General features: G+C 44.0%; 4 protein-coding genes and 1 long non-coding RNA gene across 15 annotated transcripts in view; 3 read left to right on the top strand and 2 right to left on the bottom strand.

Annotated features, from left to right (window-relative positions):
* Positions 1-23,837: 23,837 nt before the first annotated feature.
* Positions 23,838-193,702, bottom strand: SPOCD1 (SPOC domain containing 1). Of its 8 annotated transcripts, XM_082345336.1 has the most exons (19): positions 190,833-193,702; positions 117,268-119,706; positions 116,412-116,436; positions 63,247-76,610; positions 51,845-53,035; positions 35,948-35,989; positions 34,729-34,905; positions 34,235-34,276; positions 34,020-34,080; positions 33,607-33,697; positions 32,689-32,848; positions 32,465-32,581; positions 30,639-30,764; positions 28,627-28,759; positions 28,247-28,397; positions 27,807-27,942; positions 27,178-27,267; positions 26,704-26,890; positions 23,838-25,786 (listed from the first exon to the last, which is right to left on the bottom strand). In XM_082345336.1, exons 5-19 carry the CDS (start codon positions 52,997-52,999, stop codon positions 25,080-25,082), a joined length of 3,375 nt encoding a protein of 1,124 aa, XP_082201462.1. In that variant the 5' UTR covers positions 53,000-53,035; positions 63,247-76,610; positions 116,412-116,436; positions 117,268-119,706; positions 190,833-193,702; the 3' UTR covers positions 23,838-25,079. The 8 variants fall into 8 exon arrangements, with proteins under 8 accessions (XP_082201462.1, XP_082201461.1, XP_082201465.1 ...); XM_082345335.1 differs by lacking the exons at positions 116,412-116,436; positions 117,268-119,706; positions 190,833-193,702 and having other exon boundaries at positions 63,247-90,336; XM_082345339.1 differs by lacking the exons at positions 63,247-76,610; positions 116,412-116,436; positions 117,268-119,706; positions 190,833-193,702 and having other exon boundaries at positions 51,845-52,204; positions 52,892-53,579.
* On the bottom strand, positions 121,547-149,427 carry PTP4A2 (protein tyrosine phosphatase 4A2). Of its 2 annotated transcripts, XM_082346037.1 has the most exons (6): positions 148,430-148,806; positions 132,765-133,463; positions 130,590-130,682; positions 126,695-126,825; positions 125,310-125,384; positions 121,547-124,066 (listed from the first exon to the last, which is right to left on the bottom strand). In XM_082346037.1, exons 2-6 carry the CDS (start codon positions 132,858-132,860, stop codon positions 123,958-123,960), a joined length of 504 nt encoding a protein of 167 aa, XP_082202163.1. In that variant the 5' UTR covers positions 132,861-133,463; positions 148,430-148,806; the 3' UTR covers positions 121,547-123,957. The 2 variants fall into 2 exon arrangements, 1 of the variants encoding a protein (XP_082202163.1); XR_014232410.1 differs by lacking the exons at positions 121,547-124,066; positions 125,310-125,384; positions 126,695-126,825; positions 130,590-130,682 and having other exon boundaries at positions 132,897-133,463; positions 148,430-149,427.
* Positions 193,703-208,105: 14,403 nt separating the features above from the next.
* Positions 208,106-243,885, top strand: KHDRBS1 (KH RNA binding domain containing, signal transduction associated 1). Of its 2 annotated transcripts, none has more exons than XM_082345695.1 (11): positions 208,106-208,668; positions 221,545-221,669; positions 222,290-222,406; positions 223,639-223,785; positions 226,427-226,560; positions 227,365-227,566; positions 228,086-228,153; positions 228,938-228,996; positions 231,279-231,471; positions 234,079-234,138; positions 243,575-243,885. In XM_082345695.1, exons 1-9 carry the CDS (start codon positions 208,287-208,289, stop codon positions 231,374-231,376), a joined length of 1,332 nt encoding a protein of 443 aa, XP_082201821.1. In that variant the 5' UTR covers positions 208,106-208,286; the 3' UTR covers positions 231,377-231,471; positions 234,079-234,138; positions 243,575-243,885. The 2 variants fall into 2 exon arrangements, with proteins under 2 accessions (XP_082201821.1, XP_082201820.1); XM_082345694.1 differs by having other exon boundaries at positions 231,279-233,565.
* On the top strand, positions 208,680-212,420 carry LOC309623708. The gene is made up of 2 exons (XR_014241469.1): positions 208,680-209,093; positions 211,786-212,420. It is a non-coding gene; the product is annotated as an uncharacterized lncRNA (long non-coding RNA).
* Positions 243,886-251,807: 7,922 nt separating the features above from the next.
* TMEM39B (transmembrane protein 39B) overlaps positions 251,808-252,799 on the top strand; it is an 18,350-nt gene continuing 17,358 nt past the window's right edge. Inside the window, exon 1 of one of the 2 annotated variants that reach the window (XM_082345587.1) lies at positions 251,808-251,960. In XM_082345587.1, coding sequence (XP_082201713.1) covers positions 251,957-251,960 — 4 coding nt within the window. In that variant the 5' untranslated portion in view covers positions 251,808-251,956. Of the gene's footprint in view, positions 251,961-252,778 lie in introns of those variants that run through there. The other variant, XM_082345586.1, reaches the window with a different exon arrangement.

The raw sequence follows: 252,799 nt of genomic DNA, 5'->3' as shown, positions 1-252,799 counted from the left end.
TGCCCTAGGCGTGCACTGCAATATTGCCTGAGTGTGCATGCAACTGCCTCACACATGCACAGCGCTTTAACTTGTGCTCCGGTCCTGAATGCATGTTGCTTGTTTCTGTGGGTAGGGATGCTATATATGTGCCAGCTTACAAGTGCCACATGTGTGCTGAATGCTGTGCGTCACTTGTATGTAGGAACCACATATGTACACTGCAGTGTGGTATGTTTGGTGCATACTCTGGTGTCAACTCGGCAATGTTGCATGTCCCTAGGCACGGGTATGCTACACGTGTGCAGTGTGTTACATGTTTTCCTGAGCGCCTGTCTATTCCCTCAAGTGCCTTTCCCTGTGCCAGGGGCGCCCCCATGTTGCATATGTTTGTGTAGAGGCAGCAGAAACGTACAGACTCGCCCCCTCCCCATCCCGGCAGTGTGCCCAGGAACAGTTGGGTGGGGCCAGAGCCCACACGGTAAAGGCAGTACTCAGGGAGATGCCCATGGCTCAGGACCCGGCTCCGGTGGTTTGTGGCCTGGGCATGTTGCCACCAGGAAGGTGGGCAGACCAGGGACACACCACTTCCGCCAAAGAAAGACAAGTAGGTTAATCCCACGGCTCTGGTCAGAGGAGTAGCCAGCAGGGGGCAGCTTTGCAATGAGGGTGGGATGGTTTCAGGGACTCTACTTTTTGAAGGTTCTCTGGCCAGGAGGGGGCCAATCCTAGGGAGCAAGGAAGTCCCCAGTCCACCCAATCCCAATCCCAACTCTCCACTGAAGCCCCTTGAGTTGTGTCTCCCGGGAGATGGAGCAGGATAAGACCACCTCTCCCCAGGGGCAGTACCAGAGAAAAAGCCCCCGTTCCCTCCCTCTGTCTCTCGCCTCTCCAGCAGTCTCAGTGACATTTGTTGTGAGTGATTGTGAGAGATTATCCACTTTAATGGAAGGAGGTAATAAGGAGTGATGAAGGAATCTCACCCATTACCTTAAGGGAATTTATGAGGCTGGATGAGGCAGGGAGGAGGGCTGGCACTTTTCCTTTCCCAGCAGGAGCCCAAGGAGGCCTGTGCCTTGGGCCTAGCACTGGCAGGCAGGGCTCCTGGGTTCTTGCTGGGCACCCTCAAGCACACCCCGGGTCTCTGGGTTCGGAGGTTCAGCTGCTACTGAGAAAGCCAAGCCAGGCGAGCCTTGCCATCTGCATGGTGTGTTGCGAACCACCCCAAGGGCAGTGGGAGATCCCAGGCCTCCTTACTCGGGTGCTGGGAGGGGCAGTGGGGTTGCTGGGGTTGAGGTCCTAAGGAGGTGGGCAAAGGTGAGGAGAGTGGTCAGGACATGGGATACCCACAAGGATGTAAGGACAGGCCCTCAGAAGTCTCCAGGACCCTGTCCTCCACAGCTCCAGCCCCTTCCACTCCTACAGGGAGCCTGCCTTCCTCTGTATGAATATTCATGACATTAGCATACTAGAGACCCAGAGCCCAGAGAAACCCGGGCAGGTCTCTTGCAGATGTGATGCAGCTGGATCCCTGAGGCTTTCCCCCTCCCCCCAGGATCCAGCTGGGTTCAGGGTAATGGGAGGGCTGGCTCCGGAGAGACAGCAGGGTGTTGTCTGTTTCTCTGTGCCTTGGAAGCCCTCAGAGTTCTTGACCCCTTTCTTTCAGCCACAAAAACGTATGCCCTAGGAAAGACAGGTGGTCAGACAGAGTGAGGGACTGACAGAGATGGTACCCCATACCTGGGGGCTCATCGGGGCAGGGTGGGGAGATCAGTAAGGCAGGAGGGGCTGTGGGAGCTGTGTGGAGAAAGCTGGACCTCCCAGGGGTTGTGCAGGAGCAGCCTAGATTAGGTCAAACCCCTGGAAGGCTCTCCCCGAGGTGCCTCCCTGCACTGGGGCTTCCCCACCTCCTTTCCCAGGAGCCCCTGCCCTTCTAGACTCACTCTGGTGATTATGCCGCCCGGGAGGACTTGGAGTAATTACAAATCGTTTCCATATTCAAATCCAGCTGGTTGAAGAGAAATTACTTCTCTGACAGCCCTGGCAGGGGGTGGGAAGAACAAGTCTTAGCCCCAGGAGGGCTTCCAGGGAGCCTGGGGCAAAACCTGGGCAAGGTAAGGGGCACCGGCCACAGCCTGAGCACAGAGAGCTTGTGCAGAGTGAAGAAACAGCTCCCAGCAGCTCCCCACCACACAGACTGGACAAGGACAGTGACTCCAGCTCTTTATCCTCATTGGGGCCCCTTCTGGGACCTCTGAGGGGATGGCGGGGACCACTCCCACAAGGGCAACTAGAAGTCAGGCTGTCTGCTTGCTCTCATACTGCCGTGCTAGGGTACCTTGAGAAAATCCCTTCAGCTTTCTGAGCCTCTGTTTCCTTATCTGCGAAGTGGTATAAATGATATCACCTGTGCTCCAGTAAGATAAAGATATGGATTAGCAAGAGTTATGCCCCTGAAAAGGGCTTTTTAAAAATAATTGTTTGATTACCAATTAATTTGTATTTTTCTTAACAGTAACCACCACCAGTAGCCCAGTCGGGAGGCAGCCCAGCCCTTAGTGGGGCAGCACAGGAGAAGATGGCGTGTCGAGGAGGGGAGCAACCCCAGCCTTGCCCGCTTGGCCTCAGCTCTGCCTCTCGCTGGGCCAGCCACCGCTATGCTTCATTGCCCTTTAAACAGATGAGAAAATGTTCTTCTTCCTTTCGCAATGATTTATTTGGCCCACAGCCTGGGCAGGTTTCCTTCCAGCCGGTGGGACCTAGGAGCACCCCTCCCTCAGCCCCTGCCCTCCATTGCCACCCAGCCAGGCACCTACAGCAACCCAAAGCTCTGGGTACCAAGGTCTCCTTCCAGACCCCCACCCGCACTGTAGACACCTATCAGGAGCTCATAACATGTCCCCAAAGACACCCAAATCCATGTGACAGTCTTCTACAAGGGTCTGCCCCAGAGCTCAGTGCTCTGGCTGCCAGGGCGGGGTATCCTGGAAAAGATGGACTGGCGGGCCCTCTCTGCCTGCAGGAATTCCTGCATGTCTAGCTTCCTGCTGCAGATGCCAAATGGGTTAGGAGCCTGGGGCAACCCAGGCTGGATGTTTGTCATTTTCTTGGTGCTATAAATTAGGGAGAAAAGGGAGGATTAGTTGCTTCCTAGCTAAATCTTCCCAGAAGGTCAATGCCTGGTTTGTGTACAGCCCTCAGGGCAGTGCCTGCATTCTCTGGGCCCTAGCCCCTGGGGCAGAGGATAGAGAAGAACTTTAGGGTCCTGGGTGATTTTTACATACATGTCTTATACTGGAGGATGTGCACAAGACACCTGGAGGGTATGCACAAGAAGATGCCTTCACTCATTCATTCAACAAATATCTATTAAACGTTTACTATGTTCTAGGCACCAGGATACAGACCATCAGCAAGTCCCATTGCTTCTACCTCCCAAAATATCCCAAATCTATTCACTCTTCACATCCCCACTGCCAACACCAGGATCCAAGCCACCAACATCTGGTGCCCGAACTCTCCCTTATTTAATCTCCGGGTTCCCACTTCTACTTCTCCATCCCAATCCATTCTTTGGAGGCCACTGAGGCATCTTTTTAACATATAAATTGGAGCACCCCTTCTTAAAGCCTCCAATGGCTTCCCACTGCATTTAACACCATGACCTTCCAGGCCCTGCATGACCAGGCCCTTACCAACCTCTCCAGGGCCATTACCCCACCCCCACACTATGCTCAAGTAGCACAGGTCTCCTTGCTGTTCTTGGAAAACTCCAAACCCTCCTCTTCCCAGCACTTTGCATGGCTGACTCCTTCTCAGCAGGAAGATCTCAGTTCCAATATCGCCTCCTCCTGCAGGCCTCCCTGATGACACTTCTAAAGCAGCTTCCCCCCTCCCTGCCCCGACCTGCACCGCTCCAGTCGCTCCATCCCATTGCCTTGTTGTATTTTCTTCCTAGCACACACTACTCTGAAAATATGTTGTCTATTTACACCCATGTCATCTGTTTCCCCCACTGGACCATGAGTTCTGTAAAGGCAGGGACCTTGTCCATCCATTCACCATTGGATCCCCTGGCACAAAGCGCGAAGCCAAGTACACGGTAGGTGCTCAGCAAATGTTGAGGGAGTGAATGGTGAAAGGACAAGCATAGACCCTGCCCTCAAAGAGCTTCCAGTCTGCAATCCTCGATCAATGTTTGTCCAATAAAATTGTGTTTTACAGTTTCCCACGTGATGAACTGGAAAGAGTTCAGGCCCTGGGATCACACAGATCTGGACTCCTGCTTCTGTTCCTCACTGGTTGTGTGACCTTGGACAAGTCACTTATGCTCTCCAAGCCTCAGTTTTCTCTTCTGTAAAATGGAAATAATGATCCCAACCTAATAGAGCTGATGTGAGTCACATGAGACGATAAAGATGAAGTGCCTCACGCAGTGTCAGACACAGGGAGGTGTCATCTGCATGAATGTGGGCCCCTTTCAGACTTACTCGGGGCTGCAGGCTGTTCTAGGTTCTGGGGGTCATGGAGATGACTCAGAATGGGGCCCTGACCTTGAGGCCTTCCCAGTGCCCCCTACCTGAGCCCCATACCAGCTGGAGTTCTTATCTGCTGAGATCATTGAAGTGAAGGAGGCAGCGGGAGCCAAGGTGTGACCAGGACAGTGTGCGCATGTGACCCCTGCAGAGAAACTGAATCCGGATCCACTTCTCTGCAGCACCTCCTCTCCTTATTTGGAAGCCCCTCTTCCTTTTCTGCCATCCTTGTCTGTGTAAACACACACACACACACACACACAGATGCATATACAGACAAACATATCCACACACTTTACACAGTCGCTGTCCCACAGACATATACACTTGACTGGGGTACGCAGGTATATAATTAACCAACACACCCAACCCCAGGACACGACCCCCTCCATTTTTCTGGTGCAGCGGGGACCTGTCTGGCTTATCTATCAGTCCTGTCACCTCCTGCTCTAGACTGAGGTCACAAACAGTCCCTCCCAGTTGACAGGAGGCAGCCCAAGCACTCCCCTTGGTAAATTCTCCCACACTCCCCGCTGCTGCAGGCCTTAGGGGCTAGGAGCCCTGGCAACGACCCGGGGTCGGGTGGGGGGAATCCCTTGGGGGAGGGCCTGGGACACTCGGCAGGCACGGGGCACACTGGCAGTCAGGGGGTCAATGTGTTCCCATCGTCTGAGACGCCCCAAGTTCTCTCCCTGCCCCCAGGTGGGCTCCGTGTCACCTGGATCCTGCTGAACTGGGCTTGTGTCAAGTCGGACCCCACGAGCATAGCAGGCAGGGTGGGGGTGACCTAGAGGTCTAGAGGGACCAGCTCATCCTGTGAAGCCCTTCTGTGGGCCTGACACTGTGCCGGCTGTTTTTAACTTATCGTCACAATTAGCCCCTGGAACGACCCTTTAAGTTGGTAGGGTCACTCCCATTTCACAGATCAAGAAACTGTGGCTTAGAGAGAGGCAGAGATAGAACCCGTGCCTCCCCTCATTGAGTAAGGCCCTGCCTGAATCCTGCCTCATCCTTAGCCTCCTTGCTACCCCCCAGAGGACAGACCAAACGCCAACTGTGGAAAATAATTTATTTCAGGATTAGAGCTGATCTTTCAGAGAAGACCAGCTCCCTCAGGGTGAGAGATCTGAGAGGGGTCTGACTCCCAGGGCCTCGTCCCTGAAGGGAGAGGCTGAAGCCAGACACCTAGATTTGGGGGAGACAACCAGAGTTGCTGAAGGTGTTGGGAAGGACATGGCACAGGCCTGCTGACACCCACACCCTTGCCTGGCAAGTACAACCGCCGTTGCCACAGACACCACCGCATGGGGACTCACCCCAGGAGGACATCACTCATGCTTAAGCATACGCCACCTCGTGCTGGCAGGAGAGCAATCACTGCCAGGTGAGCGGCTGGGCCTACCTCACTGCCAACCCTGGCGACTCTGACCTCTGGGGTCTCAGGCTTGGAGGTGAGGCCTGTGGCTGAGGCAGGGGTTGGGGGTCAGGGGAGGAGGGGAAAGAAGGCTCCTGAGTGCTGTGGTTGGAGGGGAGAGGCCCTGGGGTGCACCACTGAGCCAGTGTTCTGCGTGTCAGAGTGGGAGTGAGCGGGGCTGAGCTCGGGTACATGTGTGGGTGGTTGTATGCGTCAATGCGTGGGGGGAGAGTCTGTGTGTGTATACGGTGTGCCTGCCTGCAGGTTCTGTGTGTGTCTGCCTAGGCCTTGTACGTCAGAAGCCGGGGCCTGGCTCCGGGGATCTCTGCTCTGTGTGTGCGTGTGTGTGTGTGTCTTTGCGTGCAGGATGTGTGGTGTATTCGTGCACTGATTTTTCTGTTTGGGTATATGTGTGGTGTGGAATGCATACTTGTGTGTGACACTGGGATTTGTGCACCCCCTCAGTGTCTGGGTGAATGTGCTGGGTGTTGACAGGGCAGTGTTTGGTGTTGTTGGAGTTTGTGTGCAACCAGAGGGTGTGGTGTTTCTGTTTAGTGTGTGCTTGAGCCTCTGTGTGTGTGTGTGTGTGTGTGTGTGTGTGTGTGTGTAGGAGAAAGTGCTTTCAGGCCTGTGCGTGTCTGTGTGTCAGTGTTTGGTACGTGTCTGTGCCAGCCTGTGGTGTGTGTTCCTGCGTGCACTTGGAGCTGTGGGCAGGCCTTCAATTCCCCAGGAGGCCTGTGTGTGTGTGATACTATTTGGTGTGTCTGTGGGCGGTTGTGGGCCTGGGTGCTTTATATATATGTATATGCCTAGATAAGGGGTGTGCATTAGTGTGTTGCGTGTGTCTGCTGATCTGTACTCATGACCTGGTGATTCTTGTCGTCGGGGATTTTTTGAACTAATTCTTGCCAGGAAGCCCCTGGGGACACACGGCACTCCCAGCCTGAGACCTTGGCGGTGCTCCCCACTCTCAACCAACTTGGTGAGCTCTGCGCCTTCCTTCTGGAGGCGGAGCCCTCCTGAGGGTACCCAGAAACTGTCGGCCACCGGGCAAGGTCACATAGCTGGAGGAACACGGCCTCCCCTCACCCCTCCGCTCACAAAGCGCACTCCCGCCGAGCCTGCCGCGCACCCCGCGCCCCGCCCAGGTCTCCCCTGAAATGAATTTTCATTTCCGCTCGGGGCGGGCGGCGGTAAGGAGTCCGAAGCCCGCCGTGGAGGCGGGGGTGCCGGGCCCGCAGGGTCGCAAAGCGGCGGAAGGCAGCGCGGATTTGAATTTCAAAGGCAGCAGGGGCCCAAGTGCGTCTGCGTTGTGCGGTTGTGTGTGCGGCGCTGGTGTGTCCTCTCACGCGCGCCTGCGTGTGTGGCGTGTGTCTGGGTGGACGTGCTTTGTGACTGGGTCTCTGCGGGGACGGGGCGAGCCCGGCGTGGGCTGCGAGCCAGTAACTGGGAACACAGGTGTCAGGGTCTCCATCACTGCGTGAACATCCACGGGAGCGTGTCGCGCGTCTGTGCGCGCTGTGGGCAAACGTTTGCCTCTGCGAGCATGTTTCCAGGACGAGTCCGCCCGAGCGTGTCTGTGTCTGTGTGTGTCTGTGTTCCCGGTCCTGCGTGTGTCTGCGAGTGTGCCAGTGCGTCTGGGTGCTCGCTGCCTATGTCACTGCGGGTGTGTCGGTGTGTCTGCGCTCACGTGTGGACGAGCGTTTGCCCCGGCGAGGCTAGGGGGCGGGTGTTTGTAGGAAGGAGTCTGAGTGTGTCTATCCGTGTGTGTCCGCGCCCAGCCCCTGCACAAAGCTGCGATCGGGTCCCTGCGTTTGTGCACTTAGGTGTCTGTATCATAGTGTCTCCGCCGGCGTTGGCGCCCACGAGTGTCGGTGTGTCTGTGCAAGGGTGCAGGAGTGGGTGTCCGTGAGCGTGCGCTGGGGGCACAGCGCTCTAGCGAGCAGGCCCGACGCCCACAGCCGCCCGTGCCCCCAGCGCTGTGTCCTCTACACCGCCACTGGGCCTCTCTGGGCGCCCGCGGGAGGCTGAGGGAACGGCCCTCTCCTCACAGGGACCCCGGGCCGCCGGCCCCGGGCACGCCCCGGCCCTCTCCTCCCCGCCAACCCCGGCCGCCCGGCTCGCCGACCCGCGGGCGCTCAACGGGCTCTCGGAGGCAATGGCCGGAGAGGATGAGCCATTAGCCCGAAGGGCGGAGCGGTGCCCGTTTCACGCTCGCGCTCTTCTGAGGCCGTGGGGGGAGCTCATCCGTCTTGGGCAATGGGCCTGCGCTGCTCTGAGATCTTCGCCGACATGTGGCTGCACTGAGATTCAAGCTAGATTGCAGGAAGGACCACCAGGGTACCAAGGCGGTGCCGACTCCTAACAAGCACATGCGCACACGAGCCCTAACTCAGACGCGTCTGGGCACATTCCTAAGCACGCCTAACACAGCCAGGCGTGTGAGACAGGCCCCTGACACGGGGCTCAGAGGGCAGGACCACAGGTGCACAACCAGAGACCGGCAAGTGTGTGTGCACATTTCACTCACTTGAACAGCCTCAACTCTCCCTGGGTTTTGGACCCTGTGGGGTAAAGAGCACCGTGGCTCAGAAGTGCTAGAGAAGAGGGGCAGCCTGAATCACTGCATGTTCCCTTTACTCTGTCAGGCCCTAGTTTGGGCCCTGACAGGGAGGGTTCACCCTGCATCCTATCTCCCAGAAGCTGGGGGGAGGGGGCACAAAGACCCCAAATCCAGTTATTCCTGGTCATTCCAATAATGTGTGGTCCCATAGCCAAAGGCAGACAAGAGCCAGTTGCTGCCTCCTCCTGGGGGCCCTCCAGAGGCCTGACTGGGGACAGGGAGGTGACATCAGGATGCCCAAAGGACAAGAGAAGAGGAACTAGGGATGAGAAGGTGATTTCAGGTCCTCCTTCCCTGACAGATGGGGAGCATTTTGAGGAGGGGAGGGGCCGACCCCTCCCAGTAAGGCTCAACCAGGGGCCTGGCACCAAGGCGCTGCTCCAGAAACACTAGGGACAGAATGAAGAAAAGAAATGAATGAGTCAGAGAAAGCAGAGGACCACCTGAGGGCTGAGGGAGCCCTATACAAAGGCAGAAATAGTATATCCAGGCTCTGTACCTGTGTGTGTGTGTGTGTGTGTGTGTGTGTGTGTGTGTATTCAGCTGTTTGGGGGAGGACGTGTGAAGCTGGAGGTTAAGCTGGAAATATATCACTGAGGGTCTTGTAAGCTAAACTAGAGGTAGATTTTATTCTGAAAGCAAGAGATCTATGAAGAGCGTTGGACAGGAAAGAATCATAGTCAAGTTTGTTTAAGGAAGGACATTGGGCAACTGGAAGGTGGATTTGAGGAGTCAGAATTGGAGAAGGCAACTGGTTAGAGGCTCATTTGATCATTCATTCATTCATTCAACAAATATTTAGTGAGAGCTTACTAAAAATGTCTGGCACTGAGCAAGTGAAACGGATACAACCTAGGATCTCAAGGAACTTCTAGAACCCGACAACCACATAACTGCTGTGGTTATGTGGAGTTTACCTTCCAGTGGGGGAGGGGAGCCAGGCACAAAAGCATAAATACATGGCATGTGAGTGTTGCTAAGTACAAAGAAGGAAGACAGTGCTGGGTAAGGAGGCCCGAGAAGTAGAGGAGAATGGGGGTGATTTGGGGTAAGGTGGTCAGGGAAGGTGTCTCTGGGAAGGTGACATCCAAGCAGAAGGAGGTGAGGGATATTTGGAGGAAGAGCTGTCCAAATAGGGGGAACTGCAAGTGCAAAGGCCCTAAGGGGGAGTGTGCTATTTACTCAGATGGGGAAGGATTCGTGGGAAGTCGATATTTTCTATTTTGGACACACTGCATTGAGGTGCCTTCAGGACATCCGGGGATGGTGACCAAGAAACAGGAGAGATTTGGGTAAAGATAGGGATTAGAGAGAATGGAACCTTGGGAGCTAATGCAGTAGGAGAGATTAAGGATACACTGCAGGGAGGAGAATGGGAAGCAACCTGAGGCGTGAGAGTCAATTTTGGAGAGACTGGCTGCTAGGGGTGGAGAGTGGGCGTGGGGACAAGGTGACTAAAATGGCATCCCCAGAATGATCCTGGTACTAGCTGCCCCTCCTCCCAGTCCTGCCTGGGCCCACAGCCTCTCCTCTCTTGCCGAACTACCCTGCTGCCTGGGAGAGAGCCAGGGAAACAAGCTGGGTTGTTGACAGGAGCCCCTTTCGACATGACCTCCTGTGGTCCCCAGGGCTCCATCTGCCCCATCCCGGCCATCAGACCCAGCCTCTCCACCTTTAGTGCTTCCTTCCTCTCCCTTGAGGCTGAATCCTCAAGCAACTCTGCAGCCCTCTCAGATGTTATCGGTCCTGGGGAGTAGGGGAGCCTGGACTGAGAGTCTGGGGGGCCACAGACTTCTTAGGTGGCTCCCGAGCCTCAGTTTTCCCTTGTGTTGGGATTTGTAGAGACCTTCCAGCCCTAACATGATTAGAATCTCTGAGGCTCTTCCAGCACATTTCAGATGGTTTCAGTGGTGTGCTGGTAACTGTTTAACTGGCTCTGGGTAGGGAGTAGGGAGGTGTAGCCTTGATTTGTAGCATTTGTCAATTTCCATGGCGTAAAGCCTCCCATGATGGTCAATTTCAACTACTAACATGAAGTCAACTGGTTGACAAAATTCCTAAACATTTACAATGGGCTCTCATAAGCTGGTATGAGCTGGCTCCGGCACCTTTGCCAGACCCTTTCCAGAGAGATGGAAGAGGCAAAAAGCCTGGGGTGGGCATGGGGGTGTGTGCGGTATCTGCCGGCAAGTGAGGAGGGAGAAAAGCTGGGCTTTCTAGCCTCCCCATCTTCCCTCTCAACACCGAAGTCTTTCCCCAGGGAGAGGCTCAGAGCCTCTTGTCTGCCCCCATTGCTCCTCCAACTTTAACCATTTGACATCCTTCCTAGGCTTTCTACCTACTGCATTTCCTACACAAAAGGGGTCTGGTACCCACGACCCCTCCCACTTTCCCCTCCTCCCTCTCAAAGGGGCACCTTTACTAGGAAACAGAGGCCAGACAGCCACAGGCCATGTCATAAGGACCCGTAGTCAGGCCACAGCTGTGGTCACTGTAGACAGGTGACCCAGATATCTGGTCCAGCTCTGCCACCAGCTCCCAGGACGTTCCTCCCCCTACCTGTGCTCAGTTTCCCCATCTGAAAGATAGGTAACAAGTGCTGGCCTCTCCAAAGGCTCTTTCAACTGTGAGATTCTGCAGTCTCTACCTTTCCTTGTCTCAGCCCTGATGGCAGCTCAGGGCCTCCTCTCTCAGACACATTTCCCCAGCCTCCTAGACCCTCCCTGCTCCAGTGGCCCCCCACTGCTTCTGGCTCCCCAGGCTCCCCGATAAGGGGCCCAACTAATTACATTAGGATTTCATGTCAATTAGCGAACAATTACACGGGAAAATTGGTGCCTGATTTGGAGCAATAACTACAATTCCATTGGACATCTCCACTGGCCAAGGCGAGATAGCTGCAGACAAGACTGCTCAGCGGGCCTGGCCCCGTCAGAGCCCCTGCAGGACGGGAGCTGGCTCTCAGCCCTGACCTGAGCCAAAGCCTACAGTTCTCCTTTAAGGATCTTTCTTTGAACAACTTTGTGCTGATGACATGGTCTGCCCGGGCCTTTGTTAAGTGAAGGTTATAGAGGAAAGGAGGGAAAGTGGGCAGTGGGGACAGAGGGGAGCTGAGGCAGACAGGGCCTCCTTCACTGAGGAGGTGGGGAGGGTTTGGAGAGGCAGAGAGGAGGGGAGACATGGCGGGGGCGGGGGGGGGGGGGGACAGTAATTAACATGAGCAAAGGCTTGGATGCTGGAGTGGGTGATGTGAGCTCATGACTAATGGAGAAACCGGTTGGGCCAGAGCACAGGTTGGTGAGAGGATCTGAGGCCACAGAGGTAGGTAGGGTCAGACTGGGAATGCCATTCCAGGGGATTGAAACATTCTCCTGGAGGCCTAGGGAGCCACTGGGGGCTCAGGGGAGGAGGAGGAGGAGGAGGAGACTGTGCTGAGACTCGTCTTGGGTTCCTGACCTTGGACCACCAGCAACTACCCATCTCACTCACAGCTGCTGTGGGGTCCCATCTGATCTCCCCTCTTAACATCTCTGGAATCCACTGCCTTTGTTCAGGACCACAGACATGTAACAGTAGCTGCTAGTCTTGTCCCTCATCCTCTGACAGTATTTTCCCCAAGTGATCACCCTAAAGAACAAATTCAACCATATTCCTCCTTTGCTTAAACCCCCACCGGCTCCCCAGTGCTCTCGGGATAAAGTTCAAACTCCTTACCTCAGCATTCACTGCCTTTTACCATCTGACCCCTGTAGACCCCCCAGCTTTCCCTTTCTTCCTGCTTCCACATCCACCCCGTGTCCCAGGATCTAGACCCCATTTTCTGATCGTGCCAGCCTCTTTCTCACCTCCCAGTCTTTGACCATGCTATTCCTTCTGCCTGGATTTCTCAGTGCATCTTTCCAGGCCCCCTCCTCTACCTCCCAGATTCCTCCAGAAAGCATCAGTTCTTTTCTCCTCTGGGCTCCCTTTGTAACCTCCTTCTGTGACACTGTAAACTCTGTTTCAGAGCTGTTAGCACCAGCATCTGCTTGTCCCACTGGACTCAGAGCTGCTCATGGGCAGGGCCTGGAGCTGATTTACTCCGTGTCTCCTTCCTCAGCACCAAAAGTGAACAAATAAAGAAGACAAAGGAATGGGAGAAAAACATTTTCCCCTGAGGGTGGTAGGGAAACTGAGGCAGGGACCCAGAGAAATATTCATGAATCTGGTGATGCTTCACTTAGAAAGGAAAGCTGGGTCAGCTTTCAGCCCTCTGTCTGCTAGAGCCAAGCCCTGCCCCTATCCCTCCAGGTTTTTTTCCCAAACATCCTTACAAAGCCTGGAGTACCTCACTTCAATCCACTCTTACCCAGGTGTTTTCACCTCTGCTTTCAACAAATGAGATAAAGAAAGCCCCTACTAAGCCAAGGATACCCCAACCCCAAAAAGGCAGTTCTCAGGAGGGCAATGGCACAGTAAACTGAACTGCAGCATGAAGAACTGTGGGCAGACTCAAGGAGGAACTTCCTGACCATCAGGGCTCAGCCCCTAAAGTGATCCCTAAAGGAATGACAAAGGGAAAGGGGTGGGGGGGCCTTGGCCTATCCAAGAGAGACCAAACAGAGGCCAGGGATGGATACGCAGACCTTCCTGGAGGCAGGGGGATACCTGGCTGACTTTTCTGAGAGCTTGGTTCTCACTTGGGGGGTTGCCACTCCATCTCAAGGCCCATCATTCACATTAATTACCGAGAAAAAGCTGATTTCTCCTCATTTCCAGATCTCAAATGACAGTATCATTAGGCTGGTAATGTTCAGAGAAATTGTGTGTGTCTGTCTTGGAACGTTTCCTGAGCCAGAATGGGTGAGGGTGCCCCCAGCGAGGGCTTGTCTCCAAGACACTCCGTGTGACAAAGGGCCAATCTCAGAAAGAGATGCTGTGCCACCAGGGCAGAGGTGCTCTCCCTCTCTGGTGATGGTGATTAAACCATACCAGGCAATGGTGTGGGTAACAGCTCACAACACAAAAACCCTGCCAGATGTGAACAGAGCCAGCAATTCCCCTCTGGGACTTACACAAGGACACAAACATCCTTGACTCAGCTGAACTTGAACTCAGGCCTGACGGTTGCCACAGGCCTTCCCATTCTTACCTGGACTCTGTGCTCTGAGCTCCCTGCCCACCTCTGGACCAAGAGGCATCTGGGCACCATCTTGTCTCTGGGAAGGGGGAGTTGGCCATTGCCACACATTCCTTCCTCCCTCAGCCCCCTGAACATAAACATGAGCAGACCTCAAACAATACCTCACAGCCCTTTATATGCCTCTTCACACTCTTCATCATGTTTAACCCTCACTCAAACCCACTTATCATATGTGGAAGCTGAGGCCCAGGGAGGTGAAGTAATTTGCCCAAATTCAATCCTCCGAGCTAAAGCTTGACTCCAGGTCTTTCTTCCCAATGTCAAAGTTAAGGCTAAAGACAGAGTCTTCAGTGAAATCCATCCAGTAGTCTGGGAACACCTCCTCTGTCCCTGCTCCTGATACAGAGAATTGGACCCAACAGGCTCTGCCCTCAAGAGCTGAGGTTGGTGAGGGAGAGGCAGGATGTAAAAATATAATTATAGCTCACTGTGATCTGTGCATGACACAAAAGAGGAGATACAAAAGCTTTATCCTCACCAGTAATCAAAGACATGCAAATTAAAACAATATGATGTAGTTTTACCTATTGAAATGAATAGTTTTTTTTTAAAGATAGCACCAGTGTTGATGAGAACTGAAATCTGGGGCGCTCTCAGCCTCCATTGATGGAAGGGTAAAGGCCATCGGGCTGTGGTGTCAGGAGCTTTTAAAACAGACAGACCCCTTGGTGCTCTTAATCTACTTTTAGGAACTCAATCCAAGAAATAACCAAAGATGTTGAAAAAGAACCACACATAAGGATGCTTATTGCCATTATTTATAACTGTGAAAAATCACAACCACCATAAATGTCTAGCAACAGAGGGCTGGTTAAATAAATTATGATATCTCCATATATAAGAATATTATGCAAACATTAAAAGTCATGTTCTTGAAGAATTTTTAATAACCTGGGGAAAAGCTCATTATATAATGATAAGTGAAACAAACCAGGAAAAGAAACTGTACATACAGGATAGTCTTAATTTTATAACGAAAATATTCAATCAATTCATTTAAAGAAAGTCTGGAAGGAAATAAACAGAGAATTGAATCTGAGGAGAGGATTATCGGTGATTCTTTTGTTTCAATTAATACTTTTCTGTTTCTTCTAAATCTTCTACAAAATTTTTGGGGACAAGTCATTAGAAATATGTGCAGTGTGTGTGTAGGGGAGGAAGGGGGCAGCCCAGGATGTCATGAGAACACAGAGGCTCCTAACCCAGCCTGGGCAGTCAGGGAAGGCTTCCTGCTGGAGGTGATGCCTATGCTGAGTCTCAGAATGCGAAAGTTTATCCAAAGGAGGGAGGATTGGCTAGTATAAATGGTAAGTATAATTTTGGATATCTGGGTAATTTCTAAGTAAGATAGGATGCTCAAGATATGAGGTATAGTCTATATCTAGCTTTGCTTCTTATTTTTATATGTTATGAAGTAGTTAGATCTTTGTGTCAGTCAAACTGCCACTTAAGAAGGTATAAAAGGGATGTGTAAAGCAGTGGGGCTTATTTCATGTGTTCTTATAAACTCTTTTGGTTTGTGTGAAATTGTGATTTATAATAAGAAATATATATTTTGTCTTCCTCTTGAAAAAAAAAAAAAAGGAGGGAGGATTGGTCCCAGGCTAGGAAACATTATGTGCAAAAGTACAGAGGCAAGAGAGATCCTGACCTCTTCTGGCAACTCTTAGTAGCTGTGTAGCTGAGTGAAGGGGCAACAGGTAAACCCAGTCAGTGAGCAGAGACCTAGACCAGGTTGAGGAGCTGGCGCTTTGTTGTGAGAATAAAGTGGATGGTCCTCTGCAGGGGCTGTAACATAACAAGATCCAAGTTGTGTTTTAGAAAGATCGTTGTTGTGGCCACAGAATGGGGCATGGGAGACAGGGTGAGGCCAGGAACTGGGGAGAGCCATTAGGAGTCTGTTGCATCATCTGGGTGAGAGAGGGGGTTGGCCTGGGCTGGGCGGTGGTGACAGAGAGGAAGAGAGGAGGGGCAGGCTGGAGCAGTGATCATGAGGAGATTTGACAGGAGACGGGAGGCGGGGTGGGGGAGGGGAGGCTCTGCCTCTGACAGCGGCTGTAGCGCGCACATGCAGGCACTCAGATTTAGACCGCACGGTTTCAGAAGTGGCTTTCTCCTCCATTCTCCCAAAGGGGCAGATTTGGGGCTTAGTCAATATTTGGCTGCAGACCCTGGAAGAAGCTGACCTTGGCCCAGTCACCACCTGACCTCTGGCTCGCACTGGGCACCCCTGTGCCCGTGTGTGTGTGCCCAGCCTGCTGCGCCGGAACATGGGGGTGGGCAGGGTTAAGGGGAAGCCCACATGGAAGGGGGCCATGGGGCCGTGGGGGGCAGGCCTTCCCTCATGACTCAGATACACACAGCCACACACATGGACCGGGATCCACAGAGGGAGGGCACAGTCGTCCACAGGGACTCTGAGAGTCACAGACGGCACAGGCAGAGATGCACAGAGGCACAGCCTGACGTAGGCTGTCAGACGCGGGTCCTGTCACACACACAGCCGCATATCCACAGTCAGACAGCCTCCGACACGGTCAGCCCCAGACGGGGCTCACGCTTGAGCCACTGTGCTCAGCTGGAGCCCCCAAGGGCCTCCCGGCTAGTCCACCCCCAGCCCTACCACCCCACCTCCCTCCCCAGGAGGACGGGACAGAGGGGCCAGCAGAGGGGACTGGCACAGAGACCAGCAGCCAAACGGGGCAGCCGGGAGGGAGGCCTCTGAGAAGGGGTTGCCAAGGCAACAGGCTCCTGCAGAACCAACCAGGGGCTTAGATTCTTGACTCTTATTTTTAGAAGTTGGGCCTGGGCTGGTTGGACCAGCCAGCGGGCCAGGTTCCCCCAGGCAGCGCCTGATGGTATAGACAACAGCCTCAACCCTGTCTCCGGGGGTTCAGGTGGGCACTGCTCCTGCCGACACTTCCACACACCCGCAGCCTCCTTCCCAGGGACATGCCCTGGGCAGGATCTTCTACTTCCTTCTGTCTTCATGCAGACCCAGGATCCTTCTACCAGCACTAGCATCTAACCTCCAGGCCCCAGGAATGGGGACAGAGCCTGCCCTCCTACCACAGCCTGTTGATGTCTATGGCTTAATTTCTGGTGTGCTGGGGGAGAAAAGGGTGGGAGCTTGGCCAGATTTGTGTGGTAGTGCGGGTGACACCTGTGTCTGAATAGTGCATATGTGTGTACATCTTAAGGGTGACTCTCGCACTCAACTCTGCATGCCTGTGTGTGTGTGTGTGTGTGTGAATTCTCTCTTCTGCAGGGGCAAGACAGAGTTCTCCCTCTCTCTCGGTCCCACTCACCACCCTCCCCCAACCTCCACCCCTGTCTGGATGTCTTAAGAGTGGGGAGAGGGCAGAGACCTCAGCTGGAAAGGTCGTGGAGGGCCTGGGCCCTGGTGTCCCCTCTTGTCCAGACCCTCTCTGCGTCTGAGCAGATAGCTCCTGAGGGGGGTGAAAGAGTGGCGTCAAGGACGGGAGGGACCGGACACATCCAGGTGGACAGAGACTGGATGAGGGGAGCTCGGGGAAGCTCCAGTGAGCTGACTTCATGGCGACTCCTCCAGCTGCTGGGGATTTCTCTGTTAATCTGGGACTGCTCCATTTGCATCTCATTTGCCTATATTTGCATAACAAGGACCTGGCTGGCACCAGAGATTGAAATTCCTAGCCTGGGTAATTATGTGAAAAAGCCTCTGGAGACCAGCAGGAATCCTGGGGCCAGGGAAACAGAGGCAGGGAGCTGGATGTGTTGATGTTACTGGTACCCATTCAATCCCAGAAGCCTCCACTCCTTCCCTAATCCCTGCTGCAGGAGGGGTGGGGATGTCAGTGAGAATGGGATGGGAGGGGCGACAAGACTGAGAATCAAGTCATCCTTGGGAGCCCCCGGAAGCCCAGATGGAGCTGGGCACAGAGCATTCCCATGGGGGGGATGGCCTGAATTTGGTCAGGGCAGGGTTGGGAGTGGGGATGGAGAAGTAAAACTTAGCAACCTCTGCCCATCCCACCAGCCCCCTGCCCCCCTCAGCCCCCATCAGTCCTTTAAGAGCTGACTCTAACCAGAGAGCCTGGGATCGTATCCTGGATCTGCCATTTACTAGCTCCAATATTTTCAGACCTGAGCAACCAAGGCCCTTGCCCTGGACACCCCACTTTAGATGACCCCACTTTGGCCCTCTTCTGCATGGGGTGAAGAATTTGAAGGTTCACAGTGCCACAGGGTTGTGCCCACCTGGAGCTCCAGCCCCCTTCTAAACTATACTCCAACCCTAAACCAGGCCCTGGCGGCCTCTTCCCATGTCCTTTCTCCTCAAGCTTGAAGGGTGGCAGAAGGGTGGCTCTTTGCCAGGAGTGTGGCAAGCAGGGTCTTGAGTGTCGGGGCATCAACAGGCATGCACACAAGGCCCCTCGTGCAGCCACAGGGAGCCCAGGGATGGGAGAGAAGGGAACCGGGTGGAGGGCTAGAGGCCTCCTTTTGTACTCTGCCCTCGGCTCTTTAAACACTTGGGGTGGCTCTGACAAGCTGTTTGACACTGGGCAAGTTACTTAACCTCCCTGTGCCCCTAAGTGGGGTTAATAATAGTAACTGCTTCATAGAGTTGTTATGAGGATGAACTGAGTTAATTCATGTAAAGCACTTAGAACGGTGCCTGGCACAGTGTAAGAGCCTGTAAGTGTTAGCCATTATTATCTATTATCCTGGGACTTGGCTTTTTTCCTTCCAGCTGCAGAAGAAACACCTTTTTTTTCACTTTGAGAGACTGAGGAAGAAGTAGGGGATGGGGGATACCCTTTCCACTCTTTCCCCTTCTCCCTCAGAGCCCAGACCCACCTTTTCTCCCTTCCCAGCAATTGCATCCCCAGGCCAGGAGGCCAGGAGGCCAGGAGGGCAGCCAGGTTATTAGCCTGAAAGTAATGATTTGTTTAACGTCCTTATTGGTTGAATGAGTGAGTGAACAAATGAACAAGTGAAAAACAAAGATTGAATGAATAAAAGTCAAACAGAAGGCTCGACTGACTGACAGAAGGAGGGACTGACAGGCAGATGTTTTGGCTTTGGGGGCCCTCAGATCTGTTTCCTGTCTGCTTTCATTAGATGGTGGGAGGCCAAGGGGGAGTGAGGGGCCTGGCCAGGCACTCTGCAAGGTCAGCCCTGGCGTTGGCAAGTGGCTCATGCCTTGGGAGGGGGTGCCACTGCCAAGGGCTGCTAAAGGGGGAGTGCCAGACACTGCCTGTGTCTGGGTCCTTTTGTGTCCTGTAGAGGTCTGCGTCTGTGTGGGTGGTTCCGGGTGAATCCCTGTAAATGTGTGTCTCTGCTCAGAAGCTCCTCCCTGCCCAACAGTGAGAGGCCCTGGGGCAGGCCGCATCTGGGTCTCGGGTGGGCAATGGGGGATGTTGGTGAGCCTCATTACCCCCTTATTTACACCGTGCCCCCCTCTGGCAGAGCCAGGCCTCAATGTGCCTGCCTGTCAGCCGGCGGGTTAGCAGTGAGGGAGAATTCTCCTGGGGCCTGGAGGCCTCCGCCATCTGGCCAGACTAGTGTTGGGGGAAGTGGTAGGGGGACCTGTCACTAGCTCCAATATTTTCAGACCTGGGCAGACCTTGGACTCTAATTGTTCAAGTGTCCATGTTTCTCACCAACCTGTCGGTAGGGGGACCTGTCACAGGACGACCCTCTGGGCCCTCAGGCTTGGCACTAAGCTCATCTCAGAGAGGGATGGGAGTGTGGGCACGTGGGAGTGCAGGTGTGTGCGGGCATCGCTGCGTGGGAGCCCGTGTGTGTGATTTTGTGTGTGAGGTGAGACTGTGCGTGGGCAGATAGGTCTGGGTGTGACCGTGAGTAGAATTTTATGTGTTTATATTCATGACTGTCTATGTTTGTGTGTCTGCATGACTGTATCCTTGTGGTCTGGGGTTTCTGTGTATGATGGCGTATGTCCCAGGCTGTGAGCTAAGTGCATGAGTCTTGGGTCTGGGGGTTTTCCATGGGCAGCTCCAAGGTGGAGGCAGGAGTGGGAAGGGCCCGGTGGGAACTGGAGCTGTGGCCTTGAGAGGACGGTGAGCATTCTCAGTGAACTCCTGACTCGGCTTTCAACCAGGAAAAATTAACCTCCAAGTCCATTCCTTTAGAAACTGTTCTCATTTCTCTCCTCCTACCTGGGTGAGGCCCAATGGTGCTGAGTCCCACTAGAGGGGCTGGAAGTCCCTGTGAGGAAAACCAAGGAGTCCTAGAGGATGTTTGACAGTCTCTGAGCCTCGATCCCTGGAGGCAGACCCTGGGATCAGCAGAACTCGCAGGTTCCCCGGGAAGCATCCCATAGAGAATTCCCTCATCTGCCCCAGCACAGGGACAGGACACACATAAAGCCACTTTGAGGCACAGTCACACAGTGACCCAGACCTGGGCACTGACATAGCATCACACATGAACCGGAAACCCACGTGTGTAGTCACAGATCTGCTGCACACAAGCACATGTACCCGTTCCCATGCACACATCACGACACGCGGACACTCATACAGGCACTCAGATGTATAGACACATGCGTGCTTACACACAGGAACATGCCCATACATCGGTAAAACACACTCTTGCAAGGACATACATGCTTAGACTTACATGCACGCATACATGCTTGCATACATGTTCACAAATACTCTGTCCCTTCCTACCCGCACTCCGGTTCTCTCAAACCAACGCCCAGCTGCAGCTCTCACCCACTACGCACGACCCTGCGCAAGGTGGGCATCAAAGGAGGGCAGATGCCATATGCATCTGGGACCCTAGGAGTATGGAGCTGTGTGTCCATATAGCCAAACTGTATATGTGTGTAGCTGTGTGTCTATATATCCAAATTGTATATTGTATATGTGAGTGTCACATGGGGTGACACTGGTTGTCTGGTTGTCTGTGTGGCTCTAAAACAGGGAAGTGTCTGTTTATGACACTGTGGGTATTTTCCTGGGTATGTCTGCGTGTATTTCCGAACGACCAATGTGTAGCTCTGTGTTGTGTGGATGAGAGTGTGGGTGACAGTAAAGGATGTGTGTGTCTGTGTGACTGCACTTTGTGGACTATCTCTGTGAGCCTGTCTGTCTATGTATGTCTACGTTTGTGTATATGCACATTTCCCATGTATATATGACTCTGTGGTCCTGAATCCACAGGCTGGCTGGCCTGACTCCCTCCCTGCAGAGGCTGCAGCCTGGGGCGGGGCCAGGAGAGACTGCACTGAATCCCTCAGCCATTGACAGTCGTATTTACAGAGCCCCGAGTAGGACGTAATTGCTTCTATTAATCTTTCTCCGGTTGTTAATTGCTCACTTATCGGGTTGTGTATTATGCTGACTGTTGCTCTTAATTCGCCTCCATAGCTGCAGGTGTTTGCTGCCTTATTAACTGTTAATCGGCGCGGCTAGAGATGGAGACTTAATTGGCCCCCAGAGCGGGACACAAACAGGCCAACTGGGCACTGCCAGGCTCTCAGCCTGTCCGTAGAATCCTTACTTGTGGAGCACAGGTGGCTACTAGGGAAGGAACTGGCTCACTGCCATCCGCCGGCAGACAGTAGTTCTGCAAACAGTGTCAGAGTGACAACGGCAGGGTATGGCCCCCAGGTAATTCCACCTCCTCCAGGAAGCCAACCAACCAATCAGAATCCAGCTTCTATACTCCCTCTTCATCACCAATAACCTTCCTCTACCCAGGACAGGAGCCAATCTCATTTATTTTAATTATCTGAACCTAACTGAGAACTAAGAGACCAACACAGAGTGGAACTGATTCTCCTCCTTTAACACCTGCTCTGCCTCCCCTCTGACCCTAGCAGTCAAGGCTGTTAAGGTTACAGAGACACCAGCAGAAAGGAGGGAGAGAAGGAGCTTCTGCCAGAGCAGGAAGGTAAAGTTAGACCCAGGAAGGATTTCCCAGCTTTTGAAGAGGCTATCTGGAACAATTAGAGTCCAAGTAAGAACAAGAACTCCCAGGAGATCTACTGCTCCATCCCAGCCACGCTAAAGGGGTACCTCGCAGCCTCTGCCCCAACAGAAAACTCACTTCCTCCATGGCACTGCTACAGAGCTGCAGCAGTGAGAGGGTTCTCCATACTGAGCCCTCCGCCCCAAATCACAGCAGAGGAGTCCCAGTTGTCCACAATGGGGAACCTGAGGACCAGAAAGGGCAAAGGAGTGGCCCCAGGGTCCCCCAGTCCTCTCTGGTAAAGGCTCAGATATACGGCTCTTCAAGCAAAGTTTCTGACCTTAGTCTCCTGCTGGACCCTGCTCCATCCCAGACATCTCAGTCCTGGAGAGTACTTTCTCGGTCACCTTAGCTCTCGTTCTTAAGTCTCTCAACCTCCCTGCTGCCGTTTTGAGACAGAAATGCAAGGTTTCTGGAAACAGTTGGCCGCTGAGAGAGACAAGGGTGTAAAGGTGTGTGTGGTAGTGGTGGTGATGGGGGGGTGGTGTCCATGTTTCTCACCAACCTGGCCTCCAGCCTCCAAGAAGGACAAACAGGAAAACTAATAGTCCTCATCCTGTGCCTCGAACCCAGTCTGCCCTGACATCTGGAAGTTCTTCCTGGTGTTTAGTTGTCATGACATGAGCTGCAAAGAAGTCAGTTTGCTTTGGCTGGGGCCTGAGAGGAGCTGGGCTCCATGGAGGGAGGCAGAGAGCTACCACTGAGTGGATACTGTATGCCAAGAGCAGCAAGAAGTGCATGTAAAAGTGGCATCCCATTGAACCCTCACGTAACCTGATGAGTTAGGGATTAGTATCCCTATTCACAGAGAAGGAAACTGAGCCATAGAGAGGACAACTAAACTTGCCCAAGGCCACACAGACAAGAAAGGGCAGAACTGGGATTCCAACCAGGCCTGGCACTGCCCAGTGGGACTGGGTCTTTGGTCAAGGGTACCTGGACAGATTCATCCAAACAGCTCTATGAGGTGACTGGGGGGCCCAGGAACCGGTGGTCACTATTACAGTGCACCCACCCACCCCCAATCTGGGAACATTAATAAGCAAAACACTCACGCATGCGCGGCCCACGTGCCCATCAGGCGGGATGAGAGAGAAGCAAACGGAACTGTCCAGGGATACTTGCCCAAACAAGTTCCGGCTCCGCCTCTATGTTAATGACATGCAGATATATGTAAATTTGCACACGCAACCGCTCAAACCTTTGGGAGCAATGGGGTGACACTGGAGCGGTTGCTATGGAAACCCCAAAGCGACCCTCCCTCCCCCTACCGCACAAGCAAACGCGTAGGCACGTGCACAAAGACCCAGGGTTCCTCGCTCCAGAGCCCAGAGGATAACGGAGTCGCGGAGGGTGTGACCGGAAGGACCCTCCGAGACGGCGTCCTGCCCAGGGGAAGCTGAAGCCCGCAGAAAGTCGCGGGGAGAGCAGCGTCGACGGCCGCCTTCCATTAAACCGAGGGAAGTTAGCTGGCCCTTCGGGTCCCCTGATACGCCTACTCCGGCCAAGCACCGTGAGCCCCGCCCAGCGTTGCTTAGCAACCCCGAGCCCAGCAACCTCCGGTCACGCCCCCTAGCAACAGCTCGCCTAATCCGCGCTCCTGGCCTCCTGTGCCAAAAGAAAGGCAAGGGGCTTGTGGACTAGAGCCAAAAGGTGGGTGAAGGTCATGCTGTCCAGCCCCCAGCCTCGAAGCAGGCTGAGGATTTCGGGGCTCACCTATAGCCCTCTCTGCGGGGCGAGGTGCCAGAGGGCCGCATGATCACTCCCATTTACAGAGGGGAAAACTGACGCTCCGAAAGGAAGTCCCAGCCCAGAGTACGGAGCTTTTTCTTCCCTGAGTGCTCGGGAAGGCAGCAAACGGTCTCCCGTCTCCCTGGGAGGAAGTCCTGGGCTTGGAGGGAGGGGGCGCATAGCCGTCCCCCAACTGCCCTGTGTTAAGAAAATGACCCAAGTTGCTGCCGACTTAAGAGTCAAGCCGCAGGTTGCAGGTAATTTGGGTAATTTGCATATAGCACTGAGGCCCTCACAAGGCCCTCGGAGCTTCCCCCCTCCCCGGTTCACCTGTCCCGTCCCCCCTCCTTGTCGCACCCCCGGCACCCCACCCCACCCCCACACACGCCCCCAATCCCTACGGCTAAATTCCCACACTTCGTCCCGCCTCCAGCTTGGCCTCCAGTCCTGCCAGCCCCGACCTCCATCCCAAGGCCTAGGGCCCCCTCTGCTGTCGGCCGCGGGTAGGGCAGCAGCACAGCTCATGGGGCAGAGAAGTGGGACTCCCCCAACTATTGCCCCATCTTCCCCAGCCCAGGGCGAGGCTGGTACATGGGTAGACTTCAGAGAAGGGGTGGGAAGAGATACACCCCTTCAGGCCGGGGCAGGGGTGAACGGTGGGGTCCTGCCAGAAGTTCTCTCCTCCAAGCCAGGCCCTGCTTCTGGACCCTGGGTTAGGTAGCGAGGAGGCAGTTAGTTCCCATGGCAATGCCTAGACTCAGCTCTCCGGAGGTACACACACACTGAGATGCCTTACAACTGTAGCTGCGGTTAAGAGCTCACTCCAGGCCCCAGGCAAAACAGCACCATCCTGCCCTATAACACCAGCCTCCAACCCCATCCTGAATGTCCACCCCCCACCCCGCACCAGGCCAAGGCCCTTGGCTTTCTCCGGTATCAGTCCCCAGGAGCGGGCAAGAGGAACAGAGAGGAGACATCCTATTTGGACCTCCCAACTTCCTCAACAGAGACCCACACACAGACATATGGTCACAGGCATGCGCACACACAGAGACCCTCAGACACACACAGAGATGCGTAGGGATTATGGCGGTAACCCCCAACTATCCAAAGGAAAAAGTCTTGGTAACTGAAAAATTTTAAATCCATTGCAACTTGCTCTCCTTTTCCTCTCTAACAATCTCTAAGTGTCTATGCCCCTTCAAAAGCCTCGTTTTTCTCTCTCTCCCCAACCTAGTGCTGCCTTCTCTCCCATCACTTCTTCCACCCAGTTCAAAATACTTGCAAAATGCTTCCAGAGCCCACCATGGCAACAACTGAACCCTGGTGCACAGTGATGGTTAAGGACCTCAGACAAGCAGCTGGCAAGGCTGCCCCCTCTATGCCTAACACTTTAGCTCTGCTGTATCTGTGCACAGAAACTCCCAGACACACCCACCCCAACCCACACGTGGCCAGGCCCAGGGTCCCTCCTGTCCAGCCAACACATGCAGTCTCAACTTTGCCAAATTCTTTACTAAACCAAAAATCAACACAAAGCAAACTGCAGAACAGGAAATTCAAACAGCTGACTGTCCCCTTCCTCTGCCCCTGTTGCTCTTTCTGGAGCACCTTAGGGTTCAGCACTGGTTAGGGAATTAAAGCCCCTCTTTTGGTGGGTAATGAGGGTAAGGTCTCTCCAGGAAGGGGACACTCAGAGCCAGCTCCATCTGTAGACCCCAAAGAGGAGTCAAGGGCTGGGCCAGGGGGCTCTGGAGCTGCAGGGGACTGGCAGAGGAGGCCAAGAATCCCAGGGGCTGCAGGAGGCTGGGCAGGAGGTCGGGGAAGTTGCTCCTGGCCTAGGGACCTCAGTGAGGCTTGGAGCTGGTGGCTCATGGCCACCAGGGATTTGAGATGCTGGAGCAGGGCTTGGTGGGGACAGGAAGCCCTGTGGCGGTGCTGGTCATGGCCAGCTGGTGAAGCTGAATAGGGATGCCAGGACTGGTACCAGCCTGGGTTTGGAGGCCGTTGCCCTCGCCCAGGACCCTGCCAGGTCTCAGGCTCTCCCCACAGTCTCCCCCTGCCTCTGGGAGGCCTCTGCCAAGCACAGATTCCCCTTGGGGCCAGGTTGCCTTTGCCCTGGCCCTGCTGCAGGGCACCCACCGGGGAAGGGGAGCCCTTCAGGGCTACGTCTGGCCCCCTGGCCTCTGGCTGGTAGTATCTCATCTCCACTTTTCTGTTGAAGGAGAGCATTTTGCGAACCTTCCCCCCGAAGGGGCTGGACTCTGCTGTGTCCAGAAGCCCTGCCTTGGGGAGCAGCACCGCCAGCAACAGGCTTGAGTGAGTGGCTTCCAGGCCTGGAGAAAGGGGGGGAAAGAGACCAAAGGCTTGGACGGAGAGAACTCATAGCCCCCAGAAGCTGCATTCTGGCTGTGGCAAGAGGTCTGGAGGTTAGACCCCAAGAAGAGCTTTCCAGTAGTGAGATGGGGCCCATGAGATGCTGGGGAAGTAAGTAGGAGGGTGTAAGATTTGCTCTCACAGTGTGTGAAAGGGTTCACTTGGCTGAGACTGGGGCATGGATGGTTTAATCTCAAGACTGTATGATTCAGTCTACCACACTGTCCCCAGGACAGGCAGCCCAGAAAGATCAAACACTACTCAGCAACAGGTACAGTCCACCCCTTGATACCCCCTCCAGCCCCCTCCCATGCTTTCCTGGATCCACGCCCTGGAGGCTATCCAGGCACAAAAGCCAAGCTTGGCCCAGGATAGCTGTGGTGAAAACATCTCTCTTTCCTCTTTTATTTAGGTCCTAATTTCAGCCAGTTGGTGGTCCTGCCTCTGTTCTGCTATGCTGGGGTCAAATGTGACTGGTTTCTCATCAAGGTGCCTGATTGGAGAGGCTGTATGTGTGGTGGTCGGGAGGCCAGTTTCTGCTACTGACTGGCTCTGTGACTCTGGACAAGTCACTTGCTTTCTCCCTACCTCAGTTTCCTCATCTATGAAGTGAAAAAATTAATAGCACCATCCTGAAGGGGTTATTTTGAGGACTAACTGAATTAATATAAGTAAAGCTTTCAGAATGTTGTCTGGCACATAGTAAACAATATACAAGTCTGAGATCTTCTTGTTTTTGTTCTCACATTTGCCCATCTCAGAAGTTCCCTTCTGAGATGTGCCTGCCTCCATGGAGACAGGGGTGACTGTGTCTACAACGCCTGTCTGGTCACCATGTGAGGGGAGGCAGGGTCTGGAATGGGCATCGGGCACTCACCTGGGCCTCCAAGAGGGCGCAGCCTGGAGGGCAGGGGCTGGAAGGCAGGCAGGGGCAGCAGGACCACCCCCACCTGTTCCACAGCTGCCAGGCCATGGCGCTGCTTGTCATTGAGGTAGGAATAGAGCAGGTGGCAATTCTGGGTGTCCCGAGAGCCCTGTGGGCACAGTCTGACCACGCAGACGTCCTGAGGTTGCAGGAAGGAGAGCAGATTTAGGAACAGTCATTCTTTGCTCCTGTGAACACCCCTGGTCTCATCTGAACCTCTGAGAACCCTGTGAGGAAGAGTGGCCCCATTTTCCCGAGGTGGAAACAGAGGGACTTGCCCAGGGTCACACAGTGAGTCTGCAGTCACAGTGGGAACTGGACCCGGATATCTTAAACCAGGCCTCTGCTCCAGAGCTGGAGCGAAAGAGCTCAGGGCTGGGGATATGGTGCTAGGAGGAGAGGTGGTGCCCAAGGGTGGGTGGTTACCTTGGCCTTGGCTGGGCAGATGCTGGCCAGAAAGTCCCAGACAGCACTGGGGGGGATGCAGCCTGCGGAGCGGATCACCTGGGGCAGGGCCTGGGGACAGGTAGGAGACCAGTCAGCCTCCCAGCTTCCCACCCACTTAAGGCAGACTCAATACCGGCTACCCGGAAGCCACAGCCTGTGGCCAAGAGGATTGACAGGCAGTATATCAGGAGCCCCAGTGGCTGCTGGAAAGCCCTAACTACCCCTGGAGGCCTACAGCCTGTCCTGGCCAATCTCCTCCACTTCTCAGAAGCCCCTTACTCCCTCCTCTAACCCCCTACCCTCATCCAACACTTAGCTGATCATTCACTCACTCAACAATAACTCCTAAAACCCTTCTCTGGGCCAGGAGGCACCAGACCCTTTTCCTGGGTCCTTCCTGCTTTATGCCTTGGGTTATAGGGAGTCCTTTGCCCATGCGTCTCTGCAGGAGTGGGGCTGCATCTAGCCTAGCACAGGGCCAAGCACAGAGAGGGAGCCAATGACTTGTTTCAGAAGGAGTGAGTGGGTGAATGAATGAATGGGGGTGTGTGTAGCTGACTGGGCTGGTCAGGGTGCAAGGGAGTCTCCGGCGAGCAGGGCAGGAGTACCCGGATGAGCCGAAAGCTGTGCCCCGAGACCAGCTGGGCCTTGACCTGGAACCGCTTAATGGAGAACATGTCCAGAGACCCCTCCCAGGGCGGCTGGCTGGGCAGGGCTTTTGTGGACCCAGCAGGCATCTGGAGCCTAGAGGGAGGGACAGAGAGAACAGGGTCAGGTGAACAGGTCACCAGGGCTTCCCCAGCAGCTCCTTAGTTTTCAGAGAAGGTCCTGTGTCCCCACTGTGGGTGCTGGAACACTGGTCCAAACATGGCCTTATGTGGTGGAGACCAGTAGGCAGGGATGATTAGTTCCATTGCACAGATGGGGAAACTGAGGCCCACACAAGAGGCAGGATTTGCCTAAGGCCATATGGAAAAACCCACCCTGTGTCTGCTGCCTCCCCCACCAACCCTGCCGGTTGCCCACCTCCTTGCCCACTGCCCCATACCTGTCCTTGGGCTCCGTGGGAGGCTTCTCCTTGGTTTGGGGCATCTCTGGAGAGGACATAGGGACTAGGCTTGGGGCTCTCTGGAAAGCATCATCCCCCATCCTCCTGGTGGCTATGAAGGAGGCTGGCTGCTCACACAAGGGCTTCCAGTCTGCAAAGCGGAGAGGCAGGAGCTAAAACGCAGGCCGGCAGCTAGGCTGAAGCCAGCCCAGGGCATTAGAAATGGAGTTTGAACCAGGTCCTTTTTGAGGTGACCTGGAACACGGGTACCCCCGCCCCACCACCTTCCCCCCAAGCCATGAATCCCTGTTGCCGCTGAACCCCACACTCAGCCCCGGCCTGCCCACCACCCCTGTGCCCCTCCTGTGTCTCCCTCCCACCCATGCAGATGCGGCAGCTGGGGTCTAGGAAGTGGTGCTCGTGCTGCTCTGTGGTGTCCTCGTGCTGCTCCGTGGTGCCCTTCGATGTGGCAGGCAGGGCCAGTGGGTCGCCGTCTATGGACACCATGGGTCCCTGGGAGGCAAAGGAGGAGAGAGGGGTGGGCTGGGAAGGCGGCTGGGGAGGTCAGCAGCCCTCCATGAGTAGGGGGCCCTCAGGGCTGTGGTTTTATTTTTCTAAATAATATATTCTTTAATTACAAAAGTATCGTGAACTTGTTACAGAAAATTTCGAAAATACAGAAAATTTGAAAATTAAAAAAAAAAAAAAATCACCCCTTGTCCCACCACTCAGAAACAACTGTTGATATTCTGGGTATCCCTTTATAATAGTTTATCTATACACAGAGTTTTGGGGGTCCTTTTGTGGTTCATGTGTCCAGGAACCACAGCAAAGGTATCTGCCATGTTATACCGCCCCTGTAGACATTGCACTGATGGGGTGGGCTGGAGTGTACGCATCACCTCTGCTGCTAGACAATCAGGTCGTTCCCAGGCTTTCACTGTAACACATAACACTGAGGACATCCTTATGCTGAAAGTATTTTCCTAAACTTTCAATTATCTCCTTAGGACGAGTTCTCAGAAGCAGATGACAGAATTGGGGAGAATGAACGTTTTTAAGAACCTTGATGCCCAATGCCAAATCACCCTCTTTTCCTCATAATAGAAACAGCTTTAAACACACAACAAACATTGCTTCAGGAAGATTTGAAAAGATCTTGAAACTCTCACTCTGGCCTTAAAACCACCTCCAGAGCAGTGACAAGGCACAGGCTTTGGAGTCAGAGAGCCTGGGTTCCAGTCTCCCCCACTGCCAACTAAGTGACCTTGGGCAAACGGTTTCAGGTGCCTCATCCAGAAAACTGGCATCACCCATCTTGTAGGTTATATCGTGAGGTTTGAACGAGGCATTGTTTGTAAAAGTGGCACATAGTAGGTGTTCAATCGGAAGAAGTGTTGCTATTCTGTTATCTTCCCCTCCCCTACTCTGCCGCCCCTTCTCTCGTCCCTCTCTCTCTGGCTCCTCCCCCTACATTTACATTCAATTTGCTCAGGGAATACAGGTTGGTTTGGGTTGGGGAGCAGCCACGCCCTCTTAGGGCTCCTCTCCGCACAGCCAGGAGGTCTGGTTGTTGGCCTGGATACTGGTGAGGGAGAGCAGGGATTTTTGTCGGTCAAGGTCACTGCCATTTCCCCAGCGAACGTGGCTCAAGGGACCCTGCGCTCCCCCATCCTGGACACACAGCTGATTAGACCGGGGTGAACATCTGACCCACGGGACACCCAACCAAAGCCAGAGCAGCCTTCTCCTGAGAGTGACTGAAGTGAGCCAAGGGGGCGCTCTGATTGGCTGCAGGAGGCTGAGGGGATGGGTTCATTGATTCGAGGGCTGCTGAGCCATCCTGTTGAGCCATGTGCAAGGAGGAGGAGCCAAGGGGGAGGAAGAAGCAGGATGGACAGGAGGATGGGGCAGATCCCCCACAAAAAAAAGGACACTCTGCACAGACTGCTCTGGACTCCAGGTGGTACCCTGCCGGAGCATCCCTAAGTTCTTCTGCTGAATAGAGCAAGTCTCTGCTCCTTACATCCAAAAAGTCCCTGCCTCAAACAGTGTGTCCCTCCTGCTTCCCAACCTGGGATCTGGTCGGAATGCCTGAGCTCGGGGGGAACTGCGGAGATAGGACTCACTACTACTCACATGAGGTGCCCTGGGGTTAGGCCACAAGGAGGGGGAGCAGCACTGAGAAGGTGCGGACAGGCCCGGCGCCGGCGTTTGTCTCACCCCACGCTCACCCAGACCCTGTGCGGCGACCATCATCCCCCTATTTACGATGAAGACCGTGGGCCTCAGCGTAGTCAGATGACTTGCCCAAGGCCACACAGCTGGTGAGGTGAGGGGTCGGATCCGAGGGCACAGGCCCTGCCTGGCACCACGTCAGGCTCCCACTTACCACCAGATCCTCCAGGGTCAGCATCTGGTCCATGTCCCGCAGGATCTCGACTTCCCCCTTGTGGGTCAGTTTGGAGGCCGGGAGGCTGCACGGCTCCTTCTGTAGCTGCTCAATCATCTCCAGGCTCTGAGGGGCGGGGCAGCCCCAGCTCAGCCAGGGTTGGAGGACTTTGGCCACCAAGAGCCCAAGTGCTCCCTCTCCTCCCTTGAGGCCCCTCCGCTGCGGCTCCCCTTCCGTGCCAGCCCTCTCCCTTCCTCCACGTCTCTGCTTCTGCCAGTCCCTCACCTGGAGACCCCCCACCATCCGCCTCGCCTCTCCATTTGCCACTCATTTATCCTCCAACTCAAACCCGGCCTCCCCCAGGAAGCCTTCTTGAACTTCGCCTTCTCGCACGAGTCAAATCTGCCCCTGACCGTATCCCACCCACCCTCTGCCCGGGGAAGAGTGTGGGGTAGTCGAAAGAGCACAGGCTCTAGAGCACCAGCTGTCATTAATAAAGACCCACAAGATGGTGTGGCCCTGGGCAAGCCCTTCATTGCTCTAAGCCTTAGTTGATCTGTTCTCTAGAAATGAAATTAAGAGCATCATATTAAACAGCTTATGTTGAGTGCTTAGCCTGGAGCCTGGCTCATAGTAAATGCTACTTGTGATTCTTATTGTTGATCAGTGTCATCATATCTGAAACAATTCCTGAAAGCCTGTCTCTTCCTTTCTAACAACCCCTGGAGGACAGAAGCCGTGTCCTCCCAGCAGGGTTGGCTTCGTGGGCATGGGCTCCATGCAGTAGCCCAGGGCCCTGCGCCTAGAAGGACCTCATGCTAAATACTGCCGTCATCTTGAAATTCTTTTTTTTTTTTTTTCTTGGCCACGCTGCCGGCATGCGAGATCTTAGTTCCCCGACCAGGAATCGAACAAGTGCCCCCTGCAGTGGAAGCACAGAGTCTTAACCACTGGATCGCCAGGGAAGTCCCTGAAATTCTTAATCGTTGAACAAAGCACCCGCATTTTCATTCTGCACTGGCTCCACAATTTACGTAGCTGGTCCTGGTTGCCCACAGTGCCCGGACAGAAGCTCAGAGTGGACGGATGCTCCTAATGGATTCCAGTTATTAATTCTAACCAGCCCAGTGTCTGTCAGAACAAGGGCCTTAGTGCCCCAGCCCATCCCACGGGCCCTGCTCCCTCGATCAGTCCCTCCCTTCCTCGCCGGGGCACCAACAAATATTATGCAAGCATCTCCTGAAGCTGGCTCAGTGCCCACACCTTCCCTGCCCCTGTGCAGTTCCCTGGGAAGGAGAGACCCACGGACGCAGGGTGTATGGGGGTGTATCTGTGAACTGCTGGAGGCTGTGGGGTTCCTCACTCCGCCTGGGGCACTAGGAAGACTTCCAGCCTTTTCTGGAACTTCTGGGACTGGGACTGAAGCAGGGGCATCACACTGGGTCTGCGCCCCATGGATGGCGGATGACAATCCTGGATTCCAGACTCGGGGCCAACATCCCCAGTACCCCCACCCACCAGCCCAGCTCCATAGCAAAGCAAGTGGAAGACGACACCCCCGGGGGCGTCACCTCTCTACTGAGCTCTCCATCTCCAATCCCCTTCATTTCTGCCCCTTTTCCCTTTTTTTTGGTGGAGAGAGTCTCTCTGACTCTCTCCCTGTCTGCCTGATCTTCCTGTTCCCTCGTTTCTGTTTCTGTCTGTCCTGTGCTCCCCTGTCTCATCACCTTCCTCCTCACTCTTTGTCTCTGTCTCTCCCGCACCATCCTCGGGCCTCCCCCTCCCCAAACCCCTTCTCCATGTCCTGACTTGACCCAACAGCTCACCCTCTTCTCCTCCTGGTCCCGCCAGCGGGCCAGCTCTTGGGGGGCCAGCTGGACCGAGCTCATCCGCACCAGGCCGTGGGGGCTGACGTCTCCGTGAACCACTTTGAGAAACAGGTCCTGCAAGGGCAGGGGCTGCACCACACTGCTTGGAGAGCCCCACCCAACATCCTGCTGGGGCTTCCCACCTCTGAGGGGGACCCAGCCCAGCCCAGAGCCCCACTCACCGGGTTCCTGGGGTCCCGCAGGTTGAACAGCAGGCTGCGGTACTTGTTCTTGTAGCGGCCGTTGGTGGCTTGTGTCAGGTCAAAGAGGGCTGCCTCGATGCCAGCAGCGATGCCCTCCACGGCCTCCTCACTCAGCACCAGGTCTGGGCGCTCCTGAAGGCTGTGGGGCACAAGGGCAGGGCCAGGGCGCCGAGCCCGAGAGGGAGACATGGGTGGAGAGCAGGGTCTGGGCCAGCTCTGGTTTCTATTCTGCACATTTTCCTACATGAACCCACTTATTCTCCCCCCAACTCCGTGAAGAAGAGGTATTATCATTCTCCATTTACAGATGGGGTGACTGAGGCTCACAGAAGATAAGGGGCTTGCCTGAGGCCACACGATGAGTAGAAAAGTAAGATCGGATTGCTCAGCCCCTGCTCTATCCCTGGCCAGTGAACCGGGGTATGGAGGGAGGGGAGGAAGCCTGGTGGGGGGGAGGGTAAGGCATTGGTCAGGGGAGGGGAGGGAGCCCTGGCCCTGGATGTAACCCTGAATCTGCTACTGACTTGCTGTGTGACCTTTGCAAAACTCTGTCCTCTCTGGGCCTTGGTCTCACCATTAGTAAAATGACAGCTCTGTGCTCAGATCTCTGAGATAGTCCCAACACAGAGTCTCACTGTGTCTGAAAGTATTTGCTGTGGGTGACGTCCACGAGGACCTGAGCAGACACTGAGAGCTGCAGCGGCTTAATGAGAAAGCACAACCCCGAAGCCAGAGAGACCCAGGTTCAAATGTGTGGGCAAATGACCTCACAGGACAAAATGGGGTAGTCATACACACAGAAGCCCTTAGAACACGGCACAGCCCTGGGAGGTGGTGTGTGTGAGGGCAGCCCTTCAGGATGTCCTGGATGTCAGGGAACGCGGAACAAGGCCTTACCGACTCCACAGCGCCTCCTGCATGGCACGGACCACAGTGCCCCGTACCCCGATATCCAGGGGGAGCTTCTCCTGTTGGGGCTGAAGCTGAGCTGTGGGGAAACAGAGTCACTGGCGCCCGGTGGATGCTCAGGGGCAAGGGGAGGGGGTGACTCAATGCTGAGGGGCTTAGGCAGGCAGGGGAGGGGTCCCACCCTCAGGGACCCAGGGCGTCTAGGATGTCTGTCTGGGAGCCGAGTCCAGGCAGCCAGCGGGCCCCACCCCTTTGGGGAAGGACTACAGGCTGATTGGGGGTGGGAGAGGAGAGGAGCCTTAGCAGGGGCTGGGGCCCGGAGCTGGCTGGGAGCCCCCTGCGCGCTCAGCAGTCCCTAGAAGACAGACGGCTGCCGAAGGGCACCCTCCACGGCCCCTCACCTGAGTCCTCTCCCCGCGCTTGCTCACCAGGCTCCTCCTCTTCAGCCTCCACTGGGCCACACTGTAGGGGAGGGGTGAGGAACCGAGGCCCTGTCCCTGGGTGCAGCCTCCCAGCCCCAGGGGGACCCTGCTTCCCCAGTCGCCTCCCCAGCCCCACATTCCCCCTACCCCTGCTCCAGGGAGGCATGCCGTGTGGCCAGGGCAGAAGCACTCACCCCCGGACACTCAGCACCAGCCTCCTGAACGGGAACCGCCTCCTGCAACAGAATGAGGATGTGGAGCCCCTGGGCGGAAAGGAATGACTCCTCGGATGGTGGACGGGGTCAGAGAGGCCACCGGAGCCCCATGCTGTCCCCCCGAGGGAGGTGGCTAGAGGATCTTGGGATGGCAGGACATGAGGGGCGGCCAGAAACAAAGGTCAACAACTGCTCTCTCCCCAAATGCATGGAGGCCCAGCCCCTCCCTTCCTCCTCTGCTCCGGTCAAGCTCCTGAACTCAGTAGTGTATGAGAAGGAACACACAGACCACCGCCCCGGGGGGCGGCCAGCCAGCAGAGGTCTAACCCTGCCTCTGGCTATTACGTTCTGTGTGACCATGTGCAAGTCACAGCGTCTCTCTGGGCTGCAGCACCATCTCTGTGAATCAGGTGTGCATGCGCCTCTCCCAACAGGATGAAGAGACATGTCAGCGTAAAGAACATCTTCTGTACCTGGCACCCCGCGGGGCCCTGGGCCATGGGCCTTTCCTTCCTTCTGGGCCTCTGGGCAGGTGAGGCTGAGTTGACCTCCATCATGTCCTCCAGAACCTCCAGCTTTGGAGGCAGCAGCCCCCTTGCCTGGCCGTAGCTGATGGCCCCCAGGAGGTGGATCACTGCCCCAGAACCAACCTGCCAGGGGAGAAGAGCCCTTCAGAGCACTAGCCTCACCTGCAATTGTTTCCTGTCCTCGCTCTTCCCCGCTGAACTGTAAGCTCCATGAGGACAGGGAGCATGTACGTCTTAGCCCCCACTGTATTCCCAATGCCCAGAAAAGGCTGGCACAGAGGAGGGCTCTATAAGTGTTTGCTGACTGCCTGGCCTCCATCCTAGGAGAGGAACCTGTCTTCATTCCCATCCTCTCGGCTTCCCCTCTCACTCCCAGTCACGTTCAGAGTTACCTGGACCCTGTACTGAGACCCTTCTCACCCTTCTGACCAGAGATGCATCTTACCAGGGAGCCATATCCTGTTCTGAGCCCACCTTCTCTTCCTCAAAGCTCTGTCCTGCCCCTTTTCCAGGGTCACTGACTTGCCTTTTGCCCCTGAAACAGCCACGTGGTGAACACGTCCACCACCCTCTCTGAAAGCCACAGCCACGCGGTGAACACGTCCACCACCCCCTCTGAAAGCCTGCTGATCACCCCTCTATTGACCCTGAGAGGAAGCCCTTCATGACCATTTCAGGATGCAGAGTGGTTCTGGGTCTTCTAATGAGATATAGAATCTCTCTTGCTCCCCTTTTTGCATTGGCTGCCAGGAAGCTTAGTATTAACTTTAAGCCTAGATGTTGTACCTTCCCAGGATTGGGTGCGGGGGGGTGTTGTAACAAGATTTCCCCTTCTCCTTCCCCTTTTCTTGCTTTCTTTAGACTTTAACCCATTTGAGTACGTTTTGATTCTTTTAATTTATTACAAACCACAGGGAATTGTTTTGAAAGTAGACGGGTCTAAAAACTAATCTTTGAATGAATGATCATGAATGGTCAGGTTCCAAGGTTTGGGGGAAAATAGAGGTCTGAGATTCACATCATAGGAAGTTGGGAGTACTAGGAAGCTCCGGAGGAGGGCAGGCTAGGGCAGGGGGCTGGGATTGTCTCTGGGGAGGACCCCTCCCACCCCACCACACCTCAGGAGAGAGAGGAAAAACAGCAGTAATAAAAAGGAAAAACCTACGTAACACACATGCTTCACCCCATGGGCCGTTTTCATTGCCTCCTTGGAGAGAAAGAGGATACAGACATTAGAATTCAGAGGACCCAGTGACCCCACTGCAGGGAATTCACAAGAAAATACACACAAAGGTGAAAGATGTACATTCAGTGTTCACTGGGTTGGCATTTACGACAACAACAAAAAAGTTGGGTACAATCCAGTGTCCATCAAAAGGGTAATGGTTAATAAACGGTGACATATCATACTATGGATTCTAAGTGGCCATTAAAAAGAGTGAGTAGTAATAAAAAACTACCGTTCATCAAGGGCTTATAAAGCAGCTGACCCTGGAGGAAGCATGTCATACATGATCTTATTAAGGTCTCAGAACAACACTATGAACTATGTACTATTTCCATCCCCATTTTACAGATGAGGAAACTGAGGCTCAGAGAGACTCTGAAAAGTCCCATAGCTACTAAGTGACAGAGCTAGGATTAGAACCTAGTTCTGTCTGACTCCGAAGCCCAGGCATTTAACTGCTGGGCTATGTGGAGAGCACTGACAGATATGGTAAGGTTCATGGAAAGATGGCAAGCTGTATTGTTTGGAGAAAAAGAAAAAAATAGGTTATGGAGCAGTATGTGTTGCATAAGCCTATTTATGTAAATATATATTTATAGATGCATAATAGAAGTTATCTCTGGGGAACGAAATTCCAGGGGGATTTTCACTTTCTACTTGTAGACACGGGTATTTATGTTACTCAGAATGAGCATGTGTCTCTTTTATAAGCACAAACATACTTTTTAAACTAAAAGACAAGTTCAGAACAATGTGTGTAGTGTGTTACCTTTTGCTTTAAAAAGAGAAAGATTTTTTCATTGTATTTGCTTGAATCAGCATGAAATATCTCTGGAAGTATTCACAAGAACCTGATAACAGAGGCTTCCAATAGGAAAGGGACTGGGAGTTGGGAAGGAGACTTTTCACTTTTTTTTTTTTTTTTTTTAACCATGGGAATGAATCAGCCTTTCAAAAAAGTAAATTGAGATGGGGGGGAGGGGGTGGCAGAGAGAAAACAGGGGACATCTGGGAAGGAAAACAGGAAAGAGATTAAGAATGGTCCTTCACAGTTTAAAACCTTTTGACTGGCCCCTGTTCTCAGGGGTCCACATACCAGAGTTTTGAGGCTCCAAAACAATAGGCAGCAGAATCAGACCAGCAAAGACTTTAGATACTGGACTTAGCAGACAAGAATACAACATATGTATGTATGATATGTTTAAAGAAATAAAAGGCAATGTTGAACATATGAGTGAAGGGCAAAATTATGTATTAAAAATATTATATATATATATATATATATATATATATATATATATATATATAAAATCTGAAGGACAGATTTGGTTGGGGACAAAACACGACTTCTGGAAATAAAAATACAATAATAATAACTATTAAAATTTAAAAGTCAGTATATAGGTTTAATAGCATATTAGACACAGCTGAAATAAGCTAGTGAACTAGAAGATAGACTTAAAGAAATAATCCAAAATATTCACAGCACAGAGACCGTGAAACACAATCAAAGAGACACAAAGGCTAGAGCGAAAGGACTAATATCACTCTGGAACTAAAGTTCCAGAAGGAGAGAGGAGAGAATTGAGCAGAGGGAGTATTTGAAGATAGACGGCTAAGAATTTTCTGGACTTGATAAAGGACGACAATTTACAGATTCAAAAAGCTCAGTGAATTTCAAAAAGTTTAAGTAAAAGTAAATCCACACCTAGACACATCATAGTGAAACTGTTCCACACCAATGATAAGGAGATCCTGGGCTTCCCTGGTGGCGCAGTGGTTAAGAATCCGCCTGCCAATTCAGGGGATACTGGTTCGAGCCCTGGTCTGGGAAGATCCCACATGCCGCAGAGCAACTAAGCCCGTGTGCCACAACTACTGAGCCTGCGCTCTATAGCCCGCGAGCCACAACTACTGAAGGCCGTAAGCCACAACTACTGAAGCCCGCACACCTAGAGCCCATGCTCCGCAACAAGAGAAGCCACTGCAATGAGAAGCTCACGCACTGCAACGAAGAATAGCCCCCGCTCACCACAACTAGAGGAAGCCCTCACGCAGCAATGAAGACCCAACACAGCCAAAAATAATAAATAAAATAAATAAATTTATTTTTTAAAAAAAAAGGAGATCCTAAAAGCATTGAGAGAGGGGGAAAAATTCTACACTTTAATAGCACTGAAAATGTGCTACCACTGTTCTGAATGCTTTCCTTGTTAGTTCACTTAATCCTCATCACAACCCTGTGAGCTAGGTACTGGTACCATTATTGCCCCCATTTTACAGAAGAGGAAACTGGAGCACAGAGAGGTTAATCAGCTTGCCCAGTGTCATACAGCTAGTAAACCAAAGATCTAAGATTTAAATCCTGGCAGTCTGATTCCAGAGGCCACACCTTTAACCACTAACGCTATAATGCCTGCCTCTCACAAAAAGACACTCTACCTGCAAAGGAATGGTAGTTAGACTAACAGCTAACTTGTCAATAGTAATATGGAAGCAAAACATAGTAGAATAATATTTTCAATATGCTTAAAGAAAATATCAATTGTGTACCCACACAAAATATTTTTTGAGAATGAAGATAAAATAAAGATATTATAACATTTAAAAAACAGAAATAGACTCACAGACATAGAAAATAAAGTTACGGTTACCAAAGGGGATAGCGGGGGCAGGGAAGGATAAATTAGGAGTTTGGGATTTACATATACCCATTACTATATATAAAATAGATAAACAATAAGGACCTACGGGGTAACTCAGGGAACTATATTCAATATCTTGTAATAACCTATAATGGAAAATAATCTGAAAAAGAACAGATTCAGTGAACTGAATCACTTTGCTGTACACCTGAAATACTGTAAATTATACTTCAATTTTAAAAATGGTTTAAAATAAAAAATAAAGATATCACAGAGAAAACCAAGAGAGTTATTGTTTTTCTTGATAATTTTATTTTTCTCAATAAACAAAATGTTAAAGGATGAACTTGAGGCAGAAGGAAGGAAAAATGATCCCAGATATAAAAGCTGAGATGTAGAGAGGAATTCTGAGCAAAGAAAATGATAACTATGTTGTTAAATCTAAACGAACACTGATAATATGAAACTATAATATTTGTGTAATTTGTGGGATTAAAAAAATAACTTAGGACCAACTTTCTAGATAACAACAGCACATAATTTGGGAAGGTGCATGCTTGGAACTAAAGCATTCCCAGATCATCATATTACTTCAGAGGAAGATAAAGACAGTAACTTCCTTTATACTTTGATAGGTACAAAATAAGACAGTAGGAATAGAGTCAAATAAATCAGTAACTACAACAAGTGTAAATGGACAAATATTTCAGATTAATGCAAAAATTATCAGAACTTTAAAAAAAGAAAATCCAATTATAAGACACTTATAAAACCTATTTCTGAAACACAACAATGCAAAAAGGTTAAGAGAAAAAAATGGAGTAATATGTGAGTGGACAAATACTAACCAAAATAAAGTTTTGTAGCTACACTAGTCTCAGACAAAACAGACTTTAAGGCAAAAAATAATTAGAGTCAAAGACCTCATTACATAATGATTAGCAGTTTCACCAGAAAGCTAACAACTCTAAATGTATAAGCGTCTAATAACATAATCTCAAAAAACATAAAGTAAAAATTGACAAAGGTATGAGGAAAAAGACAAAACCACCACTATAGCATGAAATTTTAATGTATTTCTCTAACTATTGCTAAATCTAGCTGACAAAATAATCAGTAAGGATAAAAAAAATTGAATGAAAACAATGAAGAAGCTTAATCTGTGTACATATATAGAACACTTAATATACACATTCTTTTCAAGTATACATGTAACATACATGAAAATTAAGCACAACCTGAGCCATAAAGCAAATCTCAACAAATTTCAAAAGACTAGTATTTTTTAGACCAATGCTGACCAATTAATTACAAATGTAAGCCATAGGTGTATCTTTAAGTTTTCTAGTAGCCACATTAAGAAAAGGTAAAAAGAAACAAGTGAAATTCATTTTATATTTTACTTACCTCAAAATATCCAAATATTATCATTTTAACATGTAATCAATAAAAAACATTATTAATGAAATTTTAATTTCTTTTTTTCAGTGACTAAGTCACTGAAATCCAGTATGTATTTTACACTTACAGTACATCTCAATGTGGACTGGCCAGCTTTCTTTTTTTTTGGCCACGCCACACAGCATGTGGGATCTTAGTTCCCAGGGATTGAACCCACACCCCCTGCATTAGAAGCACAGCGTCTTAACCACTGGACCACCAGGGAAGTCCCCTGGCCAACTTTCAAGTACTCAGTAGACACAAGTGGCTAGTGGCTACCACATCAGATGACTCAGATAAAGATCACTTTCTCAGACCACAATATGATTAAGTTAAAAAGCAATAACAAAAAGAAAAACATAGAGAAAGAGAGAGAGAAAGAAAGTAAAGAAAGAAACTCATATGAATGGAAATTAAGAAATACACTTCTAAATAACACATAAGCCAGGGACTTCTCTGGTGATCCAGTGGTAAAGAATCCACCTTCCAATGCAGGGGACGTGGGTTTGATCCTTGGTCGGGGAACTAAGATCCCACAGCTGAGGGGCAACTAAGCCCACGTGCCACAACTACTGAGCTTGCGCACCTCAACTAGGGAGAAGCCCATGTGCCGCAAGGAAAGATCCTGCATGCCTCAACGAAGATCCCATGTGCCGAAACTAAGACCCGATGCAGCCAAAAAGTGAATTAAATAAATATATATAAAATAAATAAATAACACATAGGCCAAAGAAAAAATTGTAATAAAAGTTATGAAATACTGAGAATTGAATGATAATAAGAAAGACATATATTAGAGTGTGTGGATGGAGCTAACATCATCATTAGAGGTTCCTTTATAACTTTAAATGACTATTAGAAAGGAAAAAGATAGAAAATTAATGAACTAAGCATCATTCTTAAAATATTATAAAAATAAGAGAATAAATGGAAAGAAAGATGATACTGAAAACAAACATATAATGGAGAGGATCAACAAAACCAAAAATCAGGTCTTTGAAAAGACTATAGAAACAAACAATTCTCTGCCAAGATTAAGGAAAAGAGGGAAGGGACAGCAAGACAATATTTAGAATGAGTAATCATGAGTGCACAGATATTAAAAAGATAAGAGGCTATTGTGCAATACTTTATGCCAACATGCAAGTAGATCTGAAAACTCAGATTAAATGGATACATTTCTAGAAAAATGTAACTTACCAAAATTGACTCAAGGAAAAAATTTTTTTAAACTGAATAAACCTATAAGCATAGAATTAATTGAATCAGTAGGGAAGGAATCATCTTCCCTAAAGAAAATACCAGTCCAGACTTCTTTTTTTAAACCAGTAATGCTACCGAAATGTTCAAAGAACAAATAATTCCAACTTTATACAAATTACTGCAGCAAATGGAAAAAGGGAAAACACTCTACAATTCATTCTATGAGGCTGCAAAACCGAATACTAAAACCTCACAAGGACACTATAAGAATAAATCATTTCAGGCCAGTTAACTCATCAATAGAAATACAAAATTTCCAAACCAAATATTATCAACATGAATTCAGAAAACATAAAAAAGATATAACATGATCAATTTTGGGTTTATTCCAGAAATGCAAGATTGACTTAACATTTAAAAAACCCAACTCATTAAATTAACATTAGTAAGAGAATAAAAGTCATATTATATCAAAAAATGCAGAAAATACACTTCTTAAAATGTACTGTCCATTCAGAATAACAAGGAAATCAGGAATAGAAGGGAGCTTCCTTAACTTGATAAAGTATCTATATAAAAACACAGCAAACATCACACTCATGCTGAAATGATGACCACATTCCCTTTGAAATCCAGAACAAGACAAAGTTCCCTGTTGTTACCCTATTACTACTTCTATTCAATATTATACTAAAGGTCTTAGCTAGCACAGTAAGGAAAGGGGGTGGGGGAGATGTAAGAATTGGAAAGGAAATAACAAAACTCTCATTATTTGCAGGTTATATGACTATCTACATAGAAAACAAAAAAAAATCCTAATAGGTAAATTATATAAATTAATAAAAGATTTCTGCAAAATCAATTGCATGTTATACGCCATCAATAGTTAGAAACCGCAATTTTTAAAAGTTACCATTTTATAATACATAAAAACATAAAGAAATAAAATCAGACATTATGTGCTTTCTGATGGAAAGACCACACCACCACCTAAAAAGTAGTCGGCCCCAAAACTTTGAATCCAAATCTAATTAAAGCTCCAGGTTTAACCACAAGTTCACAGAAAATACAGAAGACAGAGGAACAGGTTTCACTATACCACAGCAATGCAATAAGCTACGGGACAAACAACCTAGTTTCTTCAAAAATTACTGCAAGAAAAACAAGATTGGAAACAGACCTATACGTTAAAAGAGGCTTACAAGGCATATCAACCAACTGCAATATGTAGATTTTACTTAGATCCTGACTTTAAAAAGACAAAGTATAAAAATAAATTATCATCTTTATGAAACTATTGGAAATTTGGATATTAAACAAACATTTGATATTGAGGAATTATGGTCAACCTTTAGAGAAAATAATGCGTGGTTGCTAGAGTTGGGTGATGAGTACAAGAGATTTCATTCCAGGGGCCGGTCATTTTTTTCTGTAAAGAGCCAGAGAGAAAATATTTTAGGCTTGCTGGCTATACGGTCTCCATTGCAATCACTCAACTCTGCCACTGTGGTAGGAAATCAGCCATGGACAATATGTTAACAAATAGTTGTGCCTGTGCTCCGATAAAACTGTATTTACTAAGCCAGCTGAGGTGACCAAAGCGTGGGTGACAACTTGCCAACCCCTGCTTAAAATTCAATCTACTTTTACATATATATGAAATTTTCCATAACAAAAAGTTATACATAGATATAGTATTTAGGAATAAATCTGAAAAAGATATGCAAGACTTTTATGGAGAATGTATAAAACTTTATTGAAAAACAATAAAGATGATCAAAATAAATGGAGGAATATACTATGTTCATGGATTGGAAGACTCAATATTGTAAAAATGTTAGTTCTGCACAGGTTTTTTCAAGTGTGGAAATTGACAAGCTGATTGTAATATTTATGTGAAGGAGAAAAAAAAAGTTAAGAGTAAAGATCCTCCTGAAAATAACAAAATTGGGAGACTTTTCTTGCTAGATATCAAGAATTATTAATAATTATTATAATTAATATAAAATATATGCATAAGGAAAGAAATTTTAAACAAGATGAGCATAGGGAGAACAAAACCAATCCCACATATATGGAGACTTGAGTTATGACAGGGCTGGCATTGCATATAACTGGAGAAGGACAGAATTTTCAGTAAATGGTGTTGAAACAATTGGGTATCCATATAAAAAAGTGATATACCCCATATCACTCACAAAAATCAATTCCAGGCAGATTATAGACCTAAGTGTGAAAGGAAACACAACACTACATAGAAGAACATCTTCATGACCTTGAGATAGGGAAGAAATTCCTTAAAAAGATTATACATATTAGGATACATTAAAATTAAGAATTTCTCCAGCAATTCTACCTCTTTTTAATTCCAATTCAATTCAACTTCCACTTCTGGGTAGACACAAAAGAACTGAAAGCAGGGACTTGAATATTTGTATACCAATGTTCATAGCAGCATTATTTACAATGGCTAAAAGGTTGGAAATAACCTAAATGTCCATCAACAGTTGAATGGATAAACAATATGTGGTAAAGGCATACAATGGAATGTTATGCAGCCTTAAAAAGGAATGAAATTCTGATGCATGCTACAACATGGACCTTGGAGACATTATGCTAAGTGAAATAAGTCAGTCACAAAAGGACAAATATTGTACAATTTCAATTATATGAGGTACCAAGAATAGTGAAATTCATAGAAACAGAAAGTAGAATAGTGGTTATCAAAGGCTGGGGGAAGGGGAGAATGGGGAATTATTGCTTAATGGGTACAGAATTTCAATTTGGGAAGATGAAAAAGTTCTGGAGATGGATGGTGGTGATGACTGCACAACAATGTGAATGTACTTAATGCCACTGAACTGTACACTTAAACATGGTTTAAAAGGTATATTTTGTGATGTATATTTTACCACAATAAAACAATTTTTAATAACTAAGAATTTCTACCCATCAACAGACACCATAAGGAAAGCAAAATATGAACCACAATTTGGGAGAATATATTTGCAAAACATATAACTGACAAAGGAAGAGTACCTAGAATACATAAAGAACTCCTACAGATCAGTAAGGAAAAGTTAAAACCAAAAAAATTGTTTTGGCAAGACTTGACTTAACCAGAAATGACCAGAATGCATGCAAAGATTCTTCTTAGTAATAGGGAAATGAAAATTAAAACAACATTGAGACGCCATAGCATAACCCTATTTTGGCAAAAATTGAAGTCTGATAATATCAAGTGTTGGTAAAGATGTGGAGCTACTGGAATTTTGCACTGCTGGTGGGAGTACAAACTATTTTCAACCATTTTAGAAAACATCTGGCACTGTTTAAGTAAAGTTGAATATGTGTATACCCTATAACCCAGCAATTCCACTCCCAGGAATATTCCACGGAGCCACTCTTGCCCATATGTACCAAGAAACATACAAAACTGTTCATCATAGTAGCACCATATGTAATAGCAAAAAACTGCAAACAACCCAAACGTCCACGTGGAGTCAAGGAATAAATAAATTGTGGTATATTCGTGCAATAGGATACTTACTGCCAATACCTAGGATATGTGTGATCTTGGGAAAGTTACTTAACCTCTCTGTGCCTCAGTTTTCTCATCAGTAAAATGGGGATAATACAAGTATCAACCTCATAGTGTTAATGCAAGGATCATTATCATTATTCAAGACTCTTAGAACAGTGCCTGGAACTCAGCAAGCTCTCTCTATAAACTCTGATGTTGTTAAGATTCCTTGGCTCCTGCCCCTGAGAAAGTCCCTTCCGATACCTGACCAGACTTCAGTCTCTCCATTTCCCTTTAATCAATGTTGTCCTCACTGATCTTTCCCACCTTCCTCCTCCCCTCTTGACCATACCCTACCTACTGCTCTGCTCCTGCAATGCTCCAAGCTGCTTCCTGTCTCTGTACTTTTGCATGTGCTCTGTGCTCTTCCTAGTATGCCCTTCCTACCTTCTCTGCCTGCTGCACACCCACTACCTTTGCCCAGATGCAGCTCCCACAGCCCCCTCCTGTGCCCTACCCTACCTCCAAGCCCTCCCACCCACCCCTCCCTAGGGAAGACTCAATTGCTCTCTGGGTATCCAGAATCTGCTAGGTGTCAATCTGAATCTCAACTCTGGTTACTTGTTTGTCTCCCCACACTGGACTTTGAGATCCTGGAGGAGCACCCCCTCTTTGCTGAACAAATAAAGCCCCATAAAAATCTAAATCCCTTAGCCAGGCCTTTAGCATCCTGGCTCAGTGCACAGAGTGGAATTGAACAGGCCTGGATTCAAATCCTGACTCCACTTACTTACTGTGTGACCTTGAGTGAGTCACTTAGCTTCTCGGAATCCCAGTTTTCTTAATCAGCAAAACAAGGGTATTAACACTGACTTTTCATGCTTTTGTGAGGATTAAACATGAGATGACGACCTACGTGAAGCTCCTGGTATACAGTAAGCACTTAAAGAGCTATTCTTAGGCTGTCCATCTGCTGGAGACACGCTCCTCCCTCACACAACTCCTGATGCTTCGTAGCTGCAGACGGGGTACCTGAGTGTGGGAGCCTAGGTGGGGCCGGAGGAGCTGTGTGCCTCCCGAGCTGTGACAGGCAGAACAGGGGACACTGCCAGAGCTGCCCTCCCCATGTCCCCCGCTATCCCATCCACTGAGTGGCTCCAGACCTAACTGACCACCGTGGGGATCAAATAGAGAAGAAAATGGCACTTCAACCAACTTCCCCACCCCCCTCTAAGAGTCTCTATCTCAAACCAAAAGAACACAACACAGCCAGCCTCTCATACCAGATTCCCAGCAGTTCTGGGGCCCAGCTGATTCCCACATTTCATAGAGGAGGCAACTAAGATTCAGAGAAGAGACATCTCTCGTCTAAAGTCACTCCGTTGTAAGAAGCAAAGCCTGACCTTGAACCTGTCTATCTGCCCCTGACACGAGCCAAGCTGCCTCCAGGAGAAGATGCCAGGGCCCTCAAAGGGGATGCAGACCAGCTGGGCACTATGCCCACGCTTGCCCACGCCCCACTCAGCCCTGTCCTCAACCACCTGCCCGTCCCTGTCACAGCCCAGCCTCAATTCTTCTCCTGCAGCTGGCACCAGTTGCCGTGGCAACGGGTTGTTTGGGAAGCTGTGGGCTGATGGGCTGTGCCGCAGAGTCAAGGATGGGGCCTGGAGGAGAGAGCAGATGTGGGCTGCTTCCAGTCAAGGTGGGCAGGAACCTGGCTCCACCACCAAGCTCAAACACCCCCTCAAAACACTGCAGACCCAGGAATTCCAATTCCGGGCATCTGGCCCAAATAAATAATCTGAAATGGGGAGAAGCCAGATGCACAGGGGTGTTCACCCCGGCAGTCCTTAAAGCAGGACAAAATTGTATACATTAATAACAGGTAACATTTTTTAGTTTTTTCTTATACCAGGCACTATGCTAAATACTGAACACACATGTGTGTCATCTCATTTGCTCCTCACACCGCCCTATGAGGTAAGTACTTTTAATACCCCCATTTTGCAGATGAGGAAATTATACTCAGAAAGGTGAGGCCGCTTGCCTAGGTCACATTCAGAGAGGGGCAAAGCCAGGACTGAATGCCTGTCTGTCAGCCTCTGAGCTTTGTGCTCTTAACTTACATGACAGTGGTCGGAAATGAGAAGAGGAAGGCCCAGACCATCCTCTGGTCCTGGCAGTGCCTGTAGACAGCTATGATGCAGGGTTCAGGGAAAGCACAGACTTGGCAAAATTGTATGTACCAACTGGGAAACACCTTCAAATACTAAAGCACTTGAAAATTAAAGTACAAGTCCCAGAACAATGAGGCATGGCATGAGCCTACTTATATATAAAAAGGTGCCTTCAATATACAGATGTTCAATATACAGATGTTCATATATGTATAGAAGTTATAAAAAGGAGACTGGAAGGATGCTAAGCATTAACAGCAGACAAAGGGCAATTGGGCCGGGAGGCATTAAAAGGGATTTCCTCACTCTGTGTTAACAAATTCATTGTAAAACAATTTTTTTTAATACCTAAAAAATCAAGTTATAAATTGTGACATGGGGCTTCCCTGGTGGCGCAGTAGTTAAGAATCTGCCTGCCAATGCAAGGGACATGGGTTCGAGCCCTGGCCCGGGAAGATCCCACATGCTGTGGAGCAACTAAGCCTGTGCACCACAACTACTGAGCCCACGTGCCACAACTACTGAAGCCCGCACGCCTAGAGCCCGTGCTCCACAACAAGAGAAGCCACGAAAATGAGAAGCCTGTGCACCACAATGAAGAGTAGCCCCTGCTCACCGCAACTAGAGAAAGCCCACGCACAGCAACGAAGACCCAACACAGCCAAAAATAAAAACAAATAAATTAATTAATTTTAAAAAATTAAAAAAGAAATTGTGACATGCATGATCCCCTTTCTAGGCAAAGAAAAGATATATATGCATAGGAAAAAGATGGAAGAAAGGACATATATCAAAATGTCAACAGGATAGAACAGGATAGAAAGCCCAGAGATAAACCCACGCACATATGGTCACCTTATTTTTGATAAAGGAGGCAAGAATATACAATGGAGAAAAGACAGCCTCTTCAATAAGTGGTGCTGGGAAAACTGGACAGCTACATGTAAAAGAATGAAATTAGAATACTCCCTAACACCATACACAAAAATAAACTCAAAATGGATTAAAGACCTCAATGTAAGGCCAGCCTCTATAAAACTCTTAGAGGAAAACATAGGCAGAACACTCTACGACATAAATCACAGCAAGATCCTTTTTGACCCAACTCCTAGAGAAATGGAGATAAAAACAAAAATAAACAAATGGGACCTAATGAAACTTAAAAGCTTTTGCACAGCAAAGGAAAACATAAACAAGACGAAAAGACAACCCTCAGAATGGGAGAAAATATTTGCAAATGAAGCAACTGACGAAGGATTAATCTCAAAATTTACAAGCAGCTCATGCAGCTCAATATCAAAAAAAACAAACAACCCAATCCAAAAATGGGCAGAAGACCTAAATAGACATTTCTCCAAAGAAGAAATACAGATTGCCAATAAACACATGAAAAGATGCTCAACATCACTAATCATTAAAGAAATGCAAATCAAAACTACAATGAGATATCACCTCACACCAGTCAGAATGGCCATCATCAAAAAATCTACAAACAATAAATGCTGGAGAGGGTGTGGAGAAAAGGGAACCCTCTTGCACTGTTGGTGGGAATGTAAATTGATACAGCCACTATGGAAAACAGTATGGAGGTTCCTTTAAAAACTAAAAATAGAACTACCATACCACCCAGCAATCCCACTACTGGGCATATACCCTGAGAAAACCATAAGTCAAAAAGAGTCATGTACCACAATGTTCACTGCAGCTCTATTTACAATAGCCAAGACATGGAAGCAACCTAAGTGTCCATCGACAGATGAATGGATAAAGAAGATGTGGCACATATATACAATGGAATATTACTCAGCCATAAAAAGAAACGAAATTGAGTTATTTGTAGTGAGGTGGATGGACCTCGAGGCTGTCATACAGAGTGAAGTAAGTCAGAAAGAGAAAAACAAATACCTTATGCTAACATATATATGGAATCTAAAAAAAAAAAAAAAAGGTTCTGAAGAACCTAGGGGCAGGACAGGAATAAAGAAGCAGACATAGAGAATGGACTTGAGGACACGGGAAGGGGGAAGGGTAAGCTGCGACAAAGTGAGAGAGTGGCATGGACATATATACACTACCAAATGTAAAATAGATAGCTAGTGGGAAGCAGCTGCATAGCACAGGGAGATCAGCTCCGTGCTTTGTGACCACCTAGAGGGGTGGGATAGGGAGAGTGGGAGGGAGACGCAAGAAGGAGGGGATATGGGGATGCATGTTTATGTATAGCTGATTCACTGTTATAAAGCAGAAACTAACACACCACTGTAAAGCAATTATACTCCAATAAAGATGTTAAAAAAAAGAATATTAACTGTATCTTATAACTTAACATATACTAGGTTCTAATAGAATTTTGACGTTATTAATAAAACTTGTCGCAATTACAAAAAAAATGTCAACGGGAGATAGCTGTGAATGTTGGCATTATGGGGATTTTTATTTCTTCCTTATTTTCTACAAAAAACACATATTCGTTTTTTTATTAAAAATTAATGTTTTTGAGTGATGTTTGCAAAGACAATGTAATAGCACTTCTAATGTAATTATAGTACCAAATAGCGGTCAATCACACAGGCAGCTCATTGGTTCCTATCCCAGTTCTACTAATTTGCTGTTTGGTCTTGACATAGTCACTTTACCTGTCTGAGCCTCAGTGCCCACAACATTAAAATGGGTATACATCATTAGCATCTACCTCGTATGGTTGTTAGGAAGATGGAAGATAAAGAGCTCGGGAATATACCCAGCTCATGGTAGGCAGGCCAGCTGCTATTACTGCTGTGATCCTAGCAGGGAATGTGCACAAGCAAGCAGTCCAGCAAGCTCTCCAGACAGACTGCCTGGGTCTGCATCCTTGCTCTGTCATTTACCAGCTGTGGGACCTTGGGCCTGTAACCTTACCTCTCTGGGCTTCAGGTGAAGACTAAACCAAAACCACTTAGCACATAATACATATTCAATCAATGTGATAAAAATTTAACTATGTGACTACTATATATAAAATAGATAACCAACAAGGACCTACTGTATAGCACAGGGAACTAACTATACTCAATATTTTGTAATAACCTATAAGGGGAAAGAATCTGAAAAACAATATATATATACATATATATGTATATATATATATCACTGAATTGCTATGCTGTACACTTGAAACTAACATGATATTGTAAATCAAATACTTAAATGAAAAAAAATTCAACTATGTGAGAAATATACGTCAAACACAGGTAATGCCATCTTCTGCCTTTGGTGTACAAACATGTTAGCTATGATTATTAATAAAATGACAAATATTACTATCAGTAAAAGAACAATGGAAAGGGAAGCAGTGAATACAGGGAACACAGCCAGGCACTGCCTCCCTTGCTGTGTGAGCTTAGAGAAGTTATCAAATTTCTCTGAGCCTCAGTTTCCCCATCTGGAAATACAGGGCTAATGCCTGTCTCATAAGGCTATTATAACACTCAAGGAAAAGCAAATTTAACATAAATGGATTTACCTTGTGCCTTATGCTAGGCACGTTAGTTTACACCATCATCTCATTTAACCCTCAAAACCAGGGGTCCTCATCCCCCGGCCACGGAGGGGAACTGGTCTGTGGCCTGTTAGGAACCAGGCTGAACAGCAGAAGGTGAACTGCGGCTGAGCGAGCGAAGCTTCATCTGTATTTACAGCCGCTCCCCATTGCTCCTGTCTCTGTACTTTTGCATGTGCTCTGCGCTCTTCCTAGTATGCCCTTCCTACCTCCTCTGCCTGCTGCATATATATGCTCGCATTACTGCCTGAGCTCCGCCTCCTGTCAGATCAGCGGTGGCATTAGATTCTCATAGGAGCGTGAGCCCTACTGTGAACTGCACATGCGAGGGATCTAGGTTGCACACTCCTTATGAGAATCTAATGCCTGATTATCTGAGGTGGAGCTGAGGCGGTGATCCTAGCACTGGGGAGCGGCTACAAACACAGATTATCATTAGCAGAGAGGTTTGACTGCACAGAGACCATAATAAATCAATTTCTTGCAAACTCATATGAAAACCCTATTAGTGAGTGGCAAGTGAAAACAAGCTAAGGGCTCCCACTGATTCTGCATTATGGTGAGTTGTATAATTATTTCATTATATATTACAATGTAATAATAATAGAAATGAAGTGCACAATAAATGTAATGCACTTGAATTATCCCAAAACCATCCCCTGACTCTGGTCCGTGGAAAAATTGTCTTCCACGTAACTGGTCCCTGGTGCCAGAAAGGTTAGGGACTGCTGCTCAAAACAACCCCATTGGGGCTTCCCTGGTGGCACAGTGGTTAAGAATCCGCCTGCCAATGCAGGGGACATGGGTTCCAGCCCTGGTCTGGGAAGATCCCACATGCCACGGAGCAACTAAGCCCGTGAGCCACAACTACTGAGCCCCCGTGCTGCAACTAATGAAGCCCACACGTCTAGAGCCCATGCTCCGCAACAAGAGAAGCCACCGCAATGAGAAGCCCTCTCACCTCAACAAAGAGTAGCCCCCGCACGCAGGTAGAGAAAGCCTGTGCGGAGCAACAAAGACCCAACACAGCCAAAAAATAATAATAATAATAATAAAGTAAAATAAATTTTAAAAAATAAAGTATAGGATGTGGATGTGTGTAGGTTATATGCAAATATTATGAAAAAAAAAAACCAACCCCATTAAATTGGAATTAGTATTCCCTTTTTACAGATGAGGAAACAGGTTAAAAAATATTCCAGGGTCACTCAACAAGGAAGTGGGCAGAGATAAGATTTCAATCCAGGACTCACTGACTCCAAAAGATAATGATGCCCTTCCTATCTCAACCTCTCAGACTCAACCTACCAGTTTGGGGCAGCCTCCTGGGCTGGATTCCTCTGCCTGGTCCTGGTTGGAGTCGTCCGGGCATCTGTCAGTGCCCTGGTCCTGGGCATGGGGCACCAGGCCCCTGCTCAACTGTTTAGCACACTTGGATCTTCTCCGCCCCATGGATGGGCCTGAGCTAGCCTTGCTGGCTACAGGCTGCAGGGCAGCAGCGAGTCCCTGTCCTGGCATCTCCCCAGACACTGGCTGAGCCGTGACCTCCAACTCCTCCTGGTTGTGTGAGGTGGCAGGGCCATCACCACCGCCAGGCCCCACGATGTGCCTGGCTTCTTTCTGCTCTGTGGAAGCCTTTCCGGACACTCCCAGGCACAGTACAGGGCTCTGTGGAGAATCCCGGGCAGCTGGCTGAAGGGACTCGCCTCCACTGGGCAGTGGGGACCTGACAGGGTCACAGGGGCTGCCTGGCTGGGTCCCGCCCTCTGCAGTGGGCAAATATTCAAACTTCTCAATCCCTGAGGCATAGCTCATCCAACTTCCACCTGGATCTCCAGGCCCACACCCAGTGTCCTTGCAAGAGAGAGGACTGCAAGGGCCTCCCAAGGATTCCACATCAGCACCTTGGGGGGAGTCTCCCACAGACTGGGGCTTGTCCCCACCAGGGCTCTGACCAAGCCACAAGAAGCCATCAGCCCCCTCCTCCTCCTCTGAGGGGGCCTCAGACCTCCTGCTTTTCTTTCTTGTTCCCACGGACGCACTACAAAGATTCCTGGGCCAGCTTCCAGCTAAGATGTCGTGCATTGTAACCTGGAGTCTCTTGGAGGCCTGAGCCCTCCCGTGGGCAGGCACTGTGGGCGGCTGGATGTGGAGCCTGGGGCCGGGCACCGAATCCTGGCTCTCTCCCATAGCTTGCAGCCCCAGGACCACCTCGGCCTCCAGGCTAGTCCCAGGAGCACCCACTACCTGGGAGCTGGCATCTTGATGAGCCTCTTCCCTGAGGACCCTCTTCCTGCTGCCCACCCAAACTGGGGCCCCAGAGCTCTCTCCTGGCAGATCTGGTGCCAGGCCTACCACGGAGCTGGTTTCTTCCATATCCTCTTGGAAAGGCCCACAGCTGTTGTGGAGACTGAGAACGGGGTCCTCTGTGCTGGAGCCCTCTGCAGCTGCCTCCTGAGACATGTCTGCCCACCGACAGGGGCCCACAGAAGGCAGGCCCTGTGAGGAGACAGAAAGGGACTTCATCACGGAGAGTCTGACCCGCCAGCCCACTCAGGACACCAGGCCAGTGGGAACCTGGGAGGCAGCCGCCCTTACAGGTGGCACCTCCAGGGCACCCAGGTACCACTGATGTAAGCACCCCAGGTGAGGGAGGGGAGGCCTGTCTCCAAGCAGGGTTGAGCTACGGCCACCTTTAAGGTCTTCCCCTCTCTGAGAGTTCACACTTTTGCTTAAATGGGCCATAATAACAGCAGTTATCATTTATTAATTAGTTACTTCTGTGCATTATTTCATTTCATGCTGGCAGCCACAGGTGAGGAAACTGAAATTCAGTGACTTGCGCAAGGACACGCGCAGATAAGAAGTGGAAGAGCCGGGATTCTCTCCCCAACAGAAAGCCCAGCCCTAAACCACTGTGAACCAAGCAGACACTAACGAAGTTAATTCCCATCACCCTGACCGCCCCCGCCTCACATCGGGCCTGGTCTGATAGACACTCCAATCAGGTTCCCAGACCTGACCCGGCAGTCCCCCACCGGCCCACACGCTCTCACCTGGGGTCTCTGGGCTCCACCTCTCGGGGTTCCACCCCCAACTGTAAAGGGCCTGAGAACACGTGAGGCGGGCAGCCCTGAGGGAGGGATGGGGGCGGAGTCTGTTGATACGCAAAGGGCGGTACCCCATGCGTGCTGGCGTCCCTGTTCCGGCAGAGGGCGCTCTCCCCCACCGAGGGCTTCCCGGAGGAGGTGCCTGGTGACGAAGGACCTTGAATGCCTGCCTGCCTGCCTGCCTGCCTGCCTGCCTGCCTGCCTGAGAGTTTAAACTTGATCATAAGGCGATGGGGAGTTACTGAAACTGCCTGAACCTCTAGAGGAATGTCAGAATCAGATCTAGAGTTTTGCTCAATTATTTATTTTAATTATTGTTATCTCAAATATAATTCATATAGATGAAAATGCACCGATGCAATGCCCAACAGAGAGATTAGAAATAAAAAGCTAAAAATGTCGTCTCACTCCCCAACTCTTGGAAGCAACCTTCCTTTCTTTCTTTCCTTCTTTCTTTCTTTTTTTAAAATTCATATAACGATGAATAATATACTCATGCCTCTATTACTTGGTTTATTAATGTTAACAGTATCTACTGACTACCTGCTGTGTGATTTCATTAATCAACCTTTCCCCTTTCTCCTCCCAGTTTTTGTTTTTATATTTATCTTTTTTTTTTTTTTTTTTTTTTTTTTTTTTTTTGGCTGTGTTGGGTCTTCGTTTCTGTGCTAGGGCTTTCTCCAGTTGCGGCAAGGGGGGGCCACTCTTCATCGCGGTGCGCGGGCCTCTCACTGTCGCGGCCTCTCTTGTTGCGGAGCACAGGCTCCAGACGCGCAGGCTCAAAAATTGTGGCTCACGGGCCCAGTTGCTCCGCGGCATGTGGGATCTTCCCAGACCAGGGCTCGAACCCATGTCCCCTGCATTGGCAGGCGGATTCTCAACCACTGCACCATGAGGGAAGCCCTTTTTTTTTTTTTCATTGGTTGCTGTTACAGTCTTCCCTCTGTATGGGGGATTCGGTTCCCCAACCCCCAAGCACACCAAAATTCCCGAATGCTCAAGTTCCTTATATCTATCAAATGGCACAGCATTTGTATATAACCTATGTACCTCTTCCCAAATACTTTGTCATCTCTAGATTATTTATAATACCTCGTAGAATGTAAATGCTGTGTAAATATTTAGCATGTGCCCAGCAAATTCAAGTTTTGCTTTTGGGGACTTTCTTGAAATTTTTTAAAAAATATTTTCCATCTGAGGTTGGTTGAATCCAGATCTGGAACCAGAACATATGGAGGGTCAACTGTATCAGTTTAAATAATAGTCTTAAATGTCTGTTTCTTCTTTTTGTATTTCTTGACTCTCCTTGTGAAATGAATAATTTCCCCTCCTCGCTTCTGCCTTCCTCCATCAACTCAACCTTAACTTTTGCTTTAAGGTTGTTAGCATGTACATTCTCTCTTGTAAACATAATTCAGTTTGCCATACTTTGCCTGTATGTATTTCTTAACATTGAAAACCAAATGACATTTATATCATTATGACTATGTAAATACTTTCATTTCAGAACCAGGGATTTGATAGACCTCACTGAGAGGGAGATGGAATTCCCCAGCACTAAACCTGTGACATGTGAGGCTGAGAAGCTTCCAGGTCAATGAATTACTACACCCAGTTAGAATGAATACATTTCGATATATGTAGATTAACATGGATGTATCTCAAAGACATAATGTTGAATTAAAAAAGCAAATGTTAGTGAGCGAAACTGAGTGCTGGGTATATGAAAACTCTCTATACTAATCTTCAATATTTTTCTTTAAATCTAAAACTCTTCTAGAAGATAAATTTTAATTAAAAAAAAAAAAAAGGAAGTTGTAGTTTGATCCATATTGAAAACTCTTATGATATGGCTGCCAGGGTCACAAATGAGGTAAGAGTTGAGATTGGATGTCACCAATGACCACAATTACTGCTCTAAAGAAAAAACTTTTTGGAGTGAGATGACCTCCCACTATGGAACGTCCTGGCCATGATGGCAGAGACGTGGACCAGGGCCCCTAAGACTAAGTGGACTGTTATTCTGGTCCATTCAGATAATGGATGTCTCCCATCACTGGGCAAAGAAAGGGGGAGTGAAGGTACCACGTGGCATAGAGGATAAAAGGACAATGGTGGCTAATACAAATAGTGCTACTTCAAGCCAGGGACTGGTCTAAATCCTTGACCTGTATTAATCCTATGTTTACCTCTTTTAATTTACCTATATTAATTCTTACACCAAGTCTAAGAGGTAAATACTGTTATTATCCCGATTTCGTTTTTTAAAATGTACTTATTTTTATTATTTATTTTATTTTTGGCTGCGTTGGGTCTTCATTGCTGCGCGCGGGCTTTCTCTAGTTGCGGTGAGCAGTGGCTACTCTTCGTTGCGGTGCGCGGGCTTCTCATTGCGGTGTCTTCTCTTGTTGCGGAGCACGGGCTCTAGGCGCGCGGGCTTCGGTAGTTGTGGCTCGCGGGTTCTAGAGCGCAGGCTCAGTAGTGGCGCATGGGCTTAGTTGCTCCGCGGCATGTGGGATCTTCCCGGACCAGGGCTCGAACCCATGTCCCCTGCATTGGCAGGCGGATTCGTAACCACTGGGCCACCAGGGAAGTCCCTAGATTTTCTACTCCTTATAACATTTGGTGAAATTCATTGGAAAATTATATGGTGCCATTTGGTGAATGAGACATTTTACTACTACTTTGATTTATTAAATGACTATTGGTTTGTTCAGTTCTATTTGTTTTTGAAACAATTTTAGTAATTTATATTTTCCTAAAATTTGTCCATTTTATCAAGGTTTTCAAATTTAATGGCACAAAGTTGTCCATAGTATTCCATGATTCAAAAGATCTCTGTTGTATCAGAGTTATATTCCCCTTTTCATTCCTAATAATGTTTATTTGGGCTTGTTCTCTTTCTCTCTCTCCTGATCAGTCTTTCTAGGGTGTTTTTCAAAGAATTAGACTTTTGTTTTGCTTGTTATCTCTGTTTTTTTGTTGTTGTTGTCATTATATATATACATACATATATTTATTCATATATATATATATATATATATATATATATATTTTTTTTTTTTTTTTTTTTTTTTTTTTGGCCGCACCACACAGCTTGTGGGATCTTAGTTCCCCAACCAGGGATTGAACCTGGGCCCCAGCAGCAAAAGTGCCGAGTCCTAACCACTGGACCGCCAGGGAATTTCCGTTGTCATTATATTTTCTACTTCCTTATCTTCTGCTCTTTCTTTCATTACTTGATTTCTTCAACTTCCTTTGGTTTACTATTGTTCTTTTAATTCCTTCTTAACCTGAACCTTCAGCTCATTTTAAAAACTATTTTTATTCATAATTAATTCATTTAATGCTATACATTCTTCTCTAAGTACTTCTTTAGCTGCATCCTACAAGCCCTCATAGGTAACGGTGATGCTTTTTCGTCATTCAGCTATAAGAATTTTATAATTTGTTATAATTTACTCTCTTATTCATGGATAGTTTAGAAGTTTATGGGTGCATTTAGGGTTCAAATAAATGAAAAAATTAAAGCTACCTGTTATTATTGAAAATAAATGTAATTTTACTGCATTGTGATGAGATAAAGCGGTATATAATGTTGACTTTGAGAAATGTTTAAGATTTCCTTTGTGAGCCGTTAATATTTGTTGTGTGCTTCAACTACTGAGCCCGAGTGCCACAACTACTGAAGCCCACACACCTAGAGCCTGTGCTCCGAAGCAAGAGAAGCCACCGCAATGAGAAGCCCGCGCACCTAAACAAAGACCCAATGCAACCAAAAATAAACAAATAAATAAAAATAAAATAAAATAAATTTTAAAAATATTTGTGTGCTTGAAATAATGTAAACTCTCAGTTTAACGGTGTAAGCTTTTCTTGCCTCTTTATATATTAAAGGTTTATAACCACGTTTTCAAATCCATAGTAATCTATAGCAATCTGAATCTGTAGAAATCAGCGTTCAGTGCACAAGACAGAGAAACCACTCCAGGTATTTTAAGCAAAATGAACATTAAGTTTTTACAGAGTCATTGGAAGGGCTGTAGGAGTACACTTGAGGTTGGGTCTCTGGGATGCTATCTATCCCTAGAACCACGTTTACGATACACTGTTGTAACAAGCCAAAGAGTGGGACACAAGCACTGCCAACACTGACACTGCTTCCTAACATTCACAGAACCAGAGGCCAGTCATTGACACAGAAAAACTCGATGGCTCTAGGATTGTGCTTGTAAGCAATAACAGCCCAAGGAAAAGGACAATGATCTCTGCCTCTCATCCACCTTCTAGATCTTGCACTGTGGCACCAAGTGGTGGAAACTAATCCACATCTGGAACACTAGCTGTGAGAGACTCTGGGAAACAGTTTTTAGCTTTCCATCCTCTGCACACTAGGGTGTGGGAATAGATGCCAAGTGAGTCCTTCCACATTTTCCTCTATAATATATTAATTTTTCATCTACTTGATCTATCAATTTCTGAGAGGTGTGTTTTTAAATCTCACACTATTATTGTAGACTTGTCAATTTCTCCCTTTACTTCAGTACGTTCCTGCTTTATATACCTCAAAACACTTTTTAAAGTGCATACAAATTCATAAATAATTTTAAATCTTTTTGGTAGATTATAACTTTCATCAGTGTCAAATGTTCTTCTTTCTTCCTACTAATGTTATTTTGCTTTAATTCAGTTTTTCTGATATTAATATGAATACATTTTTGCCTTTCAGTCAGTATTTACCTGGTGTAATTTTTCTATTATTTTCAACCTTTATGTGTAGTTTTGCTTTTCACTATTCGTCTTGTAAACGGCATATAGTTAGGCTTTAGAAATCCAATCAGAGCCTCTTTGTCTCCCATTAGTGTGTTTTACCTATTCATATGATTGGGACGATGGATATATTTGGTCTTATTTCTACCATTGCTCTTTATGCTTTCTTATCGCAAATTCTCTGCTTTCTTTTTATTCCTTTTTGCCTTCTTTAGGACTTGTCAAATTATACTTACCCCCTTTATTTTCCTCCACCAGATTGGAAATTATATTTTCCTACTTCTAGTCTTTAACAGTTACCCTTACATTTATAACATATGAACTTTCATTTATATTTATCCAAGAAAGTCTACATTGACATTTTTATTCTTCTCCCAAGTAAGACAATTTCCTTTAACATGATTTCACCCCTCCTAAAACATCTCCATTTCTTTGCTATTTTAATTTCACCCTTTTTTCCCTTTCTTTGAAGACGTATAAAATTATTCTTTAACTTTTTTACGGTCAATACTTACTTCAATTTATCACCAGGATTTTTTTTTTTTTTTTTTTCCTCTCGGATGCTTCTTGCATTAAACCCATAGAAGTGAAACTAGAGATGGAGTAACCACATGGGAGGATGCAGACAGGATCCAGGCGTCAGATGGTTTCTTTAGAAAATATCTATTGAACATTTGCTATGGGTCAGGACTTTCTGTATATTATCTCATTTAATATTCTCATCAGCTCTATAAGGCATCATTATTCACTTTTTACAGAAGAGGAAAGCTGAGGTTCAAGTAGGTGAAGTAACTTCCCTAGGATCATGCAAGATCTGGAGAGAAGTAGAGCTGGTAGTTCAACTTCAAGTCCAACTCCAAGGAAAGAGTATTTTGGTTTCTGGGAGGGTTTTTTTCCCCCTGCTAATAAGTCATTTCTCTTGGAATAATTTTAGGCTCCCAGAAAAGTTACAAACATAATATAATACATAATTAGGTTTATCATAGTCATTGAGTATATAGTACACATTCTCATCACTGGTCCATACAAGGCCTCCCTTAAATTGCTTATGAATTTATGTATTTATTTTAATAATATAAAACAATCCATGGAGCCACTGCCCAATACGAAAAATAAAACACTGATAAGAACTTGCATCTACAGTCTGGTCCTCCACACTTCAATCCACCCAAAATGAATTTGAATCCTGTGTTCAGTGTTCTCTTGCTTTCTTTTTTATGTAGTTTTATCAAATCTATATCTATTTCCCAAAAGTATATTTTTTTCTAGTATTCAATTTTTATAAAAAGGGTACCATGTTGAGTGTGATATTTGGTGATATACTTTTATTTTAATTAATTAATTTATTTATTTTTGGCTGCATTGGGTCTTTGTTGCTGCGCACAGGCTTGCTCTAGTTACAGTGAGTGGGGTCTACTCTTCGTTGCGGCGCGCAGGCTTCTCACTGTGGTGGCTTCTCTTGTTATGGAGCGCGGGCTCTGGGGCGCGGGCTTCCGTAGTTGTGGCACGTGGGCTCAGTAGTTGTGGCTCACAGGCTTAGTTGCTCCGCAGCATGTGGGATCTTCCCAGACCAGGGCTCGAACCTGTGTCTCCTGCACTGGCAGGCATATTCTTAACCACTGCGCCACAAGGGAAGCCCCTGGTGATATACTTTTTTTAATATATAAATTTATTTAATTTATTTAATTATTTTTGGCTGGGTTGGGTCTTTGTTGCCGCGCGTGGGCTTTCTTTAGTTGCGGTGAGCGGGGGCTACTCTTCGTTGTGGTGCGCAGGCTTCTCAATGTGGTGGCTTCTCTTTGTTGTAGAGCACGGGCTCTAGGCACGCGGGCTTCAGTAGTTGTGGCATGCGGGCTCAGTAGTTGTGGCTCTTGGGCTCTAGAGCGCAGGCTCAGTAGTTGTGGTGCACGGGCTTAGTTGCTCTGTGGCATGTGGGATCTTCCCTGACCAGGGCTTGAACCCGTGTCCCCTGCATTGGCAGGCAGATTCTTAACCACTGTGTCACCAGGGAAGTCCCCCTGGTGATATACTTTTATCACTCAAAATTATGTTGCTAAATTCCATCCAGACTGTTGCATTTAACCTTACCGCATTCATTTTGACTGCTGTATAATACTCCATCGTATGTTATTCTAGAATTTCTGTGTCTGTTCTCCTGCCAGTGCTTTTGTGCCAACAGGAACATTCTTGTATCTCCTGATGTACACGGTAAGATTATCTCTTGAATATAAAGATAGGAGTGGAATTGCTGGGTCACAGTTGTCTTAGTTTGGGTCCCCTAAAGCAGAGCCTGAGACAAAAGGGATGCTGATAATTTATTTGAGGAGTCATGCCAGGAAGCAAGAGAGAGTGAGACAGGGAAGGAGGAAAATACAACATAAGGGAGAAATATTGAGGTGACTGCTAGGGGCTGGTTCCCAGAATTGTGGGCCTGAAGGATGGACAGCAGGGGCATTTATCTGCAGGCTCCTGAGCCCCATTGATCAAGGGATGCCCCCGGGATGTTAACTTCCCTACGTTTCTAGCTGTGCTTGTGGATGGGCGGAGTGCTGCCACCCCCAGCCACCCAGGGGAGAAAACCCTGGGCAGAAAACAGAAAAATGTGTACCTATGCTGTGTGGGGAGCTGTCAGCACACGTGAGTCCTGAGCTGGGCGGAAGGGGATTACAGCTGTGGCTTAAAGGTGAACTAAGGGGATGTGACACTGGCACCAGAGGCGACTACTAGATAGAATGGGTGAATGTTGGAGTTTACACACTAATGCCCGACTGTGTTCCTAAGTAGTTGTGCCAACTTACACTCTCACCACCAACGTGGGAGAAACCCAATGACTCTGCATCCTAACAGTCCCGTTTTCTCGCTTCTTAATGACCACTTCCTTTTTTTTAATTTTACTTTTATTTTATTTTATTGAAGTATTTACAATGTTGTGTTTATTTCTGCTGTACAGCTAAGTGACTCATTTATACATATATATACATTCTTTTTCATATTCTTTTCCATTATATTTTATCATGGGATATTGGATATAGTTCCCTGTGCTATACAGTAGGACCTTGTTGTTTATCCATTCTATATATAATAGTTTGCATCTGCTAATCCCAAACTCCCAATCCATCCCTCCCCCAACCCCCTACTCCTTGGCAACCACAAGTCTGTTCTCTATGTCTGTGAGTCTGTTTCTGTTTCATAGATAAGTTCATTTGGGTTACTGAACACTTTCTAATTCTTAGTAGCCTGCCTCTCTCTCTCTTTCTCTCTCTCTCTCTCTCCTTCTTCTTTCTTTCCTGCGATAAATATTTTTTGGGGGGGCATATATTTCCTTTACATTTTTAAGGAAAAACAAATCTTTTATTTTTTCAAGGAGTAGTTTATCTGTTGAGAGTGTCAATTGCCTGGGACTTCCCTGGTGGTCCAGTGGGTAAGACTCTGTGCTCCCAATACAGGGGGCCCGGGTTCGATCCCTGGTCGGGGAACTAGATCCCGCATGCATGCTGCAACTAAGAGTCTGCATGCCGCAACTAAGACCCGGCGCAGCCCAAAATAAATAATAATTTTAAAAAAAGAGAGTGTCAATTGCTACAGAAGAACCTGGAAATATAAAGACTAAGGCCCAGCATATCACTTGTATGTGGAATTGAAAGTATGACACAAATGAACTTATTTACGAAACAGAAACAGACTCCCACACACATAGAAAACAAACTTATGGTTACCAAAGGGGAAAGGGGGTGGGGGAGGGATAAATTAGGAGTTTGGGATTAGCAGATACAAACTACTATATATAAAATAAACAACAGGGCCCTACTGTATAGCACAGGGAACTATAGTCAATATCCTGTAATAAACCATAATGGGGAAAAGAAAAAAAGGAAAGGAAGGGCCCATCATGAAGCCCGGGGGGTATTGGTGACTCCAGCAGGAGTGGCGGGGGTGGGTGTGCGGGTGAGAGGTGAGGGTTGAGTTGATCAAAACTCAGAGGGATAAGGAGTGGGGTGACAGAAGGGAACCAAGCTGGCGGTTTGATAGCAAAAGGAAGGAGAGGATTGCAAGGTCAAGGGGAGAGGATTTCCAGAAAAGGGAGCATTGAGTTTACAGGCAAGTGAGAAGGAAGCAGGGAAGAGGGGATGATGGAGATGCAGGAGCAAGGGGCTGCCTCAGTATTTAGAGCATGTGGGCAGTACAGCTCTCTCCTCTTGCGCAAAGGGCACTGACTTTGGAGCCAGCCAGATGTAGGTTCAAATCCCAGGGCTGCCATTAGCGAGAGGGCGGCAATGCACCTGGCAGAGTGACGTGAGGAGCACCTAGACCAGTAGCTACTCAACACTTGGTGGTTCTTTCCCTCCCTTCCCCCTCCCAAAGTGTCTGAGGCCCAGTCTAGATTGGCAAGCTGGGAGGTGACACTTGGCTGAGTGGGCTGCAGGGCCGGAAATTCCATGCATCGGAGGAAGGGAAGGGGATGGGGAGAGCTGAGGCCTGGAGCCCAGATGCGAAGAAACAAAGGGGCTCCTGAGAATCAGGGAGAGACAGAGTGCTGATGGAGGAGGCCGAGGTGCTGCTCATATGGCAGGGAAGTTGCCACTGATTGAGGGCTCCGGGGCTGGGCCTTCCTGGCTGCGCACCAGCCGAGTGAGTAGATGTGGAGTCCTGACACAAAGGGCTTTGTCCTCCCTGCCCAAGAGGCGCCATCTCCACTCCCAGCCTCTAGCCAGCCGCTGTGGCCCACGCTGGGTTCCTGCCCCACCTGGTCCTCCTCCAACATCCCCCTCCCAGTGTCCTGGGGTCCATCCACTGAGTCCTCCCAGCCAGAAACCTGGAAGTCAGACTTACCTCTCATCAGCCATAAGGTCTATCAATTCCACCTCTCCCTCTGCTTTTCCCAGCAGTTCCCAGGGTTGGGGGCCTTCCTGGGGCACCAGGCAGCTCTCATCTGGCAGGATTCCCTCCAGTCAATTACTCAACAGGCTGGGCCTTGGCTCTGCTGTTTCCTTCTGGCTACCACACTGGATTCCACTATGGATTCATCTAGGGGGAAGCTCAGTCTTCACTTCCTGAGATGAGCTGATTTTTGTAAATTGGCTTCTCCAGCAGCTGGGGAGGGCCAGAGAGGACGAAGTTTATTTTCCATGGATGCCTTTGTGCACTTTCTTCCACCTGGCTTCACAAGCTGTGGAACCCAGGGAATGAAGGGACTGATCTGGACCACACTGAGCAGCCAGGAGGCGAGCCCCTGGAGGGAGAAGTCACTGGGAACTAAGCTTCCCCGGAGGCACCCCCTGCACGGCCAGTTCCGGGCCAGCTCCTGCCAGCCAGCAGCAGCAGTACTGCTGTGCACTGCACGCCCCAGCCCCAGAGATCTTCAGCAGAAGGCAGCGGGGCTGCTCGCTCATAGATCATCGTGCTGTACCCTCCACCGAGCCCGGGCTGGACGGGCCTCTGGCTCAACATCGCTCCGCCCCCCAGGTTCCCTGATTTGCTGAAGGACATGTTCCAGGTTGTTGACTCATGAACTGGAAAACCAGAAGCAGACCCTCTGGGCCCCAGGCAAGAGGCTCCAGAACACAAGTATGCAGCTCCTCATCCTGAGGCTTGGTCTCGTCTGAAGGTGGAGATACACCACTGTATCTCAGGACTCTGCTGAGGCTGCCAGCTGCCTGGACCCCAGCCCCAGGGACCTCCTCTAGGCACTTTTGCTCCTCTGACTCAAGGTCATGCCACTGGACACTGTGAACTCTGTAGCCAGGGATCCCAGTCAAGGTTGCTGGGCACTGCTGGGCCTCTGACAGAGCCCTGCCAAGATGCTGCTTGAACCCAGCTCCCCCTCTAAGACCTGGGCCATGGTTGAAGGGACTGGATCTCCCGTGCCTCTGAGCTCCTAGCAGCTGAGGCGATCAATGGCCAGATGCTCCAGGGCTCCTGATTCCCATCCCACAGGGTCGTGGACAGACGCAGTCAGCAGTAACCCGGGGCTGTGGTCGCTGCAGGTGGACATGCCTGTTTTTATGCAAAGCTGCTGGCACCCTGCCGAAGTCTGCTGATGGACACACGTCGTTATCAACATGACTACTTAGCACTGTCGACCTTGATCACCTGGCCGAGGTTGCGTTTGCCAGGTTTCTCCACTGAAAAAGTTACTCTGTGCCCCCCTGCCCCCCACCATTGTACTCAGGAAGGCGGTCACTGTGTGCAGCCCACACTTAAGCAGTGGGGGGTTATGCTCCGCCTCCCTGAGGGCGGAATGTCTACATCAATTATTTGGAATTCCACATGGGACATTGGTCTCTTCTTAATCATTTATTTACATCATTTATTCAATCATTTATTTGTATCCGTAAGGACTCATGGATATTTATTGTACACTTTGGGTTGTAATCCAATGCTACTTTATTTCTTTTGTCACTCAAACTGGTCCCGCTTTGGTCACCGAGAGCTCTTTCAGTTGGCTCCTATGTCCCTTTGACATTTGACATACCCCCATCATTGTATGTGTGTCAGGGGACGGGTGTATTTCCTATCTCCTTGGAGACTTTTGATGTCAGATATCAGATGCAGCTGAGACTCAGAGTGACCCATCCCCCTTCACTCACCCCTGCCTCTTGCTCCTGGGCTTCCACATCCCGAGCCCCGGCTGCACCTCTGACCATGGGGGACCTCGAAGCTGCTGGACACACCTGAACTTTGGACCCTGCCCTTTCCTCCCTCCCCAGCCACTGCCCTGCAGAAACAATGCCCTTTCCCCTGGTTGAGTCTGTCTGCCAGTTCCGGCCCCAGAAAACTTTGTAACCGTAGTGACGTAACTGTTGTCCTTAGTGTGTGTGCATAAACTTATTTAAAGAACAAAACAAAATAAAAATTCTGCCTCTCTATGATCTTTGCAACCTACCTTATCTTCTTCATTCCTGGACTTTAGATAAATGTCCTTTTGCCTAAAACTGTTTTTATTACTTGCCCTCCCATCTGGTCAGGGTAGCGTCAAGGTCTCTGCAATCAACCAGACTCGGATTCCAATCCCAGTGGCCCTGGGCAGTTACTTGACCTCTCAATACCTCAGTTTTCTCATCTGTAAAAGAGAAATAATAATAGCCTCCAAACAGCTACCATTGAATGAGCCCTCCAAAGTATATTAGGTGATAACTTATGAGATGCCCCTAATACTCCTAACACACATAGTAGGTGCTCAATAAACAGAAGCTATTACCACTATTAGTAGTGGGAGTAGTCCCAGTCTCCCCCTCAAATCCATCCTCTACTTCTAAAGCTCATACATAACAATATCACACTTCCACTCACAATCTTTCCAGAATCCAGAATCCAGAACCCCCTGGGATTCAAGATCTTACAGAATCTTGCCCTGCTCTAGGCCTTGGCCTCATCTTCCTTCTCAACCCAAATCTCACTAGACTATTCACTGTTCCCCAAAGAGGCCTTGCACTTCACACTTCCCTGCCTTCGCCTGTGCTGTTCCCTCTGCCAGGCTTTCTTATCTGGAGACTCCCAGGTTGGAAAGAGCATGGACTTAGAGTCCCACAAACCTGGGTGTAATCTGCATTTGGACCCTGACTCTGCAGCTTATCAGCCATGTGACCTCAAGCGAATTCTCTAACCTCTTCAAACCTCATTTTCCTTACTCATAAAATGATGATGATAATAGTAGTCATTTCACAGGAATGTTGTAAAGATTTCAGTAGATAATCCATGTGAAGCATGTCGCATAATGCCCAGCACACAGAAAATACTTAATAAATGGTCCCTGTCTCTCTTCTTACTAATATCAGGCAGCCAGAAGTTGCCTGCTCTGCCAGGCTCTGTTTATTGATGGATTCAAGGCTAAAAATAGAACTGCAGCCTTGGGGAGTAGGTCCTTCTGGAGCCGGGAATTGATGCCCTTGGTACAGTGGATGGGGAACGAGCCAGCTTCTCCCTCTGGGGGCTGCTCAGAGGAACACAAATCTCAGTGCCTCTGGCCTTTCTTCATTATTCCCAGGGCAGGCATGTGGAGGTTGGACCAGCCCAGGCTGACGAGCTCTCCTAGCAGAGGGTTCTGCAATCCCACAAGCTGGCTTCTAACTCCAGAGCTGACATTCACTGGCCCTGTGACCTTGGGGTGGCAACTTTCCCTCTCTGAGGATCGTTATTACTCCTAGCCCGGGAAACTGACAATGGTAATAACAAACAGCTTACACGCACAGGGGCATTGAAGCCAAGGACCAGCTCTAGGACTCTGGGTAATGACTCCCCTCTCTGAGCCTCGGTTTCCATATCTCTGAAATAAGCACAGTAGTTCTGACCTTACAAGGCTGTCATGAGGGTCTAGAGAGGCCATGGCCAGCAGTCGCTGACAGCAGTGGAACCTGATGGGAACCTGAGTTATCTAATGGCGCATCTTCCCACCTGAGGGTGTGAGGAGCTGAGACAGAAATTCATTTGGGCTATCTGTAGCTATTGATCCACCGGCTTTGGAAAATGCAAAGAAATGCATCCAGCAGAAAAACACCTCATGTCTTTTGCTGCTAACAGGCAGGCCCTGCCACTGGATAGACCACTTGTGTGCAATCGACTTCCCTTGCTGTCAGTTCAGTGCTCTGGGCGAGTTGTCTTGTCTCCCAGAACAAGATGCTGAGTTAGCTAAAGCAGATCCTGAATTGCGGGCAGGAGTCCCCATTTTCCCTTCTGCAGTAGTAGTCTTAACAGTGAGGTCAAGGAAAAACAGCTGGCTTCCAGGGGCATTGAGCCCTCCTTCTCCACAAAGACACAAACGTGGGGGGCTCGGATGCCCCACAACCTCCAGGCCGCACAACCTGAGTTGTTTCTCCCCTTCTTCCTTCCTGCGACAGGCCCTGTCAGGCTGTAGCCCTCCCTTATTTCTGACCATGAGATGGATACAGAATTGCGTGACAGTAACATTAACAAAAATACACAGTCCCATCGCCTTGCAGTCCTCAGGGCAGGAAGATAGTAGAGCAGTCGCTGCAAGAGATCAAGAGCCTGGGACCAGGGCGCCACATGCAAAGGCTTCCTTCCCAGCCACCTGCAAACGGTGCCCCTGACAAGGGGAGAGGAAATCGTGTTCTTCTACATGAAAGATGGAAGACTGGCTGGTCACCTGAGGCCAACAAGCCCTGTAGGACTGAACCCACTAGGCAGGGGGCGCTGATCCAGTGGCATCTAGGAGGAGATGCTGGCTCTGGATTCTCACTCTCCTGGGTTCGGATCTCGGCTCCACCACTGGGGAACCCTGGGCAAACCCCCTGGTTTCCCTGGTGTGCATATTTATTTGTTTGTCGGCATATTCACAGTATTCTTGCTTGCAGACAGTGGAGTCCACTCTGGCCAATTTAAGTAGAAAGAGAATTTACTTAGGGATGTTAGGTTCATTGGATGATGGAGAACTGAGCTCTAGATGCAGCTCAGGCGCATCTCCAAGAAGCACATCTCAGAACTTGGACTGATGGGAGAGCTGCTTCTGCTGTCACAGACGCCAGAACCAGTACTGCCTTGGCCACCACCCAGGCCAGCAAAAGATGTGCCCCACGCGTAGCTATTCCCACACATAGCCCATCTCCTGGTTGGTTGGTCTCAGGGGTTGAGTGTGATTGGAGGAAAGTAGGTCACACGTCGGTACCCTTCAAGGGGGGCTGACTTCTGCTTCGGGAAGGAGAAACTCAAGATATAAGCGCTCATCAACATATAGAAAGGAATTTTTTAAACTGTTAAGCAGTGATGAATGACAAATGTTCAGTACATCTTTCTTGTCTGTTTCCCCCACCTTGAACGAAAGCTCCATGGGGCAGGTATCTTGAATGTCCTGTTCACCTCTGTATCCCTAGCACCTAACATGGAGCCTGTGATGAATACACAGATAAATAAAATGTGGGTAATGAAAGAACCACCTGTACTTTGCGGTTACCGGCCAAATTACAGTCTCTCAGGGGGGTCACAGCTTCATGCCTTTGGAAAAGCTGCTCCTTCTTTATGGCGTGCCCGTTCCTCCACAGCCCCTTGCCTGAGGGTGAAGTTGTCTTCATCTTTCATTTCTCAGTTTCGACACCTCCTCCTGGAGGCTTCCTTGATGTACAGCTCCATCCCTACCACTGCTGTCCTCACCACCATCACCTCTCTGGGGATGCCCTGGGGTGCTGGTTTAGTCTGGTGGTTAAGAAGGCAAGCTCTACAGTCTGACTGGCTGATTTCAAATACTGGCTTCAGCTCTTACTAGCTGTTGGAGCTTGGAAAAGTCTTGTAATCATTCTGAGGGTCGTTCTCCTCATCTATCAAGTGGGGATAATAACAGTATTTAAGTCACAGAGTTGTTGTGTGGCTTAAATGAGAGAGTGTATGCAAATTCTTAGAACGGGGCCTGGCGCAGAGAGAGAGTTCAGTCCACTGCTGGTGCTGGTGCAACCCTTACTGTTCTGGCACTTACTGGGGCAACATCGTGACTGTGTTCATGTCTGTATCCCCAACTTGAGACCTTCTGGAAATCAGGAGATGGGATGTCCTTTACTCCCTCCCCCCACCTCTCCATGTGCCTCTTTTACACATGGTGTTTGTTGGTTAAACAATGAACTCAACCAAAGAAATCACAAACACAAAGACTGATAGATGAAACACTTAAAGTTTGTCTATTAGAAAACAACTAAAATTAAACTGTCCCCAGGGAGTGGCGAAAATGGCAAATGGTTAATATCTATATTATGTAAAGATCTCATACACAGCAATAAAAAATATCTGAATTGCTAAGAGAAGTCCGGACAAAGGTCATGAGCAGGCAAGTCAGGTGAGGAAATAGAAGGAGTAAGTAAACAAGGAAGAATATTCAACCTTCAGTAGGAGAAATACAAATGAGATACCAATGAAAGCAACAATAATATAGAATACAGAATTCGATACGGAATTACTTGCAACACTGAAAAATATCCAATAGCAGAAGAATGGCTACATAAATAATGACACATTGATTCAGTGGCACGTCCACTATGAAATAATCATGAAAATGTTGAAACAAGTGCTTAGGATACAGTATGTGTACAAGCAGACTGCAAAATTAAATTTAAAGCATGATCACAAGTGTAAAATGTTCATCTGGACTTGATGAAGGCTTGGCAGAAGCTTTCTGAAATTTTCAAGAAAATGAAAACAGTTGCCTTGATTTTAAAAAAAAAAGGAGCTTTGCTAAGTATCCACCATACACCAGACACTATGCCAAACGGCTTCCACATACGTGATCTCACTTACTTCCCCAACTGTCCCCAAATCCCCATGAGGTAGAAACTGTTCCCCTTTACAGGTTAGGCAACTAAGGCAGAGAGAGGGGGTCAACAGGCTGCCCGAGGCGGTACAGCTAGGAATCGGCAAAGAGGGCTGCCAAGCCTGGTGTGCTGGACTCCAAGCCCAGGCCTCTTTCCAGCACATCAGATGTGTAAGATGGATGGGGTCCAGTGGCTTTTCTTTCTTTTTAAACATTGCCTTTAGTGCTGTTTAAAGGTCCTTTGTGCAATCAAAACACAATTAAAAGAACAACCGAAGCTGTCTCAGGAAGGCAGCTTAGCCCTGTTCCCTCCGGAGAGTTCTGTGGACCAGTGCCCCACCCCGCCACTGGCCGACGCCCTAACAATACCAGGAAACAACCCTGCTGAATCTTCTGTCCCTCTTCATTGGATTAAACACTCCTGGGGAGGTGCCTGGCCTTTCTTCACAAAGACCCTCCTTCCATCCCAGAGAGTCCCAGGAACTCTGGCTACCCCTGCAATGGGGATCCCAGTACTATTGTCAGGATTTCAAAAGGCCAAATGGAAATTGTGCTTTCACCCTGAACAAAGCCTCATGGGCTACGGAAGTGCCCAGTTTCACTGCTTGGATGGAATTAGAGCAGCATGGGGGGGAAAGGTCACGATGTGTCCTGACTGTGCACCAGGAGGAAAGGTGATGAGCACTGGAGCATTTGACAAGGTTGTGGAACCCCAGCTGGGAAGTCAGGGAGAGCTCCTTGGGGAGGTGACTTTTTCAGCTGAGATCTGGAGGATGTGTAGGAGTCAGCCAGGTAAAGAGCAGAAGGAAGGGGGAGAAGGATGAGTAAAAGCCCCGAGGCAGGAAAGATCTTGGGCTTTCAAGGAAATGAAAGAGTGCACTGTGGACAGAGTGGAGGGCAAGAAAACGAGACCAGAGAGGTCAACAGAGGCCGATCCCACAGAGCTCATAGACTCAACGGGCAGCCACCGTAGAGGAGAGAAGTGGAAGTATTCATGATGCAGTTGGAATGTCTTGTTTGAAAATGATAAAGTTGGTCCTTCCCCACTTCTCTTCCCAGAAAGCAACAAAAAGGGGGGAAAAGATGCAAAGGCCATCTTTGAGGAAACCAGGAGAAATCTGACAATGGAATCACAATTCGGTGGAAAAGCAGATAACAGCAGGGCAGGTTGGAAAGGGGCTCAGGAGGAAGCAGAGAATTCATCTTTCAGCATGAGATGGTGAGGGGCATGCCACCAGGGAAATGGAATGGATGGGGTGGGTAGAGGCCCGCATCAGGAGCTTCCCTGGACCTGCTTGGGTTTCATGAAACAGAGGAGTTGAGGCTGAATTAAGAATCACACATATATACACTACCAAACGTAAAATAGATAGCTAGTGGGAAGCAACCGCATAGCACAGGGAGATCAGCTCTGTGCTTTGTGACCACCTAGAGGGGTGGGATAGGGAGGGTGGGAGGGAGGGAGATGCAAGAGGGAAGAGATATGGAAACATATGTATACGTATAACTGATTCACTTTGTTATAAAGCAGGAACTAACTAACACACCATTGTAAAGCAATTATACTCCAATAAAGATGTTAAAAAAAAAAAAAAAAAAAGAACGACACAGACAAATGAGGTTTGGGGGAGGGGAGGGACTCTAAATGGCGAAAAGCCCTATCATGATTAGCAACCAGGTAAAGGCTCAAAGAACTCATATACACTCCTGAGTCATAAGAATAACTCCTGCTATCCTGAAACAGCTCTGGCCTCTCCCCAGCATAAACCTCTTGCAAACAGCTGGTCCAGGGAAAACTTACACCTCTCAAATATTAGTAATCAACAATGAACCATCTCAAGTGCGGTACACAGATACAAGAAACAAAAACAAGAGGACAAGAACAAGCAAAGGCATCAAATGAAGAACCAAATAAACAAAAACCGAAGAACATTCACCAGAATAAAAACAAACCAAAACAAAAATCCTCAATGAAGCATTTATTTCTACAAAACAAGAGTACAGAGAAGAAATCTAAGAGCCCATGGAAATAACAGCAAGATGACCAAAGGAAATAAAACAAGCTGTCAGGGTTCAGGGAAATTACAATGTCACAGAAATGAAAGCCAAGGTGAAAGCAGCACAAAAGAAACAGACTCTGCTGAAACACAATAATGGACAGAGGGGAGAGAAATAAGGAGAGTGAGAAAAATGAACTGAAAAGTTTTTTTTTTAATTTAACTGATGAAAGAAAATGACAAAGAGAAACCGTATGTACCTAACAGAAGAAGTAAACCAAAATAATGGCATCAAACAATGATTACAAGGTATAATTCAAGAAAATGTTTTAGGGAAAAAAAAAAAGAGACATTAAAAAGTAAATGAGACCCAGGAAAACTGACTCGAAATGATCCTCACCAAATATATTCTAATAAAGTGATGAGATTTCAAAGTTCAGAAAGAATCTTTTGGGCAACTCCAGGAAAGGGAACAAGTCACTTACAAGGCGGGGACACCAGGCTGGCCTCTGACTTCTTCGTGACAGCATCCAGCATTAGAATTCAATAGAGCACCACCTACAATGTCAGCCAAGGAGAGAAAGTGTGACTCAAGAATTTTATCTTCAGCCAAATTGTTGATCCACTATAAAGGCAGAAGACAACATTTTTGAACACATGTGGGAGTTTGGAGGCTAAGGCCTAGATTTGTTGGAAGAATGGGACTTTTTTTTCCTTTTGGTGACCTGGAGTCTTAGGGTTCATTTATGTGTTTGTTCAACAGACACTTACAGACCCTTGTATGTGTTGGGGCCTGTGCCCCAGACTGTAAAAGAGTCTTATACCAAATGCTAGAGAGGGTAGGAGGAAAGCATCCTTGGAGAGGTGAGCTGGCCTTTGAAAGATGAGTGGGAGTACATGAAAGGAAGGGTATCCCAGGCAAAAGGAAGAGCATTATGCAAAGGCAGGCAGGCATAAAGGCATAGAACAAATATTATAAAATATAATTCAAGATACCATCAAGGGTGTGTTCTATAATGTTCGGACATTTGGAATGAGAAGAGTGGGTGAACCCTGAAGACATAGGATTGGGAAAGGGTAGTAGGCCTTGAATGCTGGGTTTTTGTTTTTGTTTTTAATGCTTAAACTTTACCCCATAGGTAATGTGGAGTTCTGGAATGGTTGAAGCATGAAAACCATTGTTTAGTTGCAAGAAGAAAAGGATCAGAGGTTCTGTGAGGACTCAGATTTCACCATTCCCACATTTTCTTAAGCTAGCATTCATCTTGGATGGCGCACATTCTAACCATTCTTTTGAAAGTCAGGAACAAGGCAACGTTGCCCACTATTACTGTTTTTGTTCTATGTTGTATTGAAAGTTCCAGCCAGCACAGAAAGAAGAAAAAAAGTAAAAACTTAAGGATTACTGTGAACATCTAAATATTGTTCATTGCTGAGTCAAGGAGTGTGCTTGTATATTTCCTAACTTCTGCATCTTTATGTTTTTCCTGGCATTTTAAATTATCTTTCCTTTGTTCTTGCCTTTATTATTGAGAATCTTCCCAACAACTCAGTCAGGTCAGTAATCTTATCCGCATTTTACAGAGGGAGAAGGAGGGGTTGACAAAGTCCACAGCCGATACACAGTGGAGCTGTGGTCTTACCTATCTTGATGGGATGACTCTCTCAACTCCTAGGCTGGCTGTACTCAGAGAAGGAATACATACTGGGGAGATGGTGGTGTAGTGAGGGTGTGACTCAGTCATTTGATCTTCACCAAGTTCACGAAGAGGAGGATGGTTGCAGGAAATCCCAAAGGGCACCTAATCAGTGAAGATTCTATAAAAAGATGGATGGAAGGCCAGCTACTCTGGCCAATATTCAACTCCCCATAGGGGCCAAGCAACCTCTCTCCAGCCTCAGGACTTTTGCACATGCTGTCCTCTTGCCTAGAATGCTCTTCTCTGCTCTTCATGTGCCTGGCTCCTCCTCATCCTTCAGGTCACCACTTCATTCCCCTCCTCAGAGAGCTTCCCCGGTTACTCTTCATCTTTACTTCCCTGGATTGCTCAAGACTTTGTTACCAAGTGAGGCTCCCTCCTCCCTGAGGGAGGCTGTTTCTTGGAGGCTTCCTAGGCCTCATGCAAAGAAGCCCTGGGCTGTCCACCTCACCAGGTCATCAGATTGGTCCATTCCTGTAGGGGTCCCAGTCTGGGTGCCAGAAGACGCCATCCCAAGCCCCTGCAGAAATACAGGAAGTAAAGCACTTGGACAATTCCATGTTATTTGGCACCTGAAAGTAGAGAACTTTTTTTTGTTTTGTTTTGGCTGCACTGCACTGCACAGCTCGTGGGATCTCAGTTTCCTGACCAGGGATTGAACCCAGGCCATGGCAGTGAAAGCGCTGAACCCTGACCACTAGACCACCAGGGAACTCCTGTACAGAACTTCTTTTTGAGCACAAATGAGAACCCCTCAGGAGCTTCCTCATCTCCTTCTCGCTAAACCCCACATCGAATCATCAACTTATTCAATAAATTTCTTCAGTGCCTCCCCTGTGCCAGGCCCAGGCTAAGCACTAACTATACACACAGGGTAGGTCACTCACTGCACAAGGGCACCCAGTATGGGACAAGTGGGGGGCTGAGATGCAGCGCATGAACCAGTCACCAAGTTGGGGGCTCACAGAGCTGTGTCTGTTCAGAAGGATGCCTTTTTTGAACTCCCTGGAAAGCACCGTATGGGCTAGCAGCAGCCCTGCACATTGATGAATTAAACCCACATGGAGGGCTTCCCTGGTGGCACAGTGGTTGAGAATCTGCCTGCCAATGCAGGGGACACGGGTTCGAGCCCTGGTCTGGGAAGATCCCACATGCCGCGGAGCAACTGGGCCCGTGAGCCACAACTACTGAGCCTGCGCGTCTGGAGCCTGTGCTCCGCAACAAGAGAGGCCGTGACAGTGAGAGACTTGCGCACCCCGATGAAGAGTGGCCCCCGCTCGCCGCAACTAGAGAAAGCCCTTGCACAGAAACGAAGACCCAACACAGCCAAATAAATAAATAAATAAATAAATAAATAAATAAAATAAATTAAAAAAAAAAAAAACCCATATGGACCCCGCCCGTGTGGAGTTGCAGTCCAGTGGGAGACAGACAATTAATTAAACAACTAAATATATAATTAGAATTCATCCTTATTTTGCTCGTGAGGACACTGAGCTTCTGAGAAGCTAAACAACTGGCCCAAGGCCACACAGCTAGTGAGTGACAGAGTCAGGGTTCAAACTCAGGTCTCCTGGCTCCAAAGCCACAGTCTGCTCTGCAGAGTGAAAGAGGCATTTTAACTACATCAGCATTAATGTTGAGCTTCGGTCCCGACCTCCAGCATCTCCGTTTCTCCCTCTGACCCCTTTGATGACAAACTCAGGTTTCTCTGATCCTGAGGGTCGTCCCTCCTCTTGCCCTTGCCACCTCTTTGGCTCAGCTCTCTTGGATCCGCCTGCTGCCTATTGCAGAGGCTTTTGGTGAAATGACTCAGGCAATTCTTCCTGTCTCATGTGTCTTTTGGACCCTGTCATTCATCTCAGGGGCTGGGCTGGGGACAGACCTGAGTGACAGCCCTGTGCTACACTCATGATTCCAGTCACAGTGGCAACTAAAGCCACTATATATCTAGGAATAAGCTGATGTGAGTAAAATTATAAAACTTTACTGAAGGACATAAAAGGAGGTCTGAATAAATGGAGAGACACACCATGTTCCTGGACGGAAAGACTCGGTATTATAAAGATGTCACTTCTCCCCTAAGTAACCTATAAATTTCATGTAATTTCAATCAAAATACCGAAGGTATTTTTTAAATAAATAAATAAATAAATTTATTTATTTATTTATTTTATTTTTGGCTGCGTGTGGGCTTTCTCTAGTTGCAGCGAGCGGGGGCTAGTCTTTGTTGCGGTGGCTTCTCTTGTTGCAGAGCACGGGCTCTAGGCGCGCGGGCTACAGTAGTTGTGGCTCGCAGGCTCTAGAGCACGGGCTCAGTAGTTGTGGTGCACAGGCTTAGTTGCTCCGCAGCATGTGGGATCTTCCCGGTCCAGGGCTCGAACCCATGCCCCCTGCATTGGCAGGCGGATTCTTAACCACTGCACCACCAGGGAAGCCCTGGAAGGTATTTTTTTATGGAATTTGACAAGCTGATTCTCAAGTTAAACTAGAAGAAAAGATACATAGAAAACACACACAAGTAGAAATCAATTTTAGAATTTTTTATTGTGGTAAAATACACATAACATAAAATTTACCATTTTAATCATTTTAAAGTATATAGTTCAGTGGCGTTAAGTACAGTCACATTGTTATGCGACCATCACCACCATCCATCTCCAGAACTATTTTATCACCCCAAACTGAAACTCTGTACCTATTAAACAATGACTCACCATCTCTCCCTTTCCCCACAAGAAAAAAATTAATGAATAAAATTAAGGGACAACAGCCAATCCAGAAATAAAAATACTTATAAAACAAGAGAAATTATATTATCTATCTATCATAAGTGTAGCATTTCAAATCCACAAGGGAAATATAGACTGTTTAATCAATGGCATGAGGACAAATGACTGTCTAATTTGAAAAATATAAAATTTGAACTCTACCTCACACCAGACACACATACAAAGTACCTTTGATTTAAAGAACTAAATGTAAAAAACAAAACCTCATAAACCGTTAGAAGAAAAGTGGGACAGGTGAATAGATTTGACTACATAGAAACATTTCACTTCTGAAAGACATGAGACTATAGGAGCAAAGTTAAAAGACATGTAACAGACTGGGAAACAAACCTGCCATAGACATGGAGGAAGGCAACACAAGCACATCTCGAAGTAACTATTTTGCTTTTATTTTCCCCACTTCCTCATGTCAATCAGAGGTTCCACTTTACCTCCAGGAGAATTAGTGCTTTTATAGCTGGAATATAAAGAGAGGGAAACAGCCAACGTTCAGATGTCATTGTTTTTTTAACTTCCCAGATAGTCTGCTGAAGCTCACATCAGAAACCACACTTTTGAAAGGCAGAGCCTTTGATTTTCAAGAGGCTGCTTTTGCCGAGAGAAGAAAATGCTATTGAAAATCGAAAGGGAAGGTCCTGACGAAAGCAGGAGAGAGAGTTTATGCCTTAACTATAGATTGAAAAGAGAACAGAGAAGACCCACACCATGTGCCACCTGGGAAGTAAATGGGGTCACCGGGCTGGGAGAGGGAAAAGGATCGGGATGAGGCATGACCTTAGAAGAGGTTGGGGGGCTTGGGATGAGGGAAATGGACCTGTGGGACCACAAGGAAGGGAAGGGAGTCAGTGCCCAGAGACTGCTAAGCCCTCTCCATCACCGCTACCAGGGGGCTTTATGGGCACTGGACCGTCACCAGTAGATGCTCTGGGGCCACTTAAGTGGGCACCAGGGGCCACCTTGGCTGAAGAGCCACATTAGCCATTGGCTCTTCATTTTTGAGCCCACGTAAGAATCTGCCAAGATGCTTACAGACCACGGTGGTGCCCCTCCCCACATCCCACTGGCCCAGTGACTCCTGGCAGCTAGGGGGCTGGTTCTGTGCACCTTGCCCGCACCCCAACCCCCACTTCAAATGCTCCCTGTGGCTTCCCTGGGCCTTTCTGCCTCGGCCTTCTCTTTAGCTGGGGAAGGCCTCTCAGCCTTCCAGCAGGCATAGTTTGGAAATGTAGGAAGCTGACGCCCCTGGAGCAACCTTCCACCGTGAGGGACGAGAGTCCTGGTTAAACGCCTCAGCTTCTGGCCTTAAGAGGCACAACTCAAAGGCCTGCTCCTCGCGGGTCCTCAGAGGGGCTCCAGTGGGATTCGGCCCCTTGCCCCCAGTGGTAACCAGCTCAGAGAACAGCATGTTGAAGAAATCATTTGTCCTGTAGGATTTCCTCCATTTTGGGTTTGTCTACCTGCTTCTGTGTGTATCATTCACCTCGTCCCTCCATCCCCAGGATTTCCTGTCACTAGAAGTCAATTCTTCCGGCAAGGCACCAGAGCAGCTGGCATTGGTGCCTGGCCAGCTCCTCTTGGCCAATCCTGGCGGCATGCAGGATCTTAATTCCCCAGCCAGGGATCGAAACTGTGCTCCCTGCAGTGGAAGTGCAGAGTCCCCCCAGTGCCCTTCTGAGTCTTGCATCCTGAGGGCATTCTCTGGTCCTGAGAGCAGCCAGGGTATTAATACCCCAGGAGCGATCTTTGAACAGAGCAGGGTGGGGGCGGGTGGCTCAACACCTCCAGCTTCCTTGCCTCTCAGAGGAGGTTTCTAACATATGTCCTGCACAGCATTTCAGAGGGTGCCCAGAAGAACTGGTTCCCAGCTGTCTGAGTGGTACCCCACTCATTAATTCATTTTTATTGGGTTTCTACCTTCCCTGCCTCACCTCCCCACTCCCTTAAAGGTACTTCCTCTGATCATCTCCCAAATAAACTACCTGAACCCAAATCCTTTTCCTAGGGTCTGCTTTTTTGAGGGAATCCAAGCAAAGGCAGACACTTGATAGGCGGGGCTGTCACATGACACCACATCAGGAAACACACATAGCGGTGCTAAGATTAACCAGTGGGCTCAGGCGGTAACAGCCTGACCCTTTCATGATAAAACTCCCCAACAACTTTTCATATAATAACTTCATCCGTTGGTGATTATTGCCTGAACCCATTATTTTATTAGGGGCTGTAAAAAGATGATTTTCTAATCCTATCAATCCTTCCACATTTATTAGCTGGAATTTTTTATAAGGAACTTTCTCTCATAAACTAGGGCTTTTAGGTTGAGATGAAATAGTAGAAGAATGACAGGATAAAGTCTTAATTCTTTCCTTTTCATTGCTAATCCTCAGGATGAGGAATTATGCCCTAGTTACCTTCAATGGTATTTAATGATATTTGGTTGATTTGAGGCTTTCTCTCTCTGAGCATCAGTATGGACAAATGAGTGTTTATATATTCAGTGTGTTTCAAGCATTATCAGTCACTGTTCTTTCTGCTATTCAAATTCTCCCATCTTTAACCAGTGGGTGTCTCTTCTTTTTGGCTTCTATATTTCCTTTGGACGTGATCCCATTACTCTTTGACAATGTCCTTGCTTTCTGACCCAACAAGATGTCCCTGGCTCACATTGTCTATTTCCTGCCCAGACCTGGAATTAGCCAATCCTCCAAGGAGCCGTGGTTCGTGGTAGTTGGAAAAGACATCTGGGCACTAGGTATGTTCACTGATAGTGGGTTATCACTGCATCCAAATTTTTCAGTGAACAGAACTGGGAAGTACATACTTTTGAACAGAAAAATAAAAGGATTATGAGTTTCTGCTAATATTTCCAATTCACATGTAACATTCAAGGCTTTTACTTAACTTCTTTGGTCTTATCCTCATATCTCTTTTCTCAGACACTGAAGATCTTGGATTCCAGTATTAACATCATTACTGATTTGTATTATCATGTGATCTATATAAAATACTTTCAAAAATAATGCCAATATTTTTACTAACAATAAGACTTCCAAATGAAGTGTTAAGATTTCTTTGCGGTTCTTTTGTCCTTGAAAAATGTTTCTTTAAAGATGTCCAGCTAGGGCTTCTCTGGTGGCTCAGTGGTTAAGAATCTGCCTGCCAATGCAGGGGACACGGGTTCGACCCCTGGTCCGGGAAGATCCCACATGCCGCAGAGCAACTAAGCCCACGTGCCGCACAACTACGGAAGCTTGTGCACCTAGAGCCCATGCTCCACAACAAGGGAAGCCACCACAATGAGAAGCCCATGCACCGGAAGGAAGAGCAGCCCCCGCTTGCTGCAACCAGAGAAGAGTCTGCACGCAGCAACGAAGACCCAATGCAGCCAAAAATAAATGAATAAAAAAATTTATTTTTAAAAAAATTTTAAAAAAACAAAAGATGTCCAGCTTTACAACAAATGCTAAAGAAACTTCTGTAGGTGGGAAACACAAGGGAAGAAAAAGACCCACAAAAACAAACCCAAAACAATTAAGAAAATGGTAATAGGAACATACATATCGATAATAACCTTGAATGTAAATGGATTAAATGCCCCAAGCAAAAGACACAGACTGGATAATGGATACAAAAACAAGACCCATACATATGCTGTCTACTAGAGACCCATTTCAGACCTAGGGACACATACAGACTGAAAGTGAAGGGATGGAAAAAGATATTCCATGCAAATGGAAATCAAAAGAAAGCTGGAGTAGCAATACTCGTATCAGATAAAATAGACTTTAAAATAAAGACTGTTACAAGAGATAAGGAAGGACACTACATAATGATCAAGGGATCAATCAAAGAAGAAGATATAACAATTATAAATGTTTATGCACCCCACATAGGAGCAACTCAATACATAAGGCAAATGCTAACAACCATGAAAGGGGAAATCGACAGTAACACAATAATAGTAGGGGACTTTAACGCCCCAGTTACACCAGTGGACAAATCATCCAAACAGAAAATAAATAAGGAAACACAAGCTTTCAATGACACAATAGATCAGATAGATTTAATTGATATTTATAACATTCCACCCGAAAGTGGCATAATACACATTCTTCTCAAGTGCACATGGAATATTCTCCAGGATAGATAACATCTTGGGTCACACATCAAGCCTCAGTAAATTTAAGAAATTTGAAATCATATCAAGCATCTTTTCTGACCACAACACTATGAGACTGGAAATCAATCACAGGAAAAAAAACTGTAAAAATCACAAATACATGGAGGCTAAACAGTGCGCTACTAAAGAACCAAGAGATCACTGAAGAAATCAAAGAAGAAATTAAAAAATACATAGAAACAAATGACAATGAAAACACAACAACCCAAAACCTATGGGACATGGCAAAAGCAGTTCTAAGAGGGAAGTTTATAGCAATTCAATCTCACCTAAAGAAACAAGAAAAATCTCAAATAAACAATCTAACCCTACACTTAAAGCAACTAGAGAAAGAAGAACAAAGAAAATCCAAAGTCAGTAGAAGGAAAGAAACCATAAATATCAAAGCAGAAATAAATGAAATAGAAACAAAGAAAACAATAGCAAAGATCAATAAAACTAAAAGCTGATTCTTTGAGAAGATAAACAAAATTGATAAACCCTTAGCCTGACTCATCAAGAAAAAAAGGGAGAGAACAGAAATCAATAAAATTAGAAATGAAAAAGGAGAAATCACAACTGACCCCACAGAAATACAAATGATTATAAGAGACTACTACAAACAACTATTTGCCAATAAAATGGACAACCACAAAGAAATGGACAAATTCTTGGAAAGGTACAATTTTCCAAGACTGAACCAGGAAGAATTAGAATATATAAACAGACCTACCAAAAGTAATGAAAGTGAAACTGTAATTAAAAATATTCCAACAAACAAAAGTCCAGGATCAGATGGCTTCACAGGCGAATTCTATCAAACATTTAGAGAAGAGCTAACACGGATCCTTCTCAAACTCTTCCAAAAAATTGCAGATGGAGGAACACTCCCAAATTCATTCTACAAAGCCACCATCATCCTGATACCAAAACCAGACAAAGGTATCACAAAAAAAGAAAATTATAGACCAATATCACTGATGAACATAGATGTAAAAGTCCTGGACAAAATACTACCAAACAGGATCCAACAACATATTAAAAGGATCATACACCATGATCAAGTGGGATTTATCCCAGGGATGCAAGGATTCTTCAATATACGTAAATCAATCAATGTGATACACCATATTAACAAATTAAGGAATAAAAACCATATGATCATCTCAATAGATGCAGAAAAAGCTTTTGACAAAATTCGACACCCATTTATGATAAAAAACTCTCCAGAAAATGGGCATAGAGGGACCCTACCTCAACATAATAAAGGCCATATATAACAAACCCACAGCAAGCATCAAGGTGAAAAACTGAAAGCATTTCCACTAAGATCAGGAACAAGACAAGGATGTCCACTCTCGCCACTCTTATTCAACATAGTTTTGGAAGTCCTAGCCACGGCAATCAAAGAAGAAAAAGAAATAAAAGGAATACAAATTGGAAAAGAAGAAGTAAAACTGTCATTGTTTGCCAATGACGTGATACTATACATAGAAAATCCTAAAGATGCCACCAGAAAACTACTAGAACTAATCAATGAATTTGGTAAGGTTGCAGGATACAAAATTAATGCACAGAAATCTCTGGCATTCCTATACACTAACAATGAAAAATCACAAAGAGAAAGTAAAGAAACAATCCCATTTACCATCACAACAAAAAGAATAAAATACCTAGGAATAAACCTACTTAAGGAGGCGAAAGACTTGTACTCAGAAAACTATAAAACACTGGTGAAAGAAATCAAAGATGACATAAAATAGATGGAGAAATATACCATGTTCTTGGATTGGAAGAATCAATGTTGTGAAAATGACTATACTACCCAAAGCAATCTACAAATTCAATGCAATCGCTATCAAACTACCAATGGCATTCTTCACAGAATTAGAACAAAAAATTTTACAATTCGTATGGAAACACAAAAGACCCCAAATAACCAAAGCAATCTTGAGAAAGAAAAACGGAGCTGGAGGAATGAGGCTCCCCAACTTCAAACTATACTACAAAGCTACAGTAATCAAGACAGTATGGTACTGGCACAAAAACAGAAATATAGATCAATGGTACAGGATAGAAAGCCCAGAGGTAAACCCACGCATATATGGTCACCTAATTTACGACAAAGGAGGCAAGAACATACAATGGAGAAAAGAAGGTCTCTTCAATAAATGGGCACCACTACATGTAACTGGACAGCTACATGTAAAAGAATGAAATTAGAACACTACATAACACCGTACACAAAAATAAACTCCAAATGGATTAAAGACCTAAATGTAAGACCAGACACTATAAAAACTCTTAGAGGAAAACATAGGAAAAACACTCTTTGACATAAACCACAGCAAGATCTTTTTTGACCCACCTCCTAGAGTAATGGAAATAAAAACAAAAATAAACAAATGGGACCTAATTAAACTTCAAAGCTTTGCACAGCAAAGGAAACCATAAACAAGATGAAAAAACAACCCTCAGAATGGGAGAAAATATTTGCAAATGAAACAACGCACAAAGGATTAATCTCCAAAATATATAAACAGCTCATGGAGCTCAATATCAAAAAAACAAACAATTCAATTAAAAAATGGGTCAAAGACCTAAATAGACATTTCACCAAAGAAGACATACAGATGGCCAAGAGGTACATGAGAAGATGCTCAACATCACTAATTATTAGAGAAATGCAAATTAAAGCTACAATGAGAGACTTCCCTAGTGGCACAGTGGTTAAGAATCTGCCTGCCAATGCAGGGGACACAGGTTCGAGTCCTGGTCCGGGAAGATCCCCACATGCCGTGGAGCAACTAAGCCCGTGCGCCACAACTACTGAGCCTGCGCTCTAGAGCCCATGAGCCACAACTACTGAGCCCGCGTGCCACAACTACTGAAGCCCGCGCACCTAGAGCCTGTGCTCCACAACAAGAGAAGCCACCACAATGAGAAGCCCATGCACCGCAACAAAGAGTACCCCCGCTCGCCACAACTAGAGGAAACCCACGTGCAGCAACGAAGACCCAACGCAGCCAAAAATAAATAAATAAATTTATAAAACAAACAAACAAAAAACTGCAATGAGGTATCACCACCTCACACCAATCAGAAAGGCCATTATCAAAAAATCTAGAAACAGTAAATGCTGGAAAGGATGTGGTGAAAAAGGAACCCTCCTGAACTGTTGGCGGGAATGTAAATTGATACAACCACTATGAAGAACAGTATGGAGGTTCCTTAAAAAACTAAAAATAGAACTACCATATGACCCAGCAATCCCACTATTGAGCATATACTCTGAGAAAACCATAATTCAAAAAGAGACATGTACCACAATGTTCACTGCAGCACTATTTACTGCAGCCAGGACATGGAACCAACCTAAATGTCCATCAACAGATGAATAGATAAAGAAGATGTGGCACATATATACAATGGAATATTAGCCATAAAAACAAACTAAATTGAGTTATTTGTAGTGAGGCGGATGGACCTAGAGTCTGTCATACAGAGTGAAGTAAGTCAGAAAGAGAAAAACAAATACTGTATGCTAACACATATATATGGAATCTAAAAAAAAGAAAAGGTACTGATGAACCTAGTGGCAGGGCAGGAATAAAGGCGTAGACATAGAGAATGGACTTGAGCACACGGTCGGGGAGGGGGAAGCTGGGGCGAAGTGAGAGTAGCATCGACATATATATACTACCGAATGTTAAATAGTCAGTGGGAAGCAGCAGCAAAGCACAGGGAGATCAGCTAGGTGCTTTGTGGTGATCTAGAGACGTGGGATAGGGAGGGTGGAGGGAGGCTCAAGAGGGAGGGGATATGGGGATATATGTATGCATATGGCTGATTCACTTTGTTGTACAACAGAAACTAACACAGTATTGTGAAGCAATTATACTCCAATAAAGATTTATTAAAAAAAAAAGATGTAGTGGATATGCTGTGCTGTAAAGCCACTTGAAACAATCATTTTTACTGACTGGTATCACTAACTTGATACACGTTCAAGGTTCTTCATTTCAGATTGTTTTCAAATTCTAGAGATTGCTTTTTTCTCCTCTCTTTCTGATTTAATGTTATTTTTGAATGTGTAAAATATTTATCTGATTCCAAAGTCAAAACCACATAACAGTCTACGTGTGGAAAATTTCCTTTCTATTGCTGTCCCTCTACCCTGTCCTTTCCCACATAAGGTATCATTTTCATTTTTACTATTTTGGTTTATTCTTCTGTTTCTTTTTGCAAATATAAACAATTTGTATACATATTTATATCCCTTTCTTCCCCATTGTTACACAGAAGATAGAATCCTAGATATTCCGTTCTACACCTTGTGTTTTTTGCTTAACAATATATCTGGAGATCACTCCATTGCAGTGACCTTCCACGTTTCTTTTTACAGCTGGAGAGTATTCCACTGTGTGAATGGACCACAGCTGATTCAGCTAGTCTTAGTGATGGGCATTTGGATTGGTTCCAACTTTTTGTTATCTCAGATAATGCCACAATGAATAAACTTGCGCATAAATCATTGCAGCATTTTTTTCCCAGCATATCTTTAGGTCAGAATACTGGAAGAGGGATTTCTGGGCCAAAGGGTAATTGTATAAGCAATCACGTATTTTTAAAAAGTATTTTCAAGTTCCCCACCCAAAGAGTTGTACTGTTTCACATTCTCCCTAATAACCATTTTTCGGTCATTCATTCAATAAATACATATTGAAACACAGAACAAGATAAACTGGTTCTTGCACCCAGGAGATTTCAGTCTAGTAGGGAAGAGAGAGTAAACAGATGATCACACCAATAATCATTCCTGATGTGTATTAAGAAGAAGTATTAATTCTGTAAGAGTTTATAACAAGATGCCCTAACCTGATTTGCAGGGTCAGGAAGACTTCCCTGGGGAATAACGTCTAAGCTGAAATCTGATGAACAAGTAAGAATTAGCCAGGAAAAGTGGATGGAAGAGAATACCTGAGTAAAGAGGAAATAAAAACAGAAATTATAATAATATAATTAAGGAAAAGAGAAAACTTTATAGCAAAACATATGGGGTATAGTGATCTTTATTCAGAAGAGAATTTATAACTTCAAATTATTTTACTGTTAAAAAAATGCTGAAAGCAAATGAACGGAATACGCAACCTAAGACCTAGAGAAATAACAAAATGAAGAAAGGTAGAAGAAGATTAATAAAAATAAAGTAAGAAATTAAGGAAGTAGAAAAGAAAGAAATAAAAAGCGGTTAAGGGACTTCCCTGGTGGCTCAGTGGGTAAGAATCCGCCTGCCCATGCAGGGGACACGGGTACGAGCCCTGGTCTGGGGAGATCCCACATGCCACGAAGCAACTAAGCCTGTGGACCACAACTACTGAGCCCACATGCCATAACTACTGAGCCCGCTTGCCTAGAGCCTGTGCTCTGCAACAAGAGAAGCCCCCACAATGAGAAGCCCGTGCACTGCAACGAAGAGTGGCCCCCGCTCGCCACAACTAGAGAAAGCCCGCATGCAGCAACAAAGACCCAACGCAGCCAAAAATTTAAAAAATAAATAAATAAATTTATATATTAAAAAAAAAGCAGTTAAAAGGATAAATTAAAGTCGGTTCTTTGGAAACATTTTTTTAAAGTACAAAACCACTAGCAAGCCTAATTAAGTATAAAAACATATATATATATGGATACAGAAGTAGCTAAAGGAATTAAAAGATAACACCATGGCAACAAATGTGTAAACCCACAAGAAGATGATAATCTATCAAAACAAATTACCAAAATTGTCTCAAGTAGAAGTAGAAAAGCTGAACAGACCAATAATCAAAGAAAAGATTTTAAAGACTATTGAAGAACTACCATTAAAACATGGCATAGGGGACTTCCCTGGTGTTCCAGTGGGTAAGACTCCGTGCTCCCAATGCAGGGGGCCCGGGCTCGATCCCTGGTCGGGGAATTAGATCCCACATGCATGCCGCAACTAAGAAGCCCACACGCATGCTGTCACTAAAGATCTCGTGGGCCGCAACTAAGACCAGGCACAGCCTAAATAAATAAATAAATATTAAAAAACAAAAAACATGGCATAGGTCTCTCTGTCTCCCTCCCTCCCTCACTTTCTCTTTCTCTCTCCGTCTCTCTACCTTTATTTGTATGTTGGCTCCATGCCCTCATGCCACACAGTCTCTATGTGAGCAGAAAGAGATACACTGGCATCCTCAGGGGCGACCTCACTGACAGCCTACACCTCATTCTCTTGTGAAACATAAGAAAGAGTACCTTGGGCTTCCCTCGTGGCCCAGTAGTTAAGAACCCGCCTACCAATGCAGGAGACACGGGTTCAAGCTTTGGTCTGGGATCCCACATGCCACAGAGCAACTACGCCCGTGCGCCACAACTACTGAGCTTGCACTCTACAGCCTACGTGCCACAACTACTGAGCCCGCGAGACACAACTACTAAAGCCTGTGTGCCTAGAGCCCATGCTCCGCAACAAGAGAAGCCACCGCAATGAGAAGCCCGTGCAACGAAGAGTAGCCCCTGCTCACCACAACTAGAGAAAGCCCGCACACAGCAACGAAGACCCAACGCAGCCAAAAATAAATAAATAAATAAATAAATTTTTTTTTTAAAAAAAGAAAGTGTACCTTAACGTCTTGTTAATTATAATAGTAATAATAATAGCAACAATAACAAAAACTCCCAGCTGATTGCTTCAGTAACAGGGTCAATCAATCACAGGACTGCGCTGGGCTGGGCCATGCTTCACCCCTCCATGGCTTAACGGCTTGGGCACCATGACTGATAACTCCACCCGGATCACATGGAGTTGGGAGGAGTTACTCAAGGAAGTAAAACCAGTGGAGGATCACAGCCCACAGTAGGCACTCTAGCACTGTCAGACGATGAAAAGAGGAAGGAACAAGTAGTGTGCGCAATAAACTGGAGTATGGCATGATGAATGGTGACTGTGAGTCAGACAAAGCCATATAATATAGCTAAAATTTAACTGGCTATCATCTCAAATATCATCCATTCAACATTTGACAAACAATTATGGAGTGCCTACCTTGCTCCAGGCACTGCTTTAGGTCCTGGAGAATCAGTAAGGAACAAAAGATACAGAGTATCCAAGAATATCTGTCTTCATGGAGCTTATGTTTGGTTCCTAGAGTTATGTGACCATAAGAACATGACAGAATGAGTGATCTCATCCAGTTCAAAGGTCTTTACTGTAAAACAGAAAATCATGTTTACACATCTTAAGAGAAAAAAAAAGCGCAAAATTCAGTCCCAACCTGAGTGGGAGTGCACTTTTTTGGGGGGCGGGGGGGCACACCAGTGAAAGCATGGAGTCCTAACCACTGGACCACCAGGGAATTCCCAAGAGTGCACTCTTTTTTGAGTAAAAAGAATTAGATAATATAAGTAACTTGAATCCAGGGATTCAAGCCTACATGGAAGTTCTCATTTTTTAAGTTTCAAAGAGGTGGTTTAGGGTAGTTTTTAGGCACATGGATTGTCAGTTCAAATCCTACTCCACCACTCATTGGCTGGGTGACCTGGGACAAATTCCTTATATTCTCTGTGCTTCAGCTTCCTCATCTGTAAAATGCAAATTAAAATTTTACTTCTCTAATGGAATTGTTCATATAAAAATATTTACTGAGTGCCTACCAAATGCCAGGCATCATTCTGGGCATTTAGGAGACATTGGGGAACAAAACAAAGATCTTGGCCTCTAGCAGGGCAAACAGTAAGTACAATCAGCAAGTAGGCTATATGTCTTTTTGGAGATGATAAATGCTGTGGGAACAAAAGCAGAGCAGGGCAAGAGGCAGCGAGGGCTGGGCGGGCAGGTTGCTGTATTAATAAGGTGGTTGGAGTTGGCCTCGTGGAAATGGTGAGATTTGAGTGAGGACCTGAAGGAGATGAAGGAATGAGTGGAAGCAGGTGTTGGGGGAAAGTGCTTTCCAGGCCCAGGAAACAGCTGGTGTGAAGCCCATATGGTGGTGGCATGAGCTTGCTTGGGATGCTGGAGAAACAACCAGAGGCCAGTGTGGCTGGAGCTGAGTAGGCGAAAAGGAGTAGGACAAGGAACTGGACCATGGAGGGCCCTAAAGACAACTGCAAGTACTTTGCCTTTTACTCTGAATGACATGGGGAGCCTCTGAAGGTTTTGAGCAGAGGACTGACATTATCCAATTCACATTTTAAAGGATCCCTCTAGTACTATGTGGAGAACAGAATGTGAGTGGACAAGGTAGCAGCAGGCAGACCAACTAGGAAGCTATTGCAGCAATCCAAGTGGAAGACCATGGTTCAGACAAGGGTGATGGCAGTGGAGGTGGTAAGCAATGGCCAAATTCTGGGTATATGTTGAAGGCAGAACCAATGAAATTTTCCGTTTGGAATATGGGATGTGAGAGAAAGAGAGGAATCCACTGTTTTTGATCTGAGCAACTGGAAAGAGCCTCATCAACTGAGGTGGGGGGAACTTTGGGTGGAAGAGGCTTTGGGAATGGGGGGAAGATCAGGAATTCAGTTTTGAACATGTTCAGTTTGAGATGTCTGTTAGACATCCAAGTACAGATGTTGAGTAAGTAGGTGGTTGGATACGTGAGCGTGGAGTTGAAAAGAGTTCTGGGTGGACGATATAATTTGGGAGACATAGGCGTGTAAATAAATATATTGAAGACCATGGACCTCGATAGGCACACCAAGGGAATGAAAGTATACAGGAAAGAGTGGAGCAGCAAAGCCCAAGACTGGGGCGTCCAACGTGAGAGAAGAGAAAAGAGGAAGAATCACAAAGGAGACAGAGAGCAGTGAGGAAGGAGGAAAACCCAGAGGGAGGGAGGTCCTGGAAGTGGTGTCTCCAGGAAGAGAGAGTGATCAGCTGTGTCAGTTGCTGCTGATGGGTCAGGCAAGATGAACAAAGGCAGTTTTGGTGGAGCGCTGGGAGAGGAGGACTCATTGGAGCAGGTTTAGAGGAGACGAGGGGAGAGGAATGGAGAGCAAGGACAACAACGCTTTTGAGGAGTTTGGCTGCAAAAGTGAGTTTTTTTAAATGGGCTGATAGCTGGCAGGGAAAATATGGTTAAAAAAAATAAAAACAAAAACAAGGTTTATTTCATCTTACTTTATAAGATGGGAGAAATCACAGTATGTCTGTTGCTGATGGGAATAATCCAGTGAATCATTGTGAGACAGGTCACTGGCTGAGACTGAGATGGGGAGGAGGTGTTGGGAGGTTGGAAAGAATGTATGAAATAGTCACTTAAAAGCATTGGAAAGTGAAGGATTCATTGCCATATAGTGTGACTGCCAGGCAGCCTTCAGGGCCCACTTGAAGTTTGTGGTCAAGAATTGTGAGAATTAAACGAGCTAATACATAATACATGAAAAGCACTTAGAACAGAATCTGGCACACAGAAAATGCTATGTAAGTGTTAGCTATTATTATTTAAAATTAAGTGTAGAAAGGTCTAAGAGAACTAAAACCATAGCATTAATAATGCTGTGATAAGAAGAAACCTATTCATATTTGGTATTTTATGTATTTGTAATGTTTAAGAGTATTTGGTCTATTAGAATGACAATTAACTGTGTAACTCTAACATAAATGTGTAATGGAGTAATTGATTAAGACGTATGATTGTCAGTAGAAATCTTACTAATGTAATGCACAATATTGGAAAACCTAAGTGAGTTTTAGGCTCACCATATTTATTAGTTTAATTTTCTAGATTGATAAGAATTATTTTGCACTTAGGAAGGTTTTGTTTGTTAAGTGAGAAAATTTAAATACTTTAAAAAAAATCAAATCTATTTAAATTTATCAGGGCAGTTTTACAGTGGTGAAGGTGTTTAATTAATTGAGCTTGTAAATGGGACCAAACATCATTCAGTTTCCTTAAAACTTATTCTTAAAATGTATTAGGCTTATAAATAGAATAATAAGATGTATAAGCCTGAGAAAGAACCAAAGTTTGTGAATTTGTAATTTTAATAAACTGACTCCATTTTTTTTTTTCTTTTTTGACTCCATTTTTAAAACCAAAAATAAACCTTCTTAATAGTCTTCTCTGCAGACAAAAATCATCCTCAAGGGCACCAAAGAATAGCATCAACAAATTCCAGGGACAGCTGCTTCCAGGGACAAATTCCAGGGAGGAGCGATCAGAGCACAAGACAAAATACCTTTCTGGGGAAGGTCCTGTAGGGGGCTGGGCGCCATGAGTGGGCATAGGGTGGAGAAGGAAGGGAATGGGGGTGGGAGGACTGGAAGGAGAAAGAAGATGCTCACCCAGCTAGGGTGGGAGTTGAGAGTGAAGGGCTGAATCTTCAAGGCAACTGGGAGGTGTGAGTGAGAGAAGGCCACTTCAGGTATGAGATTTCTTCATTGAACCCCTTTTACATTATTCAGGACACATCAGTAAAAATGGCAATTGCTTTTATTTTGGTGACTCCACAGTCTTTGTTTGAATGCAATCCTGGGCGACGATGGACCTACACGTAGGGCCCTGGTTTAGGAGAAGCTGGGGTTTCCAGGCAGAAGGCTGACTGTTGCAATGGTCCCTGCAGCTCTTTCCTGGTAAGGGGTGCTGAATTTGGAAGGCACGTGGGATGTGGGTGCCAGAGAGGGGGTGCTGCTATGAGCAGAGATAGTTTCTGAGGTTTTTCCTCAGCTCGGCAGGGGTCATCCTTGGGACAGTTCTCCCTTGAACCAGGGCCTGATTCCTGGTTCATCAAATAGCCTTCGGGGTTTGGTTTTGTTCCATTCTCTTTTCCAACTCTTGTCTGTTCAGTGTTTACTATGTACCAGGCATTGTCCTCAGTTCTATAGGCAATCATCTTGTGAAATTCTCTTAAGAACTCAGGGGTGGGGAGTGGGGGGAAGGATGCCCAAGGTCACCTGACTAGTTAGCCTAGCCCTCCAGCCCAAACTCTTATCCACCATGCTACATTGTCTTTCATTGATATAGTTTGCCTCTCAGAGACCTTGACACCAGGCTTAATGATGGCAAGTCTGAACCTCAGTCTCCTCAGGTATCACATGGGAATAATACAGCCTACAAATCAGGCAGTTTTGTCAATTAATAGGGACAACTGTACCAGGCCAGAGAGAAAGAAGGAAATATTCCTGGTTTTCTTTACAAAAACCCTGTGTTCTAAACTTAAGGACAGTGCATAAAAGGAGCAGAATAGACCAACTTCACTTACACATATTGATGCAAAACTTCTGAATAAAATTCTGGCAGAATGAGAAATGTGATGTTTCTTGCGTAAGTGAGTTTATAGACTGAGTTTATACTCTTCTAAAAATATTAGCAAAGAGGACCTAATAGTATATTAGGATAGAAATATGCCATGATCAAGAGGTATTTACTATAGGAATGTTAAAATAGTTCAATATTAATAAGTCTATTAATATAATTTATTCTAGAAAATAGACTAAAATATTGGTTTAAAAGAAAAATATATCATGACTTCTTTTGGGTATTCTTTACAGAAATAAAAAGATAGATCAATATTAGAAAATCTATTAATATAATTTAGCTTATTAATAAGTAGAAAAAGAAAATGATATATTATTAAAAGATAATGAAAATGCATTTGATAAATTTTATATCCATAACTATTTTAAGTCTTAGTAAAATGGAAATGATACCTTGAAATGATTATTTTTTTAAATGTCTCAAACCAACTTTAAGCATCGTGCTTCACAACGAAACTCAAGAAATAATTCCATTAGGTAAAGAAAAATCAAAGATCCTTACCACAACTCTTAATTAACAGAGTTCTGAAAGTCCTAGTCAATTTGATTAGGGAAACACATGAAAAGAGGTATAAATATTTAAAAGGAGGAGGAAAAATAATCATTATTTAAAGTTAATATGATTATATATCTGGAAATCCGCCCAAAATACATTAAAAATATTGAGTCCAGCCTAGAGAGCCACAACTACTGAGCCCGTGTGCCTAGAGCCCGTGCTCTGCAACAAGAGAAGCCCCCACTTGCCACAACTAGAGAAAGCCCGCGCGCAGCAATGAAGACCCAATGTAGCCAAAAATAAATAAATTTATTAAAAAAAAAAAATTGAGTCCAGCCTAGAGAGTATCATACTAAGAGAAGTAAGTCAGAAAGAGAAAGACAAATGCCATGTGATATCGCTTACACGTGGCATCTAAAATACGATTCAAATGAACATATCTACGAAACAAAAGCAGACTCACAGATATAGAGAACAGACTTGTGGTTGCCAAGGTAGAAGGGGGGTAGGACTGGGACTTTGGGATTAGCAGATGCAAACTATTATATATAGGATGGATAAGCAACAAGGTCCTACTGTATAGCGAGGGGAACAATATTCAATATCCTGTGATAAACCATAATGGAAAAGAATATGAATAAGAATATACATATGTATAACTGAATCACTTCGCTATACAGCAGAAATTAACACAACACAACATAGTAAATCAACTATACTTCAATAAAAATTTTTTAAAAACTATACTTCAATAAAATAAATTTTAAAAAACTATTGAGTCCAGGAACATGGCCAATTACAAAACAAATATACAAGAATCAACAGCATTCCCATCAAACAATAAAAAGCAGTTAGAAATTATAATAGGGAAGAGTTCCATTCATAATATCAGTAAAGATAGAAAATAACTAGAAATAAACCTTCAGAAAACAACTAGAAATAAACTTTACCGGGGAAAAAGTCTATTGAGGGGCATGGAAGAGAACTTGGAAACCTCTACCTTGTCTTAAATAGAAACACAATGTTTAAAATCCACCTATTTTTCTCAAATTAATGTAAAAATTCACACATTCCAACTCAAAATCCCCAAATGCCTTATCTTAGAATTTAACAAAACAGTTCTAAAGGTAATTTGAAGAATAAAGCTATAATAATATTCAGGGGTTTCCCTGGTGGCACAGAGGTTAAGACTCCACCTGCCAATGCAGGGGACACAGGTTCAAGCCCTGGTCCGGGAAGATCCCACATGCCGCGGAGCAACTAAGCTTGTGCTCCACAACTACTGAGCCTGCGCTCTAGAGCCCACAAGCCACAGCTACTGAGCCCGCGAGCCACAACTACTGAAGCCCGCGTGCCTAGAGCCCATGCTCCGCAACAAGAGAAGCCACCGCAATGAGAAGCCCATGCACCGCAACGAAGAGTAGCCCCCGCTCGCCGCAACTAAAGAAAGCCTGCGCGCAGCAACGAAGAAACACAGCCAAAAATAAATAAATAAATAAATTTTAAAAAATAATAATAATAATAATATTCAGGAAAAGTATGAAAAATAAGAGACACTTTCGCCCATCCATTAAAATATTACAACGTTTTAGAAATTAAAAAAAATATGGTACTGGCACAGAGGTTTTAAAACGTGCCTGGGATTTTGTATTAATTGGGTATGGTAAGGTGACAGACGCAAACACAGCTGCCTTTGAAAGAAGAGTTTACTATTTACAGTTCCCAAGAGGAACGGGCATGCCCTGCCATGCTGGGCCAGGTTAGGAAAGAATCAGTGTAGGTCAGGAGGAAGGAGTAAGGGGAAACCACCAGCCAGAGCGTTTACTGCGGTTTTCATAGGAAGAAATGGGTGAGGCAGGGTAAACCGCTAAACAGGTTTAGGATTGAATAGTTTGAATAATTTCAGCAGCTCTGAGAGTGGTCCCTAGTTGTCTGTCGCCCTGGGGTGATTTAGGGCAGGGGAATGTTGGCCTGGTGTTTGAGAGGGAGATAGAGAAGGTGGTTGGATCAATAGCTATGGGTTTGGGATTGGCTGCCTTGCATATGCATACTGGAGACAACTTGTTTACCATCTCTGGGAATCAGCGAGCCCTGGGAGGGGCAGTCTCTTCAGGATTAGTAAGGCCCCAAGATGTCAAAGCAGCCTGAAATACAGAAGAAAAGTTTTTAAAATGATTAGTACAACACAGCAGACAAATGACAATGAAACAGAATAGAAAGATGAGACCAAAGCGCATAAAAGAATTTGATATGAGGATACTTCCCTGGCGGTCCAGTGGTTAGGACTCTGTGCTTCCACTGCAGGGGGCATGGGTTTGATCCCTGGTCAGGGAGCTAAGATCCTGCATGCCTCGCAGCCAAAAAAAAAAAAAAAAAAGGAAAGAAAAAATTGATATGACAAAGATGGTTTTCTAAATCACTGAGAGTTTGCTAGTTTGTTCAGTAAGTAGTACTGGGGCTTCCCTGGTGGCGCAGTGGTTGAGAATCTGCCTGCCAATGCAGGGGACACGGGTTCGAGTCCTGGTCTGGGAAGATCCCACATGCCGCGGAGCAACTAGGCCCGTGAGCCACAACTACTGAGCCTGCGCGTCTGGAGCCTGTGCCCCGCAACAGGAGAGGCCACGACAGTGAAAGGCCCGCACACCGCGATGAAGAGTGGCCCCCGCTTGCCGCAACTAGAGAAAGCCCTCGCACAGAAACGAAGACTCAACACAGCCAAAAATAAATAAATAAATTTAAAAAAAAAAAAAAAAGTAGTGCTGGAACAATTTCCTAACCACTTGAGAAAAAGTTGTTAGAATACTATCTCACAAAATAAACGTGAGATGGCTTAAAAAATCTAAATGAAATGATAATGTGCTAGAAACATGGGCAGGTGATTCTTTTTTATAATCTTGGGGTGGGGGGAACTTTGCCAGTAAGAAGTACAGGGTAAGTATGCCCCCACGCAATATTTGGGACATACTTAAAAAGTATTTCTTGTTTATCTGGAATTCATGTTTCACTGGGCATCCTGTATTTTTATTTGCTGAGTCTAGCAACCTGGGGAGAGGAGACTTTTCTCAGGAAAACAACCAATCAACTGCACTGACAATCAAATAAATAAAAATAAAAATAATGAGACAGAAGTTTTACCTTATCAGGTAGGTGAAGAGTAGAAAATGGTCAAATCCAGTATTGGTGAAGGTGTGGGGAAATAGGCAGGGCCACTCTAGCCAGCACTTTTACTCTTGCTTCCTCAGTGGTTCCAAACCCACAGACAGTTGGCACTCTGCATCTGCTTCCTCACCCTCCATTCCTCAACCCACTGTAGCCCAACTTCTGCCACTGTCACGCCATTAAACTGCGCTTGCTCATCTGGAAAGCTGAACAGGCATGTCTCAGTCTTTGTCTTATTCAACTCCTTTGACACTGTTCACCACCTTCTCCTTCTTGAAGCACCCTCTTCCCTTGGCTTCCGTGGCCCCTCATACCCCTTGTTTTCCACTTATTTTCCCATCCCTCCTTCCCAGTCATCTTTCTCTGTCCATCTCTTCAGTGTTGGCACGTCTCCTGTTTCTCTAGCAGGTCCTCTTTCCTCACGGTCTCCAGGAGCAGAGCAAGGACTCTCCCACTCACGTCTGTCTTCAGAGCTCCAGACCTACAAACCCAACTGTTTACTAGCCTTTGATGTTCCACAGGGCACCTCAAACTCAAATGGCCAAAAGGAAAAACATCATCTTCACCCCCAATCTTCCCCATCGCAGAAAAAGCCACCACCACCTAACCAATTGTTGAAACCAGAAACCTGGATGTCATTGTTAACTGCCTTCTCTCCTCTCCTGCTCTACCCCCATCCAGACCGTCACCAAAACCACCATGTAAACTTAAACCACTTAAACTTCTCTCATATCCATCTACTAATTGTCATTTCCTCTGCCACCGCATCAGCCAAACCAACTTCAGCTCCTCCATCTCCCTCACCTCCTATGACCCAACAGAAAAGCAGGCAAAGGGTGAGAACCGGACATTTGCAAAAGAAATTCAAATGACCAACAAACATGAGAAAGTGATCAACATTGTGAGCCATTAAAAATACATCCAACTTAAAAATTAATAAGAAAAAAGTGAGACACTATTTTTGCCTTAAAAAATCAGCAAAGATAAGGAAAATGATAATACATTGTACTAATGAAGTTCTGGAGAAATGGGAGATTCTCAGATTGGTATAAACCCTTTTGGAGAACAATTTTCAGTATGGTCAAAATTCGAAATGAGCAGAAACTGTAACCCAGAAATTCCTCTTCTAGGAATTTATCCTAAGGAAATTGTTAGGTGTGATATGTGTGGACCATAAAGTTCATTACAGCCCTGTCTGTAAGAGCTAATACCCACTGAGCACTTACTCTGGGCATTTTCTCATTTAATCCTTACAGCGATCAACCCTAGGAGGCTGGGAGTATTGACCTCATTACACAGATGAGAAAACTGAGAATAAAATGAATAACTTTCCTCAGGACGGTTGTAAGTATCAGGGCTCAAACACAAGCCTAAAAGCCCACACTCTGCTATTTCCTCAACGTGAAGGCCTTGACCTATGGAGGGAGCAGGTTCAGGAGAAATATCTTCTGCGTACCTCCTGCTTGGGTGGGTCAGTGGGGAGGGGTAGTGCAGCACGTGCCAGAAGGGACATATATGGAACCACGAGGGCAGGTCCAGAGTCTACATAGGGGCCTGGAGGCAGTCATCAAGTTGTGGGGAGGATGCCTAGGGCTCTTGTACTTGCATGGAAAATATGTTTTTACTTAACTGGCTTGGGGAAGGTGAGGGATATTATAGAGAAGTGTTTCAGTTAGGAATTGGTCAGGTAGTAGGTAAGCCAGCTAACAGTGGCTTAAGCGAGTCAAGGGATTTTATTTTGTCTCCAGTGTCCTTATGGTGGCTTCTTCTGTCTCCTGCTCTGTCATTCTGCTGCTCTGTCATCACAGCTACAGTAAGGAAGAATGAGGAATGGGTTTGGAAAATACAAGTAGCAGAGTCTTCCAAGGGGGCAGGGGGTGGGTGCGTGGGGGGGTGGAGATAAAGTCATCAAGCCATGCCTTGTCACCACCACTATGGAGCTTTGATTAAAAAAAAAAAAAAAAAAAAAAGTCTAAGAGCTTTCAAAGTCAGCTGGTGAGAGGAGACACTGAGAGAGGTTTTGGAGAAACCCTGTGTCTTCAAAGCTCCCCTCCATTTCTGTATCTACTGGATAAGCAGTCCTAAATTTGACTCTTGGCTCCCTGAGAGTATATGAGATAGCCTTAGCAGGTGCGCTGGCCTTGTCTGGATGGGCCGTGGCACTATGCAGGGTTCTCCAAGAGCCTTCCATGGGGCCTCGGCTGGAGGACAGCAGATACCACTTGGAGACAGTAGTTTACTAATTAGTTTGGGGAACCTCGTACTGGTAAACTGGCTCTACAAATTTTTTTTTATTTAAAACACCACCGTGATTTATAGCATTCTCTGATTGCCAGTGTGTAAGTACTTCCACTCTGACCAATTTCAAGCTACCACGGTATGACAATCAACTTACAGAATTCCTGAATATTTAACAATCAGCTCTTGGGAGGCTGTACATGCCAACTCTAGTACATCACTCCTGCAAGCCCTTCTGCGGGGACCCCCAGAAATAACTGCGGGGACCTTGGAGGAAAGACTGAGGATTTGCCATCACATGAATGGGATTGAAGTCATTACAAGTTGAATATGAAAGGGCAATCAGGCAATTAAACCCAACTTTGTAGTAACAAGCTGATGAGGTTAGATACTTGGGCTATATTTGCTTTAAAATATTTTACTATGCATTCTCATTATAACATAGACAACTGTGCAGATCCATTTATTCAGCAGGTATTTATTGAAAACTTCCTCTCTGCCAGGGACTATTTGAGACACGAGGGACGAATACAATGAATAAAATAAAGTTATTGTCCTCCTTGAGTTTATACTCTAGTACATATGAAATAAGGTCAGGTAGTTATCATTGTTAGGAAGAAAATTAAAGCAGAGTAGAGGATAGAGAATGAGAGAATTTTATTTTAGGGAGTTCAGGGAAACCCTCGCTGATGAGTTAACATTTGAGCAGAGGTGGGAATGAAGTAGGGAGGGAGGTGGGCTCCCTCTGGGGGGAACACTCCAGGCAGAAGCAGGAGCACCTGGGAGGATCCTGAGATAGAAGCGAACTGGGCATGAGTGAGGAACAGCAGGAGTCCAGTGTGGCTGGAGCTCAGTGAACAAGGAGGAGTGTGGTAGGAAATGAAGTGAGACAGGTAGGGAGAAGCCACATCATGGACACTATGCACAGAGTTTGCATTTGATGCTAAATGTGATGGGAAGACATCAGAGCGTTCTGAGCAGAAAATAACAATATCTCCTTTGCATTATAAAAGGATGTTGTGTCAGCATCATGTGGGTGGTAAGAGAGGAAGCAGAGAGACCAATTAGGAAGCTATTGCTACAGTTTGGGTGAGATGACAGTAGTTTAAACTAAGGTTTTTTTAAAAGTGGAAGAAGTAAGAAATGGTTAGATTGTAATAGAGTTTACAGGACTTAACAGGAAATCAGGATATGAGATGAAGTAAAAAGAAGATGAGTCTTAGATAAGCTCAATATCTTTGTGCTCTCTGCCCAAACTCTTGGGATTGGTAGGGAAGAGCAGGTGGAAAGAACTAAGAGTTCAGTGGAATGATGATATGTCTTTATTTAGTCTTCATTCTTGAAGGATATTTTTGCTGGCTGTAGAATTCTGAATTGACATTTATTTTCTTCCAACATGTTAGGCATTGAGGAGAAAACCAACCATAAAGGTGACATTTTCAGACAAACAAAACCAAAACAGTTTGCCACTAGAAGATCAAATACACTAAAGACATTCTAAATGTTTTATTACAGGCAGACAAAAAATGATCCCAAGTAAAACGTCTAAATGAATATTGACTGTAAATAATGGTAAGATTATCTTGAGGTTTAAAAAATAAATATTTCATTTGAAAGGCAAAGATTGCCAGAGTAGATGATAAAAATCCAACTATATATTGTCTATAAGAAATATACCTAAAGAATAAATATACAAAAAAGGTTGACAGTGGAAAGGTAGAAAAAGCATGTTATACAAATACTAAACAAAAGAAAGCTGACATGGCTAGATTCGTTACAGAATAAAATAGACTTTAAAGCCCAAAATATCTCATAATGGAGAGGGGTGGTCATTTCATAATGATAAAAATCCAATTTACCAGGAAGATATAACAATTCTAAATTTGTATGAACCTAACAACATGCTTTTTAAAAGGTATAAGCAGGGGGAAGCAGGTTCTGTACTGAGACGAGCAGTTGCCCAATTGGGTAGTGGCCAAAGAATCACCTCTTAGTGGCTGCTGCTCCCAGGGATGTGTACTCAACGAAGTCATGGGCCTGGACCCACCGGAGCACCTGCGTCGTTTGGCAAAGAAGCACAAGACTCCAGGTTGGATTGGCCAACCTCTAAGCCTCAGCTGGAAAGGAAGCTTTGTGGGCCCAGTGTGCTTCTCTCGGGGCTGAGCCGACAACAGGCAAACCTGCAGGTCAAGAGCACATGACATCAGATAGTGCTGGGCCTACTCCCTTACGGAAATGACCCAGATCTCAGACCTCCTGGACATTCCCCAGGGAAGACTTGGTATCCTTGTTGGCAAACATGTAAACTTTCTTAAGGGGAAATGGGTCCATGACTTTTTTGGCTCCATTTAGGTTTCAAAAGAGTTATATGAGGGACCTTCCAGGCCCCTTGCCCACAAATCCCTCCCACTCTGTGGCTGCAGGAAGGGGAATTTAAGGAGCCCTGTTTCAGGAGTTGGGACACAGCACAATTTAAAGGAAAGAGGATGGGCTGTAGTACCAGTCAGAGCTCCATTCAAATCCCAGTGTTGTCAGTCACTTGCTGGATGATGTTGACAAATAACTTAACCTTTGTGAATTGCAGTTTCCTCACCTATAAAACAGAGATTATAACTGTATTACTTTATAGGATTCTTGTGAGGATTAAATTAAATAATGCTTGTGAAGAGTCTAGCATAGAACCTGGTACATAGGAAAAAAGTTGTACCATTATTATTATATTTGCCACAAGCTTGCTTATAATAACAACAACAACAACAAAAAAATGGAAACAACCTAAATGTCGATCAATGGGGAGTTGGTTAAATAAAGATGTTACTTCCATATATACAGGTGGTGTCTGTGAAGCCCTTTAAAATTACAATGCAGATCTATACTTGTTAATGTGGAAAACTGTTCATGTTATTTATTATTGTGTAGGGAAAAAAACAGGTTTTTATATTAGTATATATAATATGACCTGATTTTATGTTTAAATGAAGTTTGTATAAAGGTATATAGATGTATGTATAATTATATGTATAAGTGCTTAGAAAAATGTTTGGAATGAGATATACCAAACCGTTAACAGTGGTTATTACTGCAGGGTGAGTACATGGGTACATTTCTTTTCTTTCTGCTTATCTGCATTTTAATTTTTTTAATAATGACCATGTGTGATGTGTGTAATAAAAAGAATAATAAAGGAAAAGATAAAAATTTGTGGTCCAGAACAAGAAAGGACTCCAAATGAGGTTGGCCCAACATAAAGCAGAGTAAAAAAAGGAATGAAGGGGTTTTTTTTTTAAAGGAAAAGGAAGCTTCATCCAGCTTTTAAAAATTATGATGAAATACTTACATGTGGAATCTAAAATATGACACAAATGAAACTATCTATGAAACAGAAACAGAATCAGAGACATAGAGAACAGACTGGTGGTTACCAAGGGGGACGGGGGTGGGGGAGGGATGGAATGGGAAGTTGGGGTTAGCAGATGTAAGCTTTTATTTATAGAATGAATAAACAACAAAGTCCTACTGTATACCTCAGGGAACTATATTCAATATCCTGTGACAAACCACAATGGAAAAGAATATTTTAAAAAGAATGTATATATATGCATAACTGAATCACTCTGCTGTACAGCAGAAATTAACACAACATTGTAAATCAACTATACTTCAATTAAAAAAATATTGATTGAAAAAAAGAGTTCAGGTAGAAAAGACAGTACACAGAATGGGAGAAGCTATTTGCAAATCATATATCTGATAAGGGACTTGTAGTAGAATATATAAGGAACTCTACAACTCAATAATAAAAAGACAAATGATCCAATTTTTTTTTTCAATTTTTAAAAATAAATAAAATTGTGATAAAATATACACAACATAGAGTTTACCGTTTTAAACATTTTTAAGTGTACAGGTAAGGGGCATTAAGTACATTCACACTGTGTGCAGCTATCACCACCACCTTCCATCTCCAGAACTTTCATCTTCCCAAACTCAAACTCTATACCCATTAAATCTCCCCATCCCCCCTCCAACCAACCCTTGGCAACCTCCACTTTACTTTCTGTCTCTATGAATTTGACTACTCAAGGCACCTCATATAAGGAGAATCCTATATTATTTGTCCTTTTGTGTCTGGCTTATTTCACTTAGCATAATGTCCTCAAGGTTCATCCATGTTGCGGCATGTGTCAGAATGTCCTTCTTTTCTTGGGCCAAATAATATTCCATTGTATGTCTACACCACATTTTGTTTATCCATTCATCCACTGATGGACATTTGGCTTGTTTTCACCTTTTGGAGATTGTGAATAGTGCTACTGTGGACATCGGTGTTTATCCGGCTTTTTAATGGAAGGCCTCCCTCCGTCATTCTGTGTCTGGCCTCTCTCCAACTGCCAATCAGGTTGAGATTCACCTAGCATTTCACAGGCAGCTACTGAGTTCCAGGAACTAGGCTAAGTGCTTTCAATCCATTGTTTATGAAAATCCCCCCCAAAAAACCCTGTAAGTGAAGTAAGCACAATTATCCCCATTTTACAGATGAGGCTACTCAAGCTCAAAGAAGTCAAGTAACATGCCAAGGCCACTGTAACAGAGATGCAGGATGGGCTAGATTATGCTATAGTAACAAATGATCTCAAGATCTCAGAGACAGGTGGTTTTTTCTCTGACAAATAATTATTTCTCACTCATGTTACATGTCATCATAGGTCAGCTTGTCCCTACTCTGTATTATTGTCACTCCAGGCTGAAGGAACAGCCCCTCTCAGGGACATTGCTGGATCCATGGTAGAGAGAAAAGAAAAAGATAGCAGACCACAAGCTAGCTGAAAACATCTGCTTAGAAGTGACACGGCCATTGACACCCACGTTTTATTGACCAAATCAAATCTTATGGACACTCCTGAATTCAATAGGGCAGAGATGTAGTATAACCCTCCCCCAGAATGGACAGTGAATGGTTTAAACAGAAATGTAATCTACTGCAGCTCCACAGCTGGGGTTGCTCCTGGAGCTGAGAGAAATGACAGTAAATCTGCTGGGGAAGCTGGCAGGTGTTCAGGCTGAGTCTACTTTGCAAAAGTAGAAGCCAAAGTCTGTGAGCGCCCCAGAAGTGTTCTATCTCCAGAGGACTGACAAACATTAACCAAACGCAAGGGAGACTATAGACAAACAGGAGGTCAAGACGTTTGTTTACAGTGAGGATTGGAAAGACCACGGGGATCGGACATGTGGGTCCTTTGGAAACACAGTGTCTTTCCCGGAGTGAGGGCTCCTGAGGATCCTGCTGTAACCAGGAGGCTGCTGGTGACCCTGCAGTCAGCACTGCAGAGTCATAGGTAGGGCTGGAGGCTCCTGTGGTAAAACACAAGACGGGTCCAGCCCCCCTAATTCCCTGAAATACTGCCATCTTTTAATTTTCATGTAGAAAAAGCAAGTCAGTGTGTGCCTGGCACTGTGCTAGCAAAAATCCCGCAAGGACTTCCTTGGAGACCTATAAGTGGAGATTATTCAGCCTGTTTAACAGGGGGAAATGGGAGCGAGATGGACAGGGATATATATACATCAATACGCACATTTTATATGGGTACATTATATCTTATGTATTATATGTAATGATCTTGCCTGCCTACATTTTATATATATACATAATATATATATGTTATACATAATGTATTATATACGTGTGTGTGTGTGTGTGTGTATAGTAGGCAGGCAAGATGAGAGAAAGGTCAAAAATGGGCAGAAGACCTAAATAGACATTTTTCCGAAGAAGACATACAGATGGCCAAGAAGCACATGAAAAGATGCTCAACATCACTAATTATTAGAGAAATGCAAATCAAAACTACAATGAGGTATCGCCTCACACCAGCTAGAATGGGCATCATCAGAAAATCTACAAACAACAAATGCTGGAGAGGGTGTGGAGAAAAGGGAACCCTCTTGCACTGTTGGTGGGAATGTAAATTGATACAGCCACTATGGAGAACAGTATGGAGGTTCCTTAAAAAACTAGAAATAGAATTACCATATGATCCAGCAATCCCACTACTGGGCATATACCCAGAGAAAACCATAATTCAAAAAGACACATGCACCCCAATGTTCATTGCAGCACTATTTACAATAGCCAGGTCACGGAAGCAACCTAAATGCCCATCGACAGATGAATGGATAAAGAAGATGTGATACATACATACAATGGAATATTACTCAGCCATAAAAATGAACGAAATTGGGTCATTTGTTGAGACGTGGATGGATCTAGAGATTGTCATACAGAGTGAAGTAAGTCAGAAAGAGAAAAACAAATATCGTATATTAACGCGTATATGTGGAACCTAGAAAAATGACACAGATGAACCGGTTTGCAGGACAGAAATTGAGACACAGATGTAGAGAACAAACGTATGGACACCAAAGGGGGAAAGCCGCGGGGGGGGGTGGGAGGGGTGGTGTGATGAATTGGGTGATTGGGATTGACATGTATACACTGATGTGTATAAAATTGATGACTAATAAGAACCTGCTGTATAAAAAGAAAAAAAAAGGTTTTTTTCCTGGTGATGTAATTATGTATATTTAGATTTTTAAAAATTATTTTCTGATCTATATTGAGCACACATCAGTCTATAATTGGGAAACACTTATTAAAAATTAAAACAATTCTAAAACAAATTAGTGGGCTGAAGAATTGCAACAGTTATGGGAATTCACCCTTCCTGGATTTTCTACCCAAACCCCATCACAGCAGTCCTTTTTTGGGCGCCTGCTGTCTGCCCAGATGGCAGGTGTTGCGTCTACAGTGGAGAACAAGATGCGGACACGTCCTCACAGAGCTCCCAAGGTGGGAAAGACAATGAATGTATGGTTTCCATCAAGCGTTATGGAGGCCAGAGAAGTGAGGGTGGCGAAGAGCTTTTCCCCAAAGGCCCAGTGACCAAGAGGTTGGTCCTCCAGACAGAGTGTTTCAGAGCAAGGGTTTTAGACCTGAATTCAAATTTCTAGTTTCATTACCTTAGCTGTGTGAGACCCCCACTCCCACCCCAGACAATAATGAAACCTCTCGGCTTCAGTTTTGCTCTCTGTAAAATGGGTCATTGTAAGATTAACTGAGATAATGCATGTAAAATCCTGAGCTCGGTGCCTGGCCCACAGGGAGCTGCTGATTTTTTTTTTTTTTTTTTTTTTATTGTGTTGGGTTTTCGTTGCTGTGCGCAGGCTTTCTCTAGTTGCGGCGACTACTCTTCGTTGTGGTGCGCGGGCTTCTCATTGCAGTGGCTTCTCTTGTTGCAGAGTATAGGCTGTAGGCACGCAGGCTTCAGTAGTTACGGCACTTGGGCTCAGTAGTTGTGCCTCACAGGCTCTAGAGCGCAGGTTCAGTAGTTGTGGTGCACGGGCTTAGTTGCTCCGCGGCATGTGGGATCTTCCTGGACCAGGGTTTGAACCCGTGTCCCCTGCATTGGCAGGCAGATTCTTAACCACTGCGCCACGAGGGAAGCCCAAGTCGCTGATATTTAAGGCATTTGACCCAGGACGCCCAAATCCAAGTTTGTTGCTCTTCTCAGCCCATTGCACTGCCTCTAACTAGGAGCAAGGTGTACTTCCTCAGTCACAATGGTGCTCCCTGCAGTGTGGTAGGGACTTTATGTCCCTGCAAAATAATGACTGGCAAGAAACTGTTGTCTCTAAGAAGACAGAACTGGGAGGCAGGGGTGGGGAGACTGCATAGCCTTCTGAACCGTTTGAAAAAGTCATTTTCTTGTTCATGAATTCTTCTCAGGCTTAAAAATATGGGAATGAAATTATTTTAATAATTTGAATTAATGAACTCTTTAGTGACTCCTTCAGTGGAAAGCTCTTTTCCCTCCGCAGAGCTCGGTTCTCCTCAAAGCTGGGTCTGAGGACCACCTTTATGGGAATCTGTGCTCTGCCCACCCCCCTCCACTGGCTCCAATGAATCAGAATTTCTGGGGCAGTGGAGGAGGGAGAAGCCTGCTTAGCCTCACTTTTAATTAGCTCCCCTCGTATTCTCCAAGACACCAAAGTTAAAGAACCACTGCTTTATGAACTCTTTGGCATATCAAGTGCTTAGAAATGTTACTTTCCCCTCAGTCTGCTTTCACTGAGATGATATCACAGTCCAGCAGGCCAAGAGAATCCACCTGTAACTTTGACATTATTTACTGTGCAAACTAAAATTATTCACCCTGTCATCCGTTGTCATACCAGCACCAGTGGTCAAATGCTGCCTCAACAGGTTAAATCAGCATAATGGTATTCTATGTAAATATAAAAAAAAAAAATGAGCAGGCTCTTTCCACTGTATTGCAGACAAGCTCTAAGATGTGCAAAGTGAAAAAAATCAAAGTGTACAACGATGTGCTTAGCCTGCTAGCACTTGTATAAAAGTGCTACACACACAAGATATACACATATGTACTGGTATATGCAAATTTTAGTGTATGCAAATCTCTGGAAGGATAAACAAGGAACTGGGGTGGGAGGAGTTGCGGTTGCCTCCAGGAAGAGGAAGTGGGGATGTGGGTAAGAGAAAGACTTTTCACAGTGCTGTGTACCTACCCTAGCTCTTGAATTTTGAACCATCTGAACGCATTCCTTTTTCAGAAATAAACTCAAATGTGAAAGCATGCTGCCCGCGTGACGCTGTCTCTAAGCTGCTCTGAATGCATAAGCCTCGTTCTCAGCTCATCCCTATGGCTCCCTGTCCTTCAGACTGTCTTTTCATCTAAGGCTCTCCTTCCACGGAGTCAATCACTGACCTTGTCCATCCGCAGACATATTTTGACCAGACTGTTAAGCCAGACAACTCCACTGGCACTTAACATTCCAGTCGGGAGGCAGCACGCTTGCAAAAGATTTCATGATTTTAGATTCTGGCAAGAGGCAAGAGGTCAGTGTGCTTATGTAAGCCAGCATCGCTTCTCCATCGAGACGTGCTCAGGAAGATAAGGTGCCCCTCAGGCTGCCACTGCACCACGGCTCACATAGGACCAGAGGCAGCTCTGAGACCCTTGAGAGGGAGGGAACTGAGTCCCCATCCTGATGAGGGGCCTTGACCAATCCTAAATTGATTAGTTTCAGCCAAAAAGTGAAACATATTATTAAGAATAACATAAGGGAGGGAATTCCCTGGCGGTCCATTGGTTAGCACTCTGCACTTCCACTGCTGGGGGCCCGGGTTCGATCCCTGGTCGGGGAGCTAAGATCCACAAGACGCGTGGCCAAAAAAATAAAATTAAAAATTAAAAAATTTAAAAAATTAAAATGCTGTTAATGGACACTTTGCAAACGCGTCCAAGTTTAAAAATAAAAAAAGAATAACGTAAGGGTAACAGGATCCAGCCATTCCACTCCTAGGTATTTGCCCAAGAGAAAAAGAAATATTATGTCCATATGAAGACCTGTACACGAATGTTCATAGAACTTTATTTGTAATAATCCCAAACTGGCAACAACCCAAATGTCCAACAAATTGTGGCATACCAATCCAACGGAATACTACTCAGCAATAAAAAAGAATTAACTACTGATACTTGCAACAACATGGATGAATCTAAAAAGAAAATTTGCTGAATGAAAAAAGCCAGACCAAAAAGGAGTGCATGATTTCATTTATAAAAATCTCTAGAAAATGCAGGCTGATCTATAGTGACACAAAGCAGATTAGTGGTTGCTTGGGTTGGGGTAAAGGGGGATGAGAGGGAAGGATTACAAAGAAGCAGGAGGAAACTTTCAGGGGTGATGGAGGTGTTCCCTATCTTGAATATAGTGATGGTTTCACGGGTGTATACATATGTCAAAACTTATCAAATTACACACTTTAAATATGTGCAGCTTATTGTATATAAAACCTCAACAAAGCTGTTTTTTACAAAAAGAATCACGGAGTATCATGTGGAACTCAAGTTCCATAGGTTATGCTTTTTGGGTTGAAGGAAATGTTCTATATCTTGATTGTGGCGGTAATTACACGACTGTATACAGCATTAAAGTTCATCAAATTGTATACTTAAAATCAGTGATTTTTGCTGCGTGTAAATTATGCCTCAATGAAATTGATTTTTACAAACAGGACGTACACGTGGGCACATCACACACACACAGAGACCAGGTTAGCAACCAGACCCCAGGGACATCTGATGCCCACCTGCCACTGCTGCAAATATACTCTCTTCATCTTTCTCTCTTTTCCCTGGCTCTCCATATGTCTACATCATTCTTCTCTCTCTCCAGTTCTTTGGCCTGAAAGGTAGAACACTCAGCAGCCAGTACTCTCTGAGCTTTATATTCTAAGGCCCAGGTATCAAAAAAAACAAAAAGGAACTTCTCTCTGAGTCAAGTTGCAAAATTCATGGAGAAGGATTCTGATTGGTCCGTTCTGAATTGTGTGTTAGGTCTTTGTTCACTTATTCAAAAATTACTGATCAGCACTTGCAGACACTGTGCTAGGCCCCAGGATCCCTCGGAGAATGAGACTAATGAAGTCTCTGCCCCAGTGGAGCTTACAATCTAGTGAGGAGGCAGGCAATAAACGAGCCAACAAATAAACACTCCCACTTCAATTCATGGTAAGTGCTTCAAAGAGCAAAAATGAGAAAAAGAGGATAGAGAGTGACGGGGCATGGGGTTATCTTAGATAAGGTGGCCAAGGATGGTTTCTAAGGTGGTGACATTTGAATAGACATGAAGGATAAGGGGTCAGCTCTCCAAAGATCTGGCAGCAGAGAAGTAAGAGGGAACAGCATGTGTAAAGACCCTGGGGCAGGTCTGTGAGGCCAGGTGGTTGGAGCATAGTCAGGAGAATGGAAGGAGATGAGGCCAGACCATGTAGGGCCTTGCAGCGCAGGGAGAGGAAGTTGCATTTTATCCCCAGTGTCTTGGGAAGCCTCTGGGGCAGTTGAAGCAGAAGACTGGCTTGATGTGATTTTTTTTCAAAAGCTCCTTTGGCTGCTATGAGAATAGGTTGTAGCAGGGCACCAGTAGAAGGCACATATTGAAGGCACACCAACAGGACTTGCTAACGGGCTGGGTGTTAGGGAAGAAGGAGGGAAAAGGTTAGGGAAAAAAGACGGTGTATAGGCAAAGAAAAGAATAAATGTGGCCGAGGTGGAGTCCTGCTTACTAGCAAGACATCTCCCACCGGGATCACATGGCTGAAGGTGTGGATGGGGTGAACAAGCAGTCAAAGTAATCCACGTCTATTTTAAACTCCCTCTCTAAGCCCCAGTAACCTGGTCTGGAAAAGGAGATGGTTGGAATAGCTTCAGTGGTTCTCAGTGAGGAAATACCTCTTACAGAATAATGACCTTTAGAGGAAGGGGCCAGGGGTTCTAGACATCCGGAAAATGTATGATATCCCACATAATAAAGAATGGTCCCGTGATCCACTTTCAAATGCCCCACTGCACATTTATAAAGATGAAAAACCTATAAAATTATCTAAGCCTAGAATCTACATCCATTTTACATACAAGCATGGTTTTTAAAAATACTTCCCAGGAGTGCAACTCAAATGAAAATCAAGGGATTTGATCTGTATAGAGAATTGCTTTTGGAAGAGCTTGTCACCAGTAGCAATGCTCATAGTTTTTGAAGTGTAACACATAGCCATCAGTCTACATTTATAGCCGTGGCCTCCAGGGTGATTCTATGTGTAGATGCAAACATCTATTGCAGTCACTTCTAGGGTAATCACGCCTAAGTATTTACAGATTTAAAATACATTTTATTGTACATTACTTTCTTTTATTTCTTTTTTTTATGGGTAGGAAATTGTAATCCTAAGAATATATATAGGGCTTCCCTGGTGGCGCAGTAGTTAAGAATCTGCCTGCCAATGCAGGGGACACGGGTTCAAGCTCTGGCCCGGGAAGATCCCACATGCCACAGAGCAACTAAGCCCGTGGGCCACAACTACTGATCCTGTGCTGTAGAGCCCGCGAGCCGCAACTACTGAGCCCGTGTGCCGCAACTACTGAGCCCGCGTTCCACAACTACTGAAGCCCGTGCACCTAGAGCCCATGCTCCACAACAAGAGAAGCCACTGCAATGAGAAGTCCGTGCACCACAACGAAGAGCAGCCCCTGCTCGCCACAACTAGAGAAAGCCCGAGTGCAGCAACAAAGACCCAACGCAGCCAAAAATAAACAAATAAATAAATTTATATATATATATATATATATATATATATATATATATATATATATATATATACACACACACATATATATCATATATATCTACACTAATTTAGTCCTCAAACAATCTTATGAGGTAGACACTGTCATTGGCCCCATTTTATAGATGAAAAGACTGAGGCACAAAGTAGTACCCCAGTTCACACAGCTAATAAGCAGCAGAGCAGGAATTTGAACCCAGAATGATTACTCCAAAAATCATATTCTCTGAAGCACTATGTCATATAAACTTTAGGTAGGTTATCTACAAATTTTATTTCAGGATAGTAAGGTTGTTATTAATATTGGTCTGATGAGGATGAGACCAGCTCTAAAATTCATTTATTTGGCTAGGCCTCTCCCAGCTCTAAAATTCATTTATTTGGCTAGGTTCCTCAACAACCCTTCCTACTCAATTTAGCCTTATACTTGGAAGCACGAGGAACTTCCCTGAAGAGGAACAGTGTTATGTCAAATTAATGAAGTTTTTTGCTTTTTAACACAATACCAAAGTCTAGTGAGGACACAGTACAGACTCTCGCAAACACTGCTGGTGAGAGGGCAATGAGTGACCGCTTCTCAACAGAAATTCAGCAAAATACCATATCCTTTGACTCTGACGTCATTCAGAAAATCTTTCCTAAGGAAATATATTTTTATTGTGGTAAAATACACATAATATAAAATTTACCATTTTAACCATTTTTAAGTATGCAATTCGGTAGCATTTAGTACATTCACAATGTTGTTGTGCAACCATCACCACTAACTAGTTCCAAGATATTTCATCACTCCAAAAGGAAACCTCATATCCATTCAATAGTCATCCCTTATTCCCCTCTGCCCCAACCTCTGACAACCACTAATCTGCTTTCTGTATCTATGAATTTATCTATTCTGAATATTTAATATAAATGGAATCATATGATATGTGACCTTCTGTATCTGGCTTCGTTCACTCAAAATATTGTTTTTAAGGTTCATCCATATTGCAGCATGTATCAGTACATTATTCCTTCTTTGTTTTAATTTTTTTAGGTAAAATTCACATAACATGAAATTAAACTTTTCTTATTTTATTTTATTTATTTATTTTTGCCTCGTTGGGTCTTCATTGCTGCACGCGGGCTTTCTCTAGTTGTGTCAAGCGGGGGCTACTCTTTGTTGTGGTGCACGGGCTTCTCATTGCAGCAGCTTCTCTTGTTGCAGAGCACGGGCTCTAAGCGCGCGGGCTCAGTAGTTGTGGTTCACTGGCTCTAGAGTGCAGGCTCAGTAGTTGTGGGGCACGGGCTTCATTGCTCCACAGCATGTGGGATCTTCCTGGACCAGGGCTCAAACCCGTGTCCCTTGCATTGGCAGGCAGATTCTTAACCACTGTGCCGCCAGGGAAGCCCCAAAATTAAACATTTTAAAGTGTACAATTCAGTGACATTTAGTACAGTCACAATGTTGTGCAACTACCAACTATCTGGTTCCAAAACATTTTCATCATCCCAAAATTAAACCCATACTCATTAGACCGTTAATTCCCATTCTCCCCTCCTCCCCTGACAATGATCAATCTACTTTCTGTCTCTATGGATTTATCTATCCTGGATATTTCATATAAATGGAATCATATACTATATAACTTTTTGTATCTGGCTTCTTTTACTGAACATGATGTTTTTTGAGGTTCACCCACATTGTAGTATGTATCAGTACTTCATACCTTTTTATGGTTGAGTAATATTTCACTGTATGGATATACCACATTTTGTTTATCCATTCACACCCATTAATGGACATTTGGATCATTTCCACCTTTTGGTTATTGTGAATAGTGCTGCTATGGACATTTGTGTACAAATTTTTGTTTGAACACCTACTTTCAATTCTTTCAGGTATATATATAGATATATAGATATATAGATATATAGATATCTAAGATTGGAATTGCTGGGTCATATGGTAATTCTTAAGAATGGATTTTTTTTGGTCATGCTGCACGGCAGGCAGGATCTAGTTCCCAACCAGGAATCAAACCTGTGCCCCCTGCAGTGGAAGTGCAAGGTCTTAACCACTGGGCCACCAGGGAAGTCCCAAAGGGTCATATGGTAATTCTAAGTTTAACTTTTGAGGTGTCACCAAACCAAACCATTTCCAAACCATTTTCTACAGTGGCTGCACCATTTTACATTCCCACCAGCAACCTTCCAATTTTTCCACCTTCACATTCTCTTAACGCTTATTTTTTTGTTGTTATGGCCATCCTAGTGGGTTTGAAGTCATATCTCATTGTGTGTGTTTTGATTTACATTTTCCTAATGACTAATTACGTTGAGCATCTTTTCTTGTGTTTATTGGTCATTTGTATATCTTCTTTGGAAAAATGTCTATTCAGATCTTTTGTCCTTTTTAAAAATTGGGTTGTTTGTCTTTTTGCTGTTGAGTTGTGCCTGAGGAAATAATTTTAAATTGGAAAAACTATTTAAACATAAAAATATGTATCACAGTATTATTTACAATAGTGAAAAAATTGAAAATGACACAAATGTCTAACAATAGGGGATACAAAAACAGTCCCAGCCCTCAAGGGCATTCTGTCCTGTCAACAAAGCACAAGAAAAACAATAAATTCAGTAAGAGCCATGTTCAGGGTGTGCACAGGGTACCAAAGATGCTCAGAAGAGGGGTTGGGAGCGTGTCAGGGGCATCTTCCCCAAGCAAGTGAAGAAATGTGAGGGTAAGTGTATGCAAAGCAGAAGAATGGCATGCATCCAGAGTTGCAAAAGAGAATGATACAATTGGGGAACTACAAAGAGTTTTTTGGTCTGTGCTGTGAGGTTCAGTGTAGGGAAGCAAGGAAGGAGCTGAAGCAAGAAAGTTCTTTTGTGCTAAACCTTTACCTGAAAGCTCAGAGAGCTTCAGAAGGAGGCAACATGATGAACTTTATGTTTTGGAAAGATAACTCTGACAGTCACATGAAGAATTGTTGATGGTGGGGCCAGACTAGGGTCTAGTTAGGAAAAGTTACAAGACAGAATGAACTAAAACAGTGGCTGTAGGGAGAGGAGTTAAGAAGGTCAGGGATTAGATATGATCCCTATGTCATAGTTCCTGCCTATTATGAATTAGATTGTGCCCCCCCGCAAAATAGATATGCTGAAATCTGAACTCCCCCAATACTTCAGAATGTGACCTTCTTTGGAAATAGGGTCGATGCAGATGTAATTAGTTAAGCTGAGGTCATACTGTAGTAGGATGAACCCCTAATCAATATGACTGGTATCCTTATAAGAAGACAGTCATGTAAAGATAGAGACACACAGGGAGAACTCCATGCGATGACGAAGGCAGAGATTGGAGTGATGCAGTTGCAAGCTGGGGAGTGTCAGAGGTTGCCAGAAAAAACCACCCGAAGCTAGGAAAAGGCAAAGAAAGATTCTCCTACAGGTTTCAGAGGGACCGTGGCCCTGCTGACACCTTGACTTTGGTCTTCTAACCTCCAGAACTCTGAGACAATAAATATCTCTTGTTTAAGCCACCTGGTCTGTGGTACTTTGTTACAACAGTCCTGGGAAACTAATACACTCCCACTTATTTAGGATGATGTCCTGGCATAATTATGTAGCTCAGTAAATACAATAGCTAACATTTCTTGAGCAGTTACTCTGTGTCAGGCTGTGTTTTAAGTGCTTTACTCAGAGCAACCCATTTCAACCTCTCAATTCCCTGTGAGGAAGATTCTATTATTATTTCCACTTTATATTTAAGAAAACTGAAACACAGCATAGTCAAGTCAATTTCCCAAGGTTACAAAGCTAGGTAAATGGCAGAGTCAGGATTTCATGCTTGGCAGGCTGACTCCAAGCTCTAGTGTTCTTACACAATATACTATGCAGCCGTTCTAATAAATATTTGCTGAAAGGTTTGATGGATGGATGAATGAATGAATGATTGAGTAAATCTGGATTTTGTACCAGGGTGAATAGTAGAGGTGATGAAGAAGAGAGAGGAATCAAGCCTGATGCCAAGGTGTCTTGCTTGGACGGCTTAAATAAGGGATCTCCATTTATTGCGGCAGGAAAAAGAGGGGCAAAGTCAGATTTGGGGGATGGAGGTGGAAAGCTGGAGAAACAATGAATACATTTTTTGAAATGCTTAGTTTGAACCACCATGAGACAAGCAAGTGAGATGTCCTGTAGACTGTTGGACAAATGGATCTGGCGCTCCAGAGAGAGATGTGGGTTGTAATTATAGATATGGGAGCCATCAGTGTACTTAATGTCAGGGGTTTGGATGAGATCACCAAAGCAAAATATGTAGGAAGAGAAAAGCAGACCACCTTAAGACAGAGCTTTGGGGAAAACTGGAATTCAGTGGGAAAGTGGGGATAAAGGAGCCTTTACTTACTAGCACAGGGTCTGTCATGGAAAGGACAAAAGTCAGGTTATAGTGGGTTGAGGAGTGAATAGAAAATGAATAAAAGGGTAAGCATACATGCTGCAAGTTAGAAAGTGAGAAAGATGGATGATGGGCTGGGGCAGAGAGTAGGTGCAGAGGCAACTATACACAGTGCTGTGCCGGGGTTGCTCATACCAAGTGATTGTTAAATTTCAGGAATTTTGCAAGCTGGTTGTTAAATACAGCCATTATTAAAAATTAAGTTGTGGGGACTTCCCTGGTGGTCCAGTGGTTAAGACTTCGCCTTCCAATGCAGGAGTGCGGGTTTGATCCCTGGTCAGGGAGCTAATCCCACATGCCTCGTGGCCAAACAACCAAAACATAAAACAGAAGCAATACTCTAACAAATTCAAGACTTTAAAAAAAAAAAAAAACAACTAACTTAAAAAAAAAATCAAATTGTAAACAAGGTCCTACTCTACAGTACAAGGAACTATATTCCATATCCTGTGATAAACGGTAATGGAAGAGAATATGAAAAAGTATATATGTACAACTGAATCACTTTGCTGTACAGTAGAAATTAACACAACATTGTAAATCAACTATCCTCAATAAAATAAATTTTTAAAACTTAAGTTGTACAAACTTATAATTAAACTATATTTAAAGACAAAGGTCATTAATTCTTAAAACTCATCACTTTCTAATTATTTTACTACATTTTACTATTATCTATGGTATCTGTTTAATGGAAATATTATAATGGTGTGCCACTGCACGTCTCTTTCCAAATCTATGTTCAGTGACGTCTACTGGTAGCTTGAAATTGTTCATGGCAGGAGTATTTATACCATGGAAATTGGAAAATGCTACAGATCAGAGCTTGTTTCATTGTTTTGATGATTGTGTACATTTAAGAAGTTAATGGAGGGCTTCCCTGGTGGCACAGTGGTTAAGAATCCGCCTGCCAATGCAGGGGACACGGGTTCGAGCCCTGGTCCGGGAAGATCCCACATGCCGCGGAGCAACTAAGCCCGTGCACCACAACTATTAAGCCTGTGCTCTAGAGCCTGCGAGCTGCAACTACTGAGCCCACGTGCCACAACTGCTGAAGCCCGCGCACCTAGAGCCCGTGCTCTGCAACAGGAGAGGCCACCACAATAAGAAACCCATACACCGCAACGAAGAGCGGCCCCCTCTCGCGGCAACTAGAGAAAGCCCATGCACAGCAAGGAAGACCCAATGCAGCCAAAAATAAAAATAAATAAGTAAATAAATTTTTAAAAAAAGAAATTAATGGAGAAAATGTTAGGAATGCATATTAAACTTAAAAGTGCATCCTGTCTGTAGCCATTACATTGCAAGCAACACCAAAAAAATTGAAAAAATAGTCCTCCAGCATTCAGAAACTATTTTCCAGTTCCACAAAGAAGTCACATCACTGATGAATGAGTGAAGTTCTAACATAAGTCTTCATTGTTCTACTTTCGTGTCTTTAACAAAAGGGAAGATATCGACCATCATTTATGGTGGGTTTGTCAATTGCAACCATAGGTTGGCTAGGATATAACAGTTTGGCAAAAATCAACAAAAGCATTCTGTGAGAATTAATTGGCTATATGGAATTTACAGTAAAGAGTAATGCATATTTTACTACTTTAAAATTGTATGTTACACATCCTTTATGTAGTAAAATGTAAACATATGTGTATATGTATATATGTACATGTGTAGATATACACACATACACATGTACACCCAATTGATTTCACCCCATTGTTCAACCTCCTGACTACATCAGAGGCAACAGTCTCACTCCTATGAGAATGGGCCATTGGATTTAAGGTAGTAAAGGCCTTCGATGCCGAGCGGCTGGAGGAGGCACTGAATCTGCCAAGGACGAGAGAATGACAAGGGGTGGGCCTTCAAGGCCCAAGGAACTCCATGCATTGAGTGATGGGGAGGGCAGCAGAGGAGAGCAACAATGAGGGGTAGTGGTTGTAACAGCTTGAAGATAACTGTCTCAAGCTGGTATTACCCAAGGGCAGAAGAACAATGGTCTGGACGTGGCCACAGAGAGCCGACCCCTCATCTCCCACTGGCCTTTGTAGTACATGGGTCATGGGAGAATGAGTAGCTTCTGTTTTTTGAGGTTGTAGAGAAAGCAGTGCCCTCAGGGGACAACTTGGTTTTCACTTAATAGTAACAGCTTCCACTTATTGAATGCAAGGGGAGTATAGCGCAGTGATATAATCAGGGTTTCTGAGTTAGACATTTCAGGTTAGAATTCTAGCTCTGCCACTTACTAAATGTGTGATACTGGGCAAGGTACTTACCCTTTCTGAGCTTCCATGTCCTAATCTGTAAAATGAAGGTAATATTATCTACCACTCAATAGATAATACACTTAAAACACTAAGCACAGTGCCTGGCACATGGTAAACTTTCAATAAATTGTAAATACTATTTTGGCTTTGTAAGTGGAAAAGGAAGATACATAATTATACAAATACAATTATACATGGGGGTAAAGAGGGGAAAAGAAATACAATATAATAATGGTTGTCCCTGGATGTCAGGACAATGAGTTTTTTCTTCACGTCCTCTGTATTTCCCAAAACGTCTACAACAAGCCAGTTTCAACTTTCATTTTTTTAAAAAATATTTTCTAAAGCAAGGAGTGTGCACAGGAAGAAAAATCATTAAAAAAAAAAAAAAAAAAAAAGACCAGTGTTATCTCAGGGCATGAGAAAATAAAAGTCTTCTGCAGGATACACAGGCCTAGCATCTGGGCAAATTATTGCAAAGGGCAGAAAAAAACACTTGCAGGGTTTAGTATTTCCAAGTCATCCTTTTTCACCACTAAAAAAAATTGATAAGTTCAAAGGCTGTCTCCTCTTCTTTATTTTCTGTCTCATCCTGTGATTTTTAGATTTCAAGAGGACTTGCAGTAATGAATAAAGGTGCTATAAATTAATCTAAACATGATTCAAATCTCTAATATATGTATTCATTAAAATTTTACCTGTTATCAATCTTAGGGTTCCAGGTGTTAATGGCAACTCTAAGTGAAAGTCAAATATAATCATTTGCATAAAAGCATTAGAAGATGATTAATTGGTATTTTCATGCAGCTGTGATCTATTCTGCACATCTAGAGCTGAAGAAAAATGTTTCACGAAAAACATTTACCTATGCTAATCCTCATGAAATTGCAGAACATCCTCCAGTTTTCCATGTACTCAGTTACGTTTATAGCATTTTCATTACTGGAGTCACATTTCATATTTCCGGATTTTAAAAGGCATTACAATTGTGCACGCTTGAAAATTAGGCTGATTTCCACACCATTCCTTGAATATTTGTGTTCTGTTCTGACAGGAAGAGAGAGATTAATTCTACTTGTGTTAACAAATTCCTGTTTGTGTGTCTTAGAATGATTTGGGGAATATATTCAAATTTCAAGGGGCCTAAACTTGAGGTGTCCTAAAAAATAAGTCACAGGGCTTAGGCAGAAAAGAGTTTTCAGAAAAGTGATTTATCTATGCTGAATAAAAGCTGTAGCACTGCCAGCTCAGATCCAGTTACAATTGCTAAAGCATGTCCAGGCTGGTTATCTAATGGCTCTGCAAGAATTTAGGCCACGCATTAATGCACTGAAGATAAAATCAATTTGAAAATTTCTTAAATCAAATACCAATCCTGGAGTAATACTCTCTGTGCAGGAGAATCAGCCAACAGTAATAGAAAGCCAATTATAAACTATAAACCACTCTGCTCAAATGTCCTGGTTTGTTAGTGGTAGGGCCCATTACACACAGTTTGCACAAGTTGAATCCACTGGCTAGACATAACTGCTGTACACAGACACATGTGCTCCTCTCTCCCCCGCCCCCAACACTTAACATAAAGATGCAGCTCAGGGCTTCCCTGGTGGCGCAGTGGTTGAGAATCTGCCTGCCAATGCAGGGGACACAGGTTCGAGCCCTGGTCTGGGAAGATCCCACATGCCGCAGAGCAGCTGGGCCCGTGAGCCACAGTTGCTGAGCCTGCGCGTCTGGAGCCTGTGCTCCGCAACAAGAGAGGCCGCGATAGTGAGAGGCCTGCGCACCGCGATGAAGAGTGGTCCCCACTTGCCGCAACTAGAGAAAGCCCTCGCACAGAAACGAAGACCCAACACAGCCATAAATAAATAAATAAATAAAATTAAAAAAAAAAATGCAGCTCAATTAATAGGGACTCACTGAGTACAAAAACCCACAGCAACATGCTGAATATAAACATCTCGCCATTCTACTACAGCAGTACAGTCAAGCAGTTAGCAAAGAGCAGAAGCCTATGAAGATTAAATGAGATAATGCAAGTGAAATTCTGAGTCCAGTCATACTCAGCAGAAATTAGCTAGTATTATCTCCTTGTTCCTCCATCTTCCTGACTGCCCCAACCCCAAATTAGCAAAGGAGACAGAGGCCCCAACACTAAAAACACCTCTCCTGGCCTACTGCAAGCCATCATCAACCTATCACACATGAATGGTCTCTCAGCTTCTACTCTCTTCAATACATTCTCATTCATTCAACTGTTATTTATTGCATGCATAGTATAAATCAGCCACTGAGTTTACATAAAAGGTATGGCCTCTAATTTAAGGATTTCTTGAATAAGCTTTTTGAGCATAGATCTGACCATGCAATTCTTTGTTTACCAACCTCCAGAGGCTCCCCATATCCCAGAATAGAGATCCCCAATTCAAGACTGATCAGAATGACCTTAGTGATGCCTGGACATGGACACTTTGAATAAACCACATAGTTGAGTCTGATGTTTCCTCCTGATTGAAAACAGTAAATAAACTTTCAAATTTCTTGTTATGATATGCAATACCCTCTACAGTATGACTCCAATCTTCCCAGCCTCCCAAAATCCACACAATTTGGCCTCTGCCTGAATTTCACCTTCATGGGACTTCCCTGGCAGTCCAGTGGGCAAGACTCCGCGCTTCCACTGCAGGGGGAGAGGGTTCGCTCCCAGGTGGGAGAACTAAGACCCCGCATGCTGCACAGTGCAGCCAAAATATAGATTCCACCTACACTGCTTGGAAAGTGCTTCCACTGCCTTCACATAGCATTTGCACATAGTAGCCTCCTTCACCTTCCTCAGAGATCTTCCCTGACCATCCCACCTAACTCCACACATAACCTCAGTCACTAGCCCCTTACCTATTTTACTTTCTTCCTAGCTTCACAATACGAACCACTATCTGAAAGTGTATTACTTATGTGTACCTATTTATTCTCTATCTTCTCCACTAGAATTTAAACCCTGTAAGGGCAACATCTGTCTTATCTGCCACCATATCCTAAGTGCTTAGCATAGTGTGTAGCATGTGGCAGGTGCTCAAATACCAAGTAAATCATCACTCTTCCTATAGGTCTATAATCACAGCACTTAACATGCTATTTGTATAATCCCTTCTAGTCAAGGCCCTACTGGTTATTAAGAAACTGATTCAGGGGCTTCCCTGGCGGCGCTGTGGTTAAGAATCCACCTGCCAACGCAGGGGACACAGGTTCGAGCCCTGGTCCGGGAAGATCCCACATGCCGCAGAGCAACCAAGCCCATGTGCCGCAACTACTGAGCCCGTGTGCCACAACTACTGAAGCCCACGTGCCTAGAGCCCGTGCTCCGCAACAAGAGAAACATCGCAATGAGAAGCCCGCGCACCACAACGAAGAGTAGCCCCCGTTCACCTCAACTAGAGAAAGCCGGCGAGCAGCAATGAAGACCCAACTCAGCCAAAAATAAAATTTTTTTAAAAAGTGACTCAAAGTACTTCCAACAAAGATGTGATGATAGAAGCCTGTGGAATTTCCTTGTTTCTATTTTCTAAGGTTTTTTTTTTAAAAAAAAAGTCTTAAGCGGAGAGTGAGGATGAGAAAGATGTTAAAATGTTAAGAGTTTTCAAGGGGACCAAAAGAGTAAATGGGATAGAGAAACACAGTAGGATTGTCAGATGGTACTCAGGTCTACTTGAGATCATGACTTTAAACACAGAAACTCTTCCAGCAAGTTCAGTTGCGTAAGTGCAGAGAAGGTGGCATACTGAACTTAACCAAAAATGGAGTTCAGCCAGGCAAGTATAATGAAGCAAGAGTTGGGGCAAAGCAACTTACTATGTAGTCAACAGTAACTCTAACACTGGACCACAGAATCTAAGCTGCATAATGAAGGACATGAGGTGAGAGGATCAGTGAATTATGTCACATAGTTCTGTAACCACTCACTCTGTTTAATAGTCTACATATCTGGCTCCTCTTCTGGACTGAGGTCCTCCAAAGTGGGATCAGTGTCTTACCTTTTCATTCTTCGTACCTCACCACATGAATTTGTTATCTGGATGGATGATGTTTTTACCCATGGTTTAAAGAGAAATTTCCCACCCCCAAATCCAATACATAAACCTCCTCCTTTCTCACTGTTCTTGAAAGTGTTCAAGTAAAATGTTTCGGTGCTTCATCAAAACCCTATGGTAGGACTTCCCTGGTGGCGCAGTGGTTAAGAATCCAACTGCCAATGCAGAGGACAAGGGTTCGAGCCCTGGTCCGAGAAGATCCCACATGCCACGGAGCAACTAAGCCTGTGTGCCACAACTACTGAGCCTGCGCTCTAGAGCCCACGAGCCACAACTACTGAGCCTGCCCGCCACAATTACTGAAGCCCACGCGCCTAGAACCCGTTCTGCAACGAGAAGCCACTGCAATGAGAAGCCCCCGCACCGCAATGAAGAGTAGCCCCCGCTCGCCGCAACTAGAGAAAGCCCATGCGCAGCAACGAAGACCCAACACAGCCGTAAATAAATAAATAAATAAATAAATAACCCTATGGTATAGGACTTCCCTGGTGGCACAGTGGTTAAGAATCTGCCTGCCAATGCAGGGGACACGGGTTTGAGCCCTGGTCCAGGAAGATCCCATGTGCTGCGGAGCAACTAAGCCCGTGTGCCACAACTACTGAGCCCGCACACCTAGAGCTCGTGCTCTGCAACAAGAGAAGCCACTGCAATGAGAAGCCCACGCACCACAAGAGTAGCCCCTGCTCGACACAACTAGGGAAAGCCCGCGTGCAGCAACGAAGACCCAACGCATCCAAAAATAAAATAAAATAATCTAAAAAAACACAAAAAACCCTATGGTATAAACAAATTCTTTGAAAAGAGACAAGATGCTGAATTCCTGCAGTGTTGTGTCCAAGAACTGAACCAGAAAATGAACCAGATGTATCCCAACTACTGTTAAGTCTGCCCTTACTGAACACCTGGGAAGCATGAAATCTTCGAACTTCCCAACCTCTAATTATTTCACCTCCGAAGTAATTATTAGCAGGATCCAAAACAGGCCTTGAGAATACCAAGTTTTCTAAGGAGACATAAATGAAACTCAACCTGAGGGTGGAGAACAAATGCACAGACAAAGAGCATGTAAAATATGTTTTATTGTTCTTTAAAAGGGCTCAGGGTTTGGTTTTAAATCAGGCTGCACACCTTTCATCAGTCTGACATCTTTCTCACCATGTCAAACTGGCTTCAGCTAGCAATACTTCATTAAATCCAAAAGAAAAAAAAACGTTTAATTTTGAAGAAAATCCAGTTCTGAGAACAATTAACATTAGTCTGTAATTTAAAACAAAATGAGGGCTAATGTTTCATGTTGCTTTATATACCCTTCTCCTCATACAGAACCAGGAATGTAATTTTCCTAACTCAGGCAGGCACTGTTACTGGTGGATACTGCTCGCTCACTCACACACACACACACACACACACTCTCACAAGCTCACTCTCCCTTTCTCTCTCTCTCCCCCTCCCTCCTTCCCTCCCTCCAAACAACAAAAATCAGAGCATGTCAAAGGAAAAAGGTTTGTTCTGGTATTGATCAAAACCCTTGGAGTCAACAGTCTATCTGAGCTTAGAGGGTATGCTGTTTTGATCTTGAGCCTATGTTAAAGGAATCTACTGTCAGGTTCTGAAATAAAGAATTTTGGATAGTACCATCATTTTTCACTTTAAAATCCTAGAAACAATTTCAAAAAGCATTATATTGTTTTGTTTTCTGGGATGGGGGAGAAGAGAATCTACAGATTTTCATTTATTTAAAAATCAAAACAACTCGGCATAGGAAATAGGCAGTTCACATAGCCAGCCAACATCTGAGGTATCATCAGTGTGAAACAAGGTCCCGGTCCATTCCTACTGGCCTAGCTGATCCTAACAAAATGGGAAGTTTATGGCTCTGCACAGCAAATTCCAACAGGACAAGATGACCGTAAGACTTTATTCAAATCCTTAGAAGCAGAGCACTATTAATTATGTAATATTCAGATGGAGAGTGCAAGAGCCCCTGATGGTATCCTCCAACTTGCTTTGTCAATGCAGCCTGGTCACAACTGCAAAGGAGCAGCAAAACAGCTTTTCTAGATCAGTACATTGAACCCAGCAAAGAATCTGCAGAAATGATACTACACCACTGCACTAGCCACACAGTCCCTTTGCTACACAATGAGCTGCTCTATGTCTCTCTTCTACCCTATTATGGCCTGTGGACACATACTCACTAGGCATTGTTGGTTTTGAACCAGCAAAAAAAATTTTTTTTAATCTCACAAAGAACCTAGTAAGAAAAGAACAAGGCAATCAGTGGTTAAACTGAACTGTACATATAGGGGGCAGTTTGGGAAATACCCATTACAGGCATTTCTCAAGTCTAAAATATTGTGTCTTTGCTGCTACTCCTTTGACTGTTCCTGAAAATTCAGAGTACAAATAAGTCCTAAAATAAAGACTTTACACTAACAGCATTCTCTGACATCATTAGACAGAAAATCAGAGTAATGCTACAGCCCACAATTCTACAAGGTGTAGAAAGTGTGCTAATGCTCTGCCTGGACATATCTTTAGTGACGGCCTGGAGTACTCCCCTTCCGAAAACAACAATCTCTGGGACATCCACTTAGCTTCATTGGTTGGAAAAGAGATGAATTCGACTCTCAGCTAAGTTCTTTGAGAGACTCCTCTTAAAATGCCATTTCCCCACAAATTTATCAAAACAAAAAAGGCTCCTGGCTACTTTGCCTAATGTTGAATAGGGTTTTCAAGAAAAGAAACTAACATGAATACCCCATCATCAGTAAAGACTAAAAAACACCTGGATCATATACTATATACGCCACTGCCTTTTTTTTTTTTTTTTTTTCCTTTTTTTTGGTGTTTTTTTGTTTTGTTTTTTTCCTAAAAGTGCCCAGGTGGGCTTAAGGCTGCCAGACTGCACGCACATCTACAGCAACATGGGCTTCTCCTATTTCATCTACAACTTGTATCCGGGGAAAAAAGAGGGATAGAAGAAAGTGAGAAGAAGGGAAATATATACTGTGCCTTCCCCCCCACCCCCAAGAAAGAAAGAAATCCACAAAAGGGAGATCTATGTGCCAAGCATAATGGAAGAGTGTGCTCCCCAAACAGATGGTTCTGCAGAGGCTAATGTTCTGCTGGTTTTCCTTAGAGACCTATTTTGAGAAAGTTAAAAAAGACAGGAGATTTTGAAATAATTCAATCCTGGCAGAAATTCAAACTCCAACACTAGGAGCAAAATCATCCTTCACTAAATTAATCCTTTTTTTTTTCTTTCTCTTTTTCTTTTCTTAAACATTTTATTCACGTTATAGAGGGATTTCTTTGTTTGTTTTTTTCCAATCATTAGGAGAGTGGTTGAGGAGTACTGAATCCATCACTACTTTGATGACACAGTTAAGATTCCAGATTCACATTTCCAGGTACCAAGAGTTCCCTCTAAATGCCACGATCAAGTCAGCCTTCGTATACATTCCTTTCTACTGAACGCAGCAATGCCCATTGGTATCTCTGAAGCGTAATCGCATCTTAGGTCGGTATTTCTCCAGGTAAAGCAGCTGTTTGGAATTGAATGCTCCCCTTCTTTTTCTGAAAATACAAGAATGGCACACTTTATCATGTAAAAAAAGAGCTGCCTGATTCACTGAAATGTGTATTTATGGCCTATGGCCTTTCTAACTCTACACAGCTGAAAACCAGCATATTTCCCATACAACATCACTTCTTAAGCGAAAGGGCTGAACTGAAACATGAACTTTCTGTGTGCCTTCCTAAAAGAAGAAATAGACAAATTTTCTTTGCTAACTCTCATTAGAGTCTATTAATCGTTTAATAAAGATCAGAATGGTTAATCCAGAGACATCTGACTATACTCTTCCCAATTAATATATTCTTCATATTAGAAATGGCAGCAAGTATTTAGGATAAATGAGGAAGTATTTATATGAAGCAGCAGACACAGATGGCATTCCTTGAAATATGTTATCTTCCTAGAGCTGCTACCATACATTTCATGCCCTTTGTCACAAACAGTCATTTTTTATTTCTTTCTCTCTTTTTTTTTTTTAAGAAAAGGTTAGAAAGGGAAAGGGCAAGACAATAATTGCCAAAGAATTCTGGACAAAAAAATAGCATGGCCTGTTATTCCAGACTACTGTCAAGATTCTGTCTGGGCACTACCATCCTGATTCTGTGACTGAACAGGTCACTTAAGAATCCTAGGTGATTAACTACTCCTTTTCTTCCTTTCCTCTTTGTCACAGAGAGTTACATTTGGAAGGCATTTTGGACAGCCATTAAAAGAGGCACCAGATCACTGAGACTCAGCTACCTAGCTATTCATTTTAAAGATTCCTAGGTGTTCAAGTCATATACTGGACATATTCTACAATGTCCAAATTTGCCACCTAAATTAGAAAATCTTTATATCTGGGAGCCAGTAGTGTTATTGTGAGTCTCTTTAGCACTTGCTATTTTTGATATCTTCAAATAATATTTTAAGCCAAAGACAGCAAATTACCCTGTACTATGAATGGGTACTTTTTATAATTTCTTTCTCTTGTATGATTTTGCTTTGTGTGGTTTTTTAAAATTATTTATTTATTTATTTATTTGGCTGTGCCGGGTCTTAGTTGTGGCACGCAGGATCTTTGCTGAGGCATGCAGGATCTTTAGTTGAGGCATAAGAACTCTTAGTTATGGCATGTGGGATCTAGTTCCCTCACCAGGGATCAAACCCGGGCCCCCTGCACTGGGAGCTCAGAGTCTTAGCCACTGGACCACCAGGGAAGTCCTGCTTTATGTGTTTCTGAACATAAAACTTCATACTCACTGTCTTATAAACTGAACTGCATCTTCGTACTTCATTCCACATTCAATCAAAGCAAGTGCGACCAGCACAGGTGCCCTGCAGAGATAAACTCATTTGTAAATAACCACAGGTCTTTGGAATTAAAGGATTTTTTAAAACCCAGGATTACGTATTACCAAAACTACATAAAGCTTGAGCTTTCATTGTTCCTGTATACTAAAATATCTGATATTTTTCTACATAGTAAAAATATCTAAATCATTATAGCTTCTATGGTATTTTCTATTTTTAGTAAAGTACAAAATTCTAAACCTTTATTAAGAGATCTTTACTCTTTAAAACATCATCACATTATATCTCAAATTTTCACATCATTTTATGTCACCAAAAATCCACTGATCTTTAACCATTATCATAGTAAATGACCAAATGGATTATCTTGAGTGTCTCAGAATTTTCGTTACCAATCAATTTTAATATCATCTCTTCATCAAATACTAAAGAGGTGCTAGACTTCCTCAACAAAATCCTTTCCATGAGCTAGAAGAGTGGCAGAGAATTCGTAATTAGGAATTGCTTTCTATATATATATATTAATATAACAAAGGAAATGATGTTTTTAATAAGCCCATTATAAGGCACTAACTTTGGACTGACTACCTAACTAGGATAGCTATTAGTTTAAAAAACTACCCCAAATCAGGATAAGGACTAGAGACGTCTGACCCTGAAGAAGAACTGTACAACACTAAACTGCAAAAAAGGAAAATAGCAAACAAAAGGGTTGAGCAGAGGTAACAGCCTGAGTCACCACCACCTTGAGGCAACAGCAGCTTGCATTAATGTTTGGAGTCAAAGTGCACATTATAAATTGACATTTAATCTACTGTTGATGAGTGCTGCAACAGCATTCCATGCAGTGCTCAAGGAAAAAGATTTTAAAATCAAAGTCAGCTTTCACTCTCCATACATTTCCTTTCAAAAATTTAAGGTTCAACCATCTGCTCTTCATCTATTAACTTCCATTCATCTCAATCTAAAATTAACCATGTACACATTCTTCAAATCTAAAGTTATTTTAACTTTGTTGCCCATTTCAAACACCTAAACCTTTGATTACTGGAAATGGAGAAAAAGAAAACATATTGAATTAAGACTGTATTTTTGGCTCAAAGATAAGATAATTACATTAAACCAGTTTCAAAACAACTTATGAACCACCACCCACTAAACCCAGACTCAGACAAACAATGAAACATAAAAAGTTATTTTGAGAAATCATTACACCAGCTTTTGCTCTCATTTCCTTTCCTTTCAGGCAACTTAATATTCAGCGTAATAAATGCAGTTTCTATCAAAGTGAAATTTTTGATAATGAGTTCACAGACAAAAGGGGAAGAGCTTACCTTCCCAGTCCTGCAACACAATGCACTGCAACACAGCAACCTGGCTCTTCACGAAATTTGGTTTTTAGTAGGTTTAGCCAATCGTCAACTATCTGATTAGGGGGTGGTGCTCCATCGTCAAAAGGCCAATCCTGGGAGGAAAAGGTCTTTTACATTAAATTGATATTTTCTCCAGAATTAACATCCTAATGCACAACAGCTGCATACACAGGGCAGGCCTAATTGCACTAACTGTACTACATGTACCTTTTTTTTTTTTTTTTTTACTAAACGTATGTATGTATGTATGTATGTATTGCTGCATTGGCTCTTTGCTGCTGCACACAGGCTCTCTCTAGTTGCGGCAAGCGGGGGCTACTCTTCGTTGCGGTGCGTGAGCTTCTCGTTGCTGTGGCCTCTCCCGTTGCAGTGCATGGGCTCTAGGCTCGCGGGCTTCAGTAGTTGTGGTGCGCGGGCTCAGTAGTTGTGGCGCACGGGCTTAGTTGTTCCACGGCATGTGGGATCTTCCCGGACCAGGGCTCGAACCTGTGTCCCCTGCATTGGCAGGCAGATTCTCAACCACTGTACCACCAGGGAAGCCCCATGTACCTATACTTAATCACACAATTCTGATCACTTCTGAAAAATGATCCAAGATCAAAATTCAAGTGTGCCAACTTAGCCTTCTCAATGAAGCATACACAACCAGCATCACAAGCATCAAACTTTTTCTTTGGAAATATCTCTTACCAGAGTGATAAGAGGCTAGCATTCTTCAAATATTTTATGTGAACAGAGCAGTAATTAGACATAATAGAGAAAACTAAAATTAAAACGAAGACAAAGTAAGAGAGGACACACCACCTGTCAATAAGATTTAGAAGTCCATTTTGGCAAAGTGTACCAACTGGTATCTCATTGGTCTCTAAGAATATAAATATTTTTGAGGATTACCCCCAAATAGCTCTAAGTTATGATGTCTTTTCTTTAAAGACTCTCTGATAAGTAATTTCCAACAGCAGATCATAATAGAAACATACTACCATCTTTGTGCTTACATATGTATTTTTTTTAAAGTCAAGCAGCAAATATTTTTAAAGCTCTGCCTAAATTATACACATCCCATTTTACAAGTACAGTGCCACATGATATGATCCTGGGGAAATGAAAACCATTTCCTCAAGTATTCCCTTCTCTTTTTATATTCATTGATTTGGGTTGTTTTTCAATTAAGACCAACCCCATGTGCATTCACAATACAGGCAGGGATTTATCTTCCTTGTTACCTCGCACAAGGTCCTGAGAAACCAACACAAGTCATTTGGAAGAAAGGGGGAAAGGGACATTCACATGTTGCATCATACCCTCTGTACCATCTAACTTCAAGGACAGAAATGCAAAGACACTGGGATTTTTTTTTTTTTTAACATAATACTATTCTAATGAGACTGGATAAGGACACTTTAAAATACTAGAGAAGGAAAAAGGGAAAAGTGACAGAGCACTAAATTGATTCTGCACTCATTACTGGCACCACTAGAACACTTCATGGAGCCCATTAGCCATGACAGCACATTATGTTTGCCAACTACGCCCCATAATTAAAGGGCTGTCAATGTTATCATTATAAATGTCACTACAGAGTTTAACTGTAAATAGCAGTAAAACTAGTAAGTACCTTAGTCAAGCGCTTACTTCCTCTAAAACTCCCTAAAATGCATCTAGTTAAGAAACAATAATATGAAATATGCTTTACTTACTCATACAAGTAGTTTTTATCCAAAAAAATCCACTAAAGCAGTCATTTAGAAGCATCTGAACTTCAAACTGACATGGCCGAAACCATCATTAGTCTTTTCCAATGTGCCTCTGATTTACAAGAACATTGGTCAAAGGGTTGAAAGGTCTCACTTTGGGAATATCCTCTTATAAAGTGTTCCAAACCCTCTTCACCTAGCAAAAGTAAATTAGCAATCCAACTTAAACTAAAATTTCTGCCTAGGCATTAGGGAGAAGGGAGGGATGAATAGGTGGAGCACAGAGGATTTCTAGGGTCATGAAACGACTCTGTATGATACTATAGTGGTGGATACATGTCATTATGTATTAGTCAAAACCCCTAGAATATACAACACCAAGAGCAAACCCTAATGTAAATTATAGACTTTGGGTGATGATGATGTATCAGTGTAGGTTCATCAGTTGTTAACAAGCGTACCACTCTGGCGGGGGATGCTGATTATGGGGGAAGCTATGCATGGGTAGGGTCAGGGCATATATGGGAAATCTCTGTACCTTCTGTTCAGTTGTGCTGTGAATCTAAAATTGCTCTAAAAAATAAAGATTATTTAAAAAATTAAAAAAAAAAATTCTGCCTAGGAAAAAAAAGAAATTCCAAGCTTAATTCTAAATATCCTTGTTTTTTTTCAAGCTTTAGTTAGACCTTTAGTTTTATCTGATCACAGCTCTTTAAAACAAAACAAAAGCCTAGATTTAAAGGCCTGGAATAAATCCCAGATCTACCATTATCTTCTACAAACTACTTCAAGTTCTTTAGTTCATTTCTATTTCATAAAGGTGTTTAACAACATTACTGATTCAAACAGACTACGGTCAATCTGCAGTTCATTTTCTCACCCTGCCAACTGTCAAGACAAACTGATTTCTCATCTACCCATTAAAGAACATACAATACAGGAAAAGGAACTTGTATTTGGTTTAATTTCATAACTTAAAATTCTGTTTTTATTTTTTTAAACACAGGGCTACATTTTATACATGTTTATACTTATCCTCAGTGATTTCCAGCCAGGGGACCTTAAAGTCATTTAGAAATAGGAATGCAAGCAAAGTATTATTACCATGCCATACTATTAAAATACATTTTAAAAAACATAACGTTTGGCTATTTGATTTTTGTGTTTTCACCAATGTGGAAGTGAGGAAACTTTATGCATCAGATGTGAGACAACTGCCTTACCAACAGGACATTTATTTTCTTTGCATCAACTGCCTTCTCAACTACTAACCAATGCAATGAAGACTACAGAACTAACTCTCAATAAAAAATAGGAACATAACCTTGTACCATCATCTTATTACTTTCTTCCTACCCAACTACTTCAAAACTCTTCAGTTCTCTTCGCATTACAATGCCTTCCCACAACCATGTCAAATAGCTCTAAGACGCTAAGACTACAAGGTCATTTCAATACATGCTACTGTAATTTAGACAACTTTTTAGGGAATAAAGTATAAAATTTTACCTAATCTGAAGTTCCTGTTTCCAATAATGAAACAGCATATTTAGGGGCCAAGGAGAAATTTAATTCAAAATAATTCCAATCACTATATTCAAACTGAATTATGAAAGAAATCTAATCATACAAATGCTTCTTAGAAACCTACCAAAAAGTATCAGAAACTATGCTAATTACTCTGGGGCAAGATGCCTTCTCCCTCTCCCTACTTATGCTCTTCTCCCACCTTTTTGTCCCCTACAAGTTATCCACAAAATATTAAGTAACCAATTTGTACTTGCAAAGCAAGAGAGAATATTTCCACGTGATTTAAGAACGTCTGATGGAAACTACTTTCAGTTAGATTCAAACCAGTAGCCTAGAAACAAAAGCTAAGTATCACATTCATTTCCTAGAGAAAAAAAAATGAAACTTCCATTCTCTTGAAATAAGTATGCACTAAATTTTGCCTTTTTTGTTGAAAATACTCTGCATCTGTAGACTTCAAGGCCATAAATGAACAAAACTGCCAATCCAAAGGAATTTTAACAGATTGCTATGATTACTGTATCTCCTGTAGGTTTAAAAAGCAAACTATGAGTGCCAAGTTTTAAAAATATCTATGTTTGAAAGGTACAACTTGTTTGTAGTGAAAAATTAAAACACTACACACTCACTAGAACGTGGATTCCTTCTTTTTCAACTGGTGCTTTATCATATGTAGCATCACAAACTCGAACCAAAGTTGTCACTCCATACTTCTTAAGTTCCTTTAAAGAAAAACAAATATAAGGAAACTTGTTTTTAGAATCTGCAATGAAAGCTTTAAAAATATACTCTTATAAACTGAAACGAGACCTCATTCTCAGACAAGGATCAAAATCATTCTCGTTCTAACAACATATACAATAGACATTTTTGCATTCAAAGTGGAAGCATCAATAAGGCCCACCTTTGTAAGGGGCAATTTGGTAGCATAACGCAAAAACTTTAAAAACATGCATACACTTTGACCTAGAAATTCTACTTCTGGGAATTTATACTAAAGAAATAATTAAAGATATACACAAAGATTTAGGTACCAGCACGTTCAGCACAGGTTGTTTGGGATGGTATAAAGACAGAAACATTAATGGTCCAAAAACAGGTGAATGGTTAAAGAAAGTATAGCACATCCATATAGAATATTATGACAGCTATAAAAATAATACTAAGGAGGTTGGGGAAATTTTTCTAAAATACACAGTGTGATCCTATCTATATGTATATTTATAAATATATACATAAATACAGAAAAAAACATCTAGATGCCAGGTATTAACAGTATTTTTAAATTGTCTTTTACTTATCTCTATCTTCTCATTTTTATGTACTAAGTACATATTGCTCTTTATAATTTAAAGAAACAAAAGCAATTTTGAAATTAAGATTAAAAAGTGGTATTATATTACAAAGTCAAGTAACACACAATTACAGCCAGAAGTCTTGCTCCTTTAAAAGTTTTCCTACAGTAATGCCTAATCCAGTCACTAACTAACTTCAAGAGGCCACCGACATCTTTTTATAGCTGCAGGAGTCTACAACCAAGGAATCCACAGGCTGAAAATAGTATCATGTAATTCAGCCAGGCTTAAAGGTGACTGAACAACCTGAGGGCATACCGGCCTGGAATTAACTTGTACGCTGTGTACACAAAGTTAAGAAGCTCAGAGAATTAAAAATATAAATAAGCAGGACAGTGATATCCTACAAGAAGTGTCCATCATCTGGTTATCTAAAGAGAAAAGTTATTTTAATTGCTAAAGGACTTCACTATTCACAGAAACACCTTCTCATAGACTGAGGAAAGTTGTTAATGTTATATAATGAGTCAGAAATTTTTAAAAATTTCAAAATACAAATAAAATCCCATTAAAATGAACTCCACAGTAGCTGTTCATTGAAAGTTTCCAGTAGAAATTTTTTATGGTAAATATTTGTGACCTTCAGCAAGTCAAAACCTCTTCTGAACTCAGTTTTGCCATCTGTAAAGTGAGAGAGGTAGATTTAGAATCCCTAGGAGTTCATCTAGCTCTCTAAGTCTACTCCATAAATACATCAACAGAAATCACTGAGACTGAACAATCTGAGAATGATTAAAAAGCTTATATTCAAATGCCTGTTGAATAAAGTACAAAATGTTTCTCTACTACTACCAATAGAAAAAATGCAGGATCTGACATAAAAATGCTACCTATAATACCTTTCCTTCCCCTAAATTTCTGGACCCTTGAATAATGTGGTTCCTATTGCTAAGTAGTTCTAGGGTAGCTTTTCATCAAAAGTGGTTAGGGCATTTGAGGAAGAAATGGGTTTTAGTGTCAGAGATAGTTCTACCACATACTGTGTGCCTTCAGGCAAATTACTAAATCATTCTGAACCTCAGTTACCTCAACTGTAAGGGAAATAATGGTACCTATACCTCATACGGTTATTGTGAGGAGTAAATGATATAATGCATAAAATTCCTTATTGTAATGCTGGGTACGTACTAAGTATTCAATAAATGTTAATTAGCTTTATTATTGAAACTGTAACAAAAGAACTGTTAATAATGTTCAAAGGAAAAAACACAGTACTAGACAATCTCTAAGATCTCCTCAAATTCCATAAATGTTCTTTTAAAAATCTGTTTTAACTAATTCAACTCAATTCAAACAAAGACTGGTAAGATCCACAGGATCCATATCACCCATACTCCAATCACAGAAATAAATGGCTTTGTGGTAAAAGATTTCTTTACAGTGGTGTTAATTTTTAACAGAATTTTACCTAAAACTCAATCCAAAAGGTAGACCATGCTACAATCTTACCTCTGTGAACTTGTTGAGGGTAGCATTGGTAGGGTTGTGGGTTATCAGAAAACGCATGTTCTCATAGGAGATCTCCACAGGGGCTGGACGGTTCATTATGGCAAATAAAAAGTGTGAGCGTGCGTGTGTGAGTGTGATGGGGAAAATGAAAAAAAAAAAAAAATCAATAAATCTTGAAATGTTTCACAGCAGAAAACATTAAAAAGACCACTAAAATGCCTATTATCGATCAGTGTTTTCTCTATTCAACTTGTTTATTAAGAAGCTTCTCCCTTCAAGATAAGCAGAAGTATTTAGAATCCACTTGAATCCAAATTCAATTTGGGCCTCAATGTCTGCTGATGGATACCTTCGGACTCCAAAAAAATCCAACTACATACGAAACTTAAGCAGCCTTTACTACATTTAGGCACTAGTGAGACAAGTTAAAAGAGTAGGTCGCTTTCCACTTTTGTTTACTTGATGCTTAATTTTACTGGAGTCATTAAAAGATATATGCTTGCAATTAAAAAAAAAAAAAAAAAAGCCAACTATTTCTGAGGCCAGTCTCGGTGTCCAGAGTCTTCAAGGCAATGTTAATTATGGCACATAGAACCTCCAAGCTCACTTGTCAGCAGAAACGCTGTGCTGAGCCTGGCAGAAGTCTGCCCTCACGCTCAGAATCGCCATAAATGTGCAACGTATATTCCAACGAAAAACCTGGAGGAGAAAAGCATAAAGAAAATGAACTGGAAGTTGACAGCAAACACAATGCCCAAAGTCAAGAATACATTCTTTATGAGCCCAAAGACATCTGAAATGGCGCCACTTCTAAACTACTGCCATCTACCAAGAATAGGACAGAAGTATATACCAAGAATTTTAAAAGTCAGAGATTTAAGTTAAGTACGTCTTGGGACTTCCCTGGCAATCCAGTGGTTAAGACTCCGAGCTCTCAATGCAGGGGGCCTGGGTTCCATTCCTGGTCAGGGAACTAGATCCCACAATCATGCTGCAACTAAGAGTTTGCGAGCCACAACTAAGGAGCCTGGCTGCCGCAACTAAGGAGCCCATGTGCCGCAACTAAGGAGACCGCCTGCCACAACTAAGACCCAGTGCAACCAAATAAATAAATTAAATAAATACTAAAAAAAATAAAATAAAAGACACCGTGCTCTCACTGCAGGGGGTGCAGGTTTGATGCCTGGTAAGGAAATTAAGATCCCGCACGTCTCATGGTGCAGCCAAAAGAAGTTAAATATGTCTTCCTTTTTTCAAAACGAGGCTCAATAAAGTTCTGTACTAATAAGATTATTTCTAACTCAAGTCATTTTTAAATGAATTTTTAAAATCATTTAAAATCATTTTTAAATGACTAAAAGATACTTAAAACTTCACTCCATGGACTCTTTCATAAAGTTCACATCAAATGATCTCCTTATTTTTCTGCTTTGATGTTAACTATCTTTGGTTAAAATTATATCTGTAAATGGATGAAGGATATTTACCAAAATTCCACTTTGAGGATTTAATTCTTTCAATCCAAAATATATGCATTGGCCCCATTTATGATATCAGTTCATAAAGCACTTTCAAAAAATTATCTTCTTTTCCTCACAACTCTAAGTAGTTTTTAACTACCTATGAAGAATGAGGAAAGAGGATCAGAAAAGTGACTTGTCTAAGGTGAATGAATTAGCTGAGCCCAAATTCAGACTCTTTTGAAAAGTCCTGTATTTTTTCCAAGGTACCACAATTCCAGCTGACTCAGCTAATATATAAATCCCATTCTCTCATTTCTAGTCCAATTTATCTTTTTATTATTTCTCACATCACTACCTCAAGAGTACAAAAGCATCCAAAGGTTAATGATTCACAGCAGTCTCCTGCCCAAATATTAATGCCTACCAAAACAAGGCAAGAAGAGAAGTGGCAGAATTTTTGAAACACAGTAATCTGTATAGCTGGCTCAGTCAGAGTGTCAACATAATCATAAATTCCTCTGGAAATAGGGACAAGGTCTAAGTTCTTCTACTTGCCTCTTCCCTAAGCCACCAATAAATGCTTATTTAGAACTCTAAAAAAGATGACTGTAACCAGACAAATGAAAGAAAATGACTACAGAGGCACCTGCAGGAAGAAACTGAAAGAGATAAGAACAAACCTTAAGCCTCAAACTTTCAAGCTTAATCTTCTATCTTCAAGTCTTCTTTTTATGATATGCTTAATGGCATTTTATTTTGTAAATTATATACTTCTGATTATATTACCATAGACACAAGCGCAAAACTAAAACATTCCTAAAATATGAGACGCAAGAAATTCAAAATGGCATTGTAAGAACTTCAATACCTCAGCATAATGAGTTACCACTACAGTAAAAACACAAAACTTCTACATTCAAACTAACAAAAACATAATACACACCATCACCCTTCCTAACTCATAATCTAACTCATAATTCTAACTGTAACCCTAAAACACAGCCACTTTAGATCACACATTTCATAGAGTACTCCTTGTACAGTCAAGGAATTTTAAAGCTGGCAGAAACTTAAGAGATCAAATACACTGATCTTTAAAAAAAAAAAAGATGCTGTTTGGGATCCAGAGAGATTACAAAGACTTAAGTAAGACCACACTGCTAATTAGCAGCAGATCAAGGACAAGAACCCAGGTCTTATTTTCCCTCCAATTTCGACTAATGGAGGTATCCACATATTTTTCAAGTCATAATCTTATTCATGACAGTGTAACTTTTCTTCAAATATTTGGTTGGATGTTCATTTCCAACTCTGTGACCTTATAATAAGGGGAGAAAAGACTATTAAAATAACTACTCAAAGAACAATGGTTTGCGTGCAATGCAGAGCAAAACACAAGGAAATTCAAACCTGTTTGAATCCCTTTGGTTTAATGCTGTTATGGCAGCTAAGATGTGTGTCAGCTGAGAAAGGCACTGAAAGACCAGCATTGTAGTGACAGCCAGGCTTAAAAGGTTACAGCTCTAGCATTAAGTTTTCTACCCAGTCATCAGTGTTTGTCTTCTCAGAAAACAGAACAACCTTTATCCCATCTTATTCCTCCAAGCTCAATTTGAAAGGACCACTCCCAGGGATAAGGATAATTTATTATTAAATTTTCAATTCCTTTTTTTTTTTTTTTTGGCTGCATGGCTTACAGTATCTTAGTTCCCTGACCACGGATCGAACCCAGACCCAGGCAGTGAAAGCGCAGAGTCCTAACCACTGGACCGCCAGGGAGTTCCCAGATTTTCAATTCTTAATACCATACTGAGATCTCCAGCAAAGGAATTTCTGCCAAATTAAACACTATGTTCTATCAATGTTAACAGATGCATGATAAAAGCAAGCTTCTGTTCCTTCCCCCTCCCCCAGGAGTTCAACTACACATTAACAGTTAAATGTTCTTGCACCTGTCAATTCTGATAAACTAATGTTAGTTTCTGTGACACCTATAAGAATGCAAAGCAAACAGTCTGTAAAAAAAATCATAAACAACCTACCACAGCTGGAAAGTACTCAACAGTACAGAGCCATACATTTTAGCATAAACTCAGCACCTGTATACCTTACTGGAAAACTTTTTTCTAAAGTTTTCTCTCTGGCATTGATTCTGCTCTACCTACTTAAGTAAAAATTGATTTTTACTTTAATTTACCAGATGATGGAAGAGGCTGGTTTACTTGACACATAACAGTGATCAAATTCAAATACGCATCCAAATATTCTCTCCACCCTTTATCTTTTATAGAATCTAACTTTTAAAATGTTGAATTTGGGAATTTCCATTTCCTAGGCAACATTTCCATTTTTAACAAAAGAATATGACTTCACTGAAGGATTAGAAACGATGGTCTGTGACAGAGAAATCCTTTTAAATTAAAGAGGGAAGGGGAAAAGATAAAGAAGAATGAAGAAAGGGGGCTGGAAGAAGAACAAGCAAGCAGAGGTCTACCAAGCTAAGACAGTGCACTGCCAGTAAGACTAAGTCAATAACACAACAGAGACTACTTAAAACTCTGAAGAGGGGTATGTTACAAGTTTAAATATCCAGTGTCAATGCTCTACTGCTAACATCTACCTAGATGAGAACCAAAAGCCAAAAGGCATGAAATAATACAATATCCATCACTTAATCATGGCACAATGTTAAAACGGAAAACCATGGAGAGGTTAAAAAGAATAAAACACCTATATAAACTGATATGGGAAGATGGCTAAGAGATACTAATAAGTGAAAAAAGCAAGGTACATGATAATATAAGCAGTATATATAGAAGTATTTGTGAGTACTTAGTATGTTTTCACTCAGGCCAGGAGCATGATTTACAATATATACCTTCTAAACAGTTTCTGTTTTTTTCCCATGTACACTTATTACCTTAATTTCTTTAACTTTTTTTTCTTTTTTTTTTTTTTTTTTGGCTGCGCCATGTGGCATGCAGGATCTTAGTTCCCCGACCAGAGATCGAACCCACACCCCCGGCATTGGAAATGCAGAGTCTTAACCACTGGACAGCCAGAGAAGTCCCTTTAATTTTTAATTCTAGGGTGATAAAGAACCTACAATGATTTACAATTTAATTACATCCTTAACAGTGCTATAACCACTGGATTACAAAGAGCCTCAAAAGGGCTAGTCCCTCTGTCCCTGGCAAGCCTGTACCTACACATTTCCAGAAAGACAGCTTTCTTCTTTGTTAAAGATACTAAATTATGGAGTAAAATTCAGATCCTGCTTTGGCAACTGTAATTCTAAGTTCAAATATAAATACAGAGAATACAAGGGCATGAACGAACTTTACAAAATCAGCCCCATTTAATGTAACCCACACTTACTGGGCATCCTTTTAAAAATCCTGTCAAGCCACTTACAACAAGCTTTCCACTGAGAAATCACCTCTATTTCCAAATTAAAGTGATGATGCAATAACCCTCTAATTTGACAGGTTATGCCAGTATTCACCAAATTGAAAACAGTACATTATAAGTAAATGTACAAAAGAACTCTAGATCTTAGAAAATAAAATCTAAAAGCAAAGGTCTGAGGAACAAGTAAGTATACATTTACTGTTTACTTTTCTTACCAGAAATTCTACAGGAAGTCATGCAAATTTGAGTCAGCGTGGTTTCTACAAGCAGGCAACATGAAAGCATAATATGGTATACAAGACTAACACCTTGCAACAATTTTTTCCTAAAACAAATTCATTTCACCTCATTGAAGACACCTGCATTTCCCTTAAAATAAGTATGAATAATCTGTCAACAGTAAAGAATTCATTCTCATGAAGGACTAGACACTGCAATTTGGCCAGTTAAGAATGCATAAATTCAAATATTTATTGGATACATAATATGTACCATATATTTTATAGGGGCAGCAAGAGCAGTAAACAAAAATTCCTGTCAGGATAGACCTTATATTTTTAGCAGGCAGAAAAAGATAAATAAAACATGCCACTGCTATGGAGAAAAATGCAAAGCAGGGGAATCTGCAGTGTCAGAAGAGAGAGGGGATTCCACTTTTAAATAAGGCTAGCAGGAAACGCCTCAATGAAAAAAGTGACCTTTTATCCTAGGCCTGGGGTTTTGAGCCAAATAGATATTTGAGGAAGCATTCTAGGCAGAGGGATTAGCTCTTGCAAAGGTTATGAGGTGGGGCCATGCTTGGAGTGTTCTAGGAACAGCAAGGGGGCCAGTGCTACTGGAGCATATAAGGCAAGGGAATGAATAGGGTCAGAGAAATAAAAAGAGAGCCTTACAGGCCAACAGAAGTATTTGGCTTTTATTCAGAGAAAAATAAGAGGTTTCAAGCAAGAGTGACAACCTATGTTTAAAAGGATCACTCTAGATGCTATATGGAGACAGATTATGAGTAGTAAGGGTGGAAGCAGGGAGATCCGTAGGAACTTGATGCTATAATCCAGGAGACAGATAATGGTAGCTTCGGCCAAAGTAGTAGCAGTAGAGAGGATATGAATCAGTTTCAAGATATACCTTGAGGTGGAACCCAAAAAGATTTGTCCACAGACTGGATATGGGGTCTGTGGGGAAAATAAAGTCAAGGCCCTGAGTAACTGTTATGAACTCGCAGAAGGCTGACCGAATATTCACAGACTATTCAGACAACAGACCATAAAATCTTCAAAACCATCAAGAAAGAAAAGCAAGGAAACTCCTCTGTAAAGTACTACTGTATCTACTGCATTTTGACCATTTGCGATTAAGACTTGTAAACTAAAGAAAACTCAACATTGCTAATTAAATACTCATCTTCTGGGGCTTCTCTGGTGGCACAGTGGTTAAGAATCCGCCTGCCAATGCAGGGGACACGGGTTCAAGCCCTGGGCCAGGAAGATCCCACATGCCGCGGAGCAACTAAGCCCGTGCACCACAACTACTGAGCCTGCGCTCTAGAGCCCGCGAGCCACAACTACTGAGCCCACGTGCCACAACTACTGAAGCCCGCGCACCTAGAGACCGTGCTCCACAACAAGAGAAGCCACCGCAATGAGAAGTCCCCGCACCACAACGAAGAGTAGCCTCCGCTCGCCACAACTAGAGAAAATCAACAGGCAGCAACGAAGACCCAAGGCAGCCATAAATAAATAAATAAATAAATAAGTTTATTTTTAAAAAAAAAAACCATTCATCTTCTGGGTGGGGGACTGGGTGAAGTAGGTGAAGGGGATTAAAAGGTACAAACTTCCAGTTATAAAATAAGTCATAGGGATGTAATATATAGCATAAGGAATATAGTTGATAATATCGTAATAACTTTTTACAGTGACAGATGGTTACTAGACTTATAGACATGATCATTTCACAATGTATTTAAATGCCTAATCACTATGTGTACACCTGAAACTAACATACTGTACCGACTAAATTTCAATTAAAAAAAAAAAAACTCACCTCCTGGTTAACTGATCTCAAATTGGAAATTTTTACTTTCATACCTATTCCCAACTCATCAGAGCCCTGTAGAAATAAGAGCTCTACTCTCTGTACTACTTATCTTTGTTCATCCCCTCTATTGTTGCATTTATCATACTAAAAGTGAATACATGTGGCTCCTTGAACTTAGACCATTCAAATTAATGTTAGTTTTCTTCCCCTACTGACTGCAGTCCTGGGGAATTGATAAGGAAAGAGGTATCATTAAATTCTACAGAAATTATGATCCAAAATATCCGTAAACAAGCTAAAAATAGCAACACGCTTCTTACTGCTAAAAAAAAGTTTCAGAGTTACTCCCTTGGTTATTCCCACTTTTCCACTTCCTCATTTAAGGAGGGAACTTGAGAATCAAGTTCCAGTACACAAATCAATAATCAGTTCTATAAAAAGAAAGCATGACCTTGATGGTGGGAAAATATCTGAACACTTCAGAACCAGCAGGACATACATGGCCTGCCACTCAGAAAGGAAAGGAAAGCAATTAACCAACAGATCACACCTGCTTCTGAGAACAGTGACAGTTATTTTCTGAAGTCCCGTGGGCTCTGTTCCCACTCAAATGAAAAGGGAGTGGTTTTCAAATTTGTATGTACCCTGGCGATTAGAAGTAGTTGTCCTTTTCTGGTAATTCCTACCTCTACAAATAACTGTAAGACAAAAATTGCATTAAATATTTTCACACCACACTTGAAAATATTTACTTTTCAATTTTGTACTCCATTGTTCCTCTAAAGATTAGCAATTCCCCAGCTGAAACTCTTTGTCCAAATATGTTATTTTTCCTTTCAGAAATAAAATTTAAATGAAGATAACAGCACTATGGCCAATTTTCACTTTTTCTAAAAAATTATTTCAATACCAGTAAAAACATTAAAAATCCTAACAACACCATTCTAGTATGGAACATTATCTTATTGTTTTCAGTGAATCTTTTAAAAATTAAGTTAAATAGCTCTATTAAATTGATTCTATTCATTCATATTTCCCTTTCCAAGGAAAGGTATCATCAGGACTATCCTCTCCACGGGCTTTATGTTTAAAGACTTCAGTTTATGTACCTTTCAAGACTCCCAAGCCTCTTTATTATAAAGTTTAAGCACCTTCTTTTCCTAAAAAACTGTGGTAACCTCCTTCATACAATAAAGAACTATCTCAAATTCAGCTGCATTCCCATAAACTTAAATCCTAATATTTGTTTTCTTCTTTCCCTCCATCTTTCTTTAATCTCAAAAGGATAAATAATTTTCCTGGAGAACAATTTAAGTCTTAATCATTTTACTTTAGTTTCCAACATCACTATACATACATTAACTCAAGAACCACTGAATTATTTCATTAATAAAGAAATGTATTTGAGATTCTGAATTTCAACTGTAATAAAGCAAACTCAGTAGTAAAAATCCAAAAGGACACCCGAATTCACCCTGTCAACACCACTTTGAAATGTTTTCTGAGCTATATCAGGACAGTTAGAATGACTGTAACAGCTGCAAGTTCCCTGAGGTTGCAAAATAGATACTTGGGAAGAAAAGGTTATTTGAATCACCTTTCAAAATAACCTACAGCACAGGAGCAGCATGCAAAGCAAAAACTTCCAGGCTATTGTTAGCATTATTTAAAATGTATGTTTCAGAACTTAGCAGTTTATGGGTCAGCTTAACTCTTTCGTTTCCCCATTTTGTCTAACATACTGAGCATATTTAAAGGTCCTGTTCAAGTATCCACCACCAAAAGGGGGGAAGGGAGCTCTCTATGTACAGGATACAGAATAAAAACATTGCAAATTACATCTTGTCAGCATAAATTCTTTTGTTTGAGCCCCAGAAATTTTTCTGCTGTTAGGGCATTTTGGTCCAAGTTTCCCCTAAGTAAGTTACACTTCACTTCCTCTCCTAAACTTGTTTCTTATAAATCACATTATACTTCACAGCCATCTCTCTGTGCACTGAGTATTAGTACAAGATAAACAGACAAGAACCCAAATAATTCAATTTGGAGCTGCTGGTGGCCTTTTAAAATATACTGTCTACCCACTAACTGGATTGCCCAATAATGACTTGATGTTTATTTGCATAAAATACAACATTCAAAAGTCTTTAGAAACCATACAGTTAAAGCAGTTGTTTCGCATTACATATGAATGTGAAGTAAAAATGGTGAAATACCTCTATAATTCCATGTCAAGGGGTTATTATTCTTTGCTCACCAGCTTAGTTCAACATGGATTCACTTTCCTTCTCTTCTCACTTAAAGAATGCAAAATTTAATCTTTCGTGTCCTCTTCCTCCAAATGCTTACTGAGATGAGGGACAATATACCAGCTCTGAATGATACTAAAACTCAGCCCATCTAATCTTACAACAAGCATTTGTGGAGCTCTCTTTGCATACCATTATAATCACCATCCAGGATCAAGATCCTAGAAGAATCAACGTGGGTGAAAAATATTTGATGATGAGCATTAAAATTTCATTATTAATGCTACATACTCTGAAGACACAAAATAAGCATGAGTAGAATGGAGTAGGATTAATTAAGACTTCTGAGGAAAGGGAAAATTTTTATGACAAGACTGGTAGAAATAGAGACAGGCCATGGTAGCATGACTTGAGAAAGGAACTAAGTCTTCGGTTAGATAGCTCTGAGGAGGCCTTGACCATGCTGAGAATTTTAGACCAATTCAAATGCAATAAAAGCTCTTAGGAATTTTAAAAGTACAGTAGTAGTAACTCTTTGCTCACTGAGAGAAAACAAGTATTGCCATATTGGTGGGCATGTTCTGATCTACTGAGCCGCTCCATAATTACCAGCAAGCTTCACAAAAACAGCCTCTCAGCTTACTAAAACCTACCTGATTGTTGAATTCTTTTTCCTAGTAAATGGATACAAGTTTAACTAAATTCTGCTTGGTGATGACCTCCAAATGAATATCTCATCTCACCAGAAACACAATTCAGAGTTTAGGCTATGACTTAAATTTGATACGCTCTTCATCCAGAAAGATCTAAATTATTTGAATAATTTAAACCAATCACCAAAAGGAAACCTGTTTGTAACCACACATGCAGAATGAAGAATGTCACTAGAATCTATTGTTTCTCCATCATATCCTTCTCAATTTGCTGACAAATCCTGCTGATGACTCATATCCTTCTGTACTAACCAGTCACTCTGTTCCCTCATGACAGGCTTTTCACCAATAATGGAAAGAAGGAAACACACCAATTTGTTTTGCTATTAAAAACAGTAAATATCAACATATGTATATAAATCCAATCTACAAAGACTGTGGTGGTACAACCTAGTGAATGTTTCCAGTAAAAGAGTGGAAAAAAAAAAACCTATGCTCAAATCTCAAAACGAAAAGACTAGAAGAAAGCAGACTTGATTGTGAATTTGAATTCTTGTCAAACAATACATTAGTTAAGAGCCAACATTTTTGACCACTGCAGAAATAAAAATATAAAGTAATTTATCTGATCTGCTAAAGCAAATATATCATGCGCACATTTTATGCCAAAAGAATTAACATTTTCTGAGAAGAATGAAATTTCAACCCAAAAATACATGAAAGGAATTAAATTCTCTACAAGGTAAAGAGGGTTCTAATGGTCAAAATATTTTTTCAAAACAGGCTCAACTAGCAAAGAAAGGGTCACAGAAAAGCCTAATCTAAAAATTCTCTACAGTTTAAAAAAGAATGTTTGTTGTGCAATGTAAATTTATATTTAAATGATAAAATTTAGTTTCTAGATCACTTAAAATGGAGTGGATGCTGTGTTACAGAACCCACGGGTAAGAAATCAGTGCAGGCAAACAAAAAACATTTGTATTCAAATCACACAAAAACTGTTGGTATAATCTGTCAACCCCTCATAGCCATTTTTCTGGCAGAGTTTATACCCTGTAAATCTATACTGACTGATCAGGGAAAACCACCTCAACATGTGCAGGAGAAAGGTTATTTTCTCATCTGGGTCCTAGTAACTCCACAGGGTAACTGTGGAAAGTGGACAGAGCCTGCAGTGCTGTGCAGCTTCTCTCATGGAGGTGTCAGAGTAGTGACAGTTTCTGGTTTAGCCTAGACCCCTACAACTCCATGGAGCAAAAGATTCAGATACAATATCCACTTGAGCTCTACACCAAGCAATTCTGTAAGGTTTCAAGTCCCAACAGAGTGGCCAGGAAGTCAAAGGAGCTAGAGAATGTGGTTCAGTCAGTACAATGAAGGATAACCAGAGAAAGCTATCAGACACCTCTGTATATATATATATACTAGTTCTGAAGTTGAAAATGGATAAAAGACTCTTCTAATACTCCAGATTAACAGACTCAAATCACCATTTCCCAAGTAATTTTAATCGGTGGCATCCACTGTTCATTTAACAAACCCAAGATACAAAATTATCCAAACTGTAACATCAAGGACTCTTGCTTTACAAACTTCGAGAATAATCATCAGTTTCTATATAACCCAACTAGTATCTTGAGAAAAATCTCAAAGCAGCAACATCCCCCAAAGAGCAAAAAAGGTAACTGAGGTATCCTTTAAAAAAAAAAAAAAAGAAAGAAAACTAACTAAAAACTAAATTTCAAGCAAAGAAAAGGCAATTTCTTTAACATCTACTAATTCCTACATAATCCCCTGTAAAATGACTACAGTTAACTGGGGAGGAAAAAAAAAAAATGGTTAGAGACTTAAGTACTTTAAGCCCCAAGGGGAAAAAATTTTTTTAAGCCACTGCCATCTATTTACTGATACTCTTTAACTAGGATTCAACAACTGATCTCTAAACCAATTTTCTTATCTGTAAAATTGGAAGAATGCCACTTACTCACTCCCAGGGTTATTATGAATTTAAAATGATATGATTCGTGATTTAGCACACAGAAGATTCTTAAGACGGTAATGTTGAAACCTAAAGCATAATGTTGGACTTCATAAGTACTCCAAGACCTCAAAATCTCTCACTACTACCCTAATTCAATAAACATAACTAAGTCTTCTATGTTAAAACTATGGGTCCTGATTTCCAGTTGCTCAAAATTTTTAAAGATCACCAACTTCTACAAGTAGTATAGCTGATGAGATAGCACTCGAAGAAATCAACCTAACTTAGGCTTCCCTCTAACTTAAGTTTCACTCTTCCAAGAGCAACAACTAAAAATTTATGTACTGCTCATCTGCATCTTATTCGTAAATGCTTTTACTAGAGGCTTCACTGGTTACCAATCCCACACTCCAACAAAAAAAGAACCGTACAGTCAAACCCTATAAAATAAATCTCCATTCAATTTCAACTTTGTGTCTCAAAACCATAAAGTGTTCTGTAACTACCTCATATAGAAATGCCATCTTTAAAGACAAAGTGAATAAAAAGTTGCATCTTAAGAAAAATAAATGTTTTTCCTTGTTCACACAAATGTCTTTTCAAGTAAAACATAAACATGGGGCTTTCAGACTTTTTAAGAAACTACGTGCAAAAACATTCAAACATTTACTCTTCACTCTTCCCTAGTGCCACCAAAGTTCAATGATGTTGTAAATGGTTTCTGCCTATAAATTTGGTTCGTTCAAATTAAATATTACTTGCCTGACTCATGGAGGGAGTGGTTTGACTTTTGCTGTTCTGAGTCAGAATATACCGGGTTCAGCAGTTCTAAAAAATTTTTCACTTATATAGGTGGTCTAAAATGCTAGTAGCCTTTTCCAGCTACTAAATATAAGAAACTGTTGCATTAGTAGAAAAGTCTTAGTGATAATAATACTTTGAGTCTGTAGTTCAATTTATAATTAACAAAGTGCTTTCATATATATTTTCTCACTTGATCTTCAAATTCTCCTGAGGTAAAAATCCCACAAAGCTGAAGAGAAAGACTTTCACAAAGAAGTGACAACTTCTGGTTGACTCTTAGCCCCATTAATACACTCTTCTTCTTTCCCCCAAAATAAAAAACATTTAAAAGGCTGCCGGGTTTCTTTAATCAGACTTTCCTCTCCCAGATATATCCCAGGTGCCTCATAAGACTCTTGTCTCAAAGCACCCTAAGGCCCCAAGAGAGTTCCAAGGCAGAATCTCCACCCACATAAAAGCCTAGCCTAACTTAGGCCCCAAAGAGCCTCAAGTCAGCATCTCCTAAATGATCTCCTTGCCTCCAGCCATTCAGTCTTCTGCATTACCTTCAACGTCTCTCATCTGTACAAGCTGCTAGGTCACTGTGTGGATGAGAAACCTCAAAGAGAGACAACCTAGCGAGGGTAGTTGATGGTATAGTGGAAAAATCAAAGACTTTGGAGTCAGACTGACCTGGGTTTTTAATCCAGCTGGGACAAGTTACTTCACCTCTTTGAGTCTCTATATCTTCTCATCTCATCACTGTAAGTCAATGAGGGCTCATCACTGTATCCCTAACGTCTGGCAAATAGAAACCACTCAACATGTGCCAAATGAATGCAAATGAGGACACCTACCACCTTTTAATAGTAGCTGTGAGAACTGAATGAGAGTATAAAAAGCACCTGGTACACAGGAGGAACTTAATACTAATTAATCTGGACCCCCACCAAACAGTATCGATACTATTTACTGTTTCTGAAAGCAGAGAGCATGCTAGTGATGGAGAAAAGGACACTGTAAGAAAAATATAATTTGACTTCTAATTACACACCAATGCTTTTGCTTGTAATTCTATCACATCTAGTACCAAAAGGACCACACTACTCTTTGCTTATATTGAAAAGACTCCCAACTTCTAAGAGACTTCCCATCATTACAGTATAAAATCCATATCAAGGTACTCTTCATCAAGAACCCCTACTTCTACAACATGAGAATCTGGGAAAACTCCATGACAGTGATTAGTCCATTCACTATCCACTATGAAACAACTTTTAAAATGAATACCAGCAATCAACTTCTATCTTCACCAACATAATGGTATGCTGGCAAGTGATGATGAAGCCTTAATAATGTGTCATTCTGGGGACTTCCCTGGTGGTGCAGTGGTTAAGAATCCGCCTGCCAATGCAGGGGCCATAGGTTTGAGCCCTGGTCTAGGAAGATTACACATGCCGCGGAGCAACTAAGCCCATGCGCCACAACTACTGAGCCTGCGCTCTAGAGACCACGAGCCACAACTACTGAGCCCGCGTGCTGCAACTACTGAAGCCCACGCACCTAGAGCCCGTGCTCCGCAACAAGAGAAACCACCACAATGAGAAGCCTGCGCACCGCAACAAAAAGTAGCCCACGCTCTCCACAACTAGAGAAAAGCCCGCGTGCAGCAACGAAGAATGCAGCCAAAAATAAATAAATAAGTAAATGTATTAAAAAAATAATGTGTCATTCTGAAGCCTTAATTTCCTTTTGCACCTTGAATAAGGCATAACTTCACTCACTTCCTGTCTGAAACTACTCTGTAATACAGACGAAGGCAGCCAGTAACCACCATATTTAATCCAGCAATGGCTACAGTTTGGTGACTCCATACAGACAAGCATTTGCTGAATGCCTACAATGATGCTAGAACTGCTAGATACTTAATACATTTCTTGAAAAATTCCAGAAAATAATAAACTAGCCTATGGTTCTTCTTCATCATCAACATGTTACACCATTATTATTATCATTATTATTACTTCTTAAAATCTTCTCTCCAGAAGGGTAGGAAAGAGCTAAAACCTAAAAAACATTTCTTGAATTTATCTAACAATAGAATACCTCTCACCTGAAAAACTAGCAGTACTTTACAAAAGAGTCTGTGCAATACACAAATTCTAGTTAGCTCTCAGAACCCCAGACTAGGATGGGATGCCAATCATATGTTTGACAAATTTGGAAATTCATGTCCATGTCATGAAATATGGGGGGGGGGGGGGTCACAGGGCCAGAAGATGGTAGTGCCACTGGAACAGACTTCTGTACCCTCTCCTCATACTTGAACCCAAGGACCCAGGGACAAGATGCTCCTGGAAAGAACTCCCTAACCCAGGACACCCGGGTTCACTATGGCCCTAGAAAACGATCAAGGAGAGCCTCCAGGAAGCCGGCTCACAGACTGGACAGTCGCAGGCACACACCTCCACACTCCCTCATCTGCCGTTCACCTTCTCCCCAACCTCTCTCACTCTGCACTCAGGTTCTCCCCCCCACCACTCTACCTCAGGCACGCGAAACTCTCCCTCCCCCACTTACCCCACTCTCCCATGCACACTCCTACTCCCCACACTCACTCGTTCCCACACGCTCCCCCTCGCTCTCCTCCCACCCTCCTGACACTGTCCCCCCTACCGTCCCCCACTCGCACTCCCCCTCACTCTCCCCTACACACACACACACACACTGCCCCCAACTCCCCCCATCCACACTTTCTCCCCCCCACGCTCTCTCCCCCCACATGCACACTAGCCCTGTCCCCAACTCACACTCTCGCCCTCACGCACGCACATCGCCCCCCCACTCAACATTCTTGCACACAACACTAGTCCCTCCCCCTCCCACACGCGCGATTCCCCCCCCTGCTCACCCACCCTCGCTCTCCACGCTTCCCGGCCGCGCTCCCCCCGCCCCCGGCCCCGGCCCGGCCCTCCTTCCGGGGACGTGTCTCGGGCCTGCACTAATGGCTGCGGCGCCTCCCGCCCTCCCCTGCCCCGAGGCCCCGGGAGCCAGAGCGGGGGCCGCCCGGGAGCAGCGCACTCACGCTGGCGAGCTGGGGACTGGGCATTGAAGTCCGGCGGCGGCGGGAGCGAGGAGGCGCCTCTCTCCTCAGTCACCTCGGCGGCGGCGGCGGCGGCGGTAGCGGTGGCGGCGACGGCTCCCCCCCAGCCTCGGCGCGCGACACCCGGCCCGGCCCGGCGGCGGCGGCGGCGCGTGTCCACGAGTCCGTCTTGCTGCTGCTGCTGCGGCCGCCGCTGCGTCTCCGGCTGCCGCCGCTGTCCCCACTGCCGCCGCTGCCCTGTGGCGTCGCCTCGCGCCGTGCCCGGCCGCCGCTGCCGCTCCAGCCGCTACCGGACGGACGACGGTTACAGCCCGGCCGATCGCGCCGCCGCCACCACCGCTGCGCGCGCAGCCGGAACCAGCTCCCGCCGCCGCCCCTCAGGGGGCGCTGCGGGGCGCGGCGCGCGCGCCCTCCGGCCCGCCCCCCGCGCCCGCTGACTGGCTGGCGGGCCGGCTCGGGGCGGTGAGGCCCGCCCACCTGCCCCGCGGGGCGCTGACCCACTGCCCTCGGCGCCTCCCCCGCTCCTCCTCGTGGTTCGTTCCGCTCAGCACTCCTGGCTGCGGAAGGCGCGTCCATGTGACCGGGGAGGGGGGGCAGAACCTGGCCTGGGTGTCCTTCGCCCACGCCGCGGCCCGCCCATCCGCACCTGGACTGGGCCAGAGCTCGAGGCCGCGGGGTGACCCTCAAGGTCGAAGGGCCTTTTCCCGCGGCCAGGCCGTGAGGCCTGAGGCCAGATCCTGACGGGACAAGGCGGTGACCGAGCCCTTTGCTCGGGGATTTCCAACCCAGAAGTGAAAACCCAGGCAGCTCAGTTCTTGGCTGCCCTTTCCCGAGGCCCCAGATAAATGGCGTGTGCGTCTGCAATAGCGAAGGATATTTCTGCGTCCCCCTACCCTTACTCCCCGGCCGCGCGCCACACACACACACACACACACCCCCAGACCTAGGAACCGCGAGCAGCAGATCAAAATTCAAACTTCCGGGATGTAGTATCTTGGGCAAGTTATTTCCTCTCTCTGCGTATTTTCAACTATCAAATGGAAATAGTTATCAGCTACTTCATAGGGCTGTTTTCATTTCGTATGAAAAATTCCTGATAAAAAGGAGACCCTGAATTTAACGACAGGGGTTATCCTAGAGATCTCAGTATTCTCTCTTGCATTTAGAAGGTGACCAGAAATTCTTTCTTTGTCAGACCATGCGTTCTGAGTTTTGGTTTGGAAAATGTGGTCACAGGTGAGTTGGGATATTGGTCTGGGCCACTGCCAGATGGCAGCAGGAAAGACACTAGAGGCTGGCTTGAGAGGAAGGAGGGAGGCTTACCCATGAGAGTTGGAGGAGGGGGGCAGGGGCTCTGTCCTCCCTCGCCACCCTGGGAAGCCTCACCTGCTCGGACTTGGCACCTATCTAGAAGGGACTCCTGCCCCTTGGGCTGCCTTTCACCCGCCCCCCAGCACCACCACACACATGTTCGCTTGGCCCTGTGGGGAGAAGAAATGGTCAGTAGCCATCATTAAGCCTTCCCCACAAGGTAGACCTGGGGCTTTGCTCCTGACCAGAAGGCCTCCATTAGAGCTTAGCGGTGAAAAGAAAGGTCTTATGACTCAGCCACATCATGCCACAGCACAGAACCCAGGATGTTCACCTCCAGCAGGTGGCCCGGGAGGAGGTAGGTATTCCAGGGCAAGGCTGGGTGGCAGAGCTGTGAAGAAGCTGAGAGGCCTTGAAGCAAGAGGGGCTGCAGATCTGAATCAAGGCCCTTTGGGTGAGGAGCACAGGCTCAGCTGCCACTCTTAAATTCTACCTGCCTCCAGCAGGCAGCGTTTTCCACTTCCTCGAAGCACAGGCTTGAGACAGAGAACTACCTGCTCTGCAAAACTGGTTGAGTCTCCTGGTTATTGATTCGTCTGCTAAAGTTTCAAAACACCTTATGCAATCCCCTATCATAGCATGTATCACGTGTATTATAAATGTCTATTTCACGTTCTCCCCTATTTAGACTGTCTTACTTGGGGCAGTGTAGTAGATTGTTGAGAAATGGATTTAGCCCAGCCCTAAAATGTCAGTAAATAGTATAATAACAACATGGGACTTCACTGGCGGTCCAGTGGTTAGGAGTCCGTGCTTTCACTGCAGGGGCCCCGGGTTCGATCCCTGGTTGGGGAACTAAGATCCCACATGCCCTGCAGCATGGCTGAAAACACACACACACACACACACACACACACACACACACACACAACATAAGGATAACAAAAATAGCTATCATAACAGGTACCATTTATTAAGCATCTATTCTAAGCCCTGGGCAGATGTTTTTAAATATATTATCAAGTTTATGCTTCAAAATAACCCTGTGAGGAAGTTGTTACCATCCTCATTTTAAGAGGCTTGGAGGGAATTCCCTGGCAGTCCAGTGGTTAGGACTCCGTGCCTTCACTGCCAAGGGCCTGGGTTCAATCCCTGGTCAGGAACTAAGATCCTGCAAGCTGCATGGTGCGGCCAAAAACATTAAAATAAAAGGGACTGGAGGCTCAGAGAGACGAAGTGACAGAAGCAGGATTCAGCCCAGGTGTCTACCTCTGAAGCCCACATAAGCATGAGGTTAGTCTCTGACTCCAGTCAATAACTGGTGTACATCATAGTAAGCTGGAATCCCTTCTGAGATATTGGAAACACCCCCCTCTGGGAGCAAAAGCCCTGAGACCATGGCACCACCAACTCCCTGCACTCCCAGGACAGCAGGGAAATGCTCTAACCCCTGATGTGAATGACCTCATCCAAATGGTTTCCCAAGGAAAACTGCACACCTCAAACAGATCAGGAACTGGGCTGCAGGCACCTTATTACAGCGTGAACCACCCTTGGCAGTGAGTTTTACACATAATAAGTGCCCTGAGTTTATCCAGTGCCTTTGCTGAAGCATTCCAAGTGCCATTAGCTTATTAATCCTTCCAGCGCCCCTGTGAGGCAAAGCTGGCGGCCTTCTTGACTGATTTTATGGAGCATTAGCTCCTTGAGAGCGGGAGCTGTGTGGGCCTGCCACACACAGGTGTTAGAGAAAGAAGTAACGGTGGTGTGGCAAAGAAACCGAGACCCTCAGGGAAGTGGTTTTAGACAGAAGTGGGGACACAACCCAGGTGCCTTGTTGCTACCCTGGGACCCTAGACTGTTTCATCAGGAATCCTTGCATTGCCATTATATTGCTGTGTAACTTCGGAAGTTATTTCATCTAGTCTTAATTTTTCCATCTGTAAGATGGAAAAGGAAACAGTACTTAACTCATGACATAGTTTTGAGCATTACAGGAGTTAGTGTATATAACTCAGGTAGCACCATACAGGACACATAGTAACTGTTCAATAAATGTTAGCTATTATTACAATTATTAGAATGGTACTTGGCACTGTGGAATGAGTAAGTGGAATGAGCTTTGCTACTACTGACTCTACAGAGTTTATTTCAAAACTGCCGGCTCGGGCTCCCCTGGTGGCGCAGTGGTTGAGAATCTGCCTGCCAATGCAGGGGACATGGGTTCGAGCCCTGGTCTGGGAAGATCCCACATGCCGCGGAGCAACTAGGCCCGTGAGCCACAATTACTGAGCCTGCGTGTCTGGAGCCTGTGCTCCACAACAAGAGAGGCCGCGATAGTGAGAGGCCCCCACACGGGAATGAAGAGTGGCCCCGCTCGCCGCAACTAGAGAAAGCCCTTGCACAGAAACGAAGATCCAACACAGCTAAAAATAAATAAATAAATAAATTAATTAATTAAAAAAAAAAAACAACAAAACTGCCAGCTCTTGTTCTCACTGTTAGCTTTGTGACCTTGGACAGACGGCTTAACTTCAGGACTGAACCTATATCCTCATCGGTGAAATGGGATAGCTCTGAAATGAAGATTTTTTTTTTTTAAACAGGATTTATTTATTTATTAAATCTTATTTATTTTTAGCTGCATTGGGTCTTCATTGCTGTGCGCGGGTTTTCTCTAGTTGCGGAGAGCGGGGGCTACTCTTCGTTGCAGTGCACAGGCTTCTCATTGCGGTGGCTTCTCTTGCTGTGGATTCTCATTGTGGTGGCTTCTCTTGTTGTGGAGCACAGGCTTTGGGCACACGGGCTTCAGTAGTTGCAGCACGCAGGCTCAGTAGTTGTGGCTTGCAGGCTCTAGAGCACAGGCTCAGTAGTTGTGGTGCACGGGCTTAGTTGCTCCATGGCATGTGGGATCTTCCTGGACCAGGGCTCGAACCTGTGTCCCCTGCATTGCCAGGCGGATTCTTAACCACTGCGCCACCAGGGAAGTTCCTGAAATGAAGATCTTGAACGTGTTTTATAAACTGTCAAGCACTACATGGACATTAACTGTGGTTCTGTACTGTGACTCTACAGGAATCCCAGCTCTGCCCCTCAAATTCCCAACTTCTAAACTTGCCTGGTGGGACTTCCCTGGTGGCACAGTGGTTAAGAATCTGCCTGCCAATGCAGGGAACATGGGTTCAAGCCCTGGGCCGGGAAGATCCCACATGCCGCGGAGCAACTAAGCCCGTGCACCACAGCTACTGAGCCTGCGCTCTAGAGCCCACGAGCCACAACTACTGAGACAGCATGCCACAACTACTGAAGCCCACGTGCCTACAGCCCATGCTCCACAACAAGAGAAGCCACTGCAAATAAGAAGCCCCTGCACCGCAACGACACTTGCCGCAGCTAGAGAAAAGCCCGCGCGCAGCAACAAAGACCCAACACAGCCAAATAAATAAATAAATGTATTAAAGTTGCCTGGTGTATAATATGGCGGTGATGATCACATCTATCTCAGGGGGTTGTTGTGAAAAAAATAAATCATGAAAGACAATATATTTAAACTATGCAGCACGGTAGGAGGTAGTCCATACATGTTACTTCCCTACCCCCTAATAAGTGTTGCCTTTCAAAGTCCTAAAGTAAAGGAAGCTGCAGGGTGTGATGGGAAACCTATGGAACTGATAGAGCTGGGATTATTCCTGGCTCTGCCACTTTTTGACCTTGGGCAAGTTACCTAACCTCTCTGAGCTTTCCGATTTCCTAGCTAACGCAAGATAATGTATGACTACGCTGCAAAGTTTTAGGAAGAAAAGACAGAGCCAGGGCTTGCCCAATAAATGGGAGCTACTGACAAATGCACAGGCAGGCCTGTGAACTACTCTATGCAAAGGACCCAGTTGGAAGCAACGACCAAAATTCCCCAACCCGAAACCAAATGGGATCATGAGCTGCAAAATGAGCAATCCGGGCTCCAGAAAGTTCAGCTGACCCTGGGAGGTTCCCGCCCAGCACTGCTTAGCTTGTCTGGACCCTGGCAGTGGACCGGTCAGGAGAAGGCCAAGAGAGGATTCAACCCCCCCCAAAGTGATAACCGGGGAGGGGGAGGCAGGGGGAGGAAGGAATGTACTGATTCACCGCCCCACCCATCCCCTGCCTCTAATCTCTCTTCCGGAATTTTACAGCCCTCTTTACAGGGGCGGAGGCCGAGGGGGCAGGGCGCCGGTCACTAAGGGCTGCAGGAACCTTGCCCCCTCCCCCGCCCCCGTGCTTGTCAATCAGCTTCTGCGGGAAGCCCCGGGGAGTTGTGCAGACCCCTGCAGTTTGCCCTCGGCGGCAGCCTCCAACAGAAGAGCCTGGGTGCGTGCTGCCTGGGGAAGCCCAGCGGGGAGGGAGAGGAGCTGTAAATTCCGGGAGACGTCAAGGCTTGCTTCGCGGGTGGGTCTGCGGGTCAGGAGTTCCCTCCCCTGGTGCCGGTAGGAGCTGGAAAGCTGCTGCTGAATCAAGGCTGGGCCTGGGTGCACTGGAAGGCCGCGGCCTCCTTCTGGATCCTTCCCTCGGCCAATCAGCTATCAGGATACCCCTCTCCACCGCTGTCAGGTGTTACTGGATTTCAGCCAGAGATCCAAAAGGAAAACGACTTAAGGAACTGACAGCGAGGGAGAGGGAAAAGTTTAGAAACATGGCGCAACCTCCTTACTTTATCTTACTAAAGATGGGGCAACTGAGGCCCCCAGAGGGCGGGGATCAGCTCAAGGCGGTGCTGAGAAACAGCAGTGGACTCCAGGCCAGTACTTTAACCTCTGGCGCTGCCCTGACTGCTCCTTTCAGTTCACAGCATTACCTGACACCTCGAGACTTAGTTTCCCCGTTTGGCAGTTGGAAAATACCAAAGAATTTATTAATAAGTGAAACAAGCGCTGTTGGACGTGAAGCAGCGAATTTCCTTACACAACGAACGAAGTTATTAGGAGGTAATGATGCTCAGAGCTAACACTTATTGAGCACTTACTATGTGCCAGGCACTGTTGTTGTAAGCCCTTTATAGCTATTAATGAGTTTAATTTCACAACAATCCTAGGAGGTGGAAATTATTATTCCCATTTTACATACGGGGAAACTGAGGTGAATAACAGAGAAGCCACTTGACCAAGGTCACCCAGCTAGTATGTGATAGAGGCAGGATTTGAACCCAGAGAGTATTTGTCCTGAGCCTCACACCCTCAACCTCTATGCCGTCTGGTTCTCAAATGAGAATGTGGTTACGATCTACCTACATTACAGATGTTGGTTTAACCGTGTGAGCTCTTTTCATTATGGCAACTTCTTTTGGAGTGACATAGATTATCTGCTTGTGTATAAATGTTTAATATATGCTCTCTGACCGTGATAATGTTTCTACACACTGAGGCTTCAAACCACCAGGTTAAATGGGGCAATCAAGGTCACATTGTGAAATCAAGAGGATTCCTTCACTGACGGTACACAGTTGTCTTAATTCTGTCAGGTGCTATGGCCAGAATCCTGACTTTTCCCCCCCCACAGTGGCTCCCTGCCCTGCTACCCTCAACATATCCCCTACCCTATCCTCAGCTTGTGTACATATAAACTGAACAATTGAAGATTTCTTTCTTGGCTTAAAGCCAAAATGATAGTTCTTATTTTGTTAAAATGCAAGCATCACAAGAGTGAAAAACTGGGCCTTTCCAGCCTTTTTCATGTAATGAGAATGAGATTTATCAACTCCTTCCTAAAAATGAATTTCAGTAGGAGAGAGCAGAAGGACTACAAATTCACCAGAATTAATGTTTGAAAGAACTTCAGAAGTCATCTAGTGTAGCCTCTCCTTTCATAGGCCCAGATAAAGAAAAGGAGTTTCCCAGCCCACTCAGAGATATTGAGGGCCCGAGGAGGGTGGGAGGGCCCATTGTGGTGAAGGGAACAGAAGGACAGGCAAAAGGACAAAAGATTAGATTAGCCTCAATGTCAGAAGCTTTTCCTTCTAGTTGTGTTCTAACCCTCAGCCCCAGCCTTAAAAATTATATGTGCATTTTATAGTATATAAATTATACTTTAATAAGACTGTTAAGGGAATTCCCTGGCGGTCCAGCGTTTAGGAGTTGGTGCTTTCACTGCCGGGGCCCGGGTTCGATCCCTAGTCAGGGAGCTAAGATCCCACAGGCCACGTGGTGTGGCCAAAAAAATAATAATAATAACGCTGTTAAAAACTAAGACATGCTTCCTATAAAAAAAGTTTTTAATTACAGAGATGAATGCTTAATAAAGTAAAAGTCCCCCATAATCACACCCAAAGAAAGAACCACTATTAACAATTTGTATTATATTGTTCCTCCCAATTTTTCTCTGTACATTCATATTTTTTCTGTGTATTCATATATGCATACGCATGTGTGCGTGTTTATAATAGAGTTGGGATTGTTTCTCTTAACAATATGTCTTGGACGGTTTTCCATGTCAATACATTTAGATCTACCTCATTCTTTTTTTTTTTTTTAATTTATTTATTTTTGGCTGTGTTGGGTCTTCGTTTCTGTGCGAGGGCTTTCTCCAGTTGCGGCGAGCGGGGGCCACTCTTCAACGCGGTGCGCGGGCCTCTCACTGTTGCAGCCTCTCCCGTTGCAGAGCACGGGCTCCAGACGCGCAGGCTCAGTAGCTGTGGCTCACGGGCTTAGTTGCTCCGCGGTATGTGGGATCTTCCCAGACCAGGGCTCGAACCCGTGTCCCCTGCCTTGGCAGGCAGACTCTCAACCACTGCACCACCAGGGAAGCCCCTACCTCATTCTTTTAAAGGCTGCGTACATAGTATGGCTGAACTATAATTTATTTAACAGATTCCCTAATGATAGATACTTGGATTGTTTCCATTTTTTTTTGCTAATACAAGCAGTACTACAATGGACATTTCTGCACATACATTTTTGAGCCCTTTTAGAGGAATTCTGTAGGATAAATTCCCAGAGAAACTGTTCCTTTTAAAGCAACATGCCTCATAGATTATCATTTTCATCTTATTCCAAATGCCCTGACATAAAAGCCTGACCCTGATCAAAATCACACAAAGTGCTCAGGCTATAGTACACATTAAATAATGTGTTATTTTCATGTTAGTTATTTTCATGATTATTATTACTATTATTTCATGATATCATTAGTCTGGTGGGTAGAAGTTCATTCCTTCAGTTAACAATTATTGATGAGCTTCTGCCAGGTGATGGGCCGCGGAGGGTCCAGCAGTAAACAGAAATAGACCCTGCCCTCAGGAAGGTGACAGTCTAGTTGTTGATGGATGTATCAACCAGTGATTACAACACTGTGAGATAAATGCTGCAAAAGTGGTAACTGTAGGGGAGATAAGGGAGCATACAGGAGGGACAGTGACCAACCTGAAGAAGGGCAGGCAAGAGAGGGGAGATGAAAAAGAAGTGACAGCTTGAATTATCCAAAGAGGGAAGGTAATGAGCGCCCCAGCCACCAGAGGTATCTGAGCAGAGGCCAAGACACCATCTCCAAGAACTACTGGTAGGAACAGTAAACCAAATCAGTGGTTTCTCAAATGTCCACGCTCAGACTGGTGCTAGTGGATGGGGATAGCAGAAAATTAAGGATAAAGAGGTAAATTTCATATGCTAAATCTATTCAGTTTAAGGGACAGGTTTTCATTCTGAAAGTATACCCTTCCTATCCTTTTTGATATTAAAATGTCCTTCCTTTCATGAAGCAGTGGTTGTAGTAAATGATAGTTGTTTTTCTTTAATGTTTTTGTTTGACCAAACTAAAAGCTAGCAACCATGTCTGGATTTTCCTCCTTACTTTTTTTTTTTTTTTTAAATAAGTTTATTTATTTATTTTTGCCTGCGTTGGGTCTTTGTTGCTGCACGTGGGCTTTCTCTAGTTGCGGTGAGCGGGGGTTACTCTTCGTTGCGGTGCGCGGGCTTCTCTTGTTGTGGAGCACAGGCTCTAGGCACGTGGGCTTCAGTAGTTGTGGCTCATGAGCTCTAGAGCACAGGCTCAGTAGTTGTGGCTCATGGGCTTTGTTGCTCTGCGGCATGTGGGATCTTCCCCGACCAGGGCTCGAACCCGTGTCCCCTGCATTGGCAGGCGGATTCTTAACCACTGCGCCACCAGGGAAGCCCTCCTCCTTACTTTTTAAAATTCTGGGACCTCTGAGCCAGGTGACTTCTAAGGCTCTTTCCATCCTTGTGATTATAAGATTCTCTGCTCAACAGTGATCATGACCTGAAGCTAAATTAAGTTTTCACTCTGTGAGCCAAATCTTTTTCAACAGACCCAAGGTAAAAAAAAAAAAAAAACATAAGTATGTGAGTAAGTAAAAGAAAGAAAAAAACTTGGTACTCTCTTTTTTTTTTTAATTTATTTATTTATTTATTTTGTATTATTTTTAGCTGTGTTGGGTCTTCGTTTCTGCGCGAGGGCTTTCTCTAGTTGCGGCGAGTGGGGGCCACTCTTCATTGCGGTGCGCGGGCCTCTCACTATCGCGGCCACTCTTGCTGCGCAGCACAGGCTCCAGACGCGCAGGCTCAGTAGTTGTGGCTCACGGGCCCAGTTGCTCCACGGCATGTGGGATCCTCCCAGACCAGGGCTCGAACCCGTGTCCCCCGCATTGGCAGGCAGACTCTCAACCACTGTGCCACCAGGGAAGCCCCCTGGTACTCTCTTAAACACTTTTTTTTTTTTTAAAGCATTTTTAATTTTTATTTATTTATTTATTTATTTTTGGCTGCGTTGGGTCTTCGTTTCTGTGCGAGGGCTTTCTCTAGTTGCGGCAAGCGGGCGCCACTCTTCATCGCGGTGCGCGGGCCTCTCACTATCGCGGCCTCTCTTGTTGCGGAGCACAGGCTCCAGACGCGCAGGCTCAGTAGTTGTGGCTCACGGGCCTAGTTGCTCCGCGGCATGTGGGATCTTCCCAGACCAGGGCTCGAACCCGTGTCCCCTGCATTGGCAGGCAGATTCTCAACCACTGCGCCACCAGGGAAGCCCCTCTTAAACACTTTTATTTTTTGGTTCCCAAACCACATCAGAGTACCTCAAGTTTCCATATAGACTTGCTCTCTTGCTCCCAGAAAATGCAGCACTGAAGAAGAGAAACCACAGAAATAACAGATAGAAGTGATATGGGAAAAATCAATTTGGTGCAGTTTTCACAAACCTTTAAAATAGAGCAATTTAAGTGATGATGGGGTTTCATGACCAGCAGTGGCAGAGCCTCTGATGGGACTGCTGGTGTTTTTCTAGCATTTCTCTGAGCAGGTGGGGAGGGGATTTTTTTTCCTCCCCTTTCACTTAGAAGAAAATGGAAGCAATGAAAAGCAAAAGTCTCCTGTAAGATCACATCAAGAGGAACAAATGAAATGCGGCTCCCCTGTAGCCAGAAGCAGTAAACCCTCAGACAGGCACCAGGCAGTACTTCCCTGCAGGAACTGAGTATTCGCCAGCACACCTGGCTCTGCTGTTACCATGGCAACTCCTCACCTTTACATTCCTTGACTTGGGGGTTGAGACTGGTTCAGGGCACATTTGAGTTTTCATGTTTCTCCTTGGCTTCTAGAAAAGGGAAGGGGAGGAGAGGGAAAGGATTCAAATCAGCTGACCTCCTGCCTTGGCTATTTGCTTTGCAGCTTGTGTAACTAGGCCTCACTGGTGAGAGGGGCCTGCAGCAGGGTGAGGGAGCCCAAAAGGCCTAGGTTCAAATCCCAGCTCCTCAACTGAGTCCATTTATTCATTCCAACAAGCCCTCCTCTGGGCCAGGCACTAGCAGTACAGAGAGAAGACTGAATAGCCAGAGTTGGCCGTCAGAGAGCTGGCAGTCCAGAGGGAAAGCTGGGTCAGCAGCCACAAGCCAGTGTGACAAGTGACTTCACAGAGGCAGGTGTCGATTCTATCACTGCCCAGAAAGGTGACCTTGCAGGGAGGGGAGAAACAATATGTGACTCACACTGCATTGAAAAGGACTCTTAGGAACACTCCAGCAAGAGTTCCTTCCTCTTGGGCCCAAAGAATTCAGCATGAGAGCCTCAAATTAAGGCTGACAAGAGTTGAGATTTGCACTGTGACCTCAGGCATGTCAACTCACTTTCCTGAGCCTCAGTTTCCCCATCTATAAACCAAAGCTAATAATAACTACCCTACTCCTGTTGAGAAAAATTACATTAATTATTATAGAATGATGAATCAAAGAACAGATAGACTTGGATCCAAACCCTGACTCTTCAATGATCAACTGAGAGATAATTCTGGACTTTAACCCCTCTGAGCCTCACTTTCCTCACCTGTAAAAGAATCATCATAATCATACAACTCATAAGTGTTGCTAGAATTAGATGGGATAACACAGGTGAACCTCATAGCACCAGCACACAATAAAGTGCTAGTTACTTCTTATTACAGAATCTCCTGATCTAGTGCCTGATGTGTCCCTAAGTCAGATGGTATTGTTATTATTGTCACATGGCACCTGGTAGGCACTCTGTAAATGTTACTTTCCCAGCTTCTTTGGACCCTCTCCTCCAATGACTCACCTTTGCATCATCTCCAGCTTTCAAATCTGTTGGCTGTTTCTTTCCCAAGCCAAGGAGAGTGCAATTTAATTTGCATCCCTCCCCAGCATCCCCTTCTTCACCTTGGCCTGAGCCACTCTCCTGGGCTGGGCCTGGCCCCGAGGAGCTCCTCTGGAGACTGAGGTGGGGGAAAAGGCAGGGAGTGCGTCAGCCCTGATGCAATCGCAGGCTCATTGCTTGGCCCACTTCCTCCTCTTTGGGTGTTTACTGGAGCCTGGATTCCACAGGAACCCTTGGAAGAGTGCACTGACAGTGGGGGCGGGCAGCACACAAAATTGTGCCTGCTTTGGGGACAGTTTAGGGAGAAAGAGATACCGTGCCAGCCTGGGCCTCACACACCCTGGGTTCATGGACACGAGAAAGAGATACCAGGTGTCAAGTCCAGAGGGAGGGTCAGGGAAGACAGGCTCGAGGAGGGGGGACTAACCACTGGCTGCTGCCAGACCACTTCCAGACCAGCTCTGGGAGGCCCGATGAATAGGCCCTTTATCCCTGAGCTTAGAAGCTCGGGGGAGGGAGCCCTGGAAGAGGGTCTCAGGTGACAAGGAGCCTCAGAACAAGCTGAGAGGATCCTGTCCCTTCCTTCTCAGTAGAAATCCGAGCTGGAGAGAAGCTTGTTTTCCAGGTATTTGCTGAGGATCTTCATTTGGGAGGCCCCTCGCCAATCCCACAGCCTTGCTGTGTCACCTAGAGACATCCTCAGAAGTGCAGAGCTGCACAGGGCAAAGAACACAGGCTTCTGGCAGTCACTTCTCAGAACTTCCCGTTACTGGCTGGATGCCCCAGGCAAGTGACTTCACCTCTCTAACTCTCAACTTCCTCATGTCAAACGGGATAGTCAAAGTAGTAGACTTCAGAGATAAAGCCTGTAGGCCCTTAGAACAGTGCCTGGTGAGGGTGAAAGCACTCAGTAACTGTTACATATTGTTATTTTTATTTTGAATTAAGACACAGCAGGAGGCAGAGAGGCAAAGGATCCCAGCATCAGCTGTTTGCTTCCAGATCCAGCCACTAAAATTCTTTCCTGCTTAGAGAGCCTTCTTTTTTTTTTTTTCCTGTCTTCTTTTCCCTCTCCCTTTACCTCTCTCCCTCTCCCTCCCTCCCCCGTCTCTCTCTTATTTTCCTGAAGCTGAGGCCTAATTGTCCTTCTTTCAGTATCTAATGACTGTTTCCCAGTTATCAGGAAAGCATCCGACTGCCCCTCCCCCAGGGCTGTGAAACCAAGTAAGCAGAGCTTGCTTAAGCTCCTGAGTCATTCAGCAAAGCCAGCCTGAGATAATCAGTGGATCAAGGAAACTAGATGCAGAGTGGGGAAAACCCAGCAAAACCCAGCCACAAAGCCTGGGCCTACTCTCAGGGCAATTTCCCTCTCCTGGCCCCTAGGATGAGCTTTCATTCAGGCTCCACAAACACGACAGCACCCGGCACCTGAGTCCTTCCCAGGCCCTCCTGTACCCAGAATAAGACATCAGCTACACCTGGGTCTCTAGCCTGCAGCCAGGCCTTCCCATGGAATCTTGTTTGACCCAAACTCTTTGCCCGTGGACAAACTCTCTCCTTCCCGGTGCACCCCGGTCCTAGGCAGAGTCGACACCCTGCCTCCCATCCTCCATGCCCAATCATTCCTCAGCCCCTGCGCCTTGCCTTCGGCCCAACCACTCCACTCCCATCACACTCATCAATGGCCTCTTAGTCGCCAAATCCAAAAGACTGTCTCCGGACCTTTCCTTCTTGCCCTCTCTAAACACTCTGACCACTCCCTTCTTGAAACTCTCCCTCCTGGTCTTCTCTGAGGCCACAGCCCCCTGGTTCTCCTCCTCCCTCTGTGACCAGCACTCCGGTTGCTGGCTGCTCTCCCTGCTCGGCGTTGCTCCCTGTGGTTCTGCTTTTAGCTCTCTTCCCTTCCTATCTTCTCGCCCCTTCCCAGGTTTAATCTGTGCCCAGGTCTTTAACTTGCACCTCTTTGCTGGTCACTTTCCAGACCATATCTCCAGCACAGATCTTCCCCCAAATGCCACTAAGCAGCTCTATTTGCATGACCCCAGGCACAGCAAGCTCAACATGCCCCAAACCCAACTCTTTACTTCCTCCCAAACCTGCTCCTCCCCCTGGGTTCCCCATCTTGATGAATGACACCACCTTTTACCCTGTTACCCTGTTACCCAGAGGCTCAAACGTCTTCTTTGCCATCTCCCTGCCCTGCCCACAAATCACCATGCTCTTGGCATCTTATAAATCTCCTCCTTTCTCCTCTATTCCCACCGTTTCTGGTTCAGTTCAGACCTTCATCATGACCTGAAGCCTAGATTATTACATGTCTTATAAGTAGGCTCTCAGCCTTAATTTCTTCCCCCTTTGTACTAGACTTGTCTGGGTGTGTCTATCCAACTGCAGTCCTTTTCCTGAGACCCACTGTTGCCTACAGACCTCACTGAAGAGGTGCCCTTAGACTCATGTTGACCTCACCAAAGGCTGCCTTGTGATCATCACAGTGTTTGAACCAGAGGTGTACATTTGACCCAAGCTGAGCTGAACTCTGTATTCTGGGACTCTGAAATTGGGAGGTAGTGACTGTAGTCCAAATGCCCCCCAGGGTCACATCAGTAATGACAATGAGTGGAAAAGCCCAAGGAGAGACAATGGGGAACAGGCGATGGTGGCAAATGGAGAGTTCGGCCCTTGTCTCATGACAGCAGCTGCTACTCTGCTCTGGCAGATGGTTGCCATGGGAATATAGGCCCAGACTTGTCAGATATTCTGATTTTCCATATTTTTATGTGAAATTTCCAAATTTTCAAATATTGGGCACTAATTCATTTTTTTAATGCCACAGGCTAAGAATATCTTGTGCATCATATTTGACCTACAGGGCTGCCAGTTTGTAATTGGCACCAGGGAGTGAGGGTTAGGAACTGGACCCAAAGCTGGGGACGGCCACTTTCTGCCATGTGTATGGAGAAGCAGAGAAAGCCCTCTGTGTAGACAGAAGAACAAAGGCTGTTCCTCCCGGCTCCTTGCCCTCTGCGCCCCCATCCCCACCCCAGGTACACTATAGGCCCACCTGTCCTGGCCCCAAACCTCCTGCCCCTCTTTCCAGGCCCAGAACTATGTGAGAGTTAAACTTATGGACTCTGAAGTCAAAGAGACCTGGGTTCAAACGCTGACTCTGACCCCTGGCTGTGTGCTCTCGGGCAATTGACTTCACCTTTCTGAGCCCTGGTTCGTTCCTCTGTAAAATGGGGTACTTTCTTCATAGGGTTGTTATTGGGGTTAAAGGAGATATTGGTCAGAAAGCTCTTAGCACAGTGCCTGGTACCCAGTAAGCATTGAATGAGTGTTAGCCATTATTATTATTATTGCCATTAGTAGCAGTAGTATTCCTCCTCAGCACAGCCCTGTCTCAGAGCATTTTCTTGTTTGTATAACTCTGGGCACTTACCATTTGTTCTTATTACTTATCACTATTTTATCTGCCTTGGTGTATTGTAGACTGCTAGAGGGAAAGGCCACATTTTCTCTCTCTTTATACGGAAGGGAGGGGAAAGAAGTAGAGTTGGAACACAGTGTTTTGTACATAGTAAGTGCTCAAGAAACATTTATTTGTTGGTACACTACTGGAATTTAAGCTCCATGACAGCAAGGACTTGTCCATCTCATTCACTATTTTATCCCCTGAGCCTAGTACACTGTTGCACACATATAAAACCCTCAATAAACATATACTGAATAAAAAACTGAACGGCATCTCCTCATCCTCCACCAGGATTCTTTTTTTAATATATATGAATTTTATTTATTTATTTATTTATTTATTTATTTAGGCTGCATTGGGTCTTCGTTCCTGCACGCAGGCTTTCCCTAGTTGCGGCGAGCAGGGACTACTTTTCATTGTGGTGCGCGGGCGTCTCACTGCGGTGGCTTCTCTTGTTACGGAGCACGGGCTCTAGGCGCGCGGGCTTCAGTAGTGGCATACGGGCTCAGTAGTTGTGGCTCGCAGGCTCTAGAGCGCAGGCTCAGTAGCTGTGGCTCATGGGCTTAGTTACTCCACGGCATGTAGGATCTTCCCAGACCAGGGCTCGAACCCATGTCCCCTGCACTGGCAGGCAGATTCTTAACCACCAGGATGTCCCTCCACCAGGATTCTTTAACATATGTAGGAGGTTATTGGTGCAAATCTAATTCACTGTTTTAAAATAGTAGGTTCTGGAATCTCTGTTAAGAGCTCCCCATTTTTCCTTAGGGAAACTGTCCTTCCCCCACACAATGTGGCTGCCCCACCTGAGTGCTAGGAATGGTCATGTGACCCAGGGCTAGCCAATTAGAGGAAACTAACCCCTGGCCACAGTGATTGGTTCAAGATGGGCTTATAACTCAATCAAAGCCAATAAGAGTTGAAAGGATTGGAAAGGAGAAATTTGCTTTCCTCAGGAGGAAGCTAAGTCATGAGAATACAGGCCTACATGAGAATACAGCTGCTAGTGGCCATATTGCCACCAAGAGGAGAAAGCTTACCTAGGAAGGAAGCAAACACAGAAAAAGGTCTGAGAAATTGAAAGAGATAGGTTCTTTTTTTTATCATTTAAATTTTATTTTATTTATTTTTTTACACAGAAGGTTCTTATTAGTTATCTATTTTATACATATTAGTGTATACATGTCAATCCCAATCTCCCAATTCATCCCACCACCACCACCACCCCCACTTTCCCCCCTTGTGGTCCATACGTTTGTTCTCTACATCTGTGTCTCTATTTCTGCCCTGCAAACCGGTTCATCTGTACCATTTTTCTAGGTTCCACATATATGCGTTAATATACGATATTTTTCTCTTTCTGACTTACTTCACTCTGTATGACAGTCTCTAGATCCATCCACACCTCTACAAATGACCCAATTTTGTTCCTTTTTATGGTTGAGTAATATTCCATTGTATATATGTACCACATCTTCTTTATCCATTCATCTGTCGATGGGCATTTAGGTTGCTTCCATGACCTGGCTATTGTAAATAGTGCTGCAATGAACACTGGGGTGCACGTGTCTTTTTGAATTATGGTTTTCTCTGGGTATATACCCAGTAGTGGGATTGCTGGGTCATATGGTAATTCTATTTTTAGTTTTTCAAGGAACCTCCATACTGTTCTCCATAGTGGCTGTATCAGTTTACATTCCCACCAACAGTGCAAGAGGGTTCCCTTTTCTCCACATCCTCTCCAACATTTGTGCATTAATTTTGTATCCTGCAACTTTACCAAATTCATTGATTAGCTCTAGTAGTTTTCTGGTGGCATCTTTAGGATTTTCTATGTATAGTATCATGTCATCTGCAAACAGTGACAGTTTTACTTCTTCTTTTCCAGTTTGTATTCCTTTTATTTCTATTTCTTCTTTGATTGCTGTGGCTAGGACTTCCAAAACTATGTTGAATAATAGTGGTGAGAGTGGACATCCTTGTCTTGTTCCTGTTCTTAGAGGAAATGCTTTCTGTTTTTCACCATTGAGAATGATGTTTGCTGTGGGTTTGTTGTACATGGCCTTTATTACGTTGAGGTAGGTTCCCTCTATGCCCACTTTCTGGAGAGTTTTTATCATAAATGGATGTTGAATTTTGTCAAAAGCTTTTTCTGCATCTATTGAGATAATCATATGGTTTTCCTCCTTCAGTTTGTTAATATGGTGTATCACATTGATTGATTTGCGTATATTGAAGAATCCTTGCATCCCTGGGATAAACCCCACTTGATCATGGTGTATGATCCTTTTAATGTGTTGTTGGATTCTGTTTGCTAGTATTTTGTTGAGGATTTTTGCATCTGTATTCATCAGTGATATTGGTCTGTAATTTTCTTTTTTTGTAGTATCTTTGTCTGGTTTTGGTATCAGGGTGATGGTGGCCTCATAGAATGAGTTTGGGAATGTTCCTTCCTCTGCAATTTTTTGGAAGAGTTTGAGAAGGATGGGTGTTAGCTCTTCTCTAAATGTTTGATAGAATTCACTTGTGAAGCCATCTGGTCCTGAACTTTTGTTTGTTGGAAGATTTTTAATCACAGTTTCAATTTCATTACTTGTGATTGGTCTGTTCATATTTTCTATTTCTTCCTGGTTCAGTCTTGGAAGGTTATACCTTTCTAAGAATTTGTCCATTTTATTGGCTTAGAGTTGCTTGTAGGAAGGTTATACCTTTCTAAGAATTTGTCCATTTTATTGGCTTAGAGTTGCTTGTAGTAGTCTCTTAGGATGCTTTGTATTTCTGCAGTGTCTGTTGTAACTTCTCCTTTTTCATTTCTAATTTTATTGATTTGAGTCCTCTTCCTCTTTTTCTCTATGAGTCTGGCTAAAGGTTTATCAATTTTGTTTATCTTCTCAAAGAACCAGCTTCTAGTTTTATTGATCTTTGCTATTGTTTTCTTTGTTTCTATTTCATTTATTTCTGCTCTGATCCTTATGATTTCTTTCCATCTACTAACTTTGGGGTTTTTGTTTGTTTGTTTGTTTGTTTTTAACATCTTTATTAGAGTATAATTGCTTTACAATGGTGTGTTAGTTTCTGCTTTATAACAAAGTGAATCAGTTATACATATACATATGTTCCCATATCTCTTCCCTCTTGCATCTCCCTCCCTCCCACCCTCCCTATCCCGCCCCTCTAGGTGGTCACAAAGCACTGAGCTGATCTCCCTGTGCTATGCAGCTGCTTCCCACTAGCTATCTATTTTACATTTGGTAATGTATATATGTCCATGCCACTCTCTCACCCTGTCACATCTTACCCCTTCCCCTCCCCATATCCTCAAGTCCATTCTCTAGTAGGTCTGTGTCTTTACTCTTGTCTTGCCACTAGGTTCTTCATGACCTTTTTTTTTTTTTTTCCTTAGATTCCATATATATGTGTTAGCATACTGTATTTGTTTTTCTCTTTCTGACTTACTTCACTCTGTATGACAGACTCTAACTCCATCCACCTCACTACAAATACCTCCATTTCGTTTCTTTTTATGGCTGAGTAATATTCCATTGTATATATGTGCCACATCTTCTTTATCCATTCATCTGATGATGGACACTTAGGTTGCTTCCATGTCCTGGCTATTGTAAATAGAGCTGCAATGAACATTTTGGTACATGACTCTTTTTGAATTATGGTTTTCTCAGGGTATATGCCCAGTAGTGGGATTGCTGGGTCGTATGGTAGTTCTATTTTTAGTTTTTTAAGGAACCTCCATACTGTTCTCCATAGTGGCTGTATCAATTTACATTCCCACTAACTTTGGGTTTTGTTTGTTCTTCTTTCTCTAGTTCCTTTAGGTGTAAGGTTAGATTGTTTATTTGAGATTTTTCTTGTTTCTTGAGGTAGGCTTGTACTGCTATAAACTTCCCTCTTAGAACTGTTTTTGCTGCATCCCATAGGTTTTGGATCGTTGTGTTTTCGTTGTAATTTGTGTCTAGGTATTTTTTGATTTCCTCTTTGATTTATTCAGTGATCTCTTGGTTATTTAGTAATGTACTGTTTAGCCTCATGTGTTTGTGTTTTTTACGTTTTTTCCCCTGTAATTGATTTCTAATCTCATAGTGTTGTGGCCAGAAAAGATGCTTGATATGATTTCAATTTTCTTAAATTTACTGAGGCTTGATTTGTGACCCCAAGATGTGATCTATCCTGGAGAATGTTCCATGCACACTTGAGAAGAAAGTGTAATCTGCTGTTTTTGGATGGAATGTCCTATAAATATCAATTAAATGTATCTGGTCTATTGTGTCATTGAAAGCTTGTGTTTCCGTATTGATTTTCTGTCTGGATGATCTGTCCATTGGTGTAAGTGAGATGTTAAAGTCCCCCACTATTATTGTGTTACTGTCGATTTCCTCTTTTAGAGCTGTTAGCAGTTGCCTTATATATTGAGGTGCTCCTATGTTGGATGCATATATATTTATAATTGTTATATCTTCTTCTTGGATTGATCCCTTGATCACTGTGTGGTGTCCTTCCTTGTCTCTTGTAACATTCTTTATTTTAAAGTCTATTTTATCTGATATGAGTATTTCTACTCCAGCTTTCTTTTGATTTCCATTTGTATGGAATATCTTTTTGCATCCCCTCACTTTCAGTCTGTATGTGTCCCTAGGTCTGAAGTGGGTCTCCTGTAGACAGCATATATATGGGTCTTGTTTTTGTATCCATTCAGCGAGCCTGTGTCTTTTGGTTGGAGCGTTTAATCCATTCACGTTTAAGGTAATTATCGATATGTATGTTCCTATGGCCATTTTCTTAATTGTTATGGATTTGTTTGTGTAGGTCCTTTTCTTCTCTTGTGTTTCCCACTTAGAGAAGTTCCTTAAGCATTTGTTGTAGAGCTGGTTTGGTGGTGCTGAATTCTCTTAACTTTTGCTTGTCTGTAAAGCTTTTGATTTCTCCATTGAATCTGAATGAGACCCTTGCCAGGTAGAGTAATCTTGGTTGTAGGTTCTTCCCTTTCATCACTTTAAATATGTCATGCCACTCCCTTCTGGCTTGTAGAGTTTCTGCTGAGAAGTCAGCTGTTAACCTTATGGGAGTTCCCTTGTATGTTATTTGTCATTTTTCCCTTGCTGCTTTCAATAATTTTTCTTTGTCTTTAATTTTTGCCACTTTGATTACTATGTGTCTTGGCATGTTTCTCCTTGGGTTTATCCTGCCTGAGACTCTCTGCATTCCTGGACTTGGGTGGCTATTTCCTTTCCCATGTTAGGGAAGTTTTCGACTATAGTCTCTTCAAATATTTTTTCGGGTACTTTCTCTCTCTCTTCTCCTTCTGGGACCCCTATAATGCGAATGTTGTTGTGTTTAATGTTGTCCTAGAGGTCTCTTAGGCTGTCTTCATTTCTTTTCATTCTTTTTTCTTTACTCTGTTCTGTGGCAGTGAATTCCACCACTCTGTCTTCCAGGTCACTTATCCATTCTTCTGCCTCAGTTATTCTGCTACTGATTCCTTCTAGTATATTTTTCATTTCAGTTATTGTATTGCTCATGTCTGTTTGTTTGTTCTTTCATTATTCTAGGTGTTTGTTCTTTAATTCTTCTAGGTCTTTGTTAAACATTTCTTGCATCTTCTCGATCTTTGCCTCCATTCTTTTTCTGAGGTCCTGGATCATCTTCACTATCATTATTCTGAATTCTTTTTCTGGAAGGTTGCTTATCTCCACTTCATTTAGTTGTTTCTCTGGGGTTTTATCTTGTTCTTTCATCTGGTACAAAGTCCTCTGCCTTTTCATTTTGTCTATCTTTCTGTGAATGTGGTTTTCCTTCCACAGGCTGAAGAATTGTAGTTCTTGCTTCTGCTGTCTGCCCTCTGGTGGCTGAGGCTATCTATGAGGCTTTTGCAAGCTTCCTGATGGGAGGGACTTGTGGTGGGTAGAGCTGGGTGTTGCTCTGATGGGAAGAGCTCAATAAAACTTTAATCCACTTGACTGTTGATGGGTGGGGCTGGGTTCCCTCCCTGTTGGTTGTTTGGCCTGAGGCAACCCAGCACTGGAGCCTACCCAGCTCTTTGGTTGGGCTAATGGCAGACTCTGGGAGGGCTCACACCAAGGAGTACTTCCCAGAACTTCTGCTGCCAGTGTCCTTGTCCCCACGGTGAGCCACAGCCACCCCCCAGCCTCTGCAGGAGACCCTCCAACACTAGCAGGTAGGTCTGGTTCAGTCTCCTATGGGGTCACTGCTCCCTCCCCCTGGGTCCTGATGTGCACACTACTTTGTGTGTGCCCTCCAAGAGTGGAGTCTCTGTTTCCCCCAGTCCTGTTGAAGTCCTGCAATCAAATCCCGCTAGCCTTCAGAGCCTGATTGTCTAGGAATTCCTCCTCCCCTTGCCGGACCCCCAGGTTGGGAAGCCTGACGTGGGGCTCAGAACCTTCACTCCAGTGGGTGGACTTCTGTGGTATAAGTGTTCTCCAGTTTGTGAGTCACCCACCCAGCAGTTATGGGATTTGATTTTATTGTGATTGCACCCCTCCTACCATCTCATTGCGGCTTCTCCTTTGTCTTTAGATGTGGGGTATCTTTTTTGGTGAGTTCCAGTGTCTTCCTGTTAATGATTGTTCAGCAGTTAGTTGTGATTCCGGTGCTCTCGAAAGAGGGAGTGAGCGCACGTCCTTCTACTCCGCCATCTTGAACCAATCTCCGAAAGAGGTAGGTTCTTAATGGTACTTTTTGAGCAAATAGATCTGTGCCTAAATCCAAGCCCTTGACTGTTCTGTTAGAGACAGTAAATTCTCTTTTTTTGTTTAAGTCATCTTGAGTTGAGTTCCTGTCACATATCCAAAAGAGAGCAGATTAATATTTGGATTCTATAGATAGGGAGTCATAGCAGACATAAACATACACCTTTATAGGAATCTGCCCATCCCACAGCGATCTCCTCTCTCTAAGAACTGGCCCCTACCCACAGACTAGACTAACAGCCATGTTAGTACTGAACCCTGTCCCCCAGCTACACAACTGGTTGGACCAGAAGTAGACGTGTATTGCAGCATAATCAGATCAGATTCTCTCTCCTGGGGATTTGGGTTTAGGACAGAGAGATCCTAGTTCAGTCTGAGCTGCATGCTTAAACTGAGGAGATGTAAATTGGCAGCTGGGAGAAGGTCACATTCGTGGGGGAGCAGAGAAACTGATCTGCTGAAGAAGAATTAGGTTGACTCACACATGGAAGCAGAGGCCGTGACCTCTCAGGGGGAGAGAGAGAGAGAGAGAGAACAGAAGAGAGAGACAGGAAAAGAGAGAGTTGCTTCCTGATCTCTCATGAGACTAATTACTTCTCCTTTTGGGTTCCAAGAGATTTCTCTGTGTTCGTATAATTCTCTCCTCCACCATTACCCTCCCTGCCTTTTCTAAAATTTACAATAGCTTTAGTGTTTTGGGGGGTTTGGTTTTGTTTTTTCTTGTAACTAAAATATTTTTAGACAACCATCCTAGGAACAAGTCTACAGCCAAGGCTGTTTATTAGGCTGACAAAGACCCTGGCTTCCTAATCAAGACACCCACACATTCAATTATTAGCTGTGTAACCTTGGCCAAAATACATGGATTCACTGAACTGGCTTCCTCCTCTGTAAAATAAGAATAATAATGCCTACCCTACCAGGTTGTTGTTAAGACTGAAAGAGATAAGGTAGAAATAAGAGCTTAGCACAGTGCTGGACACCAAGAAGCCATGTAATCATTTTGTGCTGAATGCAGAAGAGGGGTTGGGTCCAAGCCTAGAGCCAGGCCACTAGTAGGTGCCAGCCAGGACTACAAAAGGAAGCTTAAAGGGACAATCCCTCTCCCCATCAGCACCCTTTTCATCATTTGTACCGAATTTTCAAAAGCATTGAGGAGGGAAAGAATATCTTTATTTTTAAAAATCCCCATTCTGGAACTCTATTCTAATGATATAATCAGACAAGAGAAAATACATATGCATAAGAATGCTCATTGCAGTAGTGTTTATACTGGAAAAAAATTGGAAATGACTTAAATGTTCAACACTGTTTTGGTTAATAGATGATAGTACAAACATACAATAGAGTATTATAAAGATTAGGAGAACAAAAGACACAATATTTTCAAATAAAAATAAACATGGAGTAGCATGCAAAATATTATAGAGTATAATGCAAAATTTGTCTGAAATTTTAAGGTAAAAGCTCGATATTTCAAAGAAGTTTCTCCCACTCCCTTACATTCCAGCACCACACACACTGTCTCACACACCACTCACCCAGCAATGCATTCATCTTCTCTGCCTTTGGGGTAACTTGGATGGAAAAACTGAAGAAGCATTTATGTAAGTACAAGTCCTGAGGCCTCTAACATTAAAGGTATTGACAAGGATGGATGTTCACAACATTTTTCGAGTTTAAAAAAAAAAGCAGGTTACAAAAATATTGCCGAAAATGTGAACAATGGTTATCTCAGAACATGGGATTTCAGGCATTTTTTTTTCCTTCTTTGTACTTTCACATATTGTTTGAAATTTGTATAATGCGTGTACATTATATTTATGAGAAAAAATAAAACTATTTTCATAAGGGGAGGCAGCTACTTTGATTTTATTTTCTCCTATATTGTCCTCAACACATGTTCTACCAGGTTACCTCTAACATACCTTCCTTCTTCAAGCACAGGGAGATTTACCTGGCTGCCCTGTTCTGTGGAGCTGCTCCAGACAGAAGCTCCTTGTTCAGGGAGAAGAGCCTTCCATGAGCCTGGCAGAAACGCTAGGCAGCTCACTACTTCCCTCTCCTGGTCAGAACAGGTCAGAGCCTTATCTAGCTAAACAGCACACCAAGTGCATCCTGACTGGCCAAGGTCATCCCAGAGTCGTGACTTCTGGCTACCCCTGCAGTCATCAGTGTGCTGCACACCACCACTTGATCTAGCAGTTGGAATAGAATGTTTCCTGGGAGTCTCTGGCTTGGTGTGGACAGCACTGTCCAGATGGGCTTGCAGTCATTAGACTCAGCCTGGCTAAGCCCAGGTCATGGCCTGTCTGAGGGTGGGGTGCTGAGCCAGTGATGGGGACCTTTCCTGCCCACTAGAGAGCACTGATGGTCTGGACCTGAGGTTTGAGAAAGTAGAGGCAGGGTTGCAAGAAGATAAATGCAGTCATCCTAATTATAAAAGCTCTTGTTCTTGTATGGTTCTAATTACTTTTCAAGTATTTGCCAAGGCAGCTTGACATGTACAAATAAATTCATACAAGGATGATTGCTGAAGAATTGTTGGTAACAGCAAAAAACTGGAAATAATCTAAATATCCCTCAATATGGGAGCATTTGGACAAAATGGTATAGTATGCAGCTGTTTAAAAGAATGAGGTAGATCTTCATGTGCTGCTGTGGAATGATCTCCAAGATTCATTGTTAAGTTAAAAAAAAACAAAAACAAAAAAACAAAAAAAAACAAGCAAGATACGTAACCATCAATAAATGTGAGTGTGTGTGTCTTAAATAAGGATCTGTATAACTGTATACATATCTATTTAGATATGTATAGAATACATTGGAAGGAAATACCAGAAATTAATAATAATGACTGTCTCTGGAGATAGCAATAAGAAAGAGACCTACTCTCACTGTATATCCTTTTGTACTGTTAAGTTATTTGCCATGTGTATGTATTACTTTTTAAGATAAAATTTGTTTAAATTTTTAAAATAATATTTTTCAAAAGACAGTTTGATATAATAGAATCAGAAAGACTTGGGTTCAAATCCAGAATCTGAGACTTAACCAATTGCATGACCTTAAGTAAGTCACTTAACTACTCTGAACCCTGATTTTCTCATTTCTAAAAGGGAATTAGTAACATCAATCTCATCACATTATTGTGAGGATTGAAGACAAGCATTTGGAATCGGGAAAATCTTATTGCACACTTCCATATGGCATTATTTACATTGTTTTCTATATTATTGGCACCCTCTGGGGATGAACATTGTGATGGTCCTGTTGAATACAGGGCCCGGTACATAATAGATGCAGGGAAAAACATTTACAATCTTCATATATATTTTCTCATTATAATTTGTCATTTCTTCAAAAGAATTTTATACCTGAAGAAACAGAAATAGATCAGCAGCAAAACTTGGCTGGAACATGGGTCTCCAACTCCTACTCTAAGCTGAAAGCAAAACACTAGGCAGATTGGCCTAAAGGCTATGTGTGAGAAGAATGAAAGACAGGATAAGAGTTGGGGATTGTGGCATCTAGATTGGAAAGTAAGAAGTCTATTTCCATTTGCAGATGACATGATATAGGACATCCTAAGGAATCCACACACAAAAAAAAGACTATTAGAACTGGTAAATGAGTTCGGCGAGGTTGCAGGATATAAGATCAATACACAAAAACCAATTGAATTTCTATACACTAGTGTCTTAGTCCATTCAGGCTGCTATCATAGAATACCACAGATTGGGTGACTTTAAAACAACAGAAATTTATTTTTCACAGTTCTGGAAGCTGGAAGTCTGAGACCAGGGTGTCAGCATGGTCAGGTTCTGGTGAGGACCCTCTTCTGGTTGCAGACAGCTGTTTTCTCTGGGGTCCCTTTTATAAGGGCTCTAATCCCATTCACTGGGCTCACCCTCATGACCATATCATTTCCCAAAGGCCCCACCTCCTAATACCATCACATTGGAGATTAGGATTTCAACGAATGAACTTTGTGGGGACATAAACATTCAGTCCATAATAACTAGCAATGAACAATCTGAAAACAAAACTGAGAAAATAATTTTCTTTACAATGGCATCAAGAAGAATAGTACACTTAGGAACAAATTTAACAAAAGGAGTATAAGACATGCACTGAATACTACAAAACGCTGTTGAAAAAAATAAAAGAAGAAATTAAAAGAAGACCCAAAACATATCTAAGACCTAAATGGAAAGAAATCTGTTCATGGATTGGAATGAACAGATGGCGTTCTGGGGAGTAAGATGGCAATGGTCCCCAAACTGATCTACAGTTTCAATGCAATGCCTATCAAAATCTCAGCTGGCTTTTGTGCAGAAATTGACAAGCTGATCCTAAAATTTATATGGAAATGCAAATGACACAGAATAGCCAAAACAATCGGGGCAGGGAGGGATTTCAAGCTTCTTACATAGCTAAAATAACCAGTGTGTGGTACTGGCATATGAATAAAAATAAGGTTAATGAAATAGAAATGAGAGTCTAGAAGTAAACCTTTACATTTATGTTCAATTAATTGTATTTTATTTTTTAAAGATTTATTTATCATTTATTTATTTTACTTATTTTTGGCTGCGTCGGGTCTTAGTTGCGGCACGCGGGCTCTTTTGTTGTGGCACAGTCTTCTCTCTAGTTGTGACATGCGGGTTTTCTCTCTGTGGTGTGGAGCACGGGTTCCAGAGCACATAGGCTCTGTAGTTTGTGGCACACGGGCTCTAGTTGAGGCGTGCGAGCTCAGTGGTTGTGGCGCGTGGGCTTAGTTGCCCCGCGGGCATGTGAGATCTTAGTGCCCTGACCAGGGATCGAACTGGTGTCCCCTGCATTGGAAGGCAGATTCTTTACCACTGGACCACCAGGCAAGTCCCTGTTCAATTAATTTTAGACAAGAATGCAAAGGAAACAACTGGATATCCACAGGCAAGAGAACAAAGTTGGATCCCTACTCACACCATATAAACAATTTAATTCAAAATATATCATAGACCTAAATGTAAAAGCTAAAACCACAAAACTCTTAGAAGAAGATATAGGAGCAAATCTTTATGACATTGGATTACGCAATAGTTTCTTGGATATGACACCAAAAGGACAAGCAACAGAAGGAAAAAATAGATAAATTGGGCTTTGTAAACATTAAAAATCTTTTGTGCTTCAAAGGACATTGGAGCAATGAAAATCTTCTGGAATTAGAGTGTGGTGATGATTGCACAACTCTGTAAATATACTAAAAATCACTGAGTTTTATACTGAAAAATGAGTTTTATTGTATGTGAATTATATGTCAAAAAAGCTGTTGCTTAAAAAAAAAAGAGTTGGTGATCGTTAAATGGGAAACACTCATAACTTCTTCCTGATCTTTCCCTTCCATGGGAAAGGCATCCATTGACGTAATAATCCTGGCTCCTCTCTGCCTCCAACTCATTCCTCTCCTAAAGGAGAGAAATGACTTAATCTATCTGAGTTTGGGATAAAGAACTGTATGTGCATTTCTGCACACTCGTTTCCTCCTGGAGGTGGCGTTCTGCCTATTTCTCTATGTCTATTTCTCTACAGCATCAGGCACTGCCAGTGAAGGGTGGTTAGCTGGTCTAATTCTGGGGGTCAATATTAGGAAGCACACCTAGCCACAGACATAAGCTACTCCCTCCAACATCAGTTTTATCAATAATAAGGCTGCTATTTTAGTCTCCATATATCTTATTTCTTCATCTTATTTATCAAATCGTTCAGAACTTTTTCAAGCAGGGAGGGTGCTATTTACTGACTAATCCCCAAGAACCCCAGCAGCACTGCGGGCCTGGTGTGAGCACCATCAAATAGCTACTTGTGTATCACAGAGACATTGAGTTTGGAGAGGTAGCATGAAGCAATGGGATGAGTCAACAGACCTCATTTCTCCTTCTAAATTCATTCATTCATAAGTTTATTCAACAAATATTTAGCAAACACCTAGTATGTGCCAGGCATTGCTAAAGGAGTTGGAGAGTCAGCTTTGAAGAAAACTGACCAAACCCCTGCTATAAAGGAGCATACATTTTAGTGAGAAGACTGGTAATAAACCAGAGTATATATTATCTTAGATGGTGCTAAGTCCTAAAGAGAAAAAAATAGCACAGGGAAGGAGAATAGGAAATATCAGTGGAGGGTGTCAAATTTGGAGTAGAATGTCCAGGAAAAGCCTCATGAGAAGATGGCATTGGAACAAAGACCTGAAAGAGATCCAGAAGCAAGTCATGTGTGTATCTGGGGGAAGAGATTTCCAGGCAGAGTAAACAGCATATGCAAAGGCTCTGAAGTGGTAGGGAGGAGGAAACTAGAACATGAGGTCAGAGAAGTCTCAGGAAGGCAGCTCAGATAACGCCTTGTAGCTTAGAGTCAGGACTTTAGCTTTTACTCATCCATTTACCCGTTGAAGCTTTCGAGCAGAGGGGTGACATCTGAATCTGTTGAGAATAGATTAAAGAGGGCAAAGGCAGAAGCAAGAAAACCAGCAAGGAGGCTATTACAATAATCCAGGTGACTGATGATGATGGCTTAGACCAGAAAGGGAGCAGTAGAGGGGAATTCCCTGCTGGTCCAGTGGTTAGGACCCCGCGCTTCCACTGCAGGGCCCCGGGTTTGATCCTGATCCCTGTGGCACCAAAAAAAAAAAAAAAAAGAAAAGAAAAGAAAGAAAGGGAGCAGTAGAGAGAGTGAGAAAGGGTCAAATCTGGAGGTATTTTGAAGGTAGAGCTGACCAAGTGTGCTGATAGCCTGGAGCTAGTGTGTATGAGAGAGAGAAGTTAAGGATAACTCAAGGTTTCTGTCCTGAGCAACTAAAAGATGCAGTTGCAATTAACTGATCGGGGGCTGGGGAGAGTGGACACCAGGAACTCAATCCTGGACATGTTAATTTTCAGATCCCATTGGACATTCAAGAGGATACGTTAAATAAGCAGTTGGACATGCGAGTCTGGAGTTCAAAAGAGAGGTCCAAGCTACTCATTGGCTTACCGTTTAGCCATTTGCTAGCCTCATGACCTTAGACAAGTCACCTATCTTCTCAGAGCTACACTTTCCTCTTCTGTAAAATAGGGATAAAAACAGTAGTTATAACACAAGGTTGTTGTGAGGATAAAATGTGATGATCAGTAAAATAACTGGTTCACAGGAGGCTCTGAACAAATTATCACTAATATTAAGTTCAATTAAACATGCATCTAGTTGCTGGAAGCACAAACAATGAAAGATACAGTCCCTGCCCACAATCCCGATGGAGAAAACTTTGTCAAAGCTTTCAACAAACAATCTTTCAGGTAACAACAATTATCTGGGAGAATCATTGGGTCCTGGCACCTAATAGGACAAAGAGAAGAAAGGAAGAGTCAAAGATAATGGACAAGTAGCCTCAGGATGAAAGCAGGCCGGGGGATTGGAGGGAAAACCAGAACTTATATCTGGTCCTCACACCTACTTCTCTCACTTCCCTAACGGGTAAACCCCAATCCCTCGAGATGTTTAAAAGTGACCAAAGTTGCTCAGGGGAAAAACACAGATGCTGTGATGCCAGTCACATCACTTCCCTCATGCCTATTTTCCCACCTGCTCTCTTCTGATTGAGCCCTGTCTCCCCATGAGGACTTCTCCAACCTTCTGTGGGTCCTGAGCCTGGTTTTTCTCAGCTTCTAGGCAGAAGGGTAAATAGCTCAGAGACCCCGTGCAACTTTGAAGAACCTAGAACACAGGGGAGATAGATGCTAGAACCAACACGAAGGGGAAAATCAGGAGCATAAGAGGAGGAAAGGTATCATTGAATTCCTACTGGGCCAGGGGCTGTGCTAGGTGTTTTCAGGGCTGAGAGAGTTGTTCCAAGAATTCAATATGAATCCATGTTAGAGCATTGGGCCCAGGGCCTGGCACATAGTAAGAGCACAATAAACGTTGGCTGTATTTTTATCTCTTTTAATCCTCACAACAACCCTACAAGCTGGGCTCTAAACTAACAGGCAGTTTGGTATAGCGGTGTATGCTCTTGTGTCAGACAAACCTGGGCTCAAATTCCATCTTTGCCACATCTAGGCTTTTGTGACTCTGGGAAAGCTGTTTTACCTTTCTGTAGAGAGGAGGAAAAATGGTCCCTACTAAACAAAGATTCATCTAAAACCCTTAGTGTAGGGCCTGGCACACATTAACTGCTCAATAATCACTAGCTATTCTTAGTACTCTTGGAGAAGAGGACATAAAAGTTCCAGAGGTTAGGTTACTTTTCTAAATTCACACAGCCAGGTAGAATAGACTCTTGTGATTTTGCCCTGCTCAGCAGGCACACTCCTCTTTTGGTTAAAGTACCGTCACTCTCTTTGGGGAACCACCCTCCCCCACTCTTAGGCCTTGTGATTTGGGTGGAGTTGACACCTCTATTTCAAGCTCCAGGGGAGAGCATGTGACCCACGTCTGGCCAATTGCTTATTCCATCTCCCTGGTCACAGTAATTGATTTGAGAGTGGACTTGTGACCCATGCGGAGTCAATGAGAATGCTGGACCTTTGTTGAATCCATTGGGAAAGAGATGAACCTGGTTGTGGACTTGACATTGGGAGGATATAAGCCTGGATTCGCTGGGGGTTGCCTGAGTGCCAAGCAAATCCAAAGGAAATAGAGCTGAAGGATGGAAAAAGACTCAAGCCTGCAGACTTTGAGCTCTTGCCTAAACACTTGAGCAGATACATCTAAAGTCTGTACCTCAAGCTTCAGGTACATGAGGCAATAACAAGACAAGAATTCACATTCTCTCTTTCTCCCTTAAGACAACCAAAAGAATCCTTATTTGGCAAAGGCATCAGTCAGGGTCCCAACTGAAAGCAGATGGCACATTGAAATTAGAATTATTTGAAGAGGGTTTGTTTACTACGGTACAGACGGTGTAGGAGAACCACAAGGGGTAGTGTGGTAACCTAGGGCTAGTAACAGCTGAGGAGTTGTCACCACCCCTAGGCCTGAAGGGAAAGAGGAGAGATAGTCACCTGAACCCAGAGGGAGGGAGTTTGGGAGAAGAGGCCTCCTTAAGAAGAGCAGTGACTGTCAATCACAGCACACCGCCAGCCGCCAGCCGTGGAGGGAGCCAGGGGCACTAATACCTTTCTCTCCTCTTGCCTCTCATCCACAGACTCCCCCTTGAACATGCCCAGCAAGAAGCCAGAAGGCAAAGGGGCCTGCGGGTATAGCGAAACAAGTCAGACCCAGAACAGGATGAGGGGTGGGTCTGGAGGGGTAGGCAGGAACTAGCCCCACAGCCTGGTCTGGCTGTCTCTCCCACAGTCCCATGAAGACTTTTTGGAAGCTCAGAGCAGAGTTTTAAAACTCTCATAGTTCCCTTTGGTCTTCCTTGTACAGTGCTCACCCTCCTTCCCTAGAGAAGAGCCCCAGGTTGGCCCACAGGAAATAGGGATTCTGAGCATGTGGGAAGAAGATGCTAACCTTGCAGGGAGAAAGAAGCCGCCAGGCCAGCTGCCCACATGGCCAGAGAGTCCTGGACTGACCCTGAGGCCCTCACCCCGCCAGCTCCCTTGCCTCCACGGAAATCTGTCCACCGGCCAGTTTGGCCCCAGTCTCGGGCACCACGAGGCAGCAGCTCTGTGACTTCCCTTTCTCTCCATAGGAGATGTCTCTTTCCTTCTGCAGCCAAGCCAGAGAAGCTTCTGGGATTCCCCACTACTGGCAAGGGCCCAACAGGGCCCTAAGGACAGGGCTGAGCGGCATCCAAGTGTCTCATTTTGGCCACACAGACACCTGTTCCCTCTTCTTCCTTTACAAAACAACTCACCCTAATCTTTTTTTTGCCAAAATAGTTTCCTCCCTACCTTTCAAATCCAGTTTAAGCCCTAGGATCTCCTCAGAAACCTTCCTCATTAACTTGCCTGACCTACACTCTCCTGCTATTATGGTGATTATTACCAGAAGTACTTCTGCATGTAAAATAACTAATAATAGCAACTCATATTTACTGAGTGCTTCCTATGCGCACACCACTGAGCTAACTGCCTTGTAGAAACCATCTCATTTAATCCTCATGACCACCTTGTAAAGTAGGTGCTATCGATATATAGAATATGTTGTCATTGGCACCCTTCAGATTGGCACCTTAGAAGCAATTACTTTATCCGTTTCTACAGAGGAGAAAACTGAGGCTCAGAGAGGATTAAATTACTAGTTTAAGTTCACACAAGCAAGCAACAGGAGGAGATGAGACCTAAACCCAGGAATGACCAGCTATGAAGCCCAAGCTCCTAAAACCGAAATGTTTTACTACAGCCCAGCTATGTGCAGTCCCAGAGTTAGGTAGCAGCTGGAGGAGTTCCTGAATCTTCTCTCTGACATGGATATACATGTGCTGGCATCACAGTCAAGGAACCTAACTTATTATGCACATACTTTGTACGCTGTAAGTAACGTTATCTCCCAAGTTTTTGCAGCAGACATCACCACCGTCCCTTTGTGGTTAAATCCACTTGGTCACCACTCTGGCTCTCAAATCCTAATGAGATGCCAAACACTTGAAGAAAATTTCATTAGTGATGTCAGAACACATTAAGGACAGAATAGAGAAAGCAAAGGAACCGACTAGGAGTTACTGGTAAGACACTCAGGCTATTAGCCTGCCCCATTTCCCACTGCCAACAAACCGTCTTTAGCCACTTGGAAAATTGGCCTTGTTTTCACTTCCTTTGTGAAATGTTTCATGTGGTATTTTTCCCGCAGTGTAAACAAGTCTTTTTACAGTAATCAGTTCATTTAATTCTCACAAAAACACTATAAAGTAAGCACTGTTATCATCTCCATTTTATATAGATGAGGCATCTGAGGCACAGAGAGGTTAAGTAACTTCCTCAAAGTCACACAGTTGGTAAGTGACAGTGCTGGGATTTGACCCTTTGAGTCAGCCTCCTGAACTTATGCATTTAACAACTGCTACTCTGTAGTTTGACAATAAGGCTAAGTGAGATTATTTGAAAACCCATCAAAGCACTAAAAATGAAAAACATGCTCTGGAGGAGTGCTTTTTCTGTAGAATCCATGTGTTCCAGTAATGCAGAGGAGAGATCTCCCACCTAGAATGTGTGGCTGGTTGGATTGACCAGCAAAGAAAATCTGGAGAACAGAGAGCTGAGGAACAGCCATCAGAGTGTCTAGTGGGACAGGCAGGTAAGCTTAAAGAGGAATCAGGGAACAGAGATCCATGGCCGAGAATGAGTGAACAACCCTCAGACCAGCAAGGGTAAACTTGAGGATGGTGCTGGAGCATCAGCTGGCAGGGGAAGTCGAGAGGAAGGACCTAGCAAAGTGAAGAAGAGGACCCCCTTCTTTTCCTTCCTTAAACCCCTGTTTGCTGAATTCCTATCCTATGCCAGGCACTGCAGCCTTCACGGAGTTTGCAGTCTAGTGGGGGAGTGTATTAGCACATTTTTTGTTGCAAGTGACAGAAACCAATTCAAATTGGATTCAACAAAGGGGAATTTATTGGCTCACTTAATTGAAAAGTCAGTTGGTAGGATGGGCTTCAGGCTGGTTGATCCAGGGGCTCAAAAATGTCAGTGGGATTCAGTCTCTTCCTACCTTGACTCTGCTCTCCTCTGGGTTTCCTCCATTCTCAGGCAGCTTTTCTCCTTGTGGTGGCATGATGGCTGCCCCTCGCTCCAGGTTTTCTTCTTAGCCTGTCAGTACCATCCCTCCACCCCCGCCCCTGAAAAAGACTGTTTCTTTCCCAGTTGTTCCAGTAAAAATCGCAAGATTGGCTCTGATCAATTACCTTGATTCCACGCTTAACACTGACCCAGTTATGGGGCTTAAGGATGGAATATGCTGACTAGCCAGGCCTGAGTGATAGGCACACCCTTCTGTGCAGCTCTACCTAGACCACACAGATTGAGGGTGGAGGGATTGTTCCCAGGGAAAATTGCAGTACTAACTAAGAAGAGGGGAATGAATGCTGAGTAGGCAAAAACAACAGACGGTTGATCCAGGGATTCAGGCAATGATCCTGGTAATTACAACACAGTGTGATAAATGACATGGTGGGAAGGAAGTGGCTGGGGGAGTGCATAGGCAGCACCTAACCCAGAGGAAGTGACTGTAAACTGAGACTTGAGGAGGTCTCAGGACAAGGAGGGGCATGAAAGGAGAAAGGAGAAAACAGGTCATGCAAGTTTCTTGAGATATGTGAGATTGTGGCCTGAACGTTAAGAGGAACAGTGAGAATGAAGATGATGGGCCAGATTATGAACTGCGCCTGAGCAGAAGGGAAGGAAAACGGATTTGGAGTTAAGAGGAGATGAAGATTTCAGTTTGGAAGTAGAGTTGCGGATGTAGAAAACAAACTTATGGTTACCAGGGGATGGGGGGGGAGGGATAAACTGGGAGACTGGGATTGACATATACACACTACTATATATAAAATGGATAATTGATAAGCACAGGGAATTCTACTTAATACTCTGTAATGGCCTATATGGGAAAAGAATCTAAAAAAAAAGAGTGGATATATGTAAAAAAAAAAAAAAGATTTCAATTTGGGATGTTGTTTTTGAGGAGCAAGAGGGTCATCCTGTTAGAGATATCAAAGAGCCAGCTGGATATGTGGGTGGAGAGTTTAGGAGCAGAACCTCTGGAGGCAGCACAAGGATGGTCATTGAAGTGTGGGTGAGACACTTCTGGGTGAGAGGATCAAGGTTGATCAGACTCTTTGAAAAGAACAACCAAATGGCCAATAATAAGCATATGAAAACAACATCATTACTCATTAGGGAAAACACATGAAAACAATGAGATACCACTACACATCTACCAGAATGGCTGAAATTAAAAGGAATGAAAATATCGGGTATTAGCAAGGATGCCGAACAAACAGAACTCCCATACACTACTAATAGGAGTGTAAATTGGCATAACCACTTTGGGAAAATGGCGTTATTTATTAAAGCAAAACATATGTATCCACTATGACCTAGCAATTCTACTCACATATATATATAGCCAAGAGAAATAAGTGCTTAAGTCCGCCAAAAGATGCGTAAAAGAATGTTCATAACAGCATTATTCAGAAGAGCCAAGGGGCTTCCCTGGTGGCGCAATGGTTGAGAATCCGCCTGCCAATGCAGGGGACACAGGTTCAAGCCCTGGTCCGGGAAGATCCCACATGCCACGGAGCAACTAAGCCTGTGCACCACAACTACTGAGCCTGCGCTCTAGAGCCCGCGAGCCACAACTACTGAGTCCGCGTGCCACAGCTACTGAAGCCCGTGCGCCTAGAGCCCGTGCTCCACAAGAGAAGCCACCACAATGAGAAGCCCGCGCACTGCACCGAAGAGTAGCCCCTGCTCGCTGCAACTAGAGAGAGCCCGTGTGCAGCAACGAAGACCCAACGCAGCCAAAAATAAATAAAATAAATAAATTTTTAAAAAAAGAAGAGCCAAAAGCTGCAAACAAACCAAATGTCCTTTGTTATCTGTTCATTCAATACAATACTACACCATACACATTAAAAAAGAACTAAGTACTGGGCTTCCCTGGTGGCGCAGTGGTTGAGAATCTGCCTGCCAATGCAGGAGACACGGGTTCGAGCCCTGGTCTGGGAGGATCCCACATGCCGCGGAGCGACTAGGCCCGTGAGCCACAATTGCTGAGCCTGCGCGTCTGGAGCCTGTGCTCCGCAACAAGAGAGGCTGCGATAGTGAGAGGCCCGTGCACCGCGATGAAGAGTGGCCCCCGCTTGCCACAACTAGAGAAAGCCCTCGCACAGAAACGAAGACCCAACATAGCCATAAATAAATAAATAAATAAATAAAATTTTAAAAATAAAGCAAATAATTTTAAAAAAAAGAAGCAAATTAACCGTTAGGAGCCCAGATTCTAGAAATATTCAAATTCACTAGACATCAGAGAAGTGCACATTAAAAAAAAAAAAAAAAAAAGAACTAAGTACTGACATGGATGAATCTTAACAGTTACAATGTTGAATGAAGGAAGCCAGACTGTGATTTCATTTATAAAAAGCTCAAAAACAGGTATAACTAGTTGATGGTGATAGAGGCCAGAAACAGTAGTTTCTATTGTGGGAGGGGATGCACCTGAAAGGGAGCCACAGGAGGCTTGCCAGGGTGCTGAAAATGTTTTGTATCTTGATCTGGATGGTGATTATAAAGGTGCTTACAGTATAAAAATTTATCCAGCTGTTCGTTTAAGATTTGTGCATTTGTACAACACGGGGAATATAGCCAATATTTTATAATAACTATAAATGGAGTATAACCTTTAAAAATTGTGAATCACTATATTGTACACTTGTAACTTACATAATATTGTACAGCAACTATAGTTCAATAAAAATAAAGTACTTAGAAGAGTTAAAAAAAAGATTTGTGCACATTACTGTATCTATTTTATACCTAAAATCCAGGAGGGAAGCTTAGCCCCTCCTCCAAAAGACAAAAGAAATTATGATAGCGCTGACCCAGGGACTAACAATATTTTACAGTTTGTGATATGAGATGACAGTTCCCCGGGCCCAGCTTGATGGTGAAGTCCCCCAGGGCCAGAAGTCTTTTTTTGATTCTGATCTCTATTGTTCCAAAGCATCTATATTGGGGTTCAGATCTCAGCAGGCCCACAGCATTCAGGACTCAGCGTCTGCTCAGAGCAGCACACTCCAGCCCCCGAGTGTTCAACTCAGCACTTATTTCTGGCATGTCTGCTCTGTGCCAGGCCCTGTGCTGAGAGCTAGGAGTATGAAGACAAATAAAACACCATCCCTGCACTTAAAAGCTGCCAACCAAGAGGTCGGTGCTCCAGGATGAAGGAAGGGTTCTTGCAGCAGCGAACTCATCCATCAGCACATGTAAAATAATAATAGTAACAAACAGCCACCATTTAAAAACTGCCAGGTGCTTTATGTAACAGATTTTTTCCCCTTAACTGCTATTTAAAACTACAACTGCCTGCAGATACTTTTGTCTGTTAGGGGAGTGGCATAATTTTTCTCTGGGTATAGGGATCTTTGTTTAGGAAAATACTTAATAAGCTGCTTTGGAATGAAGAATGAAGCTCCCCAGGGCTAGGCAAGACAAAAGAGCTGAATCGCTTTGCAAATTAGAGTTGGGAAGTGTGGCCCTAGGGAGAGGGAGGGAGGTCTGAAAACCTGAGGAGGGGAGACGTTAGGAGGTATGGTTCGGGAGATCTATGTTGTTTTTGTCTTCCGACATTCTGTTCCTTAGAGCACCACCCCCTTTGCCTTCCTAACGTCACTCGTTCTTCAGGTTTTGCCTTTTCAAAAATCACTTCCTCGTACCACACACAGCCTTCAAAAGGAATGAGGCAAAGCTTGTCCTGACGTGGAAAAAGGCACAGGGTACATTGTGAAGTGAGGAAAAGTAAGCAGCAGAGTAGGTGCTTAATAGAATCCCATTTTTTAAAAGGAGTGCCATATATATGTATTTACACCTGGCTACATAAGCAAAATTCCTGAAAAAGTACTGTATTAACAGCTGTTACTACTAGGGAGCGGAGGGGCGGATAATCAGAAGCTTCTATTTTCAATTTTTCCCCTTTTTACCTTTAAATATTTTATCATGAGATTTTATCCCTTTTTCAAAAGTCTCTTCCTCCAAGCAGCCCTCCCTGATGTCTATGGTAGATCAGGTCCCCGTGGTATCCTGCCCTCCTCTGTTGCGACATTCAGACCTTTGTAATTCCTGCTCCCTACCTATCCCACCCCTCTACCTCCTGTACCCACAGTGCTCTCCTCAGCTCCAAGATGACAGGGACCAGGAACTCCTAGCAGAGTGCTTGGCATAGCTGTTAACCAAATGAATAAATTCTTCCACCTTCCAAAGAGTTTTCTCCTGCCTGGCTTTGAATCTTCCAGAGAGAGGCAGCCCCACCTGTGTGTGCTGCTCAGGCCCGGCTCACAGTGTTCCAGCTAATTCTCTGCCCCGGGCGGGGTGAGATGCCCTCTTTCTTGTTCTGGAGAGAAGCGTAAAGGCAGCAGCTCTGCCCTCTTCAGTGCGTCAGCCCTGAGGGACACCGAAATGCCTGAGACCAGGACAACCTGTGAGAGGTGTGAGCAGGTGGGGGAGCCAATTACCAGAACGAGCCAGGGCAGCCTGGCTGACCTCGGCAGGAGCAGAGACGGCTTCCCTTGCATCTTCCTTTTCTTTCCAGCAGCAGGGGGAGGAGGAGACGAAGGCCTAATTGCTTTCACCTTGAGAAAAATCTGCTGCTGACCATGTGCACAGAGAGAATCGCTCAAGTTATATACAGCAGGGGCTAGAGATGATATCAGATCAGGAAGGCTGACATTTTCCCTGAGGCCCTCACTAATGACTAAGGGGAAGAGATGTATGTACTGGGCCTACTGCTTCCTCCTTGCTCGGGTCCACCAATCACATGTCAGCCCATCTCCAGCTTTCTTTCTGCCCAGAACCCCACAGGGAAATCTCCATGTCTACCTCCTCGCCCCGCAGGCTGCTGTCACTAAGTTGGTGCCTTCACTAGGTTTTGCCCAGGCCAGAGCGAAGGTTCTGGGAGAATATTTAGCTGTCTCATAGGCCCTGACTGCCGAGTGGACGCCTCTATCGACCCAGCCAGCCTCTTCCCACCAAGTTGAGACAGGAAAAGTGATGTTGGCTGCTGCAACAGCCAGGGAGTGGCACTGGCCAGCCACAAATGCCTGATTCTGCTGGAACACTTCTAACAATTAAAGCAAAGGATGAACTCTCAAGGCTTTCTCCATCCCTGATGAAAGGCAAATTCAAAAGCCACACACTGTCCTCAACCCCTGGGTTGAAGCAAGGAATGTGATAAAGAGAAAGCACTGCAACTCAGTAGAGCAGTCTTGAAGTTATACTGATGCTATACAGGGAAACTGCCACCAGAAGTTCAGCATTCGAGCCACTGAAAATCACCCAGGAAGTATGTGATACTGTATGTGATACAATTAATGACATAAAACTTAAGCGAACTAGCTGGTCACCTATTGGGTCCCGAGTAGAAATTTCCTTTAAGAAATTCTTGAGGACTTCCCTGGTGGCGCAGTGGTTAAGAATCCGCCTGCCAATGCAGGGGACACGGGTTCGAGCCCTGGTCCGGGAGGATCCCACATGCTGCAGAGCAACTAAGCCCGTGCACCACAACTACTGAGCCTGCGCGCTAGAGCCCGCGTGCCACAACTACTGAAGCCCACACGCCTAGAGTCCCTGCTCTGCAACAAGAGAAGCCACCGCAATGAGAAGCCCACACACCACAAGGGAAGAGTAGCCCCAGCTCGCTGCAACTAGAGAAAGCCTGCGCGCAGCAACAAAGACCCAATGACGAAGACCCGATACAGCCAAAAATAAATAAATAACTTAAAAAAAAAAAAGAAATTCTTGAGAGGCAATAGAAGCCCACAGCTTCATATATAGGCCACTTCAACTGCTTTCTAGCTGTGTGACTTTGGTCATGCCACTTAACCTCTCTGAGTTTCAATTTCCCCACCTGTAAAATAGAATTAATAACACCTACTTCAAAGGGTGTCACAAAATAATATACATAAACTATCTAGCACAGTATTTAGTGCCCAAAAAGTGCTCACTAAATGGTAGATGTTCACATTATTGTCGTGGAGCCATCAGTGCACACTCCAGCACAGACATTGGTGAGGTGGAAAGTGGGGAGGCCTTTAGGACCACGCAGACCTGGTTTGAGATCCTAGTTCCATTACTTCTATTGTGTGGCCTTGAGAGAGTTAATTCACTTCTTTGAACTTCAGTCTCCCTCTCTAAGAAAACATTAATAATACCGACCTTGTCAAGGGGATGGATAGAGCCCAGCCATCACCTGAGCCTGAGCACCTAGAAGGTGCTTAGGGAATGTTAGCTGCATGGGTACAGAAGAATCATCACCTTCTTTCCAGCATCCTCCACATAGTCTGTTTGGTAGTTTTTACTGAGAGACAAAAGCCTGCTCTAAGTGACTTACTTTGTGGCAGCATATTGATTTTATCAAAGCCAGTGGTCTCTTTCCTGTTGATTCTTTTTTTTTTTTTTTTTTGGCTGCGTTGGGTCTTCGTTGCTGTGCGTGGGCTTTCTCTAGTTGCGGTGAGCAGAGGCTACTCTTCATTGCGGTGCACGGGGTTCTCGTTGCGGTGGCTTCTCTTATTGCAGAGCACAGGCTCTAGGCACTCAGGTTTCAGTAGTTGTGGCACGCGGGCTCTAGATCGCAGGCTCAGTAGTTGTGGCGCACAGGCTTAGTTGCTCCATGGCATGTGGGATCTTCCCGGACCAGGGATCGAACCCGTGTCCCCTGCATTGTCAGGTGGATTCCCAAGCACTGTGCCACCAGGGAAATCCCCTGTTGATTCTTCTAGCCATCTCTATACTATTTGACCCTGGTGATCACTTCTGAATTTTTTGAGACCGCCTCCCTGTCCCCCATGGTTTTCTTGACTCTGATCCCCTGATCCCTCTCTCTTTCTCTCTCCCTCTCTCTCCTTCTTCCCAGGCTCTTTAACCTCTTTGGCTTACTCCTTATTCTTCTGACCTTTCGTCTCCACATTCTCCGCAGTTATCATTTTCTCAGAGTTTCCTCTGATGTTGGTGTGGTGGTGGTGACAGAGAGCTACCTGTCTGAGGAGTTGGTCGATGCCTGCTGAGACACCTGTCTATGCCTTCAACTTACACCGGAGGGCAGAGTTGGTATCTCGAACATCCTCCTGGATGGCACAGCATAGTGTCATAGCGATTTGGAGTTGGACAGGCGTGTTCAAATCCTAACACGTCACTTTCCCACTGGTTGCAAGACCAACCTCTCCCAGTCTCACTTCCTCATCTGAATAACAGCAGTCATAATGGCCTCATAGATTTGTTGTGAAGATTAAATGATAATGTATGCAAATAACCTGCACAGTGCCTGGCACCGAGTCTAATTCAATAAAAGGTAGAGATTATTATAGTTCCTGGCACCCTTCAGCCTAAGCATTAGTTATGCATCCCTGCTCATTTGCATAGTCAAATAGTCATTTACATAGACTGTGATATTTTACTATAGGTATATCTGCTTTCAAAACAGCTCTCTTTTCCAACTTTCCATTTTTATAAATGGCACCACTGTTCCAATGCTCCCAGGCTCAAACCTTGGCAGTGTACTCGGCTTTTCCTACTCTTTCATGGGCCAAACCCGTTGGCACTTAACCATGGGCTGTCGCTAACTGTTCTGAGACTGTCTTAATTCCCCAGTGGGACTGTAAATGCTTTGAGAGCAGGAACTCTGACTTATACTGCCTTGGTACCTATTACACTGGCATAGAGCAGGAACTCAATATATATTTGTTTTCTGACAAGATGCTATCAACAAATTAATTTACAGGGGCAGGTGTGAAGGAGGTACTACGCCAATCTGAAACAAGGATCAGATATTTTGTAATTATATTTTATCCTCTCCCCGTTCTCTACTCCATGAATTCCTCCTACTCATTCTTTAAGCCCAAATCAATATCCTCCTTGCTGAGATCGGCCATAAACATTATTTCCTTTCTTTCTTTCACTTATACTACTTATTTAATTGCATAGAGTTTTAACCAATTTTTTAATTAAAAATTGAAAACACTGGAGTTCCCTGGCAGTCCAGTGGTTAGGACTCGGCGCTTTCACTGCCATGGCCCAAGCTCAATCCATGGTCAGGGAACAAAGATCCTGCAAGCCATGCGGCGTGGCCAGAAAATAAATAAAAACCTGAAAACGATATAGAAAGGTGTAAAGTGATGATGAAATTTTTTTCTCTTTGTTCCACTTCTCAAAGGTAACAATTGGAAATTGGTGGGTATCCCTCCAGATCTTTTTCTGTTGTATTGGGAATTGATACCCTATACTATGACAGAATGCAAAATAAAATTTTAAAAATAATTGTATTTCTCTGAGATTTTACATGCCCCCAAATGGCCATTTTCTAGGCCAGGGGGAGGGGGATTAAAATAAATCCAAGTTGTGAAATAAATGAGTAAACTTCAAATCTGTTCCATAGCACTTTGACACCTCTCTTAGAGAGTACCTATCACACTGTAGTTTGTGAACACCTCTGCCTCCCAGCTAGCTTGTATACTAGAGCAGCAACTGACATTAATTTTGATATTCCCTGGACTTCCCTGGTGGTACAGTTGTTAAGAATCCGCCTGCCAATGCAGGGGACACAGGTTCGAGCCCTGGTCCGGGAAGATCCCACATGCCACGGTGCAACAAAGCCCGTGTGCCACAACTACTGACCCCGCACACCTAGAGCTGGTGCTCCACAACAAGAGAAGCCACCGCGATGAGAAGCCCGCGCACCGCAACGAAGAGTAGCCCCCGCTCGCCGCAACTGAGAAAGCCAGCACGCAGCAATGAAGACCCAACACAGCCAAAAATAAATAAATTTATTAAAAAAAATTTTTTTTACATTCCCAACACCTAATTTGCACATAGTAAGTACTCAATAAATGTTTAGTAAAGAATGACTTAGGGACTTCCCTGGTGGTCCAGTGGGTAAGACTCTGTGCTCCCAATGCAGGGGACCCAGGTTCGATCCCTGGTCAGGGAGCTAGATCCCACATGCAGGCCACGACTAAGAGTTCGCATGCTGCAAGGAAGATCTGCGTGCCACAACTAAGACCCAGCGCGGCCAAAATAGATAGATAGATAAATAAATATTTTTAAAACTTTAAGAAAGAAAACACAATTGCTTAACATGAGCTTTATCATAGCAACTTAATATTATAATAGTTTGAGAACAAATTAATTTGTTTAGGTCAACTTAATGGTACAAAGAAATTCTGTTTTTATGTGTTGTAAATGTTTTTTGGTAGGCATTGTATTGACGCCATTGTAGAATCACCAAATTCAGTATAATTACACCTAGTTTTATAGAACTAGAGGCCAAAATTTACCAATTTACATAATTTTAGGAGTTTATGGTTGTATCATTTTCTTTAAATTCCTAAATTGGTCACATCTATGGTGTAGTGCTTAAAAACTTGGGCTCTCAAAAGAACAGAACTGGAGGAATCACACTCCCTAGCTTGAGAGTATACTACAAATCTACAGTAATCAAAACAGTATGGTACTGGCACAAAAACAGACACATAGATCAGTGGAACAGAATAAAGAGCCCAGAAATAAACCCACGCACTTATGGTCAATTAATCTATGACAAAGGAGGCAAGAATATACAATGGAGAAAAGACAGTCTCTTCAATAGGTGGTGCTGGGAAAACTGGAGAGCTACATGAAAAGAATGAAATTAGAACATTCTCTAACACCATATATAAAAATAAACTCAAAATGGATTAAAGACCTAAATATAAGACTGGAAACCATAAAACTCCTAGAGGAAAACATAGGCAGAACTCTCTTTGACATAAATCATAGCAATATTTTTTTGATCTATCTCCTAAAAGCAAAGGAAATAAAAGCAAAAATAAACAAATAGGACCTAATTAAAGTGAAAAGCTTTTGCATAGCAAAGGAGGTCATCAACAAAACAAAAAGACAACCTACTAAATGGGAGAAAATATTTGCAAATGATATGACTGATAAGTGGTTAATATCCAACATATATAAACAGCTCACATAAGTCAACATCAAAAAAAAAAAACCAACCTGATTAAAAAATAGGCAGAAGACCTGAATAGCCATTATTTCAAAAATGAAATACAGATGGCCAACAGGCACATGAAAAAATGCTTAACATAGCTAATCATCAAGGAAAAGTAAATCAAAACCACAATGAGATGTCACCTCACACCTGTCAGAATGGCCTATCATCAAAAAGCCTACAAATAAAATGTTGGCGAGGATTTGGAGAAAGGGAACCCTCACACACTGTTGGTAGGAATGTAAATTGGTGTAGCCACTGTGGAAAACAGTATGGAGGTTTCTCAAAAAACTAAAAATAGAACTACCATATGACCCAGGAATTCCACTCCTGGGTATATATCTGTAAAAAACAAAAACACTAACTCAAAAAGATATATGTACCCCACTGTTCATAGCAGCATTATTTACAATTGCCAAGATATGGAAGTAATCTAAGTGTCCATCAACAGATGAATGGATAAAGAAGATATATAGATATAGATATAGATATACAGAACGGAATATTACTCTGCCATAAAAAAGTAAAATCTTGCCAATTTCAACCACATGGGTGGACCTCGAGGGTAGTATACTTAGTAAAATAAGTCAGACAGAGAAAGACAAATACTGTATGTTTCACTCATATGTGGATTTAAAAATAAAACAAACAAATGAATATAACAAAACAGAAACAGACTCACAGATGTAGAGAATAAACTAGTGGTTACCAGTGGGAAGAGGAAAGGGAGGAGGGGCAAGATAGGGGTAGGAGATTAAGATGTACAAACTATTATGTATAAAATAAATAAGCTACAAGGATAAGAGAATGGACTTGAGGACATAGGGAGGGGAAGGGTAAGTTGGGACAAAGTGAGAAAGTAGCACTGACATATATACACTACCAAATGCAAAATAGATAGCTAGTGGGAAGCAGCTGCATAGCACAGGGAGATCAGCTCAGGCCTTTGTGACCACCTAGAGGGGTGGGATAGGGAGGGAGGGAGGGAGATGCAAGAGGTAAGTGATATGGGGATATATGTATACATATAGCTGATTCACTTTGTTATACAGCAGAAACTAACACAACATTGTAAAGCAATTATACTCCAATAAAGATGTTAAGAAAAAATATAAGCTACAAGGATATATTGTTCAACACAAGGAATTTAGCCAACATTCTATAATAACTATAAATGGAGTATAACATTTAAAAATTGTCCAAGCTGCTCTGCGCGGCCAAAAAGAAAAAAGAGAACAAAAGAAAAAGAAAAATTGTAGGGAATTCCCTGGTGGTCCAGTGGTTAGGACTCCACACTTTCACTGCCGAGGGCATGGCTTCAATTCCTGGTCAGAGAACTAAGATCCCACAAGCTGTACGGCATGGCCAAAATAAATAAATAATTAATTAATTAAAAATAAAAATTGTGAATCACTATATTGTACACTTGTAACATATAATATTGTACAGCAACTATACTTCAATAAAAAATAGATTAATTAATTTTATTTTTTAATTCTTTTTAAAAATAAATTTATTTTTAAAAATAAATAAATTTATTTATCTTTGGTTGCGCTGGGTCTTTGTTGCTGCGCGTGGGCTTTCTCTAGTTGTGGTGAGCAGGGGCTATTCTTTGTTGTGGTGCACAGGCTTCTCAGCGCGGTCGCTTCTCTTGTTGCAGAGCACGGGCTCTAGGCCCGTGGGTTCCTGTAGTTGTGGTGCGTGGGCTCAGTAGTTGTGACTCACGGTCTCTAGAGTGCAGGCTCAGTAGTTGTGGCACATGTGGCTTAGTTGCTCCGCGGCATGTGAGATCCTCCCGGACCGCAAACCCGTGTCTCCTGCATTGGCAGGCAGATTCCCAACCACTGCGCCACCCAGGAAGCCCAGATTAATTCATTTTAAAAGAATTTGGGCTCTCGAGTCAGACTGCCTGGGTTCAAATCCCTGGTGACCTTGAGCAAGTGACTTAACTTCCCTGCACTTTTATTCTTTCAACAACAAAATAGGAATGACAGTACCAGCGTCATAGGACTATTGTGAGAAATAAACTGAACACATGTAGATGTTGGCTATTATTATTTCTGTGATTCCAAGTTCCTAGGTCCTAGTAAAGAACAGCCCGTTCTATCAAAAAAGTTATCTGAAAGTGCCCTAGTGAGCTTGTCTAAGAAAAAAAGTCTGATTATACAGGCAGTGAACCATTATCCCAAGAAATGCTGACCAACTGTGCCAATAAGGAATCATTTTATGCACAACTACCCTAGAGGTTAGGGACAAACCTAATGAGTCAGTTTATTGGAGCACAGAATCAACTGACTGGTCCCATCCCTTGATAAGCTGGATTTGTCAAGTGTCCTGTAAAAAGCTTTAAGCAGGCCCTAAGTCTCTTTGCCACACTGCACACCCCAAGGCTATGGCCTCACAGATGATAGGATTTAAGTGGTCTCAGGCAGTTTCCTGGCTAGGTCTTTTCCATTACTCAGAGAGTAATGATTTTTCCCTCCTCTGTTCCTTTTCATCTAGTTAGGGATAACCAGAGGTGTTCAACAAGAATGCTTTGTGTTTTTCAACATTGAGTATATCAGGTTCAAAGTTACAGCTCAACAGATTATTATTAAGACTGACGATATCAGGAAGAGAAGCAATTGAGGGTTGGACAGTCCCCTGAACCATGTCATTCTGCTGCTGGAAAACCTTTGAAAGTCTTTCCTATGCAAACTCAAAAGGTTTACATTTTAAAAAACACAAAACTTAAGGCTGATTTCTTTTTTTACAGGATGTATACCTCTAAGACCCAGCCATGCTGAACTCCTTGTGGGTCCTCAATTTCACCAAGTTCTTGCTCCCCTCTAAGCCCCCTTAAGGCCTGGGATGCTCTTCTCCAGCCCTTCCCATGACCAATTCCTGAGGCCCTTCAAGTTCAGCTTAAATGGCACCTCCTCCAGGAAGCATTTTTTAAGCCCTCAGATTGGTGACCCTCCTCTGTACTTTCACAGCACCTTGTACCTTACTCCTATTCTAACATTTACTATACCGATAAGCAACTGCCAGTTTACTTGTCTGTATCTCCCACTGTTGTCAGCAACCCAAGAACAGGAGCCCACATCTTATTCACTATTATGTCCCTAGCAACATGCACAATTCCTGGCACATAGGAGATGGTCAAGAATTATTCATTGACCCTGACTTCAAACTATACTACAAAGCTACAGTAATCAAAACAGTATGGTACTGGCACAAAAACAGACACATAGATCAGTGGAACAGAATAGAGAGTCAAGAAATGAACCCACACTTATATGGGCAATTAATTTATGAGAAAGGAAGCAAGAATATACAATGGGAAAAAGATAGCCTCTTCAATAAGTGGTGTTGGGAGAACTGGACAGCTATATGCAAAAGAATCAAAGTGGTCTACTCTCTCATACCATACACAAAAATAAATTCAAAATGGAGTAAAGACTTAAATGTAAGACATGAAACCACAAAACTTCTGGAAGAGAACATAGGCAGTAAATTGTTTGACATCAGTCTTAGTAATATTTTTTTGATATGTCTCCTCAGGCAAGGAAAACAACAGCAAAAATAAACAAATGGGACTACATCAAACTGAAAGGCTTTTGCACAGCAAAGGAAACTATCAACAAAATGAAAAGGCCACCTACTGAATGGGAAAAGATATTTGCAAATGATGTATCTGATAAGGGGTTAATATCCAAAATATACAAATAATTCATACAACTCAACATCAAAGAAACAAATAACCCAATTTAAAAATGGTCAGAAGACCTGTTTCCAAAGAAAACATACAGATGGTCAACAAACATATGAAAAGATGCTCAACATCACTAATCATCAGGGAAATGCAAATCAAAACCGTAATGAGATATCACCTCACACCTGTCACAATGGCTATTATCCAAAAGACAACATATAGGGAATTCCCTGGCTGTCCAGTGGTTAGGACTCGGCACATTCACTGCCAGGGCCCAGGTTCAATCTCTGGTCGGGGAACTAAGATCCAGTAAGCCTCACGGCTCAGCCAAAAAAAAAAGACAATACATAATAAGTGTTGGCGAGGATGTGAAAAAAAGGGAACGCTCATGCACTGTTGGTAGGAATGTAAATTGGTGCAGCCACTATGGAAACAGTTTGGAGATTCCTCAAAAAAATTAAAAATAGAACTACCATATAATCCAGCAATTGCACTCCTGGGTATTTATCTGATGAATACAAAAACACTAATTAGAAAAGAAATATGCACCCCTATGTTCATTGCAGCATTCTTTACAATAGCCAAGATATGGAAGCAACCTAGGTGCCCATCAATAGGTGAATGGATAAATGAATGGATAAAGAAGATGTGCCATATATATATATATATATATATAATGGAATATTACTCAGCCATAAAAGAGAATGAAGTCTTGCCACTTCAACAACATGGGTGGACCTAGAGGATATTATGCTAAGTGAAATAAGTCAGACAGAGAAAGACAAATACTGTATGATTTCACATATATGTGGAATCTAAAAAACAAAACAAATGAACAAACATAACAAAACAGAAACAGAGTAAGAGACACAGAGTACAAATGGGTGGTTGCCAGAGGGGAAGGGGGATAGAGGGAGGAAAGAAATAGGTGAGGGAGATTAAGAGGTACAAACTTCCAGTTGCAAAATAAATGAGTCATGGTTATGAAATGTATAGTGTGGGGAATATAGTCAATAACTATATAATATCTTTATATGGTGACATATCATAACTAGACTTATGGTGATCATTTTGAAGTGTAGAGAAATATCAGGGGAGTTCCCTGGTGGTCCAGTGGTTAGGACTCGGCGCATTCACTGACATGGCCTGGGTTCAATGCCTGGTTGGGGAACTAGGATCCTGCAAGCCACATAGTGCAGCCAAAAAGAAAAACTCAAATCACTATGTTGTGTAACAGGAACTGACATAGTGTTGTAGGTCAATTATACTTCAAAAGCAAACAAACAAACAAACAAACTCATAGAAAAAGAGATCAGATTTGTGGTTACCAGAGGTGGGGAGTGGGGGCAGAGGGAATTGAATGATGGCAGTCAAAAGGTACAAACTTCCAGTTATAAGATAAAGAAGTACTAGGGATGTAATGTACAACATGATAAATATAATTAACACTGCTGTATGTTACATATGAAAGTTCTTAAGAGAGTAAATCCTAGAAGTTCTCATCACAAGGAAAAATTTTTTTCTATTTCTTTAATTTTGTATCTATATGAGATGATGTTCACTAAACTTCTGTGATAATAACTTCCTGATGTATATAAGTCAAATCATTATGTTATATACCTTAAACTTATACAGTGCCATATGTCAATTTTGTCTCAATAAAACTGGAAGAAAAAATAACAACAATAAAACACAGGTTAATTTCTGTACGAAATAAACAAATATTTGTTGAGTATTTACTGTAATAGCCTTTTCATTGGTCTTTGTGCTTCTGTTCTTCCAGAGAACAGAAGCCAGAGAAAACTCCTTACTGCAACCTACATGGCCATACTGGATTCTGATCCTCCCTATCCCACCCACTTCACTCCTATAGCTACCCCCTGTGCTCACTTATTCTCCAGCCATTTGGCCCTTGTTCTATTCCTAGAATTCACTCAACCAGTTCCTGCCTCAGGGCCCCTGCACTTGCTGTTCCTTTTTTTCCAGAGCAAGTTTCCTTCAGCATGGGCCATGACTGGCTCCTTCTCCCTCATCAGGACCCCCTCAGAGAGACCTTCCGGGACTATCCCACCTGAAGTATACAACCCCCAGTCACTCTATCACAGTATCTTGCTTTACTGTCTTTCTGAAACTTCTTTCAACCCTGTTAGTTTGCTTGGTGATTATTCATCTCCCTTATTTAGAAAACGGCACAAAAGCGGGGACCCTGTCTATCTTGCTCACCACTTACCACGACACTCAGAACAACACTTGGCATCTGTTAAGTAGGTATTTAATGAATACTTATTGAATGAATGCATGCATGTGTGAATAAGACAAGTGCTGTTCTTGAAGTAGACGCTTTGGGTGGGTGTGTTCTGACAGTGCCATCGTCCGTCAAAAGTATTTGAGGATCACTTTAAAAGTTACACAAATAAATCAGATTCACTACTCTGTAGTCACACTCAATTCTTTACTTGAAATTTTTCTCCCAGTTTGATTACTACCTTATTTACTAACTTTGGCTCTGAATTACCTGTTTCCCCAAATTAAATTCACCCTCAAGAATAAAAATTTGGGGACTTCCCTGGTGGTCCAGTGCTTAAGAATCCGCCTTCCAATGCAGGGGACACGGGTTCGATCCCTGGTCAAGGAACTAAGATCTCGCAGGCTGCGGGGCAACTAAGCCTGTGCGCTGCAACTACTGAGCTCGCGCACTCTGGATCCTGCGCGCCACAACTAGAGAGAAGCCCTCGTGCCGCAACGAAGAGCCCACACACCGCAGTGAAAGATCCCACATGCTGCAATGAAGATCCCTCATGCTGCAGCTAAGACCCGACACAGCCAAATAAATAAATAATTTTTTTTTAAAGTTCAAAAATAAAAAATAAAAACTTGTCAGCTTTAATGTTAAATGCTATTCATGCTACTGCATAAATTGCATATGTGTTAATTCAAAGAGTCAACTATAAATTCAGGAACACAACGACAACAAATTGTCAGCTTTGATAATAGTCAGAAGAATGGGCTTTAGGCTCTGAAATCAGCTTGAAAAGCAGAACCTCTGATTTCAACATGTAATTTCTGGAGTGTTATGCTGATTTAAAATGATTACCTTATTTTACGGTGAAACCTCATACAGTGGGACAATGGTGTTTTCACCTCTGGATTTGTTTCTTGTTTTAGTTATTTTGAAATAGTTCCATTTTAAAGAATTCAATTTCTAGACAACAACCCAATGGTATTTAGATTAAAAAACAACTTGGGGGTCTAAACAGTTTGCTCTCTTCTCTTCTATAAAAATCATTCCGACCCAACACTTCTCTATCCCTCACACATCTCATGCATTCTCACCAGTTCTTCCTGTTCTTCCTTCTGACTAGAATGGACTTTCTATGCTCCAACCCAAGTCAAAGCAAAATTTTATTATTCCTTCCAGGCCCAGCCCAAATGTTTCCCTTAAGAGCTCCCATCCTTCAGAATTAATTCCATCATCCACTGATCTCCCAAACCACCTAGGTGTAAACTGTATGAGGGCAGAGGCCGTGTCTGTTTTCTTCATGACTATATTCCCAGCACCTAACACATTATCTGGCACATGGTAGGGGCTCAAAATATATTTGCTGAATGAATGAATGCTTTCTATTCTATTATATAGCACTATTTAGTTATTTAAATGTCTTCCTCCACAAGACTGTCAATTTCCTCTGTACTAAGGACCATGGTCTTATCTATCTTATATCTCTCTGAGACATGGAGAGGACAAGGGCAGGCCCAGAAGAAGGTAGCTTTTATCTTGCTAAACCTCTAAAGTTTCCATTCATTTACTCTCAGACCAGCCAGGATCACAGTGGATTTCCTGTTTTGTTTTTATCTTCTCTTTGGTCCAAACAAAGCTTCTGATGGTGGAAGAAGGGCCCTAGGATCTGAAGCTTATTCCCCTCCCCCACCCCAAGCCTGAGCTCAGCTGACTGAGTCCAGATGTAGGGTCCCTTGGGCCTAGGTGTCTCCAAGTTGAATATGAACTCCCTTTGTTCCCTGAGTTCCTCCCACTGCCATTGGCCTTCCCCCACCCGCTCAACCCTCTCCAATCTCTTCTTCCATTCCCCCCACCAGAATGATCCCTCTAGAGCTGGGTCACTAACTCAAATGCTTAGAGAGTCAGGCTGGTAGAAAAAAATGCCTGGGAAGTTAGAGGCAGTGCCTTCTAAAGGTGGAAGTGAATTATTGTTTGCAGGAGTACAAACCCAGTGTTCTAGAACAGCTGATGTTTTGAGAAAAACTAGAAATGCAGAATTTAAAAAAATATGTGAAATCTCCCAATGTATAAGTACTGGCAACTCTTTCAATTTTTTTTTAATTAGGCAAGCCAATTAAAACATATGCACAGGCCAGATATGGGCTGTGAGCCACTGGTTTCCTTCTCTGCTCTACATCTCTGACCCTGTGATCTTGATGCTCCCCCTGGGCATTCTATCTCCTTACTTGACCATCAAGACATGGACTACCTTTGGGGCCTGAAAAATCTCCTGCCATTTTCCATGCACCTCCCTCCACCCCCAGTCTAGATCATACCATGTGACTTGCCATTCCAGGGCGCCATGCCAAGCTTTGTAATGCTTTCATGTCTCTGCATGTGTTGTTCCTATTTCTATTCACTGAGCCAACAACTCTTTGTTGATCAGCCAATCCAGCCAATCTAATATGTGCTGGTTGCTAGGGACATAACCATCAGCACCGCAGGCAAAGTTCCTGCCCTCATGGGGCTTACATTCAAGTGGCAGAGGTAGATGTTACTCGAATAATCACATATAGAAGTAAACTTCAAATGTGGTAAGTGTTAGGAATGAGCCCTGAGAACATATCACAACGAGAGCTAAGCTGACTTGCCCTGGGGATCTGGGAAGGCTTCCCTGAAGAAATGTCATTTTTAGAAGTCTGAAGGATGTGTAGGAATTACAGCATCTATGGAAAAGAGGTGGAGCAGGGAGGGACTGGAGTGGGGGGAGGGGAGCCATGATTGGAGTTTTAGGAGAAGAAACCAGACAGCGTGCAGTCCGGGGGAGGCAGGAGTCTCGCTTGTTTGAGGAAATGAAAAAGGCCAGGGTTGCCAAGCAAAGGAACTGAGGAGAATGGCATGAGATGAAGCAGGAAAGCCAGGCAGGGCTCTCCATGCGGGCAGCGCTGGGTCAGACATGGTAAGGGTTTTGGTTTTTATCCTAAGAGCAATATGAAGCCATTGAAGAGGTTTAAGGGTATGTGTGCATGAGAGAGAGAGACAGACACACAGACATGATCAGATTTGCATTTTGAAAACGTTATGCTGGCTTCTGGGTGGAGAATAGAGAAGAGGGGCAGGAGCAGGAGAAGTTGGGGACCAGTTCAGAGGTTGCAGAAGTTCAGGTGAGGCATTATGGCACCTCAGATGGAGGCACAGGTAGTGGAGACAGAGAAACACCGATGGACACCATTTATGAAGTAAACAACAATAGGATTCAGGCATGGATTGTATAGGGTAGGCATAGAGCGGTGAGGCAGCAGAAAGAGGTTAAGGATGACTCCCAGATTTCTGGCTGTGTGGTAAGTTGGGGGTGTTGTTCCCTAAAACAGGGAACAGTGGAGGAGAAGCAGGTCGGTGGTGAAGGCAACGGGGAGAATGAGAGTTTAATTATTTAGCAGGTATTTACTTGGTCAACACACATTTATCAAATGCCTGCTTTGTGCCAGCCTCTGTCTATATAAAGAAAGAAGTGGTTCCGGCACACAAGCTGCTCTGGTTGGCAGGTCAGGAAGAAAAAAAGTTATTATAATCCAAATACCACGCAGGCCTCATAACCCTGTGGACTCAAACAAAGCCACATGAGCACTAATCATCCCAAGTTCCTGTTTTTGCCCCTGCAAATTTCCCTTCAAGTATTTTTGGGACATTTCTAGAGACTTTTCACACATGACTGTGTGACTAAGCTGTGGGGCCAAGTCATTGGGCACATCAGCACTGCTCTGACCCCCTTTGTCTCTGCCCACTGCCCCTACCAAGGGTGCCTTCTGTGGGAACGCTAAGAACACCCCTGGACTAGAGTGAGGCAAGCAAGGAGATGGCCCTGAAAGTGGATGCCTCCTTAAGTGTTGCTGGCCCTGATGCTCTCGAGGTGCTGGAGCAGGACTGGGTCTAACTGAAGGATTTAATTTCTCAAGTCATCTGAGCCCTGAAGCAGCACTGCTCGTGGCAGAAGTTGGAGTTCTACTGGGGACATGTTGAGTTTGATGGGTCTCTGAGACATTGAAATGGGGATGTAACAGGGCTGCAATTGGCTATCTGGATTTGGAACTCAGAAGTTTGGGTTAGAGATCTACATTCCAGATCATGGAGGAGGGAGAACAGGCATGGGACCTAGCTCTGTTGAACTCCCAACATTTAAATGCCCTGCCCCCACTCCACCTGGCATCTTCCCCCAAAATCCAACTTCCCTCATTTATGTTGGCAGTTGACCAGTCACTCCTTCTGGTGCATTCCTTCAGCTCTTTGTACAGTCCTCTGTGATAACACTTTTCACACTACTAACTCTTGATTTATATATTTGTTCCCTTCACTCTACAGTGAGCTCCTTGAGGGCATGGACTCTCTTATTCAATGTTGACCCTCATGCCATTTTCATCTACCACACTGGCAAAGACTAAAACTATGGGCAGGGAATAAAGAAGATGTGGTACACGTACACAATGGAATGATACAAATGAACTTATTTACAAAACAGAAACAGACTCAACAGACTTAGAGAACGAACTTTTGGTTACCAGTTACCGGGGGGTGGGGGTGGGGGGGTGGGGGGGTTTGGGGGGAAGGGAGGTGGGGGGAAGGGATAGACTGGGAGTTTGGGATTGACATGCACACACTGCTGTATTTAAAATAAAATGCCTTTCCATGAAAAAATAAAATAAAATCAGGTTAAAAAAAATAAAACTATGGGAAGAGAGTACCCAGAATTGATTGAGGAGGTACGAGAAGAGGATGCTGCTTATCCTGCTGCTTGGCACAGTCTTTCTGTGTCATTTCTAGGAATTTATCCCATAGATATATTGATATTAATGCACAAAGATGTCCTGTAGGGTGAGGCTCATTGCAGCATCATTTGCAATACTGAAAAGCTGGAATCAACCTATATTTCTATCGGAAGGGAACGGATTGAGAAGTACTTGGTGGAATAATATGCTACCATGAAAAATGAAGTAGAGGGGACTTGCCTGGTGGCGCAGTGGTTAAGGATCCCCCTGCCAATGCAGGGAACATGGGTTCGATCCCTGGTCGGGGAAGAGCCCACATGTCGCGGAGCAACTAAGCCCATGCGCCTCAACTACTGAGCCTGCGCTCTAGAGCTTGTGAGCCATAACTACTGAGCCCATGTGCCACAACTACTGAAGCCCGTGCGCCAAGAACCCGTGCTCCACAACAAGAGAAGGCACCGCAATGAGAAGCCCGCGCACCGCAACGAAGAGTAGCCCCTGCTCTCCACAACTAGAGAAAGCCTGCGCCCAGCAACGAAGACCCAACGCAGCCAAAAGTAAATAAATTAAACACATAAATTAAAAAACATATTTTCCATGTCTCTATTTGACTTATTTTTTTAATGTTATTTATTTTTGGTTGCATTGGGTCTTCGTTGTTGCGCGGGGTCTTTCTCTAGTTGCAGTGAGCGGGGGCTACTCTGTTGCAATGGCGGGCTTCTCATTGTGGTGGCTTCTCTTGTTGCGGAGCACGGGCTCTAGAGCGCAGGCTCAGTAGTTGTGGCGCATGGGCTTCGTTGCTCCGCGGCATGTGGGATCTTCCCAGACCAGGGCTCGAACCCGTGTCCCCTGCATTGGCAGGCGGATTCCTAACCACTGCGCCACCAGGGAAGCCCGAAAATATATATATATATTTTAATGTAGTGGATTTATAAATAATGACAAGGGAAGGTCACCAGAATATTTCATTTAAAAACTGGTGATCCGGGGCTTCCCTGGTGGCGCAGTGGTTAAGAATCCGCCTGCCAATGCAGGGGACACAGGTTCAAGCCCTGGTCTGGGAAGATCCCACATGCCATGGAGCAACTAAGCCCGTGCACCGCAACTACTGAGCCTGCACTCTAGAGCCCGCGTGCCACAGCTACTGAAGCCTGCACACCTAGAACCCATGCTCTGCAACAAGAGAAGCCAACGCAGTGAGAAGCCCGCGCACCACAACGAAGAGTAGCCCCTGCTCGCCGCAACTAGAGAAAGCCCGCGCGCAGCAACAAAGACCCAATGCAGCCAAAAATAAATAAATAAATAAATAAACCCAAAAAACTGGTGATCCAGTGGTTAAGAATCCGCCTTCCAATGAAGAGGACGCGGTTTCAATCCCTGGTCGGGGAACTAAGATCCCACATGCCTCGGGGCAACTAAGCCCGCGCCTGGCAACTACTGAGCCCACGTGCCACAACTAGAGAGAAGCCCCGCATGCCTCAACGAAGATCCCGCGTGCCGCAACTAAGACCTGACGCAGCCAAAATAAATAAATTTTTTTTAAAAAGTCAAAACCTGTTTGTAGAGTATGCTGCAGTTTGTGTTTAAAACAAAAAAAGATAGACTTGCATATACAATAGATGCAATAAAAATGTCTGGAAGGCTACACAAGCAACCATTGAATAGTGTCTTTAGAGAAGGGCAGTCAAGTGAATGGGTCAGGATTTAAGGGGAATTTTACTTTTCACTTTATGCCTTTTTTATAGTTAGATTTTTCTTAAAACTAGAAGCATGTATCTTTTATAATAAAATGTACTATTTGATATTTATAATCTGCTGGGCATTACTCTAATTACTTTATATAAATGCACTCTTTGAGCCCTCATAAGAGCCCTATGAAGTAGGTAGTAGTTTTTTGTTTGTTTTCTGTTTCTGGCTGCAACCTGCGGCATGCGGGATCTTAGTTCCCCGACCAGGGATCGAATCCGTGCACTCTACAGTGGAAGTGCAGAGTCCTAACCACTGGACCACCAGGGAATTCCCAGGTAGTAGTTTATCCCTATTTTAGAGAAGAAGAAATGAAGCATAGAGATGTCGAATAATCAAAGCGTATATTTTTATAATTTAAAAAAATCTTAGTAAAAAAATTAAATATTCTCAGTCTTGCTTTCTCCTTCCACACCCTCCACATATTTGGCACTTTCTTCCAAGAAGAGAAACTGCCCAGGGCTGGAGCCCTTCTTCTCCTGGAAACTGTCTTTGAAGCAGCGGAGGCAGACAGGGCTACAGATCCTCCATTGCTGGGTCAAGCACAGGTCAAGCAGCTACAGGCAAAAAAAAAAAAAAAAATCCTTCCAGCCCCTCAGTTAGGGACTCACATGAAAGTGAAAGTATGCAATAAGGTACTCAATAAAGTGTGTAGTAATAACAATGGCCGCTATCACTTATCAAGCACCTACTAACTGTCAGCTCCTGTGCTGAGTGCTTTACAAATACTATCACTTTTAATCCTAACAGCCCCAAGGTAGGATTGTTATGACCCCTTTTTTATCAAGCAGGAGAAAGCAGAGGCTGAGCAAGTTTAAGTAATGTGCTCAATCATCCAGCAGGTAAGAGGAAGAGCCCGATTTGGACCTAACTCCATCTGAATCACAATGCTCTCAATTGCTCCTGCATCCTACACCACAGTAATTCAATTAAGGGAGAAAATAGGGTAGAAGGAACTTCTCCCTCCCCCACCCCAAAACAAAGTCTAGCTATAGTCAGTGAAAACAAGACAGATTAGAGAACAGGCCTTTCAGATCCACAGCTAACATGAAACATCCAAAAATCTTCATTAGGCACTAAATGGAATAATAATTATTATTATTCTGCTTATAAGTCCAGGAGGTTTACACTGGTATTTGTTAATGTTCACAACAGTTCTGCAAGGTAGATGTCATCATCTCCACTTTATATAGGAGGGAACGAAGGCTCAGACAGGTTGTAGTTCTCCTAATGACACACAGTGAGGACAAGGCGTCACTGGCTTATGAATTTGTCTGCCTCCCTCCAAAATCAGTTTTTTCACAAGGCCATGCTGTTAATAGCTTCAGGTGAACCTGAGGCAGCATATCGTGGTCAACACAAAATGAAATCCAGACCTCTAGGCTTTCAGGACAGGAATTACTCTTCCCTGACCCCAGGGAAGGCCCCCGTCCCCCAAACAGAAGGCTGTTGCTTCACCTACTTGGTAACTACACTGCAGCTTCACAACCTACCACCTCAGAGATTATCTTTTGTGTCTCTCACTAGGAAGAAGAGCTCAAACTTCGCCTCAACCCCACCTTTAGACAAAGTACGTAAAGATTTGGCAGCCTCCTGGAAAGAATGTTGAGTCTAGTCTAGAAACCCACAGATACCACTACCCAGTGCCTTTTCAGACACTTCTTTATCAAAGTTTTATTAGCCTCAGCTCAAGGTACCTCCATCTAGGCATCTCATTACAGAGCAAGGACACTTCAGCCATTTGTAACACCACCACCCAAGCAGGGGTTTCAAGGACAGCAGCAGAAATGTGTTGCAAGGGAGCTATAAATCCTCCTCATCCCCTTTCCCCTCCTCCATGCATTTGCTCTCTCAATTCACCTATTTCTTCACAGTCTGCAACTGGATTACTCCCATTTTTTAAACTATCTGTGACATTCTCATCTCTGCTCATTTATTCACACTTCCCTTTGCCTGGAACTCATTCTCTCCTGGCCGAAATCTATCTTCCACTTTGAACTCCAATCCCACCTAATTTATCTTTGGGCACCTGTCACCTTACATTCTTCATTACAATTATTCAAAACCATTCTTTTTTTCCCCCTCCTACTTGACTATAAACTACCTATGTGACCTCAAAGTAAAGTACTGCCCTAGACACTGGAGATAAATATGTATAACATATATGTGATAATTTACGGAGAGATTGTGTTTTGTTCTCATTTCTGCTGGTGATTTGTCTCCCTACCCCCAAGAAGGTAGCCAGGCCCTAATGTTCCCTAGCTGAAGGCTTCTAAGTTTCAGATCTAAATATCAGCAGTTTCCAGGCACCCAGAAGACAATTTCCAGAAATGCTTTTGAAAAGTGTGGGCTTATTAGAGGAACTGATCCAGAAGGAGAAGGGATGGGAGCGAGTGCTTTCAATGGGGGAAGCAAAAAATCTGTGGAGGGAAGGAAAGGGTTAGAAAAGGTAGCAGGTGTTTGAGAGTTTACGGGAAAGTAAAGACCTAGCTTTCATTTGCATATAGCACCCCAGGATGAGGAGAACGCTGTGGGAGACTGTCCACTATACCTTGGCCTTGAGAGCAGTGGTAAGGGTCTGTCTCTTTGAGCAAGTGTGGAATGATTTATTCATCGTGAAGGGCAGGAGGATTAGCACTCACATCCGTATAAGGCGCCACCCTAATGATTACGCAGCTGGCCTCTACCCCATGTTTTTGTGGAAGAAACACGTCTGCAGAAAGCAGTACTATATGTAGAGAACTAAAATGCTTCGCCTTTTAAGACGACTTCTCTGATCAACAACGGCTAACGTTTAAGAACCTACTATATTGGAAACCATGGGATACGTACTTCTTGGATTCCCTGCTTTGTCTGGGGCCCTTTTCCTGGCTAGATATCAGGTCTCCGATCTGAACCCACCCTCTTAGTTTAACTCCACCAATAGCCTTCAGTCTTTCCATTGACCCGTCCTTCCTCAATGTCCCCCTCCAAGCTTCCCTTCTCCACCCCTCAACTCTGAGTCAGACTCTCCCTTAGTCGTCCCTTCTTCACGCTAATCTCTCCCTCCTCTCTTTCTGCCCAGACAGCCCCAATTCTCTCTCCTTCCCCTCCCGCGTCCCCCAGGCAGGTCTCCTTTCATTTCCATACTTGTGACCCCTCCCCCTCCCCCACCCCATTGAGTTCCACAGCTCAGCCGTTGGAGGAGGCGTGGCCCCGCGAGCATCAGGGCTCCCGCCCCACAAGCCGCGGGCCCGCGCGCAGACAAAGACATTCCACAGCCCCCGCCCCCTCCGCGCTCTCGGCCAGAAGTGGGAGGAGACACGTGTCCCTCTAGCGCCGAGTCACGTGGAAAAGAAACGATCGGAGCCCGCGGGCACCCGCGCACGCGCACAAGGTTCCGGCCTGGCGGGCTCGGAGGAAAAAGGGGAGAGGGGAGGCGACTTCTTCGGGCTCCGCGGCGGTGCGCAGGCGCCGTGGCCCGACCGGGGACTTTGTTCTCCGCGGAGAAACCCAAGGGCGGTGCCGGTACTAGCTGCGCACGCGCGCCGCCTCATTTCCGGTGCTCTCTTTCGCTGGGTCGCTCGGGTCGGCTTCGGTCGCCGTCGCTCCCGCTCTCCCACGTTCGCCAACCGTCGCTCGGGCCTCTGCCGCTGCCGCGTCGCTTCCTCGATCCCTCGATCGCACATCCTCCCCAATGCAGCGCCGGGACGACCCCGCCGCGCGCATGAGCCGGTCCTCGGGCCGCAGCGGCTCCATGGACCCCTCAGGTGCCCACCCCTCGGTGCGTCAGGCGCCGTCTCGGCAGCCGCCGCTGCCTCACCGGTCCCGGGGAGGCGGAGGGGGGTCCCGGGGGGGCGCCCGGGCCTCGCCCGCCACGCAGCCGCCGCCGCTGCTGCCGCCCTCGGCCACGGGTCCCGACGCGACTGTGGGCGGTCCAGCGCCGACCCCGCTGCTGCCCCCCTCAGCCACTGCCTCGGTCAAGATGGAGCCGGAGAACAAGTACCTGCCCGAACTCATGGCCGAGAAGGACTCGCTCGACCCGTCCTTCACTCACGCCATGCAGTTGCTGACGGCAGGTAAGGGGGCCTCCGGGGTCCCTGTGGGTCGCCCGGCCACCCGGGGGCATGGGTGGTAGCGGCTTTGTTCCTCTCCCTTACCGCCCCCTGGGGACCCAGGCAGTCGTGGACTCCCCTTCTCTCGTCCTCGTCTTCGGGACCCTAGATTCTACAATTCCCATCCCGGCCCAGGGTGCGAGGGAGAATTTCTAGGCTGCAGTGGAGGCCTGAAGGGGACTTGGCGATCTCTTAGCGCAAAGATTTTGATGGATAATGCCGCGCTCCCCGCCCCCTTGCCGACCCTTCCCCCTCCCACCTCTTGCAGCTGCCCCGCGCTCCGAGTGCTCAGATTCTTCCAGAAATGAACCTTCATCTCCCGCTTCCCCAAAAGGGGAAGCTTTTTTGATCGCGGGTGGCGGTCGGCGCCTCAACTGAGGGTGTAAGAGGTGAAGGCAGCCTGAGCCGGGAGGGAGGGAGGGAGGGAGAGGGAGGGAGGGAGGGCCGAGGTGAGATGGGGTGAGGCTGGGGTGCCCTGTCCAGCGCGCCGCGGCAGCCGGGGCCGGGTCGGACTTCGCGGTAACTGGAGCTTGAGTTGCTCGGAGGCAGGAGCAACCTGTGGGAATTGGAGCTTGAGGTTTTCCGAATCAGATTTCCGACTTCGGCCGATAAGATGGTCATTGCTGCAGAGCCAGACGGTGGGACCCCTTTATTTCACAACGCGTGTTCGTCACTGGAGAAGGGAAAAACAAATCTAGAGACAGTGAAAGGGGGTGATACAGGGAGATTAAGGATGGTTTGCATGACATTCCCAATAAGATGGGAAAAAATTGAAAGAAGTTGCATGGTCTCCCCCCTCCCTTTTTTGCTTCAGTCCTGAAATAGATTAGGAATAGTAGTCTTTGTTCTCTGTGTGTAGACTAGCGCTCCTTTTTTGCTCAAAACTGGCCATCACCTAGTCGCCTTGATTTCTCCCTAAAGCCGTCTGTTTTGCTCTCTCTTCTAGTTAAAACGTTTTAATAAGTGTATCTTATGATACCTAAATTTTATTAAGCAAATAAAAATTCATAGCATTCCAACACTGAATGAGTAGTTGGACTCTTTGGCAGGGTTGATATAATGGACACGTCCGTTATGAAAATATCATTTCCCTCCCTTTGTTCTCTGTCTCCCACCGTTGGTTAGAGGTCCTTACTTTTAAACACAGTAAACAAAGCCTGAGGCGGTCAAGAATAAGAACATTTAGATAAACTGCTTACATTTTCAACTCTGTGCTTTGCTGTTCTGTAACACAGTCAGATTGTTTGAAACATTACTGTTCATTTTGTTCTTCTGGCAAGCTCTTTGAGGGCAAGGAATGCTTTTTAATCTTTATATTTTTCATATTGTCTTGTATATAGCAAACACCAGGTGTTTGAAAGCAAGTACATGCAGATTCAGGAACGTCAGACTAAATGGTAAAGGTTGACTGGGTCTTATTTTTATTTCCTCGTGTCTTTAATCAGTCCATATTAAATGAGAATAAAATAACAAACTTTAGAACTTTAAGGTGTTGGCTTCGGTTTGAAATTCTAACGCTTGACTAGTCACCTACTCTCGGGAAACTTTCTGAACCTCAGTAACCTCATCTGTAAAGTGGGATGGTGAGTTGTGAGGATTAAATGTTGTGTAAAAAGCACCAGCACAGTTCCCTTTGACTTGTAATCATTAGATAATAACATGTCACCAGTTTTCTCCTAGTTGTAAATTCGTGGTACTGAGTAAGGTATGAAAATGCAAGCTTTTTTTGCCTTTCTGAGCACATCAAGTGTTCAGTATGGTGCTCGTCTTTTTAGTAAAAGATGGTTTCTTAGGATAGCCATCAAAAATTACGGATCCTTAAAAGTTACTTCCGATTTTCACCCTTCTTTCATTTTTTAAACTTGGGCGCTTTTTTTCCCCCACTCTTCGCACCTTTTATTTTATTATTATTTTTAACATCTTTATTGGAGTATAATTGCTTTACATTGTTGTGTTAGTTGCTGCTGTATAACAAAGTGAATCAGCTATACATATACCTATATCCCCATGTCCGCTCCCTCTTGCATCTCCCTCCCACCCTCCCTATCCCACCCCTCTAGGTGGTCACAAAGCACCGAGCTGATCACCCTGTGCTATTCGGCTGCTTCCCAGTAGCTATCTGTTTCACATTTGGTAGTGTGTATATGTCAGTGCCATCCTCTCACGTTGTCCCAGCTTACCCTTCCCCCTCCCCGTGTCCTTAAGTCCGCTGTCTACGTCTGCGTCTTTATTCCTGTCCTACCCCTAGGTTCTTCAGGACCAGTTTTTTTAATTTAGATTCCATGTATATGTGTTAGCATACGGTATTTGTTTTTCTGACTTACTTCACTCTGTACGACAGATTCTAGGTCCATCCACCTCACTACATATAACTCAATTTCATTTATTTTTATGGCTGAGTAATATTCCATTGTATATATGTGCCACATCTAAACTTGGGCTTTTTTGATGTCTTTTTCCTTTAACCAAATTGAATTTTAATTGGAGAAATGGGATTGAGGTAATGCTGGCTCATTGAGAAAACTAACTTGGGATATGTGAATATTTCTTAGCATGGATAAGTCTTGATATATGTTGGACCTGGCTTTGAAGATTTTTTTTTTAATTGAAATACAGTTGACTTATTTTAAGATATTTTTGAATGATCTGGAAAAGTGGTTGTAGTAAAGTCAACCAATTGTGAGAAAGTGAGATTGGGAAGACGGAATAGTAGTATTTAAGCTCTGATAAGGATACAGGTAAGAAAAATACAGCTAACACTATACTGGATGCTGGACACTGGCCTGAGCACTTTACATCAAATGTTTAGTCTTCATAACAATACTATGAGGAAGTTACTCTTATTATTTTTACTTCTACACATGAGGAAACCAAGGCAAACAGATTAAATCATTTGCCTAAGGTAACAAAATTAGTAAGCAGCATATGGAGGATTTGAAGTCAGTCTGAGTCTGGATCCTCACACCTAACCCTCTTTGCCCCCCCCCCCCATCCCCCACTATAGTACCTGCAACAAATTGTACTCAAAAAAATAAAAATAAATTTTCTGCTAAAATATTAAAAGAAAATCTGTTTCATCAGATTTTCTGAACACATCAAAGTCCTAGCCAACAGGGCAGTGAAGATCACAAGGCAAGACAAAGAAGGAGGAGGAAACCCAGAGAGCAGAGCCTAGCACTTAGGACTGTGACTCCTCCAGGTAACTCTGCCTGTTTCCCAGGAGGTGCTACAAGACCCAGACCACTCTTCTTTACCAGCCACATAGCCCTCCCTGTACCTTTTCCCAGCTTTAACTTATTTTGCACTTAGCAGCATCTGATGCACCATATGTTGTAGTTAATGTGTTTGCTTGTTGGCTGCCCCTTCTTTATGACTAGAATGTCAGCTCTACCAGGGCAGGGATCTTTTGTCTGCTTTGTTCATGGCTGTATCTTCTTTTCCTTTAAGAGTGCTGCACAGAGTGGCCTCTTACTAAATATTTGATAAATGAATATTCATCCTCATTGCATGATGGAAAAATAACGCAATTCTGAGGGATTTCGATTTTGAATATAGATTTCTATATTAGCCGAATTGATCTTCAACCACGATGACAATTAAATGCATTTGCAGACATACAAAGACTCTCAGGGTACCCATGCTTGTTTTCTGAAACCAAAATAATTTATCATATTATTTGTGTTAAATATTTACATAATAAACATGAGATGTTTTTATGTATATCAGTGTTCTTTTTCTACTTTTTATAACTAGGAAAATACAAGTTAGTGTAAATGACTCAGGAATAAGTAAACATTTTCAGTAGATTAACAATCCCCAGATGATCTTGAAAAGATACGCAGAAATTCATCTTCCAAAAGCATTCAGTGCAGGGACTTCCCTGGCAGTCCAGTGGTTAAGACTCCACGTTTCCACTGCAGGGGGCATGGGTTCAATCCCTGGTCAAGGCTAAGATCCCGCATGCGGTGGAGCAGCCAAAAAAAAAAAACCCTCAGTGCAGAATATTTCCAGACAAAAATCTATTGAAATTTCAAAATAGTACATTTCTTTATTTTATTTACAGTATACTATGGAAATACACTTAGATGTCCCCATTTCATTCTACAGAGCTAGCAAGACCTATTAAAACCAGAAAGTAGAATTGCAAAGGAACTATAGACCAAGTATGGCTCTTCATATCCACGGGTTCTCCATATATGTGGATTCAACCAACAATGAATCAGAAATACTCGGGGGTGGGAGGGATTCCAAAATTTCCTAAAAGCAAAACTTGAATTGGTTTTGCGCTGGTTTACATTGTATTTACAACTGTTTACATAGCATTTACATTGTATTAGACATTATAAGTAATCTAGAGATGATTTAAAGTATACAAGAGGATGTGCGTAGGTTATATGCAAGTACTGTGTCATTTTATATAAGGGACTTGAACAGCCTCGGATTTTGGTATGGGAGTTTGGTCCTGGGACACCACGGGATGACTGTGTAGGTATAAGTATAAATATTAGGAAAGAAAGAGGCAGAATTTATCATTATTTGCAACAACTTCATGGTTGTTTACCTAGGAAAATGGTGAGTGATGTGGCTGATTACAAGGTAAAGATGTATAAGTCAGTACTTTTCTGATATAGAAGCAGTAGCCAATTAGAAAAGAATTGACAAAATGATCTCATTTTTTAGAATAGCAAAAACTTTGGGATAGGCAATAAAAATCAATTCAAAATGTATGTGAATATTCATAACAAACAATAACAATATTTAACCTTTGTAGAGCATATAACATGTGCCATGACCTGTGGTACTCATTAATTGCATCTTCATGGCCATTCTGTGAGGCAGGAAGAATTTTTATCTCAATATTACAGATGAGGAATATTGTGATCACATATTGTCGACTTAAAATTTTATTGAAAGTGGTAAACAAAGATGTGAATAAAAAGAAATATGCCAGGCTTCCCTGGTGGCGCAGTGGTTGAGAATCTGCCTGCCAATGCAGGGGACGTGGGTTCGAGCCCTGGTCTGGGAAGATCCCATGTGCCGCGGAGCAGCTGGGCCCGTGAGCCACAGCTACTGAGCCTGCACGTCTGGGGCCTGTGCTCCGCAACAAGAGAGGCCGCGACAGTGAGAGGCCCGCGCACCGCGATGAAGAGTGGCCCCTCGCTCGCCGCAACTAGAGAAAGCCCTCGCGCAGAAACAAAGACCCAATACAGCCAAAAATAAAAATAAATAAATAAATTATTTTTTTTTAAAAAAGCTACAGTAATTAAGATTATTTAAAAAAAAAAAATTTGCCATGTCCTGGTGGGAGGAGGAACTAGTCTTATAAAGATGACAACTTTTAAATTAACATGTTGGTTTTTTGCATTTTTCAAACTAATTCCAAACTGGATTTATTTTTTTCAACTTGACATGTTGAATATAAAGTAGCTAAAAGAGAGAGACAACAAGGGGTTGTACTGTATAGCACTGGGAACTATATTCAATATCCTGTGATAAGCCATAATGGAAAAGAATATATACATGTGTATAACTGAGTCACTTTGCTATACAGCAGAAATGAAACACAACTTTGTAAATGTACTATACTTCAATAAAATTTTTTAAGTAGCTAAAAGAGTAAATGAAGATAAATGAGAAAAAAAATTTTTGGAGACAGGAAAATAATGAAAACCTGTTACATTGACAGAAATGAAGTCAAACAAGACTTAGTGCTTGAGGGGATGTGGATTAGAAGGAACAGTGCTGGTAGAAGTGTGAATTGGTACAACTACTTTGGATAACAGTTTGGCATTTCCTTTGAAAGCTGAACATTCAAATTCTTTAAATTGAACAAGATTATTCCTAGGAATATACTCAAAGAAACTTTTGCCCGTGAATGTCTCACTCATAAAATAGTGCACCTTGTTTCGCCATTGATTGGATACTGTGAGATTTTCAAAATGAAATACTTAATACAGTAGTGAAAATGAAAACTATAGCTGAATGCCACAACATGGAGAAATCTTGGAAATCTAATGTTAGGTGAAAAAGTCAATCCCATAAGGCTACATACATATGGTACAATACTGTTGTGTTTTTTTTTTTAATTTATTTTTTATTTTTGGCTGTGTTGGGTCTTTGTGGCTGCACGTGGGCTTTCTCTAGTTGCGGCGAGCGGGGGCCCCTCTTAATTGCAGTGCGCAGGCTTCTCATTGTGGTGGCTTCTCTTGTTGTGGAGCATGGGCTCTAGGCACTCAGGCTTCGGTAGTTGCAGCACGCAGGCTCAGTAGTTGCAGCTTGTGGGCTTCCGTAGTTGTGGCATGTGGGCTCTACAGCGCAGGCTCAGTAGTTGTGGCACACGGGCTTAGTTGCTCCGCGGCATGTGGGATCTTCCAGGACCAGGGCTTGAACCCGTGTCCCCTGCATTCCAGGCGGATTCTTAACCACTGTGCCAGCAGGGAAACCCTACAATACTCTTTTTATGGAGCATAATACTAACAAAATTAAGTCAAATATTGTTAGCATGTATAGGTCTGTGATAAAGCAGTTTTTAACAAAACTAAACATGTGTTTACCATATGACTCAGCGGTTGTACTCTTGGGCATTTATCCCAGAAAAATTAAACCTTATGTTCATATGAAACCTGTACGTGAATGTTCATAGCAGCTTTATTCATAATAGCCAAAAAACTGGAAATAACCCATATGCCTCCAATTGATGAATAGTTTAGCTGTGGTACATCTATACCATGGAATACTACTCAACAAGAAAAAGAAATGAACTGTTGATAAATGCAGCAATTTGGATGGATCTCAAGGGATTTTTTTTTTTTTTTTTCGGTCAGGCCGCACGGCTTGCAGGATCTTAGTTCCCTGACCAGGGATTGAACCCGGGCCCTGGCAGTGAAAGTGCCAGATCCTAACCACTGGACCACCAGGGAACTCCCTCAAGAGAATTATGCTGAATGAAAAACCCAATCTCAAGAGGTTACACACTGTACAATTCCATTAGTTTAACATTCTTGAAAAGATAAAGTAATAATATGGAGAACATTAGTGGTTGCCAAAGTTGGGGAGAGAGGAAAGGAGGTGACTGTGGCTATAAAAGGGTAGCATGAGGGATCTTTGCGGTGGAACTGTTCTGTACTGAGAACAGAACAGTGTGGTGGTCACATGATTAAATTGCATAGAACTAAGCAGACATACACACACACCCATAAGTACATGCAAAACTGGTGAGATCTGAGTAAAGTCAGTAAGATTGTATTAATGTGAATTTTCTGGTTATGATATTACAGATATGCAAAATGTTATGGAGAATAGTGGGTGAAGGATATACGAGATCTCATATTTCTGACAACTGCATATAAATCTACAATTATCTCAAAATAAAATGGTTTGTTGTTTTGTTTTTAAGAGAAAAAAAGCCTTAAACTCTTAAGTTGTGCCCTAAGAAAGAGATTTGGGAGACTATGGTCAATATGCTATAATAGAGTTTGCCGCTATCCTGGAATGTGGGAATTGAGCCCCTTAGAGGGCTCTTAACTGAGGCTTTGAGGGATTTTTTTGAGCCAGTACCCACCCTTAGTCAACATTGTATGTGAAATACTGTGTTGGTATCTTTTTCTGGGGAGCTAGTCTGTAGGGGCTCATGACCCCAAACCAGATTAAGAACCTATAGCTCGGTGCTCTTGCTTTAAGTAATAAATAATTTGAAAAATGAAAAGAATGGAGTGGTTTTATACAAAATTAATGAACTTACTGGATTTGTGATTCCAAAAGGATTTACCAACAGAAAAGATACAGGGCAAAGAACTATAAATTTGGGAATGATGAAGTTATATGAGTCGTTAAGGGAAGTTAGGGGGTGTTAATGGTACATTTCTTTAATTTGGTAAATGTTTATAGATGCCTGTTGTCTATTAGACACTGTACTATAAATGGCAGATAGTTTAGTAATGGCCAGGGTCCAGAAATTGTTCATAGCAGGGGAAGGTGTGCTGTCGTTAGATGTATGAACCAAATACATTGATAGTCTGGAGGAGGGCATGACAGCTGACCTTTTGGAGCAGATATCCTATGAATCTTGCCCTCCTAGAAGTACTATCTCTGGATGCCTTAGTCAGAAAATCTTGCTTGTCTTGCTCCTATCACATGTTCAGTTAATGGAATATACACGATAGCCTTTTTTAGTTAAGCCAGTCCAGTTGATAAAATCTGTATATAATTTTTTTCAAACTTCTCTTGTATTAACAGTTTTGTGTTCCTAAAATCTTCCATTAAAAAAAAAATCCTTTTTAAAAGTAAGAAGGAAGACTAAATGAGGTTTAATGACTTGCCCAAGGTCACACAGCAAGCATGTAGCAGAGCTGGGAGTCAAACCCAGTTCTGTTTAGCTTCAAAACTCAGATTCTTTCCTCTGAGTCATACATTTAAGAAACAGTTCTCATCCTTTGGAGCTAACAGTCTGGTTGTGATAACACCTACCAAAAAAAGGAAGGATTAAGTTATAGTAAAAGAGTAGAAGAAAAGCCACGAGATTTGTTGAATTTGCTCTGACCAACGTAAGGAATAACCTGGGTTTAAATACCTGCTCTGTCACTAATTTTGTGATCTTGGACAAGATTTATTCACTAGTTAAGTGGGGATAATCCTGGTTATAAAGATGAAGGGAAACAATAAATACAAAATTCCTGACACATAAAAGGCATTCGGTAAGATATGATTATTGTCAGCATCTGACTTTGAAGCAAATGGGTCACCTCTCTGTGTTGTTTACACCTTAGCTTTTCTTTGACTCTTGGGATATCCAGGGTCTCTGGAGGCCCAAGCAAAGATCTTTTAAAGGAGTCAGTTTCAGAAAGATTGTCTAGAAAGTACTTTTGCCTGAGGGTGAGGCTTTTTTTTTTTTTTTTAATTTATTTATTTATGGCTGTGTTGGGTCTTCGTTTCTGCGCGAGGGCTCTCTCCAGTTGCGGCAAGCAGGGGCCACCCTTCATCGCGGTGCGCGGGCCTCTCACTATCGCTGCCTCTCTTGTTGCGGAGCACGGGCTCCAGACGCGCAAGCTCAGTAATTGTGGCTCACGGGCCTAGTTGCTCCGCGGCATGTGGGATCTTCCCAGACCAGGGCTCGAAGGGTGAGGCATTTTTAGGAAGCTACTCTTTGATTTTTTTTTCTTCCCATTACAGCCTGCTCCTTAGCCCTCCACAAGAAGTGAGGCCAAGAAGAGAAATTGAAAAAGAAAAAAAAGAGAGAATTGAAAAAGAAAAGAAAGATCAGGCAGCTGAACATCTGAGGCACATGCAGAGCCCTCTTGTTGTCTTTAGCTGCATGACAGTGTCTGGGGGTATAAGCAGTACTTCCCAAAACTTTACAAAATCAGCTCTTTTTTGCTTAAATAAAGTGCTCCCCACAACTCCCCACTGAAAGGCAATAATAAAAGCATGAGGTTTGAAGTTAGAGAAAGCCTGGGTTTTAATCCTTACTTTCTTACTGCTTTAACAGCTTTGTGACTTAGAGATTTAACTTCTCTGATTTTGTTTCCTCAGTTACAAAATGGGGATAGTACCAGCTACTTCACTGAGTTATTTTTTAGGATAAATGAGGTAATATTTGTATAGAGTTTGATACATTGTAGGCATTTAATAAATATTTGGTCCTTCCCCTTCCAAACATGGAAGACTACCCTTCTTGAAGGCTCAAGGTGCTTCTTATTCTTTTGCTTTCTAGGCTAACCCCCTGATTGTTTTATCTTTTTAGTTCTGTTTTACTTAAATCATTGTTCTCTGAATTCTCTAAAAATGCTTTAACATTTTTTAAATTGTGAGGTAAGTGGACAAGGGGATCCTAATTAAGATCTGCCTAGCTCAAAATATAGCAGAAGGATCCATGTTATAGAAAGGTCTTAAATTCACAGGGCACATTACATTGATATTAAACAAACCTTTCTACTGGGTTCAATTTTTGCATCCCTGCTTCCTATGGAAGTACAGATTAACAGACTTTGAGTCTTATCTTCTTGTTCTAACCAATTAAAGTTTCTGGAAAGTGGTATAAAGTACAGCTGAAGGGCCTAACTAGATGGCAGCAATTAGGACACACGGAGAGACATCGATAAGATGAAGTTTGTAATTTGTTCCACATATTTAGAAGCTCCTCAGTGATGTTTTCAGATTAGAAATGTGGCATCTTTGTTCCTGTGGACTTTGGAAGATTGAGTGCCCAGTTTCCCAGCCCAGAAACTCAAGAGGTGTGTTCAGAGGTGGTAGGCTCAAAACTAGAGACTACAAAAAGTTAATATTAGCAGTAAGTGGGAAGGGGTGGGGTCAGGATACACTACCAGTGAAACAGTAAACAAATAGGGTGTTGAATGAAGGAAGCATTTAGTCTGTTGATTGTAAGGTCAAATTTGTTTTCTATTCCAAGCAATGAAAAATAGGAGTGCAAAGAGCACTGTCATTTACCGTTCTTATAAGAGTGTAATGTTTGAAATTAGGCTTTTTAATAAACAGAAGCCTTCAGTTTGAAATTCTGAACTCTGTGTAGTCTGTCAGTCTCAGTAACTTTCCTTCATCCGTGTACTTTACAGCTGGACTTAGTCTAAACAGTTTTTTTTTTTTTTAATTGTTAAAGGTTTAGATTTGCAGTATGTGTTTGAAGTCGTATGTCTTTATACAGAACCGGTGGTTTTCAAAGTGTGATCCTTAGAGCAGCAATATCAGCATCACCTGCTAACTTGTTACAAATGCAAATTCCTGACACAATCCCAGACTGGGATTGGAGCCCAGCAATCTAGTTTAACAAACCCTCCAGGTGATTCTGCTGCGATGAAGTTTGAGAACCCTTGCCTTAAAATTATAGAAGAAACACTGTGGAAATGTTATATAAGGAGAACATTCTGTGTTAGTTAGAATGTTCCACTAGTTTTAGGGAGTATAATTTTTTTGGTTGTTGTTGTTCTCAGTGGATCATAGTATAACCTTTTAGTTGCTGCTGTTCATTGCCTCCATACTCGGCCCCCATCTCTGTTAGTACTCCTGTTGTAGCATTTAACTATACTTCATTGCTGACTTCATAGACTGGGGACTCTAGTATATAGACATAGTGGAGATTGGGACCATGTTTGACTTGTTCTGTTGATTCTCATATACTTTACAGGACAAGGTGCCTGGCTCTCTTAGTAAGTCTTCCATAGTGGTTAGTGATCATACCTGTATCTGTCCCTTCATGTGCCTCTCCATAGGAAGCACTCAAACACTTGCAGTAACTGAATGAATGGATGGATGGGTGAATGAAGTTCCCTGATGATAGGAAATCTTTTTGGTTGCTAAGGTTCTAGCTGATGAAACTGTCTTAACCCGTGAATTGAAATTACCTTGGTCCAAGCATTTTTTCCATTAGGACACTGAGAGAATTTGGGCTAGATAGTGTTGAGTATATATTAAAACACTTCCTGAGGGCTTCCCTGATGGCGCAGTGGTTGAGAGTCTGCCTGCCGGTGCAGGGGACACGGGTTCGAGCCCTGGTCTGGGAGGATCCCACATGCCGCGGAGCAACTGGGCCCGTGAGCCACAACTGCTGAGCCTGCGCGTCTGGAGCCTGTGCTCCGCAACAAGAGAGGCCGCGATGGTGAGAGGCCTGCGCACCGCAATGAAGAGTGGTCCCCACTTGCCACAACTGGAGAAAGCCCTCGCACAGAAACGAAGACCCAACACAGTCATAAATTAAAAAAAAAAAAAAAAAAAAAAGTTCTATTTGCACTACTTATGTACTAGGTTTAAAAAAGTTTAAAAAAAAAAAAAAAACTTCCTGAGAAATGGGCTTTTGAGACTTCCCTGGTGGTCCCATGGTTAAGACTCCACGCTTCCACTGCAGGGGGCTCGGATTGCTGGTCAGGGAACTAAGTAAGATCCCACCTGCCAAAAAGAAAAAAAAGAAAGAAAGAAATGGGCTTTAATTAGCATGTTTACATATGTTATTTTATTCTGTTTTTATAGCAACCTCATGAGGTAGATATTGCCTCCATTTTACAATGAGGAAACCAAAATTCAGAGCAATTAAAAAACTTTTCAGAGTTCACACAACTGGTGAGTGGCAGAGTAAAAACCAGGTCTTTCAGACTCTTAAGGACTACTACTGTCCAAAGCACTACTGTTACAGAATTTTAATGGGACTCTCGGTTGTGTATTTAAATTATTGACTTTGTCTCTTTTTTTTTATTTTATTATTTTATTTTTGGCTGTGTTGGGTCTTCGTTTCTGTGCGAGGGCTTTCTCCAGTTGTGGCAAGCGGGGGCCACTCTTCATCGCGGTGCGCGGGCCTCCCATTATCGCGGCCTCTCTTGTTGTGGAGCACAGGCTCCAGACGCGCAGGCTCAGTAGTTGTGGCTCACGGGCCCAGTTGCTCCGCGGCATGTGGGATCTTCCCAGACCAGGGCTCGAACCCGTGTCCCCTGCGTTGGCAGGCAGACTCTCAACCACTGCGCCACCAGGGAAGCCCTGACTTTGTCTCTTCATTAAGATATGACTTTGTACTTTTTTCTTGATGCAGATTTTAATTTTTTTAGTTCGTTTATCCCCTTTTCCCCAATTCACTGCTAAATCCATTTTGTGTTAAGAACATTTGAATGTCTCTGTAGAGGTTTCCACTAGAAGTGGAAGAGCAAACTGCTCTTATTAGAAGCAGGCTTTGGGTTTCCTAGTCACCTTCATCTAGCTTTGGTGCTTTCACCCAGTCTCCATTTGAAATTAGCACTTTCTCATTACACAGTACTTTGTGTTATTGCTTTAAGCTAAGCAGACTCAGAATTTTGCCTTTATTTAAAAGAAAAAACTAAATTAAATTCTGTTTATCCTATTCAGAAATTGAGAAGATTCAGAAAGGGGATTCAAAAAAGGACGATGAGGAGAATTACTTGGATTTATTTTCTCACAAGAACATGAAGCTGAAGGAGAGGGTTCTGATACCTGTCAAGCAGTATCCCAAGGTAAGGGAAAGAGTGCCTCACTTTGAGTTGTCTTTGTAGTATGAGAGTATGTAGTATGTCTTGTAACGTGGGCTGTAGCAGAAGACTTACAGAGATTGTGATGTGTCAGAAACTTAAGCTGGTGAAGGTTCTGTCCCATATATGTATTTGGCAGTTGAAACATACAGGTCCGTCACTAATAGCATAGCTATAGCCAGGATGGAAATATAATCATCTTTTTATTATCAAAAAAAAAATTTTTTTTTTCTCAAAGTTTCTTTTTTGGAAGGCAACTAGTTATATTTAGTTTATCAAACCAGTACTGCCAAAGGGTACCATATGTCTGTTCTGTTCTGAAGTAACTGGCTTTAAAATGTTTATGTAAAAGTACGAAGGGTTGCAGTGTGATATTATGGAAAGAGTGCCAAACTACATCAGGAAATTCAAGTCTAAGAACTGCCACTTTCCAGTTGTATAACCGTAGGCTAATCACTTTATCCGTACAGCCTCAGTATATCCTTCAGTAAAATGGGAGTGATAATACTCTACCTATTTTACAGGATTATTGAAGATAAATAATACGTGTGGAAATATTTTATAGGAACATATGTGTTTAGAAATCTGTCTTTATTTTCTGTCAGTTCAATTTTGTGGGGAAGATCCTTGGACCACAAGGGAATACAATCAAAAGACTGCAAGAAGAGACTGGTGCAAAGATTTCTGTGTTGGGAAAGGGCTCAATGAGAGACAAGGCCAAGGTAAGCTCACATTAATGAGGCAAGAAGACACCCTAATGCCTTCCAGTAGCCCAGAGTCCAGTATAGATTCCTTATGGAAGCTAGCACTTGCATATGTACAGAATGTGATTCCCTTAAATTTGCATTGGATGTAAGAGATTATAGACCAGTTAGTTAATTCACTTCTTTGACAACGCTGGAAGAACATAGGTGTGCCCTGGTAATTGTTTTCTTTCTGACTTTGACTGCATAGTAATGGAAACAGCAGTAGCAACTTTGGCATTAGTAAGCTTATCTATGAAAACTTGGAAGGGGAGCTGGATGTACTGAAACTTACTGAGACTAAAGACACTAAAATGTGAACAGCACATTCCCTTTCCAGTAATGTGGAAAAGTGAGAGCACTAGTGTTGTGAGTGCAGGTGAGTCAGAGGATTAGTTGGCTGGTTTGTTTCATAGCCAGCTGGAATGTGAGGCCCTCAAAAAGAAGATATTACAAAAGGAACCATGAGTAATCCTGACAACAGAACCTAATGCTTTTTTTTTTTTTCCCATGCCATAGCCCCATACTCTTCATGCTCTTTGTAAGTGTGGAGAAACTTACCACTGAAACAGAATAGTCTTAGCCTTCTAGGGTCAGCTTTTTAGATGAGACATACCTGCTACAGCCTAAGAACTTACTCTTTCAGGCCTCCTTTTATGCAGCCTAATTGACAAACATGTTTTCTCAGACCCTCTTTTGTCCACTCACATTTCTCACTAGATGAATACAGTTAGGGCTGAAGTATGTTATTCTAGCTAATGAGATTTACATGAGATTTTCTTCTCTCTGTCCTGACTTTTTTCCTTCCCTAGAACTTCCCAGACCATATAAGCAGATAAGAAGAGCTGGTGATTAAGAGCTCTACCTGGGATTTAAAAGCAAATGCTTGGCAATAAATGAATGAATGGATGAATGCTTGGCAAACAGCTGTTATCTGAATGGAAGCTGGAAATAAGTTTGTCTCTTGTATACCTTCTAATAAGAGCTCCAATGAATACACCAGTGATTCAAAACAGAAGAGCAGCAGACTAATTGCAGGTTTAGCAGACTGTGTAAATTACTATTCTCCAGAATTTGTTTTGCTTTTTTCTTACACTTTTCTATTTTTTTAGGTGTTGGGGTCATTTCTCAGTGTCTCTTTGGCCTAGAGGTAAAGGTGTCATTTTCTCCCTAGTCCAAGTGATGTGATGTTTTTGTGCATCTTTCCCCAGGAGGAAGAGCTGCGCAAAGGTGGAGACCCCAAATATGCCCACTTGAATATGGATCTGCACGTCTTCATTGAAGTCTTTGGACCCCCGTGTGAGGCTTATGCTCTTATGGCCCATGCTATGGAGGAAGTCAAGAAGTTTCTAGTACCAGTAAGGAAATCTATATCCTGTATCTTTTGAGCAAGAGAAAACTGGGATCTTGTGCTTATTGCTAAGGCAGGGTTTCTTATCCAGGGTCTCTGCATAACCTGAAATTATATACCAAATTCTGCATTTATGTTCATTTTTCTGAGGTGGTCCATTACTTGTATCTGGTTTTCAAACTAGTGTGCCCCACGGCCACTCTCCCACTCCATGTCTAATGTGGTTTTAGTTGTATACCAGTATCTTTTGTCAATATTTTGGATCCACAGTGTGTCTGGCATTTTAACATCTGGTTAACAGAGATTTAACGAGGTCTTCACTAAATTGTGTATTTTGGTGCTAGAGTGGAACCAGAAGGTTATGATAGGAAAATGACTAAGGTGGTCATAATCCCCTGCACTTAGGGGGGTTTTATTCTAGACTCTAGAGAGTCTAGATGATAACAGCAAGAAGCCTCTAGCCTCCAGTGTTAATGGATTGAATTCTGACCTGAGTGCATTCAGGGCTTTCTCTCCTGGAGGAGTTTACTCAAGTAGAGTTGATTTGAAAGAGGCATGATGGTTGTAGGCTTAACTGTTGATGATATTAGACAGATTGGTGTACAGCTCCTTTCAGAATGTAACTAAGGCCCTGGAAGAATTGGGACAGACCAGGTTACCTGTGTTGCTTATTATTACCTGGTCAGAGATTTCATTCTTTGAGTAAGTAGAAAATGATGAATTTTTGCCATTTGGTAAGACCTGTTAGTTTTCAGAGTTACTCTGAAAACTACTTACTGTTGAATATTTAATAACCAAGTATGAATCTGGAACCTTAAGAAGCATTTGGAGTACTATTCAGGTAGAATTGAGTAAGCATCATAGTTTCATCACTGAGAGGAGGTGATATATAGTTCTTGGTTTTCTTGTATATGTAAAATGAGGGAGTTGGAACTGTATCAGAGCATGTGAGAATTGGTAGAGCAAAAATTTATAGGGTGTGTGTACCTGTAATGCTGAGCTCCAAGGATTCCAACACTGTCTCAAATGTCTCAGCAGCTGCTTTGCTTCTAAGTATCTCGTCATCATTAGAGTGTTCAACACGAAACAGCCAATTTAAAATATCCTAGGAAAAACTCAGAGCTTGTAAATTTTCCCTTGAGGATATGCTTTTTACTCTTTGAGGTATATGTTGAAGCATCCCGAGCCATCCGTTTCCTGAAGGACTGCAGGGGAATGCCCATCTCCTCTTTATCATTAGTCTCAGCATATTTCTCAAAAGGGCTAGGTTTACAAGGCTTCCATGTAAGTGGATCTTCAAAAGAGAAGCCTGCCAGGGAGATCTGGGTTTCCTCAGTGTTGCTGTGGCAGTTAGAGGAATATGAGCAAATGGCCCATCATTGGTCACTTGATTCTCCAGTGTGAGTCTCAAGCAGCAGAAATGTGTACGGTAGGAGGAGGTGAAGAGTTGAGTGGGGGGGGCATCTCTGTGGTGACTAGAATCTTCTAGAAGCTGTATACACCTGGGATATATAAAAATGCATGAAGTATTAAGACTGAATGATTCTCATCAGGAAATACGTGAAAAGATTTGCAAATGGCATTTGGCTCAGTTCTTCCCCCTGTGAAGAAAAAAAGTGAGCCTATTTTTGCGTCCATGACCAGAGCCCTCCGTTTGCCCCTTAGAACCTGGTACAGTAGGAAGAGCACTGGACTGGGAGCTTTATCTGCGTCATCTTGGACAAGTTATTATATCACTTTTCTGAGCCTCAGGTTCCTTGTTCATCCCAAACATTTGTTAAGTATCTGGTAGGTGCCTAATACTGTGCTTGGGTCTGAAGTTACAAAAATGGCTCTTGAAGAGCTCACAACCTAGTGAGAAAGACATACAAACAATTCTAAAATGATGTGGTAAGTGCTTAGAGAAAATTACATGGTGCTGTGGGAAAAGAGGAAGGAGTGAAGGGTTGGCATCAAGAGAAAGTTTTTCAAAAGAGGTGAGGTAATATTTTAGATTAAATCTTGTAAGAGAGTCCCTCAGGTGGACAAAAAAAGGCAATAATATAGTCTGATGATTCAAAGCCTAGATTTTGGAGACAGGTAATTCTGAATTTACATGTAGAATCTGCCACTTAACTAGCTCTATGTTCTTAGATTGATTGCTTTATACTTCCCGAATCTGTTTTCCCAGATGTAAAATGGGAAGATCTGCCTACTTCAGGGTTAATTTGAAGATTAAACTGAAAACCCTATGTAAAGCTTATTATATGGTACCCAGCCATAGAACTTCATTAATGGTAGCGGCTTTTATTATTCTAGAAAGAGGAAACTATTTGCAAGAATGGATGTGTAAGAGTATGCCATGTTCTGAACTGCAAGTTGTTCAGCATGGCTTGAAAGGAGGTTATACATGGAGAGAGGATGGAAGTGATCTGGAGAGCTAGGCAGGGACCACATCATGAAGAACTTCATCTGAATAATGAGGGGTCTACCGTCAAGACTTTCCTCAAAGAGGTGACAGGTAGAGTGCCATTTGACTTCAGAGAATGAATGACCTGAGACTTCATCTGGACTTTCAAAGTTGTTCTTAGCATCCAAGGCTCGTATGGGCTAGATGCCTTCTCAGCAGAAGGTAGAGAATAACACTCCTCATTATCTTTTATCCACAGGATATGATGGATGATATCTGCCAGGAGCAGTTTCTAGAGCTCTCCTACTTGAATGGAGTACCAGAGCCCTCTCGTGGACGTGGGGTGCCAGTGAGAGGCCGGGGAGCTGCACCTCCTCCTCCACCTGTTCCCAGGTATAAATAATGGAGACAACTAGAAATGGGATGTGAATTTGACTGCTGGTACCATCTCTGTTTTACTGGTGCTCGTATCTCCAGCTTAGAAGGGGTCTCAGGATTTGTATGTTGCATCAGGAGTGGAGTTCTAGGGAGTTCCCTGGTGGTCTAGTGGTTAGGATTCGGCGCTTTCAATGCTGTGGTCCGGATTCAATACTTGGTCGGGAAACTGAGATCCTGCAAGCTGCATGGCACAGCCAAAAAAAAAAAAAAAGAGTGGAGTTCTAGATCTTGGTCACTTTGACCATAGTCAGGTACAGCAGTCCTGAAGCTTTAGGACTTCAGGACTAAAGCTTTTTAAAAAAGCTTTTTTAACTTCTGGACAGTTTTAGCATTTTTAAATGGTCTTTGACTTTAGAATTTTACCTTTGGTGATTGACCTTTATGGACTGTTCAGACTCTCCAAGGCAGACGCTCCACTAATGAGACATTAACAGGTCCACCATGGGACCTGGGGAGCCTTCCAATATGGGTCCTTTACCCACCTACACATTCATCTGTGTTGTTTTGTTTTGGCTGCGCTGCGTGGCTTGTGGGATCTTAGTTCCCTGACCAGGGATTGAACCCTTGCCACGGCAGTGAAATCGCCAAGTCCTAAGCACTGGACCACCAGGGAACTCCCCATTCCTCTGTGTTTTGATAATAGTCTATTTAAGGCATTGTAAAATCTCCTATCTAGCTCCAGAATTTGCAAACAAATCTGAACATGAAAGTAGCCTATTTATAAAAATCTCCATTTGAAATAAACTTTCTTTTTTGCAGGGGCCGTGGTGTTGGACCACCTCGGGGGGCTTTAGTGCGTGGTACACCAGTGAGAGGAGCCATCACCAGAGGTGCCACTGTGACTCGAGGAGTGCCACCCCCACCTACTGTGAGGGGTGCTCCAGCACCAAGAGCACGGACAGCAGGCATCCAGAGAATACCTTTGCCTCCACCACCTGCACCAGAAACTTATGAAGAATATGTAAGACATTCGGACAATGCCATTTCCTAATACCTAACAGGTTGCCAAAGGAAGTTGAATGACAGGGCCTTGGCCCTTGATGTAGGTGGCAGGGACTGCTGGTAAGATATGGAATCTGCCCTCTTCTCTTGCAGTGAATGTTAAACTATGAGAAGAGTTTTCCATTTTTAAGCATGGTTCACTGTATGTATGTAGATTAAACAGGAAATAAGCTGTCCCTTGATGTTTAGTGTGTTACTAAAGGAACTCACACTACTACTGCTGATAATGCTGAAGTTCAACCTTGTACCTTATTTCCTGCCCACACTGGAAGGGTTTTATAAATTTGGTTGATTGTTTTGTTTCTTTTTTTTTTTTTCTTTAATCCTTTCTTTCTTGACTATTCCACAACAGTTGTTAACATTTTGGAGGGAAATTCCATGTTTTGTTAATCCAGAAGCCCGCCATACTCCCATGGGATATAATTACCTCACCTACTTTCTGTGATTCTGACTTTCTGTTTCATTTTATTTGTTCTAGGGATATGATGATACATATGCAGAACAGAGTTATGAAGGCTACGAAGGCTATTACAGCCAAAGCCAAGGGTGAGTCAGGCAGTAGAAGTGCTGTTTCATGTCCTCGGGATGGATAAGAGGGAGTTGGAGGAACTGAGAGATTTAGGCAGCCCAAATCTAAGGAGCAGGGTGGCTCACCTCTCTTCAGGGTGTCTTCTCTGCTTTTGACATCTGTAAGGCACACACTTGGATCTGCAAATTTGGATAACTGTGAATCTTAAATTATAGTGTAGAATCTGGGGTTAGCAGATGAAAAATTCCTGAGCTGTGACTACATGGAAACAAAGGGAAAAGGCCTTAAAATTAGTTTGATTTATTATTAAAAAATGTCACAGCCACATTAAAGTTGCATAAAGTTTAAAAGGATACTAGAATCCCACTATTGTACCTCAGGTTCTTTTCTGCTCTTTTTTTAAAAAACATTTTTTGTGTATGTGTATATATGTATCTTAACTGTGATTGAAAAGGTCTCTCATAATTCTATAATGGGGACAGAACAGTTCTTTTCATGTTTCTTTAATCTCTTCCAGTTAGCCCTGTGAATACATGTGTGTGTACACTGTGGTTAAGATTGAGCTTTTTCACTTTAAATTGTTGCTATTCATTTTTCTTTGCTATAGTTGTCACAGTTTTTAAATGAGTACCTAGTGTATACATGCTTTGGAAATATTTTGTGGTTTGGAGATGGGGTAAAATGAGCATCTTTTTGTTTTATACCCACAGTAAAATGACTGAAATATGGAAATATTTGGGAGAAAGGTAAAACTGAAACATGGTTACTATATAGCTCTAACACTCTGTCTTTGGCTTTCAGGGACTCAGAATATTATGACTATGGACATGGGGAGGTTCAAGATTCTTATGAAGCATATGGTATGTCTTTATTTCTGTGGTGGGACAAAATGTGCAAGTAAGTGCACTGGAGAATGCTGGTGACCAGATTATTGGGGATCAGTCATGCATCTAAGGAGAAACCTCTAATAGAAGGCCAACATGTTGATAGATGTGGCAATAGGAGTCGTGCTCTTAAATTGTGTGGTGTGCGGTAGAAAGAAGGACTTACTGAAATGAGATAGGTGTGCTATTACTCTTGGATGGCTAAGCAGATGTCCTAAACTAGGGCTCAGGTCTAGGTTGGCCTGGTTGGAGCAGCAGGCTTTTCAGCTGATGTTGATTCTTTTTCTACTTTAGGCTGGGAGATGGCTAGGCCTGGGTTATGTTGCTGGGCCTTTGCTGCTGATACCTAGGCCACAGTGGTGGATAAGAAGAATTTAATCATATCCAATTCTTCTGCCCCACCTCATTTTTAAAAACAATTTTGGATCTCATCATAAAGAATCTCAGTGTAGAGGAAATGCTAGCTGAAAGAAACCTAAACAGCAAGAGCAGGTTGGGGACAAGAACAGTGCCTGTTAGATTAGAAACTGGGGGCTGAAGCCAGTTCAGGGCAGTACTGGCACCAAGCTCCTTACTGTCTTGGAGACATCTCAGTTCAGTCCTATAATCCTAAGAGAGCTATAGATGCTGGAATGGCAGCAGGACCAAACTGCCTTTCCTGAGGCTTGGTTGAAAACACATTGCTCAAGAGTATCCTCAAGAGCCAGTTATGGCCCCGTATTAATGGGTCCCAGAGGGAGTACCATGTGGCAATAGATGCAGAGAGAGCAGCCTTTTAAATGTGAGGTGTTTCCGGCATACCCAAGGGAAGTCCAGAGACTTTGGCAAGGGGGTCAGCAGTTGACCATTTAAGTTACTAGTTGACAGTCTCCCTTACCCCTAACTGAAAAGAGACAGCCTCTTAGGGTTCTCGCAGACAAACTCCTCTACTCCTCAGCACAGTATGTAGTAACCAGTCAGCTGCTTGCCCAGGGAAACAGTTTTTTACCAGTTCTAGCTAAATGGTACTGGACAGCTGCCATCCGTAACACTGCACTGCTCTCTGCTCATATGCCACTATTTAGAAGGGTGGTATGATTGCTCCAGGGTATTTCCCTTCATCGGTGAGGCAGCACAATGGGGCCTCTGTATGTGTTTGACTAAATTACATTTCTGTTTTGCTGGAGAAAAGACTGCACTGAAATAGGCAGGCTGCTCCTTGTTCTCCTGGTATGATGTTGCCACCGTTAATCTGTTCTGATTTCTGCCTTTGTAAGCAGAGTTAGAAAAATAAACTGTCTTGTTGGTACCCAGAAGCCACTTGGAAAATGATGGACATATCTGTTTTACTAAAGGTATAAACAGGCTTAGATAGCGTAGGACTTTGTGCAACATCCATAAAGGAGTTGTAGACCTGTAGTGATGGAAGCAGATGTTTGTGAATGCAAGCAGCTAGAGGAATAACAGGCCTGGGTAACATCTGGGGGTGAGTGGGAAGAATAAGCTTATAAACACAATTCGTGTTCATAAGAGATCAGCTCTAGTAAGTGATCATCTCTCCTATAGGCTTTTCCCTGTCACAAAGGAAAACCATTTGAGGATGTCAGTCATGTTGTCTGGCTTCTCTGGACTATTGACACAAAAAAGGAGATAATGAATTCTCCTAATGAGTGCTGTTAACACATTTGATTGTACTTCCCACTGCCAGAGCAGTGGACCAGCTCTGCTGGTGGAGGGCTCTTGAAACGTGGCCATTGCTTGCTCTTCCCAGGGAGCCAGAGGACATTTCTCCACGGGGAAATCAGACTTGCTGTTGCATGGAAAGGGAGCTACCTGCTGCTTCCAATCTGAAAGACTTCCAGAAATTGTCACCTTACCTGTGGCTCTGTGCCAAATTGCTTTGGAAACAGGAAAGAGCATTGCAGATCCACTGAGGTCGATTTCCTCATTGTCCCAAGCAAGGTGTTGGGTTTATTCAGGTTTGGGGGCTGGAGTATAGATTATGTTGCCTGTGGTCAGCTGCTTTCCTGGATGTCACTCCAAGTCCTTCCTGAACTGTTTCCTCTGTCTGTCCACTCAAAATTGTCCTACAGTTGGAAAATTGCCTAAGCTGCTCAGGAGGGCCAAGCAGAGTAAAAAAGTAAGGACCACCCAGGAGGTGGCAAGACATTGGAAGCAAAGCAGTGTTTTTGGTGATCTTTACCAGGTGACCTACGCCTGCCCATCTGGAAATGCCATTGGCACATGGGTTATAAACTGTTCTTGCTTTTTCCCCACAGGCCAAGATGACTGGAATGGGACCAGGCCATCGCTGAAGGCCCCTCCAGCTAGGCCGGTGAAGGGAGCATACAGAGAGCACCCATATGGACGTTATTAAAAACAAACATGAGGGGAAAATATCAGTTATGAGCAAAGTTGTTACTGATTTCTTGTATCTCCCAGGATTCCTGTTGCTTTACCCACAACAGACAAGTAATTGTCTAAGTGTTTTTCTTCGTGGTCCCCTTCTTCTCCCCCACCTTACTCCATTCTTAACTCTGCATTCTGGCTTCTGTATGTAGTATTTTAAAATGAGTTAAAATAGATTTAGGAATATCGAATTAATTTTTTAAGTGTGTAGATGCTTTTTTTCTTTGTTGTTTAAATATAAACAGAAATGTACCTTTTCTAATAAAACAGAAGTTGAGTAAAAAAAAAAAAACCACAAACCTGTTAGTTTCAAAAGTGACATTGCTTGCTTAAAGGTTCTGAAGTTAAGGCTTGTTAACTTTCTCTTAGTTTTGACTTGAGGCATCCCGTAAAGTTGTAGTTGCAGAATCCCAAACTAGGCTACATTTCAAAATTCAGGGCTGTTTAAGATTTAAAATCACAAACGTTAACGGCAGTAGGTGCCACCATGTAAAAGTGAGCTCAGACGTCTCTAAAAACGTTTCCTTTAAAAGCACATGGCGGTTGAATCTTAAGGTTAAATTTTAATACGAAAGATCCTCATGAATTAAATAGTTGATGCAATTTTTAACGTTAATTGATTTAAAAACAACAACAACAAAATTAGGTTCGTAAAACTGACTTTTTCATTATGTGGGTTTTGAAATCTAGCCCCAGACATACAGTGTTGAGAGATACTTAGTGGGAAGTAGGTTTCGAAGAGGTTGATTTGGGGAGAGGGGCTGGCCACTTGAATTTGATGCAGAGCTTTTTAGTCACGAACAACCTTTCAGTAATAGTACTAATAATTAACATTTCAGTATTTTAAAAGGCAAAGTGTTTTGTCCATCTGAGATTCTGCACTCCATGAAAAGCTCACTTGGACACTGGGGCCAAAAGCTGATGATTTTCTTAAGTTGACGGTTGTCAATATTGAACTGTTACCAAGGTAGTTAGTCAAGTATGTCTCAACACTAGCATGATATAAAAAGGGACACTGCAGCTGAATGAAAAAGGAATCAAAATCCACTTTGTACATAAGTTAAAGTCCTAATTGGATTTGTACCGTCCTCCCATTTTGTTCTTGGAAGATTAAATGCTACATGTGTAAGTCTGCCTAAATAGGTAGCTTAAACTTATGTCAAAATGTCTGCAGCAGTTTGTCAATAAAGTTTAGTCCTTTTTTAATCAAAGTAAATGTGATGAATTGTCATTTTTTTGGGTGGACAATAAAATAGTTTTCTCTTTCAAATAAACTTAAATTAACTCTAAAGTTAATGGGCTTGTTAAAAGTTGGAGACATTCTTAAAAGTGGTGGGGGGGGATTTTATTTTAAGTTTACCAAAAAAAAGTTTATGAGTTGTTAAGTTTTAGTTTAAAAATAACCAAAGCTTTTTCACCCCCTGGAAGTTGTTGAAAGCAGTTTTACCCAATCCTTATCACAAGCTCTAATTTTTGGAGAGAAAAATCCAACTAAGTTGAAACTTGGATTGGTTTCCATACATAGGCCTCCGTACTTAAAGTTCCAGCCATCCTAGTTTGCACCTTCTGTAGAGCCCGTAGGTGGCCCTAAGAGTGACACCAAATAATCTCTGTGAGCTTGGAAAGGGATAGCACTTGCCTTTAGATAATGACAATTCAGCAAACCCTGGGTGCCCTTAAGGGTTTCCCTTCCAATCCCAGAAATGCTGTTAATAAATCAACTGGGCTGGGGCAGGATCTGGCATGATAGCCTGGCTCTGAACCTCCCTCCTGAGAGACCAAGAGAGGAAATGATGGAATTGGTTGACCCTGTTTCCACTCCTCTACATTAATTCTCAGGGTTCTCATGCCTTCCCTAAGGGAGCCACCTAAACTGCTCGGGGGTGAAAAATCCTCTTGTATGAAGTGCCAAGCTGCCTGCAGCAGTGCATGATGGACATTTTTTTTTCTTTTTAAAACACACCAACAAAAAAATGTATTTGTAGATTGTGATAAAGTGTAAATAACTGAATTTTCAACCATGGTTTGAAGTCAGCTTTCAGGGCATTATGTCTTGTTTTGATGAAAAGAGATCACTCTATACCCCCCTTTTTAAAGGAAAATTATCGCAAGAGAATCAGGATGTGTAAAGCTAACATGCATCGCAAAAAACCAAAGGTAACCTAAATGTCTGATTTTAATAGCACATATTTCTCTTTTACATAAACTGTGACAGCAACTTGCATAAACAATTCTTTAGCTGTTAATTTTAATGTTAAAACTTTGCAAAACTTGTTTAATAAAAATAGCTGTAAAAAGAAAAACCATATGCTGCCGCATAAATTAGCCATAACTCTTAATAATCCTGCCCATCACAAGTGAACTGTAATGTAACCTGGGCACAAAGTCTGACATCTTAAATGACACATTGTAAAATTTCAATGACTGTAGTTTAGACCTGCTGCTCCCCAAAGTAAAGCTTTCTGCTCAGCTATTTTAAAATGTACAAGGATGTGAGCCCCTATAGGTCCCCGTATTGATATTCACAATGAAATGTTAGTTAAAATTTCTTTAAAGTTGCATGTTTCTCTCCTGTAATGTGTAAACTGCATGCAGGATCTCTATCTTTTATTTTGTATGTCTTTAGAACTTCCTCTTTAAAAGACTTATCTTTTACTTCTCCATTTTCAGGTGATTGAAAACTCCTGAGGCATTTCTTGGAGTAGAATGGGTAGTGAAGACCCATGTCAGGTATGTTAAGGTGGCTTTCTATTAAGGATATTGGACTTTTATCCTAACTAAAACAGTTTTGCCAGGTGGTAGCCTGGGAGGTAATCAGTGGGCAAATCTTGCTTGTATGTAATTTGTACCGTATTTACAACATGACCATGCTTTTACGTTGGTTTACAGTCCATGTTGAATTTACTTGTAATGACCAGACTGTCAGCTTACATCTTTTGACTCCCACTATATTTTTTCAATAACCTGATAAGGTGGTGTTTCATTTGGAGTTCATTGGTTATAAGCAACAAAGTGACTGGCTCATGTAAATGAATTTACATTTATTGGATTTATTGGAAGGATATTAGGGGTCCACAGATTTAATGTGAAGGCTAGAAAATCTGGCTTGGGAACCAGAGTGGCTACAGCGAACTGGGACAGCAGTGGTAGACCACAGGAGTGGTTCTAAAGCTGGGATTAGCTCCTTGGACACTACTGCTGGAATAAGTACACTCTTAGCCATGTTTGGTTTCAAGGTTCAAGTTCTAGGGAGGCAGAGTGTCAGACTGGATTAGCTTGAGTCACATGCCCATACTTTACCAGTATGCAGTAAGAAAAAACTAATTCCTCAAAAGGAAGTCAGGGTGTTATTAGGAAAGAGAAATAGATACTGAGCAGCCAAACGACAGTTATTCAGTAATAACCGTATTTTACAGAAGTAACTGAGACTTAATGAGGGTAAGTGACTTCCCAGGGTCACATAATTAGTGTGGGTAGTAATCAAGCCCAAGTTTATGTGTTGCCAGAACCTAACATCTTACCTCTCATACTATACCACTTTCAATCTAAGAAAGGGGTATTTCTCACACAGGAGAGACCCCTGGTTAGAGACATTGTGGTGGAGTAGAAAGGACATGGAACCTGAGAAACCTGGAGTTGAATCTATGAGCTCTCTTTTGTTTGGTGACCTAAAACACATCACTTATTTCCACACCTGAGAAGGAAGACAGGGATAATGTACATTTCACAGTGGTTGGCAAACTGAAGGAGTTCAAATATATATAAGGCCAACCAATTCCGTGCCCTATACATAGTAAATATTAGTGTTCTTTCCCTAAAAAAGTTTAACTCCCTGGTTGGGTAGCTGGGGGCTCTGACAACTGAGTGAGCCTTCCTATTGATTTTTCCTCTGCCCCTGAGTAAGTTGTTAGGGTTATGAGGGCACTGAGGAGAAAGGATCCAACTAGGTAGGCCAAAGATATTGTGTCCTTTGACAGTGAAATTTGCCTTCTTGGAGATGATTTCTTCCAAACCCGCCTCTCGGCCAGGAGCCTCTGCGATACGGAGGCTTCAAGGAGGGCCATGTGTACTGAGCATGGTTCTGTGCATCCAGAAGTCCTAAGTTTGATACTGGTCACATGAATGGTTAGGACATTTTAGGGGAAAGTCCCTGAATGCAGAGAATTTAGTCTCAACTCTTCCTAAGGTAGTCTTAAGAGCAGAATTTTGGGGAAACTTCTTTCTTCATTTGGCCTGTAATTTGTGCTTGGAAAGGCAGGTTCCATTGTTGGCAGACCCAGGCCTGCCAGTGGTCTGCCTATTCTGGGTATGCAGTTTCAGTTCCAGTGTTTTCTATCACTACCTGTGAACTTTATTACATCTATAAGTTTTAGAGCCAGGGAAGACTGGGGACCTGTCCTGGCTCTGCCTCATCATAGCCCTTGTCTTTGTTTTAACAACCAAAAAAAAAACCCTTACCCCCTGTCTCATTTCTTTTTTTTTTTTTCTTAAGCATAGTGAACTTTTTTTTTTTTTTTTTCGCTGTGTCACACGACTTGCAGGATCCTAGTTCCCCAACCAGGGATTGAACCTGGGCCACGGCTGTGAAAGCACCGAGTCCCAACCACTGGACCACCAGGGAATTCCCTGTGTCTTATTTCTTTTTTTGATTTGAATTTTATTTTAGTTATTATTTTTTTTTATATATAGCAGGTCTGTATCTCATTTCTTTATCATTAAATGGAGTTGATAATAATAGCTAACATGTATCACTATGTGCATCATAATATCCTAAGCAGTTAATAAAAAACTATCTCATTTGGTCCTCTCTACCTTTTTCTTTTTTAATTGAGATAAAATTCACATAACATAAAATTTACCATTTTAATCATTTTAAAATGCACAGTTCAGTGGTTATTAGAATATTCACAGTGCTGTATGAGCATTATCACTATTTAATTCCAGAAAATTTCCATTACCCCAAAAGAATCTCACACGTGTTAGCAGTCACTCCTAATTTCCCCTCTCTCCCACTAAGCTACTTTCTGTTTCTGTGGATTTCCCTATTCTGGACATTTCATATAAATGGAATCATATTATATGTGCTTTTTGTGATTGGCTTCTTTGACTTTGCATAATGTTTTCAAGGTTCATGCATGTTATAGTACATATCAGTACTTCATATATTGATAGGAAACAATATTACTTCCCAAAGCAGCCCATTTCATTTAAGACAGCTCCAAGTATTAGAAGTTTTCCCTCATTTTGAATGAGTCACTCTAGTAGCTTATACTGATTCTATTTTGGACTTCTGAAGGGATTCCTATCATGTATTTGAAGATCATTTTCACTTATGTTTCTTTCCCAGCTCTAAAAGTTATTTGTTAGACTTGTTAGATCTGATTTTCAAGAAAAACTAGAAATTTAGATTTTATATACTGCCGGTTGTTTAATGTTTGCTTAGATTTGTGTCAGTCCCTGTAAAACATATGCTGCAAGCCAAGTTCTGCCCATCACCTGCCAGTTGCAGCTTCTGGTTAGCTTCTGTTAATACAGATTAAAAGGCATATTAGGATTATTGAGATATAATTCATATACCAAACTATTCACTCATTTAAAGTGTACAATTCGGTGGTTTTCAGTATATACAAGAGTTGTACAGTCATCAACACAATCAATTTTAGAACGTCTTTCTCACCCCAAAAAAGAAATCCCGTGCCCATTAAGCCATTTCCCCACAATCAGTTTATCCTTTCTAGCTCTAAGCAACCATTAATCCACGTTCTGTCTCTATCAACTTGTCTATTCTGGACACTTCATAAAGTGGAATTATACAACATATAATCTTTTATGACTGGTTTCTTTCACTTAGCATAACGTTTTCAAGCCTCATCCGTGTTGTAGCATGTTGTCAGTACTTCCTTTTATTGTCAAATACTATTTCATTATATGCATATACCACATTTTATTTATCCATTTACCACTTTTTGGCTAATATGAATAATGCTCCTATGAACATTCATGTACAGGTTTTTGTGTGGACATATGTTTTCAATTTCTTGGATGTATACCTAGGAGAGGAATTGCTAGGTCATATGGTAACTCTTTGTTTAACTTTTTGAGGAGCTGCCCATCTGTTTTACACAGAGACTGCACCATTCCTACCAGCAATGTGTGAGGTTTCTAATTTCTCCACATCCTTACCAACACTTGCTATTTTCTTTTTGTTTATTACAGCTATCCTGCTGGGTGTGAATTGGTATCTCATTGTGGTTTTGATTTGCATTTCCCTGACCAATAATGTCGTTGAGCATCTTTTCATGTACTTATCCACCATTTTGTTTATCTTCTTTAGAGAAATGTTTATTTAAATCTTCTGTCAATTTTTAAATTGGACGATTTGTCTTTTTATTATTGAATTGTAAGTTCATTATATAGTTGGATGATGGACCCTTATCATATATGAGATTTGCAAGTATTTTCTCCTATTCTGTGAGTTCTCTTTTTATTTTCTTTGAAACACAGAAGTTTTTCATTTTGATGAAGTCCAATTTATCTGTTATTTTCTTTCATTGCTTGTGCTTTTGGTGTCGTAGGTAAGAAGCCATTGTCTCATTCATGGTCCTGAAATTTTATACCTTTTTCCTTCCAAGAGTTTTATAGTTTTAATTCTTACATTTAGGTCTGTGATCCATTTTGCGTTAATTTTTGTATATGGAATGAGGTGGGGGGGTTCATATTCATTTGCATGTGGATATCCAGTTGTCTCAGCACCATTTATTGAAAAGACTGCTCTTTCCCCATTGAATGATCTTGGCATCCTGGTTGGAAATCAATTGACCATAGAGGTATAGGTCTATTCCCCTTTGAAGTAGGTATTGAAGTAAGTAATTAAAGTGATTAATATAATTTTTGGCATATAGTAGCTACTCAATAATAAATAATAGCTGATTGGACTATTTTGGCATCATTAAGAGCTAGTAAGTGGTGGGGCTAGGATTTGATCCCAGGTATGGGTGACCCCAAATCATGTCTGTAATACTGCAGGCTGCTAAAGTGGAAATGAGGCTGTTCTAGCTGCCATGCCTGGCCATATGTAATTCTCCAGAGGCTCAGAGGCTGAGGCCCCACATGTCCTTCCCCCACCATCAGCCTCCCTTGCTCCTCCCCCCATCTCCTTCCAGGGTTTCCAGGGTACTCTTATAGATGACACTTGCTGCTAAGGGAACTCTCTCACCCTTCCTTACCTAGGGATATGACAGTATTCAGATAGCCTTAGGGTTTGTCCACTCTTGCTTTCTCTCCCACCACTTCCCCACCTCCTGTCCCAGGCTAAGAATGTAGGTGAAGATGCATCAGCAACTGCTAGGGCTTTCTGGCCACCAAGGATGAAGCAGACTCAGACTGTGTTTTGTTTCAGGAACAGCAGCCTGAGAGTTAGGACCCATAAGGCTTCTTGCCTACACCCGTGCAGAGTGCTCCCGAACCAAGTGAACTAAGGGGATAAAGGTAGTGATGGTGGATATTTTGCTCAGATATTTGAAGCTTAAATAATCCCTCCCTGGCCTCAAACCTCTGAGGCTGTATGTCGCCCAAAGATCATTTGAGTTAGAATGCATAAGGCAGCACGTGGGCTCCCTTTTTCTTGATATGTTCTCGTGCTTTGTGTTAGCCTATACAGGCTGCTGTTAGCTGGCAGAGTTACTATTAAGTAGTCATTTTAATTTTCCCTCATTTTATTACTTTTCTGTCTATTCCCATTAATTGGTCTTGACCTCATTTTTTAATTTATTTATTTATATTTATTTTTGGCTGTGTTGGGTCTTTGTTTCTGTGCGAGGGCCTTCTCCAGTTGCGGCAAGCGGGGGCCACTCTTCATCGCGGTGTGCGGGCCTCTTCACTATTGCGGGCTCTCTTGTTGTGGAGCACAAGCTCCAGACGCGCAGGCTCAGCAGTTGTGGCTCACGGGCCTAGTTGCTCCGCGGCATGTGGGATCTTCCCAGACCAGGGCTCGAGCCCTTGTCCCCTGCATTGGCAGGCAGATTCTCAACAGCTGCGCCACCAGGGAAGCCCCTCATTTTTTTAAAAGGAGAAAGTGATGTAGAGAAAATAAGCAGCTTTACCTGGCTAAGGGAGAAGAAAATTTAATTTGAATGTCTACTGTGTCTCTGTTTTTGTAAATGAGGCAGCTGTTACTAGGAGAGGTGAAGTAATTTACCACAGTTGCATTGCAAGTTGTGGAGGAGGTCCACATCAGCATTTTTGTGTACCAAAGCCCATTCTTTATGCTGAAAGCATGCTGCTTCTATAAGATGAACACCATATTTCATTGACACTGAGGCCATGTATTATAAGATGCATCATTAAATACTGCAAAGAAATAAAAAATACTGCCAGTTAAACTGACACAGTGGTTTGTTTTCATATAAGTGTAACATGCGTCCTGATTTCAGAAATGTTAAAATCTGAAAAAAGGTTACTTAGCTACTATTGCATTTTTGTCAATTCTAACATTTATTCTTTACTGTGTACCATGCACTATCTTCTCCACCTGTAAAGTAGCTATTATTATCCCACTTTTACACAGTTTAACACACATTTTTACATAGTGTAACTAGCTTTGGAACCTTAGATGGGTTTTCCCCTCCAAGTCTCAGTTTCATCGTCTATAAATTGGAGGATAATATCATTTATTTTATAACGTTGTGAAGATTGGGTGAATTAATGCATGTAAAACATTCAACATGACATGTAATAAGCACCCAGTCAGTACATGTTAGCTATAAACAGAGGCTAGGAGAGTAAGTTAGTGCCGATTTTGAAAAGCTAAATTTTAGTCAAGGGATTTGGACACTATTCTAAAGCTTAGGGAGCTATTTTAAGGCCTTAAGTAGAGGAGTGACTTGAACACACTCGTGTTTGCCCTTGTGCTGGCGAGTTGGGGAAGTAAGGGAAGCAGAAGGGAATCATCTTCCATAAAGTGCACCACTCCTTTGTGGGAGAGCAAAGGAGGTGTTCTCCCCTCCCCATGCCTGACTTCTGCTCCCTCTTACCTAAAAGCCTTTTGGTTCTTACCTTTTTCAGAAAGAATAACCTTCTCTCCTCTCAGATATTTGGGCTCTTTGAGGGTGGGATGTTAGGCCTTCACCATATGTTGAGGGCATCATCCTGTATCCTATCCCTTTCACCCACCCTATGAATTAGAGAGCAAAACTCTGTGAGTCTCCACTGATGGAAACTTCACTCTTAAGGAATTATTAAGCAAGGCTTTGCTTCACCACTTTTAAGTCTTGAATGAATGAAGTCTCTGCCTCCATTTTAAGCTCTTAATTCTGTACTAACTCTCCGGGGAGTATCATATTGCAGCATCCCATGGAATTCTCACAACTCTGTGAAGTGAGGGTTATCCTGGGAAACTGACATGCACAGGTTAGGATGACCACAGGGTCCAAGAACTAGAGTTCAGACCCTAGTCTTTCTGCTACTACTTGGCTGCCTCCTGGTCTTTCCTCTGTACCTACAGTGGCCACCAGAAGATCAGCTTACACTGAAAGTAGTTCCCGGCTTTGATATACAGGATGCATGGTGCCCCTAAGCTTGGTTTCCAGATTCCTGAAGTTAAAAGAAGTGGATCCTTCTTTGCCCTCCCTTTTTCTCTCTCTCTGGACCCTCATGTACCTCTTGCTCTCTGGATTAATTGTCATTGCATGTTTAAAGCTAGCAAGTATCTGATGAATATTTAATAGCCTTGAGCAGACAGGCTGCATACAGTTGTCTGAGACAGCAGCTGCTGGGGGGAAGGGTAGGAAGCACAGTGCACTGCCTAACTGTGCATTCTTTTGTTCCCTGGCCTAAGCCCTTGGGAGCAAAGACCTATGGTGGGCACTGCACCCTAGTCCTATTGTGGCCTGATAGCGCCCCTGGGCTCCCAATGAGGCTGCATTCAAGCAGTAGACCAAACCCTTTTGTTTGAGGTAATGAGCAGATATGTTCACTGACCTCTAAAAATCAATTTTCTAACCCCCAGGCTGGAGGTCTTCTGCTCAATAGCCTGTTATGGCTCTGGGGCTGAGGATGTGGAAGAGAACACTAGCTCTCTCTTCCAAAAGGAGGGAGCCTTGTATCTGAAAGGGATTTGAATTTCATAACCGTGCTGCTGGAGGTTAGTTTCTTGACATGCCTTGACTACAAATCCAGCAGCTTCTCAGCTGTAGGTGTACTTCTCCCTCCTAGCCTAAGCTGTGCTGGTTGTCTTTGGCTGCATCTCAGGCAGCAGTGGGCAGGTAGGAGTTCTCAGACAGGTACACAAGCTGTCGCAGTGCTTCCCCCCACTAGACCAGGGAACTTTTTGCTTCAGGGAGGCCTTGTCATTTCCAGGTCAGATTGGGAGAGGTTGTGGGGACTCCTGAAGAAAGACAGCGCGTTTGACGTGTTTCCAGGCAGAGAGTGAGGTACAGCCAGGCTGTCAGCCCAGATTAATCACCGAAGTAGAACACATTGCTGGAAAATTGGGGACTGTCTACGTTCTTAATACTGCATTAAGATGCCTGAATTAGCTATTCCCTTGTCAACCTTGGGAGCCTACCTTGGCCCACCTCAGGATAGCCAGTCTCTTCACCAGGCACATAAGGAATTTGAGATGGAAGAGTTTGGGTTTAGATACAGAGCTAATTTTTCTCTGCTTTCCTCTGGCTCCTGCAGCCTTCGTGCTTCCTACTTACGGCCCAGATTTAGGTATAAAATTGGGTGCTCCCCATCTCTCAGGCTTTCCAGGGTTGGAATGTAGGAAACAAGCTCTGCATCTGCCTTTGAGAAATAGAAATACCTTGTGCTCTGATATGATTCTTCATAAGCTTCTCTCCAGAGAGCAGTATGAATGACCCCTTTCATTCCATTTTTTTTTAAATACATTCACTATTATAAATTGGAACATCTATGTGCTAGGCAATGGAGAGTCAGTGGCAAGTGAACAAGGTAAAATTGGTCCCTGACCTCGTGGAGCTTATAGTGTATTTGGGGACACAGACACTAAACGTATTAATCTCATAAATAGCAAAAATCATCTCAGTTGTGATACATGCTGTGAAAGAAAGGAACGGGTGCTATGAGGGTATACAACAGGAGCTAACCTAGCTCTGGGGTTTTCCTTGAAGAAATGATGTTTAAGCTGACATCTAAAGGCAGAGTTAACTAAGCAGAGAGTTTGGGAGATGGTTTGGGGAAAGGCATGAAAACACATTCTAGGCAGAGTGTAGGACTGAGGCAGGTTCAAGGTGAGGTGGAAATCTGGGCCTTACACTGTGGTCATCACTGAAGACCACTGAATTCCAGTAGTGAGGGGTGACGCAATTACATTTCTGCTTTTTAAGCTTCACTTGCTCCTGAGTGGAGAATGGGTTATGGGGACCTATGAGGAAAGACATGAGAAAGACCTACACTGGAGAAATGAATGGATTCAAGAACTTCAGAGATAGAATGATTGATTAGATGTGGGAGAAGAGGGACGTACTAATGAGGGCCCCCAAGTTGCCGGCTTGAAAAACTGGGGCATTTTTTTTTTTTTAAGATGAAGAGCACAGCTACAGGCTTTGGCATAAGATTAGGGTTCTGACCTGTGCCCCAGGCTTAGGATGTGTCTCTCCTGTGGATAACGCTGAGAACTGGGGGCTAGGAAGAACCCCTCATAAGGCCAGAAGAGGTGGACCCCTGAGCCTAGGATTGAGGTACTACTAATAATAGCTACGAGAAGATTCCTGTTCCCCATTCCCTTTCTTCCAAAAGATTTAAAGCTCTTTGTTAATCGTTATCTTTTTCACATCTCTGAGAGAGCAGAGATGATTTTCCCCTTTATATAGCTGGAGGCCCCAAAGCTTGTATAGTTAAAGGCCCCGAAGATCTAGTTGATTCTGCCCCGGATCACTCAGCTCAGGCATGGCCAAGGATGGGAGGTGTGAGGTATGAGTCTCCATTTTCATTGCCTGACTGATAGCAAAAAGAGAGCTCATAGGCTGTGGACTTCTGTTTTCTACCCACCTGTGTACCTAAAAACCCTGTCCTGAATGCAGCAGCGGGGGTTGTGCTGTGGGGTGGGGAGGTTGTGAGGGAGGCAAACCGGCCAAATGGGAGGCTGGGAAGCCCCCGATACAGCAACTTCACGCTTCTTAATTTTCTGCCTATGTCTTTGCAGCATCAGAGGACTCCCGGAAACCAGGAGAACCGCCTGCTGTGTCAAGGCTGGCCTGAGGGCATTTGCTGAGCACAGAGAGACCCAGGAGAAGAGATCAACAGTCTTTTCCCACCCACCTCTTGATCTGTCTGATTTACCCACAGAAAGCCACCCAGAATCCCCTAAGAGTCCCTAGGCCCAGAATGGAGTCCTTAGGGCTACAGGGGGCTGTGATGCTAACAGTTAAACCTGCTCAGGACTTTAAAGAATTGAAGGGGACTAACAGTATCCTCAGCATGGCCTCCTAGATGTGAATAAACCGGCAACTCTTAGACTGTGTCATTCCCAGTTTGCCTGCTTCCCCTTAGTCTCCAGCAGCACTGGCTGGAACACCCTACCACCACCTCCTGTTTCCCACCTGCCACACATGCATTGTGGATGCCAGCCTTGAACTCTTGCAGAGGGCTCCCAAAGAGTGGCTGGTCACCAACTCTGTAACAGGCTGAGGAAAGCCAAGTGAGAAGATTCGGGTACTTTAGGCAAGTTATTTAACCTCGGAGCCTGTTTTTCTCTTCATTGTTGATTACTAACGTCCAAAAATCTCCTGAAGGATAGGGTAGGGCTTTTCCCACTTCACCTCTGGACTATATCCCTTCCCCAGCAAATATCTGGCACTGAGGAGCTCAATAAAGGTTCAGTCAAGTAATGAAGAGTCCCACTCCGGTAGCTTTTATCAGCTTTGGGAGAGAGCCAAAGGAGGTCCCCTGTCTAACTCCCACTGTCTATCCAGCTATATTGGGCTAGCCATTTATCCTAACATTTTCTCTTAAAGGATTGGAAAGTCAGCGTTTCCTAGACTTCTGGTTTCCTGTGGCCAATGCCATAGGCTGGTTTTACACTGAGCACCCAGAGAGGTTAGGGACCTCTCAAGTACTACACTCTTCCTTCAATGCCTCCTGGTTATTTATCCTAACAAGGGAACCAGGGGAAGGGCTAAGTTTGGAGAGACCTATCCAGACTGTGCCTGAGGCATTCTAATGAGCTTTGGATTCTGTTCTTAGTAGTAGAGGGACCTTGAAATCAGTTGTTGTTTGGGCAAGTTGTTTAACCTCTAAGCCCATTTTTATCTTCATTATTGATTAAAATATATAATAGCTAATAATTTATTGAATGCTTAGTTGTACCAGGCACTGTGTCAAGCATTTATAGGTACTATTTGACTTAATCCTCCAATCCACTATACTCATTTTACAGATGAGGAAACAGAGGCTCAAAGAGGATAAATAACTTGCCTAAGGTTAAAGAAAGGTGCTATCAGACTCCATAGCCCCTGCTTTTGACCTGTTTGTACCTCTTACAGCCACAAGTACTTTGAAACAGTGAAGCATTGTGTTTGAGAGATTTATTTAGGGTGACAAACCATCCAGGTTTTACATGACTGAGAAGATTCCTGGGATATTGAACTTCAGTCCTAAAACCAGGAAAAGTCCCAGGCAAACTGAGATGAGTTTGTCAGTCTGTGTTTGCACACTGAGACTCTCAGTCCAGAGTTGGCCACTGAGGCTTCATTTTCCCTGACTTCTTAGTCACCTACGCCTCATCTTGTGGCCAGTTTCTTTAGCATTTGAGGACCTGCTTCAGTCCAGCAGGCAGGAGAGGAATTTAGGGTGGGGGGCAGTTAGGGAATCAGATGGCATCCTGGTCATGGAAAAATGGAGGTGCAGAACCTGGGTCACTATTTGAGAAGCCAGCGCTAGATTCTAGGCAGCCTTACCTTCAACCCCCCAGATGCAGGCTATCTACTTGGGAGCCATGGAATCACAGGAAAGTCCACAAGGGCCAAAGCTAAACATCTAGATTCAAATCCTAGCTCCTCACTTATGTGTATTTTTCTGGGCCTGTTTACTCTGTAAAAGTAGGATAATCATCCCAATCCACTGAATGGGATCTGAGAAGCAACTGAAATGTGTGTGAAATACTTCACACACAGTCTATGCATAATACTGCTCAATACTTAGGTGTCCTTCCTCCTCTTTTCCAGCTTGTGTTTCTTACCCAGCCCTGTCACCTGTCAAGTCTATCACATACTCCCTCCTCCCATTACCACTTGCAGCCCTAGGGATTTTCCTTTGAGACCCCTGACCTAGTGGGCCTGGCCCACCCACCCAGCTGCCCTGCAAGTCACTCACCTCGCCTGCAAGCGGAGAAGGGATGACGTCACCTTTCCCCCCTCCCCCATCCAAAGCCTCTGGACTGTTTTGAGCCATAAATATTTTAGCTGGGCCTTTCTCTGGCTGTTGCCAGGGTGATGGACTCTCAGGGGACTGGGGTGGGAGTGTGGAGGCGGGGCTCGGCAGCCTGGGGCCTAGAAGCAGAGCTGGCCCTTGAGGGGCGGGTTTGAAGTCTGGCCAAGAGCCAGCGCTTGCCGCAGCAATTCTGAAGGCTGTTGCTCTATCTGCCTGCCATCCCTTTCCTGGGCCCCTCAGAGCCGTTCTTACTGCTTTCCAGGCCCAGCTCTACCCTTGAGTGCCACTTGATCTTGGGTTAATTGCTAAATATCTCTGGGCCTTGATTTTAACATCTGTAACAGAAAAGTCCCTGTTTAAATCACTGTAAGTGGGGAAGGTAAGGTAAAGGAGGTTTTGTAAAAATCCGATGAAACAAGTTTGGTTAGTAAGTCATGATTGGAGAAGCTAGGTCCCACAGCCCTTTCTGATAGACCTGCATGCTGGGGTCCCAGGGCAATGTAGATGCCACTCTAAAGGCTCATAGTCAGATATGGCACTGCCTCCCATTCTCCCCGCCCCCCATTCCTCATGCTGTAACCCCAGCTCCTTTTCTGAAGTTCCCAGGCCTGGCTAGACGACCTGGCCTGGCCCAGGGTGTTCTAAGGAGTTTGGCCCTTATGAGTAGAGTTGATGAAAGCCTTTTTTGATTAAGATACAGAAACTCAGGCCCCCAAACTGGATCTGGCCCTCACTCTCTTCTACCCCCCCATCCTAGAGCTCTTCAATCTGAATAGCTGCTGAACTCTAGCTTGCAGCAGCATGCCCACTCCTCTCCTTGGGATGGGTCTAAGAAACAAAAGAGGGCCAGAGAGGGGGCGCCTGGATCCATTCCCTACCCCTACCATCGAGAAGCTCTGGATTGGGTCCAGAATTGCACGTCCCCTGCCTAGCCCTGCCCACCAGTTTTCCTGTGGAGCTGGGAGCTGTGCTTCCTTTGTGTCGAGCTCCCTCTGGTGGCATAGTTGTGCATTGCACAAAATAATACCTCAAGCGAGACTAAATTGCAGGCCGCCCTGAGAGATGGGATTGTTTGCTCTATACCAAGAAGAATCCTCGACCCCAACTCCTGATGACAGCCATTCCATTTCCTATATAGGATAACGCTGCCATATGTTTGCTTCTCTAGGTCATTAATCCTCACAACAATTCAATGACATGAGAATTACCCTAATTTTACAGATGAAACAGGATTAGAGAGGTGAAATCAAATCCAAACTCTTCACTCTATGTAGCCTGTAGCATTCAAGATGCTCAAGTGATAGGAACTTAACCTGTTTTTCCAGCCCCATATTCCATTTTCCCAAGCCAAAATGACTTACTGTTCTGGAACATAGCTTGCCTCTGGACCTTTACTCATGCTGTTTTCTCTATCTTCATTGCCCCCACCCCCACCCAGTACATTACATACCAAAATCCATACATTTTTGAAAAACTAAAGAAATGCAGCATTTTCTCAAGCTTGCATATATTATCTTTGTAATAACCAAATATTATAAGACATGGATGAGAACAAATGTCTGGATGAGAACAGGTGGGTGAGTGTCCCTGAGATGTGGAAGGTTGGATGGGGAGACTAACATGTACATGGAAGTGAGAATTGCCCAGGAAATTAAAAGAACATGAAGACATCTGGATTCTCTGGTAGGTTCTTGTAGTGAAAATTCGATGTAAGTATTCTTGCTGGCAAAAGAGCAAATCTCTGGGAAGCTGAGGCAGAGATTCAGGTGACATTTCTTCAAAAGTCACCAATCTTAAATTCACATTAGTTTCCTTGTTACTTCATAATATATCCATGTTTTAATAACAATAACAGGTGATACTTAAATAGCACTTCCCAGGCACCGGGTATGTTCTAAGTACACAGGCTAACTTAATCTTCACCATAATCTCATAAGATAGGTACTAATACTACCCTCACTGGTTTTTTTTCAATTGAGGTATAGTTGGTTTACAATATTAGTTTCAGGTGTACAGCATAGTGGTTCGAAATTTTTATAGACTATACTCCATTTAAAGTTATTATAACTTTATATTGGCTATATTCCCCGTTCTGTACAATATATTCTTGTAGCTTGTTTATTTTATACATAGTAGTTTGTACCTCTTCATCCCCTACACTTATCTTGCCACTCTCCTCTTCCCTCTCCCCACTGGTAACCACTAGCTTGTTCTCTACACCTGTGAGTTATACTATCCTCACTTTACACTGAGGAAACTGAGGCATAGAGAGGCTAAGTAATTTCCTAAGGTCATGCACCCTGTAAGTGGTAAAGCCGGGATTTGATTCCATATAAGTCTGGCTCAGAGAAGGTGCTCTGGATAACTACACTTTAATATTGAAAATATTGCCTTACATTGCCATGAATAAAACTGACACTCCAGGAAGCAGTATTGTGTTTTATCCTGCGGTTTCAGGACCCCCACTGTGTACCACCAGAGGTCTGCATAATCCAGGGTGAAAACTGATCAGACTTGCCAGCCTTGGCCCCAGAATGACAGGACCAAGGAAGAGATCCCAATTCCTGATATCCAATGACACATGACTGGCCTAGAGCCAGTGGCATTTCCTCAAAAACTCAAGACTCCTGGAAGAGCCAATAGAGAGCAAGTTAATCAGGAAATGAAGACATACAGGAGGGAAGTGAGGGCTTCAAGGTCACAAAACAGCTGAGATGTGTGGCCACAGATCTGGAGGACGAGAACCTAACCAACATCCTGCCATCTTATGATTATTTTCCCAGGGAGCCTGTAGGCGGCAGATGTAAAAGGATTAAGGCCCTAGACGTTTCTGGTAGATACTGAGAAGTGTATATTGTTCTAGATTCTTGCAGTAGCAGTTGTCAGACACTAAACACAAACTGGCTTTTTGTTAACAGAAAAGTCCATAAAGGCTTCAGGTATAACTGGATCAAATGATGCCATCAAGAAATTGTCTCCTGACTTCTTGACTTTTCTGTGTTTCTTTCATTGTCAGCTAGTTCCCCCCAAAAGGTGGCAAGATAACCACCAAGAACTTCAAGTTTATATTTTATTTCCTTAGCCATCCCAGAGGGGGGAATATTTATTTCCCAATAGTTCTAGCAAAGATCCTAGGATTGCATCTCATTTGGCCTAATTTGGGTCACTAACACACCTCCATCCTCACCCCAACCAGTCAGTGTAGCCTGACGTGGCAGGGATGGAATGCTTTGATTTGTCAGGCCAGGGTTATCTGCATACACTGAAACTGCAGAGTAAGGCAGCCACACTAAACCACATGGCCTGAGAGAGTGGGAGGAAGGGTAGATTCCCAAGGGAAAATTGGTATTCTTACCAGAAGAAAGAGGAATGGATGCTGGGCAGGTAAAATCAGTAGTCAACCTGTAGAAGGTGGGCAGGAGCCACGGGTCATGGGTTACATGCATGGTGGTCCATTTGAGTGGCCTTACCCTCTTACCCTGGGTTGTACGAATGCCCTCAAATCAATTCAGCAAACGTCTCCTGAGTATTTGCCATGTACAAGGTCCAGTACCTTCCATATAATAGATGCACACAGCTAGACAGTCCCCTGCCACCAGCCCCAGTAAGGCAATTACCAGACTCAAGCTACTGCTTTCTCCCTGAGGAGTATAACAGGCAAACTCCTATTCGTCTCTCAGAAACCAGCTCTGATGTCATCTCCCATGAAGCCTTCTCTTGACTACCTCCCCTGTCAGGGTTAGTCGTCTTCCGTCCACCTCTGAACTTGGTATATACTGCTATTGTTATCACACTGTCATAATTTATTGATTCTCCTCTCTGTCTCTCCCACTGATGAGTGGCATCTCTGTATCCCCCAGTGCCCAAGATATAATAGGTGCTCAGAAATGTTTACTGACCTGAGTTAAAATGAGTTCCCAGGAATGGACCAGCCTCAGTCTTCTATGGAATATTCCTGAAACCCTTTAGCTTCCCTTCCCAACTGGCCTTTTCAAGAGCCAGTTTGCCACTACCTCAATTCAACTGAACTAATCCTAGGTGAATGCCTATCTCGTGCCAGGTGGTGTTAGGCTTTGGGGATTCAGTAATTAACAAGATACACTTCAAATTCAGTACTCCAAAGCGGTCAGAACCAGCTCTTCTAACCAGAATTTCCTTGGCTGGAAAAAGAAAAAGCAGGCTTTGTGACTTGCTTTGTGACCCAGTCATTCTCCCTCCCTGGGCCTCTTTTTCCCCAGAAAGAAAGGCCTGACTTGGTATAAAATCTATAATAGATGTATATGTGTTAAATTAAACTCCATATTTCCATTTGCCTAGGCTAAAAACCTTGGAGTAATCCTGATCTTCTCTTTCTTCCACACACCTATGCAAATTTGTCAACAAATCTTGTTGACTTTACCTTCAAATCCAGACTCAACCATGTCTCATCACCTCACCCAGTCTGGTACAAACCATCAATATCTCTTGCTGAGATCACTGCCATAGCGTCCTGGTCTCCCTGATTCCACCCTTGTGCCACTACAGTCTATTCTCACAGGGCAGCTGGAGTGATTCTTTAAAAATGGAAGTTCAGGTGGCTTTCCTGGTGGTATAGTGGTTAAGAATCCGCCTGCCAATGCAGAAGACACTGGTTTGAGCCCTGGACCGGGAAGTTCCCACATGCCACGGAGCAACTAAGCCTGTGCGCCTAGAGCCTGTGCTCCACGACAAGAGAAGCCACCGCAATGAGAAGCCCGCACACAGCAATGAAGACCCAATGCAGCCAATAATTAATTAATTAATTATTTTAAAAAAAAAAATGGATGTACAAACCCTCCAGTAGCTCCCACCTCATTCAGAGTAAAAGCCACAGGTCCATTCCTTCTCATGTCTGTTCCATTCCAAGCCACACTGGCCTCCTTGCTGTTTCTTAAACACACCAGGCATGCTTGTACCTGAGGGCCCTTCCAATGACTTTTCCCCTCTGCCTGGACTGCCCCCTTTCTCCAGATATCTGCATAACTGACTCACTCATTTCCTTCAAGTGTTTGTTCAAAAGTCACCTTCTCAATGAAGCCTACTGACTACCCTGTTTAAAATTGCAACCTCCCATCCCCCTTTCCTGTTTTCCTCCACAGTAATCATTCCCTTCTAACACTGCAGAATTTACTAATTTTTTTTCATCCATCTCTTCCCATTTAACTGTAAGCTCTGTATCTATTAATTAAATATCTACTAAATCATTTAATTAACCGACTACTGTTGTCTATTATGTGCCAAAGACTGTGCTAAGTAACGGAGGTACCAGATGATTGAGACATCTTATAGGTCTTATGAGGGAAGAAATCGTAACGGTTACTAGTAGCAGTTCATTTATCGAGTGCTTCCTCTGTGTTAAGTGCTTGCCATATATCATAATAGTAATGACAGCGAACATTAATTAAAACAGACTCTGAAAAAAACAAAAACAGACTCTGTTCTACATGCATTATTTCACCTTATAGGCCACCAAGGCCTATAAGGTGAATATTACCAGTAAAGAGCAAGAAACAGGATTTCAAGTCTTGGAACTGGCAGAATCAGAAATTGAACTAAGGTGGTGGAAGAAGGATCGGGTCAGATGTGATAAATAATTAGGACTTAGGGTCAGCAATACTAGGTGGAAGATTGGATGTGGGGGTAGAAGGAAATGGGGAAATAACTCCCAGGTTTTGATTGGAGTGGACCTAAGAGCAATAAGGCCAAAGAGAAAAGATGAAAGCCCAACTTGGGACGCGATGAGGTTGAGGCGCCAGAAGACCACTCATGGATGCAGGAACCGAGAGGCTATTCCGGCCCCCTCCCTCGGCCCTGAAGAGGTGCTGTGAGAAGGCACGCAAGGTAAGAGCAGAAGGTGGGTTCTCTTCCCTCTCGGGTTTTTCAGCAGCAGCTGCAGGAAAGGCGTGGGGGACCGCGAGACAAAGAGCGCGCGGGACTGCTTTGGTCTGAGCGGCCCCTTTAAGAAGCGCGCCCCCAGCTTCTAGCCCGCCTTGTATGCAAATTTGGCGGCGGGGCGGGAGCGCGCAGCTGATACCAGGGGACTGGGCTGCGGCGGTTAGTCCTCTCCCGGCCGCCGTCGCCTCCGACATATTGCCCGCTGGAGCTGCGGCGGCGAAGCGGAGAGCGCCGGGGGGAGGAGATGGGTGAGCGGCGCGGGTCCAGCTCGGCCCGGGAACGGGCGGGCTCGGGGGTTAGGACGGCCAAGCTGCTAATTGCTCCCCCACGCGGACAGGATCCCGGCGAGGGGAGGGGGAGGGGATGTGGGCGTAGAGGGACCCCGCCCCCTCCTGTCGTTTTGCGGGTGGGGCTTCTGTTGTGGGGGCGGGACATCGGAGCGGTGGGAGGGGCTTCCAAATGCGGTGGCTCCTGGGGGCTTTGGTGAGGACCCACTCTTCTGGGCTAGAGTGGGCCGAGGCTTAGCGGCGGGCGTGGCCTTAGCGCTAAGGGCCGAGCTCCTGATCTGTAGGCCCCGGTGTAGGGGCAAACTTTCTGGGCAGTAGGGGCTTTGTACTGGCGAGGTGGGCCGGGAAGGAGACCCTCCAGACGAAGGGAGCCCACTCCGGAGCCGGGCTTCTGGGCAGAGAGAGCTTTTATTGGCTTGTGGGCGGGTTTTATGAGCTGACAATTGTGTGTAGGCGGGGCTTCTGGGCTGAGGGGCTTTATGTGGGTGCAGAGCTTCTAAACAGAGGAGAGTGGGTGTGGGCAGAGCATCTGGACTGAGGGTGCCTGTGTGGGGTTTTTTAAGCCAGGTACAGTAGTGCATGAACAGAGCTTTGGGGCTGGGAGCTGTTTGGGGCAGAGCTCCTGGACAAGAACTTTTCCGAGACGTGTGGGAAAAGCTTCCAGGCTGAGAAGCTAGGGCAAGGGGTGTGTGTGTGTGTGTGTGGAGGCTGCTCTGCTGCCATGAGGAGGTATGAACAAGGCTATAACTTTGACAGGGACTGGGGTGGTGCCTTGGAGCTTTGTTGCAGGACTTTTGTGC

Source organism: Balaenoptera borealis, assembly GCF_965194805.1.
Source record: "Balaenoptera borealis genome assembly, chromosome: 1".
NCBI lineage: Eukaryota > Metazoa > Chordata > Mammalia > Artiodactyla > Balaenopteridae > Balaenoptera > Balaenoptera borealis.
The sequence above is the reverse complement of the archived record's forward strand: the minus strand, read 5'-3'. Positions and strand labels throughout refer to the sequence as shown.

What these genes read in the sequence shown, in the direction of transcription:
- KHDRBS1 (XM_082345695.1), top strand. Translation starts at nt 208,287, where the DNA reads ATGCAGCGCCGGGACGACCCCGCCGCGCGCATGAGCCGGTCCTCGGGC. An exon ending in CTGTCAAGCAGTATCCCAAG is followed by an intron (nt 221,670 to 222,289) that starts GTAAGGGAAAGA and finishes ATTTTCTGTCAG; the next exon opens with TTCAATTTTGTGGGGAAGAT. An exon ending in CAATGAGAGACAAGGCCAAG is followed by an intron (nt 222,407 to 223,638) that starts GTAAGCTCACAT and finishes ATCTTTCCCCAG; the next exon opens with GAGGAAGAGCTGCGCAAAGG.
- SPOCD1 (XM_082345333.1), bottom strand. Translation starts at nt 53,062, where the DNA reads ATGAAGTCCCTTTCTGTCTCCTCACAGGGCCTGCCTTCTGTGGGCCCC. An exon ending in AGGGCCCCGCGGGGTGCCAG is followed by an intron (nt 34,277 to 34,728) that starts GTACAGAAGATG and finishes ATTCTGTTGCAG; the next exon opens with GAGGCGGTTCCCGTTCAGGA. An exon ending in CAGCTGCCGCATCTGCATGG is followed by an intron (nt 28,398 to 28,626) that starts GTGGGAGGGAGA and finishes TCCGCTTTGCAG; the next exon opens with ACTGGAAGCCCTTGTGTGAG.
- PTP4A2 (XM_082346037.1), bottom strand. Translation starts at nt 132,860, where the DNA reads ATGAACCGTCCAGCCCCTGTGGAGATCTCCTATGAGAACATGCGTTTT. An exon ending in CCCTCAACAAGTTCACAGAG is followed by an intron (nt 130,683 to 132,764) that starts GTAAGATTGTAG and finishes TTTTCTTTAAAG; the next exon opens with GAACTTAAGAAGTATGGAGT. An exon ending in AAGAAGGAATCCACGTTCTA is followed by an intron (nt 126,826 to 130,589) that starts GTGAGTGTGTAG and finishes TTTTCCTCCCAG; the next exon opens with GATTGGCCTTTTGACGATGG.